This window comes from Boleophthalmus pectinirostris, unplaced genomic scaffold, assembly GCF_026225935.1.
Source record: "Boleophthalmus pectinirostris isolate CB_2022bp ecotype Guang Dong unplaced genomic scaffold, ASM2622593v1 HiC_scaffold_12, whole genome shotgun sequence".
NCBI lineage: Eukaryota > Metazoa > Chordata > Actinopteri > Gobiiformes > Gobiidae > Boleophthalmus > Boleophthalmus pectinirostris.
In genome coordinates, this window is record NW_026571018.1 from 23,335,868 (window position 1) to 23,573,029 (window position 237,162).

General features: G+C 38.0%; 18 protein-coding genes across 35 annotated transcripts; 11 read left to right on the forward strand and 7 right to left on the reverse strand.

The window, feature by feature from the left end:
* Positions 1–1,275: 1,275 nt before the first annotated feature.
* LOC110158602 (LRRN4 C-terminal-like protein) lies at positions 1,276–4,012 on the forward strand. The gene is made up of 2 exons (XM_020923109.2): positions 1,276–1,410; positions 2,539–4,012. The coding sequence occupies exon 2, from the start codon at positions 2,547–2,549 to the stop codon at positions 3,255–3,257; it is 711 nt and encodes a 236-aa protein (XP_020778768.1). The 5' UTR covers positions 1,276–1,410; positions 2,539–2,546; the 3' UTR covers positions 3,258–4,012.
* Positions 4,013–17,305: 13,293 nt separating this feature from the next.
* Positions 17,306–45,840, reverse strand: klhl13 (kelch-like family member 13). 2 transcript variants are annotated; one of them, XM_020922856.2, is made up of 8 exons: positions 45,701–45,840; positions 44,695–44,768; positions 32,290–32,431; positions 29,318–29,450; positions 28,068–28,264; positions 26,362–27,157; positions 23,829–23,942; positions 17,306–18,357 (listed from the first exon to the last, which is right to left on the reverse strand). In XM_020922856.2, the coding sequence occupies exons 2-8, from the start codon at positions 44,745–44,747 to the stop codon at positions 17,870–17,872; spliced, it is 1,923 nt and encodes a 640-aa protein (XP_020778515.1). In that variant the 5' UTR covers positions 44,748–44,768; positions 45,701–45,840; the 3' UTR covers positions 17,306–17,869. The 2 variants fall into 2 exon arrangements, with proteins under 2 accessions (XP_020778515.1, XP_020778514.1); XM_020922855.2 differs by lacking the exons at positions 44,695–44,768; positions 45,701–45,840 and adding an exon at positions 41,193–41,387.
* A 1,269-nt stretch (positions 45,841–47,109) lies between these two features.
* wdr44 (WD repeat domain 44) lies at positions 47,110–52,866 on the forward strand. The gene is made up of 20 exons (XM_020922840.2): positions 47,110–47,603; positions 47,829–47,862; positions 48,125–48,211; positions 48,349–48,946; positions 49,197–49,345; positions 49,414–49,509; positions 49,603–49,739; positions 49,827–49,910; positions 49,982–50,088; positions 50,163–50,314; positions 50,389–50,527; positions 50,600–50,664; positions 50,742–50,858; positions 50,933–51,055; positions 51,131–51,322; positions 51,396–51,497; positions 51,572–51,687; positions 51,783–51,910; positions 51,988–52,122; positions 52,202–52,866. Exons 1-20 carry the CDS (start codon positions 47,527–47,529, stop codon positions 52,288–52,290), a joined length of 2,727 nt encoding a protein of 908 aa, XP_020778499.1. The 5' UTR covers positions 47,110–47,526; the 3' UTR covers positions 52,291–52,866.
* A 2-nt stretch (positions 52,867–52,868) lies between these two features.
* Positions 52,869–58,830, reverse strand: zgc:163098 (uncharacterized protein LOC100037380 homolog). Its single transcript, XM_055148305.1, has 24 exons — positions 58,686–58,830; positions 58,022–58,106; positions 57,807–57,918; positions 57,586–57,689; positions 57,194–57,261; positions 56,883–56,977; positions 56,746–56,813; positions 56,509–56,674; positions 56,231–56,433; positions 55,984–56,027; positions 55,794–55,898; positions 55,660–55,726; positions 55,388–55,557; positions 55,156–55,318; positions 54,996–55,075; positions 54,821–54,908; positions 54,626–54,754; positions 54,374–54,542; positions 54,195–54,269; positions 54,060–54,117; positions 53,831–53,978; positions 53,550–53,660; positions 53,330–53,469; positions 52,869–53,252 (listed from the first exon to the last, which is right to left on the reverse strand). Exons 2-24 carry the CDS (start codon positions 58,097–58,099, stop codon positions 53,132–53,134), a joined length of 2,562 nt encoding a protein of 853 aa, XP_055004280.1. The 5' UTR covers positions 58,100–58,106; positions 58,686–58,830; the 3' UTR covers positions 52,869–53,131.
* A 1,571-nt stretch (positions 58,831–60,401) lies between these two features.
* On the forward strand, positions 60,402–79,004 carry lrch2 (leucine-rich repeats and calponin homology (CH) domain containing 2). The gene is made up of 21 exons (XM_055148306.1): positions 60,402–60,720; positions 67,029–67,173; positions 67,382–67,508; positions 67,577–67,682; positions 68,325–68,461; positions 68,550–68,680; positions 69,362–69,449; positions 69,529–69,625; positions 69,749–69,846; positions 69,959–70,026; positions 70,525–70,629; positions 71,176–71,244; positions 71,386–71,445; positions 71,747–71,795; positions 71,881–72,018; positions 72,252–72,296; positions 72,391–72,454; positions 72,896–73,008; positions 76,313–76,450; positions 76,534–76,611; positions 77,976–79,004. The coding sequence occupies exons 1-21, from the start codon at positions 60,474–60,476 to the stop codon at positions 78,090–78,092; spliced, it is 2,220 nt and encodes a 739-aa protein (XP_055004281.1). The 5' UTR covers positions 60,402–60,473; the 3' UTR covers positions 78,093–79,004.
* Positions 79,005–80,518: 1,514 nt separating this feature from the next.
* Positions 80,519–84,704, forward strand: il13ra2 (interleukin 13 receptor, alpha 2). The gene is made up of 9 exons (XM_020923095.2): positions 80,519–80,722; positions 80,932–81,092; positions 81,168–81,324; positions 81,421–81,535; positions 81,796–81,977; positions 82,054–82,208; positions 83,000–83,138; positions 83,949–84,060; positions 84,149–84,704. Exons 1-9 carry the CDS (start codon positions 80,659–80,661, stop codon positions 84,243–84,245), a joined length of 1,182 nt encoding a protein of 393 aa, XP_020778754.1. The 5' UTR covers positions 80,519–80,658; the 3' UTR covers positions 84,246–84,704.
* Positions 84,705–88,535: 3,831 nt separating this feature from the next.
* LOC110158619 (transmembrane protein 47-like) lies at positions 88,536–94,293 on the reverse strand. Its single transcript, XM_020923128.2, has 3 exons — positions 93,934–94,293; positions 91,855–91,995; positions 88,536–89,255 (listed from the first exon to the last, which is right to left on the reverse strand). Exons 1-3 carry the CDS (start codon positions 94,148–94,150, stop codon positions 89,074–89,076), a joined length of 540 nt encoding a protein of 179 aa, XP_020778787.1. The 5' UTR covers positions 94,151–94,293; the 3' UTR covers positions 88,536–89,073.
* A 9,010-nt stretch (positions 94,294–103,303) lies between these two features.
* LOC110158647 (neuronal migration protein doublecortin) lies at positions 103,304–123,606 on the forward strand. Of its 2 annotated transcripts, XM_055148721.1 has the most exons (7): positions 103,304–103,442; positions 105,323–105,723; positions 107,066–107,406; positions 115,751–115,853; positions 118,747–118,836; positions 121,232–121,329; positions 121,427–123,606. In XM_055148721.1, exons 2-7 carry the CDS (start codon positions 105,363–105,365, stop codon positions 121,481–121,483), a joined length of 1,050 nt encoding a protein of 349 aa, XP_055004696.1. In that variant the 5' UTR covers positions 103,304–103,442; positions 105,323–105,362; the 3' UTR covers positions 121,484–123,606. The 2 variants fall into 2 exon arrangements, with proteins under 2 accessions (XP_055004696.1, XP_055004697.1); XM_055148722.1 differs by lacking the exon at positions 121,232–121,329.
* A 2,768-nt stretch (positions 123,607–126,374) lies between these two features.
* Positions 126,375–138,493, forward strand: LOC110158385 (calpain-5-like). Of its 4 annotated transcripts, none has more exons than XM_055148180.1 (15): positions 126,375–126,493; positions 127,239–127,415; positions 127,948–127,984; positions 129,118–129,329; positions 129,713–129,844; positions 130,366–130,574; positions 131,760–131,952; positions 132,762–132,952; positions 133,535–133,612; positions 134,026–134,221; positions 134,302–134,424; positions 135,841–136,043; positions 136,569–136,690; positions 136,786–136,922; positions 137,373–138,493. In XM_055148180.1, exons 4-15 carry the CDS (start codon positions 129,165–129,167, stop codon positions 137,553–137,555), a joined length of 1,932 nt encoding a protein of 643 aa, XP_055004155.1. In that variant the 5' UTR covers positions 126,375–126,493; positions 127,239–127,415; positions 127,948–127,984; positions 129,118–129,164; the 3' UTR covers positions 137,556–138,493. The 4 variants fall into 4 exon arrangements, with proteins under 4 accessions (XP_055004155.1, XP_020778506.1, XP_055004154.1 ...); XM_020922847.2 differs by having other exon boundaries at positions 129,147–129,329; XM_055148179.1 differs by lacking the exon at positions 127,948–127,984 and having other exon boundaries at positions 129,147–129,329.
* Positions 138,494–138,508: 15 nt separating this feature from the next.
* On the reverse strand, positions 138,509–167,213 carry LOC110158383 (serine/threonine-protein kinase PAK 3). Of its 8 annotated transcripts, XM_055148185.1 has the most exons (19): positions 166,715–167,213; positions 165,425–165,587; positions 160,246–160,503; positions 148,799–148,845; positions 148,510–148,703; positions 148,329–148,429; positions 147,489–147,642; positions 147,363–147,400; positions 145,077–145,139; positions 144,006–144,158; positions 143,763–143,937; positions 143,124–143,193; positions 142,633–142,681; positions 142,432–142,544; positions 141,906–142,023; positions 141,685–141,784; positions 141,396–141,592; positions 140,922–141,059; positions 138,509–140,793 (listed from the first exon to the last, which is right to left on the reverse strand). In XM_055148185.1, exons 5-19 carry the CDS (start codon positions 148,679–148,681, stop codon positions 140,704–140,706), a joined length of 1,731 nt encoding a protein of 576 aa, XP_055004160.1. In that variant the 5' UTR covers positions 148,682–148,703; positions 148,799–148,845; positions 160,246–160,503; positions 165,425–165,587; positions 166,715–167,213; the 3' UTR covers positions 138,509–140,703. The 8 variants fall into 8 exon arrangements, with proteins under 8 accessions (XP_055004160.1, XP_055004161.1, XP_055004157.1 ...); XM_055148186.1 differs by lacking the exon at positions 160,246–160,503; XM_055148182.1 differs by lacking the exon at positions 148,799–148,845 and having other exon boundaries at positions 166,715–167,212.
* On the forward strand, positions 167,074–172,356 carry mepcea (methylphosphate capping enzyme a). The gene is given in 6 exon segments (XM_020922928.2): positions 167,074–167,145; positions 167,663–168,866; positions 168,868–169,393; positions 169,509–169,727; positions 170,289–170,412; positions 170,541–172,356. Coding segments are annotated over 5 exon segments (2,064 nt in total). The 5' UTR covers positions 167,074–167,145; positions 167,663–167,706; the 3' UTR covers positions 170,576–172,356.
* Positions 172,357–173,060: 704 nt separating this feature from the next.
* defbl2 (defensin, beta-like 2) lies at positions 173,061–173,986 on the reverse strand. The gene is made up of 3 exons (XM_055148623.1): positions 173,477–173,986; positions 173,236–173,347; positions 173,061–173,174 (listed from the first exon to the last, which is right to left on the reverse strand). Exons 1-3 carry the CDS (start codon positions 173,532–173,534, stop codon positions 173,153–173,155), a joined length of 192 nt encoding a protein of 63 aa, XP_055004598.1. The 5' UTR covers positions 173,535–173,986; the 3' UTR covers positions 173,061–173,152.
* On the forward strand, positions 173,946–177,119 carry spag7 (sperm associated antigen 7). The gene is made up of 7 exons (XM_020922991.2): positions 173,946–174,101; positions 174,562–174,629; positions 174,856–174,944; positions 175,012–175,096; positions 175,173–175,262; positions 176,206–176,362; positions 176,437–177,119. Exons 1-7 carry the CDS (start codon positions 174,017–174,019, stop codon positions 176,550–176,552), a joined length of 690 nt encoding a protein of 229 aa, XP_020778650.1. The 5' UTR covers positions 173,946–174,016; the 3' UTR covers positions 176,553–177,119.
* Positions 177,120–177,226: 107 nt separating this feature from the next.
* On the forward strand, positions 177,227–180,830 carry LOC110158607 (zinc finger protein ZFP2-like). The gene is made up of 5 exons (XM_020923113.2): positions 177,227–177,516; positions 177,725–177,884; positions 178,088–178,306; positions 179,323–179,496; positions 179,606–180,830. Exons 1-5 carry the CDS (start codon positions 177,370–177,372, stop codon positions 180,613–180,615), a joined length of 1,710 nt encoding a protein of 569 aa, XP_020778772.1. The 5' UTR covers positions 177,227–177,369; the 3' UTR covers positions 180,616–180,830.
* Positions 180,831–180,876: 46 nt separating this feature from the next.
* chrdl2 (chordin-like 2) lies at positions 180,877–186,247 on the forward strand. The gene is made up of 11 exons (XM_020923142.2): positions 180,877–181,199; positions 181,398–181,510; positions 181,582–181,675; positions 182,096–182,241; positions 182,481–182,574; positions 182,660–182,715; positions 182,965–183,127; positions 183,253–183,441; positions 183,523–183,690; positions 184,025–184,117; positions 184,193–186,247. Exons 1-11 carry the CDS (start codon positions 181,133–181,135, stop codon positions 184,324–184,326), a joined length of 1,317 nt encoding a protein of 438 aa, XP_020778801.1. The 5' UTR covers positions 180,877–181,132; the 3' UTR covers positions 184,327–186,247.
* Positions 186,248–188,254: 2,007 nt separating this feature from the next.
* xrra1 (X-ray radiation resistance associated 1) lies at positions 188,255–195,019 on the reverse strand. Of its 2 annotated transcripts, XM_055148745.1 has the most exons (16): positions 194,897–195,019; positions 194,560–194,699; positions 194,415–194,486; positions 194,267–194,339; positions 193,881–193,978; positions 193,036–193,181; positions 192,766–192,870; positions 192,538–192,694; positions 192,355–192,438; positions 192,187–192,280; positions 191,988–192,103; positions 191,017–191,163; positions 190,802–190,940; positions 189,994–190,109; positions 189,768–189,879; positions 188,255–188,975 (listed from the first exon to the last, which is right to left on the reverse strand). In XM_055148745.1, exons 1-16 carry the CDS (start codon positions 194,985–194,987, stop codon positions 188,827–188,829), a joined length of 1,839 nt encoding a protein of 612 aa, XP_055004720.1. In that variant the 5' UTR covers positions 194,988–195,019; the 3' UTR covers positions 188,255–188,826. The 2 variants fall into 2 exon arrangements, with proteins under 2 accessions (XP_055004720.1, XP_055004721.1); XM_055148746.1 differs by lacking the exons at positions 194,560–194,699; positions 194,897–195,019 and having other exon boundaries at positions 194,417–194,452.
* A 218-nt stretch (positions 195,020–195,237) lies between these two features.
* Positions 195,238–198,618, forward strand: LOC110158600 (sialidase-3-like). Of its 3 annotated transcripts, none has more exons than XM_055148907.1 (3): positions 195,238–195,343; positions 195,900–196,139; positions 196,543–198,618. In XM_055148907.1, exons 2-3 carry the CDS (start codon positions 195,915–195,917, stop codon positions 197,557–197,559), a joined length of 1,242 nt encoding a protein of 413 aa, XP_055004882.1. In that variant the 5' UTR covers positions 195,238–195,343; positions 195,900–195,914; the 3' UTR covers positions 197,560–198,618. The 3 variants fall into 3 exon arrangements, with proteins under 3 accessions (XP_055004882.1, XP_055004881.1, XP_020778766.2); XM_055148906.1 differs by lacking the exon at positions 195,238–195,343 and adding an exon at positions 195,396–195,736; XM_020923107.2 differs by lacking the exon at positions 195,238–195,343 and having other exon boundaries at positions 195,396–196,139.
* Positions 198,619–203,577: 4,959 nt separating this feature from the next.
* Positions 203,578–219,865, reverse strand: LOC110158457 (voltage-gated potassium channel subunit beta-3). Of its 3 annotated transcripts, none has more exons than XM_055148607.1 (15): positions 219,703–219,865; positions 219,537–219,618; positions 209,198–209,241; positions 209,082–209,119; positions 207,989–208,068; positions 207,730–207,774; positions 207,447–207,491; positions 207,322–207,365; positions 206,028–206,114; positions 205,858–205,943; positions 205,645–205,765; positions 204,842–204,936; positions 204,559–204,679; positions 204,050–204,138; positions 203,578–203,667 (listed from the first exon to the last, which is right to left on the reverse strand). In XM_055148607.1, exons 1-15 carry the CDS (start codon positions 219,863–219,865, stop codon positions 203,578–203,580), a joined length of 1,230 nt encoding a protein of 409 aa, XP_055004582.1. The 3 variants fall into 3 exon arrangements, with proteins under 3 accessions (XP_055004582.1, XP_055004580.1, XP_055004579.1); XM_055148605.1 differs by having other exon boundaries at positions 219,691–219,865; XM_055148604.1 differs by having other exon boundaries at positions 219,537–219,865.
* Positions 219,866–237,162: the final 17,297 nt, after the last annotated feature.

Sequence of the window (237,162 nt, forward strand, 5' to 3'; positions counted from 1 at the left end):
AAATAATCAGTAGGTTAGTGGCCCCAGAGTCAGATGGACAACTCCACATTAAATGTTTTTCTTCACCGTAAGTGCTACAGCATGTTCAAGTATTCCTCACAGACTTAATTTAGTCAAAAGAAACTAAAGTCCAACTGTGAACACCTTTAAATTGTTCATTCCAGTGGGCCACACTAGGACAGGCACAATCTTGGTTTTTCCTGGTAACTGTAATTGTTGATACGGTAATGGTATGAATATGTGATGTGTATATTTATTAGTCAGCATTGCACAGTCAGAGCTGAGCTCATTGTTTGGTCAGACATGAAAACAAAATGTTCCATAGTAAAAAAAAAACAAAATTTGGCAATGAAGCTTCTGGGATTTGCACAAAAAGGCTAAGAAACAGAATAATTAAAAGATGATAAGTTGAGAAGTTCTCTGAGATAATATCTAATAATAAAGGTCGGTCAGTCAGTCAGTCTATCTGTCCATCTATCTATCTTTTCTGGTGGGGTGTAGAATAGCTGCTTATCTATATGTTATTGATTATTTTAGAATATGCCACAATATGGCATTAAATCTATATATCTCTGTGGAGAGCAGTGGGTGAAGCTATCAAGCCACGTTACAGGTCAGCAAGCCTGCTCAGTTTGAGCAATAAGGATGTAATTGAATAACTGTAGTTTAATGCTATACTGTGTGACATTCCAGGCGACAAGCAAGTGCCAGAAAACATATACCACTTACCACTTTACTATAATTGTCTCCTGGCTATGAAGCCATCTACTTCTCTATTGCATCTATTGCTTCTTGAAACAGGGTCTCCTTTTCTGTAAAACTCAACAAGTCAAGGCCAGCTCATTACACATATTTAGACAAATCGTTTTCAGTTCATTTGAAGGCCAAAATGTGTGGTCACACATCTCATTCAGGTGAGAGGGAGAGGTTTAGTCGATGACAATATAAGCCATCCGGAACTGCCCGCATCTACAGCTAATGACTAACTTTCAGTTCTACAAAACCTTTAGACCAAACATGCCCATAGTCTTTCACAATTCCCTTTTCCCTAAAAGGAAAACAAGAACTCATTAACACTTGAGACGCACAGTGTCTCACTGTGGCAGACATGTAACATATGATGAATCTGATAGCAATCACATTCACAGTAAGTCATTCATTACTAAGGTATTTCAGAATAGGAAGAAGAGGACTGGCTGGGCTGGGCTGGGTCAGAGAGAGAGAGGGGTGTGTGTGTGTGTGTGTGTGTGTGGGGGGGGGGGGGTTAGGGGAGGGCAGAAAGAAGGAGGTGAATGTTTTGGGGAGAGCAAAAAGCATATAAAGCAGAGACATACTGAGACAGGCAGCAACAAGTGGCAGATAAGCAAGGAAGAACCAAGAAGATCAGACTAGAGTTTCTGTACACAAGAGGTATGTTCATTTTGAAACTCCTCTACTTTCCATCTAAACAGAGCACCTCTTTGTTTAGGTTTCAGTGCAGTCTTTGTGAGTTCTGATACAAGACTCAGTGTAAAGTCCATTCATTTTTTGCATAGCTTTTCTGGTGCTGCCCGCTGAACTAGCCACTAGTTCAGGTATTGTTTTTCTTTAAATATTTCGGAGGGCTTTGGTGTAACGGGATACAGCTGACTGGACTGTGTCATTCGAGGGTGTGTGTGTCGGCATTTTGTTGTGCAATATGGCCTGAATTAGTTACAGCAAAGATTAACACTTTGTACTTAATACGAGTCTATAGTACAGCCTGTGTAGACGTGTAGAGATTTCATTAAGTGAACTGAGAGCTTGTTTGTTGTGGAAAACTCTTCAAACTTTAAGAAAGGATTGGAAAAAGGGTCTATGTTTCTACCAGTGGTAGAAAGAATGCTGAAGATTTGTACTCAAGTAAAAGTATAGTTACATGGCTAATATACTCGAGTAGTGTTGCCAAATTTGTACTTAAGCAAAAGTGTGCATGCTGTTTCCCAATATTAATGTTAAGTTTTAATGCAATTTCAATAGTATTTTTGATTAATCTTTTATATAAAATGTAATTAATTTAACAGTTTAAGACTGAATGAAGTTGCTAGCTGCATATGTTTTGAGCAGAGGATGCAGAGCTGTTAAGTGAAATGTGTACTCACTATCTTCAAGGATTTTAAATGTAGATAATTATAATTACAACATGATTAGAATTACAAGTTTTTAGATTACAAGTAGATGTTTAAAAATCTTCTTTAAAAGTACAAATATTAAAAAACATTCAGTTATAGTAATGAGAGTATCCGTAATTAGTTGCTTCCCATCCATGATTTCTACACTATACTTCTTTCAAGTGTTTTATCAGATGTATCAAAAAGAAATGGTATGTAGTTCAGGTTTTCAGAAATGCTTAAGTCTAACAGAATAAATTGCTGTAAGGGGGTGATACATTCCAAAACTTTTTATGTACAAAACTAAATATGATCCACAAACGGCTGCAAACCCTGGGGTGCGCTATATTCCAACACAATGCAAAAAACTGATTTTCCAGCTCTAACTTATTTTTGTTTTTTTCTCCAGAGAGTGTTATGGCTGCCAAACGAGATCTTCCTTTACCCCTGCTGCTTTTTTGCCTCCTCAAAACCATTAGCTCCTTGCCCATGACATCCCAACCTCCAGAGTTTGGCCCTCTGGATTCTGTAACTCTACTAGGCTCTCCAACTGAAGGTTTTGTGATTGTGCCTGAAGAATATGATGATGTGGATGATTACACCGTCATTTCCACTGTGCCACTGGTACCTACACATGGTGTTTTAGAAAGATGCGACTATAAACCATGTCTTGAAAACCAGCCTTCATGCTACGAGCTGTCAGCCTCTTTTGGATGTTTGTGTCCTGGATTATCTACAAATAAAGTCCCCCCAGAGGCCCCTAATTTGGGATTGGTAACGTTGAACGGATCAGATGTGACAGTTGCGTGGTGTGAACCCCTTTCATACGTCACAGGATACATTGTAACAGTGGGTGGACAAGAAAAATATACATTTAGCAAAGACAAACGCAGTGGTAGTATAGGACAAGTTGATGATGTTGTCCAAGTGTGTGTGAGTGCAGTGAATGACGCAGGGAAAAGCAAAGCGTCTTGTACCATGTACGAGCCCTCAGACAGGAGCTTACCTCTAAAAGTAGGTCTGATTGGCGGAGTGCTGGTTCTGCTGGTGGTGCTGCTGATGGTGGCTCTAATATGGAGGAGGAGAAGGCAGAGGAAGCAGGAGGCTCACATCTCCAGAGCACAGTGAACGGGACAGGATGCTCAAGAGATAAAAGACTGTCCCACGAGACTCATCTCAACCATTAATTAGGGCTTCACGCACACAGGCCATCTGCAAAGGGAGAGTGGTTATCAACAAGATGTCTTTAGAGCTAAATTTGGCATGTAAGTTTACAAAATGTTCTAATGAAGGCACCAATGCTTTCAATCAAATATGTCAAGTTAATGTACTCAACAGAAAAGACTGTACTGTATGCAGGCATTATCTTAGTTGGCTTCATAAAAATACTAGAGTTCGCAAGGATAAAATCAATAATTAAGATGATAAAAAGTAGATGAACCTTTCAACATAATAAGGACAAGAACTTTTATGATATATTCACAGTAACAGAAAAATGGCCAACATTCAGACCCATCTGAATGTAATTTGATTATTATTATCTTTTTAAACTATGGCTGAATATCAGTATAGCTTTGCTTTGGCATATAAGTAATGTTTTTTTTTTAGAGAACCATCACAAAAGAAACTTTTATTCTGTGAACTGAACAAAGGTTTTTTTGGTCCAATTGGCAGAATAAAATTTTCTTTTGCAATAGAACTTACCTGGACGACTGAGACATTACACAGAAATAGATGCAGAGAAATTATATTTACAGTCAGTATTATATGGTCTGTAACTGGGTATTTATAACTGAATTGTGTTATTGATGTTGGCATGTTAAATTTTTCTCTCTGTGAGAGTGACAAGTGTGATGTTAATAAAGATCTCGTTTTTTCTGAAATTATCTTTTTATTTATTGGTTTAAAAGTGGTCTTAAAATGAGATTATGTATTCAGAGAAAGGTTTCATTGAAATAACTGAATAACGCTGACACTGCTTCACGGTAAGAGCACTGTTTAAAGTCTGTCTGAAACTACAGTGAAGCTTTGTCTGTGGATCTCAGAGTGTATTTATTGAGCTCCACCTTTGGAGCAGTTTTTCTTCATCTGTTAAATGTGGAAGTGGTGTCAGCGTCTGCATTGGTTTAGGCCTGTTTTTTCAGCTGTCACACACGCCCAGGCTCTGGAGCGGATGTGCTTTTGCCAAGGCTCCTCTCACTGCGGCTGGAGAAGTTTCCAGTGAGGTTCTGGGCTTTGAGAAAGAAAAGACAGTCCGGTATTTAAATGATGCCAGCATATCGAGCTCTCAGTTTGACTGTCTCGTGGTGGCTCAAGTTTAAATCCTTTAGCTGCTGTTGCACTGCTACTGGCATCTGGTTTACAACACACACACTCTCATTTGGGGTTTGTAATGTGCCAGCACAGCAGGCCGCGCTCTTCTGTCCATGCAATGGCCCTGGGATATGGACAGTAATAACTGTGGAATAAGCGGATAGAATAATTCAATATTAGAACGGTGATGGAGTTTCCGGTTTTAAACCCAACCCTGAGGCAAAATTGTTATAAAGGTTATAAAGTGGTTTAAAACAAAGCATGTATTCAGACAAGATCTATCTTAATAAATAAGCCTTTGTGACAAGTTTGTTTACGCTTTGTACATTTACAAGTACCAAACAAATCCCATAACAATTTAAGCTCTGTTGTTATTGTAGTTTTTCAGTTCTTGTTTTTGAGTTTGTCTAAATTAAATAAATATGTGCAAAAGGGCGTGTGTGTAGCAAGTGCCCATATGTGTCATGGAACATTTGTAAACTGCATTATGTGTCTAACGTACTTAACTTCCAGAAAACAGGCGTGTTAGGTTTTATAAATTATGGTCAGCAGAAATAAATGTTGACAAACTGATCCCCAGAAGAAGTCATGCTGATTCATTGCAGTTAAACTCTTGAGTCATGCAAGGGTCTATGCAGTAGTATGAATCAGCTAAACTTGGACTTTTGGAAGTGTGCACTACATACTTGACACCAGTTAGTGCATTTGGTAATATAGAAAAAACATATAATGAAATTTACATTTTAAAACTCTACTGGCATCACTGTACTGTGCATTATGGCCTATTATGGCCTGCTATAGCCTGCTATAGCCTGCTATCACCTAAGGAAGTGTTGCCCCCTACTGGTCATATCTGGCTGTCCTGAGGTGACAGGAGAAAAAGCTTGAATATACTGTATACACATAAATATATGAAAAGGTCTATATAATGAGGTATTCTGAACTTCTTACGGAAATGGACTGAGGAAAGAAATGCAATTGTAAAGTAGGTTACTTGAAAATACTCTCTATGCAGCTATATTGCAGTAGTGTGGAGTGACTTTAATGGGTAGGACATCAATATTTAGTGGATAACAATTTATTAACTACACTTTTTAAACAAATTACATTACAAATTAAAATATTTATTTTTACCTTATTACCTTATTTATGCAGCTGAGCCTTCATTCCTCTAGCTCTCTTTGTAAGTATTATTATGCATGTAGAAACCATATGAGTGGCATATGACAGCTCTATAATGCACTTACTATACAAAACATACAGTCACCAACAGGACATTGCACTGGTCAGAAAGGTGCATTTATAATACAGCACTGTCACAGACGTCCCCTTAAACACAGCTCTGTGTTTGAACTCGCCTCACAGATGCAAATCAAAATGTCTGAAGAAATGTCCTGGATTTCCCTCAAGCGACAAGAACAGACACATGTTCCTCCACACATGTGTAATAGTCTTGTTATTCCACCAAGGCTGTCACTACTTCATGGACACACAGGTCACAGACGGGCTCCTCTCCACACGCTCTCACTTCACTGCTCCGTCCAGATTCTACATTTCACACAAACTGTATACATATCTTCTTTATACAGTTTATGATTTCACACAAACTAGCCTTGAAACTGGCTCAGTGTTTGACTGCCTGTATTTCAAACTAACATATAATCATTACAAATGCAGCAATATATCATGAGATCAAGGCCACTGCTTTCTTTCGCCTTCACCCGCCGTCATGGACTACAAAGCCCAAACGTATGATGGGAAAAGCAGTCCAATATGTTTTGATGGAACGTGTTGCTCTGCCCCTCAGGAGCATTCCTCCCTCCTCCTTTTTCATCTCATCTATCTACTTTTATATCAACACAGATGCTTAAAGTCAAACTGAAAAGGCCCGGGTGTTGTACAACACAGACACATGATTGATGCATGATCTTGATGAGGCACCCCCAAACACACCCCATGAAACAACAGTTAATCTTTTCTCTGTGATTTTGTAAAATTCAGAAACAAGTCAAGTCTCTCAAGAACAAAAGAAATGTTTATTTTAAAGTACAACAATGCATGCACACCAAAAGAATTAGTTTTTAATGCTTTGCCTGGTAAAATAAAACATTTATTTAATTATTAACAGGAAAAAGCATGTATAGATTCAGGTAATAATTTAAGTTGAACAGGATCATTGCATATATATGGAGTTTATAAAAATGCAATAATGAAGCAAGCAAACAATATTAAACCGGTTTACAAGCAGGAAAAAATTATTCTAAAAACATTTAAAGAGGGCTTAAGATGCAAAATCTGGGGTGAAGTCAGGTAAACTGAGCCATCAGGTAAAATGAGCCACAGAACATTTGAGCCCCCTGGCTTTTTAAATATTCTACCCCCAGTTCATGCAAAGGGTCTTAATTTGTTCTCTTCTGTATTTGACAAAAACAAAACATTTGATTGGTGTGTGATGGCTATTGTGGGACGAACCACACTTCAGCCTCAGCAGAGCACAACACTGATTGGCAGGAATATCCAACGTGAAAATGATAAGGTTTATAAATAAATAATAATGAATTTATAGCTACTTCAGTTGTAATACGTGTAGTGGCTGTGTTTACCCATACATGTAATTTAGTCTGTCTAACCTATAGTTTTAAAAATTAAAAATAATAGTGGCTCACTTTGCCTTAAAGTCTTCAGGGAAATTATGCCCAGCCTTTCAGCTAAAATGGGCCACCATCAGATATAATTTTTTGCTTATATTTTGATGGTTCTAATTCTTAAATAGCTTTATTGTAAATGTATTGTAAATATATGAATTTGTAATTACTTCATATTGAAGCTTCATCCTCCTCTTTAAATTTAGGGTTCTGGCTGGGCCTTGATCATCATTGTCTCTGCGTCTCTTTGCTGGCATCTAAATCAATCAACTGTAATTAGTGTTAGCTTATTAGTGCACAGATCTTTAAAGCAGCAGTTCTCAAACATTTCACACCAATTACCACCAAGATCATATTTGAATTTCTGAGTCTCACCAGATTTAAACCCAGACTTGATCAGGCCTTAATTAGGTCTTAAATTATATATTGCACAAAATTGTGATCTTTAAGCCATGTAATGCTAGCTGTAAGCACTGGTTTATCTGAGGCTTGTTAAACATTTTAATTTGAGCTTTATTTAAACATAATCTGACACCTAGACAGGATCATAAATTCTCATATTGATCACAGGCTCCTGAAAATGTGTTTAAATCATTGTCTGTGTTTTCTTGTGTTTTCATCTTAAAATAAGTTAATGCTAACGGACATGAACATTCTGCCATAAAGATGTATGTAGAACACCCCCAAAATGATGTCACTGCAAAGTATCAGTAGTCTTTATTGTGAAAATGAGCAGAAAAGACAATTGTACCTTGAACATTGCGAGAGGTCGGACAAGTTGCAGAAGATGTAAAGCTCCTAGGTGAGGGCAGGACCTCTGGGATTGGCCCCTCATGGTCTTCGTCATATTCTGAGTATAAAGGCGTTGTTCACCTTTTTCTCCAGTAGGGGGCTGGGATGAGGATTTTAGGGATATTAGGAGCGTGGGTCCCACCACAGCCTGAGTAGGGCCATGGAGGAGAAAGGCTAGGAAAATGAATGGATAAAAAGAAAAATCATCAGGACTGGACTTGACTGACAGATGAAGTTTGTTTACTTGTTGGATTTTGTGTCATTTTGTATGTATGTGATGAGTTTGGAGAGAGAGGTGGGGTGTGGGAGTGTTTTTTTTGTTTGTTTGTTTTTATTATGTAAATATCATAACTGAAATAAATAAATAAATAAATAAAGTACAAATAAAAAACAGAAATCGCCATCTGGCCACTCGGGTTCTTCTATGCTTCTTTAGAGGTGGTCATCTGAGAAGACCTGCCCCCAGACTATTTCACAGCCATTGTGGAGCTGCTCACCTGAGAAGAAACAGAACAATTAAAATTAAACCATCTTGAATCATGTGCAGGCCTATCCTTATCCTCTTATCTTTGTCTAATCTACTCACATTTTACTAAAAATCAGTTAACATTTAAAAAAAAATGTATGAAGTAAGAATTCAGTTTTGTGATCTACTTGAGCCACTGTCGCCCATGATAATAATACTCAACAAAAACAGTGTGTGAGTGTGTTAACCTCTATTCAAGTGTGTTTTCTTTCTGATTTTAACTATTTACCTACAAATGCCACAAGAACACTTAACATTTTTACATCCTCCCAAGTTCACGCTCTGTCCTTGAGGACATTGAAAGTGGTTGAGGTTGTTGTCATGATCTGGCCCACGGCAAACTGCACACCAAATGTGGAGGTGGTCACTTGAAGAGAAACAGATTAATTAAAATTAAATCATCTTATCATAGTAAACCAAAAATCATGTGTTTTTACATACCTCTTGGCACATTCACCTGGGTTCTTGGTCCAAATGATGCTCTTGGAAGTTATCGCCAGGTGGCCCATAGCAAACTGCCCCCACCTCACCTGAAAAGAAACAGAACAATTAAAGTAAACCATCTCATCATAGTGTTAGTCTATCCTTATCCGCTTATCCTTGTCTAATCCACTTATATTTGACTACAAATTGGTTAGCATTTTAAAGAAATTGTACTTCTGACAATAGTTTTTGGACTAAATATACTTACTAATACTTGAGTTATATTTTGTTTGAAGTAACAGTACACATTCACATACCCACCAGTTTCCAACTAGACAATGTGGGTGAAGTGACTTTCCTAAGGACACAACCACAGAACTCAGTCAGAGGGGAATCAATCCTCCAACCTTAAGCCACCGTCACCCCTACTAATATTACTCAACAAAAACACAGGTGTGTGAGTTTAGGTTAACCTCTTCTGAATTTAACGATTTAGCTAAAACGTTATGTTAAATGCAACTTTTTTGACATACCTCCAGCCAAGTGCACCCTCGGGCTTTGTCCAGAAGATGCACTGGAAAGCTGAAGTTGTCATCTGGCCCATAGCGAACTGCCCTCACCTCACCTGAGAGAAAAAAAGAACAAGCACAGTTAAAACATTTCATCATAGTAAAACAAAAATCAGGCCCATCCTTATCTTCTATCTTATGCTAGATGCCACAGGAAAATTTTTTGACATACTTCCTGCCACTTTCACGCTTGGTCCTTGGTCGCCATCTAACCCATGGCGAACTGAAACCAAACTGTGGAGCTGGTCACCTGAACAGAAACAGAACAATTAAAGTTAAAACATCTGATCACAATTTTTGTTCATGAAATGTGCTACAGAAACAAAGTGAATTGGATTATTTATTGTTTAAGCCCTGGTCAGTTACTTTAACTTGTATAAATCTGATTTTGTGCTTACAATTACTAGGGTAGTAGGTTCTCAAATTTTATTAATTCTAACTTCAGTATTTCTTTGGATCACTATCTTGTTGAGTAATATTATTGTTAAGTCAAAAAAAGTAAAACTTTATTGTTACTTTATTTTACCTCCTTCCACCCTCAGTCCTTGACATTCTCGGAAACTGCATATGTTATCGCCGCCTGGCCCACAGCAAACTGGCACCTGGGCTCTTCCATGCCAAAGGTGGAGCAGGTCACCTGAGAAGAACCAGAATAATTTAAATTAAACCACCTTATCATAGTAAACCAAAAATCATGTGCTGGTCTAATCATATCCTCTTATCCTTGTCTAATCTACTTATGGTACATTTAAAAAAAAAATTGGTTAAGATTTTAAAGAAATTGTTCTTTTCAGAGATGTTTTTGAAGTGAATATACTTACTTCTACTTGAGTGATATTTTGTTTGAAGTACCAGTACTTTTTTAAAAACTCTTTACAAATATCAGATTTTGTTAATTATTTATAGTTGTATCCTTGCCAATCGCATTAACTTAAATGTATAAATCAGATTTTGTGCTTACAATTGCTGTAGTGGTTTCTCCAAATATGTTTTGTTACTCTAACTTCAATATTTCTTTGGATCACTACTTTGTTGAGTAAAATACCTCCTGTTAAGTTCGCCCTTCATCCTTGGCTCAGATGACTCTGGAAGAAGTTTATGTTGTTTTGGCCATCTACCCCACAGTGAACAGGATGCCACAGCCATTGTGGAGCCAGTCACCTGAGAAGAAACAGAACAATTAAAATTAAACCTTTTCTCTTTTTAGACTCCATATACATACTCCCAGTTGAGTTTTATTTAGCTTGAAGTAAAAGTACTCTTACGCTTAGTACTACATTTTGTTTTATATCCTTTGATTTAGATTTTGTTCATTTCATTTTATTTTTCATAGTTTTTATCATCTTCATCTTTTAGTCAAACTTAAACCAATTTTATCTTTTTCAAACTTTGAGCATGTCCTGTGTGCATTGTTTCGTAAGATCTGGACTACAGCAGCACTTTACACTGGAATGAACCCAAATGCACTTTATCGCTTGCAGTTAGTGCAGAACTCTGCTGTGCGACTTTTAACATGGAGTAAAAAACACGGGCACATGGAGTGCGCAGAGAACACCTATAAAATAATGCCAAACGTTAATTTAGCCTATATCTCTTCAACCATATGTAATTTATCTTCCTTTTTGAACTGGCCTGAAGCAAGTTTGTCACAGTGATTTCTCCCAGAGCTGCATATTATATTTTAAAGACTAGAGGAAGGGAGGAATAAAATTTGCAGATAAGGAATCTGCATTTTCCATAACAGCAACGTCATTTAACGTAATAAAAGTAGACATAATGTTGTATGTCTTCCTCATAACTTAAAAGTTGTACATTTAAAATTGCCATTCAGTTTTTATGCATTTAATTATTCATGAAGAATTAATTTGCCTTCAGCACTCTGGGGAGAAAATGAATGCTATTTTTATTAGCAGGAATCTTGCAGCGGAAGCATTAATGGCTGCTTTTCTGTCCCCTCTGGGATCGGCTTTTATCGGGCATCAAATGTTAAATAGGTCAGTCATCCATCAACTAGTGAATTTGAATTCTTGCTTCGTTTGAGACAAAGAAGGACCTTTTTAAATAAACAATACGTGGAAAGTTAATGGGAATACCAATAAGCTTTATATGTGAGCGCAATGTCTCGACTGCGCATCACTCAGAGCGCAATGTTGCCAGCTCAGTTATGCTCACTCAGGCCACTAGGGGTCACAATGGAGAGTTGAAAGCGCCCTTTGGCATCTTACTCAACTCCAGCCTCAGGAGAAAAAACAAACAAACAAAAAAACAAACAAACATAAAAACAATAACTTAGAATTATTTACTTGTAATTTAAATAGGGATCAACATTCACTTTTTATCTGATTATTGCTAACTCACCAGACGCCCCATGCATCCCCTCTTCCCATTTGTGTGAAATTAAATGGCCTCGTGCAAAAGTCTCGAATCCCCTTTTATCAAGAAGAACTCAGTAACCATGGAAACCTGGCATCCTGCAGGACAGAGCTGAAAAGCGCGAGCGGAGTTATCAATCAGTCCCGCGCACGGCCATAAAGCACGTGCACCCGCCAGACTTTGACAGGTCACGTGACATTTCAGGTTCCAAGAATAAGTTTGTGGACGGTAATTAGATTCTATCAATTATGTAAACAGCAAATTAATAATTGTTATATATTCAAAAAGGAAAATAATAAAAATAAAACTTTGGTAATTTAACAAATAAATAAATCAATTAACACAATTCAGTACAGTAAAATATAATATTTTTGAAATGTAGTAATTCGATTTCCCTCCAACAACAATTCCATTAAATCACCAAACTCGGGAAACCCAATCTATAGTTCAATCTTAGGTTGAATTGCATGGATGTCTTACATTATTTCTAAACTGTGACCAAAGAAACACAAACATGTCTAATCACTAAAATCACCATTAAAAATTTATCAATAATGTGCAGTGAGACTAAGAACAATCGTGCAGCTGTGTCTGTGCATTTTACTTGTATCTGCTCCAGTCTGTTAGACACAATAAATGAAAGACTTGTTGAACAAATTAAACATCTCAAGGGAAACTTCCTGGAGCACAAAGAATAATGAAACACAATAAAGAGGCTGCTTTCATAATATCCCCGCTATATTCAAAAAGACCTACTGCTGATAAATGGGCACTGCAGGGAAATATCAATATGTGAGCTTTATATGTTTTCATTCACTACTACTACATGCCGTAAGCATGTTTCTTTTTCAATTTGGCTGATTTAACCTCTTTCTTATTAAGCCTGAAGGAGCTTGTTTCCAAATGTTGTTCCTTTGGCTATAATATTGAACAGTACAACATAAAACACACCCTTCTCAATAGAGGATGTTCCAGTATATGGTTTTAACTTTCTATTTCCATTAGTACTACAACAATCTAAACATAGTAAACTTCACAAGACAGTAAGCAGCAGCTTGAAATGACATTCAGCACTTCAGCCCATATTGGCACTGGGATCCAACATCAGTCTGCAAAAAGCCTAGCATGTGTGTTTCCACTGAGGCAAGAAACCTCTATAGTAGTGCAAAATTGTATGGTGCATAGCAAAAATATACATTTATCCATTTTTATCTTTTTTGATGGAGGGTCTGTCAAATGCTTTTCGCCATGGAGATGTTATTGCTTGTCTGGAATGGTTCACAGTATGGTATTAAACCTTTCTATATTTGTGGAGACCAAACCAGAACAAGTTACAAGTCATATCTGTGGAGAGGCGACCCTGCTCGCACTCCGAATCAAAATGCCTGTTTTTTTCTAGGTATTTTGAGTTATAATTGAATAAATGTAAGGTAGAGCTGCTGTAATGTCATACTATGGAAGCTTCCAAGCAGAGCAATGACATATTTATAGAAACAAGCAGGTGATGGACCTTCCACCAGAAAAGTTACGCAATGCACTTTTAAATGAATAATTATCAAATCACCAATTTCACTTTTCAAAATCTCCAGCTTATTCCCAGCTCCTCACAATTCCAGGGAAAAAGGAGTCTGTGTGTTCTCCCTCTTCTAACTCACTTGACATCAGCTCAAACTTTAAGTGTGCAGCAATCCTAGAGGGACACCAAACCAGAACGGTGCTTAACCCTGAGAGGCCACAGCATTTCCCCACTGCGATTTACCTGCTCCACTTCGCTCCACTCCCTCTGCTCACAGCCTCACACCCAATGCACTACAGAAAATTATGTGCTTTTATATCCTCGAAGGAAATCTTACTACGTTTAGGGCTTCGAGCATGCCAACTGGTGTTCTCTCGGGTCGTACTTTCTCCAATTGATATTCTTTAGCTGCGGCACTGTGGTTGTCAGGGGGGAAGTGAAGCATATCCCAGCATGCCTCCAGTTGAAGGCATGGCAGACACTGGACAGGCTGCCAGTCCATCACTTTGAGATCTGCAAAAGGAAAGAAGTTGCATATGAAAGTGTGGAAGAATAGCCTACAGCAGTAGCATTATAGTGTGAATATTGTAAGTTGGAGTAACATATATTTAAAGCCTAAGGTTTTCACCCCCACCACCCCTCTACTTGAACTTTTACAATATTTGTGTTTTAATTAAATTAGTTGGTTGTTTTGCTGAACACATTAAAAAGGTATAATACCATTTTATGCATTTTGTAGTAGTACCATTGTGGGATAAGATCTAAAATACCAACTTTCTCCACAAGATGTCACTAAATGAACAAATAAGTGTATTCTGTGACCTTAGTGGCAAAATGTATAGGCGCACTTGCTATAGATGGCTCATTATCCTCTGCAGCTCATTCCCTGTTGCTGGGTAGTGTGTTGGCTTCAGACTATATTAATAGGCTAATTGCTCTTGCACAATATATTTCACAGTAATGGAAGACTAAAAATGTAACCAATAGCCTGTGACTAAAAGGGCAGAGAAAGACAGATGCACAAAAGCTAGACTGAGTGAGCACAGAAACAATGGTTTTGGGAGCTTTAATCCAGTGAAATGAGGCATTAACCAAAATGCAACTATACATCCAGATGTTACAATCCAGCTGCTCCTCTCTGCTTGGCAATAATGCTAACAGCATAAAACCATTGGACACGTGTTTGGATCAGGGAACAGGCAGAGAACATTAACTGAATCAGGGTCAAATTATAATGGACAATCTCACGGAGGACGCAACCTTATTGAATATTTATGGCAGAAAGATACAGCCATTTGGTTAGAGTCTAATACCAGCAGACAGCTTTAGAAATAAATATATCTACAAGATGTGTTGGCCCAGTGCCCATCAGAGGGATCAATAACTATTAACACAGGCTCACATGCAGACAGAGGACAGCAGGGATGTGTGGCCAAGTCTACGTGCACCATTTTATTACATGACAGGAGGCGGATTGGAGCTTAGTCACAGCACCAGGCCTCCTCATAGCAGCTCCTTATTTTCATCTGTGCTCATAGCGATGCATTCAGACTGACAATGTCATCAGTGTGGTGTATGTAAACACATCCAAAGGCTCGCACAAAACTAGGTCATTTAGCCACTGGGATGGAGAGGCAGCGTCTGGCAGAAGGACAGGGCTGAATCTGAGCTGGTGTGTCAAATGTAAGAGCTGTAATCTAGGTACCTCTCACTTATCTACTTCTCCAATACAGCTAAACGCGCCTGGAGTGGAGCTCAACCCCTCAGGGAAACCCAGAAAAGAGAAAGAGAGAGGAGAGGAACACTGTCATTTACTGCTCTGTTAGTCTTTGAGAACAGATTGTTTATTAAACCCAACATCAGAGGGTTCATTTTGTTATTCATAAACAAATACACTCAAGGATTACAAGAGAATTCATTTCTGGAGTTTATTCAGTTCAGGCTATGTACTTAAGTGCCTTTGATGAAATGTGTGAATTCAATAAGAAATGAAAGTGAAATGACATTGGTGGTTAATAAATTATATTTATTTCAGTTTAAAGATGCTCTAGCAACAATACTGAGTACATTTTGGTAAAAAATTTTGCCTGTTACCTACAGATTATACAGGGATAAATAGGTTTTTCTGTTGTAAAAAGTGACGCTTTTTGAAAGTGTTCTTACTTAATGTATTATTTCTAAAAGTGTGAGGTAAATTACTCTTCACTTCAAGACACTGTAATCCAGTTCAAATTATCATTTTAAAAGAATTTGATGAAAACATAATTTTCTAAAGGCATTCTAGTAATAGTAATATATGAATCATAATGAAAAAAATCTATTTAAATTAGCTTTACAGATACCCACTTTGTACTGTGTGAATATAACTCCATCTGCAGCAAAGATTATTTCAATTTGTGTAAAAAACAGTCCAAATATAAATTGGCCTTGATTTCTATTTCACATAAATAGGATTTTATCAAAGTAAGAAGATGTATTTAAATGTAATATTCTCCTGAAAAATGCGAAACATACTGCCATTGCCAATACAAAAATGTCAGTGCATGGAGATTTGGTGACATTTGGTTAGCCAGCTTTATCAGTGAAAATTCCAAGGGGAAAAAAAATAAATAATGTTTGGATGTTTTTTTAAACTTTCACCTTAAAAATGCAAAAGGATTTGATATTCGTTACAAATGCTTATTTTTTTGGTACTTCAGCACTTTGGATACTTTTTATCCAAAAGTCAAGTTCTTCTTTTTCTTCGAGCCATCTATAACCTTATACATTTTGAAAAGGAAAGAATGATGCAAATGGTGGTATCAAAAGGACTTGACAATAAGCAGCTGCTGTGAAAAGCTTTTGAAATGTCACAAAAAGCTATTAATAGAGCCAAACAACACACCACAAATCAAAAATAACTATAGATGACACATTAAAGGCAACACAAACCAGACAAAACTCACAAATGTTCAAAAATAAAATCAAAGCATTAATACAACTGACAGACAGGTATTAAAAGTTCACAGGACCACATTCAAATATGGATTTAGTTGCCCCACTGCAGGGTACTATTAATCCATATAATGAGAATACAATGAGGATTTAATACACAGGACCAGCTCACCTGATGATTACACAAACCTTTTTCTGTTCCCACTGACAACACAAAGCAGACATTGTGGGCACCATATGCTCCATCAGACCACAAACCAGCCCAGAGCAGGTGGACAGGCGCAGGGTGACAGGAGCAGCTGTCGTGAGGCCAGGGAAGGACTGTGGAGGGAAGAGAACCGGGATCCAGTTAGCTTTAGACAGTATTTATATGATTTAAGAGATTACAAAAAAAATACAGAATATTAACAAAGCAAAAAAATGATTTTGTTATCTTTTGCTGGAGTATGTATTATATGTGCAGGCTTAGTTGTGGTCATATCAATTCAGTCACCATTTTGAACATAGAATTAATCGATTTAATACTGATGGCCTTGGAAATGTAACCGAACATCTTGGTAAGTTAACAAATTTAAAACGATAAAAACCCAAATCTTGTTTTTCCTCATACTCTGCAGCCCTATGTGTGTTTAAATCATACTAAATTTAACTAACTTCTCCCTCTTGGTTCAGTGATTTAACTAAAGTTACAAAACAAGGCCAGAGCAGGCCAACACTCCTCTAGGGCACATTGTATAGATTAATGGTTGCACTGGCTCAAAGCATTTCACTCTAATTGACAACAATGACTGCAGTGTTGTTTACCTCAGCCCAACACTGAGTCCACCGTGATCAAACTGATGTGTACATTTTACAGGTTGTTTCTTGTCCAGAGGCACTTTAAGACAAGGAACACAAATCTTGTTTTTAATGCTTGGGCAGGGATTAAGAATACGGCTCACACCAGTCACAAACATAAAACTACTTACCGACTAATTCTGTATGGCCTTTGGAGGAAGCATTTGGAAAACAACTTTATGATCTTCTCATGGGATTTAAGAATTGACCTAAATCGCTGAAATCATGAATGAAAACTACATTATAAGTTACTTTCAAAATCGTCTTTATTAAATTTAGAAAACACCATCATGTTAACAGTTTCATAGCAACAGCGGGAAATAAAATGAAACTGTCCAAGAGAAGTGGGGCCTGTGCCAAGCCCTGAGTTAAAAACCAGTTTGTGTTGTGATGCCAACTCATCCCTATATGCTGTAGCTCTCTGAATTCACCTGCTCGACTCTGGCATAGCTCTACAGACAGAGAGACAGTGACAGTGCAGGAGTCAACATCACAGCTCTAAAAGAAATAAGAAAACTTAGTAGACATCAGGTAGAAAAGTTGATTTGCAAAGTCACTTTTCAAGTCAAGGTGTTTCCTGCCAAAGAATACAGAGTATACCGAATATGCAACATTAACACGTAATTAGGTTGCCAAACTGTATCGGTATGAACTTGAGGGGTCGGGGGAGAAGTTTCTGCACAACTTTGAGGAGAAGGGCTAGGGAAACATAGCAGTACAGATGTAGTCCAAGAGGAAGTGCAAACAAAGTCTATAGGGGTTTGTCTGAGGGCTGGGTGGGTGTAGCTTTATGGCCGCCCAGCCATTACGTGTCAAGGCGCCGACAGTGGTGACTCTCTGGATGGGGAACCCGACAGGTCGTCAGGGGGGAACACTGTGAGCGTGCAGGCCCGGATACCCCCCAGGGACTCTGGTAAGTCAAAGACTTTGTGCCACTCGTCTTTTTCTGGGTCGTACTTCTGCACTATTTCTACCATACAGCGATTGTTCCACGAGTACCCGCCCACCACGTAAATCTTATTCTCAAACACAGCCACGCCCACATCGCTCTGGCCACGCAGCATGGCAGCAATAGGCGTCCATAAGTCCAGAGCTGGGGAGTAGTACTCGCAGCTGAGCACGTCATCATAGTCACTGGTGCCCCTGAAGTGGTTTCCTCCAATCACATAGAGACGGTCGCCCACCGTGCACATGCAGTGCAAGCCGCGCACCGTCGTCATGGGCGCCTTCTGAGTCCATTTGTCTGCGTCCGGGTCGAAGCACATCAGCTCCTTCTGGAAAGTGTCGTGAGTGATTCCCCCTGCAACAGGAAAATAAGAGAAATTACACTCCTTATCCTTAAGATACAGATTAAGGCCACTTTTTTTACTATATAAAAACAGACGTACTATTTGTTTGAGTGTTTTGAGTATGCCCCAATGTTAAGAGCATTCACTCCTTGAGTTCAGGCTTGGAAACTAAATCAAAAGGATCACTATAAATTTCATGTTATCCAGACCACAGACGGTGCTTTTGGAGTATTATGATAATATTACACATAAATATTTATCATATTTTGGCATCAGTTCTCTTTTCAAAGGGCTAACCACACTGTTGTAGAGAATTGCGTTACAAACTGAAGCATCATTTTTCCTTCAGTCTCTTTGTGCAGGGTGAGATAATGCCGATGATGAGCAGTTACTAAAAAGAGGCACACATTACAGAGTGTCTATGAGCACAGGAAGATTTTTAGACAACACAAAAACGCTATGCCAAAGTGAGGAGGGAAACGAGAAAAATACAGGACATGTCTACAGGGAAGGCTTAAAATAAAGAGGAACGCAATCCCAGCATGCACTGGGGTTGGATTCAGCCCCCCCTCTCTCCCCTCCCCTCCAGGCAGAGAGCAACTAGGAGCAATGAAGAGTGGCAGGATCACTCTTTTTGCGTCAGTGATGGGGTGCTGTCATTATTGTCCAAATACCGACTCAGATCTCGGAAGCTGGGTGTCTCAGACCAATCAAATTCAACGACAGCGCCACAATCTGTGTGCCTTATCCGAGAACTCCTCAGGACAAGCGTGCCATTAAACTGTGACGAGAAAAGCGGAGCTGACATCCACACTCTCTAATTCCTCTCAAGAGGCCCATGCTGTTATTCAAGTCTGGACTCTGATACAGCCATGTCTGACCACTATCCTGCAATCCCACTAATATGTGTCAAGAAGTCAGACAGTGAACGCGACAACAATTAGTCAAACTGAAGCTTGTGTCAGACTAACAGTGGGTTTAACAAATTAGTTTAGATTCAACATAGTTTGCAGAATATAACAATCAACAGCAGCCACAATTTAAATTTCTCTCATGTTTCCAAAGATGGAAAAAAGGTCATAGTCAAGCTATGGCCAAGAAAAACATATGAAATTTGTGTTTATCTTTAAGTTAAACACAAATTAAGTTTAATTTAAGTTTATCTTTAAGCCAATTGTAGCAAGTAAATTGCCATTAATTTTATCCATAGAGTTTTCTAAATAGTGTTTCAAGATTTGCTAACGGCTAACTATGTGGTAACTATGGCTAAGACCTACAATTCTGAAAACAATTATAAGAAAGTATAAAAATATAAATAAAAATTTGTCATATTTTTTTATTTAAATACATTTTTGGGTTTAAGCAGAATGTACCTCTTATTAACAGCGACCAGTTTGGCCACTTGCCTAAGTGCTGGGACCCAGAGGGGGTGACAAAGGAGGGACACAGGTGAGGCAGAGAGAGCAGCTCAGCAATTTTCAGAAATACTCTTTAAAGATTAAGTGTCCAAAGCAGAGCCTTATAATGATCTGACTTTAAACCTGAACAAACCACTGCTCTTTATAGTATAGACTGCAGTCCCTTAAGGTGGCTTCAGAAAACGGCAACACTCAAGGATCAATTGATCCATTTTTACACTCAGGAAGGTAGCAATTATCTTTTTTAAAATTTCAGTATTAAAAACTGGAAATATCTTAATGGAACTAGGTGAATACTTTTGATATAAAGGCAACAAAAACTTAGTTCAATTTGATTAAATAAATCAGTATTTCTCAGGGTGGTCTGTGAAGTGCTTTACAGTTTTAGAATGTGTATGACTGAGTCAACATTGGGTAGGTTATAAGCACTGTGGCAAAGGTACAGTCCTATTACAAACAGGTTTGAATCTGGTGCTATAGGAAAAACTTTTTTTTTTTAGTCGTTACTTGGTGTAAAAAGTCACTGAAATAAAAGAAACAAAAATTAAGTGTCTATTGAGATTGAACCTTTATGACGGTTAATTTGCTTTATAATAATGTCAACGTTTTATGTATACTTTGCACCTCACTGTTTGAAAGACTTATACACTTTATTTTATTTTAAATAGCAGTATCAAATAAGGCCGATGGAGTCTAAAGATTTGAGTCTCATTAGACAAATGTTTTTAATTGTGCGCCTGCAGCTTGTGTGTGCAGATGTTAATCTGTGGTCCAGTCAGGACTGTGTCGAACTGAGTGTTTGTGTGGTTGTCACGGTGATGAGACTGACAGGATTCTTTTGGACAGTTCAGCAGCGTCGCCCGCCCACCATGAGCAGATCTACTGTGACAGACGCACACAGAGCACTTCTGCTCGGGTCACCTTGTACAGAACCCCAGCACTTGGGGCCCAATGCTCAGGTTAATATGAAAAATGATGTGGATGATAGACAGAAAAGGTTTTGATATAAGCACATTTTTGAAGATCATTTTTATTGCTCTAAAACAGGGGTGTCCAAACTTTTTTCATCAAGGGCCACATATGTAAACACAAATGAAGCAGAGGGCCGATCGAGGGCCGTAGACTGGTGCTCAATACAGTAAATAATTGAAATATGTGCATATTTAATTCATTAAAATGAGTATAGACTGATGGCGCATTTTAAGATCCTTAAAATCACACACTAAGGTAGATTTTTTTGAAAACTTGCAGTAAAAAGTTAATTTTTAACTGATGCAAGGTAATTTGGGCCAATTCACCTGGAAGCCTGAGGGCCAAGAAAAAATTGTCTGGGGGCCACATTTGGCCCACAGGCCATAGGTTGGACATGCCTGCTCTAAAAAAAATTCAGCATTCCACAAAACAGTATCTGTCCAGGAGCGGTTTAAGGTAGAAATCTCACATTCCACAAACTAATTACTACACTTTTGAGTTGTCTTTTGTCTTTTATTAGTGAATACTCAGATTAAGTATGGCCTGTGGAAGCAATACTCCATTGTGTGTATGTTTATGTTAATGCTGTCCCACTATTTTTACCATCTATATTATTGTTGTCTGTAGTGGCTAAGACTTAGGTCTGGTCTGTGGCTGCCTAGACACACAGCTCATGACATTATGTCAATGCTTGTAGTAGCTACACTGTGGTCACTTTTAAAGCATGTCAGTGGCTCAAGAGAAAAGAGTGAAACATGAGGCTAACAACAAAAGAGTGAAAGGAGTCCATTAGAAAGAGCAGAAAAGACCAGAATCAGTGAGGCAGCGCAGAGAGCCTTGGAGCAAGAGCCACTGAAACAGCTGGCACGCAGCAGATTAGCTCAGACGCAACTCCTTCCTTATTCACCATTTGAGTTTATTTCTTTTTAAAGATTTAAAAATGAGACTTTCATCTTGTGCCACATGGGTTTGTAGGTTGGTGGATTGTGCGGTCTCACGTAAACATAAAGTCCCAGTTTATTCTCATGCCAAAAACAATATTTAGTTCACCAAAAGAGGTGAATGTCTGTGCTTCCACAAACAAGCTGTGGCGCATGCAAATGTATGGGTAATTAACTTCTAAAGTAGTTACTTACAACAATATGAAATATGATAAAGGCATAAGCTTTAGTTAAACACTCAGTAGTGTTTTAGCAACACAAAAATCAAAGGCCCAGTCAGTGGCCACCATGTAGCCATAAAAGTCCAATTTGAGAGCAATTTTCCCTCATAAAAGAACAGGAAACACGAGTGACACTAACATCTCAACAGACAAAGGTTTCATGAGTAATGAGCCTGATGGATTATGGAATGACTGTAGGCTCTGTGTGCACAGCAGGGGGCAGTTTGAAAGGACAAGATCTGAGAAAAAAAGATTAAAGCCACCTGGAAAGAGAAATGAAATTTGAAGATTTTAATGGAACAAAACAATGATTTGAATCTAAATGAAGACATTAACATACCAGGTAGAATTATGACATTTCACCAGTTATGAAATGAAATTGTTACATCAGTTCAGTATAATAGATATAAAAGATACCCTGCACTTTGTAAATCAAATACATATTAATAAATCAAATAGATGTATTCATGAATAAAAGTGTGCATGTTAAACTGGATTATATGCATCTGTGAATGTTTCAGCTGAGTCATACTGGTGAACACACAGACTGAAATTATTTTTTTGTAATTACCAAATATCAGTGCTACTCAAACATGCAGCATATCAATAATGTGGCTGGTTGTAACAATAGTACACAGGGCCAAGGCAGATTAACACAAGCCTTTTGTGCTCACCTCCTACACAGCCTCTAGTCTCCTTCCCTCCTTCTCGTCTCCTAGCTCCTATCTTTCCCCTCCCTTCTCTATGGAGCATTGCACTGGATTAGTCACACTCTGAAACTAGGGCTCATCTCCATAACGCTGGATTTTGGTTCAATCCTAAAAGTGAACAAGGACCAAGGAGGCACCTACAAAGCTGGAACAGTTTTATTGTCTAGTCACGGCCCCACCGCTCTGAGTGGCTGCTTTACCTGGGTTCACCTGTGTTTAGCCAATACGCTGGGTATGTCTGTAATGTCTGTAATCTAAAGGGATATGAATCAACACTCTGGGTGGTTAACAGGTCATAATATTATATGAATTCTTCAAAAATCATAGCAGTATCATTCATTTATCAAAAATTACAGATTACAATGTAGAGTGTCAAAATCTGACATATGAATATTGTGTAGCAATTATATATACTAAAAACAATGTTGGCATAAGGGGACACACAACACAGAGTGATTTTAAATTGTAATTTTGAGACTATCAATTTCAGGATCTAAAATTGAAATTATTCTAAAATAGGCACATGTAGGTTTTCTGTAACAGAAACATCTCCCCGTTTTAAAACATGACCCAAACACTGTCTGAACCTAGTGAGTCATGGCGATAATACTTTAGCAGAGTTTGAGTATGAGGTGTGCACTAACATATATATATATATATATATATATATATATATATATATATATATATATATATATATATATATATAATATATAATACACACACACACACACACACACACACACACACACACACACACATATATATATACATACATACATATATATATACATATATATATATATACACACACACATATATATATATATACATATATATATATATATATATATATGTATATGTATATACACACACACACACACACACACACACATACATATATTTATATTTTTATATTTATATTTCTGCTCCTGTTGTCAAAACCCATTTTTATTCGAACACCGTATTTTATGCGTGCATTTTATTTTAGCATAATCTATATATTTATATATAATCTATATTTTAGCATAATCTGTGTATTAATATGTATTTTTTATTTAATTATTATGTATTGTTTTATTTTGCACAATATACCCAAAGTATTCATAGCTTGTGAATTTTGTTCAGTGACAGTAAAACTGATAAAACAACTGATAAAACTTGTTTCTGATTTAAGCTAAATTTGATTTAGGAAATAGGAAGCTACTGACTGCACATACCTGAAATGTACATGTAGCCACCATACACTGTCCCAGCGTGTCCATAGTGTGGCTCATTCATTTTGGCAACATATGTCCATTCGTTTGTCCTGGGGTTGTAGCACTCCACAGTAGCTTAAAGAAAGAGAAGAGGACAGCATTATCAGAAAGTAGGTCGAGACACAGCTAAGGAGGACAAACAGCGGCAAATAAGGACTTGGAGGGTCTCAGCGTGGGAGCTAACACACACTCTAAAACTACCCCACCAGGCGCACAGAGCTGAGCAGCACAGGAAATAAGGAGATGGGGATAGAGATGGGGGTACCCTTTATCTTTGAGCCCCGGTGAATCCCTTCACCTAATCCAGGAAACACAGGCGCCAGGATACACAGGAGTGATGTTCACTGGGAATAATTGGTGGATACATGACCCCTCGACAAGCACAGAGCACCTCCAAGTTCTTCAGGTTTGTGTGTTCAGACAAGGAAAGACTTTTGAAATTACTATGAGCTTGCTGCTTTTAGGGATAGTTAAAGCAAGTTATTAAAAATGTGTTGTATTTGTTACGCTAAATTAAATTTCTAAATTGATATCCATATTTTTACAATAAAAAAATTTTAAACATGCAACTTTTGTTATTTTTCTGTACTATAATAATATTTGAGCTGTAGAGGTTTGAATAAATACCCTTTAAGACTCAAAAGTGTTTCAATCTGCATTTTTTTAATTGAAGTTCATGGTTTTTAGTTATATTGTACAAGTACAATATTTCTTTTTACTGGTATAAATCCATTTTATAGTTGATCATCTATATTAAGTTCTGCAATGTATGGCATTTCAGACTTTGTGATAGAGACAAGCTAGACATAATACAACATTTTGGTATTTAAAAGTAGGATGTCCCATTCAGGGCTGTAAGCAGGTCCTGGGACAGCTGGGTAAATTGCACCGGGGAAAAGAGCTGCTCTTTGCTTGCTCAACAACTCTCATCAAAGTCACCTTGAGGAGGCACATAATCTAGCAGATGCTGAACGGCTTGTATTACAGATAAGACAGTGAATTATATGCTGAGGGAGTAATAATATGGGCAAATGCAGGCACACCCTAGTTCAAGTATATCTAGTTAAATAGCTGGTTAAATAAAACCTAAAATAAAAGAAAGCAGATCTTGTGGTGACTATGTAATAAAATCTTTAAATACACCTTTAATGATTCAAAGTCTGTGCATTTTTTATAATCTTGGCTATGAGACTAAACAATAAAACCCCACCCATTATACACCCTGCCCAGAATAAACAAACACAATACAGGGGCAGGGCACTTGCAAAAAAAAGAAACAACTTCAAGGCAAAACCACACACAGCAGCATAGGCAGTAAAGCTAAAAACAGACAGTTGTGTAGACAGCCAATGAATGGGACTCATGTATTTTGGTCTAATTATAACCCAGAGGACCAGACTGTGTCCATGGCTCTTACTCACTGGTTTAAATACTAGGTGGCACCACACTGTGGGTCACTACTACAGAGCCCACACCAGCTACACAGCAGCACCAAACAAATACCTTCTAAATATATTCAACAGCAGTAAAGTGAAAAGCTTCACTTCAGTGTTAAGTTTGAATGGAATAAAATGGCCAGTCATCATCACTATTGTGGTACAATTCAAAAGGACAAACTTAGCTACAGTCTGGCTCCATAATTTTTTTAATTTGTGAGAATACGTAAAAATACATGTCTTATAGTAAATTTAATATATTTAATGAATTTCAATAGATGCTTTTGAAAATGTTGCAATGGCCCTCATGGCTGTCTTTTTCAGTATTCTTTGGGAGGGATATTTTCTAACAAATTAATTCAATTAATTATGTAGTTTCCATAGACCGTATATATGAGTGGACATAGCTAAAGCGTTAGCCTCCGTGTGCCAAATAGGAAGTTCACCAGGAGGTTCTTCTGGCTCCAATTGACTTACATTAGGATCTTGTCGCCCCTCTCTCTAACTGCTGCAGTGAGCCTCGTCATTTTGGTCTTAAAACGTTTGTATTAACCTGCTCTACATGATCCCGATTTTTTTTTTTTTCACTATTTTGTCCGTCAAAAAATCCTATTCATAACAGAGCCTTTCTACAGATTTGCGAGCCTTGTTTGAGCGGCGCCGAACGCTATGGGTGACGTCACAATCACTTAGTCCACTTCTTTTATACAGTCTATGGTAGTTTCTTATATCAGTAGAAACGTAAAAGAAAACATTTGAATTAATAAATTGAAAATATAAAAGAAAGATAAAGATAGAAAAAAACCCAAAAAACTCATGGTCAAAAATGACAATGAACAAAGAGGAAACTTTAGGGATTGATACATGTTGGGACCACATAAGATAATATTGTATTAAATATACTTTAGTTTTTGTGTCATTTGACTTCCCATTACCACAGCTGTATAATTATTTCCCTGCCATTTCTTGACATTTAAACAAGTATTAACGTCTCATACAATATTAATAGAAGGCTTTGAGGGATGAGTCAAAAACAAATGAGCTGGGTGTTGCCTTACCAAGCTCTCCTGCGGCGTTCCTCCCCCCCACGGCGTAGAGGTGTCCCTTCAGTGCACTGAGGTGGAAGAAGGTGCGCTTCTCGTTAAGGCATGCCACCTGCATCCACTTGTTGTAACGCGGATCGTAGCGGAACACCGTGTCCACCGCCGTCTTGCCTTTGGTGTCATAGTTACTTTGGCCGCCCACTACGTACAAGAAGTTCCCAATCACCGCAATGCCATGCTGGTACCGTGGCGCGTCCATGGGTGCAAGGGCTTTCCACTCGTGAGCCTTTTCGTCAAATAATCGCAGCTCTTTGCTCACGACCAACTGTTGACGCAAGACCCCGCCCAAAGTTACCAGGTGGGCGCTGTCTGATCGGATGGCTGTCCTTTCTGACTGCATGACTGGCTGCATGTAGGGCATCATTTGGTAGTTGCTAGCTTCCAGCAGGAGGTTGACACAAGTGTTATCTGTGCGCATAAAGTCTACAGTCTGAACATGGTTGATGAGCTCTTGTGGGTTCATGAGGGGGAATCGGATGTTCTTCATGAGTTTGGAGGCGCAGTCCATTCTGCCATCCTCAAAGCGCAACCAGCGGCACGCAGCTTTGAACAGGTCCAATTCGCTGCAGTGTTTTAAGCTGTTGCTCGACAATACAAAAGCCAAGCGTTCAAAAGGTAACTTCACAAACTCTCCCGTGCCAAGCAACGAAGGGAAGTTTTTCAAAATGAAGTTGTTGACGTATTTGTCCACTTCGGTGAGGTTGTAAGTGTTGGCGATGCGTCCGACCTCCACACAGTTGTCAAGAGAGACCTGTAAAATAAAGGTATCGTGTCAAAAATGTCTAATTCTGAACTTAATATTTTCAAATGAGATGCAGGCACAGAGGAACAAGAGCATACATTAAACACATTTTAAAAGGAGTGATAATTCTCAAGCTAAGAACCAATTTCCATAAATGTTTTCACATCACACATGAAATACCAGTATTAAGAAAGAACATTTTGAACAATTTTGGTTTGATTTTGTTTTTTTGCATAAACCAATGTTGAACATTTAGCAGTTACTTCCTTCCACATTCTTTCTCCATTTTAATTACAGTTTAATATTGAAGCTGGAAAAATTTAATAGAAATATATGGCCTGTAATATTTGGGCAGACAAGACATGAAATTCCAAATGAACACTTTAAAGCCCAAATAAACACGTCTTAGTTGTGTTCCAAAAAAATTGATTTGAAAGGTATATATATTTTTGTTTATTTTCAAGTAATTTTATATTAGAATATTGGGACTACAGTATAAATATTGTCAACTTACCTTTAGTAAGTAAGAAACACAAAGAAAACTGTACATGTAGGACAATTCATTGACTGGTAAAAACACACTAATACAGCACAACAAATGATAAAACAAAAAAGACAATTGATGTCAAGAATCAAGATTAATTGGTTAATCAATAATTATGATAATCTAGGCTACATTATAAAAGGTAAGAACTTTTAAAAGTTAATTATTTCAGGTCTATATATACAAAAAATATCACATCTTGTTTTATACAATGATAGTGAATTGAGTATTTCACCGTTTGTTCATAGTGTCAGTTATGGTGAGTAGTTGTTAAACTGTGATCTCTTTTCTCACAGAAATCGTTACACTAAGAATGTAATATCAGGGCATCCTAACATAAATTTGCTTTGTTTTTCTTTCATGTGATGTCCTTACCCCGGATATAAGAAAAACCTTGCAGAAATCCAGCACGGGGAGGATTTGGAGAAAGCTAGCCGCCTCCAGCGTGTCCTGCAGATTTTCCATGTTCAGCGACAACTTTGCCGTGTAGATAAAGTCAATGATCTTCTTCAGTCCTATTCGGTTCACCCCGTGGAGCTTGATGCACATTAAATCCTGTTCTTTCATCCCACCTGTGAGAACAAAGAGTTGAGAATAAGATCATTTTTAAAAGTAGTAGTGGAATCGTCCATAATCGTAGTGGTTTGCTCGCAGCCACTTCCATCTGATTTCAAACGGCACAGAGTAAAACAAGTTACATAACTGAACAAACTCAATTAGGCTCACACCGAAAACACACACATTTGTTTTATAAGTACAAGTGTTGTAGTTGTGCAGGGCTTAATGAAAACACCAACAATGTTTGACTATCCGTGTAAGACAATCTATGTTCTAAACTAAACACTATAGTTCGGGTAAGTTTAAAGGTGCACTACATAACTTTTATGGTGGAGGATCTGCCACCAACAGAGCAAAGCACATAATTGCTTTGCTTGGAATGTTCCACAGAACAGCATTAAACTTATCCGTTCATTTTAACTGTAAGCAGCATCGCCTCTCCACAGATTTAAACAGCATGGAAATAGATCAATTTAATGTTATACTACACTTTACATATTTTATATTTGAGCATGATTCTCTAAATTCAAGGTAAAACAATAAAACATTAAATCATTTCTGCATCTGATTTCTAAAATGAGTCTATCTAAAGGTAGAGCCAATCAAAGGTAGTTAACAAGGCTCTCCTAGACACACAGCATGTAAAAAAAAATCTAAACTCAGGAATATAAAATACATTATTGCTCTCTGACTGAAAAACAGCACAGCATTTTTTGTTCTTAATTTGATAAAATATCTCAATTGTATTGAAATGTCTGCAAAGTTTTGAGAGTGTCAGTAGGTTTATCAGGTAGCAACTGGCAACCTATATGAATTATAGATACACACAACACAGCAGTGGAGGCCATTGGGCTAAAAGTCACTGTGGGTGGTTCTCATGAGGCAAACAACAGTGACAGAACTAGGACTGTGTTAAAGCACTGCAACATTCATGAACACATATATAATGCTTGCTTTAGAATACAATTCATGTTATGTGCAACTAAATTAAGGTTAAAACATGCAAAAGCCTTTATGTACCCTTATATGTTGTATAATGAGTGAGCATTGATCTAATTAGCACTGACCTGTAAACATGGCTTTGAAATAGTCGGAGGAGGAGGCCATCATGGCGCGGTGCACAGGGAACGCTTCATCTCCGTCTCCTGCCACCAAAGTCACGTCACAGAGTAGGCCCTCTATCCTCAGCTGGTCGAATCCCTGAGGAGCAAAAGCACAGGGGGGCAAAAGAACAGGGAGGCAAATGTGTTAGCACTGTGTCAGCTTTTCAGACTTTTTTTTCCCGTTTTTTGGCCTCTCTTTCATCTGGTTTAGTAAAGAAAACATTTTCAAAAAAGGTAACACATGCACTGAGCGATATACGGATATATAATAATAGTTAAAATCCATTGTATCACAACCTATTCTACTAACATAATGGAATAAATTTTTTGACTAAGAACTGTGCTAAATCAATAAGCAATTAATTTCACACCCAGAACCATAATTAGCATCAGGTCCAAAAGAGAACAAAAAGTAAAGAGAAGTCATGCAAAAGGTATTATCCAAGGTAAAGCTATACCATCAAGTTAATAGCTTAAGTATCCACAAAGGAATAGTTTATAATTAAAATAAAGAACGCAGTCCTTTTACTTTGATCAATAAAGTTTATGCTGGTGAGAAGGATCCAGCTGTTTGCCTGTGATGGATCCAGCCCCAGCGACTCTTTGGAGAGTCATCTTCAGCACATTTGTTCACAGTTTAAGTGTGGCTTGTGCCAAAGGCAGTCTACACTATGATAAGTGCTATGAGACTTTTGTTTTCCCTCTAGCATCCTCACCTACATCCTGTCCTTTTAACACATCAGGTTGGGATTGTATTTTACAGCTAAAATCTACCCTATTATTTGTAATGCCAGTTATACCACAATGATTTATTATTTGAGTGGTAGAGCAACTAAATATTATTATACCTTTAAGATTTAAAAGTTGCACTATGTTACTTTTCCGCTCGTCTCCACTGATATGTAATTGTTTTGCCTATAAATGTTCTGCACACAGTATGGCATTAAACTTCTATCTGCATGGAGACAAGAAGGTGACGCCCTGTCATGGTTAAAATGCATGTTTTTCAGTATTTTTTGTCCAAGCGGACAGAAGCAGGACATACCTCAGTCTGTAATGTAAATAAAAAGTTACCCATGATTATTATAAGACTATGATCAATATGACGTCCATACACTAGTGTACAAACCTCCAATGTAATTACAGCACATTGTGTAAATATTGCTTTAAATGATAAGACAGTATTTGTTAATTAGCCCTGTGTGATTAGGTACACAAGCTAACTGTGTCTGCGGGGCAAGGGTTCAGCCGCCCTAGAAAATCATTATCATTCATTACCTCGCAGTGACTCCAAATGATTAATGAAGAGAAAATGGGGCCAGCGCCCATTTATTTCCACAGAGAGAGTGACACAAGCAGACACTGCAGCAGCCACGCAGTACAACGGCACAACCAGCTGATGTAAACTTTATGCAAATGAGTAGCAAACCAGGCCTGGTGTGGATAACAGATCGATTTGGGTTTCAATATCACGCACTATAAAAATCAGCTGTTGTGTTATATATATTCTGCTTATGCATACACTCACTCAAACATTAGCATTTTTATAAGCCATTTGTGATACTTATTTGTAGCTTTTATGAAAGAAAGGGCATTTCTTGTAGAAGGTGAATAATTTTAGTATAAACACATTTTTCTAAAAGTAGTTCATCAAATAAACCTTAAAAGATAATAGAGTGGTTTGAACTTAAGTCAGCAAGATATAATTTTCATGTTATGGATCAAATCCCAAAAGAATACAGCAAAGAGTAAGTAAGATGTTTGATAATATATTCAGTCTATAATGTATGCTGCCACAGGGCTTTGACATTATTTTAACTCGGAGGTAAAAGTGAAAAAGAGCTAGTTTCCTGATACGTGTTAAGCATAGATTAAGTTGGTGGAACTTTGAATCATTAAAAAAAAAATGAAGCAAGGAGACGAGAATCTTAATGACAGTCTCCTAAGTCCCCAGGTACCAAATGTGGACAGATCCATAAAACAAGACATTAATGTACTCAGAAAGGATATTAAATTATTGCTTTTATGCAGCAGTTTTAGGATTTACCAGATCAGAAAATCTAGCAAACAAAAGGAAGACACTGGGTGATGATGATATGTTTTTGCTAAACTCAATCAGTCATGCCAAACTGTGCCTGTAAATGTCATGGTTGCAGTTCATGTATCGAACAAATGTGAAAAGACTTAAAAATGTATCACAAAATGGTAGACATAAACAATATCCTTTTATTTATCTGATCTTTCTATAGATATTTGACAGTTCTTTTGTTATAGATGATATACTAGGTGATTATTAAGACAATATATCACACACATCGAGTAAGACCTTAAAGAAGACATTGTGATTGTGTCTGCTATATGATAATCTATGGACACCCGTGGATCATTATGTTATAATTTGCACATTTTAAAAATCGTCGTATTCATCTAAAATGTCTTAATAAGAAGAAACAAGTCCACTGACTGCCAGGTTCGAAAACTGCAGTGCCCAATGGGAGCTGACGTGGTCATAAACATAATCACAACAAAGACGAATACAGATGTCAGCACCTTTGATAAACAGCTGCACATCACGCTAGCGAGTAGTTTTCATTTGTACCAAAATTACTATAAGACACTGCCAAATCCTACTTGTACCAGTGATAAAGAAAATGAAACTGGACAACAAAGCAAGCACAGAGCAGTGGGTGTATGACGATGGTGGTGAAAATGTAGGTTGATCAGCATTTGGCATCTGGAAAATAATCATTAAAAGATGGTGCAAACATGCATGAATGACTCCAAATACAACTTCAGGTAAATGAGAAGAGGAACCAACTTAGTTAAAAGCTCTCAAAAGTCAAAGTTGGTTTTATAGCTACATTTGTTACTGGTTTAATTCTAGCTCCTTTTGAAATTTACTTAAAAATATCTCTAATAATGATCTGAACACTGACCTGAAGAACCACAGAGCTGTGCGTGTTGCTCGTGAAGAAGCGTGTGTTGCCGGTTTTGGATGCCTGCAAATGAGCAGAGATGCCCATATCGCCATAGCCCAGAGCCACTTTCATGTGTGCGTCGTCGTCCTCCACAAGGGATCTACAAAGAGAAAATAAAGAAGTTTTATTCAAGGAAAAGTCTTCAAAAACATGTGCATTGGTCTAATTTTAGCCACCAGAAGTAGGACAAGGAAGTTTTCAAAGTGACACTGCTTAAAGGACATATGGGGCAGTGGTAGCCTAATTGTTGCAAAAATTGTCATCTAAAGGTTGCAAGACTCAGGAGTTTTGTTATCATACTTAGTGTAACATTTTCCATAGTGCCTTGAGCAAATATCTTTTTGAAGGCTTCTTGTCCAGATGCTTTGCATAGACATTACAATAGGTAGTAAGAATAGTACAGGCAGTGCTTCAAGATACAACATTACTGCTGCACTAAGAGAAAACAAACTACACAGTCACCTTGCACAACTATTAAAAAAGTAAAACAAAAAAAAAGCCTCCTATGATTCAAGGCACACTGCTATGTTAATCCTGTGCTTCAAGACAATACAAACAAAATATGTTGAGGATTAAGTTGAATTTGGATCTTGTGCATGTGATGTAATGTGGTGTAATCTGCTCGCTGCTGTGGAGGGAGTGTGGAGAGACGAGAAAGGGAATCAAGCCTCCAGGGGGCGTCCTCTTGGGATGTGAGAACATTTAGTGCCCACTAAAACTACATCAGGCTGAAGCTCATTCTGCTCGAAATGATAAGTTTGAAAGTAAAGGCAGCCAAGCAGTTGTAATTTGTTAAAACAGTCCCCAAACATCTCATAAGTAAACACAGCACGCTAATAAATAGAAGGCTATTCTGCTCCTCTGAGTCTCCTGTCAAATGTCCTGCATATTCAAGCAAAAACAACTGCTCACCTTGGACAGACCAGATCGAGAATACTCAACAAATAAAACAAGCAAGCTTACAATCTACACTCTATAGGGTCTAGATTATGGAAAACAAATGCTCTGTAATAACTGCGATACCATTTTAATCTCCTGACTGACAATATACAGTATTATTTTTGCAATACTTTGCCAATTCATACCACAGGACTGGAAACAGACCATGGGAATTTAGGGTAGTCAGCCAGAACACAGGCTGTGAAGAGGGCCTATATTGTAACTAGAGCTTTAATAATATATGGTATAGCTAGGCCAAATTAATAAAGATTCAATAACAGATAGAGATTCTGACTGTGGCTTTAGAGGTCTACAAAAATCTATATTATATCAAAGGTCTGTTTGAATCAATGTGGGTTTCAAAAATTTACAACTGTCAGCACAGCGCTGTGTGAAGATGACAGAGCAGTCAGCGGGCGTGGCATTTGAGTTACATGAAATTAATTTTCCATTTCCAATGAGGATGGGCCCTGTTTTGATAAAATATTCTTTTTACAAAAACAGTCTGGCTCAGCATTGCAGTAGATTTGTGCCTTTAAACGGTCTAAAGAGCTGGCAGCAGTCGTCAGATGTGGAGACTAATGGGTTTGGGGATGTTTTATGTAATGAAGCAAGTCTGAGAACACACACGATTTTTGATGTGGTAAGCAAAACTGTTTAGGTCATTTTCTATTCATTTTATTGCCCATATGAACTTTTCAAATATATTAAATCTGATGTGAAATGGCATGTGTAATCACTTTATTGACCTGGGATTAGATGTTAATGAGAGATTTTTAGAGAGGTACTGCATTATGGGGGGTACTTCTGCAAGACCTTCCCAATGCTACTCTGAAATGAAGAAAACGGTACTTTTACAACCAGCTCTTAGATGTCCTTAGTCCCTCCCTATTCTGAGATTTAGTGGTATAAAAATCAGCTTTTAACTTTCTCAGTGGAAAAAAATCAAAATATTCTAATTCTCAAATTATGCCAATTGGTGCAGAATTTCAGCAATGTGACTCCTCAATCTGATTTCCTGAACGTTAAATCAATATAGTAAATATGGTGACAGGCTTAACAACAAATACTGAGAAACAAGGAATTGACCAATGACATAGGACACCAACTTTGAGACAGACTTTGGAGCGGCGGGTATGGAGCTACACATGGATTGCCTGACCAGCCAGTCCCTCCTACATTCAGTTTGAATGAAGAGGGTCCTATAATCAGAACATACGGCATGGCAAATAACATTCATAACTGGAGATGGTCCAGTTACAGCCAGTACTTTTGAGCATGTGTCTCTCAAATGCAAAAGACTAAATATGCAGCTTATTTTGCCTGAGATAAATAAGAGTTTGATGCTTCAATTGTTGATTCTGCAGAAATCTGCGTTATTTTCCAGTCCTCTGTATAATTTTTATTTTAATTTTTTTACTCATAAGCCACCATGTTTGTTTTGATACTAACAGAAGTCGTGTTTTTCTAATTGGTAAATCCAGCTGTCAGTCACATATGTTTTTGTGAAGTTTTGTCAAAGTGTGTGGTTTTGGTTGGCCAGGCAAATACAGGGACACATGGCTATTGACCAGGAGACTCAGGACTAGTCCAGAGGATGGGTGAAGGACTATGATCACACATGTACGGGTACGTTTACCCCATCAGGTGGTAAGTCGGACAGGCAGCCAGCAGCGAGTGGGTTGTCCAAACCACAAAGGAGTATTGGTGGCTGCCATGATGAAAAAACAACAAAACAAAAAAGAAGAAGAAAAAAGTATCTGACTGAAGTGAGTCTGAAGAGGGTTAGCTTTAGAAAGTGCCAATGCTGTTTGAACACTGGCTATAATGCAACATTTATTTAGGACGCATAAGAGACTGCCACTGAGTTATGGCAGCAAGTTATGGCTTACTTGAATAATTACACCTTAATAAACATATCCATTATACATTTTACACTGTATTATATGAGAGTGTTTCATGATTGTTTAAACAATTGTGCATTGAGACAGTAGGAGACCGTTCATGTGCGTATACTAAAAGAAGGAAACTGTGACATTGTGTCAAAACAGATTGAAAATTTTATACATAGATTAGAACTGTTAATGTTTTAATCATATTTTACTTTTACTCATGAGAGAGCGTCTAATGTAAGAAGAAAAGATGGACAAAAAACTAATTGTTTATAAGTCAGATAAGATTCTCCTTTTAATTAAAATAGTCTGCTAATATTTAGTACTAATTTGACAACATATAATTAAGGCTTGGAATCCAAGCTTTGGATAAGTGTTTGCATCTTTTCATGACTTGTAAACTATTAAATCAATAGTATAAATAATGCCAGAATTGCAAGACTATCTGCATCTCAATACCCCAGGATTTGATGAGGACAAAAAAAAAAAAAATGTGTACGGAGATGAGGAAGAGTGGCTGAAAATAAGTGATGAAGTACAGCGGTGACAGTGGATGCAGTGTCTTGATGTCAGAGTACAGCTTAGAAACGTCGCTCCAGCGCTGACAGTTTGAGGGAGCTGAAGTCAACGCTGCTTCTTCGCTGACACGGGAAGGGTCTTAAAAGATTAAAAAGAGTAGAGCTGTGTGCCGTTTCCTCATGTTTAGCCGTGCATTGATTGAAAGTTCATAAATTGCATCCATTCTGGAGCTCAAGACGGCAAAGACTGCAGGTCATGCTTTGTGAAGTTAAACCATGCTGCATGACAGTTTCTGCATTCACTTAAATCAATTCAATGAGGGTTTGAAAATATATCTTCTTTGAAATTACTGATATTTCATTAAGTCTATGTGCAATGTCAAAAGGTTTTATGGCACACAGGTTAAAAAGTCCAATGATGACAGATTAGGACTGTTGCCATAGCGATTTACAATGTATTTTAGGAATGGTGAAAAGTCCTCAAAATGTTGCCTATACAGGAAGATGAAACCCATAAATACTCTGATTTAATCTGGAAATCCTAATGAAAATTAAACATGCTCTACACTCAGACTATTTCATTCATTACTGTGGAATTTAAGATTGTGATTAAACATTTGTGGTGTTTTACAGTATGCAGGTGAGCTGAGGCAATGGTAGGACGAGTTCAGACAATGAGGCAAGAACACAAAAAGAACATTTTCAACTATGTGAACGAGGCTCCACATTTGAGAGAGATATTCAAACAAGAGAACACAAGAAGGAGATGAGTGCAGAGGACAGACAAAGCCAAAAGATGCAGTGATTTGATAAAGGCCAGTTTTAACATGCTCAGTGTGGGGCACCAGGTAAAGACAGAGGAGAAATGCAGCTTGGTTTTACAATAAAAACAAGTCTTGACGATTTGTGATGCTTCCAATCATCAATCACACAACATTCAAACATAATCTAACTGAATTAAGTGTCTTGCCCACACAATGACAGTTTGTGCTGGTTGTTATTAAACCAACAACTTTCTGTTTATGATCAGCTATCTACCACCTGAGTCACAGCCATGTAACTTCATTTTCTTGAGCTAGTTACAATAAAGCGCTAATTTGACAGTTTGAAAGAAAAAATAAAGAAATTGCGATTGTATTTAAAAAAAAAAAAAAAGTAAGATTCTGTTAAGAGTGCACGTTTTAAATATGTCCAACTACATTAACATTACAGTGGAGACTAGAATATGAACTGCTAAACTAAATGAAATTCCATGCATTTCAGAACATGTTTGTAGATGTCGCAAAACTAGGGTTAGCAGTAGGTTTTAATTTGAGCGCGATATATTGTAGTACAGCTTCAACATCCTTTATACTTTGCGGTTTGTATCTAGGAGAGACACTTTTGTAAGATTCATAAAGCAAACAGCGTGTACGGTGGTCACAGGTGAAGAGCAGTTCTCTGTGGTAATGATGCTTGACTGTACTGCCCTCCTGTGTAGTCCTGTCTCCGTCTGACCAGGTGTGACTAATGTCTAAAGAGCCCATTACTGATGAGGTCTCCTGACATTTTAAAAGCCACTGTAGCTCCACACGTCCACACCAATCTATGATAAACACTCAAATCACCACTAATAATCTTTAAACAGGTGAGGAGGCTGGTTAAAGTATCCATAATGCAATCATGGCCATCTTGAATTTCAATCATCTAATAATCAAAGAGTGGATTAGGGTCAAGGTATACATCCAAAGGTGCTTGACTAGTTTGTGAAATGCTTGTGTGGAGCTGTACAATATAATGCCAAGTAAATCCTTTGCAAACAACAAACTACCCTGCCTTTTTTGCAAAACATCATCTTGCTTTTTACCTGTTTTTTAGACTTCTACAAATATGTTGTGAAATGCATGGGATTCTTCTAAGTTTATTAGTCTAAATTTCAGTCCTCTGTCAAAGGTTTGCTCCTGGAGTTGTTACAATGTGCACTCTGAACGAAATATACTTTTAAAAACATGATTGCAAAAATCACAATTAGATATTTTCCTTAAACCTTGCCCTAATGGATGGGTTAGATCATGACAATTTCATTGAAGATAAGGCATGCAAACACGCCATAAGATTGTATTCAAAAAAATAAAAAGAACAAGAACACAACCCTATACCCTATACCAAATGTATGACATTATGACATGTAAAGTAAGCAGGGCGTGAACTGCAGGCTGAGCTCCACTGGAGGATCTGAGATGTGTCAAAACTCGAGAGAATACTGCCAGTGTGATCCAAATGAGCGGTGAGGCGTGGAGCTATGTACAGAGGAGTTTTGTCAGATTAAACATTAATTGGGAGACTTTCACACTTTTTTCACTATAGAACATGCACCCTAATATCTTCACTATTATGTATGATGGCAACCCATGACAAATCTTCCTTCAACAACAGACAATTTAAAGCTGAAACACCGTAAGACTAATAACCACAGACTTAAAAAAGCATTCTTTCTTTCCTGAAGCCTTGAGGATCCAATAGCTTTACGATTTCCTCTAGCAAATAAGGATGCACTGATTCAGCTTTTTCAGTTCTAATACCGATACTGATATAGGGCTTTAATCTGCTGATACCCAATATCAACCAATACCATTGCAGAGACAGAAAATGACATGTTCTATTTAAAACAAAATGAAAATAAAACAAAACTGTGTTATGTATCTGTTATTTATCCTTCAAAAAACTACAGGAAAACTAAAGTAAAAAAATTATGAGGCTTTTTGAGCCAACTATGACCAGTCTTATTACATCAATTTATATGTCCAACACATATATCGGCTGAACAAATATTTGGAATATCTGATATCTGATCCAGCAACCTTTCCAGGATTGGCACCAATATTCAATACTAATATTGGATCAGTACATAGTAGCAAGTAAGTAATATAATAATACCTTTAAAACTAAATTGTGATCCAGATGGTGTTTCCAGTCAACAAAAACATCTAAAAATGTCTTATGAAATGTTATCAAAATTTTCGGGCTTTTTTGGGGGGCTGTGAACCCACTAACAAGCAAACAAGCTCCGACTTCCTTTTAAACACCCATTGGCGTCCTTGGTTAATATCTTTAATTAATAATATCCTCAAAAGCGTATCCTCTGTTGTTGCATTGTTAAATACATTTCACAACAGCCTGTTTCTGGGGAGTAAAAACCTGACTCTTTGATAGAACAGTTGATACTTTGCTTTGCTTTCTCCACTCTAAATGAAAACAAATGGCCCTGCCCAGTGTAGCATTTGCCTTCTGTTCCAAATCTGCATTTCTCAGCAAGAAGAAAAGGTGAATTTCAAGGCGCACGTTTTTAGGGTATTTACTGTATGAGTGTCAAGTTGTTCTTGTACATATGTGGAGAGGCATGTGACCAGAGGCAGATGTGATCTGAAAAGTTTTAGTAGGATAAATTATTAGCACAGGTATGCCATTTCAGCAAAAAGCCATGCAAAACAATTTGTATCACAAAGGAAGAGAAATTACACGTCTTCACCATCTTTGCCAAGCTGTTTGATTCCAATTAACACACGGTGCAGAATGTAACACTTCAGCATAACATCACAAGGGTATTATTAACCATCAACATAACAATTCTCACACCTTACTAAACACCCCAAGTGAAAAGGTTATGTCATGTTTAAAATTGCAGTTATGGGTAAAAGCAGTTGTCAGGGCAAAGTACAATCATTTTATGGTCCGCATATATGAGATGAATGAAGCACATTCCTGATACATTGTTAAACCACTATCTGAATAATGTTAGAGACCCCTAACAGTTGGTCTCCCCACAATGTCCACTGTGGCCACGTAATATATCATGAGATTAGGACATCATTCATTACCAAGCATTGAATTTACTATTTATAGCTTGGTAAATCAACACAAATGAACAATTATTCACGTACATCCAAATTGTAAAAAAAAAAACATAGCTTGCCCACTGACTTATAAGCAATGCCCATGGAAAGCACCAGGTGTGATATGTGCTAAAGGTCTGTGGAAAAGAGAGCGGGCACTGGCACACTTAGGGCAGTGCACTCACCATGACGTCTCCATGAGGTGATTACCCACGACAGCAGTCACACACATTAAGTGCTTAGCTCCAAACCCCTGTAGGAAGCCTGGATCCATGCGCGGGATGGAGAGCTGACATTCATTTGAAGGACATTTTGTGGAATTACAGAAAAAGCCCAAAGACTTTCTACTGAACAGATTATTTCATGTTTCAACATTTCTCTGTGGTGGGAAATCTTGACCAATGGCACTTTTCCAGTGTTGATGGCTAACAGACATCACACGCATTATATGATGATGGTTATAAAAAGACCAACCAATAGAATGCAAAGATAAAACTGAAACCTAATTCTAAAGAGGTGTAGCTATAAGGAAAGACTTCACCTCAACACACAGAGCAACCCATAATAGGAAGCCCAATATCAGAGTGCCTCAAACCTAGCTTATGATATAGATGCTTTAAATATAGAGTGTGGTCTTTAGTGAGTGGTGTGGTAGGGTTGTGGCGCACTGAGCACAGCTAGGTGGAGCCTCCGGTCTTAATCATGCTCCACTTGGCTTCAACTCTCGTGTGAAGACACGCCAACACCGTCTGCTGCCACTTATGTGCACATGCTGCACTTGTCTTTGAGATTTCAATTGAAAGCTGAACAATGCTCAAAATGTGGAGCTATCCTATTAGTGACTTGTTTATTTATTTTCATACTAGATACTTTAGTTCTGGAAATAATCTAGCAAATGTAAGCAAAAAATGTATCAAAAATGTGAGTAACAGTACATGTGTAGACAAAATACTAAAAAATATTAACACTAAACCAATATAATGTTATACTACAAAGTTATACTAAATACATGTGTGGCATTCATTTTCAGTCAATAATTACGCAGAAGTTACAGTTGTTAAATGAATGAGTGGGATCAATGGGATCATTGCCTGTGTAAAAGATGAGAGCTAATTAATTGCAGACAATTGGCTGACTCTATGTAGGCCAGTTCCATGCGACTAATCAAAAGTCCCACTCCACACTTGACTTGTCCATTTGAGCAGCAAATGAAAGGGCAGGAAGGCTGGCTGTGTGAGGCGCTCTACCCTTCCCCCTCCTGAACAGTAGCAGATGACAATAGCTTCTAAACCAGGGCACGCCAGACATCCTGACAAAGGCAGGCTCCTCCCAAGCTGCTGAGTCTCCTCTCCCAAATAAACACAGGCGCTGAGAGAGGGCAAGAGTCGAGGATGTCCAGAGTCGCAGTAAATGCTGTTAGTCGTCCCAGGAGCTAAACACTGTGCCATGAGCTGTAAAACGCATGCTGGACAAGGAAAATCCTATCACACGCTACAGCACTCCAATCACATTCTGTCCAATTAAAGCTACTCACACAAAATATTGCTTTCATATATTTAATCATCAGTGCAACCTCTGAGTAGCAAAGCGGCTAAATCCCCCTCTGAAGCACTATTGGAAGAGGCTTAGCAGGTACTCACATGTAAGCAGGCGAAAGAGGTGAGGACCGGGATGTCTTAAGGACTGGCACTGGGAATTTCCAGCTGACGGGCGAACCGCTTTTCCATTTCAACGGCATGTTGTTGTCACCAGGTCGGTGCAAGAGCAGAACCAACAGCAAAGACCATGTCCAGGAGAAGGCTTCCAATGCAGTCTTCCATCCCACTCTGCCCACACCATTTAAAGGGGAGGGCAGCTGTGGCAGCAGTAGATGCACAAATTCACTGGTGGAGGCAGTGCAGGTTCACACAGGCTGAGTTTAGCGGCAGCACAGAGAAACCAATAGAGTGTATCCACCACCGCTGTCCTGCTGCATTCACAGCTCTCTCATGGAAGGAGGGGGAAGCAGTCCTCCCTCCCAACAGCCTCGCAGGGTTCATGAATAGCCCAGTAGCTAAGCAACAGTGCCACCTTGTTAAAGCAGTTGTGATTACACTAGTGGCATGCTGTTAAAATAGACATGCACACTCAGAACCAAATAGCAGGCACACATTAACAATTTGTATTTTTACACTTTTGCCATTTTCAAGGATCCAATGTCTATTTACATCAAGTCATATTAAAGCTCATCTCTACATGTTTCAGGCAAAATGAATATAGTACATGCATTTAATGCATAATTTAAGTAAGATGTAAGATGTGCAATGTATGGGAACTGTGCAATAATGGGAACTGTGCAATAATGGGAACTGTGCAATAATGGGAACTGTGCAATAATGGGAACTGTGCAATGAATGGGAACTGTGCAATGAATGGGAACTGTGCAATGAATGGGAACTGTGCAATGAATGGAACTATATAATGAGTGGAGTGTGCAATATTTTAGTGTCTGGCCCCCTGTGACCCCAGCCCTTGGGACAACGGATGGAAATTAGCCTTAGGCTACAATCCGGTGTGTTTACATTCATGTTGTCATGTTTGTTCATTAACATGCTCTGTCCCAATCAAATAAATAAATAAATAAAATAAAATAAATAAAATAAGATCCCTCCCATCTTTCATCTGTTTGCTTTTTTGTTTGCAAGCAAAAGCAATAAAATTTTAAATTTCAGGGTCGTAATGAGGAGAATATTGATACAGCATAAGATGTTACTACATTAGTTATCATTATACAATAGTGGTCTTAGGTGTATTACTTATTACGTCAGATATCCCAATATGATACAACCACAAATAGTATTTATCTCAACTTTAAGAGAACTGCTGATATTTCTTTACATAATCTGAAAATATAGATGTTGTCAAATGTTTTGGAAAATCAAGCCTTTTAAGAATAAACAGTACAGGTCAAGAACTAACTTTTTTAAATACTATTTGTTTGTCATCTACAATGATGGTATAATAAATTAGAAAAGTTGTAAAAAAAAATTATACAGACACTAATTGGTACTAAAACCATTTTTGAAACACTCAATTGAACAAGTATCAATACTGACAAAGAGCCGACAAACTTGGTAATTTTTAAAAGAACTAAGATCATATGGTAGTATGAAAAGATTCTGAAATGTTCTTATTATTATGGGGCAGCAGTAGCTCAGTAGGGGCAGCAGTAGCTCAGTTGGTAGAGCGTTTGTCCACTGATCTGAAGGTTATTGGTTCAAATCCCACTCTTGACATAAACATCATTGGTTGAGCGGTCAGATCCACTGAACCACAGGTTGGCTGGTATGATTCCAGCTCCCACAGATGAAGGCTGTCATTGTGTCCTTGGGCAAGACACTTAACCCACCTTGCCCCTAGTGTCTGCGTACACTGGTGTATGAATGGGTGAGTGGTTCCTTTGCTTTGAGTGCCTTGAAGGTGGAAAAGCTCTATAGAAAAATGTGACCATTTATTATTATTGTGTCATTGAAAACTGTAAACATAAGTTTGAAATATCAGTATTGTGACAAAAATATTTAATATTTAGACATTCAATTTGAAGCAAATGCACTCACCCTTTTAGCTATGCAAAGCTGAATCTAATGTGGAAATTAGAAAAAAGCAGAGATAGCCGTTATCTTACTAAAAACAGATGCAGTCTCCTCATCAAACTGTTCCACTGTATAATCAATTAGATTTGACATATTACAGGGCAAGACATAAACCACAGCTGCACTGAGAAGAGATGACTTGCACTGCATCCTCAATAAAGATTTGTCAATAACAATTTACATCAAAAGCTGTAGTTTCACATCAAAAGTTCAAGAGTGAGATGTATATCCAAGAGTCAAAGATCTGCAAGATGGAAACCCTATTTATTACACTGGCCCAATGCCCAATTGAGAAAATATCTCAAGCCAAAATCAGGAATGCCAAAGAAAACCCACACATGCAGCCATAATCGGACTACAAGTAACAGCTCTATTCAACAATGTTCATCAGCTTCTTTTCTCTGTCAGGCTCAAATGGAGAAGGCACCAATACCAACAAAGTGGTCACACTTTAGTGTCTTAATTTAACCTGGAGCATAATAAAGTATAAGTTGATCTGTTACTGCTTCGTTTTAATGTACTGTGGACATAAATAACTTCAAACTATGACAAATTATTTGTGATGGTAAGCAAACCCCTTGAAATAATATTTAAGTCACTAGCTAGCATTAAGCAACTGTATATTTTTTTTTTATTAAACACAGTCAACTTTTAAGCTGAAAAACTATAAATATGGGTCAACAGACATGAACCAGCTTTATAAAATTTGTAGTTTTTTCCATTTTGTATTTTTCCTTGACTTAGAGTCTTAAACCATCTAAAGGTTTGTTCCACGCTACTGGTGACTAGGACTATTCCCACCAGACTAAAAATGTCCTACTTGTACTGGTAATTCCTACTGGGAACTCTGAGATGGCTGAGGGACTCCTACTTCATACAATGGAGATCACCACAAAGAAGTGGTTAACTACCACATAAATGTTGTAAACATGTGTAACTGTTATTTAACATGTTAGAGACATGCATATAATGTTTATATCCCAGATCAACAGGAAGGTGGCATGTTTCCTTATGCCTGTAGTAAGTCGCCATGGTAACAGATTTCAAACAGAGTGCAAAGTCACATGAAAGAAAACTACAAATAATAAAATAATGTGCCATAATAACATAACAATAAAGGGAAGATAACAGATACAAAAGGTATGTGCAAACGTCAGTAAATGTGATTGTAGACACACAGAAATATGGAAATAGTGCTGATGAAGACAAATATTGCTTTGTGTAATTTTAGAAACCCTCCTTGTTTGATAGATGGAAGTTTACCTTTTCCTATCTTGACCAGGTCATTTGTTTAGTTGAAAATGTGGTGATTTTAATTAAAAATTTATTAATTATTTAATATGCTCTCTAATAACTGGTCCTTAAAATTCCTTTTACAATAAATTACACGGGAAAAAATTATAACACTTCCACTGCACACATTGTACACCGTTCACTACTTGTTGGAAGTACATCTCTGACAGAATGTAATTTCAATATATAAACAATACACAACAATCAAAGTTCATACCTGTCATGAAGTCCAACAGGCATGGTTTCCCCTCTGTGAACAGGGTGCTCCATCCCCTCGCCAAAACCACACCTCTGAAATACAATCACATTTTGTACATTTTGTTATCTGTCCTCAGAGAGTATATGGTTAACAAAATAAATAACCATTTGTATCATGACAGAAATTCAAAAAGTTATAGTGACTAAAAAGTATGGATAGTTTCTAAAAAAAGGAGTCTTGAAATTAAGGGAGTTGTAAGTTGTTGCTCCACATGGATCTGGGTTAATTGAATCTAATAATAAGTGTGAAGCTTAGGAAGAACCAGCCAGAAATAGGCCTATTAAACCCTTTATTATAAAGTAATAGAAACTAAAATAAGAATTTATGACAACAAACTATAACAACAACCAAGTTTTTATCGAACTGTGTAAACTCAACATATGAACTGTTGCTGTTCAATGTCAACATTGTTAGATTGCGCATAAGCTAAAGCAAATGCCAAACGTATGAGAAAACTATCTAGAGGTCTAGTTAATTTGTCAGCTGGCCCAAGGCTGTCCTTGTTGGACATGTGAGTGTTTATAAGCCGGCCTCACCACCTGCACTGTCACTGAGGCAGCTCGGCAGGCTGGAGATCCGAGCTCTGCTAATTTTATGGCCATGTTGCTGTGCACTGTCTCCAGAGGGAAGAGGCTAACTGGCTAAGCTAACTGGCTAAGCTAACCTTTACATTGAACATAATCTAATTAAATAGAATGACGACTGTCTAGTTTTCTCGTACCACTTTAACACGCATTTGTACACTGTGATCGTTTAGTTAGGATTACGAACAAACGACTGAAATGCTAAGATAAGTTTGTTGCGCTAGTTAGGAGTTGGTGTGGTTTCTTTGCCACCACCTTCAAATAAGCATTAGAAACAAGCTGACATGTATTCGTTAACCTTGGTATGACTTATAAAACGTCTTATTCGTTAGATTTAGATGAAATGTGTTTTGTAAAGTTCTATATAAATAAATCTGTACCTTCAGCGGAGAGAGCGATAACTAGCGTCCTTGTTTTCCTCCCGAGCCCCTCAAATCCACTTATTCTGCTAAGACCTCCTTCCTTATTTCATCCAATGTACTTGAGGCTTACTGAGAAACACTGAACATCTTAACTTTCTATTGGCGGAAGTCTATGGCAATCTTTTGCCATTGGCTCAAAACTTCCGTTACTAAATAAAGTGTCTCTAAGGGAGAATTCCTATAAACCTGTAACAAGTAGTCTCGTTGTGGCAAATGGCAATAATATAATATATAGGCTATCTGGTGGCAATTATATAGCTTAACACCAAACTACAACGTTTAGGCATTTAGCCTACATCTTGTGTGTTGAATAATCATCACTACTTATTAGCAGTTAATTATATTATATGTAAGAAAAAAAATCGGTCCCATGCTTGTTTGATAATGTAGCTAGTGTACTTAGGTCAATAAGAATAAGGCAGTATTGTTTTTGATGTATTTTACCAACTCTAATCAGTGTTGCTTATAACTAAGTCTTGCATTTCATGCAATATTATGTTCTTTCTTGTGTTGGTGGTGAAAGTGAAAAAAGTTTAAAGCATGAGCAAAATGATTACCAGTTAAACTTCCAAGTTGTTCTCATATATTTTATACATATATTTTATTACATATAATTTGTATTTCGGTCTATAGATTTATTGCTCCAAGTATGTATTTTGTTTGTAAATAACAATTACTTGTGGAATTTCCATTTAACTTGTTAGCCCTCCATAGTATTGTCCTTAAAGTAAACAATCAGATATAACAATATTCAAATATTAATGGCCTCATATTTCTGTAGTAATAAACTATTAATAAGATTATTATTTTTTCACTGTCAATCCACTATCCATGTACACAATCTTACTGACAAACCTTTATTGATATCTTTATTCATATTACTCTATATTTCCTATGGACCACATGTCGCCCTGAGTTTTTATTGGCCATAGGCCTCCTGCTGAATTGGTCTGATGACTCTACAAATGTATGTAATTTTATCAGAACCTTAATATCACCACCGCACTGTAATACAGTCTGGAAATTAATGTTTCAGCCTTATTAAACTGTGGCTCTGTCAAAGCTGGGTTAAATGCACCTATCTGAATGAGTCACTGTTTGGACCACTGGTCTGTGTCCCTCCACTTCGAATATATGGTTCATTGTGTGGCTCTTCGTGACAATAATTTGGCCATAAACCAGGATAACTTAATCAACACTAGACAGAGCTAAACAACTAAATGAGGGCAGGAGTTCACGTAAGATGTGGTCCTTCTGTTTGGAGTCAGTGCTTCAGTCCGTCCACTAGAGGGCGTAAGTATCTGAATCCCAGTAGAAGAGAAAGAGGCGCGTGCCCCGCCTTTGTGTCACTCCTCCTCTGCTCCTCCTCCTCTTCTCTTTGCTCTTTGGTTGATGTGTTTTTTCCGTCTCTGTTTTGTTTATGCGGGGATCACTGGCTCCGTTAGGTAGATTGACAGCTCCACTACACCGTAAAGACAGCTGCTTATGATATCCTGATTGGACTGCCCAACCTGTGCAAACTGAGTCTAAACAGAACCCGCACCGGTCAGTTGTACGTGGTTGCTGTTGATACGGTTTGTTAGTTTAGCAGAAGCTAACGCACTCTGCGACTATGACATGACAAGAAGACAAGCGCAGTTTAACGGCATACGGCTACACACCCTCCGGACTGTAAAGGTTGTTTTCTGAAAGAAGAAGCTCTATGTTTCTAACGCATAAGAAAGGGTAAATTATAGACATCTGCCTGCAAACTTGGATTAGCTTGGTGCTAAGTTCTTGCTAGCATGGCGTCTGATACAAGTGACACTGAAGAGTTCTACGATGCTCCAGAGGACGTGAATTTTACCCCGTCTCCAAAAGTGTAAGAAATGCATTAAATTATTGTTTTGAGTTTGAGTAACTTGCACTTTAGACCGAGTCATTCTGCTCAGTAATAGAAAATGTTGGTCCAAAGCAGGATCTCGTTATTATTTGTTTGGATATTACAATAGTTTAACGATCGATGTCCATTATAATTTACATAGTTATATAGTAACCTCTGACCGGTGCGCATGCTTTTGCTGAGCTGTTCTTCTCTGTGTTGTAGGTCACCTGCAAAGTTTGTACTTCCCTCACCCAAGGTATGTTTGTTTAAACCAAGTTTCTGCTTATCAAAACTTTGTGTACTGCAAAGTGAACCTTGCTAGTTGACGTTTAGTAGTCAGGGATTAAAGTGAAAAGTAGTGGATGAATATTGTAGTTATTCATCATATTATTTGCTGCCATTTTTGTTTACAGTTATAATTCATGATTTTGCGTTAGATTTGTTATTCCCTATTATTAAATAGGCACATTAAATAAAATTAAAGCACAATGTTTTACTTTTGTCTTCCTACTCAACAGCTTGTACAGAGATCTCCTAACACTGTAGATGAGGATAGCAGCAAATCTACTCCGGCAGCTGCAATTCAACAAGATGACTCTCTTCAGGTAGATCTTTTGTCTCAAAAAGGACATGAAATGAAAAATGCTGTATATTTTAAACACATACATCAGTGAACACAAATATGATCTTACCACAGTATGAAAGCATGTGTTTGTTCTCTCTCTTCATTCTTCTTCAATAGATCATTGACAGTATTATAGAAGAGAGTCAAAAGGGAAGTGTTGGTGAGGTGGCTCAGCTGCTAGATAAGCTCAGTGTTGATGTAAGAGTGGAGCCAGAGCAAGATGACGCGAGTGAAGCTCAGGAAGTTCCTGTGGAGAAAGTGGAGGCATCAGGGAATCCTCCACCTGTGGGGAGAGAGGAGGAACCAGCACAAGGTGCAGAGACAAACGGAGCATGCTCAGACGCTGCACCTGAACCCATGGACATCCCAGAGTCTGCAGGAGCCTCACAGGAGTGTGTTCAGCCCCCAGATATTACCAGCACTTTAGGACAGCCTGATGGGACACGCACAGGTCCAGAGTTGGAGCCCAGACCTGCAGACCTCTTAGACCAGGTGCCACTCTCAGACAATCCTGCAGACTCTGATCCATCTGGGCCTTCTAAACCTCCACGACAGTTCACAGTGGAGCCGGACATTGTAGCTAGCACCAAGAAGCCTCCTCCCTCACGTCCTCCGCCTCCCAGTGGAGGTCCACCCCCTCGGCCGCCTCCGCCATCCAGACAAACTCTGCCTTCGAAAAAGTCTCAGGAATCTCTAAGGCCAAGTGGACTTGAGGGTAAAACTTTGAAAATAATTATTTTAAAACAGTGGGTGCTTTATTTGAAGGTTGTAGTGCTTAATTAACCTACTGCAAGCAAATATGTGTAGTTTGAAGCCTCTGAATTATGTAATTTATTCAGTGTTACTTTTCAATTTTTGTTATACCACTTATATTATTCATAAACAAATGTTTCAACATATAGATATGTATTAGTAATATTAATTTTAAAATACAAGTTTTGTCTAAAGATCTATGTTATACTCAGTGTCTGCAGTGAGCCCTCTCAGTCCTGAAGTCCCAGAGCCCTCTGGCCTGTTGTCTCCCAGCAGCACAGTGAGGAGTCTGACGAAAGACCTGCAGCATTCTCTAGATTTAGCCAGTGCCACAAGTGGGGACAAGGTGGTCACGGCACAGGTAAGAGGGAGTTTATTTATGATATAAAGTGATGTATAAAATGGTTATTGTTATTCTTTTCTCTGAAGGAAAATGAGGATGAACAGCCTTGCTCTCAAAGTGGAAGTCCATCCCAAGGCCCTCAGCGTCCACGATCAAACTCTGGAAGAGAACTGACTGATGAGGTTTATTTCTTTGTTTTATTTACAGTTCAGCAACGTAACATTTAATGCATTACATTACTAAATTACACAGTGTTATCTGACATCTGAAACCAGGAAATTCTGGCCAGTGTGATGATCAAGAATCTGGATACTGGAGAAGAGATCCCTTTAATCCAGGCAGAAGAGAAACTACCAGCTGGAATCAACCCACTCACTCTGCACATCATGAGGAGGACCAAGGAGTACATCACGTGAGCAGAAGCAATATCATCATGTATAGCACAATATATCTTCCTTTGGAGGGAAGATTTGTTATATTTGGATATTTTCCTCTTTAGAAATGATGCTGCACAGTCAGATGATGATGACAAACCATCTGCTCCAATGACAGACACGGATGGAGGGAAACTGAAACAGAAAACGTAAGAAGTGGTTTGTTAATTTAATTGTATATATTTTTACGACACTTAAACTTATACAATGGTTACCTAAGGACTCAGTTAAAGAAATTCCTGGGCAAGTCTGTGAAGAAAGCCAAACATCTTGCAGAAGAATATGGAGAGAAGGCAGTGAACAAAGTTAAAAGTGTGCGTGATGAAGGTACAATTGTATTTCCACAAAAAGGATTTAATGTGACGTAACCTTTTATTGAATGTTGTTTGTGCTGGTCTCAGTGTTTCACACAGACCAGGATGATCCGTCCTCCAGTGATGATGAGGGAATGCCATATACCCGACCTGCTAAATTTAAGGCTGCACACAGCTTAAAGGGACCCTTTGACTTTGATCAGATTAAAGTTGTGCAGGATCTCAGTGGAGAACACATGGTTAGCAAAACTCTTTACTTTAGATATTTTCAAGGTTGTATCTTCACTTAGAAGACTTGTTCTGTTCTTTTAAGGGTGCTGTTTGGACCATGAAGTTTTCTCACTGTGGGAGGCTGCTTGCAACTGCAGGGCAGGATAATGTAGTTCGTATTTGGGTGCTAAAAACAGCGTTTGACTATTTTAATAACATGAGAATAAAGTACAACACTGAAGGTAAACTTATTTGTCAGTTTTTGCATTGCATCATTATTTATTTATTTTTTAAATTCTGTAACACTTGTTCAGGTCGTGTTTCGCCCTCTCCGTCTCAGGAAAGTCTATGCTCTTCTAAATCAGACACAGATCAAACTGTAAGGACATTTTGTAAGATCACAAATGTAGTAACTCCTAAATGCCAGTGTGAACATAATTTTTTTTCACATTTCAGGCAAGCTGTGTCCCAGAAGACTTAGAAACCGATGACAGGAGTGCTCCTTTCCGCCAGGTTCCCTTTTGCAAGTACAAAGGTCACACAGCTGATCTATTAGACCTGTCCTGGTCAAAGGTGACGCACGACCTCTTCTGTTTATTAAATACTGTATATTACCCATGTAGTCTAACATGTTTTTGTTGTTGTAGAACTTTTTCTTACTTTCTTCATCCATGGATAAAACAGTAAGATTATGGCACATATCAAGGAGAGAGTGTTTGTGCTGTTTCCAACACATAGATTTTGTTACAGCCATAGCTTTCCATCCAAGAGTAAGTCTGATCATTTCATTTATATTACATGATTCGAGACAATGATACATTTGTTAAATGGTCTTGTTTGCACAGGATGACAGATATTTCCTTAGTGGTTCTCTTGATGGAAAGCTACGACTCTGGAACATTCCTGATAAAAAGGTGGCATTGTGGAACGAGGTGGATGGTCAAACTCGCCTCATCACTGCTGCCAACTTCTGTCAAAACGGAAAGTATGCAGTGATTGGCACTTACGATGGGCGATGCATTTTCTATGACACAGAGGTAACAAAATCTGCTTACCTAATATTATGTTTCTATATAATACTTAACTTTTATCTTCATTGTGAATCAATAGCGCTTAAAGTACCACACCCAAATTCACGTGAGGTCGACAAGAGGTAGAAATAAAGTGGGACGCAAAATCACAGGAATTGAACCTTTACCAGGAGAGAATAAGGTGCATATTGTGGCATTAATTATATTGACATTCAGTTCTTCAGATACTAAAATCAGTCTTTTGCACATCCACAGATTTTGGTTACCTCCAATGATTCCCGCATACGCCTTTACGACTTGAGGGATTTGTCTTTATCCATGAAATATAAAGGTTATGTCAATAGCAGCAGTCAGATCAAAGCCAGTTTTAGGTGAGCATTATAGTTACTGTTACTACTATGTCTTGTATCTAAATCGCAATTGCAATTCAGAATTTTTGGTAGGTAACTTTGCAATGTTCCCACAGCCACGACTACTCATTCATTGTGAGTGGCTCAGAGGATAAATACATCTACATATGGAGCACTTACCACGACCTGAGCAAATTCACCTCTGTACGTCGTGACCGCAATGACTTCTGGGAAGGAATCAAAGGTAATACTGTTAGAGAGATTTATGTTGTAATCTAAAAGCATTTGGGAACTGGCATGTAACCTCTATGTTCATTTTAGCACACAATGCAGTGGTCACCTCAGCTATTTTCGCACCACACCCGGGGCTTATTGTCCCTCAGGAGAGCGCTGCAGAGAAACCTGAAGCTGAGTGCAAAAGTCTAGACTCTACAGACTCTGAGACCATACCCTCAGGTAGCCTCTGACCATTACTCTATAAAGTACATTATGTCAGTGTTTTTGTAGTTTGGTTAACATAATCTTTTCTTTGCAGGTGCACTCAAAACAGATCACACTGAGGTTTTGCTTTCAGCAGACTTCACTGGAGCCATAAAGGTTTTCATCAATGTCAAAAAGTACTGAGCACAGTACAACCTGAACTCTGCTACTCAACGGTTGGCTCTCAAAAAGAGCAGATCGTGAAACAACAGGGGAAATAATCCCTTGCCACATTTTCCCAGGTTTCAATTCCTTTGAACTGTGAACTGTTCTGACATTTTGAACAGTGTTGTCGGATCTAAATGTTTAGACATGGTTGTAAGTGTATGATTGTGACTAAACAAGTGTGAAGACTAATTGAATGGGCACCTTACTATTTTCCCTCTTTTCAAAAGATATATATTTCAAATCTACTTGTTTTGTGTTTAAATGATGTGAGGTGGTGGTGATTTGGAAAAAAAAGTACCTGTTAAATGTGCCTACAAAATCCAGTTTTTAAATTCTGTCCTAACATTATCAAACTAAAGAAACCAATAGTGTATGAAATATGAGCAATTCATCATAAATACTGTAGTTTCTGTATCTGAATTACTTTTGATACAAACCTTCAAAAGCACATTTCCTGATTAAAGAACTGTACTTGTGTAATGTTGCATACTCACTGCTTTTGTAAAACAAATGCTTTATCAGTTTCCTCAATAAAAGTTCTCACCAACGGGATCTTTCAGTACATAGTTTTACTTAAAAATGCATCAATGTCACAATCATACTTTTGTTAGACATACATTCATCACAACTGTAGTTTTTGTTCTTAGCTTTCACAGCTTTGCAGCAACATGTCTGATTATCCCTAAAAAAAACATTAAAACAGAAATCTAGAGAATTGTTGAAACTTCATTATACAAAATAGTGCTGGAAAACAATGTAACGCAGTAGCAGTTGCTTATTGAGGAGCACTGTGTGTCAACTGTGGTTAAAACGGAAGTCAATGTTTGCTCTTCTTTGATTTTTTATGTGAGCGATGTGGTGATCGAGACCGGGACCTCTCTCGTCTCTGATTTGGAGATGAGGATCGAGAGCGCTTGGAACGTTTAGGGGACCTCGACCTGGCCAAGAAGCAGAAAATATTAAACATTTTAAGAGAAAACTACAGTGCTACTATATAATACAAACAATGTTTTACCTTGATCTGGACTTTGTTCTCCTCCCATCTGAATCCTTGCTTCTGCCTCGTCTACTACTAGTGTCCTCCCTCTTTCTGTCGTCTTTTGATTTCTCTTTTGACACTGGCGTCTTGCTATTTACAGTTTCTTTGTCAAATTCCTAGGATTAAGATATAAATACATTTCTGAAAATATACTGTATGAACCACATTCGCATGGCTGGGAAGTATCTAAGCCTACCCTCTGTAGCAGCTTGTTCCTGTAGTATTCCACTTGCTGTTGTATGCTCATCCCAGACTTCCTCTGCCTCTTCCCTGACTCCAGTTCATCCTGCATCTTCAAAACTTTCACCTTAAGAAGAGAAATTATTTTGGTAAGACAGTATTTATTGTGAAACAGGAACACATTGTAACCAGGGAGAACTTACAAATATATCAATTGTGAAGTGATCTAACCAACAATATTTTACAAAACCAGTCTGCCTTAGGCTTAGAAGAATATTCTAGTATCCAGATACTTGCCTCCAACTCCCTCAATCGCTTCCTCTTGGTCTCAGACATTTGGAAACTTCTGAGAGAGCTCTGGAAGTCTGCACTTTCATATTTGGAAGAAGAGGAGCAAGAGTCACTGCTGTCACTGTCTGAGTCATCCGTACCACCATTATTTTTCCTGCAGTTGGGAGAAAGCAGACATATACATTTGTGTAAGCTTTATTTAAACCCTTTAAAATGACATTTGCAATGTCCATACCTTGTTTCATTATCACTTTCTTGTTCCTCCACACTGTCCCACTTTGAGGCCGTCTTAACTAAAAAGTAAATATAAAGGTTGTAAACATTCTTATTTGAAGAGGAACAGTCAAAGAAGAAACACGACCTTGGTTACCTGATGAAAACATCCCGGAATCAGTCATCTGCTCCCATTTAGACAAAGGCACTCTGCTGTGCGGACCATCCTCCACTGTATACACAAACAACCTATTCTTTAAAAAACATTCAGATCTGATGCAAAATTGCTTTAAAAAAAAAAATACACGTGCATGCAACTAATTTAAAAATGCTTACAGGGAAGCCCATCAATGTCATCAATAGAGGCCCCTAAAGGAACACCATCCAAATCGTCAACCGGCTCTCCATCCAGAGGGTCCCAGCCCAGTGGGCAGCCGTCCAGGTCATCTGCTCTGTTCAACGGTAACCCATCTATGGGAGCACCATCCAGATCACAGGGACCCTCCTGAGGGACAGAGACACCCCCCTGTGTCATTTCGAACCCTAACATATATTCAATTGCATATGGTGTCTAAAAACTTTGCTCACTTTTGCTGTTTCTATGACCTCCTCTTCTGGTTTAGTGAAGCCCAAAAAAATGTTTTGTAGATAGATTAAATATTGCTCAGGGTATATTGCCCACTCCTCCCATGCTCTGAAACAATTCATGACTTTTTGCTGTGGAGAAAAACATGAAACGTCTTTAGCCACTGTCAAGACTTTTGATCTTAAATTACATAATACCTTAAACTGTTCTGCCTGCAGCCTGGCTTGTATATTCTTGTGTGATGCACAGAGATCTCCACATATCTGGATTAGCTTTGATTCAAAACTGAACAAAGTCAAACAGACATTAGGACTTTCAAATAAAAATAATTATTGTGAGGAAAATGTATTCACCCAGAAAAAGATCACTTACTATTTACGATAATATGATGCACCAGCTACTTTGGCACAGGAGTTGTGTAATAAGTCTGACACAAGATATAATCGGGCAATCTAAAAATAAATACAGTAAATACACACCACATTATAATGCAATACAACATACACAAATGAATGAAATGAAAGTCACTTGCCTTTTTTTGAAGAGGCGTCTGAAGCATTGATAAAGATTCCGCAATGAGCCCCACCACCTCCTCTGCAGCCTCCGCTCTTTGCAGACAGAACACCATGGCATCACCAACGTCGTCCCTTCGAGGGGTGAGTTCTTTTAGCAGCGCCTCCAGTCTCAGTCTGTGTCTGAAAAAACAGTCTCAAGTTTGATTTGATCCACACCAAAGGCATGTGGTTAAGTTCAAACATACTCACTCAGCTTTGAGCTGGCCTTTCTTCACCTCCTCCTCTGGGGGAGCTACATCCTCTATTTCTGGTCTTTCATCAGTTCTTTGCGAGAAGTCATTGAGGATCGGAGGTCTCCACAGTGAACCTCCACGAAATAAACGGAAATCAGCAGTCCTCCATTTAGTTGGAGAATCTCCCTGGAGCAGTCAAAGACCAGTCACATAAGTTAAATATTTTCATTATAAATTCATTAAAACTAACTAGCTATTTGTGTTATGTTTCAAATAAGAAGCCCTCACATGAAGGATGGAATACAGTCTCCAGCGGTAATACACATGATCTTGGCTTTTATTGTCAAAAAGAAATCTGAGAATTACAGTAAAAAATAAATGCATGATTCTGAAACAACCATCAATTAACACAATCTTCTTACCTATATTTAGGGTTGTTTTTCTCCCTATTCATTATTATGGCTTCAAACATTGGGCCCTCACGCACTACAAACTCTATCATTCGATGGATTAATAATAAAAGATTTCTGGAAAGAAAGACATTGACAATAAATAAGTTAAAACAACATTTCACTACAGAAGTAACAAAGGTGCTGTAAGAAAAATCTTTACCTGTCAGTTGGGATAACCACTTTTACAATGGCTTCTGACAAACTCTGTTTAGAAAATCAAAATCAGATTAAATGAAAGTAATATAAAAAATTATGACATTCATGATGACTTTTTGCTGCGATACTAAAAACATTTTAAGCCATACCACATATCCTAAAACATGTATTGCATGTGCATATGACAGAAAATAAGTTAAGAATAGTCTCTTCAGTATATTTACTGCTAAATATAAGACAAAAGTTTTTACCTTTTCAAATTCAGCCTTTGACCCCCCAAGTGGTTTGGTGAAGTCATTGCGGAAACGGTCCCTCGGTTGTGCATTAAAGGGAAGGCCAGATGGAGGTGGGGGAGGTATTGCCCTTACCCCCATTGGTGTGTACAGAGGTTGAGGGGGGATACGGGCAGGTCTACCCCATCCCAGCTTCATTTCAAAACCCATAATGATTTTGCCTAAACACAGAAAATAATTGGTATTTTCTATAGCCTCTGTTCAATCATTTTCTAATGTTAGAGATTTAAATTCACCTTCAAGTGCAGCTAAAGCTCTCTCTGCATCTTTTCGAGTCATAAAGGCCACAAATGCTCGATTAGAAGTTCTGTTACGCTCCTCATCGTTTCTGGGCCACATAATCTTCACACTGGCCAGAGGTCCATATTTGCCAAACTCTTTACAGAGCAACTCCTCATTCATCTAAAAACATAATACCAATAATAAAACAAATGTCAAAATTTATATTTGTAGTTCAAAGTATATATCCTTGCCTTTGGGCTTATAGCACTGATGTAGAGGTTAGTGCTAATAGGTGCTGTTGGATCATCATATAATGCAGCTGAAAGACAAACAACATTAAATCAATACAGTGTTATAATTTATGGAAACAGAAGGTAAAGACACTCACTTGCACGAGCTGTAAATGGTACTGGAATATCTCCTCCTTGCCCTCCACCTGGGTCTCCCCTTCTTTTATGTCTTTCCTCACGCTCTTCCTGTATTCTGCAATTCATCAGGAAACAAACAGAAAAGTATATTTCAGCACTTAACAATCTACCGATCAAGCCCATCATAGAACACAACATAAACATCCCCACCAATACGTACATGTACATAAACAAAACAATCACTACTCTACTGAGTTTGTGAATATGACTGTTACAAAAAATGTATCCACATATTGTACTGTTACCCATCAAGTTAAAAAGATCTCCTCACATTTTAAGTTCTTCCTTAAAGAGTTCTAGATTACTTTTCTTCTTTTCTTCAGCCTTCTTTTTGAAGATCTGTTAATTAGACAAGAACAAAATTGGTTAATCACACCATTACATTGTTAAATGCAACAAAAAATGTATTTGTTTGCGCGCGCATGCGTATATATAATATATATATAAAATATATATAATATATATATATATATATATATATACATATACATATATATATACATACACACACACATATATATATATACATATATACACACACACACACTTATATATATATACATATATACACACATATATATACACACATGCATATACATAAATATATAAATATATATATATATATATATATATATATATATATATAATATAAATATAACTTACCGGCTTTTTACTCTCTGCAGGCGGTAGTGGTGCGACATGCTGTGGTGCAGGAGCAAACCTTGATGTGGGTCGATATAGTCGGTCTACTTTGGCCTCGTCTCCTCCTTCATTAAATAAATAATAATGTTAAGTTTAAGTTAGGTTATTGTTACTAATGATTTTACACATCTGGGCAATGGGTCTTTGTGCATTCTTTGATGAAAAAAATAACACTTCCTGACCTTTAGCTGGATTTACAGTACCACCGTGGACAAAGGTCTTAACTCCACTTTTGTTGCTTGGTTCAAATGTTGCCAAAAATTCTTCAAAAACCTCTGCTGCCTTTTCCTCCTCCTGTGAATAAATAAATTAATACAAGTAGATCTTGACACTCAAAGTAGTAGTTACAATTACAATATTAAGATTCAACTATTGAACAGAATACCACCCATTTTACCTTCTTTTTGAGCTCCTGTTGTTCTTTCTTTGACAGTATTTTTGCAGGAGTTGCAATTTTTCCCTTTCTCTCTGCCATTCTCCACCTAAGCAGTAAAAAAAAAGAAAGAAAGAAAAGAAAAAATATAATTAAATATGTCTTGGTATGCCACCAAACCATATTTTAATACTTAAATATAGTAATAACACAGTTACACTTAATAATATTGAGCATCGTATAGCTAAATGTCATAGTCCCTATCAAATAAATACTTGTGTTATGTAGTCACAGTCATGCATACATTATAGCTTATTGAACTAAATAATGATGGAATATAACATTACTTGGCTGCTACTGTGGTTTGTGAACGGTGGCTAACAACATTTAGTTAGCTTGTTTAGCTAACGTGCTAACTGTCACATCAACAATCACCGAGGATGCAGAGTTAACACAACGTACTCTGTTAGACCAAAGAAAGCTACAACTTCTCATTCATTAACAATAGCATTACTACGATAAAATAGGAAGGTAAGAAGAGAACAATTTCTCGCATGCAGTTCGTTTAGCATTAGCTAACATGCTACAAACAGCAACAAGCTCCTCAGTGAAGCCACTTGAAAAAGTGAGTGTACATTTATATTCTGCACTTGCATTTACATATCTGAAGATCTGAGGTGTCACTCACAATGTAAGATATGCTACTGCTTCGGCATTTTGGATACGACGACAAATGTTTCTATCACAACATGCTACTGCTGAGAAGAAGAGGGAGACATCCGAGCTGAGGAAAAAGAAGCACGCCTGCTCAATGGTTCATTCTGCTGCACAGACAGATGAGGGCCAGTTGTTGTGTTAAAGGGATATCCCAGTCTGAGCCCAATACAGCAGCAAGTAGGGCCATTTTATTATTTGAGAAATTAAAATATATATGTAATATTTTGATCCACACTGAATTAATTATTGAGGACTTAGACACATTAACCTGCAGTATAGGGCCTGTAATTCGCAAACTTACAGGAGCAGGCCTACAACATAAAAGAGGCTGTCCAAGTACTACCAGCAGGACTGGGCCATGACTAAAAGAGGTTGGCAACTACTGACTAAACATGGTGAAAACAAACCTCCTTGACTTCAAGGAGGTGGAATGTTCATGTAAGCAGGTGATGGACCCTTTATCAGAAAGGTTACAAGTCAGGTCTGTGGAGAGACAAGCTCCCCTCACAGCATGGATGTGCACTTTTCAAGGTTTTCTATCTAGTTAAATAAAAAATAAATAAAAAACACTAGTAATGCTTTGTGCTGCTTTAAATTAATTATTAGGCTGCATAGTCTATGCTAAATTTGTTTGTAATTATAGCCTTATAAAACTTTGTACTCCCTCATATAGAAAATATGCACATTTGTTACAGCAAAGGTTAACATTTTTTCCTGTCTTGACTGCAGAAAATGGGCTACACAAGTTGTCTCCTTATTCATCATACTGATGTTCAAAGTCCACTGACATTATTACAGTATTGTATTGACCTTGTGTGTTTTTGACAAACATTATTCTCTGTCTTTCTAGCAGCATTGACCCCACAGCCTAGAGTAGAAGGCATAGGTATACTATAGTTTCAGTCCTCATGTGTTTCAAAAATGTGTTTGTCCAAGCAGTTTATTGTGGATAAAAGAAGTTGTTTGATGGAGCTGACAAGGCACTGCAGCAGATCTGAAGCCCGTAAGCATTTTCCTATTGTGATTACAGATCACTGCAATGCCATTTGGCAGACCACCACAAATGTGGATCCCATGCACTATCGTGGCTCCCTGTCAATAGGCTTCACTCACAAAAAAAAGGAACCTAAATGAAAAATCTAGATCAGTGAAGGTTATTTAGAATGTATTACTATTTTTTCCTTTGTTATTATAATATAATGGGATGTGTGAGTTACTGTGTCCAAGTAATTTCCCTTGTGAAAAGGCTATGTCTAAAAATGTATAATAATTTTGATGTATTTTTCTAGGCTGTATAGAAAACCTATTAGGCTATGGATCTACAGACATTTAAACATTTAAATACATAAATAATAATAATAATAATAATAATAATAATAATAATAATAATAATAATAATAATAATAATAAAATAAAGGTATAAATGTTTTTGTACTATTAGTTTTAATCCGAGCTTGTCAAAAATTCACTGACCCTTTACAGCTCTCAGTATGCTATCAAGACCTATAGTGCAATCATTTGGGGCCCCTAATGGGAAAATGGTAAGCAGGTGTAAAGCCCTAAAATGGCCTCCATAGCGTGCTTATCACAATTACCTCCACCAACAGCAGCAGCAGTACAGCAGCATCATCACCTCACAAGCCCATCCCCTAGCGTCCGTCCCCGGAATGAGCCGATAGTAGTCTGTGTTTGCGCATGGGCGGAGAGGCTGCCGCTGTGCGCTGTTATTATTGAAAGAGTAATTTCTTTTTTTACGAAAATGGCGTCTAGTCAGGGAGGTGTGGGATCTGTCCCGGCGCTACAAAGCCATCACTATACCACTGGACCTCACTGGAGTCCCGGTAACAGCCAGTACCCGCACCTCCAGCAGCAGCAACCCCACACGACGCGCAGCCTGGACCGTGCCCTGGAGGATGCCGTCTGCTCCGGGATCCTCAACCTCAGCGGGAGGAAGCTGAGGGAGTACCCGGGCATGAACTACGATCTCACGGACACGACACAAGCAGGTGGGTTAGGCCAGCTTCACTGTAGTCCCACAGACCACCGTGCTTTCTATAGAAATGTACAGCTCATGGGTTTGTCTGGATGCACCACGTCCGCATTGTGCACGGATTCTGTCTGCTTGTCAAGACATGTGCATGACAGCAGCATTAATGGGGAAACACTCTATTCACTCACAGTCACATCGCCCCTGCAAATTTATATTTGGATTTTTCAATCATATTTTACTCCAGCTCATTTAGCCCAAATGTTGGTGTACATGGTTCTACCTTAATAGCTTTCAGAATCGCTGCCCCTGAGACATGAATGAGACGCCAGGCGCACCCAAGTCAGGCGCAGAGCAGTGGTTTTGCACGGCGAGCTGCAGTTCATTTGGTATCGGGGAGCTTGAGCAGAATATGAATGAAGCAAGGACACGTTTACCCTCTCTATAGCATTTAATAAGAAAGTAGCAGGCGAGTTTTTTCATTTCATGACATTTTTGGCACATGCAGACAAAAGATGCATGGTAGCCTACTTCTTGCAGCCTCACCCCTCACTGCCTGGCTGCATTATGCCCATATAATCTGTCATAAAGGGAAGACATGGGTTTTGGTTTGTGCATTGATGTTTCTTGCTCCTGTCTGGTGAGGTGCTAATGGGCTGGTCTAATGGTGCCCTTTGCTCTGCTCATAGGTCAGCAGTACGTTGTCATGGTGGCTGGCAGGTCATTTTTATGAGTGTGCAAGGTGATTAGGTCTATATTCTGACAGGCAACAGCATTTGCCACTGTTCAAAATGTGTTAATTTTGCACTTTATTGCAGCCCAATCCTTTATTTGACATTCTGGCTTTGATTCTATTTCCTTTCCTTGTCATAACTCATTCATCCTTTCATGATCGGTGTTTGTCTTCAATAGAAGATGTCCACATACCATATGGTGTTATAATTTGTCCCGGGCACTTGATAACAAGACAGTGATTTTTCTTAGAATTGGCTAGCAGTTCTATTACGATCATATACTTTTCACATGGGAAAATGAAACAAAGGAAAACTGTCAGTATAATTTTCCTTTTTATCAACATTGATACAAATATATCAGTGACGATCCAAGATGCAACTACTGTACCACCACCATCATTTCTAATCTCATATTTCATTTAAGGTTTATAAGGAGTGCAGCACTGTAGCTTGATATGACTACATATTACATTTATTGTTCTCAAGAGTACTGGTATTGTTGAAGCCTTTCAAAGGGAAATGGATAAGACAGGAAGTGAATGTGAACTATTTCTGGACCACTGCGAATGTGCAACTTGGAGCCACATGACTACGTCTCTTTAAAAGAAACTGCCCAGATCTGTCATGATTGTTGCATAATACATCAGACATGCTCTTCAAAAGCACAAAGAATAAGCATAAAATACATTCTCTTTACCCATCCTCCTTTGTCTGGACTGGTGCACCATTGTAAATGTATCTACTGCCTTCATTCTGGTGTTGCCAAACTGTGCCGGATTGAAGTCTCACCTTTCTACATGTGCAAAGGCAGATGTGACACTTCCCAATATCACACAGTCAGTACAGTCATGAGACACAATACACTTGATTTGAGATAAACTATTAGCCTTAAGTAAGCACATTTTTAATTATTAACACAGAAAAGCTTTTAGTATTCCTTTATGTACAAAATTTGATTACATTGCACCACTACATGCTTTTACAGCTCCTTCTGTGATTAATGGTAATATGTGGTCAGTGTGGGGCCTACTTACACACTGGTGTCTGTTTGTACTGTCCTACTGGCAGTTTGGCTTCAGCTACACTGAGTTCCCATGGGAAAGTGCTGAGCTTTTGAGTGCTTCTGGTCAAACCCTAGAAAGAGAAACCTGGACAGATGTTCAAGTTCAGCGCGCCTCTGCCTGCCATTATGGTCAGTAAGTGAACTAAAGCTCTATTAGTGTCTTCAGTGTGAATTATGACTATATGATTTATTGAGTTGTCAAAATCCATACCCAGATACTTATCAATAGTAAAATTAAAATTGAAACTAAAATAGTATAATAGCAAAATAAAAACTAATACAAACATTTGACCAAGTTTGATGTTTCCTGAATAAAGTTAGAATGATTTTGATCTATATTAGAACTAGAAAAAAAAAATGTGTTAGCATCAGAATTGAGTTTGAAATTTTAGTACCACTATGACACTTAATTTGTCTGGGATCCAAAGTACACATTTCTTGCCTGGCAACTTAATCATTTATGAAGAAGAATTTAAAGATCCCCTAACATTAGGATATGCTCTGTATATGTAGGTCAAGATATGCAACCATATCAGGCAATTTGAGTGTTCTTTATAGCAGAGGGAAATAAATACATTTGTTTCTTACTGTAAGGATTTAGTAAGTTCACTGGGGGGTCAAACAAAGGGAAAAAAATTGCAGTTTTCCCACCATCTGAATGTAAACAGATTTAAGATTCCGACAGAGTTGAATACAAGTTCTTTCTTGTTTGCCTCAGACAGGCAGCAGCATGAACATGGCTTTATATTTGACTGTTTTAAAAGTCTTTCTTGTCAGATTCCTGATTGTTTGCTTCTAGTAGATAGACTGAAGGCCATTCAGACAAGGACGCATGCAATAAGCTGACATTCCTGTAATTATTTTTAATCACTGAATACCCATATATTTGTTCTTTTCCTAACAGCGGTTTAGTTACAGTAGTAAAAGTAATCTTAAATGTAGAGTTTTTGTCTAGTGTTATTCCACTAGAGCTCTGTATCAGTCAGATAGTTGTTTGTTATGATTTTGAGTGTGCAGGCATGGCTAGATGAAAAAACATCAGAATTCATCTAGATGTTTCTACCTTTAGGACTTCATAATGTGTGAATACATGTCTAGACAAGACACTGGCAAACGTGCTGTTGCAAGAAAGAGCAATACATTTTGAAATCACTTTGTTATGATTCTGTCTTCAGTAATAAGAATAATTGTTAGTAAACATGACTAAAATTGTTTTAGAATGATGCTAGCATAATATATTATTAAGATTTGTTAGTGGAAACAATAGCTACAACAATAGTCAATATAAGAGTTCAGTGCAATAATACTCAGCTCCTCAGTAAGACTATAGTTTAAGTCCAGTTGCATCATTGTCCGTTAGGAATGTTAATGATGTTTGCTGAGTAAATGTAACAGGAGCTTGTCACGCCTTCAGATTCTTACGAAAACGTCTGTCCCTCTGACCTTGTCCTCCCTAACTCTTTCCTGTCATTGATTAATACGATTTTAAAAGTCAAAGCAGGATCCAAAATGACCTTCCAAAAATGTGTACAGCGTAAATGTGGTGCAGCTACTAAAGGTTAGTCTATCAGGGTTTAGTCATCAATCATTGTAGCAGTGACTTTTTGGTTAATCAAGCTTGCTTAGAAGGTACAGAGAATTTGCCAAATCAAATAAAAGCTGCATTATTTTAATCCAGTTTATAGCAGCAGTGTGCTCAAAATGTATACAATCAGAATGGAACTACTTTCCGTTTTTTGCCCCCATAAACATTGTAATAAGTGATAAAACAAATTAACAATCCAGTTTAAGTTAATTTGGTTCCTCTACATTTGACTACATTTGACCCTTTTCATTTACAGTACCTGTTTTAGTAGCTGTACCTGTTTCATCTAGCATTGTCCATGTTATGTACCATTTAAAAATACATCTGAACAAGTCCTTAAAATCCTTTGTGTTCTCATTATTTAATCACATAAAATATATAGTTCTATTTTTATATTATTATTATTCTGTTAATTATATTTTTAACTGTCATGGTGTTACATGTTTAATTTGTAACATGAGGCAAAAATTGTCATTTCAACTTACAGCAAAATTGTGAAGCAAAGCTCTAAAATTATAAAATTTTATCTGACCATTTGTTATATAGCACTTAAGAAGTAAATGGACCATAAAACCAATTTTGTATTTGTAAAAACAAAACAAGAAAACTCTAAAGCCCTTATTAAAGTTTTTAATCTACAAACATTTACAAGATAAACATACATTTATTGAAGAGGTGATGCATGATGCATGTCAACTGCAGTTACATTGTAATAAAGTGAGCCAAGATTAACTGTGTTAATAATCAGATTATTAAACTAAAGACAGTAATCCATGGCAGTGCTCCTTCCTGTATTTCTACTACTGTTTACACAGAGCAGAAATGGTGGTGCAGTGAGTCAGCAGTGTTCAGTTTCAGCTTCTGCTTCTCACAAACACAAAATGATTGTGTGCACTGCAGGACACTGATGTCACTGATGTGTGAGTATGTGGAGCTAAACAAATACAGCTGACTGCAGGTCGTCTGTGTGTGTACACAGGACTGGCCCTCTCATCTCCGTCATCACATTTCTGAACTGTCAACACGTGGGCCGGTGATTTGTTGACCCCCATAAGGCGCATTATGAGCCTTAAGCTTTCCTGCACAGGATAATGATGTGCTAATACCTTTGAAAGGTTTCCCCATGGGCAGACCCTCTTATACATATTAGTAGTGCTGCTTCTCAAAACCCAATTATGAAACGGCTCCAGATCCTGTAAACTTGTTAAAAGGAGAATCGAGAAGGCAGAGTAGCAAATGACATCATCCCCAACAACCTGTCACCTGACATCTATGTTACTCATATCTCTTTATCCCACATCCATTTATAGACTGTAGACTGAACTGTGAGTGGTATAGTGTGGTCAGCGACACACACAGATCTCAAGTGTGCTTGAAAAATGTGGTCATAATTGAATAGGGAAACCTCTTTTGGATAATTTATTATGATAGTTTTTTAACTTAAATATTGCATGTTGCATGATGAATTTGAGCACTGGATAGAAAAGTATATCATCATCAAATGTAGAAGGTGCTGTGTCACTGGAGACCACCCTTTGTAAGATAAATGAATAAGCAGTGAAATAGACTATGGTGAGGCCTTGTTTGGCTGTCTCTGTATTAGTGCTGCTCAGGGGATCAGCAGCAGGTGGATGCAGCCCGCTGTACCCCACAGATGGTGCTTGGGCCTGGGATGGAGGAGAGCAGAAGAGGAGCATGTGAAGTGACAGGCTGAAAATGACTGGCTCACCCACCCCCTGCTCCATCAACCCTCTGACTCCACTGAGCAGGCCTGGTCCCAGCTGAGGGTTGGCTGAGAGGGGGTAGTGGGGTGTTGTCTAACTGCAGCTGGGTCTAAAGCCTCAGGGACTTTCAGTATTTACTCTTAATGGGGAACAGCTATTGTGTGTGGCCTTCGCTTTGGTCTTTCCCCATGCTGTAATTTCAGTTTCTCTTAACCTCTCAACTTGTATTCCCCGTGTGCTTCTGCTATACTTCGCCAGTTCCTCTGTTCTCCTTTTTTATACTGGTACAACTAACCACAGTGTCAAAAATAGGGGCCGGTCTGTTGTCATGTACAGTTAAAATGTCAACAACCCCATAATCCCATATTGGATCTAACCTTACGAAATATTGGTGGAATTTAAATCACGGTCTCAACTGTGTGAACTGTGTGTATAGCCTATTTAGCCAACAAAGGCGAGGGGGTTGTAATTACATGCATTGAGCATTGGGGGTGCACAGTGGTGTTGTTGTGGTCACCTTTAGGCCAAATGGGTGCACCTTTTCATTGACATCATAATTTAAAGTCTTTATCTGGGAGGGCTCAGCTCCTCTCACTGGACCCTAATCATTGTGGCCTCTAGAGATAATCCAAAAGAGAAGGTAATTTACACATGCACACTCACACACACGGACACACACAGACCACTGTTTATAGCTAGACGATCAATACACGTTTGGCTCTTATCGTGCACACTGTAGTAGGACTTTACATAGATTTTACAATGACCACCCTCTCTCTGTTATAAGAATGGCTATTTATATTACACATTTGTATTTCCTTTTATAAATATAGCATGCTACAGCAACATCTCCATTATGTCATTTGAATAGCCATGTAGATATTGTGTTTGAAGTCATTTGTAATAGAATTGCCAAATCTTTCTTTGATTAAAACAAACCCTTTGGTCTTTACCCTCTATTAAACCCATATAACTTGCCCCTCCCAATGAAATCAATACTGATGACAGTTCCCTAATATACAACCTTGGGAGTCAGGCCCAGGACGTGGTGTAGTCTGGTGCTCAAGTATGCTCTTGTCCTTACACTTACACAGATGTATTGATTATTTAGTCCAAGTTATTGGCACTCCTGCCTTAATGTGCCTTAATGTAAAGGCTTAATTCAATAGACACCTGAATTTGAATGTAGTTTTTTATGTTCTCTGTGCCCTTGTTTAACAGATCTATCTAAGAATCGTCTGACAGAAATCCCTCCTGAAGTGTGTTTGTTTGCACCACTGGAGTCTCTCAACCTCTACCACAACTGTATCAAGTGCATCCCAGAAGCTATCATCAACCTGCAGATGCTCACCTATCTAGACATAAGGTCAGTCTCTACAGTCAACACTATTCTATTAGCTACAAGGAACAGAGAAAAACAGAAAAAAAAATTAAATCAATCACGAATGGCCTTTTGTTATTTATTATTATTATTTTGAAATAGTCATTCTTACACCAATATCTATACTGTTGGAGCCACAGGTTCTAAATTAGTATGTTTTGAAACTACATACAATATCATGGTTCCTTTGCAGTCGAAACCTTCTATCAGTTTTGCCAAAATACCTGTTCAACCTCCCACTCAAAGTCCTGCTTGTGAGCAACAATAAGCTGGTATCCATCCCCGAGGAGATCGGCAAGGCCAAAGATCTGATGGAGCTGGTATGTACAATACATTTGAAATTACGTTATCAGATAACACATTTCTCACTCTCTGTCTCCCTCTTCAGGACATTAGCTGTAATGAGATCCAGGCACTGCCATCTCAGGTTGGGAGGCTTCAGGCCTTAAGAGAACTCAACATCAGGAGGAACTGTCTTCACTTGCTACCAGAGGGTCAGTCTAACACTATACACATATGTCCCTATGTGTTAACACATATTTTAGACAAATATTTTATTCAAAGAGGACATTTCATTTAAGACATTTAATCTAAACTAAGGACTTTGTTCTTTTCTTTTTTGTCTGTGGTGTTTTTTGTTTTTGTTTTTTCTTTTGGCTTATATAGACCTCTCATGTTGATGATGATGATGATGATGATGATGATACTGTAATGATCTAATATTTTGTGTTTAATTTGAGGATGATACCTTTTAGTGTTCTGATAACTGTCTATATGTTGTTGTTAACTGCTTTTATATGTGACACTTGGTTGCTTTGCTAATAAATTAGTGTTGGCTTGATTTGTCAGTTACTGGTGAGTTTAGAGACTGGCTCTGCTGAGTGGAGAATGTTGTTGTTTTGTTATTGTTTTGCTGTGGGTAACAGCCTACACTAACCCTTGTGTTCAGAAAATAAATCACAATGCTACAATATGATGTGTAGCACTGTGTGGATTTTTCCACTTGTAGAGTCAGTGTATGGTTACATGCAAATAGTAACTGTTGCTACTATTTTACATCAGATATGCACCGACCGTTCAGGTCATGTATTTACATGTTGTAGCAGCATTTTACTAATGACACAGTTTGTCCACAGAGCTGGCAGATCTGCCTCTGATCCGACTTGACTTTTCCTGCAATAAGATCACAGAGATTCCTCCAGCGTACAGGAAACTGAGGCAACTGCAGCACATCATTTTAGACAATAACCCTATGCAGTCCCCACCTGCGCAAGTGAGTGTTCAGCTAGACACTACATGTTAAAATGTGTCTTTCAAGTACCAAATGGTAAACTCCACTTAGTGTGATTTTTATGTTTCAGATTTGTCTCAAAGGCAAAGTGCACATTTTCAAGTACCTGAACATCCAGGCGTGTCGTATGGATAAGAAGCCTGACACTTTAGACCTGCCCACCCTGAGCAAGCGCTGCCTTCCGCAGCCCCTCACCGATAGGTGCCCACTTTTTTAGTATTTTTGAGCATGATATTAGAATTCTAGTATGATTGTGTGATTGTGTGCCAAGAAAAATAAAGCATAGATAATAGCATAATAACATAATAGCATATTTAGTGAAAAATAAAATTATTATTGCTGATATGATAGAAAGCGTGGCCTCCATTCACCAGAGGAGCTTGTTTCTGGGACATCATAAATAATTTATTTCTGTATGTATTAGTCTTGCTATTGAATACAGCCCATCATGGAGCTAAGGCCTAAAGTGAGATACTTTAGTGCAGGGGTCTTCAACCTGTAGCTCGACAACTACCAGTAGATCTCCACCCTCCTCCGAGGAGCTCACCACGGAATTTCTGAATCATATGTATCGTACTGAATAACAAAAATTTTTTTTTATTAAATGCCTATTACCATTGTAAAAGTATCGTTCTGAGGCCTGTCTTTGTGCACTAAAAGATGGTTAATAATTGTGTAAATATTTTATAGGAATCAAATTTTACCCCATCTAAGGCTCTTATATTTTCTCCATTTCATGCGGCCGCTAAAATTAGTAGGTTTCCGGCATTTTCATTATGTAAGGGTAGCTCATCAGCGCAAAAAGGTTGGAGACCCCTGCTTTAGAGTAAGCTATTAAACAACACATTCACATTAAATGTATTTTGTGTTATTTGCTTTCAGCATAGAAGATTTTTATCCTAGTAAGAACCACGGGCCTGACTCTGGAATTGGTAGTGACAATGGAGATAAGAGGCTATCAACGACAGAGGTCAGAGTTCATGTATTAAAATTAATTTAAAAGAAAACTTGTTACTTGACCTTTGGCCTGGTGTTGTTTCTTCTCATAGCCATCAGATGACGACACGGTCAGTCTTCACTCCCAGATTTCAGAGACAGCCCGTGCTGATGCCCTCTCTCTGCTCTCCAAAATGGACTCTTGCAAAGGTTATCCACAATAAGTATCACCTTTAGACTTTGAAAGCAATAGACAGAGACAAAGGGGCTTATTGAATCAAGTGCCTAAAATGTGACGTTTATGTGAACGCGGATGCTTCCTCCCTCTATCAGATCAGGATCTCTATGACTTTATAGAGCCCAACCCGGACGACGATCCTGCTCTTTCAGAGAGCAATGGGCACCCCAACAGTCATGTGTCTTGTATAAAGGTAAGTTTTACTCTTTCTTAAAAAATAAAAATAAAGTAAGATTGTAGAACTACAACACAGCTACATTACTTAATAGACAAAGTAACTGAAGGAATGTTGCTAATTGTTTCAGGAACTGGAGAAAGTCCTAAACATGTCTCACCAAAGCAAAGATAAAGACAGCTGGAAAGAAGAATCAGGGTGAGTTTTCTTATCATATTGTTGTAATCAGTTTAACCAATAAGACAACCATGACATAATGATTACATAACAAGCCTGATTCTTAACTTCTTACTAGTCTATATTGCATGGGTCTCCAACCAGCTGTCCACCACCTTGTTCCAAGTAGCTTGCCAAGGGATTTCTGAATTATGGGCATTGTATAATAACACACAGTTAATGATTTAAACACCTATCACCATGTATCATTTTGATGCCTAACTTTGTGAACTGATAAATGGCTAATGGTTGATGTTTCATAGACATCTAACTGTACCCATCTAAGGCTTGCTACGGCTCTTATATACTCAATTTCGTACAACCACTAAAATGAGCATTGTCGTTTTGTAAAGGTAACTCACTTGAGAAAAAATGTTGGAGACCTCTGCTTTACTGAAGCAGTTCTCTTATAAGGTTTATTATGTGGGATATGCTCACACTAAATGTCTGTATTGAATGTGCTTTTTTGATTGAGTGCAGTTCAGACAAAGAGCAGCTGGTGGAGGAGGAGGATGAGGATCTGAAGGAAGTTCTGGATCTGAGGAAGATCGCGGTCCAACTTTTACAACAGGAACAACAGAACAGGTGTGTGGTATTTAGTATCTTTTCTGCTATTGTCTGTGAAGCTACTCTCTTTTCTACTATTATCTGTTCTTTAATTTCGGTGCACAGTAAATTGTAAAGGCACAAGGATTGCTTTTTATTTCTATTTTCTTTCTGTCACTTGCCATGTTTTGAATTAATGAAAAGAAATGGCCAAAATCTTTATAGAGTAGTTCTAAAGCATGTTGACAAAGACCACAAGGATTACATTTCAAATGTATACCTGTAAAACCTTGTTAGTCAATTTTATACAGTTCAATCAATGTAAAGGAGAGGAATATTTACTGTATAAATTTATTTATTTATTTATTTGGATAGCTCCTTGTGGCGCATCATCTTCAAGCGGTTCCGTTTTTTAAAATAATATATAAATCACATATGATATGGGCAACCCTGAAAGACAAATTTGGCTAATTACTTTGTTAATTATTACTACAGTTTCTTTCTTGCTATCTCTTTCTGATTCTGATAAGCCTTCACTTTTCACTCTTTTTCTGCTGCTGCTGCTGTCGTGTTTAACTCCACTAGAAGGCGCTCGTTAATTTGCAGAGCAGAGAGTCTTATCCACAGACGGAGAGTGACTGGCCGGGCACACAGGTAGAGAAGACTGGGGAAACACTTTATACACACACTCAAACACACAATACTAAATAATAAAACATTATCTTAACTTCTGTACTCTACTGTACTGAATTACTAAGTGCACATAGAATTAAACACATTTCCTTGATTTTACAGATTCTTGAGTCACTCTGGTTCTAGCAGCAAGACCAGGCCCCCAGTTCAGGCTGCACGCAGGTTAGTACAATTAAGTGTTTTATTACATTATATGTTCCATTTCTTATCAGTAAATCAATAAGATCTAGAATACATTCTTTGATAAAATGCACATTCAAACATACTTTTTACTTCTGATTTTATATTGCCACCCACTCACATTTTTTAATAAACATATATATATATATATATATATATAATATGCATTACTCGATTATGTCAATTCAGAACACTTCTTACATAAGGTTTAGTTAGTTTTGCTGTAGATAAAAAGATACATAAACTTAGCTTTATTACATAATTAAGTTATGTTTTTTTTTAGTGCCTCCCTTGACGAAGGGACCAGTGGAGCATCAGTATTGAGTGGGCAGGTAAATATGAATTTACTGCTGAAAATGAATAAATATAGTTAGTTAATTTACTGTGCATTAATATGATTTGCCTTTTGTCTCTCAGCCCTCTACATCCTGCTCCTTTGATGGCAGTCTCAAACCCGATAGTGACCCTGAGTCCAAATGGCCCGAAGTGCCACCAATCCTCAACCAAACCGATGAGCGCCGCAGGAGCAAGTACCTCAGAAAAGACTATTTAAAGGTATCAACGGAAATATATATTTGGCAAACTTTTATTGACATTTTATTGCCTCTTTTGGAGTGCCTGTGGCTAAAACGCACTGCCTCAAGTCCACATGTATTTTTCTGTAGAAGTGAGTGTGGCTGGCCAGCCTAGATAATTTGCATATTAGTATTCATAACAATATTTTGTAGTATCAGTTATTAATTGAATAATAATTTATTTTACATCAATTATTGTTATTTTTAAAACAGTACAAATGTCAAAATGCAAGAAAGAATGGCAACGATGACAGTGAGGTAAGTATTCAGTCATTTATTGTAGTTCAGTTTGTTAGGCTAACTGCAAACTTATCTAAAATTTATGTATTTTCTTAATGTCATTTGTGTGCAGGAAAGCTTGTGCAATACAGATGTCAGTTCCACTCTGACTGTGTTTGGGCTAAAGCCAAGATCAGGTAATTTTCCATTTCTCAGTTTATGACATTAAAAATAAGCATTGTGGTTTCAAAAAAGGCTTTGTAGTGTTGGTCATACTAAATAGTACTAAATGAATTTTGCAGTCATCATATCTATATGTTTGTTTAAATGGAAACAAAAGTTTAATTTGCTATATTTTTGTTTAGACATGTTAGTGAGGAAACAGTTTTCAGATGCATTGTGTTCTTCTATGGAAGTGGACAGATTTCAGAGGAAGCCTTACAGGATGCTTGATAGAAGCAATAACACAGATAGACCATGATAATCCTGCATGATAGCACATAATTGGCTCATTCACAATAGTTACAGGTTATTATGTTATTATGTTATTATGCTTATTGGGCAAAATGAAATGGCTTATTTCACTATATGGCATACAGTTTCTGTTATTGAGAAGTGTACTTGATTTGAACTTGCAGCTTTCACCAGAGGAAGCAAACAGGAATTATCGTCAAGTGACCCTAGTTTCACCATGAGGAGGAAGATGGAGCACCTGAGGGAGGAACTGGAACAGATAGCTCTCTTACGGCAGGTCAGACATCTGTGACTTTATCTTTCAGTATTTCACACTAATCCTCAGGGCTTTCATAGTTCTGTGTAATATCAGGTCTAGATTTTAGTCTTCGACACCACCACAAAACAAACTTGCATTATATGTGTTAGAGCCCGACCGATATATCGGCTGGCCGATATTATCGGCCAATATGGGCACCTGGAGACATATCGGCTATCGGCCGATATGCTTGCTGATATGGGCCGATATTTCACGTGGGCATGTTATACCTCGTTATAAAGCTTAGACTCTCTACATTATGTTCATTTAATCCAATTTACAGACAGATAAATGTCCTAATATGTGGCTCCGCATCAGTATTTATCTGCGGTGTAATTTGTCTGTGTCTGTGTCCGTACTGTCCCTGAACACACCACCAGAGTGACGTCACTTCACCCGCGTGTGTTTGTTTACACCCGCAGCCGTGCGCAACATTGAAATTATTTTCTTTTTCGGACAATTGGTTTGAGTCTGGATTAAAAGGACATTTATTAGTGCAGACTTGTGATGTGAGGAGGAGCCTGTGTGAGCGATGAGTGTTGGAAATACATCGACTTTGAAGCTAGTTTAGGTTTTGTTAGCGGTTAGCTGCTGTAGCTCCCACACATAAACAGGCTGTTTTCTATTGGTCTATTGTAAAGTGACCATATTGGCCGTATATTTGTTACTGGACCAGCATTGATATGTAAATGAGCTGTGAATAGACGTGTGAATGATCCACATTTATGCATATAATTAACTACAGCGGTGCGCAGCATTTACGGCTAAAGGCTAATAGCGATAGTTTACCAGCTAGGAGTTATGGGTCGGTCGCGATCGAAGCGGCTCTTAGATCCGGCTCTTTGAAGCGAACAACGGGAGCCTGCTTCTTATTGGGAGCCGTGTTTTCTCTTTTTCTCACTTTTTCTCTTCATGTCGCATGTAGACCCGTAGTTTGACAGCAGCAGCGGCTGAAAACGAAACTTTCAGAAATCTGCGTGTGCATAGGATAAAAAAAGTACATATTTGGCTGCAGTTCAGCATAAAATGAATAAACCAGGACTAATCTTGGGCTCGAGTGCAGGAGAGAGATAGAAACCGAGTCTCGACACTCAGTCCTGGTTCAGTTCTGGTTTAGTCCTGCTTGCAACAAAACAATCTCAAGAGTCGCTTGGGAGCCGAAAGAGCCAGCAGCTTTAGTGAGCCGAGCCAAAAGAGCCGGTTCTCCAAAAAAAAAACAAAAAAAAACTGGAATACCCCATCACTAGCAGCTAGAATGTGATGCAAAAATGCCATTAGGCCAATCTACTGTATGTAAATATGATGTAAAGAGTCAAAATAACAATAAATGTTGCCTAAATAAACCCAATTTAGAATCCACTAGAGCCAAACCTAAGTTTTTTAATCAATTCAAGATTTACAGTGAATTTTTACATCACTAAATATATCGGTGATTATATCGGCTATCGGCATCGCCAACTCCCATTATATCGGTTTCATATCGGCCACAACAAAATCCATATCGGTCGGGCTCTAATATGTGTAACAGATCCCAGACCCAAATATCAAGTCAATAGTTTGTTTTTGTTTTACTGTGGTATACAGTCAAGTTTATTATTTTATTTGCTGCTGTTCCCAGTGGTACTCACCAGGGCCTGCACTGCTTAGCTTTCAAGATCAGACAGGTATTTCTGTTTGATTACACAATCCTATGACATCATCCAGTAGTAAAGTTATATAAAAATTATAAAGGTGTAGTATTTAACATGCATGATTCCATGAAAATAGGAATAAGTTAAGAATTTTAAACTTTTATTCCGCACTGTGAAAGATTATTGCTAAAGGAGCAACATTTCCATGGAAACAAGGTGGAGGCGAAATGAGAGTCAGGTTTGTGGAGAGGCAAGTCCACTCAGTGCAATAAATTTTATTTTAGTCTGTTTTTGGTTAAAAAATGTTATTGTGGAGCTTTAACCCTCTCCAGGCAGGTGTTGCAGATTTGCAACAGCTAAATTCCAATTACCTACTTACTCTAAATCCATTTTTTTTTTTTGAACTTTTATTGCCACAAATCAAATCACATCAACACTGTCCTGAGACCGGGCCTTCTCACAGTTTATATATTCACTTTTTTGCCCCTTCTCTCTCCCCACTCCCCCCTCTAGAAGAAGAAAGAGAGAAAAACAAAACTAAAATTTGCTAAAACAAATTAAAAAAATTAAAACCAAAACATAAAGAATAAGGCATATTAGGGCATACGTGTCTTATTTCAAAAAGTCAGTAATTGGGCTCCATTTCTTTTCAAAAGCTGCCACCTTGAGCTGTAGTTGAGCCGTTAACAGTTCCATTGTATAAACTTCAACGGTCGGTATTTCAGGTTTCAGCCAGTAGATCGTGATAATTTTTCTTGCAGTCAACAGAAGAAAATGCAGCAGAAAGCACTGATCATGAGAGAGACCGTCAGGGAATATGTCAAGCAGAAATACCTTTGGGTCCATCAACAGGTCCACAGCCAATATATTTTGTAGAACATCTTTAACATTAATCCAAAAACCTTTTATATTGGGGCAGTCCCAAAATATGTGAGTCTGGTCGCCCACAAGTCCACACCTCCTCCAACATTTATCACTAACACTACATTTTGAAATAAAAGTTTTGAGCGGGGTTCTAAAAAATCTTAATTTGACCTTCCAGTCAAACTCCTTCCAAATCTGACTTCCCAGCCCTTTATGACAACCAGAACAAACACCCTCCCAGGTATCATCATCCAAAGTCACATTCATTTCCATTTCCCATTGTTGTTTTATATGATGTATTATCAGACATGTCTATTAACAATTTTTGGTAAATCTTGCTCACTTGCTTTTCCAATACACCAGAGTTTTCAAGTAGATCACAAAAATATTTCTCAATATTTGTTGGGTCTCTTCTGATATAATCCCAGTCCTTATGTTTCATAATATAATTTCTTAACTGCAAGTACCTGTAATGGTCACTGGGAGGTAAGTTGTTCTAAATCCATATTTTATGAGCTTTTTTTACTCAGAAGCCTTTTCTCCCATCCATGCTGATAAACATGGACGATGCAGACTGTGCAAGAATGGCTACACACAAACAGCCTGCCAGAAGTGCAAAATACTTTTTTTGTTTACAAAGGATAAAAAAGTCAGGATTGTATATCACTACCCCATATTATAATTTTCCCCAAATTTTTCCTGATACTAAAAATAAATTTGAGCCTGAGAGGGTTAACTTTGAATGTGCTGTTTTTCTTACATGTTTGAGTTTTCCTTTGTGCTTCCAGAACATTGAGTCTCGTCTGAAGGTGCTTCTCCCTGATGATGTGGGTGCTGCTCTGATGGATGGAGTGGTTCTCTGTCACTTGGCCAATCACATCAGTCCTCGCTGTGTTGCCAGCATTCACGTACCCTCACCTGCTGTGGTAAATATGATGCACATTGGTATTTGTGTTTAGTTTTTTCCTTTGCACCAGGCTTATTGTGTAATCTGTTGTTTAATTTTCAGCCAAAACTCAGTATGGCAAAGTGTCGGCGAAATGTGGAAAACTTCTTGGATGCCTGTAAAAAACTGGGTGTTCCACAAGTAAGTCACCAAAAATATCAATGAAATTAACAATGTCCAAATAAAATGATTCCATTTACACTCTTTCTGAAACACATTTGGGGCTGGTTTTGGTAATTTAATCTGATGGTATAATAAGAAAGAAAAAAATAATAATTAAGACATCCATTGCATATAAATAAAGCTAAAAGAGCCATGGATTCTGCTGTTGCAACAGTTGTAGCAGCCATCCCTTGAATGTCAGAAGAGCAAAATTCGAATAAATAATAATGTAAAAACAAGGCCACAAATGCCACTGACCAAATACCTTAAAATGAGAGCTAGTTATGATCCCAGTAATGCCGAGAACTTAATCAGTGTCCTTGTTTTCACTGAAATATGAAAAATGCATATTCTACGTAAACCATAACAGCTCGACAGTTAATGTAGAAGTACAGTATGTTTGAGTGTAAGTACACTATATAGACTAGGGGTGGGCAGTTATTTTTTCCTTGGGCCGCATGAGAAAGAAAATATTTTGGAGGGCCAGGCCAAAATGCTTAACTCAGTTCTGCATAATATTAATTGTATTTCTTTATTTAAAAAAAAAAAAAAAAAAGTAAATAGCATTGTTTGGACAAGCAGATAAGACTGGTAAGAGTTTATGTTATGACTAAGCAATGAAAAAGTGAGGTTGCCTTACAAAAAACTTTATAAAAACCCCTCTAATATAAAAGCAATGCAGCCTTAGTCCATGCATGAGGGAAAATTATAAAAAAAATATATATTTATTTTATAATTCCAAATTAGCATAAAAGGGTCAGTCAGAGTCAACCAAAGGGCTATATGTGGCCCAGGAACTGTTCAATGCCCAGGTCTGGTATAGACACAATGACTGATGATTATTATATTTACCCAACATACATAATTTGTAATATAAAGATTTCTTTTTTCATATTAGTAGTTGAAACATGGACATTAGCTAAAGCTCAAATACAAAAAAGACAACTCAACAAAGCCATAGTATGTAACTTTTTGCCAAAAATAGATTTAAATAAAAGCATGCTTTTTTGTTATGGATATTTTTTATTGCATTGCAAAACAATGAAAAATGTGAGCAGTTTGCATCTCCACAAAACGGACATTTATTCAGCCACATGGAAGAACTCCCCCTGCCTTTTCCATGGAAAAGTTGTTCCTTTAGCTATAATCTTCCACAATATAGCACAAAACGTCTGTCTTCTATCACAGTTGACTTTGCGCCCTCAGAAAGTTACATACTATTACTTTAAAGAAAATTGCTATTTAAAAAATGCTTAGTTACTTGTCAGAACATAACTGCTGGAACTGGATGTGTCATGACAGGAATATAAAAACAAAAATATCTTTTTACATTTGTCATGTAGGATAAGCTGTGCCTGCCTCATCACATCTTGGAGGAGCGTGGCCTTGTGAATGTGGGGATGACTGTCCAAGCCTTATTGGACCTGCCCACCTCAAAGAGTGCACTGGCTGCTATATGACACTGAGTGAATGTCTGTAGTCTGTAGACCACCAAGCCCTCACAGCCCCTGTCCCATAAGAGAGGGTCCAGGGAGCCCTTTGGTGAGGACCCAGAGGTGTGTGCACGTGCTGAGTGTTTCTGACAGATTCAGGACTTTAGACGCTCCTCTGTCTCTGATATGACGTCAGCATGGCTCTCATCCTGCACACACTTGTACCTGTACTGTACCCCATCCTGCTTTAGGACTTGCCTGTGTGTGCTTGTGCGTGCGGACTCCATACTAAATGCACAGAAAAAGGTTTTTGACTGGAGAAGTGTAATATGAGACCTGTATAGCCCTCTAAAATGCTCAGTAATGAATGATTATTGAGCCTGCAAGTGCCAGAACTGCAGTGGTGAAGACATGGGGCACAGACTAAGGACTGACAAGATTCTGCCATTTTTTACACTGTTTTTCATCACAGAAAATGTTTTTATGCTATTGCCAAACACGGTGCCAGCTTGTATTAGATATGTTTTGTTTCTTGCTATTGTTATTTATTTCCTGTATGTACTGTACAGACCTGTATGCATCACAGAGAAGATGACATTTGACCACTGTGATCAATGTGCACAGCTGAGGCCAAACTCTTGTAGCTTTTATTTCAATTTCATTTCAAACATTTCTTTTTTATTTAAGCCTACCACAGAAAGTCATACACTGGACTGCTCTGGTTTACCTTGTACTGTACATGTCTATCAGGCATGATCCATGCTGTCGATTGTTTCTGATACAAATGTTAAATCAGGGAATGTAAATGTTTAATCTATTTCTTAATTTGTTTTATATTTATGGGTTTTACAATGTACATACAATTTCCCATATGTGTATATCTCAAACAAAACTGTTTTGAAAGACATCAGATTACATAAACTTACTTTACAAACTACATTTTTGATTGTGATTACAATTATTGAGCTTTACCCCCAGAGAAAAAGCCAACTTCGATATGGACCATGAATTAAATTTGTTTGGCACTATTAAGATCATTGGCTGCGGTCACATTCTTACACTTAGCACACATTAACTTAACAATTCTTGCTGTTGTGGTTTTCTGATAACTTTTGAGCAGCTGTAGCTACAATTGCTGATCCAAACATCTGACTGTGACGCACTGTGCCTTAAAGAGGATTAATTTTTCTTTCTGGAATATGACCATGAATTTATCAGTGTCTGTTTTGTGAAATCATTGTTATTTGCTTCAATTACTTATTCTATTCTGTATTGTTGGTGGTTATCACAAAAGACACGATGTTGAAGAAAATAGTGCCAGAAACTGGGCTTCCAATGCAATGGAAAAATGCTGCCTTATTGTAACCTACAGACCCTAACATTGGACACCATAGCTTCATCATTAGAAAACCTAATAGTAGGGTAAAAGTAATTGTTTGCATACTGATTTCTGTTTTTTAAGATGGAGGATCTTCCTGCCATATTTATTTGGGATTGTTTCACACTTTTAAACTGCACTTGTTTATGGGCAAGATAAAATGATGGCTCGTGGATGTTAGACCAGCCCTTAAAACTCTCTCTCAGCACATTTTCTTACTTTATCTTTGAATAACTTCGGGATTTCGGGGAAAATATTGACTTGTACATGTCATGCCGAGGGTGAAGCTCAGTATCCCATCACTCTTCCCACCATTTTGACTTTGTGTGCAGTAGGTTGCAATATTTGTTTTACTTTGTGTTACAGGTAAAATTGTCATTTTCACAGAAGATTATCATTGCAGTCATGATACAACTGCCTGGAAAAATTTGTAAAGAAAAACAGTTAGGCACGTCTTTATGCAAAACTGCCAAGACATTTTTGTATTTCAACCAGGATGCATGCAAGGGCCACACAGTTGAAATCATTGTACATATCATGTGTAAAATAGGACTTTCTTAAGAGTAAACATGGGACAAATGAAATAAAGTTGATTCTTTGCAGTGCTCTTGTATTTTCTTGTGGCCCAAATGACCCTTATTTAAATAGGCCTACCCTGCAATGCTGTTTGCCTAAATGACCAGGCTAAATGATCTGGTAGGAGTATAAATTAAGTATATTTGTTTTTCCTGAAATGCTTTCATCTTATATTTTGTGTGATTTTAGACTGAAATTTGTCTCTATAAAACATAAAATAACAGAAGATTCCTCACCAAACTTCTTTCTTTAACAATATAACAATATAATATGCCTACGCCATCACCATAGCTGTGTGACTTATTTATTTATTATTATTCTTTGCTGTTGGACATTAATTTAACTCCCCATTGATAAGAGATCTGGTGCTTTCTTGGCGGGATTCATTTCACCAGTTTGCGGTTAAGCTCCAGTTCCAGTGAAGAGACACTCCCTGGAAAAGGCGCAGACTCTAATAAAAGCCTCACGCACCAGCGAGTCCCAAACTGTTTCCCGGACTGCGCGCATAGGTTTCAGAAAAATTTAATTAAATACATTTTTTCTTTGACATTATTTATTCTGTTTTTATGAATTGGCATATTCAAGACTAGTTCAGTCTGCATGTTTTAGTGTTATATTTTTTGACGTATTTGGGATTTAATGATGGCTGGAAAAACGCTGCAGGTGTTGCTTTTAATTAGTTTGAAGTTCGTCTACAGCACAGGTTGGTCACTGATTTAGAGTTATTATTAGTACACAAAAATAATGTTATTAATAACGCGAAACGAAATGTAGATCCTGTTTAGACAAATATAGCCTAGGCTACTGTCGCTTTTTTCCATTTAATGAACCCTTTATGTTGATCCAAAGCAATTTAGATTTTGGAATGAAAACGGTGACATGGATGTAAGGTGATTTACTTCTTTCCTGCAGTGGACCCTCCTCGAGACCTGACCATAACGGACCCGGGGCACTTAGGAAACCTGGAGATCCGCTGGAGCCCCTCACAGGAGCAAGTCCGGATGAAGGAGCAGGGCCAGTGCTTAGTGCTCTATGAACTGCACTATTACGACAGCTACAGCAGCAGCTGGACTGTGAGGCTCCATTCAGTATAGACTCATTACAGTCAAATACTAGCCACTCTATTATTTTAATGTTGTGTTTTTCAGAGTATAAGGACGACCCAAACTTTATTCAGGGCCCAGTTTAATCTGGCCCGGGAAGTGAAAGTTCGTGTTTACACTGTTATTTCTGGAGCCTGTGCAGGAGGTGGAACAGCCAAAAGTAAAAACTACACCGAAGTAGTTCAAAAACCAGACATGACAGGTGAGAACATCACATCATCAGGGTGACAGTTTCCATAGACACTTAAATTGAGGACACACTACGTTTTAGTCATCAGTTTTTCTGTATTTCCTTAAGGCATAGATGGTCTCCAGGATTTCTCTTGTCTGTACTATTACATGGAGCACCTGGTTTGCAGCTGGAAGAGAAGCTCAAAGATGCCATTGAAGGCACAAGGGGCACTCTATTACTGGTGGGTGTTTTGAGATTGCATTGTCTTAAATCAATTTTTATGCATTTGAACAATTAAGATACATCAAAATGGGGTTTTGTATATGGTGAGTCAAAAGCGAGATCATGTGGGATCAGTAGCTATTCATTCTGTTAAGAACACTTAAGCACTGCAACTGAGATGATGAAGTGTATTTGATTTTTTGTTTGTTCTGAAGTTGTAAAATGTCTGGTGTGATTCATAATGTGCAGCCACCTTATCTTTGTGTTGTTTCTTTGTAGGCACAAAGAGATGGCACATGCAAAAGAGTGCCCACACTACTTTATTACTGGTGGTTTTAGGAATGGCTGTAACTTCTCTGGAACAGATTTACCCGCTTTCTCTGACATTAACCTGTGTGTGAACTCATCTTCAGACCACTCCATCAAACCTCTATACTCCATGCTGCAGATCCAAAACATTGGTAATTGACCGTGTGACACTATCTGCAGTTTACTGTTTGTGACGATATCGACCTTTTATGCATTGTTATGTTTCAGTGAAACCTAAACCGCCAGAACAGGTGCGTGTGGAGGAGGGTGCAGACAGGCAGCTGATTGTACACTGGGACAGTCCCGCAGGGAGGATACCCCAGCACTGTCTGCTGTGGCAAGTTCAGGCCAGAAGAGAGGGCCAGGAGGGTGCACACACTCTGGTACATACTGTTTAAATAATCAATTAAGATTTGGCTCTAACTTCTAACTTCCTGCTGATACCCAGTATCAGCTAATACCTTACTTATAAAATGTAAGTAGTCTTCTTATCTATTTAAAGGCCCAACCATGATATCTGCTGAACTGATATCATAGAACTGATCCCCAGTCCACTATTTAGTTTATTTGCTGTTACAGAAACATTAAGTTACTGAAAGAGACTACTGATGCAGAAGTAACGATGTTTTTCATCTTTTAATAAAATTAAATTCTTGTAATTCTATGTACACTTTGTCGCACAAAATTATGAGGCACCAGTGTGATCTTTAGGGATCCCTTATCATCATTGTTGTATTTCTTCTCATATTTTACAAGACCACATTCATTCATGACTCAGACGATCCAGACATTGTGTTTGTATTTGTGGAAAAACCTTGGCAATGAGAAAGGTGTTTTCTTTGAGGATCAAAAAGGCACTGAGCCATTTTCCCAGCAGTCATTTGTGAGTCATGTTATTAAACTTATAACTAGCCATTAAAAACCTTGGTCAAATTGGAGAGCAACGTGTATGACACATTTGTTTCTTCCTTTCCCAAACAAATAATAAATGCAATAGGGTTTTTAATTTGAGTACAGTAGATCAATCAGTCTTAATCCCTATCAGTTTTAATCCTTATTATTACCAGCCTTGAACTCAATAAGGTACTGATGTCAGGACAAGCTGAATAGAGTGACAATCAATGACAGTTTCTTTCATGCAAACTTTGGCTTCTGTTTTTTCTTCCAACTACAGATCCCCTCCACAGAAACAGCAGTCATGTTTGCTCTTCCAGATAATGAGACCAGCTGTCTGAGAGTTCGCTGCATGTTGAATAAGTATTGTGCCAAGACTGGTGTGTGGAGTGACTGGAGTCCGTCCGTGTGCTACCCAGGTATAGACAAGGCTGCTGTGCAGAGTATTGCTACATAAAGAGAATACTACATAAGTACATGGCAGCATAGTATCAGTTTGGTTACAAGTGAAACAGAAAACACACACTAAAGTTCTTGTAGAGGTGTGAATGCAAGGAACAGCAAATTAAAAGTGAAAAAATTGGCCCATGTCCAAAAAGTATTATTTTTATTTTTAAATAATGTTTCAGCAAAAAGCCTTTGTCAGATATTTTTTCTTGATGTGGACCACAGTACACAAAATGGTTGCTATTTGCCAATAACCCCCTCTAATGAATACAACAAGAAAAAACAGTTACATATTTACATTAAAATACAAAAATAGTTTGGCCATGCCACAAACATGTGACATCTACATTGAAGCCCATCCACTCAACCTTCTGCCTAAAAAAGACTATAGTAAATGCATGTTTTATTTATTTTTATTTCACTGAAAAATGTAGAAAAACATGCATCCTTGCTGTTAATGGGGCTTGCATCTCCATAGACCTGGGGTTCCAAATCTTGTCTTGAATTTTCAGTATGCATTGTGTGTCTGGGGTATTCATTGCCTCACTGCCTTGTTTCTGTACAGTGTGTGTTTATTAAGCTTCTATTAAGTTTCTATTAAATAATACAGTTGGCAAACAACCTATGCCTCTCTCAGTGTCTTTCCTTACAGACGTATTGCTTAAGAATACAAACAAAAGGACAAAGTAAATACGGATTATGTATCCACTTCAGTACATGGTTGGGCTGTGTTTTTGTTTTTTTTGTATATGACTTGGCTCACCTCTTTCTCATTATTCTAGAGAAACCATGCCCAGCATCTTTACCAAGCCAGGACATGTTTCCTAAGTATACTGCAATCACCATCATCATGGGCCTTGTGCTAGCTTTGTGCATGTGGACTCTCATCAGACTGTAAGCACCACAAACACGTGTAAAAAAAATATATATATAAAACTATATATATAATATATAGAGAGAGCAATATTTGTTTGAATTTCAGGAGACTGTTGAAACAAGTGAAGAAAAGGGAAGCATCACTCATCACCCTGTTTGACAAGAGCTCAGCCAAGATCATACCAGTGGTTCAGCACATTTAATTGTGAAATCATGTGAAATTATTTTATGCAAAATTTAGCTTTAGATTTTTATGTTAGACTCGCACATGTTTACTCTTAATGTGTTACATGTTTGTTTGCATGTTTACACAAGGGGGGTATTCCCTTGTAAGTGTTTTAACAAATCTAGGTTTATCCTGAAATCCTGAGCTGAATCTAGCACCATCTTTAGCTTAAGCTTAAAGTTGTTCTATGACAGAAATAAGCCTGAGTCTGACCAAAGCTAAGTAAGGCCTGGAGTTTGAGCACTTTGTGCATGCTTGCAGAGAGTCTGGGAAGGCCAGAGCAATGGAGCAACAACATCACAGAAAGTGGGTCAAAAATGTGATGTTTTTTTATGATCTGACTAAACGAGAGAGGAGCCACAGTGCGCACCCACAGAGTTTGATTTGGACCACTGAACTATTCCAGTCAATCTGATCTGAGGAGCGAGAGGAAAGACATGACTCCCCCCATCTTAATCGATTTCGCTGTGCATAAAAGTAAAGCTGTAACGGACCTCTTCTTATGTACCCAAACATGAAACGATTAAATCCACACAAAGCTGTTTGCAGTTTGACAGGGAGCGAGAGACTAGGGAATGATGAAAGAGAGAGACAGATGTGATGAAGGAGAGCACAGACAGAACCCACTGAAAACCAGTTCATTCTCAGAGTCCAATCCAGTGTCTGTAAAAGCTACACTGCCCTTCACAACAGCCACATGTGCAAGATCATTTTAATAAAATGCTGGCCATAGGCTTTTATATGGTTCAACTGTAGACAGACACAGGTGTGTGAGTGCATGTGCTGAAACTTTTGACTAAACTGTTTCTTTAGATGTTCTTAGAGACAAAGCCAAAATAATCTTGACAGCCTGGAGGGTATTCCACAAAGTGAGCTAAAACGAAAGCCTGGTTTATTTGGCCAATTCAGGCTTATCAAAGCCTCAGTTCCAATTGACTAACCAGAGGTGGACAGGACCAAGCTAAATGTCAAGATTATTTTAGCTCTGTCTCCAAGAACATCTAAAGAAACAGTTTAGGACTTTGACTGTCCATATGCTCCTACACATGGGAGACACGTCTGTGGGCACAGCACTCATCAGAAAGGCTCAAACCATATAAAAGCCTAAGACCATTACTTCATTAAAATGATGTTGCACATGTGACTGTTGTGAGGGGTAGTGCAGCTTTTACACATAGACAGACACTGGTTTGGACTCTGAGGATGACAGTGGGTTCTGTTTGTTTGCTCCTTCATCATGTCTTTCTCTCTCTTCATTCCCTTGTCTCTCGCTCCCTGTCAAACTGCGAACACCTTAGCGCGGATTTTATCGTTTCTTGTTTGGGTACATGTGAAGAGATCTGTTACAGCTTTACTTTTACACACAGCAGAACTTAAGCTCTGCACATACTACCGTGCATCAGGAAGGGGTCAAGCAACTTCATTCGTCTTGCTCCTCAGATCAGAATGACCAGAAAAGTTCCGTGGCCCAAATCAGACTCTGTATTTGCGCTGGGGCTCCTCTGAGGCTTTGACAAGCCTGAATTGGCCAAATAAGCCAGGTTTTGCTTTAGCTAGCTTCATGGAATACCCTCCAGATGAACTGCAGTTTATATTGTTTTGTTGATGATTGTATTGAGTTCTTACTTGAGCGTCTATTTTGAGCATGTTTACAAGGTCAAATGCCACAGTTCTTGCCATTTCTGTATGTTTAGTGTCTAACTTACAGAGAAAGCCTCAATAATGTAATTATGTTAACATGTCAAACAGAAACAGGATTTTAGGTAGACTGCTATTGTGTTGTGATAATGTCATCATTATTTATTGGCAATTATATATTGAATTTTGAATACTGCTTTAAATAAAATTCATAAAATCTTTGTCACTTCTGAAATATAGTATAAACAATGTAACTATGAGTTTCATATTGTTGCAGAGTACAGTTATTTTTCTCATGAACAAATACAGGCAGGTAAGTTAGTGGTCAACTCTTGCGTCAACATCTATTTTGATTCCGTTGCCCCATTCTTGTACATTATTTAAATGTATTGTATTGTTATATTAAAAGTTACACACATTGAAATGTGTTTTGAGAACATGTCCATGTGGCTCAGCGCTGATAATGAGTTTGTCTGATAAAACTTCTGGACACAAGGTCAGAGTCTGAGCATCTGTCTGATTCCCACAGAGGACCACACCTTTGAGTCTTACAGGGGGCATGGTTTTCCCTTTCTGTTTGAAAACCTAATATAAAATGCTGCTTTTGTAGCAAGAAAAGCAAGTACTAGTAGAGTTTTGAGGTACAATATTACAAGATCTTTACATGTCATTCACGTTTCACCTCAGAAAGTAAGAAGCCCATGTTTACTTCTTAAATGTGCCCTAGGGTCTGCAAACTAAGTGTCTCCATGGAGATGTTATTCCTTTGCCTGGAAAGTTCCATAGTATGGCATTAAACTAATATATCTGCATGGAGACAAGATGATGCAGGTCAGATCTGTGGAGGGGTGAACTTGCTTACAGTAAGATCACCTGTATTAGAAAGTGTTTTAGATAGACCTTTGTTGTCCCCAAGGACTCAAAAATTTATTTTCACACGTGTTTTAACAATAGGCGGCAAATCCTTCACCAGAAATGTTACATAGTGCACCTTTTACATTAGGTAAAGAAGATGCAAATGCAAAATAACCATTCTTCACTTAGATTCTATCTTCTCTCACTTGGGACAGTTCTCAGAAAGGTAACTTCCCACAGGTTAATGTGTAATTTTGGTGGAGCTAGAATCTGATAGAAGTTTGGTGGGAAGCTAATGTATAGCCAGGGAGTTAGTGTCCTGTTCATTTTGCTGTTGCTGAAAAACGCAGATGGGCTGAGGACGGCTGACTTTCCAAACAATGTAAGTTTGTGTGAGTTTATTCATATTTGTGCAGAAAATGGTACAGTTTTCAGAATTATAATTCCCAGGACACCTCCACGCCTTGCCCTGTCCCCCTGGATCAGTAACTGGAATCTGTCCCTGCATTGAACAGAGCGCAGGGCCTGAGCAGTTACTGCACCAGAGCGCCAGCACATGCTCCGTCAGCCAGCCCATCTATGACATGATACGTAGATATATAATGTATATGGGTGATTATGCAAACATTCGCTGTTATCAGCGGACAGAGGAAGCAGAAACCTGAAATGTGACAACAGCTAAGGCAAGTTTAAGTTAATTCAAAGACCTGAGGTTTTCAACTGTGTAACTGTGCCAATATCATACAAGTAGGCCTTGTTGTCAGTGGTACAAATAGTTAAATTATTATTATTAATTATTTAGTTATTTAATACTACTACTACTACTCCTACTACTACTACCTACTACTACTACTCCTACTACTCCTACTACTCCTACTACTACCTACTACTACTACTACTACTAATAATAATAATAATAATAACAAATTAGATTCATTATTTTAATTAGATATTTTTGCTTAATTGAAAAGCAGTCTTGCATAGGGCTTTTCATAGACATTGGGCCCAAAAATGAAAAATAACAAAATAACAAAAGTAACAAAAACAACAACAACAAAAAACAACAACTTTGACTTCTTTCAGCTATCATCTCTCTATGACCAACTATTTCTCAACCACCTATATTAATATTGTTGTCATCACATTGATATATGGGTAAATAATCTTGTCAAAGTAGTTTTGGCAACATTTTTCTGTTTCAGTTTGAAGACTCAATTGTGTAATGCGACTGTCAGGCGAATTTAAGTGCACTTACATAATCTCAACATTAGATGGCGTAGTGCATAAGAATTGCTCTGGGTGTGGCCCAAAGAGCTGTGTTTACAAAACTGGGGTCTCAAGGCAATCGTTTTTTTCTACTTCTGATTCTGACAGAAATATACTTTAATACATATTTTTATAGTAATAAAATACAAGTAACCACAGCCTTGAAAAGTGTCATTATTAAAGACATTATTGTGGTTGTGGGTGAACACAGCACACAAGGACTCTGCTCAGAAGCGACTGAAAGTTATCCAGCCTTCGAAGTAAGAGGATAGATCAATGGCTAATAATATTACAGAAATGAATAGTACATGAACATGCATTGCATTCTTCAGTCTGATGTGTAGCTTTAGCACAGGTGTCCACTGCAGAGCACAGTGGAGAGCCCTGCTGTTTGGCCTCTTTGATCTTAGTGCACCTCTGGGTGAAGGGGCATCAATAGGAATGTGTCCTTGTCTCTTCACTCTTACATCTTTGAGTTTAAAGGTAAAAAAAAACAAAACACATGCTGCAGAGCTATAATCACACCTGCTTAGAACTACTCAAGTTTATTTACTCCATGTAGAAATACTGTACACATTTACATTGTCCATAAACTATTAACACTTCACTGCTCCTACAATATTGTACATTACAGTGTACTTATTTAAATTTCTAACAATCCTTAGATAATATTACAAGCAAGAACAACCTTTCTATAAGCAGAAAATAAAGCTATAAATACATTAATAACACGCCTCACAATTTTTCAACAAAGTACATAAAAATAATTGCATGTTCATCATTCGGGTCTGATATGTATGCTTGTGTCTCTCTAAAAATAGAGATTCAATTTGAAAAAGAAACGTCCAGCTTCTGTGCCTGTACCTACCCAGAATTCACTGCGCCCTAGAAGGGGCAGAAGTCCGCACAGGCCTGTCCTAAATTAGACCCTCTACCCTGTGTAAAAATAGGACAGAGTGGTGGGTGCATGCTTGCATGTAGACTGCAGGGAGTGAAGGGTGAGGAAATCAAGCACTCCCTTTGTCACATGGTGTGACTGAACAGACTCAGTACATGGCATCTTCGTAGATGTCGGTGCGCAGGCAGAAGAGGATGCCCCCACCCAACATGAAGATGGTGGCCCCCCAGCCCAGACCGTAGCCCCAGTTGAACTCATGGTATGTCTGAAGAACTGTGCCATCGATGAATTTGATTGGGTACAGCACCAGAGCACAGGCCTGCAGCACCACTGGAAAAAAGCAGTACAAATATTAAATGTAAGTGAGTTGTTACATTGGTCAGTTACATCTATTTAAGGAAATGAACTGGATACTCCTGAGTAATATGTTTTACAATGTAACAGTATTCTGTTGACAATATTTAATGATTTGAATATTTATGATTCTTATGCTGTTCCTTCAGATATAATTTGGGTTTTTCTTATTTTTGTGGTCCATTCTTAAAATACCAGATCATTATTTAATGTTCTGTCCTTCCAATTGCATTAACTTTAAATTTTATGTAATTAGATCACCCAGTTATTCTTACAATGACTTTTACTTGGTTATCCCAGCCCAAATACTATTTTACTCCACTTGAGTAATTTCTTAGTTCACTGCTTTGTACATCTACATAAGTTAAATTACTTTGCAGTAACGCATTTTTGGCTACTCTACCCTACTACCAGCACCCTGGCTAGTGTAATAGTATAAATAATAAAAGGTTAAATATATTTTTCTCATCTTTCAGAATGATTCAGTTCCTTTCTGCTGTTAAAGGATATTAGTAATTACATGAACAATTGCAATTATTCTTGTTCCCTCAGTAAGCAGAAGGGAGTAATTTCCTATGTCCAGCTGATGGTCCCAGTAGTAATTGTGTTAGTTGCGTCACATTCAAATCCAGTACATTTTCTTTAAGTGACTCTCAGGAAACATGTCCCACCTTTCCTTCCTAAACACACAGAGCACTGAAGTCCAGGAATGTGGCACTACTGTAATGCACCTCACACATTCACAGCCCTTTCAGGTCAGATGCAGGACAAAATTCCACAGAGTCACAGCCCCAAAGTCAAAGTACTTTTAACAGAGTCCCACCTGGGCCTGTCACAATAACAAATTTAAAGCACAATATAGAGGTAAGGAAAAATAGCTGATTGAAACTACTTTATGTTACTGAGAGAATACCAATATAGCTGGGTTATCTCTGTAAACCATTATTTTCATATACAGTTTAATTAGAATGCATGAATCATAACAAATAAATAGCAAAATGAACCAATAGTTAGTGACAGAAGTTACTTATTCACTCCTCTACAACTAAAATCTTAATGTATTATCTAAAAGAAAAAGTAAACATGAAATTTTCTGAGCCCCAAAATGTAATGTTTCAGCTATCATTTATTGAACAATAACAGGCCTTTCACTGCTGCACAGACTGTGGTCCATACAGAGGCCTGTTTCTCACTGGGTAATTACACCGGAAAGAATAACATAGCACCCACAGTGAGCGCTAACACTAACTCCTTTGTGACTTCTGTTTTAGACACAAAATAAAACCTAAGACTGCACTTCCAGAATGCTTTTCAGGGAATTGGAGACTAAGAAATGAAAAGTAGGCCTAGTTTATAACAAAATAATTTCAACAGTTGGCATGGAGATTAACATTTTTGCATTTTTTATTTGAGAAGCTTTCTGTTACTAATTGACAGCATATTCATGTAAAATAGATACATTTCGTTCTGATTGATTGGAAATGCTCGCAAGTTGGTTACACATGTTGGTTACCACAGTTGTATCTTTAATACAGTCTCTGAACATTTAGTGAGTGTTCTGTACATTCTGTTCAATGTCTATTATAACATTGTGGGTGTGACACAAAAGCTTCCAGCTGAGATTGTCAAAGAAGACAATAAAGCTGTTATGGACATTACATAAAATTGTGCTTAATGCAAAATTTAGACATGCACAAAAAGTGGCAAATTTGGAATTGCAGATTCAAAATGTATAAAAACTGTTTATGTAATTTGACTGAGAAAGCTAGGATGAACTAAGTCAAACAGTGTCATAGTGGTACCGTTTCATTCTGATGTTTAAGTTGAAAAACATGGATAATGCCTTCATCACTGTAGATCTTCCAAATATGTTTTTAGAAAATATGAATCAACATCCTGAGCAGCACCCAAAATGACACAGTATGGGGTGTCTCTCTGTGACTTCACTAATGTGGTAAGTCTACAGATTCTGAGGTTTGCTTTTCCTTGGCTCAACCTCCAGCAGCTTTCCAGTTTCTTCACCACAGAAAATGTGAGCTCAGCCAACGTGCCTAATTCAGAAACATAAATGTGTGGACTGGAAAGAAAAAAACTCTCTCTGGAAATTGTTGTGGTTGCCGTCAGAGCAGGCTGGACAAACTGTCCAAGAGTGCAGTTCAAAAAAAGAAAATGCAAGTACTGTGATAACCATGTGCTGTTAAAGGTACTGAAAAGATCACTTTATAATGATGTGAAAGGTCTGTTCCTGTAAAATTACTCAAGATGTGTCCAGTGAAATATGGTCTCAGAATTTAGTTGAAAGATTTATATAAGAAAATATTTATTATGGGATACATTGCCAGAAATGTTTTTGTAAATAAAAAAGAGATGCATTTACTACAAAAAAATGTCCCTAATCATAAAAGGAGCAATGTGATAGCAGTACACTTAAATGTAGTAATCACTCAAAACAAACTCCCATGTAATTTTTATTGTTTCTAAATAACCTAAACCTTTATTTTTTCTGGCCCACCCTGAAGCCCCATCAATAATAATCATAACTCCACTGATTTGTTGTCCTGTAGAGGGTTTGTACCTGCAGTGAAGAGGAACACAGCCACAGTCCGATAGTGCCGTCTGTGCGTACCATGGCAGAGAGAGATGAGTGCCACCAAAAATGCCACCAGAGTCGCAGCTGCTCCAGCCCCGAGCAGCACCAGAGTGGCAATCTGCCAGTCTACGGGACAGGGACACAGGTTAGAGGGGGGGCAAAGGCAGCGATGCCCCAACAAAAGACTGATTCATCACTGCAGCTCAAATGAACTGCTGTGCTGACAACCACCACACAAAGAACACACAGACACAACAACAATGACAACAGGTTTAACTATGTTTATGTCGAGACATGCTGTGGTGGAGAGTGCAGAGATTAAAACTATAAAAGCATCAACATGTTATGATAGACACAACCCAATTCTCCTAATTCTTATGGGAAGATAGTCAACTATTTGTGAAGGACCGCAGAGGTATATGAAAACTTATTGAAAGCTGTCATTATGTTATGATGTAAATTAAAATGTTAATACGTTTTATTACTCACATGTACTCTTTGTGAATGTTCACTAATCTATTTACCTGTCTTTTGCACAATGCACAATTATTAATTCTTACCACTTATTTCTTGTTTTTCATTATGTCTTCTAGTATTATATGTCTGTATGCTCTTCTCTTTTAAACTTACCAAGTCAATAGTTGCCCTTTTGTGGGCAGTGATTTTATGTTGATTTGGTGATGTTTTTTATGATTTTTTTAAGCAAAAATGTCACTTCCAGCTTTGAAAGAGATATGATCTTACAGTTTTATAGGAAGAAATAAAAGTTGTATACAACCACTTTCCACTCAAATTAAAATCTATTCTCCATGTGTCTCATCCTTCTCACTCTCTTTGTCCAGATCTTCTTTGAAACCTCACAAATATTCTGACCTCCAAGGACTCAGTTCAAAAGAATAAATGATGAAGCTCCCCCATTGTCCTCTGAGCTTTTGTTTCATTTGTCTTGGGGACAAGAAGAGACAATGCCCGAAATGCAGAAGGACTCCTTAAGTCCAGTCAAGGAAACACCACATCCATTTAATTCTGTAAACCTATAACAAGTCCACAGTTACACTTTCACACACATGGTTATGGTTCAAGTGTCAGATTACTTCACTACAAAAATAAACTGAAAGAGAAGAATCCTGGGAAAGATTTATGTACATAGTGAGTTGGCTTTGCCCAACACACCCCTCCACTGCTTAATGAGGCCAGTGTACCCTCAAAGACTAACCCACCCCTTTTAACAAAACACATTCCCAAATATTAGACCACGCTCAACCTCACCCGCATGTTTTTGTCCCAATATTTTCTAATACACTTAGGCATTTGAGTTTAATGTTCTTGCAGGAGTTGGGATTAAGATGAGAGAGCAGAGGAATTTGAAATCTGTGCATTGAAATCCGATTGTCCTCAGTGGTCTAAGAGAAGAGGGGGTTTAGGCATCCGTCATGGTGGACAAAAGACAACCTGCCGGGAGTAAGTGGATGTTCAAGATGTTTTAAGTGCATAAACAAAAAAATGCTTATGTAAACATATCCATAGGTTTCAAAATTATGAAAAATTAGGACCATTGCCATAGCAGTTAACAAGTTATCTAAATATTTTATCTTCTGAATGGAAAAAAAGTCCTTAAAATGTTGCATATAAATCTGAAACTCCTGAATGTACTAATGTAACTTATTGATTATATTCCAATCTTTTTTCAGTATATTATCCAAACATGAAAATGTTTATTATCTTGACAACACGTCACAGCTCTGGTATGAAACATGGAAAGTGAGGAATGCCAGAGTACCATTTCCTGCAGCTGGACCCACTGGAGAAAGGACTCTTAATGTTCAGTCATTTTATCAAATGGTAATAGACTCTTATTGTGAACTCAGTAGCATATACCCTGCTACAAGTAATTGTTCAAGACTCAAAGTTGCAGTTAAATATTTCCAGTATAAATACTATAACCCTTAACAACGAACACTAAGAACAAAATAGCCCCCCATCACACTCAGTGGTGATGTTCAAGTGTCCACACAAACTAAACCAAAAACACTTAAATATAACGGGAACTAGTTAAATCCATACCAGACGTGAGCGTGGAAAAGCAGCTCCATTCGGGCTCCTGTCCTGCGCTGCGAGCCTCGGACAATGTGCAGGACTCCCACAGGGATAAGGAGAAGTGCTCCGCGGTGACCCAGGCTGGACTGAGCAGAGCCACCACGTCCAGACACAGCGCAAGAAACACGCAAAACAACGCGATCAGTTTGAACGGGCGGAACACGTATGTCTCCTCCACGGACATCTTCCTCTCAAAGATTTGTTATCCGGTAAGTCTCAGGACCAAAACAAAGAGTGGGGACAGGAGATCTTTTAACACGCGAGTTTTCCAGTACCAAAACTGCGCCTGCGGGACAGTGCGTCCTCACGCTCCATGGCATCTGACCATGAAGCTGGAACACTTTAACCGAGTTTTCTCAGTTTTCCGGAGACGACCTTTCAAAGTTAACCTGGTCTATGTACATACATGACGGAATATGTAAGACGTAAACTAGTAGACTGTGTATTTTTCATGTGAGTTCATGTGCAGCCTTGGTGGTAACTTACGGCTAAGCTATAAAAAGTGTAAAACTGTCTTGTTCTATGCTTTTATTTTGAAAAGTATTTTAGCTATTCTGAAGTCCTTAACATGTTCCATAAAACCACAGTCACACGCTATGGACATGTGTAAAGTAGCCTGTGATCCAAAACATGGTACTATTTCAGGAATCAGGGTAGCTGAATAAGTCATTGTTTGGCTCTATTGCTTATTAAATATGGGTAGGCTAGTGAAAGAAGTAGGGAGTCCCACTGCCCTCGAGGGTAGCAGCCAACTAGTTGCTTAAAAATAATTATATTACAATTGAACATCTTTGCTAGTTGTGTGTAGAGAGAGCTGACAACATAAACACATGATCTTTACAAAGTTCGCACTACCTTAAACATCCACCAGATGGCATACTCGTAGCATTTACACAAGTTGAACAGACAATTGACTTACTTCTTCCTCTCCCAATTATGCCACATGCTTCAGCCTATTGTCTTATCTATTATAACTCTCATGTAGGCTGAAAAATACAGCCATAAAACTCACATTCAAATGTTTTTGGAATACTATATTATAGCAAATATCAGGTGTAAAGCATATTGTACGTCTCACAATAGACAACCAGGCCACACAGGGTATGATGAGATGGTAATAGCACACTTTTAACGGCCTAATATGGGCTATGCTTTCATGACATCATTACTGAGAATAAAAGACACAGAAACTGGAGCATGTGTTATCTTTAGTACCAGTCTGACCTCCTTAACATGAACATCATCTGCTCTCTGCTGTCCAGGAAAAATTTCACTCTGGCCAATAAGAAATGCGTTAAGCAAAGTAGACATATAATTGGACACCTATTAATATAGAGGTCTGACAGTTCTCAAGCATCTGTCTTGAACAACTAGAATGAAGTATTTACTTAGGGTGGGTCAAAAGAGACTTTAATTTAGGTCACCAAGATTTTTTGATCAGCTGATAAAATTATTTTTGCATAAAAGGTTGTTCCTACTCTTTGCCAAAGAAAGGGTGATGTATCTTCAGTTACACATTATATTATAAATAATAATGAACACTGAAATCTTTAAAGAAAACATTGGACTAGTTTGGTTTATTTTATTGAACCTGTTCATTTTCACTCTTGTTATTGACTGATTTCTATCTCCCTCTTTCTTCTCAAGTCTGGTACATGTTTACTGTCTCTGTTGACCTGGTATTTATTTTGTATTATGTATCATATATTTTGTGTCTGTTTCACTCAACTCTATGTCTTTATACACTGATACTTGGAAAATGTTATTAAAGTTTTGAAAAAAAAAAAAAAGAAAGAAAGGATGACAGACAGATATATCTGCCATTTTAAAAAGCCACTGTGTAATTCCATTTTACTTACTTACTTACTATTAGTGGGACTCAGAATGTTTTTTTCTCACTTATAATGTAATAATTATCATAATAAACTCATAATCTATCCTATATCTAAACAACAGAAAATTGCAATATAAAATGTATTTATATCTGAACATTGAGAGCTGCCAGTGACAGTGCACTGTCTTTTATTCCTCTGCACTGTAAGCCTTCCTCTATCATTTCAGTAGCCCAATTAGAGGTTTTCCACATTTGTGACATAATGGGAGTTTAGGCAATGCCCGCCCTCTTAGTCCACATCCCTGCCAAGCTGCCAGTGGGGCATCTGAGGCTCTGCTATTAGTGTCTATGGACAGGGCACCCCTCTCTCCCCATCTCCTCTCATCCTCCCTCTCCCCTTTTCCACCCCCTCACCCCTCTCTTCCAGTGCTGTCATGTGACTGTAACACCCCCTCATTAGAGAGACTATGGTGCAGACAAAGCTACTTGAGAGGGCGACTGCCCATGCACTGATTTAAAACTACTTTTGGATTCAATTTCAGACTCTTTAAACCAATTTGTTCTAGATAAATCTTTGATTATTTTTGGTTTTCCAGCATTTTGTCTTTATTTTACTGTAATCTAGTTTGGGTTAGTTTTTGACATATTTACTTTTATTTTATAGACATACTTTTTGTGGTAAATCATTATTTTTAACTTATTGTTTTGTTAATTTTAAAATGGACAGCATAGGTGTTTATATGTTTGAAGAAGGGCTACTGAACATTTTTGAATCACTTGTGTACAAATGATCATAACTACATAGTGGGATGTGGGTGGAGAAAAGCGTTAGATGAAAAAAAAATCAACAACTTTGAGTAAGCTAAAAATGAGGAAGAGGAAACTCATAAAAGTCTAAATGAATATGTCCTCTTTAAAGACAGGAGTAATTGTGGTGCTGTTTAGGTTCTATTGTTACATTTTAAGACTTGCATTCCAGCCGCTGTGTGCTCACCAGACTCACTCATGTATTCACCTTTAAACTGTTTTGGTTTTCAAGTTCATTGATGAAAACAGGAAGACAGCCATGCTTTTATTACCAGAGGTAAAGTAAACATTTTGGAGTCAAAACTGTGAATCAGCAAAATCTACAATGTCTACAGCATTTTTCTTTAGATGACGTCACCCTGTGTGTCTCATCCGTCTCCGGACACAGCTGTGCAGTATTATCAGTATTAGGCTGTCAGCGTAGATCCTCTCTGGGGTTCTTGGCAGTGAATGGACTTCAGAGCAGATGATGAAGCTTTGTTTGACTGAACACTCATTAATATACAATACACTGGCCGTGCTGCTGGGACCCTCAACTCTCTTCCTGGAACAGCAACATCACACAGTCTGAGTCAGATTGTGCTCATAGGGCAAGTACTGTGGTCATGGAGAAAGTGTAATAATTACTTTTGGAAATTTGCTGGTTAAGTGTAAAAAGTCCCCAACCTAAACTTTTGATTATTTACGGAAGAATATAAATTAAGTATAATGACTATCTTAAATAACCTTTCTGGTAGAGGGTCCACCTCCTGCTTATCTCCATGGATATGTTATTGATTTCTCTGAAATGTTCCAAATTATCGCAATTACTTTATCTACTGTATCTCCATAGAGGCAAGCAGGTGATGGTGACCATGAAAAGTCACAGATCTGTAGAAAGGCAGTAGGAATATGTGTTTTTCACAGTATTCTGAGGAAAAGTCATAGCAAAGCATCAAGCTGTTAGCCAACCCACATCCAGAAAAGTTACATAGTATGTCTTTAAGCAACAGATGCCCAAAAGATATTAATGCACATAAGAATATAAAGATATTAGATAAGAAATATGTATGCTTAATTATCCAATGTGACATTACATTTAGCTGACTGAATTGAATAAATAGTTAAACTAGAATGTTGAATTAAACTGTATTTGTCATTTAATGTTTAACTGCTTGAATTAGACCTTTATTGATGAGCTATTGATTCATTAATTGACACATTAACCTTTGTGCCTTCAGGGCCTATCAAGATTCCACTGACACTCATCAATCAGAGTATTCAACAGTTATCTAAAGACAGCCCCTCTTAATTATCACTCCAAAATAGAACCTCAGTCATGTAGGGGGACTACATATTTACACTTAAATTACAGTCTATTAAAGATTTTGCTCTCAGTGACCATGACAAGCCACTTAAATACTTTGACAGCGGTTGTGGCAGTTTTGTTTTTCAACCATTGCTTGACTTGTCAGAGGGCTGCCTCTGTACAGTCTGCAACAGCTGAGAATGGAGCGGCAACCAAGGTCACGGTGACAGCATCCAGGAGGCAGTGGTGCGTCTCATTCACTTCCTGTTTTCAGAGTTAGAAGCTTGTCAAAGTATTAAGTGCGGTACTCTACAAAGAAGAAGCAGTGTAGAGTTTATTTAAAAGATAGGAAAGTAAAGCTTTCAAATTATGACTTCCCTAAATATTTTGTTATCATAATAAGGTTGTACATGCCATGAATATCAGGAGTAAATACACTGAGTTCAAACCATGTGTCTATATAAAATGAATATCTTGTTATTGTTATGTGTTGTATAAAATGGTATATTGCACTACAAACTTCACTAACAAAGCTGCATTCTTTCTTGTTTTCACATGGGTTCAAGAGCTACATTTCTACAATGCCATCAGATCAATAAAAAATTAAAACAATCATTAGTAAAATATTGTCAGTTATTATACTAGACTAATGGTGCGTAGGCCTATTTGAAAGAAATCAAAGTTTAGGTATTTGCTAATGAAATGTATAAAAATCATGTATATGATGTAATATACACATTGTGACTGGAGTGGTACCTTCCATATGCAGCCTCTTTATGCGTTCCCATTTTTCCACCTGTCTCTCTGTTGCCTGTCCACTCTGGGCCTGTCTGCCAGCTTGTGGACATCTGTTTACTTCCTGCTCCATCAGTTGTCATGGCTGCGACCCCCCTCATCGCCACACAGACCCCTCCTCTCGATCATGTTTCCTCAGACACCAGCTGGGACACACTTATGCTTCAGCAGAACTCACAGAGCCTTTAAGGTCTCCTTTAATATGACAGTAAATCCCATAGTGTTTAAGAACTGACAGTGCATGCTATATACTGCCACAGAAGCATCTTAATCCCAAATCTCAATAATAAAGGCCACTTCATATCATGTTCTACATAAATGTTGTGAAAAACCTTTTTGTGGAATAAATCTGCTAATTCCACAGTCCTCAGGCTGGGAACACTCCTGCATTCATTTGTATGATCACTGGGCTAAAATAGTACTAAAATTTGCTTGTAGACCTATTGGTTTATTAGAAATATATATATAGAATATCGAGACACATGTAGTTAACAGATTGAGTGTCTTACAATAATACATATGCACTGATTGATTGAAATCATTCTGTTTTCACAGTTCTTGAAGAGGTTGCCATAGAAACTCTACCTGACCTCATCCAACCTTCTGAAAACCTATTTTCAGCTTTCCCATTGTAAGCCAAAAATATTTGGTCTGAAACTGTATTATTCAAGTCTGTATTAACCACAAAAAAGGTCCTTGAGTCTGTAGTAAAATATGATGAGGTCATGATGACTGAGTAACCTTCACTGTTAAATTATTCACAACAGTTGTAAAATCTTGTCTCTTCGTCCACTGCCTCATGAATCTCCTGACACATAATTGTATACAGTAATATGGCAAAGTGTATCCTTGATTTTTGTGGTGCACTATATTTGAGTTTGATAGGTGACGTCAGTGAGTGTGCACAGACTGTGATCCAGACTGTCCAGATAATTGTTGAAATAATCATGGAGTAAATGCAGAATTGAATACTTGTACCTAACTGAGTCACTTGTTGGTTACATCTAGAGATAGGTATACCCTGCCATACATTTTACTTCTGCTTAAGTAATTGAATATTGAAGTAACAGTATGCATTACAAGCCTAAACATACATGAGAATGTTTAAAAATGTATTTATTTATGATTTATTGTTATTTGCTTCAGAGTAGAATTTGCACAGAATCATTATAGTTTTGTCAATTCAAATGTATATATTATTAAGTGTTTGTGGTAATTGTGTGTACAGTTAGGCTTTAAGGTGTTTTGTTATGAGTAAATTGACAAATACAGATTTCCACTGGTGACACAGCATTGTAAAGAAGGCTACACTGCAGTGGGGTGGAAGGGTGAGGGGGGTGAGGGGGTACAGTGATGAATCAAAGGTATGTGTGACACGCAGAGGAGAGGCTGCAGTGGGGCAACAGCTGATTCAATATAGGGCATTTCCATGAAGCATGAGATGAGTGCACAATGTGTTGACAACTCCTATAGGCAAATAATACTAAATAATCACAATTCAGCTAAGTCTGTTCTTTTTGTTGAATTGTTGATGACATCAGCTGGAAAGTATCAATAGTTTTCAAGACTTTTGTTTAAGTTAAAGATGTTTTATCTCTCATCCAAGATGTTTTGTCAATTCAGTTATATGGTCAGAGCAATCCAATCATGATCTCATCCCTGTGATGATCTGCTCATATTGTGATTCACTATTTTCCCCATTTCCTGCAGCTGTCTACTCAAACAAAAACACTTTTCCCCACCAACGTCTCCTGTTGATTAGCCTCTGTAAGGCTCTGAGTGAGTGAACTCACAGTGAAGAGTGAACATTAGATTACATTATTACTTTATTTATCTCTTAATGGCAATAGAAAAATGCATGAATTGTGAAAAATAAAAGTCTTACAACCTTTGAAACTTTTCTTATCATACCAATCACTGCAAAAGGTTGATGAAAAAAGTAAAAACTGCACTGTAACAAAGTATTTAATTATACAACAGTTACCCCAGTAGCTTTACTTAATTCATAGATCTCTTAACGCTGCAAGGTACTTAGTTTACATAATGCAAAGGTAAACAGCTATAGTTTTCAACAGAAAGGAGTAGTGGACTTGTTGACGGAATAATAATAACATGGCAACACAAGAAAGATACATTAGGGACAGATCCAGGCTGCAGTATCAGTTTCCTCCTTTACACACTGTTACAATAATGAACATGTCAACAGTTCACACATTAGTATTTTGACCCAGTTGACAAGGCCCAGGGGTCAAACTGCCTACAGCTTTTTGCACAACAGCAGTAGATAACCATTTCATCATTTCCAGTCCTGATAGTACATTTGTGTCTCTCTTTCCCTGAAGGAGTATCCAGTGTCCACAGCTCACCTTTCGTCCGTGTATGACGCCGCCTGGGAAGCCTAAACCAGGAAAGTTGCAACTAACACCGCACTACAATAACCAGCACAGGGTCTTTCATTGTAATGAGCTACATAGCCACAAGGTTGAGCAACACTTACATCCTGTCATCTAATCTGACATCACTGTGAACAAGTTTATTTAGTTCAAACTTTTTCCTCAAGTTCTAAAGGTGCATTATGTAACTTTTCTGTTTCTATCTATCTCCATGGAAACAAGCAGGTGAGGTGACATTACCTGGCCAAGTTACAAGTCAAATCTGTGTACAGGATACCCACATAAAGTATTGTTATTAAGCACTAAAATCATCTGGAAATCATTTTAAAGGTTCATATTACCTGATCTGTGTTCTTATGTTGTTTCCTCATCACAAACATGGAATTGTGTTTTGTTTCTTTTACACATGTTTAACACACAAACCCTGCATATTTAGGATGAGTTATTCTCTCAAACGGAAAACATTCGTGTTGTGTAGTACAAGAAGTGCTCCACTATGTTTTTAAACTCCTTACACCTTCACTAGAATCATTTGGATGATTTCAGCCCTGGAATTGCCAATGTGTACTGAACTAAAGGTTAATGGAGCTTTTAAGTCCATCACAAGGTGAGAGCATTTTGATCTTTGGAGATCCAGACAGCCCAATAATAAGAGTTACTCATGTGTCACTACATGTGTGAAAGAATGAACTACAACTTCAACTATGGCACTACTGCTACCAGGTTATCAAATACTATCGCTCTGCGCTATACCTCAAGAAATATTACACCCTTCTTAAATAAACTACTGGAGTAAATATATTTTGTTACATCCCACCCCTGGCTTATTGTGAAGTATCAGTTACATTCGTATGATTCGTTGTGGTTAAACGCCTATATTGACCTATAGATCATGTTGCCTGACAATAAAATACTTGGTGGGAAACAGAGGAAGAGGTCAAACACAAGTGCACAGACATTCATGCTTTTATTCCCCTTTACAAAGAGTTGCACCAGACCATAAACTTAAAACGGATCTTTGTCTCCTATAACCACATAAGAGCAGAGTCAATCAGGCAGGTGCACAATGTCTCAGTGCTCCAGGACACGCAGAGGACATGACATATCACTTGTACACTCACTTCCCAAAGTTTATCAAAGCCTCTTTCATGTGTGAATTGCATTTATGTCCTACCCAAACAAAGGGGACTCAGATATCAATTACATTAATAAGCTTTATGAATCTTACAATTAGTTATTCATCACCAAAAGAAAGTTATTATGCAAACGTGGGTTGGACGTTCATTCAACCTATGTAAAGCTTATTGCAACTTGAAAGCACTGTCAGCACATCAGAGATAGCGATAACTGCATTTGCCATTAAGCTTACGTGATTTTTACTAAATGAGACATTAATGGTCATATAATAAGCCTAAAGCATTGTTTTATTTATTCTTCCTAATTTTCAACATAAGCAATATGGTTATCCAAAGATCTGCTTACAACAGCAAAACTTTTTTCATCAATATTGACATTTTTTTTAAGCTGAGGGCCACAGACCAGTGTTGATACAGTGGATCATTCACATTGGTGCATTTAACACAACTTTGACAGAGCCCCTGAACTTAAGGCTCAGTCATCTATGGTCTGTGTCACAATACAGTATGGTGTCATTAAGGTAATAGTGGTCGAATTACTTCAATTTCTACTAAAAGGTTCTACCTATGTTCAACTGGGCCAATTCAGCAGGGAGCTTGAGGGTCAACAAATATTGGTCTGAGGGCAGCATTTGGCCATAGTTTCGACACCCTTGTCTTACAAGCATGGATTTGCTTTGGCGTTCTTGTAGTCATTAATTCTTTCTAAATAGGCAAATGAAAGCATTACACAAAATAAGACAGAAAGGCTACACGTTAAAAATATACTATAAATATATACTATATTCATTTTTGTACTCTTCAGTAGACATTGAAGTTGGGAATATGCACTCATATCTGATTTGTTATTTTGTTTAATAATTCCTTGCCATCAAATAAATGTCTGACACCATCAGCCTCTCCATTGTGTCCATGTTGCGGGTATGTGAAGGGTGACATCACAGTTTTGCAGCACTGTTCCTCAGCCCAATCCTCTGGTAGCTGCATGTGCACCTTCAGTGGTTCAATGGGTTTACCGGGTGGGCGTGTCCATAGTTAGCTTGGCTTTAGGACCCAGTGGCTGCTGCTCCAGAGAAGGCAGGCACCAGGCAGACAGACAGCGGCTCAGCGCTCACTCTGAAGCAGACAAAGGCGAGGGGAGAGACGGTGTGCCGCTAAACCTCTAAAGCATCGGCCCACTCTGGTTCATTCATTCCACATCACTGCCTACAGCCACCACTCAGGTAAGAAAGCGACAAAACCGGGCTAATTATTAACAACACGATTGAATCAAGCCATGAAAACTTTAATATGTACTTTTTTGAGCATTTAATTGATTCTATAATTGGTGATTGAGCAGGTAGCCATGTAGGTGTGTAGAAACTACAGAGAAGCCCTTCTTTTTAGATAAAACTCGCATCATCTTTAGTCGCTGCCATGTGCTCTTAAAAAAATAAATAATTAAAAAATAAAACTTATCTGTTTGGTGGTAATTAAATTATTTTTCATGCATTATGGATATAATATTTAATAGCTGAATTGGATTGGATTGAAAATCGGTGCTTTTGCTCATTTTAATTCCGATAAGAGCTATGTAATTGTGAAGACAGAGTGAGTGGGCTTGTGTGGGTGGGTGGCTTACTCACAGTTAGACTTGCACAAAATGTCATTGATAGCCCATAATGACACTGCAGTGGTGCCTAAAGCTGAGCACATGGTTGGATAGAGGAGACATATCATTTAATTGATGAATAGAAAAAGGCTATTAAGTACAGTAGCATATAAAAATGGAGAGAAATAGCCTATTAACTAGCTGGACTTTCTTGCTTATTATAAAAATAGCCTGCAAGCATATAGACCAGTTGTGCTTGGTGATGTCAGGCTAAAGGCAGTCCCCTGTTGCCTTGAGACAATGGGACAGTCCCAGTTGATGCTCCGTTGGGGAAGGGTCAGTGTTGGATCTGTCCATTAGTGGAGCAGATGGGCTTGAAACCTGGCCTTTGTGAGACCCTGGGCCCCGGTCCCGCCCCTCTCCGCCGCGTGCCTGTCACAAACCTCAGTCAGCATGAAGGCAGCAGAGATTAGCAACAATGAACTATGATGCTTTTTAAAGGCTTTTTAATGTCTCCGTGGTCATCTGCAGTGTATGTGGATTAATAAACAAATAATATTACATGTAGGTCAGGCAAGTACAATATCTAGAAAATATAGTCTCTAGCTGGTTGGTCATAGACTGCATGTGATACTCTGAGGGTGGAATAATCGGATTGTAGTTTTTTAAAGTTTGTAAATATGCTGTACACAAAGAAGTATGTGGGCACAGTATGTATATTTACACACAAGGTCACATTTTAAAGGCATCCAGAAGAATTTACAAAAAACTTATATGAAATGACAAAAAAGAATCACACAGAACATTTTTGTACAGATCTACACTACAGGATTAGCAGCTTTTATGCAGAATAAATTGAAATATTTTGCTGTTTGTGGAGGAAATAGTGGTACTGAAAATTACAATCTTTGCAATTTGCTAATTGTATTCATTTGAACTGCAATGTAAATTCAATGGTAATGATCTTACAGCCTGAATTTAAATTGTAGAAACTGTTGAACTGGTTTTAATATGACCTTTCAGTTCTGTAGTAAAATACTAAACACATTAGTCTACCTAGAAACTTATGACATTTGCATAGGTTTCTTCCTTGGTAATAAGTGCAACATTGTCTATGGCAAACTTTGTGCATGACAAAGTGAATGTATCTCAATGATTCTTGAAATTCAACAAATTGACTCAAGCTGCATGCTGGATGTATACATGGTGAATTTGTTGCACTGAAGGGGTGGGCTATATTGACAAAAAAAATTGCTGTAGGGCTGCACACTAATCTAATTGTGGTTTTGCATTAATATTGCTTGAAAGACTGACTGATAAACAAATACAAGAATTCAATAAATTTTACTGTTTGTAGAGGTCTAAAGCTACAGGTGCAATTTTTTTTTTCTATAAAAAGCAGGATATTTAGTTGTTTTATTGAGGACATTGTATTATCTTGTGTAGGCCTAATTTGTTACATTAGACTGTAAAATGCAACTGGGATTAAAATAACTACTGTGTTCTTTGCAGGCTCCCTATTTGATCTTTGCCTACACACCTTCCAGTGACTATGGAGCTAGACTTTGGACATTTTGACGAGCGTGACAAAAGCCGTACTCCTAGAGGTGGTCGTATGAATGGACTCCCCAGCCCTACCCACAGTGCCCACTGCAGCTTCTATCGCACACGCACACTGCAGGCGCTGACGAGTGAGAAGAAGGCCAAAAAAGTGCGCTTCTATCGCAATGGAGACAGGTACTTCAAAGGCATCGTGTATGCAGTGGCCAGTGACCGGTTTCGCACCTTTGACGCTCTCCTGGCTGACCTCACGCGATCACTGGCTGACCACATCAACCTGCCACAAGGGGTCCGCTTCATTTTCACCATCGATGGGTCACGCAAAATTTCTACTTTGGATGAGCTAGAAGAGGGTAAGAGTCTAAAATAGAAAACAAGAGAACACTCTTATTTTTGGCATGGTCAGAGATTACAAATGCCTTTCTTAGTCTAGACTTCTATAATCTTTCTTTAATGTTGCGTCTACTCCTAATCTGGGCTATTTTGGTCCAGTGCACTGACATCATGATTTGTAAAGACATTTTGAGTGTTGGTACTATGATGTACAGCATGACTGCAATAAATCAAAACAAATATATTTGGATGTATTATGGTCTTTATCCCTGTCAGTGTGAAAGATGACACCAAAAGGATCACTGAGTCTAGGATGAATGTCTCACTGATGGAGAGAATTAGCATTTGAATTCTTAATACATCTTTAGAAATCTCCAGTCATTTTTCAGAAATGCTCAAATTGCTTGTCATATGTAAACACAATAGTTTTTAATCCCAGTTTGAAGTACTCTGCCTGGACCTGTTAGTTGTTTTGATAATTTGTTGACTTATAACTATTGCAACTATTTCAGGATCTCACATAGAAGATATTTAGGTCATGAATATATTTTAGTCAACGTCTTTTACCGTTGGATCTTTTCAGATATGATTTGCTGGGGATGAGGATTGAGGCTTAATTTTCTGGGAGGAAAAATCAGGTTTTGGGGATTTTTGAGCTGCTTATACAAGTGTGTGTCAGGATGATTTCTTCTTACTGGGGTAAAAGGGCAGCACTCTTCTTAATGGTTGGGGCATTTTCACTGAGCTTCCTTCTGTGGGGTATAATTAATTGCTCAATCTCCGCTGCACTGTGTAATCTTGATTCGTCTTTGTCTGCAGCAATTTCTCCACTTTAGATCTAATTGTTGCCTTCTGGTTCTCTCCATTTACCAAATTCCCCCCCAGTTTCCCTTCCTGTACAGGCCTTTGTGTCTAGCTTGCATTGCTTATTGTCTGAGCAAATACTGAACAATGAAACAAGTAAAGAAAAACATAAACTCTCAAAAAGCTGCAGAGTTGGAACATGTTTAAGTAAAAGCTACGGGTTGGGCAGTATTGACAAAAATTTATGTGTTGATATTTTCATCTCTAGATCTTGAGCTAGGCTTGATCAAGACTGCCTTAGCTGGAGGATTATTTGGAAGATGGTTGTGCATGTTTTTTGCTTATCTCCAGCAGTTATGATAATATACATTTTTTAATATATGAACTTGATGCCTCGACTTTAGAGAAATGTTTCAAGAACTAGAAAGATGTGTAAATAAAATAAAGTTCAACCATAGTGTTTAAGAGTTTCATCATACCTGCAATATTCCTTTTTTGCACTGTTAAAATTGGACACTAGCCAACATCCCACTAACCCCATTTTCTCTGCTACCACAGGGGAGAGCTATGTCTGTGCCTCAGAAAACTTGTACAAGAAGGTGGACTACACAAAGAACGTCAACCCCAACTGGTCTGTGAATGTGAAGGCCTCAGCCAACCAGAAGAACATCCAGTCTCTCGCTGCAAAAGCTGCTAGTGAGCCTAGGGAGAGTAAAGAGTTTGTTCGGCCCAAACTGGTCACCATAATGAGGAGCGGAGTCAAGCCTCGCAAAGCTGTCCGAGTCCTGCTCAACAAGAAGACTGCACACTCCTTTGAGCAGGTCCTCACTGACATTACAGAAGCCATCAAACTGGAGAGTGGAGTGGTCAAGAGGATCTACACACTGGACGGCAAGCAGGTATGGCATAACTGTGGTGACGTTATGTAAAAGTATCTTAGACTTAGACAAACTTTACTGATCCACAACGGAAATGATTTGGACACAATAGCCCTCACATCACAATATAATATAAATAATAAGAAAAAATAAAAATGTGTCAAATAAGGCATAATTTTATACATGTATAGAATTTCAGGAGCTACTGTGACCTCCTGCCATTCTCTCAGGTGCTCAGGTCAGAATATTGCTCAAGGGATATTAGGATTGCTGACATTGCGTTAATAATTCATAAAGATGAAAAACTACAGTAAATATGGAGTTCTGACCACCAGCATAAAAGCTAACAGTACAATAGGAAAAATTGTGGTTCAGATTCAATGCAGTTCCTTGTTCAGAACCACCCACAGACGAAATGATATCATCTGCATCAAAGCAAAAAGCTAAATGATTTTCCTTGATATGCAAAAACCCATTCTATTGCTCTATTGTACACTGAAGAGACTAGACTAAGATAAAATCCCATTGTTCATTGATGCCCATGCCATCATAGTGACACAGCAACTTCATGAGAACAAGGATGAAAACCAGTGGCTATGGGAAAAACCTCTACTTACAATAATGTCTGCTTGTGGGTTAGACTTTTTGCCTCATTAGCTTCAGGATTGTGGTTTGGGTCAACTTTTGTACATAGATATGACCAGAGCCTCTGTTCACATCACCTGCTGAGTCTAGGTTCTGCCTTTAAGCTACATTGCTGTTGAATCAGAATATAAGACCAAGCCCTGTATTGTTCTGTTTGATCACTTTGTCTTCCATTGTTACGATGTTTGGTCTGGTGCTTACACAGTTTTAGTTAAATTGTGACATTGACAATATTCTCCTTTGTAATTATGTGCAGCATCTTTTATAAGAATGAATGTAAATGAGAAATGAGTCCAGATTATTTTATCTTGACAGTGGCACGTGAATCATACACATTTCAGCTATAGTTGAATGCAAATTGTGTTTCTGTGGAAGTGTAAATGCTAATTTGACACCAGATCTTATAGCCTACAGTAGAAGGTAATTTAACTTACAAATGAAAGCATAGGTGTGCATACTGTAGGGCTGTCTTCTATAAACATGCACAAAAGCATTTCCAGCCAGAGCTACAGGAGCAATGGTACTCTGCATGTATAACTAGACCATATTGTTCTTTATTTTGTTAATTAAGGTAACTCTTTGTTGTGCAAATGCAAGCAGTCAAGGCAGATGTCTGCACTTACCATGCACTGCCTATAAGTTATATTAATCTAGCCTTATTTAGCTGAAAGTTCAGGAAATGGGAGTGCTAATCAAATATCCTCGTGCCACTGTGGATTGTAACTAGATTTAAAATCTCTCTCTGGGGATTTTCATTATTTTCTTAATGTTCAGGACAGTTAAATGGGCAATGTTTTATTCAGGCTTTACTTGAGTTGTCCTAGGGGACGGCCTTTATCACTGTGCCACCTGGAACGGTTTGTAAAGGTCAGTACAGGGAGATGATCTTTTGGTGATCTTTAGGAGCAACCAATTTTGTGCACAAATCTGAGTAAGGCTCAGGCTCAACAAGGAAAGATAGAAATAAGAGAAATAAAATAGAAACATTCTTTTTTTGCACAAAGTAGGCTATTTTGTGTCCAATTGTTTTTCTGTGATCTCTTTGTATTGTAAGTTATTAAGATCACAAGCTTGAATATCAGTGTGGACAACTATTACCTGGTTGCATGTTCATTGATTCCCATGTCGAGACTATTTTGTATAATTCATAAGGGGGAAGGTAGACGCTGTCTGTCTATGGAGTTTGTAGAAATTTTATTTTAAGGGAGTTGAGGCTGTATGATGGAGCGGATTTGATTTTAATGCTCTCTCCGTGGGATGCTGTTGTCTGGCACTCCTCATTTTGGTCATAAGCATGGGGTCATTGCACCTTATGGGACATGTCCAGTTGGTATTTGATGAGACCATGCATTTTTAATGGTAGGCAAAGCTTTGAAAGGTCATAAAATATGTGTTTATATATGCTGCTTTCATTTTCACAGCTACCAAATGTATTATTCCCTAAAGTGTTTTAAAATTTACTACCTAACCTTTTTTGCTAAATGTTTTTTTGTGGGTGAGGGTTTGGTGACAGTATATCGTATTCTCTGCACTGTTGAGAAATAACTATGATCAGTCAGTTTGAAAATAGATCAATGTATATATGTCGATACAGCTGATCCCAACCACCAAGGAGCATCTTCCATTTTGAATAACTACTTATAATATACTTTTGGACATTTTTATTTCTTCTCCATTTCTTTCCATGGGTTCATCTACATCTCAGGCCTTGAATGGTTTAGTTGCAATGTGAGGCTTTCAATTTAGAGATAAACCCTATTCATATCTATGTGAGTGAAGGCGTGCATGTTGCCCTGGTCTTTGTGTGCTTAGGCAGACTGCAGCTGCTCTGTGCTGGAGCTGATATGGTTCGAGCATCTGTAGCATTGATGCAGCAATCAGCCCCTCCCAGCATCGTAACTTACTCCACCCATACCGCTTTCCTCTCTTTTTGGTCTCTCCTTCCTCCTCTCTTTGCTCCTTTCCTCTCCATCTTCTTCCCATTCGACTGCTGGTGCTGGTTGCTAGGAAACCGCATCCCCAGCACAAAGACCGTAGCCCAGCTGGTGTGGACCGGTCTGTCTGTCAGAGGAAAGCCACATCCTCAAGTGGGTGTGACTTTACTATCATGCTACGAAAAATCCCCCTTTGATTTATTTATTTTCCTGCTATGTGTCTCATTGGGCGTGCCTCTTTCATAATAATCAGGTATTTGAACTCATGCTCAGGAGACATGAATGCGTTATTGAATTTCTACAAAGACATGCGTGCTAATACTTGATGATTTTATTTCCTTAGTTTTAAAAGCTGATTGGCCGTGCTCTCTTTGTTAGCATTGTGCACCAAATCACCCTCATTCTGCCCTCTTTTCATTTCATCCAAAAAAGGGTGGGGCTGCCCGGTTTCAGGAGCCATTGGAATCCTCGAAGCAAATTAGGATCACTTTATATTGGCTGATGGGGAGTAATTATCATGTCTCACTAAAAAACACTTTTTGATTTACCCCACTGGCTGCGTTAATTCACAGAGCTTTATTAATTGCCAGAAGACATTTAGTATTCATTACTTTCTATTTGCACTTGAATAGAAGCTTTAATATAGATCCTTTGATTATTGCGATGGCTTCCTATGAGATCTTTGTCCAGTACCTAAATACAAAATAAGTAGTATAGGTAGCTAGTCTTCCAGGATTTACATTTTCACGGATTTTCATATTATCTGAAAATGGCATTCAGATATTAGCTGATTAAATATTCATACTGTGTATCATAGGCTGACTTATTAACAATGTAGACCCTAATATGTAATATAAGCTTATCAATAACTTTATCTTTTTAGTTTAAATCACTGCACATCATCAATGCAAAATTAACTGTAATCACATAACATGTTCAGAAATACACAGGATTTAAAAAAAAACATATAATACTATTTTATATATATTTCCATGTGGATCTGTTTAAAATGTGTATTGAACTAAATGCTACTAAAACATGTAATTGGTCAGACCTATATCAGATCATTTTCCAAAAGACTTCAGCAAAGACAGAAGGGAGATTGTAGCTGTGAGCATGCTTTAGGCACAAGGTCACACTGTTTTTGGGAAGAACAAAAGAAAAGTGTTTAGTATTGCTTTACACGTACTGCCTTAGTGAATAGGGTGCATGATGTTCTCTTTTATAAGAAGGAGCTAACCGAGAGATGCCATGCACCAACAGGGATGAAAGGACTGCATTTTGCCAGGTTTGTCTCCTGTCGAGCGCCTACTCTTTGCCACGCTGCAGTCAGTGTTGTCATGGCAATAAGCTTGTTGGTGATAGACTCAGTTTGACAATGGTTGTAATGTGCTGAGTGGGCTCCTTATGCTGGGGTTTAACCTGTCTGTACTCTGCTCCATTTAACACATCATCGAGCATGGTGGAGAATAGAGGGGTGTGGCACCGCATATAGAGCATGAGCTATAATGCATGTGAGCCATAATAATATAACCATTGCAAGGCAAACTGAATTAGGGGTCAAATATGATGATATAAAATCCAATTATGATCTGCCCGTGTCACAAGTTGCCAAGAAACTGTTATATCTGGCAGCATTGTTTCCCATTTAAGAGGAGAGTTTGGTGGCCCCCACATAGTCAAGTTTGCTCCCATAGCAAAGCAATAATTAGTAATAAAATATATGTTTTCCTTGTGGTATTATTATAAGTAAATAGAAGTAAGCTTATTAAAATTTTAACCCTTTTTGATTAATAGTAGCAATAAGTAACATATTACAAGCATGCCATCTAACATTTATCACTCAGTCCAGTCAATGCTCTAAGTCACTGACAGTCAAAATCAAAGTAGCATGAATTCTCAAACTGAGAATGAATGAATTCTCAGAATAAAAACAGATTATTATTCTGGTAATACTCTAGCAGGTACATGAATGAAGTGTGAATCATACACGTTTCCCAGATTGCTCACCGCTTGCTTTGATGAGTCAGAAGCAGGAAAAGTTGGAAAAATTTGAGTGAGCGTTTCCAAAATTGACTATATCTATATCTAATAGATATAGATATAGATATAAAACAGTGATGCCATACTAACAGTAGTGCATGGAGTTGGGTGATCATAAAACATTAAAACCACTAACTGCTAAGTTGTTAATTGTCTTGTACGTCAGTGTCTATTTGCATCTACTGTAAAAGAAGGCTTTTGAAACCACATCAACAAGTGAGCCTAGGGGAATATGAGCATGTCTGGTGTAATAATACTGAGGTCACATCAGTCAGACAGAATGGGAAGCCAGTTTCCTCTTGGACATTTTGGTCGGAGCTCCAGGCCCAGAACACCAGGCACCAGCTGCTCCCCTTGACGATGCAGATTTGGCTGTCTGTCTTTAGCCATGTGCGCTAAGCTAACTACATTCAGATCACCTCCAGATGTGGTTCATTAAAGGGTCATTCTAGTGGATAGTCAAGATGTAAAAGTAGCTGCTATCTCACAATTCAGGGTGGCCATATTATTTCTGTATCTTTTTCTGTCATTTTAATGATTTTAATTCTCAATATACTTGATTTACTAATGTGTTATTTTCTCCTGCACAATTGCAATAATACATTTTTCTGTATCTCCCATCTCTACTCACAATTCTTTATAGTAAATATGTTTGTCTTTTATGTGTGATTTCGTGCTAAAAGTGGGTAGTGTTTTTGGTACTAGTACACTGTAGTGCATTACATTGGCTTTCCTATTGATTCGGTCTTTGTACTTGCAGTAGCAAACTGTGTAGGAGTGTATCCCTGAGGCGTCAAAGCATGGACTAGAACCTCTCTTGGCTTTTGTGTTTTAACAAAGATCCACACAATTGTATCTCCTCAGCAACAACTTGAAGATGGGGATGAGACATTTTTGGTGCCCTGATTCATGCAGGTTCCCAAATGTTTTATAGCTACAGTTAACTGCTTGAGCCCAGACTTCCATAGTTTTCTTACTGACTTGGTTTAGTGACTAATGGATGAGCTGATGTAAAAAAAAAAAAAGGTAAAGAAAGACAGATGTTTTAGAAGACAAAACACTCAAGAGCTTTGTTTGAAAATACTTCCTGCTGACTCCTACAAATGCACTATCAATTTAAATGTATTAACATGCAGTGTGTGGTGCTAGACTTGCTATTTAACAGTCTCCTATTGTCTCTGCTCATGTAATTGTTTTGCAGCACAGCAAATCATATGCTTTAATTTGTCTTCACATCATTTTGATATTGTTTTGGTTCATGTCAGATGCCCATCGTTACAACAATCTGTCTTGGTGCTGACATTTTGCCTGTGACCCTTTTTAATTGGTTGATATCTCCATAGCATGAAGAGAACAAAAGGTACCAGTGACGCAAAAAGTAATCTATCCCAAATAATTATCAAGTTAATTAGTTTAAAGATATCAAATCCATTTTGACTGTTGTCTTTTGTCATAGCATTTGTAAATATATCACAATGCTAACTCAACAAGTGTCTTGATTTTACAACATTTACAGTCTTTACACTGGTGATGGTAAGGTGCTTGACCTTTTATAATGTTAAAAATAAAACTCCTTGTTCATTAAAACTGTAAGACGTTAAGTTGACTATCCATAGAACTAGTGTTGAATGATCTATAAAAAGCAATGGTCAGGGGTTAAAATAACTGAAGTAAACTATTCATTTATTGCTGTCTAGACCCTTGTTTAGCTGCTTGGGTGGGTTTTGGGGAATCATGTGGTCTGGACAGCTGGTAAGGCACAGATTAAGACAGTGGGCAGGGGGCATCGGCAGGCTAGAAAGAGCTAGTTGACCCATAGACCCACCCACTCGTCGCATTATCACCAGAAGACTCGCACACATACAATACATGCCATTAACTGTATGTGTGCCATAGAATTTTAAATGAATAGTGTTGGACATTGTTGTGTAAGGCTATTGCCAGGTGGTTTTGGAAGATGACCTTTTCTGAAAGACTATCACTTGTCCAAATATTTTCAATGAAAGTTAATCATACTTCTGCACCACATCGAAATGATTGGTTGCATTTTCATCTGTTTCTATAAGTGTAGAGCTTTAATATTGCTTTGAGATTGAAGTTGGTTGCTGAAATTACTCCCATTTGATTCCATAGATGAATTGGTGCATTGTAGGATAGGATTTGTGAGTATTTGAATCAAAATTCAACAGTACAATAATAACTGCAGAACATTAATTCATACTAATCCATCACAAAGCTAGAAGTTACCGCTAAGGGGTCTTAAGTTCAAGTGGATCTTATGTCGATAGACTTAAGGTAGCAGCACTTTATCCATTTAATCTGCTTTGACTTTAAAGCTATTAAAGCATAAGTAAGTCTGCTGGATGCTCTGGGCCTGTTATTCTTTGGGGTAAAGGCACTTTCTGTCTGTTTCATGATGCACAGTTAAATGACCTTGTGTCTATAATGTGCCTTTTCTGACAGACTTGAATATATTCTCTTGATAATTTTCTCAATAGATGCTCTATGTGCAGCCTTGAAAAGTGAAGCCTGTCTGGAAAACCAATTAGATTTTGATCCCCAGAGTTCGAACACCATCTCTGTGTATCCAGGGGACTCTCCGCGAGGTTCAGCTGCTGGATTCCTCAACACAAAGTCACCAGCACACACACTTACACACACACTAATACACACACTCACACTTGGAGCTTGTGGAGCAAGGCAGAGGACCAACATGGCAGCTGCAGGGGCACGCCGTTCCCAAAATGGTCCCTTACTCATAGTTCAGATGTATATCACATAAGAAGAGATTTCAATGTGGATTATTATTAGTCTATTTTTTATTTATTTATTTTTTTTTTACCTTTGTAAAAGGATCTAACCAAAATGAAATGTCAATTTTAAGCATTGTTGTCAACACTTCAGGCAAATGTAACTTACTTACTTTTTAATTTTTATTTTACCTTTTTACCTTGGGAAACTTCCAGCAGTTTTTGTATGACAATTCGTGTTGTAAGTTGTAATAGCAGTAGGAGTATTTGTAACTTTCTTTAGAACAAATGTTCCTGTAATAATGGCTGAAATGCTGTTGTTTTTAAGAGTATCAACAATGATAGTAATATCCAAGAGCCTGGGCACTTTTGCTTTTATATTTTCAAATGATAACTAAAATGTTTTAAGCATATTACATTTTAAGCACATCTCCCTTGACCAGAATGACGCAAACATGTATATCATGCATCAAGGTTAATATAGTTTCATTATAAATGTTTCAAGAATAAGGCTCAGAAAACCAAAGAAAAACCTGTGTTTGGTGTAAATGTCTGTTAATATATGAATGAAAAGGTAACAGGCCTGGATCACGTAAAGTGCAGGAGAAGGTGTGGTCAAAAGGCATCTGCCACAAGTAGGCCATATTGTGTCAGCAGCTGTTATATTAGAGAGGGACCCCAGGGAAAGAGATGAATCATGTAAAACATTACAGCCAAGATGTAACTGAAGATGGGACCTTTTTATGTTTATGTCTTTGTTGTTGGTGTATTAACCTGGCTGGCAAAATGTCCCAAAGCAGCTCTGGCATGGCCTCAGTCTGGTTTCTGCACCTCTTAATATGAGATGGTTGTGTGGTTTAGTAGAACTTCCCAATGGAAACTATTGCAATGTTATGGTGCATGCATATATTGGCAATATAAGTACCGTTTTTTTTTAACTTTTACTATAATGACATTACTATAGTCTGACTGTTTTGATCTTTTGTCTCACAGGTTACGTGCCTCCAGGATTTCTTTGGCGATGATGATGTCTTTATTGCATGTGGGCCAGAGAAATTTCGATATGCACAAGATGACTTTTCTCTGGATGAGAATGGTAAGCATCATTGGATTTTTGATGTTTTATAAAGCTATAAAAATGCGTAAAACTGTATAAGCTGCAGTGTTTCCAGTTAATTCCTTCCCATAGTCTAAAAGCAATTGGATGATCAGCATACTTAAAATAACTGCATAAAGATTTTATATAGGCAATTATGCCAGATAATTCTGAAACTATTTTATGCCACAGATACAAAAGCCCAAGAGCAGATTTAAACCATAAACATTAATCTAAATGTACAATAAACTTAAAAAACATGAGTTGCAACTAATAAATAATACAATGAAATGCTTTTTCACTTTTTTCCAACTGTAATGAGTCATAAAAATGATGAATTCAACCTTCTACAGCTTAAATCTTATCATATAAATCACGATAAATACTGACACCAAAAAAGTATTGTTCCAGCTTTCATATATTGACCAATAAGTCAATATACCATAGTAATTATCATGACAGGGCTATAGGCAATAAGCATAATCCAGAAATTGAGAAGTATACAAATAAAAAATATTGCACCACCATATTCTCTTTGAAATGGGGGAACACTTGACTATGTACATGAGATCCACAGTATTTTACCATCACATAGACCAGATCAACTTAATGCTCTTGACTGATTCAAATAGCCAGTCCAGTTGACAATGATTTATGGGAACATGATATTTTAGTCAGGATAGCCTCTCTGTCAAACGTACTACAATGATTTATTTCTACTAAAATTCAGAACCTGCCTCTCTCCTTTTGGGTAGCTTTATGTCTTCAACACAGTCAGTTGATTCTCTTTATTCCTAATTTATGTATTCAAGTCAAATGTCCTGGCCAGAGTAATAAGACTTAATATTTGGCACAAAGCGCAGTGAGACAGAAATAATCTATGTGGAATTAAAGCAGTGTAAGTATGTAGACAGCAGGAGACACAGGGAGAACTGTGTTATCTGTAGCCAGCAGCAAGAGCAAAAAGGGTAGGGAAAGGCAAGTCATTAATCCACAGTGTGACAGGTTTAGGCCAGCTGATCAGGAGGTGCTGATAGAGCAGAGAAATACAGAAGGAAATGGCGAAAGAAAAATCCAAATCTGTCAAATAGAGAAAGGTTTAAGACTGAAGATATTTTGTGGCTCATTTGAGTGGCTTCTTTACTTCTGATCAGATTGCTAGTGAGACGCTGCCTTATAGCTGTCTGAAGTGTCTATTTTTATTTATCATATTAGCCACCCACTCCCAGCTAATATCTGCATTCAAAGCACTCAGCATATCATGAAATGTCTATGCCCCATGAATATAATTCTAATTTGCACCACTTTCTCTTCATTACAAATGATAAAAGTTGAAATTGAATGATTTTAATTTCATCTATCTGGGTCTCCCATAGGATTTAATTCTAAATGGTTTTACACAAGCGACCATATTTTCAGGGCAAAGCTAAATAAAAAACAGACATCTAGTTTGGGGGCATCATAGAAAGTCTATGTTGACATCAGACGCCTAATGTTGCACTGCAAACCCACTTGCCTTAAAAGTTTATAGGTGATAATAACAGAAATCAGTCAATGCATTTTGGACTTCTTGTTGGTCTGTGTTTGGTGGTGGATGAATAAAAATAAAAGTGACATATCAAAAGATTTGTTGGAGGTAATGATAACGTGCTTGTTTTTTTTTTTTTTTTTTTGTATTTTATTCCCTTTTATTTTTTATAAATAGATATCAGGAAACTATAAAAGGTTAATGATTTCTATATTGACATTTCCTGCAAAAAATGTCTTTTGGGATATGGAAATGCACATTGATATCATGCAGTCATGTATTTTCTAACTGGGAATATCAAGCTTTTAAGCTTTTTGCACAGACAAAAATATTTGAAAATTCTATGAACCTTTCTCCATCTTGTGGGTATCAGTAAAACTAGATTACAGTGTCCAAAACGCATACTGAAATTAAAAAGTGATTTTTTTAAAAAAATGTATAGTTGTTGTTTTTTTATTTTCAGAGTCTCTAAAGAAAAATTATTTGCCTCCATACTACTCTGTGTAAATAGCCTTTCGTGTACAGCAGCAGTAACGATGTAAAGACATCTCAGATTTTCTCACAAGAAAAGTGGGTCACAAAAACTGAAGTTTTAGCACCATGTCTACTTCATACAAAGGATTTTTCAGAAAGACTAAAATAGATACTAGTTTCTAGTCCCATGTGGTTATTGTTCAGTGTAAAACACAGGATGGGGAGGAGCACCTGCAGTTTGGTGTAAGTGCTGACAGCATCATGTGTGCTATTCTGAGACTACTAAGCAGACCAGACAAGCTGCCAGTGTGAAGTACTGTCAAATGAGCCACGCCTTGAAAACAATAGACCTCCAATGTACAGCTGCAGCCACTAGTGTATGAAGGTTAGGAGAGATGACAGGCAGGAGCATCCCCAGAGAAGAAGGGAGGACAGATAGTATAATTAGCATTGATGGAGAAAGAGAGGAAGGATGGGAAATTGATTAGAGTGGCAGATGAAACATAAGGATGGGACTTAGGAGTGGCAGTGTCTGGAGTCTGTCTGCTCTGATTGAACAATGACCCAGAAAAGTTTACACAGAAAGAATCACATGGTAAAGAAGGCAATGAATAAAGCTACATTACATTAGCAAAATAATCTAGCCACATTCAAGTCATAAGCCAGTGTACTATTGTGCCTCTCCCAGGATAAATATTGGTGGTTGAATCTCTGTGGTGACCGCTGAAACCAGATGTTTATTAGAGAAGTGGACCTTTTGTGCCACTGAAAATCCCTTAGAAAGAGGAAGAGCAAAACATCATATTAAGTTTTTAATAATTGTTTATGTAAAGGGCTAATATTGCCATAACTATTTTTTCTTTCTTGCCAATCTTGTTTTGTCTGTGACAGAATGCAGGGTGATGAAGACACCCAAAGGTCAGAAAGGATCAGCAAAGAGCCCTGGGCCAATTAAACGGTGCAAATCTCCTGCTGAATCAAGTGAGTTTATCATTGTCTTTTAAATATATCTCTATTGGCCACTGAAATAAATAAGTGTCGTTAAGGCATCTACTATTATCTCTACACACCCTTTTCTCCAAAGCGTAATAAATAATGCATGCAACATAAACAAAGGGCCAACATCTTCCAGCTATTTGTAAATTAAACAACTGAACCCATCCTAGAGGCACAGGATCTTCAGGGAGATGGCTTTAACTAAATCTTTAATGTTAACAACTCCTTTTAACTTAAAATAACAGCCACATATTTCTCTTAAGATGTTTGTCCGACTCCAGAGTGGTTTTATAGCAGCATTAGTCGGGTGAGCAGTTGGCGCTATGAAACTGGTTCTCACTCAGGCTCTAACAAAAAAGTTGTTTTCTCTGTCAGCTCCTGCCAAACCAGAATATAGACAAATGTTATCATCATACAGTTTACACCACTACATGATTGTCTGAGGTTGGCCCTGACACAATAATTACTATATTGACTTGCCATTCAATAAGTCATACGTGAGACTGTTTTGGGGGATCAATAGTTGTGTACCTGTGTGTACCTGTACCTGTCACGAAATGGGTTAATTTGGTAAAAATAAATAAATAAGTAAATAAAAAAAATAAAAAGATTTGAGATTTGACTTCCATGACTAACTATGTACTAAATATTTAAATTCTGCTCTGTCTGTGTAGCAGTTGTTTTTTTTTTTTTTTTTTTTTTTTTTTTTTAACAATAGTGTACTTTTAGAAAAGGGTTTACTTGGATCCTGCCTTCAGATATTGCAAAAGTGGCATAAAGAATTTTCCAATATTATATTATGATAATTGCAGCATCATGCTTCATAATTTGTTATCATGACCATCCTAACTGGGAGTGGGTCATAGTGCTGCAGGGTCCTTGTGTCTTTAGTGCCTTTCTAACAAATCTTATTGATTATTGATGGGGGTGCCTCATCCTAAACATAGCAGATGGCAGCCTAAACATGTGAAACACAGGAAATATTGAGCATTAGCAGCTCTTGTTGTGCCCCGGAGGTCAAAGGTGATCTAGTGTTGTGGTGAGGAATGACTCTGGCTTGTTAAAAATGTAATAAGACATTTAGGAGTTTAAAACGGGGTATTTGGAATAGTTATTTTGAAACTTCCGCTGATCAACGACTAAAACAAATGTACATTCCTTTCTTATTATGAAATGGTGAAGAGATGGCCAAAGTTGTTTTATAAATGGTCAAACTGGCTTAATTTTGAAATATGCAAGATAAGCACCTCCTTCCTAGCTTGTAACATGCACACACAAATCTTGAATGTCTCTAATTGTATTCAAACAAAGAAATGGGGTTTACGAATTGTAATTGACATGAGTTTGAGCAGCTTGCTAAGTCTAAATCAGTTATCTGTCTGAATAGTTAAAAAAGCCTATTGCGTTTAGTTAACAATGAAGCTTTATCCTCTTGTCTTTCCCACTTGGCTTGAATTTACACTGGCCATCTGGCTCATAGTGTCTGAGATCTTTTCATCTTTTATGGGCAAAACTCTTTAACACACACACAGACGACCCCATTACACTGCACCACTCGTAGATATAAACAATTGTCCAAAACTGACTGAATCCTAGCAACTGTGAAGATGCAAAGTGGCTGAATTAAACATGGACCTTGAATGACTTTAGTAACATGCCAAAAACACTCAGGCGGTGCTTTTAAACCTACAGTGCATGGAATTCTTTGGGTGATTAATAATGGGTCTTTTGCAGTTCTCAATTTATTTTCTGGGTTAACCTGGTAAATATCTAGAATAAACATTTTGGTTATTGTCCAGGTTTTCTTGGATCAGACATTGTCTCCTCCTGCTCCTAGTTTAAAGCCTTACTGCATAAGATTTCATCCAAGAATCATCTTAAATAAACCATTTATTTATTGGTGTTTTTATTGGACTAAAACACTGCGAAAAACATATGCCTCCCCACAGACCTGATTCATAGCCTGGTGGTGCTTTTCTCCATACAGATTAATGATCCACAGCTTTTTAAGAAATGTTTGCACCCTAATTTCAGGCATCTAAAATAATCATATATAAAGGAAGCGTTTTCTGTTTGCACCCCTTTGAAACTCAAATGCACCCTCAGTCAATTTGCTCTGCTCCGGATAAATCCAGATTGGCACTTAGTTTTAGTGCTGATGATATCAAGGTTTAGTCATTTAATTTTCAGAAAATGTCAGATTTCACTTAAATTTAAATGTGTTTTAAATTGTTTTAGTGACGTTTCTGTATGTTAAGCCCCAAAAAGCCAAACATTGCTGTAACATTGTCTTGGACCACTTTCTAATCCTTGCTGCATTTTCTTGGTCTGTCATCCTCCCCCCTGCACTCCTCTGTCCACTTTGGGTTGCCCCTCTCAGCTAACGGGACAGGCTCCAGCAGTCAGCTCTCCACCCCGATTTCTAAGCATTCCCCCACCTCCACCCCCACCAGCCCAGGCCACAACAACAAGCAGAAGGTACCCACCCCGCTCCCTCCCTACTATCTTCTCCTACTACTCCTTCTTCACCACTATTTTATACATTAACACACTTTTTATGCTGTTGTCTTTACAGGATCTATATCTTCCGTTATCTCTGGATGATGAGGACTCCCAGGGTGAATCTATGTAAACATCCATCTCCTACCCCTGAAGCGAGAATCTTTGTTTTTACTCACTTCATATGTTGTCATGGAAACTACATATTGTCTATTGAAAAACCTTATTCATCGGGGCCATGTATGTTTGCTGCTTGTGAATTTCACTATCCTTTTTTTTAATCCTGATGAAAAAACATTACACTAATCACTTGCTAATGTTCTGGTGTTTTTAAAGTTTTGTGGGTTAGTCAGTTTAGAAGATGCACTTGTTCACTTAAGACAGGTTTCACATTGTACAAATATTTCAAATTACGTTTTTTACTTGTCACATTTGAACTTTTTCCACTTCTGATTCCAAGCAGCAAATGGACATTTTAAAGGGTGTTTGTTAGAACTGGTTCAACTTTGATATTTCTCACAGTGTCCTTCTGCCCAACAGTTGGCAATGAAACGGAGGCTAGTCTAAGTCTTGTAGCCCGCTGTATATAATGTGTAGAACTACTGCATCACTGCGCATTGTCTGTCACTGTTTTTCCGTCCATTTTCCTATGACATTAATGTTTGACTAACAACTACATAGTCAACAACAGGGTATATTTAAAACAGAAGAGGCACCCACTTGTCATGCAGATTAAGTTGTCTGGGATACTGGCAGGAATCCGGTATCGAAAGTTATAATTGTATTGATTGGCATATTCTTTAAATGGATTTAGGCTGGTGTTTCCTCTGTTTTGAGCCCATACAAACACATTATTCAATAAATAGTTGTCTGAACATGAGATGTCCATAAGTGCAGTGCATGATAAAAAAGCGTGACTTTTTCATACTATGGGCATGTCGGACCTAATGGTGTTTGAACAACCAAAGGAAAAAGGCCATTTCACCACATGCAGTAGTAGTTTACTATTCCCTCATTTTTATTAAAAGCATTAAGGTCTTAAAGCCAAAGTATGTTTTAGACTAATATTTATACAAAAGGGATCATGGTTGTGGCTCTGCGGGACATTTATGCATGATATTTTACTGTCAATCATCGGAAGGTTTTAGATTCAGAGCTAAACGGGAGTGGGAATTTTCATATTTTGCATGGCTCAGAATAGTTTTCAGATAACAGGGAGAAGATCTTGTCTAAGTCTATGTGGGTTTTTATATTTTATATAATGTATTAATTTATATCAAGGGTATCGTTTAGGATAAGTTTCTATACAATTTTAACTACTACAAACACTTTACCTAAGTCTCTATTTGAGGTTTTTCTTTTTCTATTCCACCAAACCTGCATTATGTGTCTGAATGACTGTAAAAGACCTCTCAGGTTCTGAGCAGGGATTTAAATTGGACCCACTGAAGCACAAAGTCAGAATCCACAGCAACTAGACACTTTACTGTCTATTGGCCAGCACTGCAATCCGTGACCACAATTAACAATTACTATAAAAAAGAAGCTGCAGATGTAGTAGCAATTGATTTTTAAATCTATGCATTTAGAGATAAAAATATTTTAAAATGTCACATGTGATGACAAGTTTTTTTATACCCAAGAAATGACCCAAGAGATGAGCTTAAACTGATGTTGACCTGTTTTGTTGTGAGTGTTCTGTTGTGTCTGAAACCTGAGTATGTGTTTTACTGTTATCCCAAAAATTTGGTGCTGTAAGTGTAATAAACATATTTTCCCTACAGGGGGCGCTGTCACACCAGCACAGATTAAACCAACAGGGACAGACAACTTTGAGAATAATAGTACAAAAACACATTGCTGTATCAGTCAGATGTAATTCACACGGTCTGTATCTTCTTAATATTATTTCATTTGTATTAATTTTTACAACAACTGTCAGAAAAGTTTTGTCTTGTGTATCTGGCTCATCACCTACAGTGGTGCCTTTTTTGAGTACAATTTTTGATAAGATATGAACGGGACATAACTCCACATACAGAGGCCTCCAACATTTGTTTTGTAGACACTTTGTCCTGGTGTAAATAGACTTCCATCTTTCATATGTAAACCTTTTCTGAGCAAATCAACTACTTTTTTTCTTGGAAATTTTACAATGTCATTTTCGGTGGTATTTTGCATTGTCACAGTGGCTTATCAACGCTTCATTCAATGTATTAACCAGTATCCTTTTGCAATTAAAATGGTTGAATTTTATCTCTTTGGTCTTGATCTTCATTTTTATAAAACAAATGGTTCAAACACAATATAATAAAGCCATACTCACTATTATACTCACTATTGACCCCACATCCCATGCTTGGTGCTTGCTGTAAAAATTATTAAAAAGGAGAAGTTTTGTCCCTGAAAAGGCTCCATCATCACCATGGAAACTGCAAATGTGTCTTTGACACCATCAGAAGTTCTTTAGGCCAAATTCCCCACACATTAAATTATCTGTAACTTTTCTAAGTTAAGTAAATGCTCATTTGGTTTGTTTTCTGAAGATATTTAATGTTTATTCATCTTTCTGACAGTAATGTATAGATAATACTGTCAGAAGGCTGCATTATAAATGCACCTGTGACCAGTGCACCTGCCTGACCAGTGCATTGTCCTGTTAGTAGCTCTTCATGAATGTACATTTTGTATAGTGAGTGCATTATAACTCTATAGAGCTGTCACAGTAATTTTGTTTCCAGATAATTGCTATAATATTTCAGCAAATTACTGTAGATCATATTTACAGGTGAGACCTGGGAACACTTTACAGGTTTTTGTTGGGTTATTTTTATTTTTTATTTTTTTACATTTATTCATTGGTTTGAAGTATACAGTAAATTATTGGTTTACTGCTTACAACAAAATATTGTATATTAAATGTAAATGTATTACCTGGCAATTTTGTTGCCAATACTTTCCTGTAATTTAAAATACAGCTAACCCATGTATTGTCATATGAATAGGCAGACTCAGAGTTGAGATGGACTCAAACATTTATTTAAAAACAGTATACATATACACAAATATACATTAAGATATAGAAAAAGGGATGGCGGAGGCACTCTGATTTGGGGTGAATTTATTAATGGTCACGCCAACACGTTGCGTAGTCGAAATGCGTTGGCGTGACTATTAATAAATTCACTGCAAATCAGAGTGCCTCTGCCATCCTTTTTTTTTTACTCTACAAGAATCTAAGCCCTCTGGTTTGATGAGCACCTGTATGCATAAGTTTTTGATCCAGTGCAGCACTCCAACATTGTTATTTTTATTTTATTAAAATATGCCTGGATTTAGATCTGGTGATACTCAGAAATTCAAATATGATCTTGGTGGTAATTGATGTGAAAAGTTTGAGAATTGTTGCTTTAAAGATTTGTGCACTAATAAGTAATATATATTACAATGTGCTGATAATAACTAACACTAATTACAACTGACTGATTTAGATGCCAGCAAAGAGACGCAGAGACAACAATGATGATGAAGGTCGAGCTAGAAATTTAAAGAGGAGCTGGGACAATGATGAGGAGGAAGTTCTGCAGAGGGCCAAGAGGCTTTGTGTGGGCAAACCCTCCAAAATGCTTCACTCTGTCATCCTCAGACCAGAAAATGTGGCCATGATGATGATGAAGATGGAGCTCCAGCCCTTATGAAGGCCTGTGTGGAGTCTGTGACCCCAAACTGAAGCAGAGGACATGGGACAATGCTGAAGACTATAATGAATTTCTGAGGACCAAGGAGCTTTGTCTGGGGAAAGTAGTCTTGTGGGCTGAGCAATGGACAGAGTTTTGTTGCTAACCATAAGGAGGATTCATATAGGACGTGGCGTGGCGTGGCATGGACATTGATATGATATATCATATATCATATATGATATGTGATATATAGAATATATCATATATGCTCAAGTAGGGAGAAGGTAAACTGGGCCATTTTTGGTAAATCTCCTGGGACGATAATTTTAGGTAGTTTGGCATTGAATGATGTTATTATAGGTTTTAAGGACTATTACATATATTTTGGGTTAAAACTGAAAAAATAGAATGCATTTGTTTTTGTCCCAGAGTTTTTGAAACCTCAGCTGGTAAACATTTTGGAGAAATGTTTGCCATCTGAGGTCAAATGAGCCACTAATGAGCCACTGAAGTGAGTCAAAGGGATTTTTAGAAAGTAATTTTCAAAGATTAAAACTGACATTTTTGTAGTTTTATCTTAAACATGTAAAACATGAAATGAGCAAATGCATTATTTACACAGCTCTCCTTGAATGGGGTGCTCTCCACCGTACATTGTGGAGCACAGAGGACAGACTGGATTTCTGTATGTATGAACATACATTCATTTTCCTGTTAATAATTAAATAGAATAAATTTTTACCAGGCAAAGCGTTAAAAACTAATTCTTTTGGTGTGCATGCATTGTTGTCCATGTGTACTTTAAAATAAACATTTCTTTTGTCCTTAAGAGACTTGACTTGTTTATGAATTTTACAAAATCACAGAGAAAAGATTAACTGTTGTTTCATGGGGTGTGTTTGGGGGTGCCTCATCAAGATCATACATCAATCATGTGTCTGTGTTGTACAACACCTGGGCCTTTTCAGTTTACTTTAAGCATGTGAATTGCATTAGCAAATGTAGACGTAACCTGAGATTTTTGTCGTGTGAAAAATAGTTAAACAATGTCCTATAGTTCCTAGTTCAATTGCGTTTACTATAATGTAGGCTATAATATATTACGCGGTCTTTGCTGACCCCTAGTGGTAGCTCAAAAAGTAAACATTGCATTTTTTTGTAAGAAACGAAGTTTTTGTTATGACGGCAATGAAAATAATGACGTCTCTCTCTTTTTTTTAATTTATTTTTTACTCTCTAACCGCATTATTTATGTTTGCTTTAATAAAAGTGTTTTGCATTCACAAACTAGGCTTCAGACACTAATCTTGCTTTGATTGGACGTTTGGGTTTTTGAAGAACTAACAAAGACACGTGACTTACAGTTTCACTCCTTTTTTCGTGGACGTCTTCGGCGTTGCATCTGAAGAGAAACTCTAACCCAGACAGACCGATGCTGAAGTTCGCTTCTTTGTGATGCAAGGGTAACTGCTTTAAAATTACACCTGAATAATTATTTTGTCTTGTTTGTTGCATATGATCTGAACCTTTGCAACTGTTAGCCTATATCAAAGAAGGGAGATTAGACTGTACCTCTAGAAACTACCGTTCTGAACTGCTTCAACTTCTGTCATTTGATACAACAGCATACACCGTGACAATGTAACTGAAAAGATGGAGGATGATTTTGAATATAAAATATTGTGAAAGATTTCTGAATGTTCTGAGGTTGGCACTGCAGCACAGAGTCACATTGTTTCAACCACAAGAGACACATTCATGTCAGCATGTTTATGAAATCGGGAAGAATGCGTCACAAGCTCGTATTTCAAGTAACCATACTTTTATTTGAACACAAATTTCAATGGATACATTCTTGCAAAGTTATTTTGCTGTTGGCAAAACTGTATGAACTTCATTGCCATGGGTCCCTCAAGCATTCTTCTGCTATCCTCATGTTACTCAAGAGCTGATTTAGAGGGCTGAGCCAGCTTCAGCTGTAATTGAAACAATATGTTTGATGCTACTAAAGTCTTTAAAAATAGACTGCCACACAGTCTTGACGCAGTCATAGTCTTTTACCATAACCTTTTATTTATTTTGTTGCATAATACCTTGTTTGCTCACAACACTAAACATACAGGTAGCCAAAGTTTATCAGTAGACACTGATAAAGGACATGTGGCCTCTTGTCTCACCTGTGGTTGTTTCATGGGTGTTTCCTTTCAGTTTCCTCCTCCCTCTCGTGCCGACTTGAATCCAGCCCTCAACTGCCAGACCAGTTTCAACCACTGGTTGCACACCCAGGAAGTAGACGGCTAAGAATAATAACATGGAACTACTGATATATCTTTGACAACAATTTGGGGAACTGCCTGAATGAAATTTTGAAGTCCTACAGACTAGGTATGTTTGTATACATTTAAAATCTCCAGCTGATCAGCAGTTTGCATTTGTTGTAAATCAGCTTTTCAAGTTAGTTTAGACTTTATGCTGAATCAAGTTTCTGCCTGAGACATGAGAGATCTCAACATACTCCTAATAGTATCAGCGGTATTAGTTGAGTTGTAAACAATTCAGATGACAAAACTGATATGGCCGATTACATGATTGGTGACAGCCTTTCGTCATTCAAATGTACAGGCATTACACTTACTAATGTCAATTTCAGAGTAAAACATAGAGTAAGATCTAATATTAACTTGTTGACAACACTAGGGCGTGGCTGTATGCACATGCTGAAATTATGTGAGAGGGCAGAGTGAACAGGTAGCCAACAATACCTGCTCACATTCTTTTGAGTGTGAAACCGGAAGATGTTTGGACACAGGCTCAATACTGCAAATGGTGGGATTAATATTAACTGCTTTGTTTAGAAGTTGTGGGCTTGTTTTGAGTCTCAAAATAACTTTTTTTTTTGTTTTCATACTTGAAATAGGACTGTGATTTGGCCTAGTAGCTGATACTGACAAGTGGTAAGCTATACTATTTAGAGACAATACAGTTTTTGTACAGTGAATTATACTTATTTTGTTGTGTTATTTTAGGGCGTTTAATATGAGCAAATTGTCCTTTTCAAATTTAAGATGGTCAGATTTTTGTAATGTTTCCGGCCACCCTGAGCTATTACCATAACTCATTCTGGGAATTAATATTATGATCTTATACATGTTGATTAGGAAGGGTGTGTTGGCTCTACTTGCCTTCAGGGGATGTTTGCGAAAGAACAAGTTTCATCCTCACATTCTCAAAATTTATTCCCACTGTCGACTTAAATGTCGCTGAAAGTTTGGAAATGGCAAATAAGTTAAAGGCCTACTAGGAGAAAGGTAGAACTATTTATATACTCTTACACTTAATCACAAAAAATTTCTTAGAAAGGTAGTGTTATAATTACTTTGACTATTGTGGTTCTCAAAAGTAATACAAATTTGATATATCAGCTTTGTCAGAACTATAAGAACTAAGATCCCATAGTAACGCAAAGAAAGTACTACTATGTTGGTGTTGAAAATGAATCTATGAAATCTATTGTCTAAAAAAATTGCATTTATTAGGCCCGAGCGCCATGGGTGGCGTAGGGCCTATTGTTACTGTTCAGCAGTGCACGCAGCGCACGCAACAGAGCGCAAAGCGCTCTCCCCTTTCCAAACACACACTCACACTCACATGCCAGTGACTGACATGACATGGCACGCTGGCATCGCCCGTGGGCCGCGACAGCGCCCTAATTGTTACTGTTCACTCCAAAACGTAGATCAGGTGCATTCGTGGAGCACGGCATGTGCAGGGCTCAGCATGGTCGAGGTGCGGCGTGGCGTGGCGTAGGCTCGAGCGAGGGCCGATCATCGCCGCTTGCGGCTATATTTTATTATTATTGTTGTATTGAAATCTCTATAAAGTATCGAATGTATTCCATAGTATCAAATTAGGTTTAAATTTTAGTATCGTGACAACACTGTTTTTATTTTGGATTTGAATCTCAACATCAATTGTCATTTTATTTTGAAAGATAACATGTGCACAGATCTGAGTACTCCTTCCACTACACCTCTAATTTGTGTTTCTGTCTAGTTTGGTAGTTATTCTGAGTATTTCCTGTGTTAAGTTACCTCGTGTCTGGTGTCTGGTCCACAGCTGTGAGCCCTCTGCACCATGTTTTCCTCCGCTGCCCCATTCAAGAACCAGCACTACTCCGATCTGAAGAAGACCTGTATCAGGGATAAGGTGCTGTTTGAAGATCCTGAATTCCCTGCCAACAACTCGTCCCTGTACTTTCGGAAACCTCCACCTGGAAGAGTGGTGTGGAAGAGACCAGGGGTAAGTGCTATGGAGCTCAGAATGAAATATCAAGAAACATGGAAATCTGCCATCTGCCATGTTTGCCAAGTGTACAAAATGTCCATAGAGATTTATTAACAAAAAGTAGCCATGGAACAACCTGATAAGATGTTCACTGGTTCACTACTATACATTTATCTATAGTGTCAGAATACTTTGAATCAAGTTTAGTATATAGCATCTTAAAACTTCCATTGGTTTAACATTAGACTAACTGCAAATTCTATGAGGTATAGCAGCACTAAAAGCAAGTCCTATCATGTATAATCCTTTTGTGTACTATGCATGATTCACTACATACACTCAGACTGTGAAATGTATAGAACCTCCAAATGACTGCATGTCCCTCCCGCCTGTCGTAGGAGATCAGTAACTCGCCACATCTGTTTGTGGAGGGTATTAGCTCACATGACTTGAACCAAGGAATTGTGGGAAACTGCTGGTTCGTTGCTGCCTGCTCCTGTTTGGCCCTGAAGGAGAATTTATGGAAAAGGGTGAGTATAGCAGTTGAAAATGCGTGTGTTGTTTTAGATGTTCCAAATGGCATTGAAAATTATCATGGATCTTAATTCTCTTGTTAACAAAAAATGTCTAACCCCATTGCAATAGAATGTAATTTTAAACACAAAGTAAGCATGAGTAATACTTCATTATTACCATTTGGGCTTATACAAATTCAGATATACAGTAAAAAAAATCTGTGATTTGTTTTGCAGTAGAAATAAATTAATGAATTTAAAACATTTATTACAACAGATGGTCATACACCGATCATACAATTTTGGTATCAATTAGTAAAGTAATGATTAGTAGTAATGATTTTTGACAACGCAATTTCCACAACTTGTTAACTTTTTAAATATCCCAATGCTGAAGAAATCAATACAATAAAAATAATAACTCTTTTGCTAAATTCTACACTGTGGACTACAGCAAAAATGTGGTATAACTAGGTAATGGAATTCACCTGAAGGTCTACGTGAACTTGGACAAATACCTGTGTCTTTCATTACAGGTGATCCCAGACTGGAAGGAGCAGGAGTGGGATGACAAACACCCAGAGAACTATGCAGGGATCTTCCACTTTCAGTTTTGGATTTTTGGGGAGTGGATGGACGTGGTGGTGGACGACCGACTGCCCACCATCAATGGGGACCTCATCTACTGTCATTCAAAAGACAACAACGAGTTCTGGAGCGCTCTGCTGGAGAAGGCCTATGCTAAGTGAGTAACACCAAAGTCTTCAACACTGCAAAACATGAATATCAATATTGGTTTGAATTACATGAATTCAAGAGAATAATATTAATTTCAGTAGCTATTTAGACACTTCAGATAATGTTCTTAGCGTGAATGTGGTGTGTTTCTGAGTGGTGGTTGGAGGGGCTGAGTGTGCAGATTGGTAGTCTTTCTTCTGTCAGTCTAGCCCAGGACTACAATAGTAGTTTACCACCATCGAGTATGGAGGGGATGAATTATGCACTAAATTGTTGAGTGATTTCAAGTTCACTCTATGACAAATGCATTATTATTATTATTATTATTATTATTATTATTATTATTACCTCTGACAAGGAGGTTATGTTTTTGCCGGCGTTTGTCTGTTTGTTTGTCTTTTTGTTTGTCTGTTAGCAACATAACTTAAAAAGTTATGGACCGATTTTGATGAAATTTTCAGGATTTGTTGGAAATGTGAAAAGGAAGAAGATTTCATTTTGGGGGTGATCCAGAAGAAATCCTGGATTCTGGATCACTTTGAAATTTTAGTTAACATTGTGGTAAATGGGGCCAAAAATTTTGTTTCTCAATATCTCGGTTAATTATTGACCAAACCCCATGAAATTTGACTCATGGATGGACAATGGGATCCTCTTTCATATTCCAAAGGCTGATCTGGATCTGATCCAGAAGACTGATTTTATCGCAATTTATATAAAAAATGGGGGTAGTCCTTGGCGGAGGTCTGCGCTCTCTGAGTGCTTTTCTAGTTATTATTATTATTATTATTATTATTAACTATAATAATAATAATAATAATAGTTAATCATTTACTAGACTACAATTTTCTTTTTTTTTTATTATTTCAAGCTAAATTATCTTCTAACCTGTCAAAAATGTCCCAAAAACAATTAAATATTCTGTGTGACATAAGTAATTCAATTAAAATTTGGCAAAATTACTGAAATCCAGATTAATATTCTGAATTCAAGTCATTTCAACCAAGGCAAGATATAGAAACTATAATATATCATGATCAGAGACACGTGCAGCAGAATAATTAATGTGTCAGAACTACAGTATTTTTCATAGCAATTAAATATTAATGCTAATTATTGTGTGGAACAGTTGATTAGACATCCAGCTATGCACATGTAATTCCAGTGTATGAGATGCAACCTTTTTCCACAGGCTGTCTGGCTGCTACGAGTCACTGGAGGGTGGAAACACTGGGGATGCAGTGGTAGACTTCAGTGGAGCTGTGGCAGAAACCATTGACCTGCAGGAGGGAGCTTATCACAGTGACCAGAAGAAACAAGATGAACTGTTTGCAGATGTGCTCAAAGTCTATGACAGAGGAGGCATTATCAGCTGCTCCATCAAGGTCAGTCACAGTATTATCTTTGAGAGTCTGCCACCTGCTTGTCTCCATGGGTAATTAACGCCTGGAGGGCTCCACAGTATGACATTAAATTTATCCATCTTTTTTTTGTTACTATTACTTTATTGTTTAAAAAAAAATCAAACAATCAATTACTGTGAGCAGGGATGCCTCTCCATAGATCTGACCTGTAACTTGGCCTGTTGACGTCACCCACTTGTCTCTATTAAGATGGATACTGTGGAACATTTCAGGCGAAGCAAAAACACAACAGATGTCCCAGAGTAACAGAAATGTTTGTGTACATTTTAAAATCTCATTTGCAGCCAGCAGAGCAGTCAACACAGCATGTGAACACATGATATACAAACTAAAAATATACAACAATACATTTTGTAATTCAGTAAAGATGATCTTTTTAAAAGACTAAAGGCATTGCATTGTGATAAAGGATATTTTGAACCTGTTGGCTGTGTGTTGTGTGTTTTCTTAATACTTGAAACAAAAGGAGGACTGTGGGATCTCTAAGTATCATGATCAAAAGAGTATAATATATCCGTTCTTTGTTGGAAAATGTTTTACTGATATCTTACCTGCCAGTAAAGAGTTCAGTGAGAACTACCTAAATTAAGAAATGCATGCAAACTTTTCTGTTATCTAAAATTTTATACATGTAAATATATTTAGTTCCAGTGTCTGTTCCACATTCCACACCAGTTCCTCATTTTTTAGTTACTATCCATTTGTGGAAATATAATGGAATATTTGTAGCCTTCTTTGTGAGTTCTAAACTAATAGAACCTTTGTTACAGGCTCAACCACATGAAATAGAGTTGAAGATGGCCAATGGTCTGGTGAAGGGCCATGCATACTCTGTGACGGCGGTGAAGAAGGTGCGACTGGGTCATGGACTGTTGGCCTTCTTTAAAAATGAGACCATCCCAATGATCCGCATGAGAAACCCCTGGGGCAAGACTGAGTGGAACGGAGCCTGGAGTGACATGTGAGGCAGAAACACTGATAATGAGGCAACCTGCTAATATTGATCACTGTGCTATACTGATCTGCTTTTAAAATGCAAAATTGGATCTTATTCAGATTTTTGATGATGTAAACTGACATCATAGTATGACTTTTCAACAGATAAAATAAAATTAAAATGTTTGACTGAAAGAAATAAAAAAAACAACTATTTATAGTTTTGATCTGTTAAACATGATAGAACAAAAAAAAACAACAACATATATATATATATATATATATATATATATATATATATATATATATATATATATATATATATATATATATATATATATATATATATATGTATATATATATATATATATATATATATATATATATATATATATATGTATATATATATGTATATATATATATATATATATATATATATATATATATATATATATATATATATATATATATATATATATATATATAGTATATATATATATATATGTTTTTTCCAAAATATACAACTTAATCACAAATACAAGTTTTATACAATATATGATATCACTTACTTATTGTGTTACTTTTTTTCTTCTATATACTCTTTTAGCTCTGAAGAATGGTCTAAGGTCGGTGACACTGAAAGAGGAAATCTTGGCATCACAGTTGCTGATGATGGAGAGTTTTGGTACTTGCTCAATTACTGTACATAATACAAAGCCTGTGCCTTGCGGTACTAATAGGGCTGGGCCATATCTTATCACTGGTGATGTATTGTGTTAAGTTTGGGGATTTGGGAATAACTTATTATTTAATTTTCCTCCCAGTTGTAAGGAGAGGCAAACAGCAATTGTTGCTAAAACCTAACTTAAACAGTGACCATGAATACTCTCTGCAGAGTCTGAAAACTTTAATAATAAACAAGATCAGATGGGAGGAATGGAAGTCAAGCTTATAGTTATAACTGAAAACAGCCTGAAAGAAGTAAAAGGAAATATTATATAAGCCACATTTTCTCTTTTATATCCTGATAAAACATTCAAGCCATACTGCCCTGCCCTAGTTAATAATTAATACCATTTTGTGCATTGATGTCCACAGGATGGCATTTTCAGACTGGTGCAAGTTCTTCACCGATGCAGATCTTTGTCGTCTCATCAATACCTCCGTCTTAAGTATACACAAAACCTGGAATGAGGTTGTGCACTTTGGGAGCTGGACTAAAAATGCTGACCCTCTCCTCAACCGGTGTGGGGGCTGTGCAAACCACAAATTTACGTTTCTACAGAACCCACAGGTATTTAACACTAATGACTGAGTGATAATAACTGACTGATTTAGGTAAAGCTATTGGGTATTAACATTGTTTTTGTGCAGTATTTGTTTGATGTGACAAAAGAGGAAGATGAGGCCCTGATCTCTCTGCAGCAAAAAGATATGAAGATTCACAGGAAACAAGGCCAAGGGGAAAACCTGACTATTGGCTTTAGTATATTCAAGGTATGGCTCTTTGCTCTCTGACACAGGCCATGTAAATATCAGTATTACACAATAGCCCAGTACAAAGTAATATCAAAACATTTTCTTATCAAGGTTGTATAAGTGTATAAGTAATCTTGGGTTATTAGTCTTTCTACATCTACAAAGCTCAAAACGCTCTCTTCCTCCTGACCTTATCGTGAAGCAATATGATTCACGTTAACAGCTTCCTTTTAGCTTTTGTTCAATAGAAATTGGCAATTCCAAGGCTGAAATTATTCAAATGATTCTAGTGAAGGTACGTAGAACCACGTGACATCACAAGGTGGAAGTGTGAAGGAAGAACTCAGCCTAAATATGCAGGGTTTGTGTGTTAAACATTTGTGAGTGAAACAAAAAAACAGTTCCAGGTATGTTTTTTGATTTTTAACTGGTCAGACATCAGCCAGAGCTCAGAGGATAACAGACTATTGTAGCTGTGAACTAGGCTGTTGTAGAGCATAAAAGAACCCGTGTGATTACTTCAGCTTAGACAGATTTGTTTGTATTGTTCCTATTTCAATCCTCTATTACAACACTACAGGCCTGTACACTAAACATTACAGATTGCATTCTTAGAACAAGGGAGGTGTAGGTGGAAAAAGCACAGCACTAGTCACGTTGGACCACATTTACCATCGTAGTGTATTGTTCTCGTAGTGTTGAAGAGTTAGTAGATTGACAGTGTTTTCTCTATTTCTCCTTTAACCACTAGAGGGCGACGCAATTCCACGTACCCTCTGCAAAATCTTTAATGGTCAGAAAATAACTATGATTTATTAAAAATAAGACATAATTCAAATAAACGTGCCTCTTGTAAGAAAATGAAAATTGAATAGTTTTGTATTGGAGTGTTTTAGTGACTGTATTTTATAACAGATTATTGATTGACCCTCTCCATAATCCCTTTAAAAGTGCATTGTGTAACTTTTCTGTGGAGGGTCCCTCAAACGCTTTTGTCTGTGGAGCCATTATTGCTGATATGGAACATTTCACAGTATGATATTAAACCTTTCTATTTTCATGGAGACCAAACCAGACCAAGTTACAAGTCAGATCTATGGAGAGGCAACCACACTCACAGTCAGAATGCCTGTTTTTCTAGGTATTTTTGAACTATAAAACCACTGTAATTAAATAAATTTAAGGTAGATCTGTTTAATGTGATACTATGGAACATTCCAGGCAGAGCATTGACATCCCCATAGAAACAAGTAGGTGATGAACCCTCCACCAGAAAAGTTACACAATGCACCTTTAACCAAGCACAGAAATCTACTGGAAAAAAATAAAACAAAACATGCTTTTAAATCAAACTTGCATATACATACTCTTATTCTAGATCATTATTGATAAAATTTATTTTATTAAATATTTCATTTTTTCTTGTATTTTTAGGTGGAATTGAATAGGAAGTACCGATTACACGACATTATAACTCAAAAGTGTGTAGCCACTTCGACATACATAAACGCCCGGACAGTCTTCATGAGAGTGGACCTAAAACAGGGCCGATATGTCATCATGCCAACTACATTCAAACCACTGACCCTTGGGGATTATATGCTCCGCCTCTTCACCGACGTGGACTCTGGATGCAGGTATAACTATAAAAGATGTTTTATGTTAACAAATTAAACAATCATAATTAATTGGAATTAGTCTGATGATCACTTTTTTTGATTCCGCTTTCTCCTGTGTATCTTTTTATTATGAAATTTGTGATGAACAGTAGGACATTTTATTCTCATTGAAAGGTAAAAATTGCATCAAAAGGTAGCATTGTATTCAGAGTAAATGTTTGTCATCTTCATCTGAGAAACACGTAGCTAATGTATTCTAAAATATCAACATGGACAATAACCCTCTGAACTATATCAAATGAAGTTGTTTAATTCTGAGTTGCAACGTGATTCAAGTCCATCCTCCATCATAAAAATTAATGTGGATGTAACGATATCCAAATTTCTCAATACAAGATTTTCACAATATGCATCTCATGCTATGATATTATTGCAATATTTTGTGGAGGCTAACAAAATTGTGAATTGTAGTTCACAATACGATATCACAATATTTCTGTTATTGTTACATCCATGTATATGAATGACTCTGTCCTGTGGAAGGGAGCTGACAGAGGACAAACCCAAAGTGCGCTGCTGGAGTTCATTTGTTGGTTATCCTCAAGTGGTCAGTCATGTCTACATTCACGCAGCAGCGGGGCTGGAGAACCAGGACAAGAACGGAGGTAAGCTGTGTTTAAATCTAATACGACTACTGCAATAACAACAATATCTGTAATCATCTTGAATCTCACCACCTTCACCTTGTCCTGTGGTGCAGGAGCAGACCCCTATGTGATTATATACTGTGAAGGGAAGTCAGTCAAGTCTCCTATCCAAAAAGACACATTAGAGCCAGAGTTTGCCATCAGTGGTGTTTTCTACAGGAAGAAACCAAGGAAGCCTATCACTGTGCAGGTAGCACAACTTTACTATTCTCTGATGTCTTAAAATATGTAGTAATTTGGTGTGGCTGCCTTTACTGACGTGATAGAATATCCTCTGCAATGAACAAAATATCATGTCTTTGCACTTGTAGTTTAGACCTCTACAAACTGAAACACATCAGCCATTCTTTATTTAATTTATTTTTAGCCATTCAAATAAATCTTATTTTTGTATTAGTTTATTTGATAATATTTCAGTCTTTCCTCAAATGTTAATGCTCTTGGAGTGGTTTGCACTATGTGCTTTGAACAGAATGAATCCATAAATTACATAAATCACAAATCTGATCACTATCAGATCACTATCACTAATTAATTTTATTTCCATAACTCATGCAGCCATATGAAAATACTGTATATTTTTTGTTTAGTGTTGATGTTATAGTTAAACATGTAAAATATTCTGCTTGTGACACTGCAGATCTGGAACAGTAATGCTGTGAAGGACCAGTTCATGGGGCAGGTGATGCTGTCGGGGTCAGTGAAGGACAGTACTGAAGCTCAGGCCCTGCAGCTACGGAAAGAAGGCGCTCAGATGGCCGATGAGATGCCCGGGCAAATTAGCCTGAAGATCGTCACAGCTACTCAACTCACCGCGATATAACCATATCGTTGTGGAACTGACTAACAAGACCTTACCAAAGCAGTGCTGTAGTTGTGAACTCTGTGAATTGTTATAATGAGTTATATTCACCAATGAGCATTATGCACAGTTAAACTGCCCGTATGGTTGGTTTGAGAGTAGTCTGTGTTTTGGGCAGCTGTCAAACTGTGATGCATTGTTTTCATAGGGATGGGACAAGATTTCGTGCCAGAAAATCTTGATCTTGTCAGACAAAATTGAGCAACATTGTGCACACAAAAATTATCTTGTGATATTTTTTCCAGCATGTTTTTTTACCTGTCTAATCCCTCAGTCATCCAAGTTTTGTCCATAGTAAAAGAAAAAAATAATTCTGTCAAGTGGACAAAACCTCTTCACTTTAAAAGCTTTTGTCCATTGGACAGAATAAAAACATTTTTTGCTATCATTGCCACATTTTCATGTTTGGATTGGACTAAAAAGGCATTACGTTCTGGCGAGTTACATTTCTTGAGAAGCTGCGGTTCCAAAAAGCTGAGCTACACTGACAGCAAAAATATAAAATAAAGTTAATACAATTTCTTGTGGACATTTTCTCGTCCTACCCCCATGTATTCATACTCCTCTGTTCTGTCATTACCTTTATCAGCCATTGTAGCTCGGCTAATTTTAAGACAACAAACTATATCAGTCACATTACAACTATGCGCTAATCATTAATTGAAATATATAGAAAGAGAGAGAGAGACTGAAAGATTGAAATTTGATGCTTACTTGTTTCCAATCCAAATGCATTTGAAAGTTTACCTAGATTTTTTACACTTGTATAAATTACAGATTTTACACTAGTGGTGTTTTACAGAATAGATGGAAAACATTCCTTTTGTTGCAATGGCAGAATTCTCTTTGCATTAGTTTTTAAAGGATTTCTATAATAAATATTTTCTAGAAAACAAGAATTTCAGTGAATTTTGTCCTCTTTTTTATTTCAGTCCAGTTCCCAAACTGCATTTTTTACACTCAAGACACAGCCATGCACAATTCAAAGTTCAAAAAGTCTATTGCTTCAACCACAATTAAAAATAGTTTATCCAAAACCTCAATTCCCCATCGTAAGCTTGTCCATGCCCGAGATGGGGGAAAGTCTGCTGAGGTATGCCGGATGGATCAGCAGTTTTTTACAAAGCTAGACAAGAATAGGAGTAATAATAATAATAATGGTAATAATTTAAAAAGTAACATTTTTTGTCTTTGTTCCATTCTCTTGATACACATTAATAGAGGATTTTATCACACCACGTTTTACACATTCAAATGATAGGAATGTACAGGAGCAACCACAGAGAGGGGGCGGAGTCCGTGTTGTCTCTTGTTGTGCTCATAGTTGAGACCTGTACATTTGGAGCGTCCTGTCCTCAGATGGGACATTCACAGGATACACTGGGACAGTCTGTGTGAGCCTGCACACAGAGGAGTGCATTTTCGGCTTTTTGTCCCAATCAAAGAGCATCCAATGAGCCCAAAGCGGAATCCAGGAGTGCAGCGACAAGTGTACTTCTCCTCTTCCAGGGTGCAAAACATTTAATGATACATACAGCAACCTGAATATTGATTTATATTTTGAAAAAGGTGGCCTCCTGTTATATTTACATACATACATAAATATCCTAACAATCTATTTGAAGATGAGATACAGTGTTAAGTTTGTGTTTCATGCATGGGCTTTGTTGCAACCTCCAGTCTTGTGTACATTTGCTGTACAGTGGAGGTTAGTATGACCAAGCAGCTTACCCTGCACCTCAGAGTGGAACATACAGGTGAGGCATTAACTATAGTGCAGATCGAGGCAGTTCCCTAACACACACACTCACACAGGGATGCTAAATGGTAAAAAATACACACTATATGAACACAAAGCAGACATACTTTTCAGCATTTTTAAACCGGTAACAAAGACACAACGTAATAGTTTGCTCCACAGTTTCCGGTTTGTATTGGTCATTAAACAAGTCATAAAAAAGATGTTTCTTTCTAATAAGCCACCCACTACAGCACACACATATCACTTAACAAACATCACGTAAGACACAATTTAAAGACACTGTTTCATGAGCAGCAGCTAAATAACATGTAGATTTCTGTTCAAAGCCTCAGAACGACATAATAATTTAAATTGAAGCTGTTACTGTGTTTATTGTTATCATTTTGCTTTCGTGAAATGTCGTCTTGTTCCCTGGTTTAACAGGCACATGTAAAGCAGCAGAGATAAACAGTGCTGGAGTGTATGCAGACCATTGCTGCATGCGGTCTGAAACATTGAACTGTACTTTGGCGTATACTTTAGGTTAGTACCTGAATAGATGTATTATCTTGTATATTAGTGGTCAATTAGTTCAAAGTTTGCTTAGTATTCTGTACCTTACCTTGCTAGTACCACAATAAAGATCAATACTACATGAAAGCAACTGAGTTTTCTGAGTTGTAAGTCATTCTTCAATTTAAATATTTTGGTGACCTAAAGTGGTAAACTGATGTTCCTGAAATGTCCACACGTTGTAAGATAAATACTAAATCACTCATACATTCACTCTACACATACATACACACACACACGCACACACACACACACACACAATGTCACACGTCTACACAGTAATGTGCCACTTTGAGATGTGAAATCTGCAGCAGTGTTGATCCACACAGTTGTCATCATGCAAGAAATGTAGGTTCCAGAGTCCCCCAAAAACAGGAGCTTAAGATGAGGCCTTGCTCCACTGAGGGACTAAAGGAAACTGACCTAAAGCTTGGAGAGGGATCACAGGCGGTTTGTACTCACTCCTGAAGTTCCTGGCTTTTACCAATCCTACTTTTGGTATGGGAGCCTTCCAAACATGACCATTCAAACACACATTCAGACACAGGTCGAGATGCACCACTTGTACAGTGCTGGAAAAGGAAATATGGAGGCAAAGTTTGAGCAGCGTGCGACGTGAGGCTGCAAGGCCAGTGTCCGTCCTGCATACGGAGCCTGGGGTATAGTCCCTGTGTAATCAAATTACACAGTAACCCATATAGAGATGTCCCAGTCACACCATGCACCATCCAAACACCCAAAATGCACTTCTCCCATGTAAGTGCTGCAGCTTTGGGCGTGGAGAGAGGGTGCGTCTTAGCGACTGCTGTTCTTTATGGCTTCCTTTGCAGCTACAATCAGAGGCGTCAGGCTGGACAGAGGCTTGGCCAGCTTCAGGAAGTTATGCTGTAGAATCAGAAAAGGCTGCTATCAGCAAACTAAAAGACAAATACAGGTCTGATGCCCACTAGAGGCCACAAGGGGAATAGAAGCCATTAAGACTTCTGATACTTGTAATTTGGAGATGCTTTTACCTGCAGTAGCTCCTTGGCTGAGCCTCTGCGGTCCACATCCATCTCCAAACAACGATTGAGGAAGTCTCTGAAAACTGATGAGAGTCTCTCTGGGTTTTGCAGCTCTGGAGTGCCGTTAGTTGCTATAAGGTACAGGGCCTGGATACAACACAGACAGATAAATTATTATCATTAACAGTATAATATATTATTATGATAATAACATCTGAAGTATTAATGAAAATAATGTAAAGTTATTTTAATTCAGCTGCTTATGTCACTTTTACTTTATCATTCAGAAACTTTGATTATATGCTGGTCACATACTAGAAGAGTGGTAATGTATTAGAAAATAAGAATGAAAGGAAAGGTTTCACTTTAATTGACAGTGTCAATAATTATGACTAATCATTTAATTGTGATTTTTTTGTTTTCACAATAACTGAAACAAATTTTGTATTGTGACGTCCCTAGTCACCAGATAGTGCTCCTTACCCTAAGGGGATTTTCATTCAAATATGGGGGCTCTCCTTCAACCATCTCTATTGCCATGATACCCAGAGACCAGATGTCTACTTTGGGGCCGTAGGCTTTTCTTGTCACAACCTCTGGAGCCATCCAGTAAGGCGTGCCCACCATTGTACTGCGTTTGTTTTGCTCTGGCGTTATTTGAGCGCAGAACCCAAAGTCAGCTGTAGGGGGAGAAATCATTTAATCAGTGAATGCACATTACAGTTTTGATGCTATATCTCACTTGTGCTGATAAAACAAGGATTGGACGTACTGAGCTTGACAGATCCATCCATACCAAGGAGGATATTGTCACTCTTTATATCTCTGTGAATGACCTGGTTAGAGTGAAGGAAGTCCAGAGCCTGAAGACACTGTGGGTAGAGACAAACTGCAAGTCATTTTTTGAATGATAACATAAAGGTCAATCGCTTTATGGCACAGAGGACAGGCCCAAGAGGAAGCTGCTGATTAAGTGTAAGGTTGGCATAGTACCTCTCTGCAGACCGCAGCGATCTGGCCTTCATCCATACACGTCTCTGTCACTACATCTGTCAATGAGCCTCCAGCCAAATACTCCATCACCACCCATAACTCGTCTCCCACCAAGTAACTGACGAGAACAAACAATTAAAACAGATGAGTAAATTGACTTTAATTAATATACTAAATATTTGTAACAATATGGAACCTATGTACATAACATATGAGTAGTGTTTTAATATTTTAAAATGAATAGTAAAAAAATAATAAATGAAAATTGATAAGTGATTATTTAAAAATGTGCGGACTGCAGGTGGCAGTAAAGCACAATTTCTTCAGCTCTGATGCCTCCATTATGGGGACATATAAGGAAGTAGTACAATAAAGATGTGGGCTCATATACATCTGTTTTTGTGTTTTCCTTTATCTGGAAAATAAGTCTATAAAATATCTCGTGCTTGCAAGTGATACAATTGTGAGTGTGTGTGGATATGATTGTGAGTGTAACGACTATATAGGTAAAGTATACAAAACCCACCTGTCCAGATAATTTACTATATTTGAGTTCTTGTTTTCCCTCATCACCAGGATCTCATTGATGATCAGCTCCTTCTTGGGCTGCTGCTGCAGATTCATCTGTTTAATGGCCACCTGAGACAAGACCATCACTTTGTTAACATCTCTGTGAAGCGTTCTCAAATCTAAAGCTATAAAATTAATTAAGTAATATTGCTCAAACCTCTTGGCCAGTTGCTATGTCTATAGCCGTATACACAGTGCCAGATGCTCTGGAAAAAAAAATAAATTAAAAAAATCAATATTATACCATGAAATTGCAAAAGTCAGACTGAAGCCCCTCTATTGATACTAGTATTTTTAATGCCACCACAATGACTGACTTAAAAACATTTCTCTTTGTACTGAGACAGCAAAGGTTTACAAACTAAGCACAAACACAAATAATTTATAGTTTCCAATAATTGTCTGCAGTCAGAGGAATGTATGCATGGATTCAACCCTTATTTGGAAGTAACTCCTGAAACCAGAGACCTGGAGCAGCTCCTGTCCTTTCTCTGTCAGATACAGTACACCAGTGTCCACTCAGCGCTCTAAATAATGAACCAGGCCCCGTTGCTCTCATGTGAGACACACAAACTAGTTTAAAATACTAAACCTCTTTTATTAGGTCATATTTTACTGTCGCTACAGTTTAAAGAGATATTGACTTACCCTTGTCCAATTTTCTCAAAGCGCGTGTACTTCTTTTTGGGATCTCCCACGCTCACAATACTCCCTGAGTCAAAAAGAAAAATAAACATGTATAACTGATTAAGCCCATGTGTGAGGGAGAGTCAAGGACAAAATGGACAGCTGTGAGGTGTATCTCTATTTTAGGCTGATTTCATGCCTTTCTAATACAAATGTAGAGACTAGAATTATACATTTTTAAATTCAATAACAGTACAAAGGGTGAAAGAAAATGCATTTTGTGAGAAAACCTTTGTCTTCAAAAAGTTCATGCAAGTAATGAGGTTAAGGATATATGAAATATTCTGGTGTAATGGGAGGAAACGGTTTTGTCCCACTACTGACATTAACTCCTGATTTACAGCTGAAGTTCTGCTTAAAATAAGTTTCTTACAAGTTAATATGGCTCATACATGTAAATGTTAAGTATATCTTCTAGCCCCAAGCAGAGACATCTCTCACACAAGCACACTAACAGCCAAGATGGGTGAAGCTGAAGTATGACCTGGGCAATATTTGAAGCAAAATACTTGAATAAACATAAACCCCTGGAAATACATTATAGCTTTAAAAAGAAACTGGGGTCCTATTCTCCAGATCCAGAGATTTTTAGACACTTACTAAGTCTCTCCAGGATTTCCTCATCCGTCATCTTGGACTTCTTCCTCTGGCGGTCCGTGTTGCGGTACAGGGTGTTGGGCGTGTTGTCTGGCTGCACCTGGGACTCGGGGGGAGTGGGAACCTCTTTGACTGGGGTGGGGGGCTTTGGTGGATCCATAACAGACCGCGTATAAATCTGATACAAATACTATAATTAATCAACTAGAAGAGATATAAAGGTTAAACAAATGTAAATAAACATACAGATTTGGTGTGTTCAGGTCGAGGGGCGATCATAGGAGGCACCTCGTCTTCGTCCTCCTCCTCTTCTTCCTCCTCTTCCTCTTCTTCTTCCTCCTCATCCTCCTCCTCTGAGACCGGAGGAGCAATGGGGGGCTCTGTGGAGGTTTTGGCACCCTGAAAAAAACACACAGTTATAATTTAAAAGATATGAAAGATAACTGAATGGAAAAAATGGGAAAACTGTACTTTCTACTAATTCGCCTATTCAATAAACATTTGATGGTTTGAAAGGAAATACTTCAGCTATATAATTAAACTTATCAAATGCGGAATGCAAAATAAACAGTGACTACAGAGCATCTGATGTAAGAATATTTCTACTTTTAATAAATGCTTATATGAGTTCAAAATACATATTGCAAAAAAGGACGAAAGAGATCCCAATCTTGGAAATAAGAAGAAATAAGAAAAAAAGGGGTTGTTCTAGAACTGTTAAAAGCATGAGAAAAGTTACTATCTCTACAAAGTTAGTGTCTATAAATACCATACAGAAGAGATGAAGTCTGGTGGTGATGAAAAGGTGATAGTGGAAAGGTTTTTCAGGGATCATGTTTAAGTGGAAGTCATCTTTTAGAAATATGTCATTGAAAATAGGTCATTTCAAACTCAAAGATGAAATAAATTAGCAGTGTCTGTATGAGGTAGAGCAGTGAGTGAATAAAGGGAGTGAGGGAGGTCCCAGTAAGTGGAAGTAGGTTCCTGTCTGCTCCACGCAAGACAGGCCCAACTCTGCAGCAGATGAGTGGCTAAAGCAGTGTCTGTGCTGCTTCAGGCCATGCGGTGATATCTACAGCCTAATGATGATGAGGTTAGACTAGGAGTATGAGCTCACACATGCAGAGGCTGGACAGTCACAGCCCTCTGTGGCATGCGCCCCTGCCCTGCTGTTTCTAAGGGAAACAGCTGAATAAAAACACAAGAGGTGCTCAGGTCTGAAAGTCACACCCCCTACAGTGTTTGAATCAGGAGGATCAAATTTAGCTGAAGAAGCCAATGAAGAGGTAAGTCAAGTGGAAAGTAAATGTAGGTTACCTTGTCAAATAATGCGCTGCAGGTTCTGAGGCTGACGGGAGGCCCAGACGACAGCAGCCGGTTCTGAGTGTTAAAAATGGGATCATTTACTCAAAACAAAGCCACACAGTGTTTCACAGGTGTTTTGAGGGGGAGGGGGAGAGGGCAGGAGTTATGCTGCTGAGGGCTGGATGTCTGATCCAACTTTAACTTCAAAATACACAGCAAACCATGATCATGTTCACCTAAGTAAAGACTGAAGACCGCATTTTTATGATATATATAAATGTTTGTGTGAGAGATGTTCAGGTGTGAGCAAAATGACAAAATGTGACACAAACATTAAAAACACTATTGCCTTATCTTATAACAGAAAAGATCCCGAAAACAGGGCACAGTTATCATAGACCAAAATTATGAAAATTATACAATTTGGACATCGATTATCTGTAAAACTACATTAAAAAGCTTGTGTAGGAAACGGAATACAAACTGATATGCAGGAATTGTTTGAGAATAATACAATTATAATTATATCTTCTTTTAATAAGGAACCAGTTCCACAAACCAATCAAACTATGCACAATTGTTGGTATACTGACCAATTACAACTTTGTAAACAAACAAAGCCAGTACAAGTATAAAACTAAACAATAAAGACTGAACCGATGCCCAGACAAGGAAACTCTAGTCAAGCTTTTCCAAAACATTGCGCCAACAACACTGCTCTGCTAATCGCTTACAACGCAACATGTCCTCCTGAGATTATAACAGCGTCTTGTAAAAAATACTACAGATGCTTTTGAGATTCATCATGCATTTTATACACGGGCTGTTTTTATACTATTGTGCTTAGAGCGAAATGAACACTTTAATTCAATATTCACACTGGCCTTAGCTGTAGTAAAAAGGAGTTCAAGGCCCAGGTTGAGTACAGGTAACAACTGAACAGGGAAGAGAATGAAAGCAGGTCTCTAATGGACTCTTTCAGACAAGCAGTTCAAAGACTGTGAGCCAGTGGTGTCATTTCAATTGTATGCATTACCAGCCCAGCCTGACAACAGATGAATAGGGTGACCACCTCAAATTGAAAAAAAAAAGAAGGACAAGTTATTGGTGGGACATGGAGGAACAGACTCTGGAAATTAAAGCTCATATATATTAACCCCAGTATCCCAGATTTTCAGTTTTATCAATCAAGGTAGTATGTAATAGCAATAGGTGCCAATATTACAATCCTGAAAGCCAGTACATTCAAAATGTCTTAATTTCTTTGCAATAAAAAATAGATTCCTATGTAAATCTATTTGTTTTCTTTCTAATGACTTGTATAGTGCAACACTGCCCCTTCAAATTACTGTAAGGGCATTACTTTACTTTGTATTCTGGAGTAGTGTAAGTAAATCTCATTTTTATATCATTCATGTGGCATACTACAGTACTAAGTGGGACAAGGGACAGGTGGTCACCCTCCACATAGGTCAACACTGATAAAAAGCTCTGTAAAGGAGAGGATACATTTTATATGTTACCAAATGGTCTCTGTATCTCCTTCAATCATTTAATACTGTAACATTAGATGCTGCTGTTGTCTTGGCTCCTCCACCTTTTGGCTTTACAGTGTGGCCACTACTGGATGTAGCTGAGTCACTTCTGTGGACTGTGACAGAAATCGCCTCACACAAACTCGTACGGTCACCCGCTCGCTCGCTGACCCGCTCACTCACTCGCCGCTCACGAAAAAGCTCTCTTAAGCAGAGCCCGGCACAGAGTAATCTCAGTGTGGTCGCCCGGGGCATCGAATCCAGCCAACACTTGGATGCCACTTCTCTGCGCAGCTGAGCGTGCTACAGGCCACAGCATTCAAAGCATAGATTACTCTGGCCAAAGGAATGAGGTCAACACAGTAGGAGTCCTCCTTGATGTGCAGGCTCGTCTATGGCTATGTCAAAATCTGGTTAAGTCGATTGGAAAAATAAACAGGAGCAGCAGTGGCTTCCCTCTCTGCAGTTTCTGAGGCAGAGAATCACACTGATTGGCACGGCCTCAACAGTCAAGGCACTCTGCAGAGCTGAGGGCCCTAAACTGTCCAGAACAAGGTCAGATATTGTGGTGAGAACTATGTGAAGAAAATGATAAAGTATTAAACGTAAAACTGCACTGTACTCACTTTGTATGTTGTATTTATGCTAGAACTTACCTGTGCTATTATTGTATATTTAAAGCAGCACAAACCAAATGAAATGCCATTTTTATATAGGTCATGTGTGTGTCTCACTCTTGCATTTCCATATTAATGTAACTTACCAGAGTATTTGCTGCGATGTACCCATGTGCAGATTTGTCTAGAACACAAAAACAGTTTTAAAGACTATGAACTCAAATGTATCGTTTGTACAGCAGATGTTGATATTATCTTCCACATTGACTGACCTCCGGAGGTGAAACTCATGTACTTCTGGTTATTGACGGTTTCTTTGGAGTCATAAAACTTCAGTACGTCGAGCACGGCCTGGGGGTTCTTCTTCTGCTCTAGTTTGGTGATATTGGACGTTTGGAGGAGTCGTGCCCATTGTTCTGGGATTCCCTGGGACACAAGACACAATATTAGCTGACTCTGACAATGAACAAACAATAAAAATTTAAAAGGGTGGAAGTATCATTTCACATATAAAAATAGAAATAGAAATGGTCAAGTATAATATATACAATCTTGGGCTAGTTTTGGTCAGTCTTCAGTTCACATGTTTCCATCTACCAAAAGGTAAAATATATAAAATACAGTACAGAGACTTGTCCTACAGTCTGTAACACTGTAGTTAGTGCTGCTATGTTAAATGAGCCAGCTCTTTTACAGTTATTCATAATGGTCCTGATTCAGACTCACTAAAACTAAACTAATTTTGTATAGTAATAACCCTTGTGGTTTGCAGTGTATTTGGCTCTAAGCTTAGCATTCATTTCAAATATTCAGACATACCAAACTCACTGAATTTACACAAAAATTTAAAAAGAATATTTTAAATCTTCTATTAAAGAAGTTATTAGACCAGAACCTGCACCTTAAACCTGCAGGTAAAATGTAATGAAGAAGCTCATCTGAAGACGCAGGATGGACTCGTTTTCATTCAAGTCACTCACTTTTCTAACTTTGTGTGAACGAAACTACATTAAGAGTCACCTCTAGGGAATTACAGATTTGAGCAGAGCATACCTTCAGATAAATCTACCCCCCTAGAATGAAAATGTAAAAGAGGCTATGCAAAAACTCACTGTGAATTCTCCTGTTACAGCGTCAAACCCAACATGAATGGTGTGTTCAAAATCTGAGGGAAGTGATATTTCTGGACGCTCCTTCTCTTTCTTTTTGTTGGCTGCAGATGAAGTATAAAATGCATAATATCAATATTCATATTAATTTAATCAGTGGGAAATCAATTGAGAAAAGACTCACTCTTGTCTCCCCCGGGGAAGATCGAGCGCAGGCGGGCTTTCTTGTTTTTCTCTTCTGGAGCCATTGGAAGTGGTTTGGAGGCGTGATTCACTGATGAAGAGTCTCTGGAACTACTGTTCATTCTCAAGGGGGGGGCTGGTGGTTTCTCCTCAATATCGGCACTATCAGACATCTTTAGTAACACTCACAATGTCCTGAAACAGAGAGCACATGGAGACAGGGATTCACTGCTATTGTCACTGAACACTGTGTCAGTAATAACTGATGAAGTCATTTTTAACAAACATGCATTTTCAGAGAGTCCAGATCTTCACCAAGGCAATCTCCCAACTAGTTCTGGAGGGAACAGTCAAAATAATGTGCACAATTTAAACCTTGACAAGCAATACAAAACTAACCTAAACTCAGATGCAGACAATAAATGTAAAATGACTTTTAGACAAGCTATTATCACAAATTTGATAAATGTTAAACCAGCCCATAGGATGTGTAGTAGTAGTCAGCACAGCCGTAAAAGACAGGTAGACTTCAAAGCAGCTACTCACATAAAATATGTTGTGTATTGTGTATTGTGTTTCATTAACCAACACTGGATGCATGTTTATGTTTCAATGGCATAATAGAAAGGATAAAGTTTATTCATTCATTTTTATTTCCTGATATGTGTGCTATTTTAAGGAGTTTTAATAATTCAAAAGATATAGGGTAATAGTTAATATAATCTGGCATAGTAATGTGCTAACTTTACAAACAAACAACAAAGGGAAACCCATTCTTAATCAAAAGGCTCTTTACATATTGTATTGCTCTCTCATACTTCCATACCTGACATATTGTATTGAAATTTGGGACAATAACTACCAAACATTACTTCTTCCCTTTTTCAAATTGCAAAAACGTGCTGTGAGAATAGTGCATAAGGTTGGTTATATGGATCATACAAACAATTTGTTTTTCAAATCAAAATTATAAATTTTTTTTGATTTAGTGAAATTCTACACTGCTTTGCTTTTGTACAAAGCAAACAAAACTATGCTGCAGTTAAATCTCCAAAAACTGTTCAATACACAAGAAGTACATTATGAATTAAGGGGAAGGGGTAAGTTTAAAACAAAATCAGTGAGAAGCACCAGGAAAAGCCTGTGTGTATCTGTGTGTGGGGTCAGTCTGTGGAATGGGTTGGGAGAAAACCTGAAGCAGTGCCCAAATATTCACAGCTTTAAAAGGAATTATAAAGAATTTTTGCTTTCGGGGTATAAGGGTGAGTGACAACACTGGGTGATCTAAAAAAAAAAAAAAAAAAGTACATGGGTGTATATATATATATATATATATATATATATATATATATATATATATATATATATATATATATATATATATGTGTGTGTGTGTGTGTGTGTGTGTGTGTGTGTGTGTGTGTGTGTATGTATATTGTATGCATGTGTATGTGTATATATGTGTATGTGTATCTATATATATATATATATATATATATATATATATATATACATATATATATATGTGTGTGTGTGTGTGTGTATATATATATATGTATACATGTACAAAATGCATACAAAATTATATTTTGTATGCATAATATGTAATTTATTTTGCTATATGTAAATATTTGTAAAGTTCCATGATCAATGTACAGAAACAACCACAACATTTTTGAAACTATGTCATGAATAGGGGTGGGTTCATATAAGTTTTTCTTCTTCCCACTCCTTTTCGAGAAATGTGCTTTTCTGTTGTTTACAATGTGTATGTCGTATATATGATTATTGTTTCTCTCTTGGCACAAACTTGAAATAAAAACAAATCAATCAATCAATCAAAACTTTAACTCTTGAAACCAATTAATTTCAAAGAGAGATCCTGAGACAGAGAAGTGTATATGACAAAGAGGCAATCCCTGATCTGTGGCCTATTTCAGTTGAACACTCCTGTTACTGGGACTGACTGCACTGAACGCACCACTAGGTTCAGACACACTTCAGGAAAAAAGAAAAACATTCATTATTTAAGAACTTCTAAAATTGTAATCATATACTAGTAAATCATGTCCTTAGTCTGAATTAAACCAGTATACTGTATTTCCGTATCCATGGGTTTCAGCTTCTTGTTATATTACTGTATGTAATTTTGAGAACGTTTTCCCCTTTCAAAAACTATAACATTTTGTTTTAAATGTTAATCGCTATGGAAACAGTCCTAATTTTTCATCATTGTGAAACCCATGGATACAACCAGGCCGTGGTTAAAGAGGTAAGTGGTCAAAGGAAGTCTCCCATGCAGGCACTTATTCTCTGTTGTCCCACTGTCCCATCACCATCTTCAGAGTCAGAGTCTCGCCCCAAGGCCAGGCCCATCATGTGATACTCTCAGCAGCAGAAACGGCCCAGAAAGATGGTCATCCCTCCACCCCCCTCAACCCTCCACCCCCCTCATCCCTTTAACCCCCCCCCCACCACCACCACCACCATCCCCTCACAGAGCAGGCCTACATTAGCAACAAAGACTGCTACGACTTGGGCACGTGGCCTCAACATGACCATATAAAGACAGCTGTATCCAAAAAAGAAAATATGCAGATATAATTGTAAAAAAATTTTAATTTAGCTGCAGCCTTGAAATAACACATATGTAGTGCATTTATGGGTATTTGGGGTTAGTATTCATTTAAAAAACTACATTAGCCATAATAAAGCCCTAAGAAAGGCTTCATTCACAATGAACAAATAGTTTATTAAGAATGATTCAGGCTTAGGAACTCCTTAATTATAACCTTACCTGCTAACCCCTTAAAGAAACTAAGTTAATAAACCTGAATCATTCTCAATTATAGTTAATAATTTTATAATAGTTACAAAGATGTTACAAAGATTATTATTTGATATAACTATTATGTATGTATTGTCATTGGTTATAGTGTAAGAATAGACTTATAAGTGTATAGATTAGCACAAGGCAAGTACAAGCCCACTTACCTCACAGTGGGCTTGTACCTGTATTTTGACAGCTGCTAAGATTACATTGTGTGTGTGTGTGTGTGTGTGTGTGTGTGTGCGTGCAGTCAGCATATGATTTTAGTGCACAGAGAGGTTTATACACCAACTATGAGAAAAGTAATAATCACCTTTAACACTAGCAACACTTCAACAGCTAATCCCACCTTTTGTCATTTATTGTCTAAAAAATATTTCTAATATTGTTATTTTGCACATTTCATCCACTACTATTAGTTCAGTTTGTTTGCCTAACCACTCGGTCCCTCCTACATTCTGCCTTTGTAAAGTATTGTCAAAGCATGTGGCTTTTACTGTCCAGGTAACCAATTTTAGTACTATGATATGTATTGTATCTATAGTTATTTTTGAGGTACTACTGTGCCCAAACAATTTCCCATGTGGAGCAATGAACTCTGAGTTTGTTCACATTTGCCCGCACACACACCACATCACAATTTTGATTTCTTAAATCTGAGCTAAATCTGGAATAGGATTAACCAGAACTAGAACTGGACCAAACAAAGTCTAAGATAGGACTAAACTAGGCTTAGGACCAAACCAGGACAAGAGTGAATGAACGAATGAAATCTATGTCTACACTGAAGTATGAAATATAGTAGCTATTGTCTTATACTACAAACCAGTAGCAAACATCAAAACTAAAATTAGCACGGCATATTTTGTTTGCATGGATAATTTCTTGGCTTTCCTCTTCAAAGGTGACTCATTATTATGATGGTGTAATGACAATAGACAGCTGTAGGGCATCTTTTACCTGTCTGAATGACTTAAGAACATACCAGCATACCGCTCCTACGCTTCTTTCATTAGGCGCTGCACAGTGGGAGTTTAGTGTGGGACAGGGGCAACCTATGGCACTTTACAACAGGCTGGATCAGTTTCAGTGAGAGTCCAGACAACAGCAAACTGGTTCTCTCAGCTATGAGGTGTGTCCGCCACAACAAAAAACCCTGCAATACTGAACTGTTTACAGAGGAACATAGCATTATACTGTAAAGAGAAAGTAACATGCCCCTTCTGACAACATGGCTATTAATGGTCAGGAAGTAACAAAATAATGAGGAATCACATGAGTAAACGCTTCATCTTCAATTTGGCTTTTAATCCCTGTATTCACTTCGTTCCACTTTGTAGAAACCGTGTGACCTCGCAATGTTAGAATTCGTTTGCTCGAAGGTAGGCGGGTACTTTTTAGCATTTAACCAATTGCTGCTATTTGGTAGTCACGTATGTAATGTGCCTCTAACGGGACTAACTGGTATATTAAGCTTTTCCCAAATCTCGTAGGAAGGGCAATAACGTCTTTCCCCTTGATAAAATTCACCAAACATTCTCTTTATTCCGGTTTTAACTCTTCGATCTCAGGAATCGTTGACAACACTGAATATATGGCTATTCACTGATTGGCTGGTGCCCGAACTTGCACTTCCGGGGTTTTTGCGAACCGTCTAGTGTATTTTGATTCCTGACTAGTCACTGGAGAGAAATTAAATTGAGCGGAGGCACTAGGTGGAGCCAGCCTGGCTAGTATTAAGCAGGACTAAAGAAATAGTCACCTATAACAAAAACTTAAAAATAAAACAGCAACAACAATGCATCTGTTTCTTATAAGTAATTTCTATAGAGCTAGGCCTGACACAATAATTACTATATCAGTTTATCTTTCAATATATGAAAGCTGGAGCAATATATGTTGGGGCTCAATATTTATCAACTTTACAGTTTCTTTGTAGTAATGGGGAGATTTTTGCCATTTTTATGTAATAAGGTAAGATTTAAGCAGCAGAGGGTAGAATAAGTAAGAGCTCTGACTTTTAAATTATCCAGTTTATTTAAAAATACGTTTACTGGGATTATCCTGCTTAGTGTCAGAGGTAAGCAGTTTCAACATGATCAATTATCGCAATAGCTCACTGTAGCGATATATATCGTGCTTCAAACTGTGTTGTCCTAGGCCTATATAGAGCTAACAGACTGCTAGCAGAGGTGGTTTAAGTCCAACATGATCACATACGCAAACAGATAACAGTGACAGAAGAGATCAATGTGGTCACTATGTGGTCAGCAAGAACACACAGACAATCAATCACTGCAGTAGCTCATAACAGGGGAGCGTCCAACTTTAAATAGAAAGAGGAATTTGGAGGCCGTTTGGTAATTCATTATCGAAACATTTAAAGCTTTCCTGTGTTCCCACATATAGTGATTATGGTGTTGAAATAGCTAATGCAGTCTCATGGACATGCAATGGAAGTTTGAGTACATTTTAATACAGTTATTTTACTAGTTGTAGAATTTAAGACACTTATAATACAATTACAGCAATTTAAGACACTTTCATTATGCTTACTTACAAAATGCCTTTAAGAAGTCAATGTTTTTCTAGAGTTTCCTATATTCTGTGTTCATCTGGTTGTTATTTTTAATAGAGGTTCAGTTGGGGCTGTTTAAGACTGATGATGCCTGTGCTAGATTTAATTTTATGGTGAATATTCATAACAGTAACAGTAGTATTTTTACTTCTAATACTTATAAGAGTACTTTTAATGTACTACTAGTAATCTTCCTTCTGCTTCTTGCCAAGTATGTCAGTCATTGTGAATGTTATTGCAGACATTGGTGATGCTGTATTTACACATACTACTCTGACCTATTTACTGCAGACAGGCAGACAGGAGAGCAGTCCCTCAAACAAGCATCTCCTCTGTGGACTAATGGCACAAATCAAATCTATGGCTGCGGTGTGCTTCATAATGGACTCTTCTAAGAAAAATCATTAAGCCCAATTTACCCTTAAAAGGTCAATTCAATGTTGTGTAAGGAGAGACAAGACAACACAAAAGTTGGTATCTCAGACAATGTTTCATGTTACCACATTAAATATTCATTTTTCTAAGAAGAGCAGATGTTTTCAAACATTAATGAAAAATATGAATGGTCAAAACATGAAGAAAAAGCTGTAAAGTAGAACCCGTGTAAGTCAGAGGAGCAATGGCCACCACAGTGGGGGTAGGGCTCTTCTTCTTCATGGGCCTGATTAGGACATACTCTGTTTGACTTGGCTTGGACTCAGCCTCCACTCCTCTAAAGAGATGCTGATTACTTGGAAGAGACAGCGAGATGACACTCAAAGGACAAGATGAAGGGCTCTTGTTTACTATGATCAGCTTATCCCGCGATGCTCACGCTGTGGTCCTCTGCTGTCTTGCCTTTGGTGTGATTATTATGCAAGGAATACATACACAGTCTTCAAGAACTTCTTAATAGAGACAGATAACTCGAGCTAAACTGAGATCGCTAGCCACAAAACTTAAATTACAAAACATGCTGAGTCAAATTGGAGTCATGCAGATGTCAACATGTTACTGCAGAAAACAATGGGTTCTCACAACTCTCAGAGAGCATCAGCAGTGGGACTACTGAGTGTCAATGCTATGGCCAGTCCTCTCATTTCACATTCATGTAATAACAAGCCAAATGCATGGCTACACCACAGGTCCAAATGAGAAAAAATATTCTAACATCCACACAAACAAATAGGACATTGCTAATTTTTAGACTTGTTTATTACAAGACTATAAAATTAAGCTTTACTTAAAGGTGTACTGCATAACATTTCTAGTCGAGGGTCCACCAGCTGCCACTTGCTTTGCATCAGATGTCTTCTAAATGCATTTTTAGAGTAATAGGTCAATCTTTGTTCAACATGAGATCGTAATACAACCACAATAACCCCATATCATATGTAAACACAGACAGATGAGGTAATCACTGAAGTACAACTGCCTAGCTCTGTTAATATAGAACAGACACGGTAACACTTTGTAAGGCATTATTTGATAAAATTTTTTCTGCTTAAAATTACTTACAAACAATACATAAATCATTTACTCCATCCTACCTTGTGCTTATGAAAACTACATATTTTCCAAACTGTGAAAACCAAAGCTAATAAAGAACTCCAGAGGAATTGCTATCTGTGCTGTCTCTTATTAGCACACAACATGTCTCCTGCAAGATCAAAGACTGAGCGGTTTTACAGTGCATTATGCCAGTCCATAATATACCCAGAGCAGGTGGATGGCTAATGGTGCTTTCATTCAAAACAAAGGAATAAAGCAGGTTAGTTGACACTCACTAAGGAGGAGCAGTTTTACCGGGTATTATCCCTTTCCAAACTCCGAGCTGGGTCAGCCCATGGGATCATCTGTCATTTAATATTTAGTCCTGCCCACTCTCACATAGTCTCTATACAGTAATGTGCAAAAGTGAGGTGTGAAAATGAGTGATGCTGGAACAAAATGTACTTATGTGCATCTAGATTTTACATTGGCTATAGAAGGGTTTTAATTACTCAACTGCAAGGTACACATTAAACAAATGAAATCCACTCCAAATAGAGGTGAGCATTTATTTTTCAGTAAATAGGGGACCACAGATTACTAGACAGTTAGTTTTGTTTGGTGTGTTTTACTTTATTTATTTAATGGGACAGGAACAGCGCACAATGCATTAACCTTAACAAGAGAGATGCATTTTACCAGATGGTAGCACTAGCGCTAATTTCCACCTGTAGTCCCTGGGCAGGCTGATCTTATAGTTAATAAAATTAATAAAAATTAAAATGCATTATTCAGATTTTTGCATATAACAAAGGTTTGACTGAGGTATCATGCTGCAAATAAAGTTTGAGACATCACGTATCACACCACATTTGTTACTGATAATATGATATTGTAATTATTTTAAACTAAAAAGTATTCTTTATCATCATGGGCCAGTTCAACAGGGGGCGAACAAAATTTTGGCTCCCAAAAGTCCTGCACAAAAATAACAATTACTAAAGATTTTATACGCACACTGGTTGAACTATATATGTTTCTAGATTTAGGAGCTAGGAGGAGGAGTTTGCTAATGATGAATATGTGCTTCTATGTGTAGTTTTCTGACATTTTCAGGATAACCTCATGCATGAGCGTCATGCATGAGAGGTTATCCTGGTTTACTATTGAGGACAGATTTACCTGTAGCCTTATTTTGTTGTTTAAAAATGTATGTATTTTACAAAGACCATTGAGACTGTTTGCACAACTACTGTCCTTTAGTGGTCGGCATGGTTTTATCACAAGACAAGCTTCACATGGACATTTTATACTTCCACTGCCCAGGACTAATGCTCTGAAAAGAACTGTTCTGTACAGAGCGATAGCGCTTTGGAACACGCTCCCCCAAACCTTAATTGTTCACAAGCATGAACCAAGTTTTAAGAAAATGTTAAAGAAATATATTGGACATTGTACACAATTATATTTAGTCACTAGTTACGCATTGTAATTTATTGGATATATTATAATTGTAGTAGTGTTGTGTAGTGCAGTATACTATGGAACAGGACAGTATGAACTTATGTGTGAACATTTTGTTATTATAATGGAACATTTTATTGTAAATTATGCCAACTTGGACCCCAGGAAAAATAGTCTTTACCCCAGTAAAGACTAATGTGGATCCAATAAATAAATAAATAAATAAATTTTCTAAGGTGCCATATAAATAAAGGTTATTAATTTATTATAAATTCTACAATTAATATAATAAAAGTATGTGCAATATAATTAATATAATTTCAGAACAGCTAATATCTGCTTTCATCTTTTTCGCATCCTCCCTTTCACAGCCTAAAATCCCCATTCCATAAATTGGTCATCTTCCATTAACCTCAACAACTTTTAAATGTTTATCCACAAATTCAGCGTCCAGTGTCTTTTATGGTGGAGTATAGGTGGAGGCGGAGAGGGGCGGAACTTGTGCCTGCGGGCCAGCTGGTGCACCTGCTCTCACTGTCACTCAGAGGCTCAGACACACCTGCAGCAGCACCTCTCATATCAATCAGACGTCAGGAGGCAAGTGGGGAAAGTCATAACCTTTTCAATCGGTACAGAAATAGCAGCTTTATTTAGTAATATATGTGAACATGATTTAATAGAGTGGGCCCTTGTCAAAACAATATCATGTCAATATCTTTTTTTTTTTAAATAAAGCAGAAACAAAACTGTTTTTGTTACAGTCCCAATTAAGCATAAGAATAGTATATTATGCATTCCGATGTGTGAATTTGTGATTTTTGTGTGTGGATGTTTTGCTGAAATGGGAAACACAGGATAAGGCTTCTAGTAGTAAATGTATCCTGGATGTCTATAGTTTAGCCTATTTTCATAACCCCTTTTTCAATCAATCATCTATAGTGGAATAGACAGCGGGGACAAAGGGGGGGCACGTGAGGTACCTAAGTTAGGGGTGTGTGTGTGTGAGTGAATGTGAGAAAAAGCAAGACAAAAAAGGTTGAGAAACAGTTCACTTCATATTTTCTGCTCTACTTCTGATACACTCCACTGTTGACTCAAGAAAATGTCTTAATCTCTTAAACCACCTGAACCCACCTGAACCTGCAGCATTTCATCCTTTTATTCAGTTCAGTCCTTGGGCACCCACTATTAATCCCCACTATTACAATGTTTGGATTTCTGTGTAAGATAATGACACACAACCCAAATACCTATATGACAAATAGCCAACACTATTGCTGGCAACAGGCATCCCCGGGTGAGATTACGAACATAGCTGTGTCAATGTGTCAGTGTGTGAATGTTCCTCTGTCTTGATCCATCCATCTCTCTCACTTACTCCCCCTCCCTGAGCACAGACAAAATGGCCAGATGGCTTCCAATCCTACATGCTAATCCACAACACAGACTGTAGCCCTGACACACCTACTGCAAGAGTATCCACACTATATGGCCCCCGTATACACAGAGTTACCCCGGAAAGACCACCATTCTTCTGTTAAACGTTCTCTATAGTGAACAATGAGCTGTCCACGAGCATAACTCATTCAGGCTAAGTCGTCAACAGATGGAGGCCTACTTGTATATGTGTGTCCTACTATCATATTTCAGGCAGCCCGGTTTGCAGGCCACTCGCCAACATAAGGATCTGTGTCTATGGCTTTTGTTCACTGAGCTGAGGTAAGACAAACTGTGAGTGTTGGGTTACAGAGGCCAATGGAAAAACTGGGGAAATCCAAGCACAAGGATATTAAAATAATACACAGTTGCTATGAAGTTTTTCCAGGGAGTTATACAGGGTTGTTTCATACATTTTTTTATTGATGCAAATGAAAAACAAATAAAGATGAAAAATTTCAACATCCACTATGGCCTTTAACCTGACTATGAATTTAATACTTTAAATATAGTATAACAGACCAGTCAAGTTCGTGTGTATAGGCTGCACCCAGCACATATAAAAATTTCATTATATGTGCCATTACGTGCACTTTGTCAGACATGCCCAGCATAAGTGTAAAATATCAGTAGAGGTAGTCATTTAAAACAGACAGGATGTCTCTGTGTGTAGATAAGGGTATGATCAATATATAATGTATGGAGACAGTGTACCTCAGCATCTTACTCACAGCAGTAGCAGCTACAGAAACATAAGCATCTTTAACAGTGTGTGCTCCCTGACATTATAGAGGATCCCTAATACAACACAACAATGGTACCACATAACACAAATTTGTGAGATTAGATGAAATGACATGGTTTTGTGTTTGATCACACTGTAATCTGGATGAAAAGATAATGGTTGATAAATACACTATCATGAAGGCTAGTGCCAGATAAAGCCGGTCTATATGTGACAAGAACACTGTCTGGGCCCATCAATATTGCAGACCAACATGCAGAAGTAGAATCCCCCCATCCCCCAGTTTCCTCCTTTAATCTTCAGACTCTCCTCCATCACTGATGCCTCCCTCACATCTCTCAGTCAGACAACAGGTCACTGCTTATCTAGGCCCAAACCTGAGCATGACTTTGCTGCTTCTCCTGGCTGGCTCTGGCGCTCCCTCCAGTTCAAGCCTGCCCACCACTGCCACAACTGCACAACATTCAGCATATACTTCTGCCAAACCCTCCTTTGCTGACGGCTGTGGAAGAATCAGAGGTGGAATAGCTGAGCTTTCGCAGGACTGGCTCCCACCCCCACTCCGATCCCCAATGAAGTCAGGTGACCAGATGTTGTATATCTCTGTGTCACTACAGCCGCCATCAAAGTGCTCCACACGTCCATGTTACAGGCATGAGACAAAACTGTGTTTCTGTGTGGGGTGAGCAATAAAGGACACAAATAGACAAACGCTTATTTCAAACCCTCTGAAGATCTTATGCACATAACAAAAGAGCATCCATCAGCACATTAACCATCCATCACCCCGGTCCATATCCTAGTGCCAGCCTCAGGTCTCCAAACCCAAAATAGCATAGCTTCTTTTCTGTTGCCACTGCAGCTGCTGCGCTTCTCTAGCACTGACACAATCACACAGACACAGGGCCTGCACAAGCGGCACCATTGATTCAACACCTCCTCATCAATAAAGATGCTATTTGTGAGGGACCAGGGTGCGCACAGAAGGATGAGGAGGTGCCATCAAGGATACACCATATTAGACATGTCTAGCCCAAATGATGGAACCAGTCGTGTCTAGGGCGTACAGTGAAACAACTGCCTTCTTAGCAGGGCAGAATGCAGAGTGAAGGAGGGAAAAAGGGCTACAAAGCACCCCCACGGCCTCTCCCTCCTCCCTCTCTCCTCCCTCCTACCTTCCCCTCACATCACCACTGCACACTCTGGGATTTACCTGAAATATGTCTTCACATTCTCTACCTTGCTGTCTCTCCGTTGAGGCGTAGGTGCTGGTTGATTCATCGCCAAGATCCTAGTGACAGTTTAGAGACAGGATCGCCATTCTCTTGTCAGACCAGTTCCTGACCCTAAAAGCAAGCTTGTTCGGCAGGCTGGATGCTTCACTGGCTGCTCACTGTTCCCTAGCTCATGATGTCATCCGCCCTGCTCACCCCATTGGCCGAGGGGCTGAATATTAATGCAGGCAGCAGGTCTGGGGGAGGAGACAACAGCAGGAGGGGAGGGTTGGTTTTGTGTTTGACAGGCCAGTCCTAACTCAGGCACAGGCAGGAGGGTGTTCAGTGCAGTCTCGAAAACAGAAATCACAATACAATTTAAGTTCAGTACAAAGATACATTTATCAGCCACCAACTGATATTGAAACTAAATATCTATAACATGTTTTTAAAACCATAACTCCATTACCATAAATGTCTATACTGCATACTGTATTACTAGTAGCAACATATTCTGATGGAGGCTGTAAACTAAATTAATAGTATTACATGAAGAGTACAGAAAACATAAAACATATACATTTTTAAGAGGTTTATTATTGGGTTTTATTTAAAATGAGTCAAATGAAAGTCAAATGAATTTCATTATCATATTCTTTAAAATATCTACAGATGTATATGTAAATAGGTTAAAAGTCATTATAACTTACAATACAGACAACTTTAAGCCGGTAGTAGATTAAATTTGGAACAGGAGGAGACAACAACCACAAAAGGAGCAGCGCTTGCCCTAATTTGCCTATGATGTCATCTTTTTCCTATAGCTCACCTGTGATTGGATGCCTGGCACAGCATCTGCTCAGTCTCATGGCTAGTGCCTTTAGCTCAAGGTGGAGGCCCACAGCTGAGACTCTGAATCATGCTGGTTGTCCTGACAACTGTAATGTCGATGCTTCTAGTATAGGGGAGTAACATGGCTGACATGTAACAACGCTCGCTCAGAGGAAGTCTTGAAGATGTAACTAGACACTTCATAGGGCTTCACAACAGAGAAGGGCTGCATGGTATTGGACAAACAGGCCTTATGCAACAACTATGTTCGATGCAGAGATATTGTTACAGATAAGTTCAAATGTCTGTATGCACAGTGCCTCACTCAAGAGTGTCTGATTATGATCATTTTTAATGATATATACATTTAAAAAGTTGCAGATGAGTCTGTCCATTTTGCATAAAGTATTACAGACCTGATAATACACAGACAAATTAACCAGTAAAGACCAATGCAAACTAGATTTACCAGTGCTATGCAAAACATTAGTAAAACAGAAGTGAAAGGAGTATTTTATGGTTCGCTCAGTAGGCAAAAAGATCACATTAAACAGAGTAAACTATGCATGTAGCCAGACCAAATACAAAATGACTTTTTTACACAATAGGGCTATAGGGTGCAATTATAATACATATTTCTTACAGCTGTACATTTCACAAAGCATTTGGGAGACCATATTTACCATGATCAAAATATTATATATAACTATTGTCATTTAAATACTGCAATCTGAGTTGTTGTTTTTTTTTTTATCTTGTGACTTCCTCCCATGTGACTCCCTGTGAATAGATTAAGACAGTGAAAGGAGTCCAACCGGTTTCTGGCAAGGAAATACCCCAGCCATGTCCATAGCTTTACCACTGAATGACAATTTAAATTCAACACAGTGACAGCAAAGTGACATTTAAAATATGTTCAGTCATTTCTGTCTCATATTGGTCCAATCATTTGTGATTAGTTGGGTTATTTGGAGTATTAGTTTGAACTGAGAAAAAAGACTGGCAGACATGTAGAGGTGAGGCATGATAGCTTATAGAGATAAGGCAGTTCAAGATGTGATGATGGCGGAGGGAGCTTAAGATGAATTAAATATCCTTGTTTTTTGTATTATAATAAATATCACATTTTCAAGCATTTCTGTGTGTGTTTTGGGTGAGTAGGAAAACTATACAGAAGAAATATGAAGCTTCCCTATAGACCAAATTGTAAACAGGACGTAAGATGGAGTTGATTATAACATTAGATACCATTGCCACACACTTTGTAACATTTTAGGAATTGCAACTTATGTTTTCAGGAAAAGGGAAGGAAAGGGTAAATACAATTTGCTGAAGCATCATGTCCTCTTAGGGGCCTCTGTCCGTCCATAACCACAATATCGATATTAGTGTGTGTGTTTATTTACCTTTTTATGGCTGTTTGTTGTTTTTATACTAGTACAAAAAGACCAGTTTCAATACATTTAATCTTAACTACAATCTTCAATTAAGTACAAAATATGGCATAGGACTTGAATTGTCTAAAAATCACATAAGTAGGACATTTCCTGAATAGATTTAGAATATCAGAGCAGATCAAATGGTATTACTACTATTACTAGAGAAACAACTATTATTTTGTATGTTTTTGTATCGAAATCTATAATCTGAGTTTCTTCCTTTTTGAAATGTTAATATCATAACAACACTACATTATTTTATCTTTCAGATTGACAGTCCTCAATATGGTTTGGAGATGATGACTTTTTGTTTATGAATCAAATATCACAGCGATGGTCATTGACTACTGTACAAGGCTGATTGTATTATGGTTTCGATGATCACATCAGTGGAGCTGTGTCTGTCAGAGGAGCGAGGCCAGAGGGTTCACTCTTGTGCCAGATTCACAGGAAATGATGATATATGAGGAGCCAAGGTGAACTGGTCAAGTGCACTTCTTGCTACTACTGCCATAACACCTGACCTCAGCAGTCTTTCAAAGGCTATTAGAGTTATTCATAAAAAAAAAATCCATTGAGACACTTTATAACCTGTTTCATCTGTTGTTTACATTGTATTTGTTAGACCAGTGAAGAATCACTCAATTAATATGTCACTGCTGTATTAGTCAACTGTTTTATTATTAGTTTATATAAACATTAAAATAGAATGCATGGAGAAACTTTGTTAAGGTATTGGGAGTGTCAGAACATTTTAATCTGCCTTTTCACTTATGAATATGCTGTTTATAGTACATAGCTGTATATAAAACATTTAGTGTTGTAGTATATTTCTATTAGTTTTAGTTAGTAGAAGATATTCTTATAGATATATACCTCCTTTTAGTCAATTAACCAACGCACACAGCATATCTCCATCAAACTAACTACAGTCAAAAGGAACACATCTTCATTTTGTGCACTTTGAAGTTTGCCTTAAATTGATGCAAATACAGTTTAACAAGGGATTGATAGAAAAGAGTCAGTCATATGCCTAGTGATGGACAGTATGGCCCTTCAATTATCATGCAAGATTAACTTCTGTAAGCCCTGTGCCTTTAACCTGGCATGTACACGATAAGAGGTCACGCTCATGCAGGCTCCAGCTACAACAACTTGTAATGGACACTGGCACTGCAAAGATTCCCCCCGAAGGAACATAATAAAGGTTAGTAAGGCTCTATCCTGCTGAAGAAGGCTAAAATATATTGATGATTTATAGTGGATGGTTATCATTAGAGTAACACCAGCAAGATGTGAGCTGTATACAGCTAACACAGCAGTTAAGTTCTCATTAAACTTTTACAGCATTTAACTTAACATTATTATTGCCAAGAAATATAAAAACTAAATACAAGAAGGGATTACTAAAGGATTTATAACACAGATATGCGTGTAAAGTTAATAAATTCCAATGCCCTATTCATTTAAAGCAACTTTACCTTTTCAGCAAATCAGTCATTTTCCTCTATGGTCTAACTAGTCATTCTTTCTGTTGCTGCCAGTATAGCTCAGGATTGTGTTGTTTTAGTTAGCCTAATGGTAAAGCAGTATAGATTACTAACAAACTTTTACCAGTAGTGATCTAGCTGTCAGATTATTTCACTGGATTACTTTTTTAATATTGTTTTGGCAGATGCATTTTTGTTTTGGCTAATGCATTTTTGAAAAAAATTTTGATTTTACTAAACTTTTTTGCTTTTTTTATGTTTGATCTCATGCTCAATATTACTGACTATGCCCTTCTTCCTTTCTATACAAATTTCATTGTTTGTATTCTCACAACTTAAAACAATAAAAATGTGTCTTTTCTAATATTATGGCAATTTAGTTCTAATTAATAATTCTTCATTGTGATTTTTTCTTTTTTTTGTTGTTTTTTGTTAATTGCTGTATTGACTTGATGGCACACTGCTCTATTACAGTTTTGTTTTGAACACTCACTTTCTTGTCTTTTATTAAGCTTGTGTCAGTATAAATCAGCCCTTACACAGCAGCACCTATCATCTCTCAGAGGGCACCACAACACACCAGTCTAGCTTGGGGTAGCAGTAGTTTGGACAAGCCCCGCCCCCTGACAGCTGGTTTATTGTGCGCTGTGCCACTGAAGCGGCCTTGTTTCCTCTGCTTGGCCAGTTCAATAACTAATCTCGATGCAGCCGCCAGCACGAGGCGTTGACAATGAGCAGGTCTCAAACAAATTACATCATGTCACTGGTGAGCTACTGCCAGTTCATGTCAGAAGAAATGGCAAATTCTTAAACTGGAAAACTTCTTTTATTGTGGTAGTGTTCGTTCATATCAGCATTAGCTTTTGAAATGTCAAGTTATTCAGCCTCATGCAGTGTTTTTAAATTGTAGCCTAACCGACACTGGCACCCTGCAGATTTAATCAATAACTGTTGTGCCACTTTTTGCACAAATTTTATAAAAAAAAAAAAATCTGATTATCTAGCTTTAAAGATGGAAAATGGAATAATGAAAAGTATTTTACTGCAAATCTAAACTGGGATAATGAGTTTTTAAATTAAATTATGTCTGTTGATTGATATAATGGTATCTATTAAAAACTATATCTGTGCTGGATGCCCTCAAACAACCCTGACAAACTCTTATCAAAATAGCTAAAAAACAAGTGTTCAATTTGTGCTAAATACCTTGCTTGTTAATAATGAACTATTCTTGTTTTTATATCAGTTTAACTGATCAAAGTTATTAAAAATCACTCTAAAGTACTTGTATCTCCATGGTCTTCTTAACATTGTCAGGCCACACGCACAGCCACTCCCTTTGTCAGATCAAGGCTAATGAACACACTCGTGCTCCTTATAAACACGCGTTTTGGGGTCATAGAAGCATGTGTACTCACTGCTTTCTGGCTGAACACACACGGACAATGGGAGATGTCTGAAGAGCTGAGGCCCGGACCCCAAGGAAAGGCAGATGGTTCTCGGGACCAAGAACTGCATTTTCATTAGCATAAGAAAAGACAGGGGCTGGAGGACACTGGCGGGGAGACAGGTACTCTGATCCTGTTGAAATCAATGGAGGCACTAATCAGAAATCAAATAACTGTCCTCAATCAAAGACAAACTATAATAATTATTTAATAATACAAACATACTCTCTCTATTGTGCTTTGGGCAGTCAAAATAGTTATATATTAAATAAAAAACTAAGATAAAATATCTAAATCATATATGTAGTCATTACTGGTTTGAACCTGCACTTTAAAAAGCAGCACATGCATTTTTCTTTGAAAATAAAACTTAAAGCTTCCAAGGGGCCCATGGTGTTTTCCTTTCAGCTCACTAGAGACATCTTTCACCTAAAAAACATAAACTTTGCTGTTGCCACAGCTGCTGCTTTAAGGCTGGAGCCTCTCTGTGGGTGAAGTCAGTCCAGTGTGTTGTTTTTACTCATTAATCACCAGACTGACACAAACCCACTTTCCCAACTACACTCTTACTGTCCAAACATGTGCTCTGATGGCAAGTTTAAGTGCTATTACAAAAATACAGTTGAATTAACAATCAACTTTATTGCACACAGACTGTGACTAGTCTGTTTTCTGATATAGCCCCGTATTGGCCACAGATAGAAATAAGATTTTTGCATACAAAACAATAATGCAATAAAAGTCAGTGGTGATTGCTTGTTGAGCCCTTTATTAACGTATGAACGAAACAGCCTAATGTAGTAATGATAGGGAATAATTACTGTTACTGTTATTATACAATGGTATATGCATGCTTGGTAAAGAAGTGCAGTAACATTGTGCTATATACCAAACAGATTGTGTGAATTAACTTTGCAGTTTAATGTATGTATTTGTATTTGTCTCCCCCTTGTGGTAATAAACCTAACCGCAGGTAGGACAGACTCCTTCAATATCGATATCATATGAATTAGCTAGGTTCAATGATTGCAAAAAAATATAGATCTATTTAGGGAATACACATAAATAAATTCTGTATTTAAACGCAAAACTAACGAACTAAATGTTCGTTAACCACAGTTTTCTTTCTTCAATAACAATGCCATGTTTGTTAAATGAAAACTCTGCTTAACTTTTTCAAAAATGAACCATCCACCCATGCTTTGTTGGTCCTTGCTGCTAGTGTATGTCGATGTGTTAGTAAGCAATAACTAATCTTACCTTTTTAAACTAATAGGCCTAACTCTTTTTCCTCAGGAGCAGTGAGTGTTCAGGCTCTGTGGGTTGATGAGATCCCCGCCCCATGGCCCTTCCACACAAGTGTGTCCAGAGCGCAGTCCGGATGCGCCGTCATGTCGCCTCTCTCATCTAGTCAAATCATTCATTCACCATTTAGATTCATCTTTAGATCATAGTGGTTTACGAAATACGTGTGTAAGATAATTCGGGGCTTTCTGTTTGTGACAGTGAGCGTGCCGTTGGCCGCAGCTATACGTGGCTGGCGAGAGCGCTAGCTGCGTTAGCATTAGCATTAGCTTTAGCCCAGAAGAGCGAGCGAGCGGCAGTGACAGTCCGAGAGGCGGGGAGAGCAGAGAGGTGAGACTGTTATTTTGATGGTGACAACATTGAAGACTGTATGTGCAAACCATCTGGTAAATAGTATTACTTTCACTAATGTGACAGGACATAAGAGGTGCTCGAGCAGCAGCGCACAGAGGTGGGTAGATACTTGAGTGTTAGTTGGACGCTTTATGGGCAAATTGAAGCAAATGTTAATCGTTTTCTCGACGTTGTTGTATGTGGCCCGCTCAGGAGCTAGTTAGCCTAGCCACAGCTAACCGCACCACCATGGACCAACACAGGGAGTCCCAAACTTTCACACTAGTGATGATAGAAAGAGTTGATGTGGTGCAAGAAAGAGTTATATACATCAATGCACAATGTAGCTTTTTTACACTTTTTAATATATTTTTTTATTACTACTTGTAACTTCTGTTGCAGTTTTTAACAGTTATATTTATTATTGTGACTAATTTGAGCAATTTAAACTCTACCAAGTAACATTTGGTTTTTGTGTATTTTGACATTCTGTGTTGTTTACAGTGTTTTACTTAATTTGTTCTTTATTATTTTCAACATTTTTATTTTGTTGTGTGTTGTCTTTTTCAGACAGAGAACATATATGTCTGTAGGAGCTAGATTGAAGCTTTGAAATGTCTGTGGATGAGGAAACCATCAAAACTGGCAGTCCTCAAGCCAGTTCAGCGTCATCACTCCAGTTATCAGATTGTACTGGAGGTTATGCTAATATTTCTGCAATCGTAGAGGATTCTGTTGCCACACCAGACTTTGCTGCTGCTTGTCCATATCCTGATTCTGCTGCCTCGCCAAAGCACACTAGCACTATGGATGCCCTTACTCAGTCTGAACCTGCCATGCAGAGGGTAAAGGGGAATGACAATAACATTAACCGTAGAAACAGCTTTCATCATTCCAAACAACAGCAACAGTCAAGAATAACAAAGCGTCGCAACACGTCAAGCTTTAGCTTTAAGCACCCAACATCTGGCAAAAGAAGGCGAAGGGCTAACTCTGAGAGTGACTCTGTCCTGCCTACAAACTTTCTTCTGGGCGGAAATATTTTTGACCCACTGAATCTCAACAGTCTCCTGGATGAAGAAGTAAACAAAGCTTTGAACGCAGAGACACCTAAATCCTCCCCACTTCCTGCAAAGAGCCGAGACCCGGTGGAGATCCTCATTCCCAGGGACATTACTGATCCACTCAACCTGAACAGTGGCATTGCAGACAGCAGCTTTTTGGTTTCCCCTTACAAAAGTGGAGGCAAAAAGAGACACCGTAACAGGCATCATGGAGGTAATAGTTGCAGTAGTAATATTTCAGCTTCACTGCCTGATTTAGGGAGAAATGAAGCCAGAACAGGTTCTTGTACACAACATGGTGATGCATTGCCCTCTTCTTCTGTACAAAATGTCTCCAAAGAGGATGGATCCCGAGTATGCGACTCTCATGAACACTTAACTGACTGTTCTGGGAGCTGCAAAGAAGAGACGTCTGTGGACGAGTTCAGCTCTTCTGTGACAGGAACAAATCAGCACACCAGCAAACGCAAAAGAAGGCGCAACTCTGGCAAGATGGACCCTCCAGTTACCCATTCTACTCCTGTTGTAAGGTCTGTCAGCACAGGGCCATCACAATCTTTTTGCACTCCAAAAGGTGGACCCAAAAGTGGTCACGGGGGTCGCCCACATCAACAACCACAGAAGCAGAGAAAGAAGTTTCAGTATGGAAATTACAACAAGTATTATGGCTATCGTAACCCAGGTGCAAGTGAGGACCTTCGCATACGTGTTTAAACCTGAATGGTTTAAGGGAAAAGACATTCTAGATCTCGGCTGCAATGCGGGACACCTCACTCTTTATATTGCCAAAATGTTTCAGCCCGCGCACATATTAGGCCTGGACATAGATGGTGATCTGGTGTATGGAGCCCGAAAGAACATTCGCCATTATCTGTCTGAGCTGCAGACTGAAGAGGCCAGGCGAGCAGTTCAGGAGAAAGGGAGTATTAAAACAGAGGGGAGTGAGGGAGAGCAGAGCCACACAGTCACAGAAAGCACTCACAATGAAGCTGTGGGAAAGACTGAGAACGGGCAGCTGGTGAGAGCGGAGAGTGGCCCTGCAGAGGCTGTAAAAGACAATGACAGTCACACAAGTGCAGTCGGCTGCCAGGGACAGGAGCCCCCTGCTGGCCAGCCGGTCAACTCCACTTTCCCTGTGTCACTGCGCATCTCCAGAGGTCCCATAGCTGCACCTCCACTGACAGAGGTGACCAGTGCCCAGCCTGGACACTTTCCCTCAAATGTGTCATTTGTGAAGGTGAGACACACGTTGCAGTTATGTCAGATTTTTTCACAATTTCTAAAAACATATATATATATAATATATAAATACAAAATGTATGTGTTTTGACTGATCCCCTCTTCTCTTTCAGGCCAATTATGTCTTAGAAAATGACAGCCTTCTTGTGACTCAGAGGCCAGAGTACGATGTTATTCTGTGTCTGAGCGTCACCAAGTGGGTTCACTTGAACTGGGGTGACGAGGGCCTGAAGCGTCTGTTCAAAAGAGCCTACAGACATCTGCGTCCTGGAGGGCTGTTCATCCTGGAGCCTCAGCCTTGGGAGTCCTATGGCCGAAAGAAGAAACTCACTGTAAGCAACACAATGTCATTATGAGATTTATCTAAATCTGTCAACAATGAATGATTCTTTTGGCAAACACTGGTTAATGCATGTCATCATTTTAAAGACTGCTAAGTGCTTAACCGTAAGATTAACGCAATGTGAAAATATTCATTTGTAAACTAAAAGAAACTAAAAGAAAAGTCAGGGTTAGAACATTTTCTACTTGGAAAGAATGGCCCCGCAGAAGATGTTAAAGACTGGGATGGTCAGGCAAAAGCTGGAGATGATATTGTTGTTTGTAATGGCCATTGTATTGCTTTAATTGCCTTTGTAAGTTCCTAATTGTATCCATTAAAATTGGAGCGTGACCAATAAGCCTTTTTTCATAGCTGATGCCGATTTATTTTTAATCCAGTTGATGGCCATTAAGCTCTGCCAATATTTTGAGGGTGATATGATGGGGAGATTCCTCTAAACTATATAATATCAAATTCCTATTACTGTTTACACAGTACTTAAGATAAGAAAGGTACGACGATGTCTTCAGTAGAATTGGTTTTAAAAGCAAAACTGCTTTTTTCTCTACAGGAAAATACTTACAGAAATTACCGCAATATCAGCCTGAAACCCGAGCAGTTTACATCCTATCTGACTAGTGAGGTGGGATTCACAAGTTATGAGTACCTTGGAGCCCCCAAATCTATTGTCAAAGGTAATACAGCCTTTTCACATTTTATATATTTATCTCTCACTCTCTGTACTCTCTACTCTTTCTCTCTACTCTCTCTCTCTCCACTGTCTAACTGTCAATGTTGAATTTGTTTTCTCCTCTCATTTCAGGTTTTCAGAGGCCTATTTACTTGTTCCACAAATGACTTCTCTGCCTTGAGGACTTGAATGTGAAGAGGCTTTGTCACCATCATACAGTCCATCCAGCCAAGGCCAAGCCACTACAAACACATGAGTTAAATGACTGCACTCAGAAGATAAAATTCATAACAAAAGTGGGACCATGTGTGCATGAAGAAGAGAAAGAGAGAGATTTTGGTGTAATATAAAATGACCGAGACAAGCCGAACATAGACATTTGACAAACTGCAAAAGCTTTCTCCTCTTAAGATTTTGTTGTACTCTGTCAGTGCTGATAATGTCAAAACCAGAATGTCAGGGTATCTTCACAGCTGTACTGCGTTCTCTTCTTCGTGATCTTTTGTTTGTATAACATTGTCAACAGGTGCGCAGGCTTTTAATGCCTTTTAAATTCACCACAAACGGTTATCCGGTCATTCTGTCTCAAATTCACCCAACCTTAGGCTGTACATTTAAAAAACAAAATAATTCATGTAAACATGTACAATAACGAACAAACGTATTGGAAACAGGTCACATCTTCTTTAAACACAGCAGATAATCAAATAATTTCATTGCTAAGAGAAAGCTGGAAGCCTTGGCTCTTTTGTGGTGCAGGCTGAAGATATTAAGTGTGAAATCCAAGAAGCATTGACTTCTTACAGTATCAGTTGCACTTTCTTTGTGAGCTTTGTATGGTCTAATATTGCACTGACTGATGATATTTTTATATCTGGAAATGGAGGCAGTAATGCAAACAGTTTTGGATTGCATTTAGTAATTTGTCAAAATAATATGACTTTTGGAGGAACTATGAAATTACATTTTATCATTTTTATAAAATGAAAAGTAATGACATTTTATTAAATGTAACGGAGCTGTTTGTATTAAAGCATTAGAAAGTATTCCAGATTCTCCCGCACGTCCTCTTCAAGGACAAAAAGTTCTGGTGTAGTAGTTCTTGTGACTCTTTGTGATTGTACTGCACATTTCTGTTGAAAATGGGGCGATTGGGTTAAAAGTATCCTTTGGGTAAATGATGGCATATGGTATATGGTGTATGCTTTTTAGTGATCTATGTAAATATGTTGCTTTTCTTTTTTAAGTTTATAATTTCTTATTTCCCAAAAGTATTTTTTTATTTTGAGATTTTCTTGAAAATTCTATTCAAGGTATGAAAAGAGTATGTGAACAGCAATTATAAGTTGTGCTTGTTTTTGTCTGGCAGATGTTAAGTTATTAGATTAGTTCTATGCGTTTTATAAAATGTTTCAAAAATGTGATGCGACACACATTTAACATAAAAAACTGTTTTATTACTATTTTATGATGTTTTGTAAAGAAATTATACTCTTCCTGCTCATTTAGTAGATAATTTGAAAATGGCACTAAATGGCCATTGTCATTATTACATAAGACAATCAGAGTCTCAGGCTTAGTACTGATTTCCAATGATCATCAGTTAAAAGATTTTGATTTTGCCTTTTGAAAATGATAGTTTCAAAGTTTACTTAGAAAGGAATAATCATTGGTCAGCATGTCCACATTTTTGAAACATTTATTTTTTGATGTGTAAAGTTCAAAACACCTTGAGACAGAAAATTTGAGCAGGTCTGTTAAAATAGTTGATATCAATTTAATGTTCATTTCATGTAATCCTTGTTCTGTTGGACATGGGTTAACATATTTTGGGACTTTATTTGATTTACTGTCAGTGAAATTCATTGTAGAGCTCTTATAAGGGAGCTAAGATTACTTACATTGTTAAAATTGTTTTTGGAGATAAAACATTTTTGCCATGCTTTCAGCTGCTGCTTATTCTTTTTGTCCAGGATCAGTACTAAAAGGGAAGAAGCAACTTATTTCAGCTGTTCTAGTCCCAGTCTTTCTTTGTTTTTTCCCATTTGTTTTGTGAGGATATAGGAGCTTGGTGTCAACACATTAGTGGTGTTTGGTCACAGCCAGTGCATTGAATAGTACAAAGATTTCCCAGCTGACAATGTGGAGCACAATACAGTGACTCTGTTTACAAATAGCATTCATACCTCAAACACCTATTGGCCCAGGATGGTCTTCAGACTCTACTCCTTTTTGCACTAAATGTTTTACAGTAAGTGTTTTATAATATTAAAATATATGCTGAATGGATAAATTAATCAAACTTCATGCCCCACATTCTACATTGGCAGACCAGACTATGTGTTTTTGACATGACATCAGTTTTGATGACTGGTGGGTGCATAGACCTGGCTTACACAATGTGGTCCAGACAGATAGTCTAGTGCAGAGATGACATAAACAGAGCAGAGACATCATTCACATTTCATTCACAAAGCCTCTGTACCATCACAGCTGTTTGGGTCAGTCACTTGACCATCATTGTCTCCCAGGACAGTGCAGTGTGCAAGCATGCCAAACCCAATACAGCTCCCCTGATTTACCTATACACCTAGAGAGAACACAACTATGCTAAGAGACAGCCCAACATAATAGAAATGAAGACATGCAAACTGTAAATGTTCACCAATTTATTTGAGGTGTGTTTGGCAGAGCCTATTGATCATGAGCTTCATCTTGAGCCGCATCACCATCCCTCGAGGCTTTTAGGCGCGTATGGCACAGCACCTAAGTAAATGATGTGGACATTTTTAAATCCACCTTGACTGGGTAGAAGAATCTGCTCTACCTGTATCTGCGAGGGCAACCGTGATGACCAACAAAGTACTCCTGAGCATAACAGAACCGTCTGCAGAGTCCTCTATACCCACAAGTCCAATACTGCATCTCTGGATCAGTACCTGCAGATACACAGATATTAGAATAACAGAAATGTTGACTGAACCAAATATTCACTTTCTGGTTATTGTTTAGTGTTGCTTAATATTGCTTTGTTCAAACTGATTCACAGTGTCATATATATTGCTTACCCTCCCCATCTGGCATCATCAGAAGAAGCACAAGGAGAACAAAGCTTAGTCCTTTCATGTTGGGCTACATAAAGCTTTTAGACTTGCTGCTGGAATGGCAGGCTCATGCTGCATTTATACACCTTTCAAATGGGGGAGGAGTCCATGCCTCTGTCTCAATGACAATAACAAACTAACAAACACAAATCACTGGATGGCTGGCTCTGTTGTTATTACATCATGCACATATCATAAAACACATGCATTTCAGAGAAAAAAGTCAAACCCAACAGTGGAAGTATGTTTTTTAGGTAACAACGTGTAATAAAAGGGCCAACAGCCCAGGTGTAATAATAGCCTACACTGTGCGCAGATTTGTTTATAATACAATTGTTATCGTTGAAGGAATCGGTTTGTTAAAGGGAGAGTGAAAGTAAACCATCAGCTCTCTAAACTTCGATGAACACATGACGCTTCTGCTTGTGATTCTGTGCGCATGCGCAGACTGCTGCGCCCAGCTCAACAAAAGTGGTGGGTCGACCGACCTGCTTTATCCCCAAGATGGCGGACCTTCTAGGCTCGATCTTAAACTCGATGGAAAAACCTCCTACAGTCGGCGATAAAGAAAGCCGACGAAAGGCCAGAGGTAATTCCCAGCTACATAAATAAGGGCTTAAATAGATGACTGCTGCAAGGAACTAAGGTACCAGGAAGCACGGCCATTGACCAGCTGAGCTAAAGTAAACTCCGCACTGGCACCCGGGGATGTCCTGTAGACTTAGGACATAGTAACATACACAACAATGAATCTTCTATTACAAGATGCACTTAGCTACTGCTACCCTTCATAACCAGATATTCCCTAGTCGATTGGATTGTAAAACAGATAGATAAAATCTAAAACAGGCTTCCAGTGGCCTCTATATGAGAAAATATGTAGACTATAATAATATGTAGACTAAGTATCAGTAGCCAATCGTACATGGTTGTCTAATTTTAAATACTGGGGACAAATCCCACTGTACTTATGAAACTGTACTTATGAAACGTGAGCATTTCTTTATTACTGTGTAATGTGTTTATGATGTTCACATTTTTGGTTAAAGAACAAGCTGCTAAACTAAAGAAAATGGAGGAAGACGAAAAAAGAAAGAAAGCAGAGTTCAGGAAAAAAGTAAGTAGCAAAATTAATCTTAAAATGGGGGAAGTTGGGGTAATTCATATCCCACTTTCCCATGTCTGTTGCGTAAATGTTGTTGACAAAACATCATCTTCCTGCCAGCAGCCACATGAATGCCAATCTGTCCCATGGCATTGATAGGTGTAGTAAATTACTACTGTGTGACTGAGAAATTAATGATTTATGAAATTATTGATGTAGTATTTGTTTCTCATTTCAGATGGAAAAAGAAGTGTCTGATTTTATTCAAGACAGTACACAACAAAAGCGAAAGTACAACCCTATGGGTAAAATAGAAAGAAGTATCCTGTAAGTAAATGTTACCTTGACTTATAGTGGGTTTCTAGAATCTTGTGTCAGTGCTGTTTTCTTGTAGGCATGATGTGGCAGAAGTGGCCGGGCTGACCTCTTTTTCATTTGGGGAAGACGAGGAGAGTCGATATGTTATGCTTTTTAAGAAGGTTTGAATAACTATTGTAAAACATGGCTTTAATCTAGGGACGATATTCATAATCATATGCTGTTTGTACTGTGCAGGAGTTTGCCCCTTCAGATGAGGAATTAGAGGCATATCGCAAAGGAGAGGAATGGGACCCAAAATTAGCAGAGCAACGCCGAAGACTAAAGGTAGAGTTGCTGATATGGCAAAAAGATTAATCACTATTCTACCCTCATATTGGTCAATCTTGATTTTTCATTTTCATTTCCTCTTTTAAAACAAACAAACAAACAAGCAAATAAAAACAGCTTTCAATATTGATTTTGTGAACAAAAACAAGACTGGCTTTTAACAGGCTTGTGTCCTTACATTACATTACATTATAACATCTGAAGTTACTTGCAGAACTCTCAGTTCAAATAGACATGACTGTATCTCCACCTTGAAAATTCTGTGAATTGCACAGCCCTATTTTGCCAAACTTGGAGGCACTAGTTACATGTTATTATGTTTTTCTTAGTTTATTTGTCTTTCTTTCTTTATGTATTTAGATGCAGATACACAAACCAAAACTTTCATAAAACATTTTAAGAATATTCAATTCAAAAAGTTTATTGTCAAATTTCCAAATAAACATATGAAAATTTGTAATTGCATTCTCACTCTCAGTCTTCTAAATTAAATAATAATAAAATAAAAAGAAAAGTCCAAAGTGCTTCTTTAGGGAGACACAGATTCCTAGCTTCCTGGCCACCTGGTGGTTAGAGAGGGAAGATAGTTCAGCATCCTAACACCCTGGTGGATGAAGCTGTTATTGAGTCCGGTGATATGGGAACGGAGGCCCCTGTACCACCTCCTGGAGGGCAGAAGGCTGTACAGATTGTGTGCAGGGTGAAAGAATGCTCTCAGTGGTTCCTCTGTAGAATGCGGTCATGATGGATGGTGATACATTTTCTCGCCTGAGTAGGAGGAAGTAGCAGCGCTGCTGGGCTTTCTTCACCAGTGATTGTAGTGTTGATGGTCCAGGAGAAGTCCTCACTGATGTGAGGAATTTAGTGCTCTCTGAACAGCAGCATCGTCAATGGTCAGCATAGCAGTATAAAGTTAACTATTTATTTTACCTGTCAACAGGAGCAAGCAGCATTAGAAGAAGTTGAGGCCCAAAGGTCTGAGAAGTCAGAAACATGCCCCAACTCCAACTACAGAGATAAATACAGTCACCTTATTGGCACTTCAGCAGCCAAAGATGCAGCTCACACGCTAGAGGCCAACAGAGCTTATGGCTGCGGTAAGTATTTGCAAATGAATCAATCAGTTAATTACATATCATTCAGGAGGCTAACTTTTTATTCTTGCATACAGTACCAGTAGCAAACAAGAGAGACACACGCTCCATTGAAGAAGCCATGAATGAAATCCGAGCAAAGAAACGGCAAAGACGAGAAGATGACCCTGGGGCACAAAGTAGCACCTCCTGAGACAACACTGTGGCTCACTTGTCCTGCTGTGTGTGTGTGTGCGTGTGTGTGTGTGAGGTTGCCTCGTCTGCAGTAGTCATTCATTCTAACTTATGTGACAGTCGTTAGTGGGGAATTCTCAGGTGGCACAATTTTAACTGTGGGTTACATTTATATGTGGCTGTCTTTCATTAACCAGTTTTAACATTCACTCTCTAGTCCTCATACTAATGTGGTCATAGGAAGTATTTGGACATTTAGTATTATGTTATTTTTTTAAAGGGTTTTATGACAATGGTTTTAGTCTAATACCATGATGCATTGTGTAAATAAAACCCTAAGATTTTAGGCATAGTGTTAAGCAATTTTAAAGCCCATTTTTATGATCAGACTTTACAGAAGGCTGTCATTAAGTGTATTAATGATCTGTCGATATTGATCTGTTACAGTATTGTTAAAATAAAATTGACACAGTCTATGGTTGAAAGCCACACCATATCTTGCAGTAGGAATATTATTAAATTATTGAAAATGTTGCACATTTAAGCAGTTGTTGCCATTTAGATTTAATAAAGCAATCCGAACGCATTTGTCATGTTGTCTAAACCTTTTTTTTTTTTTTTTTTTTTACGAAGAATAAAAAATACGTATGTTATGGCTATAACTTGAAGTTTAACACCGGAAGTTGATTTGGTAACCCGGAAAAGCCTGCTTCTCCTGTATCCAGTTTATTGTGCGTCAGCAAGAGTTCTTTGAGCTTATTTCCAAAGTAGTAAAAGAGTAAAACAGTGTTCTTTAAGTAATGATCTGAAGGCCTCGGCGTGACTGTGATGTTACCATGAGCTCCTCGGTTTGCCTGCACGCGGAGCTCGCTGCGGTCATCGAGAGACTGGTGCTCGCGGCTGTGACGGAGCTCCAAAGACTCACAAAGCGCGAGGAGGAGGAGGTGAAACGACTGGATACAGACACCCAACAACACACCATGGTAAAATACACAAGCGTGCAAAAATTGATTGTTTATTAGACACACGAAATTTCAATGTTCTGAAATGCATTTAGCATTTGAGAGTTTAAAAAAATACCTCGTTCTAATAAAATAAACAGAAGCTAACAGGTTAATGCCTTACTTACTCGGAAACGTGTGCTGCTATTATTTATTCATAATGTGATCAATGTGCAACACTCTGGTCTAGGTGCAGTTTGCCTCAGTGATGGAGACTCTGGGCAATGAGGCTTTGGGGAAAATCCTCAGTATTTTGGACACAGTCGCAGTAGAACTAAAACTGGACAAACTAAACAATCCACCTCCAACAAAATCCCATGTTCTCTACATCCTTCAGGGCTCCAGGGTGGGTGAGTAATAATACATTTAAGTAATACATTTTAATACATTTTAAGTAAATAAATACTTAATATTTGTCATGTTTCAATTTAAAAGACAATACAGAGAAAAAAAATAAAAAATTGCATGATAGGAATTGCCCATTGAATGAAAACTGTATTATTATTTATCAGTCTCCAGTAAAGACTAACTTGATGTGTGCCATTTTGTTCAGGGGTTGAACATTCATATGGTGCAGGTGACAACATGAGCAGGGGCCAGCCCATTATTGAAGACCACTGCTATGGAACAAATGACAAGACAACTGACAAAGATCTGCCCTCTCAAGAGTGTCTGCTATTAGAGGAACAAGGCTGTGCCAATGCAGAGGTTACTCCTGCCATAAGTGTTCAAGACAAATCGGAAAACAGGAGCCTCACTGCTGTTGGTAAAAGTAAGTAAAGCATCACATAGTTTGTGTTTGTGGAACTGGTCAAAATGAGCATATGAGCGTGGTTTGCATCCTTTTGTTCCTTGAATCCAGTGGATCCAAAGACAAGCATCACAATATACAAATACAATGTTTTGGTGCTCATACATTAAAGAAGTCAAAAGAAAAATAAACTTTGAACTTAAAGAATGTGTGAAGTTACAAATGTAGCTGATAATCAAACCAGTTTTTTTTTTAGTCCCGATTCAGATAATCAGTTTATCAATTTGTAAACATACAGAGTGAAAGAAAAATATTTCTTTACTGGTCCTTTTAAGTTTTTAAGTAAATGCCAAAAACACTTTTTTCTACTGAATAGCTATGTAAAGGGGTCTAAAATAGAAATGTATACCTATCCCTGGCATTATTTTGGCATTTTTGTGCATATTTGTTAAAAATCTGACTTTTGGGTCAAATGCCATGTCTGTATCGGCCTCTTTAGCATCAACTATGGCCAGTACATTTGAATTTTGGTTGGACTAACAGCCACCAATGAGTCAGATGTTGGGTTATTACGTGAAAAGCACAGCCACTGGCAGTCTACGGACAGTACGTGAGCAGCCCCTCTCAGCCCCACCTGATGTCGATGTCCCGCTGTGTCTGGAGAAAAGGGAAACTGCGTGATCCAAGCACAACTGTCTGCTCCCTTTCAAAGTCTGGAGCGCACCGGCCCATGCCATCTTGAGTTGTTGTGGCTGTCAGTTAGCTGTCAATGATAGCTCCAGAGCCTGCCCCACACCTGCTCCCCCCAACCCGCCAGGCACTGTCCACTCTGGAGGATTTTTCAGATTTTGCTTAGGGGCGGAGTAAAGTTTCAGGCTTAATGGCTCTTTAATGGTGTGACATTTTTAAGCAAATGCCAAAATCTATCTTCCCCATTATAATTATATAATTTAATCGACTGTGTGCTTTTCAGCTTTTCGGGCTTTGCTCTTCTTTTTGGGGTTGAGTCCTTTACTTGTGCGTTTTCTTTGTTTCAGAGAGGACACACTCAAACAAGACAAAGCTCTGTAAATCTAAGATTAAACCACAGGACACATGTTCTCAAAGAGATTCAGACATGTCTGAATACCTCATTGAAGACCGGTCAGAGGAAGAGCCAGTCAATCTCATCAGCAAAATCAAATGTGAAAATGAGGATTCTAGTTTAGAAAGTGAGTCTTAATTTCTTCAGTGTAAAAAGTCTGTCTGTGCTATTATTTTCATAGTTACTATGTAATTACTATTTACTATAGGTTCTAATATAATCCTTGTATTTTGCAGGAGCTGAAGAGATGCATGACTCTGTGAGATCAAGTCCTGAAACCTTTACTTTAGCCCATAGCTCCTCATCTTTTGTACTCAAGACATGGTGCTTCAACTGCACCATCTGTGGCATAGACTTCAGCAGCGAGTTTGCTTTCAGAGTGCATATGTCTTCTCACACAGTGGACAAGCCCTTTAAATGTCCGACATGTGACAGCAGTTTCAATAAGGCCAACTCCTTAAAGATGCACATGTACAAACACACAGGAGATTACCCCTTTAAGTGCCCAGAGTGTGGGAAGGGCTATGCTGACAAAGACAAGCTGAAGGGACACCTGAGCATCCACACTGGGCAGAAGCCCTTCGCCTGTAAGGTCTGTGGAAACACCTTCACAGCCAAGACCAACCTGCACCGCCACATGCGCTCGCATTCTGGCACCAAGCCATACACATGCTCCGAGTGTGGGCGGGGCTTCACACGCTCTCGGACTCTCAAAGATCATATGACTGTTCACTCTGGGGTTCACCCATTCAAATGCTCTTTCTGCAACCGTTCCTTCAACCATAAAGTGAATCTGATAGTCCATGAGCGCATCCACACAGGTGAGCGTCCCTATGTCTGCTCATTGTGCTCTAAAGCCTTTCGCACCACAGTGGCTCTGCATGTTCACCAGCGCGTGCACACAGGAGAAAAGCCCTATATTTGTGATGTGTGTGGCCGGGCTTTCAGCCAGCAGAGCAGTCTGTGTGTCCACAAACGCGTGCATTTAAATGAGCGCAGCTACATCTGCCACACCTGCAACAAGAGCTTCAACAACCCCCAGAACCTGAAGCTGCACGTGCGTGTGCACAGCGGTGAGAGGCCTTATGTGTGTGAGCTGTGTGACAAAACCTTTGTGCAGAATGCACACTTGCGCACACACACGATGCACATGCACTCAGGAGTGAAGCAATGTATGTGTGAACACTGTGGTAAAGTGTATGCTGACAGACGCACACTCCGAGTGCATAAGTGTGTGTACAAATGACCCTGTGAACAGCAGAGACAGATGAGGTGCTGAAAACATCTAATAAACTTATTTAAATGAAAAAAAATCTCTCAGGGATTTACACAAATTGTATTTGTTTACAAATGTTATTTTGGAGTTTTAAATGCATTACAATGTTTGTTAAAAGATGGCATTATTTGGAGCTTTAAGTGTCTTGTACAGGTTTTTCAATTTAGGAAATAAAGAAAAAAATATATAAAGTAAAAAGAAAATATTTTGAACATTATATTTTTTATCCAATTCCCATTTTGTGTTGCATTCCATTGTTTCATAGCCTGCTGTATTTGTTAATCTGTTATGAGAAGGATTTTGTTTATTTAACTTGAGTTTACCACTGTAAACGTTACCTACTTGCACTTGCTTCGCCTTTAGGGGGCGTTGACGCACAGAAGATTACAGACCTACGCTGTATTGTGCTTTTTGCGGCTCTCAAAGTTTGTGTCCCGCAGATATCCGTTTATGGAACCTTGCAGACACTGTCACGCACATGTAAAACATGAAGCCAGCGTTTCTTTTCTTGTTCATCATTTGGTTTGCAGATGCTGAATTAAAACCACGGAAAGGTAGGACTACCGGCTTCTGTTACTATCAGATTATATAATTGATTACCTAAGTAAAGCTGATCACATCTTTGAGTTTAACTGTCTTGACTGTTTGATGTAGTTTGGAAACATTTTGTTGTAGCGACTGTTTTACCCCTTCACAATAATTCAATATGTCTGAAATTGTTGCGTAAAATATTGTACTCTGTTGACGCACAGGTCGTGGAGTCGTTTGCACTTTTAAAAACAAGACTTACAATCTGGGGGACAGTTGGCACCCGTATTTGGAGCCGTTTGGATTAATGTATTGTATGAGATGTGTCTGCGCTGAGGTACACTTCAGTTTTATGAGTTTGTTAAAAGACAAATGTCACGAGCGCTGACTGCAGTTTGTCTGCTTTAGACGGGACATGTGAAATGTAGCACAATCAGGTGTCCGGCTCCGTCCTGTGATAACCCTGTGGTGCAGCCACAGCAGTGTTGCCCCAGGTGCACAGGTAAGTTTCGACTCTGCTGCAGAAGTCAGAAGGTTTTGCCCTGCCCATTGGATAACCGACTGTAAACAGATCTGGGCAAAGTCATAAAGTCCTAAATGTGGCATATATATTTTTTGTCAAATGAAATATTTTGAAGAAGATAATGTAGGTCTACAGGAGTAGCTTTGGAATTTTTAAAAATCTGGAAAATATATCATTTTACTATAGATATGAATTTATTTTTTTCCAAATTTTTTCTAATTGTATCAGGATAAAAATATTGTTGAAAGCCGATCTCTGTTTCAAAGTGCTGAGCCAATGCAACACATTTTTGAATAAGTTGTATTGTATTCATGTATATTTAAATGAAGTCCATTATGTTCAAAACAATCACATAAACATCAGTAAACCATAACCACTCAGGTGCTTGTGTCTCCTTAGATGAGCCAAAGTTCCCCGCTGCTCTCAGGGCCTCCGTGAAAACTTGCCGCTATAACGGGACCATTTACCAACCAGGAGAGAGTTTCACCAAACAGGACCTGTTCCCTTCCAGACACAGGAACCAGTGTGTCCTGTGCACCTGCTCTGTAAGTCCTTTCAACTGGTTGTACTGAATTATAAAAATATAAAAAATATATATATAAATCAGAGCACGGTATGTTGCCATTGTGAAAATTCACAAACTAGGAATTTGATTTGGCAGTGTGATGTCACATAAAACAAAGAATTATAATTGCAAAATAGTAAAATGACAATTTCAATATTTATTTCAATGTGTCCACTACAATTGGGAAATGCTTTAATTGACACTTCAAACTTTCTTCAGAATGGGAACATCTTCTGTGGCCTGAAGACGTGTCCGCTGGTCCCCTGCTCCTCCCCTGTGCCAGCTCCAGACACCTGCTGCCTGCTGTGTAAAGGTACTGCAGATCGCTCACTGCTTAACCACACACATCTGCTCCTCATAGTCATAACCTGGGCTCCTGTGTTTATGGTCCCTCTCAGATCACAGTGGCTCTGCGTCCAGTGAAGACGGAAACCAACAACTCAACCGAGGCGTTGTATGTTTCCTATGTTTGTCTTCTCTATTATGATTGGTATTTTTTATCATCATGGTATTTATTTTTTCAAATATGTGTGAGGATGAGGCATCAGAAAGAGGAGGCTTTCAGGTTTGGTGATTTATGTTGGTGTGTCAGAGCTGTAAAAGTTTATGGTGAGGACAGATGATGGCTCCTCTTCTAACCCTCTCACTCTGGAGTGAAAGTAAAGCCCACTCTGAGCTAACTGTTTATTGTGCCCTCACAAAGAGGCATTCTGTGGACCAGTGTCCAGGAGAGCAGACCCGGATGTGGCCAGACCGTGCCACTGTGCCCAGGGTCAGGACTTCTCCTCAAAGTCTGAGTAAACTCAACCTCAAAGGGGCCTCGGAGACCACCGTGAAGATCCTGCTGCAGCGGAAACACCAAAGAGGTGAGACTTCGTCAAAACACGCAGTTTACAAAGGGCCGCTTTATAGACATTTGATTTTATGGACATGTTCCTCACAATTATTGTTTCCATATGCAGCACACTCAGCTGTTTCCCATTTTTCACAGCTTGTTTGTACAATGGAAAGACGTACTCGCATGGAGACATTTGGCACCCAGTTTTGGGGAAGGTCCTGGAATGTATCCTGTGCACTTGTACAGACGGCCTCCAGGACTGTAAACGCATCACGTGTCCCAGCCAGTATCCATGCAAGCATCCCACAAAATCACCAGGAAAGTGTTGCAAGACATGCCCAGGTGGGTTTCCACCACCTAGACATGTGTCTTTGCCAAAATAATGTTGGCTGAAATATTCTAAATATTCTATCTTACCCTTAGAGACTAGAGCGGCAAGCAACCAGACGCAGTGCCACATGGGACATAGAAGCACTATCCTGGTTTATAAAGTGGAGTCTCCTTTAAATGTGGACAATCCAGAAAGAATGAAGATCATTGCAGCAGAAAGGCAGAGTGAAGTAGAGGTGCTGATGTGGAGGAGTGTAGAAGGTACCAATGTCAAACAAAGATTAGAAAAACTAATGAACCATAACATAAGAACAGTCTAATCGCAGCCACTTATGTAAGAATCACTTTAGACAGAGCTGGGCTATGGCCAAAAAATAAATTTAGATTAGTTTTTGCACATTTTGAATAATGGCAATTTTAATCAAAGTCGCTGCTAGTCTTTCAAACTAGGGAAGCTCATGGCATTTTAATTCATAACCATTTCCACCTTTACTCATTAAATTGCTAAGTCAATAATATAGTTTGCATAGCCTGTATTTATGTCATTGTAATGTTAGACTGATAAATGTTTTTCTTTGTTTAAAACTTCCTTCAGGGGTCTTACAGCTAATGGAGATGGAGGATGTTCAAAGAAAAGATATAAAGGATCATCCAAAAAATCATACACTGCTGACGACAATCAACGAAGGTTAGACACTTCTTATGTCATCTTTATTTATTCACTGCATTTAAAGCCTTATATGAATGCCTCGATGTATTTCAGAGACATGGAGAAGATTCAAGGAAGAAGCAAGAAATCTGAGTAAAGCCTCTCAGACTGTATTGTGTGTTGATGGGATACTGGAGATTGTTAAGTATTTAAACCCGAGGCAGACTGAAGGATTGTGTTCACCATAACATCACTTGACCACCGTTTCTGGTTAAATACAGCCCTTGCCGAGTGTGGACAGTTATGGCCATATGTTTTGAATGTAAAATTGTATGTATTGAATATTTATTGCAAGAAAGTTGATACCTAATTTAAAGGTTTTTCATTCTGGGAGTGATATTGCCTCAGATTACAAAGTCTTAAAATTAAAAATGGAGATCTACTGTGGCTATTTTTATACAGCCACTGTTGTTGTAACTAGTCCAGTGGGAATTTTATTTCACATTCCTGAAATATCTTGTAATGAAAGTGGAAGTTGTGCTAAAAACTAAGAAGTATTGAGTCAATGTAGGCTTACTTTGCTATACTCAGATTTTGTCATAGCGCAGCACTCAGACGGGACGGACTGATAAACTTGAGTTTCCACTGGAGATGAAATGTCATAGTGATCAAATCAAAAACAGAAGTGTGGCATCATTCTACAATTATGTGCTTTACTGGAATACGATTGCATACAAGAAACGCTTCGACTTCTCCATATTTTTTTTGTTTGTTTTATTAGTTTTGATTGGTAACTTAAGACATTTGTTTTAAAATATTCATGTTTTTCCTAAAGTTAGGATTCTATGCCTAGTAACACTATAGTGGTCTTAACAGTGTGATAAACTATTGCTGATGCCAAAATTAGAAATACAAGTTTCACATATTATTTTATTATATCTCTTTACATAGATTCAAAAAGGGATGTTTATACCCTTATATACACCATAAGAGTTTTTTTTCTAACTTTGAAGGTAGCATCCCTCACAACTGAATTTGCCATATGTGTTGATATAAATGCACATATGGAGTATAAAAACACTGAACAGTGTGACATGTGTCAGCCTCGATGGCCTGATCATTGTGTTTGAGTGATTTTGTGTAAATTCCTCCTTGAGTCCTTTCGCCCTCTTCTAGAGGGTCACTGCTGCCAATCTAAATGAAACATTTACTGTAAACACGGACTTAGACACAGATTTGTGGTGGCCCTGTGTCTCTGTGTAAGGGACAGAACCAGTTGGTGTACTTGTGATTCTTGTGTGATTTTGCCTGGCTCCAGCTTTGGCTCAGACCTGGAACATCTGGGTGCAGGGAGTCACAATAAATCTGCCTCAAATGAGATGAGGGCACAGCTCAGATAGGAGACACCTCTGAATCAAGATGGGACTGTAGGAGAATCAACAAAAACATCAAATCTGCCCTTTGTTCTTTTACAATGATCAGATCCTTCAAATATACTTCACTAAAATGATCGTTCCCCATAATAAAACTCTCATCAAAACATTTTAATTAACTATTGTTCAATATTATTGCACATTTTAATTATCTATCTCATTATAAACACAGTAAATAGACAAATTCACCACTGGAGTCACTTCACTGATGTTTTGAGCACATGATGAGCAGTGTGGCTCTGTGGTTTGGAGAGCTCAGAGGTCACAGTGGGTTTGGCTTAATTAAGCCTGATAGCTGTGTTTGCTTTCTTAGCTGATTAAGGCGCTCGACTGAACTTCAGTTTATACTTCATCAAAATACTTCCGAAATCTATCGAGACCTGAGCTATTCACAAACATGGCCTCTCGTTCATGATAATTGCTCTGATTGGAGTGTGGTCAGGAAACCACACGTCATGAAATAAGTCCCATTATCAATTAAGGGTTGGGGTCAAAGTGCAAACTCTCCTCCACATGCTCATAACAACTGTTAGCAATTACAGACAGAAGTGAGTGAGAATGTGTGAACACAAGTAACAGTATTTGTACAATTAAAGGTGACGTAGCCAACTAAATATTGAATGTTAAAGCAGGTTTCCCACTCTTTCACTGACAAAATTTTAAAATTTTTCCATGACTTTTTCATGACCTAAAGCAAATTTTCTATGACTTTAAATATGAAAATAAATATGAAATGTTAACCCTTTCCACTCACCTTATGGTATGGAATTTTAGTTTTTTTTAACATTCAAAATACTGCATACTTTCAGAAATAATCATAATAGCCTAATAACTTGCTTAGTTGCATGAAAGAGATACTAAATTTCCCTGACTTTTCCAAAACTTGCATTGAATTTACCAAATTTCATGACTTTTTCAGGCCTGGAAAATTACATTTTCAATTTCCATGACTTTTACAGGATTCCCATGACCGTGGGAACCTTGTTATAGATACACATTATAACTTTTCTCCCCCATTTGCTTATCTCCATGGAGATTGTTTAAAAAAATACCTTGATCTTAGTAGTAGATCTGACCTCTTGCTTGGCCCAGCCCTGGTGGCACCACCTCCAAAAGAAACCAATAGTGCACCTTTAAAATTTAAATACCAGTCCATCAAGTTACTTAATAACAAATAATAATAATAATAATAAAAATGTGACTAATAGTCAGGCCTTTTAATACTAATATATTCTTGAAGATCTATGCCAATATTACATTGACTAGGGGGAAATTAACCTACTTTAGAAAGTTAGGTCATTTGAGTAAAAATATTGCTAGATGATAAGCGCCAATAAGGAACAACTTTAATGCAGTGGAGAGTGAACTGCTCTGACACTTGAATAATGAGGATTTTTGATGAGGGTTTTGGGCCAAACTAAGTGTCTGCCTCTCCGCGGGGTCTCACAGACATTGCTCAGCCTGATTGGTCTGATGTCTCCTCCAGATGTTGAAACTGTAATGGGCTCCAATATACACCTCCATAGATATATAAACAAGGAGAGAAGTGCCCAGAAGTGCATGTGTTGTTATTCTCCATTGGATGGAGCAGGCCAGTCTGCTGCCAGGGTCTGATCCATCACAGAGGGCAGGAGCAGAAATGTGTTTGTGTTAATAATTCACCTCATCTATTCTGGGGAATTCAAACTAGAGCTGAGACAGTCGTTAGATCAGTTTGTTTTATCTGAGTTAATGCCAAAATAACAACGCTCCAGTAAAAAAAATCATAAAAAGAAGATGTATGAACCCAATCTTCCAGGGACCAAACATAGCTAAAAAGAAACTGTGTGCTTATTCTGGTTTCACAAATTAACACAAAGAAATAATATATTACTGAAAAAGTAAATGTATGCTCTACCATCTGTAAGTGTATTTGATTTGCTTGCTTTGGAGCAATGTGAGAAGACAACAGCTAACCTAATTACAAATGGGAGCTTTAATACAGTTGACTCCAGCAGAAGGTAGGGCATCTGGCATTCTGTGATGGTGCAGGGAAGGGAGAAATAATCAATGAATAAAACCCTTGTAAACTAACTGCACCGCTATTCATTCTTCAGAGTAAATGAATGACCATGTTATTTGAGGAGAGGGTGAAAGAGCAGCAATGTAATATCCATATAAGATACATCATTGTTATAGTTACAGTTTTACTTTTGGATGAGTCTATTGGCCATAATAATGCACGAAGAGCTATTAAAAATTATCATTACATTGAGTAAACACTGATTTTGGTTTTCTTTTGGTCCATCCAACTTTTTATCATAAATTACCTCCCAGGCTTTTAACCAGATCCATTTCTGTTCACACGCATTACAGTTACCCCCTCTCCTACAGAAGCAGCTCTGCAGGTAGAAATATGAAAGCTGCGGAAAACATGGCAGTGTCTATTGATTTATCGCACCAGGACCTAAAGTGCATTCCACATCTGTAGCTTCTGGAAAAAAGAAAATCACAAGAAATGTAATATGAATAAGTGTATAGTATGTGCAAAAGCTTTGTGGTATAAGTATGTATATATTCATATACCACAAAGCTTTAATTTGGACACTAATTGAAAACAATCAAGCAAACCATAGTATTTAATGGATTTGAATAATGTTATGTTTTTAATGTTATGATATGAAACCTGATGAATGAACTGATGAATAATACAACTACCTTTCAGAATGTTATTAACACAGACTATACCTACAGTGATGGGAGAAGTACTCAAATAAGTAAAAGTACAGATACTGGAGCAAAACCCTCAGTCTTTCAGCAGGTCTCAGACAATCATAAAAAATATTTTTACTTTTCAGTCATGTTCAAAAATGTAGTGAAGAAGAACGTACATAAACCTGCTCTCAAATGTGATGAAGTAAAAGTTAAAAGTAGCCATTTAAAAAATTACATACAGTATAGTAAGTACAAGTACCTAAAATTTATACTTAAATACAGTACTTTACTGTACTTTATAACTTTTACTTTGATACAATCCACCACTGTATACCCATATATGTGAAATTAATGTCATTTTTGAATAATAATTGCCGTCTCCATAGCTCAGCCAAATGCAGCGAATACTCACATATGAAACTCCTTATTTGGCTGATCCCTCATGGCCATAAGTTACCACAAAAATGCATTGTTCATAATAAGGCTAAAAATCAGACACGCTATTGAGAAAATGGGAGTGCAAAGAAAAATATGCACGTTGTAGAATCCCCTTATGAGCTGCTATTGTTCGTGTTTACTTTGTGCATCAGTCAGTCTGGACCCACTGGGGCCAGGGTGGGCTCAGTTTGGGGGCTGCTCTGATCCAAGAGTCGAGGCTTGTTCCATTGTTTTTCTGTGGACAATCTTGTACTTGGCCTTCATGTCCTTCAGTAGAGACACAGCTTCCTTATAGTCCTGTTTGTTGCCATCCTCTCTTTTAATGGTTTTGGCTTTAAATGAGGAAAGAGTTATGTTATAAATTTGAACATTAATTATATACCTTTACATATTCATTTCAAGAATTCTGTTGTTATATTTTTCTTGCAATCAAGTTTTATCTTAATTCAATCTGAAGAGATTCCACTGTTTTGAAGACTAAAATGCAATATATATGCTTTGCCTGAAATGTTGCTCAGACTGGCATTAAACTTATCCATCTGTTTTCCTGGAGCTCAGTCATAAAGCATTTTTTTTTAATCAACAAATGTCTGTAATTAAATAAATGGGAACATTTCAAGCAGTACCATAACATCTCTATGTACACAAGCATGTACCCCCACCAGAAAAGTTGCATAGTGCATCTTTAAATTAGACGTCCTCCTGATGAAAACCATTTTACATTGGCTTTTAGAGCTGTAATAAAAAGTACACCAGTTGATAGATGACTGTATTTGATTTGAGCATATTTTTTCTTTTTTTTTTTTTTTTCCAAGTAGCATTTAGGTCAGTCAAAGGTTTGGACACACCATCCTCATTCAGTGTTTTTGATTATGAAGTAAGATATATGGAATTATGTAATAAAGAAAAAAGTTAAATAACTCTAATAACTAAACAGTTTGTACATATTTTATACTGAAATCCTCAAAGTTAATTATTTTACTTTTTTCCTTTACTACATAATTCCATATATCTTGTTTCATATATTTGATGTTTTCTGTAGGAAGTAGTAAAAAAAAAAAAAAAAAACCCCCCCAAAAGTCTCATTTAGGGCTTATTTCTGATAAATAGAACAATGTGCATACTTAAAGGTACTTCTCTCATTGTCCTGTGGAGTTTTATTTCCTCAATCATTCGGTCGAGCTGTTCACTTTGTTGCTTTAGGGGCAGGGCTGGTGGAGGTGGGAGTGCCTTAATCTGTGAAGAAAAGCATGTTTTTTACATTATCGAATAAAAATATGAAAATGTTCCCTGTTTAATGCTGAGCTGATCACAGTTGGACGATAAAACGTGCACAGCAAATCCCCAAACCCTTTTCTCTCTCTCTCTGTAGGGTGTCTGGATGCTATCAAGCTTGGGTTTTGAGTCTCTATAAACATTAAGATTCTTCAGTGTGTGCTCCAGCATTCGAACAGCTGTCTGAATTCCTGTTGAAAAGAGAAAACAGAAAAAAAGGCATGAATATTCACTTTGCGTTTTTGACATTTCCAGGTTTAAAGATGCACTGTGTAACTTCTGGTGGAGGATTCGCCACCTGTTTGTCTCCATAAAGAAATGAATGCTTTGCCTAGGACTGAAAACATCATCTATTTCTTTAAAACAAAAAGAAAATAAGACAAAACTGACCCAAATGTGTTATGTAGCTGTTATTTATCCCTCAAGTAACTACAGAAAAATATATACATAAAAATTCAAACATTATGAGCTTTTCTGGGCCAACTATGATCAGTAAATAGTCTTATTACACTGATCGATGTCAAACCAGGATATCAGCTAAACCAATTTGGAAGCCGAGATCTGATCCATCATTTTTTTCAGTATTGCCGCTGATATCCAATACCAGTATCAGATTGCTGTATCCCTACTTAGTGTGATATCAAACTTTGCTATTTTGCATTTATTTAATTAAAGCTGCTCTTGTTGCTCAAAAATACATTGAAAACCAGGTTCACCTTCCCACAGACACGACCTGGAACTTGACCTAATGACATCATCCGCTTGTCTCCACTGAGTTGTTTACTGTACTTTCAATGCCATACTGTGTAACATTCCAGGCCAAGCAATAATATCTCCATGGAGACAAGCTTGTGGCAAAAACTCAAACAGAAAAGCTTCACACCAATGGGCTGATCCAGTGATGTGAGGTCTGGTTTAATGTCTGTTAGCCATGGCTGAGAGTTAAAGTCCACAGCGCTGTCTGGGTTTTCTGCTGACACTTTGAAAGGAGTCTCTGTGTCCAATTGTGAATCAACATCCATCTGAACAACAAAGTACATTTAAACCAACATTGAGACCATGACTACAACAAATCTATATCACCTCTAATGTATTTACCTCAGTGACGAAGAAGGGCTGTTCTGTTTTATGTTCAGTGGTTTGGTCAGAGGGCCGCTGTGTGGTCGGCTCCCTCTTGATTTCAGCTTGAGTTTGATGATCCAGTCCTTGTGTCTTTTTAGATAGATATGGGATCATTTTGTGTGCCTGCAAAAAAAGTTAAAAAAACTAGTCCACTTAGGCCCAAAGTAGATATGTGAAGAATATTCTGTTAAAAATACTTGTGAGAATTAAAAGCAAAATTATGACATTTTAAGTATTCAATACTCAATAAAAATTTGCCCTTCAGAGTAACTGAGTGGTGGAACATAATACAGTGAAAGTAGTAAAGTACTAAGGATACATTTTAGGTGTCAGTTCTTTACTTTTTACTTTTACTTCACTACATTTGAGAGCAGGTATCTGTATGTTCAATTCCACTACATTTTTGAATAAGTATTTTTTTTATTATGGTTTGAGTCCTCCTGAAAAGGCTGAGGGGTTCATTTTTAAACCAAGCCTGAGTAAAATGACACAAATATCACAAATGTCAACATAAATACATCAATCAGTATTTTTTTTCTAGCTGTTTATTTACAACTAGAAAAAAAAATCTGATTCATTTATTTATGTTGAACAAAATTCAGGACAAATCTGTATAAAAATGATTATATTTCAAGCTTTATTAGATGTCTAAATCTGTGTCAGTACTTTTACTTTACTAAATGTTGTACTTCTTCCAATACTGCAGTAACTTTCCCACTACTTTATCAGTACGTTATCATTCAGAAAGTTGAATATAATAAAATTTATCACATAACTATGCAAATGATTATGAATAACTGTACATTCAGATATAACATCTGAATCATGACATCCCACGTCCAAAGAATAACTTAATGCCCATTTACAGGTAAATATTTGTGATGAGGATACAACATGGTTAAAAAAAAGTTAGTATAATATTTTGGCCACAAAAGAAAATATCAAACCTTCCACTTTGGCTCCACATTGGGTTTTGTTAATGACTTGACTTCCTGTTGATTTTTCCTCTTTATTTTCACACCCAGTTTGTCTTGGAGGTAGTACGTCAGCAGAGGGGGGTCTCCTGAGTTAACACAAAGAAAAATGTGCTTCTAAATGCCACTTTTCAGACAGACAAATGTTTTTACTGGAGAAGGACAAAATCACCGCTTCTCTGAGTGGTCAGGGGATTAGAGCTGATATCGATTTCATTCAGCATTGGGAACAGGGCCACAGCTAACAGTGCCTCTTCCCCTACAATCTGTCAGACAAAACAATTAGCATTATACTTGGAAACTCATTTGAACTGCATTTCCCATATAAGACCATGCTTACCTTGTTGCCAGACAAATTAAGAAATTGAAGTTCTGGGAAAGGAAAATTGAAGTCTTTGCAGTCCCAGTCTTTGTGCTGAAAGAACTGCTCTAACACAACCCACAAATAATAACTATTAAATATTTCTGTCATAACAGTACTATTATTATTATTATTATTATTATTTATTATTATTATTACCACCTGCATAAGTTTCAATAGGTTATCACTGATATTTCCAGCTGTCTCTCCTTCTTCCTCATTGTGTTCAGCTGAAATCTGTTCTGTTTTTAAATGCTCCAGCAGTTTCAATAAAGGGACCTCAGATATTAGGTTCCCCTTAAGATTTAAATACTTCAGTCTGTAATAATTAATTCATCTGTATTCAGATGGTATTGTACAAAATGTTGTTTCTTAGTAAACTTTTCTTACCTCTTCAAGTGTCTCAGGCAATTGAAGACATCAGAAGATAATTTGTTATCATCAAGCATCAGGACTTCAAGACTTCTAAAATGTGTGTTGTCTTTTGAGGTTGGCCTGAAACAAGATGCAGATGTTGTGTGCTTAAAATGTAGTCCATTCTTACGTACTGCTACTGTGTTGTAACTCCAGCTACAATTTCATACATACATACCAAAGGCTTTGATGCAATCAATAATTTAAAGTCACTGTAAACAGCATATGATAAAATAAGGTACTGACTGAGTTGTGTTATGGTTGGAGGAGCTCAGCTCAAGAGGGAGATGATATAGCTGGTTTTCAGTCAAATGAAGGACTCTGAGGTGTGAAAGCTGGCCAATAGCCGCTATAGCATCTATGGATAAGCTGTTGTAAGAGAGGTCCAAAACCTGAAAGTTTAAATATATATTATCACTTTATCAGAGCAAAGGGTGTTATCTGTTTCTATTATGGAAAGCATCAGTCTAATGTATAAAAAATAATACATCATAGCAGCATGTATGTTATGTGGTTATGTACACAGGGTTACGGCTGTTAATTTTCAAGGCTATTGGAGCGCCCTCATGTGGCTAACTCTACCCTCTACATCCCTCTGACAGAAATCACTGAGTCATAAAAATAACTCTGATGCAAGATGTTTGTTTGAATGTCTACCAAAGAGTTGCAAAATGTGTGTGTTGATTGTGATAAAAACATTCTCTGTATAAACTTTGCTCTTTTTTGATTCCAACAGCAGAAGAAAATTAAACTGGAGTCTCTCTTTTGCCAGAACAGCCCAGAAGCAGATGGGCATTTCAGAGACTGGAGTCAAACTGTGGAATTTCTTGGAGAACTATCTTAAAAGTTCTTTTAATGTCCCTCAGTTCAAAAGAAAATATATACTGTCATTTAATAACTGTCATCACAACTGTACGTACGTGTGAAATTGATCAATACTTTGGTGTGATCTGAGAATCTGGTATATTTCCCTCATTTTGGAGAACATAATAATAATAATAATAATAATAATAATAATAATAATAATAATAATAATAATAATAATAATAATAATAATAATAATAATAATAATAATAACTGAATGCTATTACCTCTAAGTGTGGAAAGTCAGGTGGATCGAATGCCATGTCCTGCAGTCTGTTCAGAGACAGGTTGAGCTCTCTCAGATTCACAAAACTCCTGAAATGACCTATTAAAAACAAAGCATTTCATTATGGGGTGAAGGTGTAGTAGACTACAGGTGTTTTTAAGCTTCTTATGTGATGACGCCATACTCCCAGATGGGGGCAAGAACCAAATTTCCTTCCTACATTTGAATGGTGAAAAGCCATCAAAATGTTGCATATAACAGGAAGCTGAAATCCATTAGTTGATTACATTGCACTTTCCTATGAAATATCCTAAAGGTACACCTATTCAAGTATATTGTATATCAAATATTTTAATGTCATGTGAAGTAATAGGATGACAGACTCACCTAGGGACAGGAAGTTTATAGATGCATCTATTTGAATGACATTGTTAAACGTATTGAAATCCTTGTCATTCACCTGTAAAACAGTAGTTTAGTTTTGCTGTTTGTGAGATGCCTGTGTCTAATACACAGTAGCAAAAATCAGACATACACCATTTAAGTTCTGCTCAATTAAGCTCACAGTGCTCAGCTCAAAGGGCTCATCTACACAGTGAAGTCTGAGCTGCAAGACAAATGATTTGTATGAATGTTTGTATGTTATAAAAATGACTAGTTTTCATAAACTAACCACTTACAAGAAAGTCTTTATTTAAAATCCTACCCACGGAAACTCCCTTGTTCTTTTGTTCCTTGTAGGTTTCTTTGGTCCTTCTGTACACATTTTTGTAGTGGCTTTCCTCTGCTTTTCTGTAAGCAACTAGCCAGTGTCCAACACCTGGGAATAAAATAAATAAACAAACAAACAAATAAATAAATTAATAAATAAATAAATTAATTAATTAATTAATGACTCAGTTTTCATTTCTACCTATCTATTGTTTTGTAACATCAAATTAGCTTTTTTTTTTTTTTTTTTTTTTTTTTTTTTTAAAGTTTGCAAGTTTACCAGCCCACTTTTAGGTTTTCACTTACCTGTTCGACGTGCTGGATATGTTCGGACTGTAAAACAATGAGTTGGATAGCTCATACTCTGCTCATTGTCAAATGTGTACAACTGAGTCATTTTGTCATGGATTTTAATTTTCAAAGCATGTCTTCCAGTTAAATTGGTGATGAAAATGAAAACATTTAACTAGGGATCCAGTGCTTCAAGTAGGTTTTGGAGAGTCCTGTCTCCTAGCAACAAAAGAGAAAAGAGCACCCAGTGCACCAGGGGGCGACAGAGCCCCCTGATAGCACCAAGAGTCAAAGAAAAACCAAGATAGTTAAGTTCTTCACAAAACGGGTTTACGGGTTTAAACATGGGGTTTAAACAACATTCTATGGGAGAAACTACGCACTTACTCCTTTTTAAATAATACCTTTAAATTATTCAGTTAGTTTTGAGTAAATTACATCAGTTTATTAAATCTGAAACAGGTACATTCGATTTAAAATCTTTATTTCAAAGGTCAAAATTGAGCAGTGCGCATGTCCACAATGATGTAGGGCAAGTTTCACCTCCGTTATACTTTCCACAAATGTAGCCTTTTTCTTCTTGTTTACAACGCTTCTATATTTTATTGTGTTTATTTCAGTTATTATATAAGACTTCAATTTCCAGTGAAAGTCATTTAGCTGTATTTTTATGATGATGTCTCTACCGCAGAACACGGAAGTGAAAGTGGATTTATTTTTCGATTCATTGACGTCCTTTTCTAAAAGCACTAAGCAGCATTCTCGATAGCATCATATTTATTTTCTTTTTTTGGAAAATATTCTTTATCATGACATTTTCAATAGTATTAAACGCCGTTTAAGTGGCTTGTGAAGGTAAGGTTCCATTGTGCAAGCGCAGTCCGTATTTGAAGCTCAGTCTGAATGTCATCACAGGAGCTGATGAAGTGTGAACTCTTCCTGGTAGTCTCTCTACAGATGTTTCATGCACAGGATTCAATCATAGTGTCTCTTTCTCTGTTATTTCTTGCGCATGCAGGACTCCGTATCAACCATGGGGAACAGAGCCTCAAAAAATGGCAACATGGACGAACCGGTCAAAACAACTTTATTTGAAAAAGAGCCCAGTGGCACAACATACAGGATCCCTGCGCTCATCTACCTGCGGCACGTCCAGACTTTTCTCGCCTTCGCTGAAAAGAGGTCGTCGCCCTGTGACCATGACGCCAAGATCCTGGTAATGAGGAGAGGAACAATGAAAGAGGATGGATCTGTTGAGGTAAAATCATCAATTTGATCTGAATCGCCTATATATTCGTAATTACGGTGTTATTGATTAGGCCGGGTTTGATGAGATTAGACCAGTTTGTTGTTTGTATCTTATACAATATGCTCTTCAAATGTTTTCACAACGCTCAAATGTGACAAGGTATAACTTTCCTCAGCCTTTTTACAGCAAACAAACAGAACAAGCAGTAGCCTAAATTTCATAATTAAATTTGGATTAAAATCCAAAATTCAGACAATATTTTTGTCTTGATCAGTGTCTGTAATTGTCAAAACAGCCTGGTTAACCCTATGATGAACCTTGAATGGCATATTTTGATTATGCTGAACATCAGAGGAGTGGCATTATACAGTAATTACACTCAGCAGTGACACTGTCATTTTTTTCTCTTTAGTGGTCATCAAGACAGGAGCTGCAATCAGCCACTTTACCAAACTACCGCACAATGAATCCTTGTCCTGTGTACGAGAAAAACAGTAAAACAGTCTTCTTGTTTTTTATTTGCATCTGGGAAAACATTACAGAGAGGTGGCAAATCTGCACAGGTAGGAACAAAACACGATTGTGTTATGTGACCAGCACTGACAATGGCCAAACATGGAGCGATGTGACGGACTTAACAGAGAGTGTGATTGGGGAGACTATCCACAAATGGGCCACTTTTGCAGTTGGTCCGGGCCATGGGGTGCAGTTGGAGAATGGGAGACTGATCATCCCAGCTTATGCCTATTACATTCCATACAGGTGCTTCTCTTATCCCATTCCTGGCACTGTCCACCCACATGCCCTATCCATATACAGCGAAGACTATGGCCAGACATGGCGACTGGGTAAGATGCTGAGAGCACCCTCATGTGAATGTGAGATGGCAGAAATAATTGACCATGAAGGTAGAAGCCATCTTTACTGCAATGCCCGCTGCACGAACAAAAGAGGAGGCCGTCGATGTGAGGCTCTGAGCGAGAACAGTGGTGTGTTTTTTGACAAACCACACTTTGCCCGTGAGCTGGTGGAGCCCCCTGCAGGTTGTCAGGGCAGTATCATTGGCTTTCCCGCTCCAGAATTTGTCCCAAATGATGATGCAGAAAGCAAAGCCTGTGGAACTTCTCTCCTGTCTCCAGATACCCAAACATGGCTCCTCTTCATGCACCCCACCCATGAGTCTGGCAGGAGAGATATGGGGGTGTATTTAAACCGTTCCCCGCTGCACTCATCTGGATGGGACAAGCCTAAGATCATCCACAGTGGACCTAGTGGCTACTCAGACCTGGCCTACAATGGGGATAAAGATACATTTTCTGGTCTGATGGAGTGTGGGAAAGAATCGGAACTTGAACAAATCACATTTGTCACTTTTACTCTCAATGATGTCATGCAAATAGGCAGCAGGAAGGACAAAAAGATGGACTGAGGTAGAATGGAGATTCTCAATCTTTTCACAAGTTAGTGGCTCTAAGTTAATTTAATCTAAATGTAATCTAAAACATAGCCTAGTTAGTCTTGACTGACTGAAGTGACAGATCACATATGGATTAAATATTAATTACTAAATAAATCACAATAATATGACCAAGTTTTATAATCCTTAATGAACAGTTTTCTAAAATGAAAATCTAGGTCCCAACCAGAACAACTATGAAGTGACTTAAAGTGTGCTGACAGTGGAAATCCAGTGAAATTGGTTAATTCTCCTAGCTACTGTCAAAGAATAAACCACTAAATATGCTGTGAATGTGCTGTGATGTCTAACAATACATCTGTCTGTATGCATGAGTTGTGTGATGTTGTCTTTAAAAGAAAACAAACTTAGTATCAATATGCAACTGTGCAGATGTGTAAAAGAAAAAAAACTATTTTTAACTGTTCGGATGGGTCCTTTTTTTAGCATGCAGTGGTAGACTATTATTAGACATTTGAAAACTTTCATGTCTTTCTACATCCTTTGAAGCAGTGGAGGAAATGTGACTACCTCTTTTTGTTTTGAGATCATAGCTGGCCTTGTGAAGGAGTCCGAGGAGTTTGCTCCTGACATAACCTTTACATTCAATACTTGATGCCTTTGACTCCACTCTCTTATGTTCATTTGTGCCACAGCCCGGGAAATAGTTTTATACAATACACTATATTTTGCTACCTGTCAAATTGGGAATAGTTAATGTTTTATTTTCAGTTTCTGTAGGATGGCATACATTCCTCAGACATTCACATGGTTTACTTATTGCTAGACTTTGTCACTCATCAATTTTGTAAGTGCAATATTATGGCCTAATAAAGTGTGATAGCAGTTCACTTAACGCATGTGAAAAAAAAAATTTATATATTCCCTTTAGGACTTTGCACATGTAAAACTGTACTGAGTGACTGACAAATAAAAATTACATATAGATTTATTATGTGTTTGTTGTTCAAAGTATCAGCAGCTGCATGAAATCTGTATTTTAGTAGAAAATAAAATGATGTGATGAGCCCACTCTGTCTGTGTATTATTGTTTCATATTGCAATTGAAGTTGGTAAAGGCCTGTTAGATGAAGTCCTGATAGGATAATTACTATATTGACTTAGCTGGAACAATATTTTTGGGGCTTAATGTTTATTGTGTGTACATTTTCTTAGCAATAATGGTGGGATTTATGTTTTTTTTTAGTTGTAATGTGTTAAGATTTGAGCTGTAGCGAGTTGAATAAGTAAAATCTGTGGCTATTTGTTTTTTCATTCTGTTATTTATTCCTTGCATTTTGGTGATACTGTATACCGGTATTTAAAAATTGTTCACTAGGATTATCCTGCCTTATTGTTACTGTGTCAGTGGCATAAAGTAGTTTCAATATTATCAATTATGATTCCATGTCTCTGTCTCTACTTTAAAAAATGTTTTCATGACAGACTGAGGTTGGTATGATCAAGTCAAGGTAATAGAGAATCTTAATGGGTGAAAGTAAATAGACTTGTTAAACTTGGTAATGTATGAGCATTGTAGTTGCCATATAGTACCATAAGCTACTGTGCAGTGCAAACATAAACTGTAGATGCAGGTGTTGTTATCTAAATATAATAAATGACCAGAGTGAATGAAATATTGAACAGAAAACACAACCTAGGATCCACATTATGTATTTAAGTGCATGTGAAGATTAAGTGAAGATTTAAATGTGTGTGCAAAAGAAAACAAAAATAAATGGACCAATGGAGCTCTATAGTGTCACTTTGTTACTGTCTGGGACTATAGAGCGTCTGTTTGTGTGAAAACATGTTGATGAGTTTAAAGAATCCTCTGAGGATTTGGATGTGATCGAGCAGATGTGCAGACGGCAGGGATTATGTAAGACGAGCCGTTCAAAGCAGAAAGCAATACTGTGCATTTATGTAAGCTGTTCACTTCATATGACCCTTTTAAATATTCAATCCACAAATGACCTTCACTCACAACTGCATCTAGCTGTGCTAGATATATCTTATGTCTTATAAGTATTATAAGATTACTAAGTATTGTTTTTAGAGTGGACATTTTAGGAGAAGTTAGAAATGGGCCCAGGGTTAGATGATTCATTTTAGTTTGAATCCAAGTCATTCAGTCAAGATCAAGTGCATTAAAGATATTAACTTCAGTGAGTGTATTTTGTTTGATTGAAGCCTTTTTGAGGGCCCAATGTCCATTTGATAGGCATGGCTGAATCTATAGGTTTTTATAATACTCTCGATTCAACCAACTGATTGAACCAACTGTTGCACTATATAGAGGTGGGAGGATCAAAATCAAGTATAACTGGCTAAAACAAAAATATATATTCAACAGACAAAAATAGACAAAAGGTCTGACAGTGATGTTCATTACAATGGTATAAAATCTAAAACACAGACACAAGATTCTATTGTTGTAAAAAAGATAAGACTCAACTAGATTTTCCTCTGCTCTTAAGAACTCATTAAACTGCCTGCTCAGATTCTTCTTCTTCTTCTTCTGCCTCTGGTTCGTCTTTCAGCATAGAACCGAACTCTTGGTTTAGTGTCTTCTGGCTCAGATGTTGGACATTTTGGTGGTTCCTCATCTTTGACCTGGCTCGTGTTGAGGAGAGCTTGTAACCTCGAAGTTTGTTTACTCCTTCATTAGTTTTTTGTTTGTATCTTTGCAATGACATTTGGACATACTTGAACCTCAATCAGACATTTACAGGCACGTTTGACCTAATTTTTGATGGATTATCATAATGAGGGTAATGCAAAATAAATATTGAGATATTTATTGTACATGTGATGAGTACTAACATTCTGCTTGGTAATGTCAATGGATTTTTACATATTTGAATCAACCATATAACATCATATTCACTCAATTTTTAATTCAGTTTTCTAGGGCTAACAGTATTCTTCATGTTTTTCAGTAAGAGTTATGCTCTATGTGTTGTGAAACTGACCTTGGGAATGTCCTCTGTGGGAGCTGCCAGTGCATCACAGGTGTTTAGTATTGCACTGAAAATATTAGTGATGATAGGTTTCCCGCCGGCTTTGCTCTTTTAGCGCTGCACTGTTGGACACAAGGTCACTGCTGTTGTCACCCCCATTTGATTGACCCCAGTGATGCCAGACATGGTAAGGTGCTATGAGAAAGTTCTCAATAATTATGTATCCAGTCTACAAATGTGGCCTATCTATAACAGATTCTTCACAATATTTTCCCTTCTTTCTTATTGTAAAGGTTTTGGGTAGTCTAATTGCATTGTAGTGCTCAAAGAGGGTACATAATTTGTTTTGACTCAAAGCAGCACATTTCGTGCAGTGTTAATAATTCACAAGTGTTTTCAAGTGCCTCACTAAATGCATTTGAATCCATGTACAAAGTGTGAAGTACTGGTTTGTGTTCACCTTGCTCAAAGTACATTGCACTGCACCAGGGTATTACTATTATATATTTTTGTGAAATATGGCAAGTCAAATGCCTTTTATTTCTAAGGCTGTAAGAAAATGTGTTTTTGCATCAAAATTCAGATTAGAGCTGTGTGCGTCTTCAACCACTTCTCTTTTCTCAACTTCAAATCCTTTTAAACCTCAGTGAAATTCAAAAGCTGCTGGGATTCATGTACAAAAACATACTCTCCTTTTAGGGAATAATGTTATGCAGTCATGAATGATATATTTTGTAAAATGCCATTCTATCCTCTGGCTGGTTACCTGTCATGTATGAAATGCAGAAAATGCCCTCTAAGACATGGACAGAAATTGATAATTAGCTACCAGCTAATGCCTTATTCAAATGTCCACAAAGCCAATGCAGTGCACAGGTCAAAAGCCAATGAAATATCATGGGAATGAATCATGATGGCAAACTCAAAGAGGTTTATTCCAAATGCAAACTTATCATGAAATGAAATTGAAAAGAGCCCATTGTTCAAGTTAAAGGTGTTGAAAGAAGTTTCAGAAAACCTCAGGTGTGAATCCCAATGAAAATATTCAAACTGAAAATATTTTTTGTCAAAACATGTGCTTTTCCCTTCAGGTTAGATATGTTTGAGTAACACATAATACATTCAGTATGAGATGCTGCTCCTCTTTTGGTTTCTGGTAGTTGCAGTACAGTCAAATATAGGATATGCAGGCAAAATACATGTTGAGAGTTGATTGAAGTTTGTATGTACATCGTAGGCTACAGTTGTCACAGAATCACAGGGAGAGGCAGCGTGTTGCCAAATCAGTCCAGCCACATCCTCCATTTATGTAAACTGCCTTCAGCTTCTCACTGTCACACAGGTATTTACACATTAACATAAACTATTTCATTTCTCAACATGTCCCCCAAGGGTTAGAGCTATTTTCATGACAAATTAGTAAAGGAAAAAGATTTTCCTAAGTTACAAAGGATTTCAACAAAAATAGATACATGTACATGGTAGTATAAAATCAGTTTAACATGAGTGACAAAATGTACATGAACAGATTATTTATCATAAAATAAATAAAATTATATTAATACATTTGCTTTATCTTACCCCTAAAAGACTGAATTTCACTCTGATAAATTATTGTAAAACTACTATCCACAGTGTCCAGATCCTCTGCTCTGTTACTTTTGCATAAAGTCCTTCTGGGTTAGACTCGAGGTCAGTGCCATTGTTTGATACAGTTTAGAGAGATACAAAGGTTAATGCACAGAGCAGTATCTGGAGTCTTCATGTGTGTGGCACATATACCCACCACACAAAATCATAACACTGTTCAGAAGAGTACAAAATGGCTTACAAGGGCACTGCAAATCTACATAAGCCATAAAAGCCATGCCACATTAAAACCCTGTTAGGGCGATTCTCTCTTAAAGGGACATGCGCACAGTTTACAAACAGAGGAGGCGAGAGACTGCTGTGAAGGCAGGGTTGGGACTTTACTAATGCTAGTTTCAGTTTTTGATTGTAACATAATTCACACAAGGATAAGATACACCGATCAAGCATTACATTATGACCAGGATAATAGTGGTTTTAATATCCGCTCATTTCAAGTCTGTTAGATGAGATCTACACTTGCTTGACAATAGTGTTAAAGGTCATAAGTTCTGTGGATATTAAAAATAAGCTATCTTTGATGGGTTAGTACAACGTAAAATCTGGACAAAAGCGAGGAAAGAGATTCAGCAAAACGTCAAGATAGGAGACAGGCAATGTGGCTTGTGTGCCACCTCCTGACGCCAAACCCATTAACAAAAGCTGCAGTTTTGTGGATCTTTCAAAACCAGTGGGGAAACTATGAAGACAAGATGTGCACTTGCTGCATCAACTTCAAAATATTTTCATGTATAATATTTGTTCTTCACTTGTGTGGTCATAATGTTATGCTTGATTATTTCACTAGGCCTATACATCTTCTCAAAGTGCATTTTCTTACATCACATGCTCATAACAAATCAATTTCTCTTCTTCAAAAGCATGTAACCTGCCTGATTCAGATTCTTGAGGCAATACCAGACTGGATTAGGTCTTGTGACCAAACTCACAATTAACCCATTGTCCCCAACCCTGTGAAGCAGTGAGCATGGCAGACCAGTCACATGCACATAATGGGAAATGTTAGGCTAGACATAACCAACGCCAACTTCTGGCTCCTGGCAGCTAAACATCATACAGATTCACAAGCAGCTGAAGTGGAGGCTCATGTCCAATGAAAGCACCGTTCACTGCAGGACAATGCACAGTATGTAGCACAGGTGAGTGAGAGTCTCATTGTCCAAAAACAATTCATCCATGAGGAACTGAGCAATATATGACCTTTTTTTTGAGAATTGAAGGAGATTTTCTTGATTTCATAGTGGTTATAATGTATTGGGCAAAAATGGTTATGCACCAATACTGGAAGCATAATGTTGCAGAGGACATGCATTGAGTATAGAGCAGAAGCAGTGATGCCCAATGTCTTAGTGTCTGTCCAGTCTCAGATTGGTTATGTTCAAGCACGGGACTCCTTCTTCGAATGTGGCTTGTTACCCAACAGAGCATCAATCTCAGTGATGGTTTGAGGGGTCATTTGGGATAATATCTGAAAAAGGAGAACAATTAAAATGTTTACAGTAATATGTACAGAATGTACAGACAATCTTTTAAGACATGTTATTGTAAAATAAAAATCTTTCCTAGATGGTGGTCAACAGTTCTGACATTTTCCCCCTCATGATTCAGTTTGCATTACTTTGGTATCCTTTATGGTGTTTTTGTTTTTAACGTTTAGTATTTCATCCAATTAAGACTTGTTAAAGAATGTTAATTTGTTACACCAGGTGAATGTTGAAAAGCTATTGTGCTTTCGATTTGAACTCAAAAGGATGCAAAGATGTATAGTTATAATCAGAACCTTAAAACCAAACAGTCATTTGCTTTGTCATATGCAACAAAATGCAAAACTTCTAATTAACCACACTTACCCGCAGGGCGCCCAAGTTCTCCACCAGCTGATCGGCATTTGAAACCCCCAGGAGCACCGAGCTGACTCCTTCACTACGCAGACACCAGGCTGGGACAGAGGGGACAGTCATTACATACTACTATTACAGTGAGTTCTTCTGAAAATAGTATGTGCTTCATCTCGCTCCATTTTGAGCTAATATGACAAAAGTGTTTCAAATACCTCAGCGACATGGACACATAATGGACTTTTAACAGAAAGTGAGTACATATGAGCATGTGGGTGAATATTTTTTTCGTTTTTCATTTACGGTATAATGTAACTGTATAATATAATTGTAGTGTACTTCAATGCTACATAACTGTTATATTTTCTATCATTAGCTAAAAAAAAAAAATCTATCAATAGTATACATGCAGTTCAATGATATAAACACAGTCATTATACCACATGCACAATTCAGTTGACACTGATATTGAGCTAATGTTATTGAATGTTTTAGTTCTTGAGTATTTATCTTTGTCATACCAATGGCTAATTGTGCAGCAGTGCAGCCCAGGCGGTCGGCCAGTAGGTGGAGTTCTTTCACTTTAGCCAGCTGCCTTCTGCCCTCCTCACTGTTCACCCGTTCCTTCAGCCACTGGTACCCCTTTAGAGAGAGAGAGAGGGGGGGAGAATAGGAGCAACTGGAGAGAGATGTAATAAGGCAGTAGCGTTCTGTGCTGATTTCAAACTTCAACACCCCACCGCTTGGGAGGAGAATTACTCTGAGTGAGGCCCCAGAGGGAGAGGCAGTTCAAATCAAACTGACCTTCATGGCCGCTCTCGAGCACTCGGGCACGCCGTCGCTGTACTTCCCTGTGATTAATCCACAAGCCAAGGGGGACCAGGTCATAGCTCCCACGCCTGAGAGAGGAAACCAAGAGAAACCTTTGAGTCCAGCTGTGCAATAGTCAAGACCACAGTGTGCAAGACCTGCTTTAGATGGAGCAGAGTGCACTGGATCAAGACCTTTATAGGACAGGATCACACCAAGAAGTCAAAGGACATTATACAAGTTTATCATTGATGATAAAAAGTTGAAAAAAAAAAGAAGGTAACGCTTATAATAACACCTAATTTAGTCTAGTAGTTGTTAAGCCTTAATCATTCTTAATAAAACTATTTCTTCATTATAAATTAAGTCTTCTTCATGCTTTATTAAGGCAAATTAGAGTGCAGTTATTATAAGGTGGTACCAAAAAGATCTTAAGCGTGAATTTAGAGCCATTTCATTTTCTCAATAAGATGAAGTGGGAACTAATTTCATGCTCATTAATTTCAAGCTAAATCAATCCTAATCAATCATAACCATTTAACTAAATTGAGCCAGGCTTGACTGGTTCCAATCCAACCACTCACTTCTGAATATACAGTTCAATCATGTAAAAAGTCAAATATTTGCAAGATACTTTATGCAATGCTACACCTTGAAATAAGATTTAGCCAGTCACACATTTATCCAATATGAAGCAAGTTTGTAACTCCTCTCTGGTAATCCCTGGTAATCAATAATAACAATGTATTTAAAGTTTTTATTATTTTTTATTTAGGACCTAGGAAATGTTTTTGTACCTATTTTGTGGTAGAGCTCTGGCAGCTGCACCTCCACTTTGTCCCTCTGGAAGTAATGGTACTCGGCCTGCTCACACACAGGTGGAATCAGATTGAACTGCCGTGCTACTGAGTATGCCTCCTGTAAAAAAAAAAGAAAAAAATCCAAAAATATCACCCCACTTATTTGGCCAGAAGAGCTTTCACAGTGAGAGAAAAGGGAACAAAGTTCACCATGATTTCCATTGCACTCCAGCGTGACGTGCCCCAGTACATGGCCATACCCTGGTTTATTACGAATGTCATGGCGCGTACAATCTCTGCAATAGATGGAGAAGCAAAAGAATGTGAAATGTAATTTTGAGCAGTTAGCACAATTAAATATACCATATCTAGAGGCTCACCCTCCATTGGACTGTTAACATCATTTCTGTTGGCAAAAACAATATCTACATAATCTAGCTGAAGTCTAGACAAGGATCCTCGTAAACCTGCAATCAACAATAGAGAAAAATGTTTTTTTTTTTTTTTTTTTACTAACATATATACACATAGGTATGACATCAACATGTAAGAGCCAGTATACAAATATCACATTAATTCTTTTGCATCATATCTACATTATATGAATGTGTGATATGGATTTTGTTCATATAGGAAAACTACAATATACTGGCTGTACAAGCATTACAGGAGAACTGGAAAACTAAAAGCAACACCAGCAACAACAAAATGCAGACTTTACACAAAATTCTGAAAAATCAAGCAGAAAGCTCTATGAAACTTGCCCTGTATGAACCTAACCTTGTAACAGTTTAAACGGTATTTCTTTGAGTTATTATGCAACAGCCTTTCATCAAAAGAGTCATGGCAATAACAGTCAAACAGCCAATTCAAGTCCTCACTAAATGGTCAGCCCAAGGCCATCCATTTTGTGCAAACTAAAAGATGAGTGTGCACAATGCCAGCAGCCTCTTAGACATCTCAGCGGCAGTCATTTGGCAGGGCACTGATTCAAATGGCAGGAAAAGTCATGGTTCCTCATCTGACCTTGTGTATTTTGGTTTAGACTATGCAAATGGCGGACTACTCTAAACCAATTACAATTACACTAAATACATCAGTTTGAAGAGATGGTGTGGAAATATGTCTACTCAGAAATAGGCCTGTCCCAGTAATTATTACATCGACTTATTGTCTAATATATGTCAGGTGTAGTAATATATTTTGGAGCTCAATATTTATCATGTGTACAATTTCTTTGCAATAATAGGGGGATATTTCTTATTTTTGTCATAATGCAATTTGAGCTGTAGAGGGTAGATTAAATAACTTCTGGGTAATTATTGGTTCATTCTGCTATTTATTTGTTGCAACTTATGGCTTTATATAATATGGCCTATGAACAAATTATCCAGTTTTTGATAATACAGTGGCATAAGACAGTGGCATAAAGTTTCAATATTGTAATTTATCGCAATATTTATCGTTTTGTATTCTTTTTTTGTATAATTTTGTTTTGTTGCAGTTTTAGACCAGTTTAAATTGGGGTAATTTTACCATGTGAAACATTGGAAACAAAAACATTGTTTACATTGATGAGCAAGATAATACAACATTAGTAAAACACACAGAAAGTAAAAACAATCTACAGTCAATGGTAACAGCACTGACACAATGGAGGATAAATCAATCTACCTTCAATTATGTGCTTTCTGGACAGGCCCCTCTCAGTCTCTGCTCTGTACACAAAACACACAAGCATACATTATTGAAGTGATGAAAGTGTACATTGATTCTCTACAACCGAATAGGCTACTCACTGGCCTCCCCAGTAAATCTTTGTTGTGATGACAAAACTTGAACGTCTGCAAGAGATAAAACATAAAGCTGTGACATTTTAAATTGTGTGTACATATCAAATGTTATTATTTGTTTTTTGAATGGTAACTTAACACACAATTCTAATGCATACCAAGCAATTATAACTTTAAAATATCTATAAGTAACTTCAGTAGTGTCATTGGAACAAGTATATTTTATAACAAATAGTACTATTAATAGTTGTACATTGTACTGTAAGTGAGGATAAATTAGACACCTTACCTCCATCCCTTCTTCTTGATTATGTTTCCTAAAGTGATTTCCGCTCTGAGGAGAAAAGAAATTCACACTGTAAATCTAAATATGCCATCTTAAAGTCAAGTTTTATTCAAAGCTGTAAAGAAAATAATGGTGTTGTTTATTTGAGTTAAAGCAGTGGTTTCTTCAGATGGTCTGGTGGTGAGTTTAAAAATAGTTGGTGTGCAGAAGGAGAAGAGAGGAGCCAAAGTTTTAATTGGATGTTTGAGGAAGTGAGGCTGACCTTCCTGACGCATACACCTCCGCTGTGTCGAACAGGTTCACCCCATTCTCATACGCAATGGTCATTAGGTTCTCTGCCATCTGAGCATACAAGAATCACACAAACTCTTAATAATCCAAGGACACTGTGAAGGGCATAGAGAAGATAAACAGGCCCATACACTATTCAAGTATAATACTGGGGCCGCCTTTGTCTGCTGTTTAAAACTACTTAGATAATAATGCTATACACAGTTTTCAGATTTTTCAAATTTTTTCAGACAAATATTGCAACATCATGATGTGCACAATGTAAAGAACTCCAGGAGGATTAAGATTTGAGGGAAGACTAAAATATGAAAGACACTAGTTAAAAGTGCATTGCACAACTTTTCTGGTTTAGGATCCTTCACCTGCTTGTCTCCAGGGAGATGTTATTGCTTTGCCTGGAATGTTCCGTGATATGACATTAAACACATCTATCTATAATTTATTAATTATGGGTGTTTCAAAGATACAATAATTCTCTCTGTGAATAGGGTTGCCTGTCCACAGATCTGCCCTGTAATGTAGCCTATAGCAGTCTCCCTTGAAATAAACAGGTTTAATCTCTATGGAACTTTCTAGATAAAGCAATAACATCTCCATGAAGACAAGCAAGTGACAGACTCTCTTCCAAAAATGTTGCACAATGCACCTTTAAACTAATGTAAGAATCCTATCAATACCATGAATTTCAGAATTTGTTTGTAGAGGTCTAAACCACAGGACTTTTCTATAAAAAATAGGATGTTTTGACATTCTTTTATCTAAATAATTACAGCCTTTATGAATTGGTAATTGTGCCAACTCAAATTGGTGTTGATTCAGTTGCAATATACTGTGCAGCCCTGAGTCCCTGTCTTTTACTACATTTATCACATCTATTTTCAGGAAAAAAATGCTCCTTTTCTGCCAAATATAACTCACCCACTGTTAGGTTCTATAATGACAGATAATCTTTGCTATAAAATTCAAGTTATATGTTTGATTCTCAAAGCACCATATATATTATACATACATAATATCCATATTATCTGGGCATTGAGAACAAAGAGAAAGTGTTCAGTTCTTACTTCATCTGAGATTTGTGAGCCAAATGTCACCCATGTTCCTGGAGAAGGCAGAGGACAGAGATTAGAGAGGGTGCAAAAAATGATCACTGCAATGTATGCCATGTACTCGTATTTACCTAGTCCTAGACAGGACACTCGTAGACCTGATTTCCCCAGGTTCCTGTCGAAGAGAAATAAAACACTTTACTAAAACTTCACCAAAGTAATCATATATAATAATTATTTGATATATATTATCTGTTTTATAGGCCTCTATGCAAATAACCACATTTCAGCTGAGGTCAAGATCCAGTCATTTCTAATTGTAAATAATCAGCCTGGGGCTTTTTAATTGAGAGATAAACAGCCAGCCCTCTATCAGTAAAGACATGTGGTTTGACAAAGAGTTCAGAGAAAAAAAATGATTATATTTATGTTAAATTCCAATAATTAAAAGTCTGTATAGGCTAAATGTCAATGATGAGTCTGTGTTCAAAATATTGATATTGACATTTTATTTGTTTTTATAAGACAAAATGTAAATCTAATCAACAACTGGGAACAATCAGTATGAGGAGAAAAAAGTGATAAACTTCATCATATCCCTCAGCCGAATTGTGAATGAAACTTTGAAATTTTGTATTTTACCAGTCCTTTATCTTCTTTCCCACTGCTCTGAAAACCTAAATCTTTCCTGTGGTTAAACTACTGCCTCTCTAATTATTTCTGAGCAATTGACCTTTTATTCTTGCTGTGTTAACAGTTCAGTCTGATACCGTATGTGCAAGGGAAACACTTAGAGGCGACTAGACCGGGCTGGAGTCCCGTTCTGGAGCCAAAACTATGTGTAAACTAAACTTAAGCTTGGTGGTCCATTACAGCAGATGTCACATGCGGTTATGAGGACAGCTGAATTTTGGATGGTGGGTGGAGGTGCACATGTACAGGCGGGATGTGGCCCTAAGTCTAATTAACCCAGGAACCAGCTGGATCTGAACAGCATCTCTGGTCTCTTCCTCCCCTGTGCGTTCGCTGTTGTCTGCCTCTGCCACAAATAGCCAAATGCACAAAGACAGACTGTCAAAGCATTTAGACGCAGCCCAATGAGTCCTGCTTTTATTTGCGCCTGTCTATTTTTAATGCCTGACCTTAAGCTATTTATAGATTCCTGCATATGTAAGCATTTGTGTCCCACTGGGCCCTAGTCGTTTTGTGTAGGATTGTGAATTATATTTTTTCCACATATGCACTTGTGTAGGCGTGAGGCACATATTGTTGTGCTGCTACATTAAAAAGGCAGTGGAAATAGCGCACAGGTGGATGGGTCAGCAACGTTACACTCAGAAAAAGGTGTTTGATGTAGAATATTCCTTGTATGGTGTGGAGCTGCTCAGATGCCAATGACGGCACCAAGATCCTGACTTTGAAGGCAAGAAAAAACATAATGACTGAAGGACAAGGCTCAGTGAGTGCTGCTGAATGTACTGTATCTCATTTATCTGCTTAACTGTCAGTCCTGCGACACCTATAAGATTATGCTTTTTGTTAAAGAAGATTTGTCAACCTTGGATTACTGAAATCATCCAGGAAATGGTGGAGGTGTTTCAATCCCAAAAAGACTAGTAAAAATCACAAAGTAATAATAATAATAAAACATTAGCAGAAAGTCACGCTGGTACTGGTCTTTGAGGAACAGCCTAATCCTCTGACCTCTGTTGACCGATTACAGTTAACCCTTAAGATTTATGTCATCGTCAGCCATTGTTTTCGTACCACATGTCAAACTTATCTGTAAAGAACACTAAATCATCCACCCTTAAACACAGCTTAACAGTGGTCTGAAAATAAAACTGGCTTGCCAAGGCTTTTGGAGGCTATTTTTACTCTTCTTGAAGCCAGTCACCCAAAAATAATGCAGCTATTGTGCTGCAATCCAAAAATATAATATAATGATTTGAGAAAAAACATGCATGGCCATTCAGTGTTAGAAAAAGCCTCATATTTTGACAATATATAAATAATTTACTATTACAAGCTGCACTCTATGGTTTACCACCTTTGTGCACTCCATGTGCTGTTCTCAATCTCATTTACAGTAATGAAAACAGAGATGTGTGACAAACACCTCAGTCTGAGTCAACAGTAGCGGTAGCCACCACAAATGCTACCACACACTGAACTGAGAGAGCACAAGCCCATAATATTTAAGTCTTGAGTTAACATGTTTTTGCATTAGAAACAGGCTGGTTTCAGTGGTGAGGACTGCTGTTGTAGTCTGATGTTGTAGTTTGTGGGCAGTTGTGATTGTTGTGCGAATGGCCGCTCCTCCCTCTCAGCCCTGCAGTGCTGCAGTAAAACCACTATCAGTCTGAGCACATGCTTCTCCTTCACTGTCTCCCACATGAGCCATTACCCGCCTATACTTTACACAGTGGACAGAAAACTGAGCGGCCCATATGCGTATACTTTGTACAGTGCTGAGAAAAGTGAGCGGGCCATGTTTGACTGACACACATTTGGTCAGAAGAGTCCAGAGATGAGGGTTCTTGACGAGCGCGTAAGTGGGTGGCTTTACAGCACATTCACGCTTGATGTGAATGACACTGGAGCACAGGCACAGATCTACATAGGTCACGCATGAATGCACTCGAGAGCTGAGCACACAAACACAGATGCTTCTCTGGACCCTTCATAAGTAGGACTATCCATGTTTTCTGTCCATTTTCTCTTTGTTTTAAATCACAAAGTCTATACAAGGTGATTACAGAGACTGGGCTGTCCCATTCATTATTAATGGGGCAGAGAATGAAGGCACACAGGTGCTCTGTCATAGTGTAGTCAGCATTTTAACCTGTGCTGACATTTACAGTTCGTTTTCACCTGAGACAGGAGAAGACTCTTCATACAGATGGTGAGCTGCTAACCGTGGATTTTTTCAGCAGCTTTCATAAAATGCCACACACATGCTGAGCAGGCTATTCCCTGGAGACCAGCACACTGAGATATTAATAACACATAACTGTGTGTGTGCCACATTCACAGAATAAAACTGTGAGAACGTATGTGGTGCGATACTATGTAAGTGTTGCTGTAAGAACAGTGTTATGGTCAGTCTCTCTACTGCTGTATTCAATAGAAAATCTGTTACTAGGAATATTCTACAACCCAACGCTTATCTAAAGTACTTCTACCATAACCACATAGAACAATACTTTATTTTTAATAAAATCAGAGCCAGTCAGAAGCTTGAGTGGATGGAAATTAGATACTGCTAATGTTAGAAAACTCAAGTCAAATAAAATCATTTTATTTTTAGTGTAAGGGCTTACAGATTACTGATGGACCCATTTGTTCTTTGACCTCATCAAATTTAAGACCTGTATCTGTGCATTTTGCAGCCTCTCATATACTACCTAACCAATCAACGAACCAGCCACCCAACTGTAGATGTTAAATAACACTGAGCAAAGGTATAACATATTTTCTGTTAAGTGGGTGAGCCTGCATTTTCACTACAAACCTCTTACGAAAGCAGATCAACCTGAAGTGACTTGAAGACACAGTGCTCTACTTCCCGCGTCAGCTATTATTAATGAATCAGGCTAAACAACAAGTTGCCATGAAGTGCAATGCTTTCATTTGGTTACAATGCTAAAGAAACTGGGGCTGTCCTAATTATAAAGTACACATGCTGTGAACTGAGAAGCACACACACACACACAGCTGTTCCTCTGTCACAGTGAATCTGTGTTTTACACTTTAGAAATGTAGGTAAGACTTGCACTATTAACACTTGTAATTAATCCATTTAGAATCATTTTGGTCAAAGTTTAGCCTATCTCCCTATTTTCTTGTGAAGGTATGAAATCAACATAATTTTATGCTTGACATAAAGTAAAGACGTGAAGATATTTTAGAAATGTATGATTTTATTGAATAGTAAATAATGTCCTCATCTTTTAACGTTATGCAATTAATGCAGTAATTAGATTTCTGCAGGCTTGGTAACTCTACTGACATTAAGTATAAGGTTTCCTTTCAATGTATGTTTTTCAGTATTGAAACTTCATATTAGCTACTAATTTAAAAACTGATTATTATTTGGGTGTCGACTTTTTGGACAGTCTTAGCTGCCCTACACATAAACTCCTCTGCGTCAGTGAACAGCAAACTTAATCAACCATAGCAAAGTGTACACTCTCAGATAAGTATGTTATGCAGGGGTGGGCAGTATTGACAAAACTTTAATATTTTTGGGGATTAGGGTCCCTCACAAAGTCATGTGTGTAATGTGCATTTTCCACATGCAGTGCAGGCTGAGCTAGTTTTGTAGCTTGGGCACAGAGGTTTCATGCAACACATGCATAAAATATTGTTACAAAATCAAAATTGTGACGTAGACTTTAAAAAGATCCTTCGCCCCCCTCATACTCCCTGTGCCCTCTGTTAGTGGTTTTTGGTATACTGCTGATGACTTCGTAGTGATCGTGCTGCCATCACACCCTGCTATTCACAGACATGAGCTGACAAAATGTAAGCCTCATCAAATCACACACGCATCCATCGCTTCTCATTTGGTAAACCAACAGGGGAAAAAATGACTTTCAGTACAAATATATATAGCAGTTCAACCTATAAGCAGAAAGTACATGGAGATTTAGAAATGTAACTGATTTGCAAAATGTGTCAGACGCACAGATTATATATTACACTGGATTTAAATTGCATGTTCATAAGCTCAAGTGACTCAAGGCAGCTTAAGTAAGACGCATACTCTTAATACCACAAGTCGAAAGAAAGAATTATGTAAAACTCCACTGAAGGTCATGTCATGGAGGTGTATAATACATAGCTGTATGTTTTAATGCAAGTGTAATTCTGAAAAAAAAAAAAAGCATGCTGATTAGTTGTGTTACATTGCTGATTTGTCTGTATTTGTGTTTACTGAAAAAGTTAAGTTTTATTCCAGGAAATGCAAGTCAGATGCACACCACAAAAACCTGTTTAAATTTTGAAAACTTAAATTGAATTCAAAATGTATGTGATACCAGGAACTATGTTTGAAGCGTCATGGTTCAAATATCTCAAATCCAAGTAACACATCTGCAGAAGCCCATGTGTACTCAGATGTTCGCTGCATGTAACAGAGCAGTCATATTGCAACTAGGAGAGGTATTCAACTGTACTGGGTATGAAAAAATCAAGAAAATACATAGGCATAGATATGTGTTTGGATGTGATAGCTTTTTGAGGAGGATCCAGTTTGAAAGATATTGTCAAATTCATAAAACAAATTTAGGGATAATGGAAAATCTTAAATTTAATGTACAGATTGGGTCACTTGAACACTGAACTTCTCTGTAGAAGTAAAACCTATGACAAATAATGCCCTCCTCTTGAATTGTGAACTTTGTTTTTTGTTTGCACAGCGTCAACCATTGTTTTCCTATAATTGGTCTGGACATCAATAGCAAACGATTGGAGAGCTAAAATATTAAGGATGCCCTATTTTCGGAGCAAGAGAGGTTACATTTGGGACAAGTTGACGGCTGCAAAAATGTTGAAGGGCACCAAAATACTGCTATTTTCTACATGTCTAAATCAGCACATATACATACATTTAAGAAACTAGTTGTTTCATTAGAGTAGGGATGCCAAGGCTAAGCTTAGTCCTAAAAATCCAGATCAACAAACACAGACTACACACCTGACCTGTTTCCTGGCTGCTGTTTGAGAAAGAGTCTTGTTACCATAGTAACAGAGTGACATAATTTCAGCCCATGTGACATTTGCCCCTCCAAGTGTCCCAAAATAGGTCTGTAATTATTGTTTTCAAACCCAGTCACTGAGTCGTAGACAAAGCAAGAGATGGACTTATTTAATTTGAAAATGATATAGAACTCATTGTATAATTATCTCTAACAACCAGGCTAGTCTATTTTTTCTATTTTTGCAGGCTGAAAGACTGCACAGTTTGTTTGCAAAAGAAGTGTCACATGTGTCACAAACACAAAATCCACCATGTTTTGTACAGCAATTAGCAACATTCAGAGAAACAACTTTTAAATGAACTGTATGTAGCCTGCACTCTCCAATTAAAAAGACATTATAACTGAACTTGTCTGAACCCCTGAATCTGTCTACAGATGGAGGTATTGAGGATTCAAATCAGAGTCATTTTAGTTAGAAACTAACTGGATATCAGAATTGAAACTGGCAACCCAGATGAGAAACTCCTGTGACACTAATTCTGCTTTCTGACTGGATAATCATCTTAAGATTCAAAACACAAAACTATAACATAAATAAACAAAACATCCCATCTAATGTTTTTGTGATTATCATTACAACTGTTAACATTATGAATTATATTTGAACATCTTTAATTTAACTAATATCTGGGGACATAGATAGGCTTATGAAATTTTAAATCAAAATCTTGCATTCCTTTAACTGTGCTGGGTCAACAATAAATATGTCCAAGACTAGTGTCAGAAAACCTTTGTGTGGGCACTAACTCAAGTAGTGTTTAATCTCCATTACTATTACACTAACCTGACACTGCAACTTCTTTTGTTCTCCCAGGCTTCCGGTTTAAAGATAACGCATATGAAAGGTTTATGTTTGAAATGAAATGAATCTAAAAGATTGTGCTGAGTGAAAGTGGAGCAGAGAGCGCCGGTGCGACAGCAGGGGCTTACAGGAGTGCTAAGTGGCAGCAGATGCTCTGGTGTGTGACCCGTCAGAGGCTGATGAATCCTCAGGTTAATGGCCCAGCGTGAAACACCAGAAACATGTCGTCAAACAGAGCAAACAGCTACAGTGAGCCCCTCAGAAAATTAACCCCACGGGAGAGACAGTGACATTTTTATTCAATGCTAAATGCTAGTCAGTGTAATCCCTCACTCATCCAAAAGTGGTCCATCGTAGACAAGGTTTAGAAAAGGGAGTCTTCTGGACAGTGCTCAAGATGTTTTGGCTGCCAAACGGAAGCCAATATCAATCTGAAAGTATTTAGACCAGTGAAACACTTTTACCAATATCAAATACATTTAACTGGAGGGTTGACCATTTGAGTATCGCACTCGGCGCCTCAAACTATCATTATGTCCTGGGGCTCTCAATCATCTTTGTCTTGATTGGCAATGGCTGTGGCAACAAGAGTAGCCTATCACCTCTGTGGATAGTGAATGAATAATGAACCAGAGTAAAGCATGCTGAGAAGCTTGTCAAGTTTATAAGTGCATTATAAATGTGAACTGTCACTCCTGTAACAAATATAATGTCCTTATTCCTACAGGTCAAATTCATATTTTAATGTATTTAATTTTCAAATAAAATATTACAGAACTTCAACTTTGACTACAGGGTTCTCTGCATTTTGATTAAATATGTGATTATTTTTTCACGGATACTGTATTTATTCTTCTGGATTTTGAAATTGAACCTTTATACAGATAAGATTGTATTGACCGTATTTTTAGAGCATGGCGACTATGTGATAGCAGAGAGCAGGAGGTGCAATGAGCAGACGGGTGCTGCTTGTTCCTGTCCAGTTCGTCAGTGACACCAGTGTAACAGAGTGACTGTGGGTTTGGCTGTTGGACCTGCACAGCCTCCTGACGGAGCAGACATACGATCAGCACTGATTGGAAAGAACAACACACAAAAAATAAAGGCAATGCTCTGGGTGTTGCCATGGGCAACTGCAGCTGGCCATATGCTGGATAGACTTATTGAGCCGCAGCCCTCTCTATTAGTGACACTTCCCTGTGACAGCAGCAGTGAAAGCAGCTTAGTGCAGCACACTCACAAGTACACTGTGTGTGCAATTAATGAAAACTGTGAGCAGAATCTGGGTTTGCCTTATGGCTCCTTCCTTTTTTAAACGCTTATTAATGGAAAAATGAGATCTCAATCTACCTGATTCACAAGAGACTCAGTGTCCTCAGAGATACTATTATTTTAGATTTCAAAGAACATTTTGCTGGCGACAGAAGAAGCTGTCAGGATGCCTGAAGAATAGTTGTATCTTTGAACATTTCTAAAAGGCTGCATCAAGAACATTTTGTTTTGTGACATTTTCTCCTCTGGGGTTATATTAATGTACTTAACTTTTATAAATATGACCCGTAAAACTGGACTCCTGTGTTGACTAGAGCAGTGGTATTGTGGACATGCGTTTTGTTAACGAGTGGTCAAGGCCAGGGCCCATCTCCATTAACCTCATACACCACAGTCAGACTCAGGGGCTTCGACTGTACATACTGTACTGTCTGTTATCGCCCATAACAATATGCTGCTTTGCTGTACATAATATAAGCTCTGCTACTCCTGTGAAGGTAACCATTTTTAGTGCAGAAAAATGACTGTAGGTTTGCTGAGGTAATTGTATTGTAATGTAGATGAAGCGCTCAATGTAGGCGGCTGACAGGCCAACTTAACTCAGTCTCACAAATAGTCATAAATGAGAACAAATTACCAAATGTGTGTCCACAAGATATGTTACTTATGACAACATTTTTGTAATAAAAAAGCATGTTTAGAGTAAAAATATGCATAAATATCCTATTTTAAGTGTTTTTTAAGATGGAGGTAGTTTTTGGAACATTTTTTGATTTGACATAACAAATTTTGTTCTGTGACTGTGAGATAAAGAAGGTCTCTTGGATCCTTGCTTTACCAATGCAGCCTCTCGACTATCTCTATTTCTCTACTACCTCCATTGTGTAATCAAATAAGTGTTCATAATACAACCATGTGCACTCACAGACACATCTATAAACACCATCACCTGTGACCTTGTTACTCATGCAGGATTGGCAAGTAATGCTCATGGTGTAGATTTAGAACCTAAGAGATTATCTTAGGTCAGAAGGTCGGCACAATCAATCTGAAATGCAAACCATCTCAGTTTCAGACCTCTTTACTATGTCCTCACTTACAATTAACCTTTCACCTTTGGGTCTCTACACCCACTTCACAATGGGACACTACAAAATCAAATGTATATTTTAGAATCACCAGGGCATCCGCAGATGACACTGTGTGGTACATTCCAGCAACCCCAAATCTGCGACTGGGAACCCCACTCAATCCTTTGCCCTCTCTTCTTACACAACAACTAAATTCATTTCTTCTATCCTTTTACTACATCCATCATCTCCTCATGGGTCTTACTCTGAAAGCTTTAACATCAATACTTTACTGATCCTCCATATCTGACTTTTGTATTTTCTTTCAAGTATCTGTTTTGAAAAAATACATAAATAACTAACATGCCAAATGCATTCCTCTGACAATTTTAATTTTTTTGCCTTCAGGCCTCCTGTTGAATGGCCCAACTGTAAGAATTTTTATTGAAAATGTAAGTAAGTAATAATTCTACCAATATAACATCAATTACACCAATTGCATTGAGTTATACCGACCTAAAATTAACATTCCAAGCCATAGTTTAACTTGAACTTACATTCAAGAAAATATAAACCTCTGCTCAGCCCTGGATAAAAACTAAAGAGCAAAGATGGGACAAATTCATAAGACCAAATTCCCTACAGGGTCAGAGATTGCAACTATTATCTTAAAAGAGTTGTATGGTCCCGTGGCCTTAACTTTAACAACTTTTAACTGCTCTGATGTAAGATTAAAACTGGGGCAATGGTCTAAACCAGGACTCCTTCCTCCACTTCTATTCTCTGTAGAGGTTGGATGGATGGAAGCCTATCTCATTCTGGATTGTGAGGAGAATGATGAACTGTATTTTATTATGTCAGTAAAACAAAATATACATATATATTCTGCAATAATAAAATAATGTAATATTGTGGAGCTATATAAGCACTTCAAATGTTGTAAAAGTTGAACAAGGTGTTGAATATTGTGTTGAAAATTTGTTTTGCAGAAACGTTTTGTTTAATTAAAGACAATACACACCCTGGATTCCATCTGTTCAACCTGTTGCCTTCTGGCAGGCGCTTCAGGTTAATTCCAGTTAGGACCAACAGACTCAGGGACAGCTTCTTCCCCAAAGCTGTCACCATACTGAATGAGAACTCTTTTATTTATTTTGTTTAATTCTTGCACCTTGATGGAGCAGCTTTGAATTTCATTATACTGTATAATGACAGTAAAGGGTTTCTAATTCTATTCTATTCTAAAATTAAGCTTAAATAAAACGTGCTATAACACTATGATTTCAATTTGATTGGAATAGGCAGCATTAAATTTGGGGCATATTAAAAGTGGGACACCCTCTAAACCTCTAAACTAGTGGCTGTATTAGTGGACAGGGTCTAAATGGCTACACAGGGACCAAAAAAGGGACAGGTGGTCCCAGAGCTACAATTCAGTTTGAGCCAGTTACTCTTGTGTGCTTTTTTTTTTTTTTTTCAATTGGACATTCACACACACACATGTGAGGAGCAGATGCAGTGTCGCAGTCACCTTACATTACCCAGAGCTGCACATACTCACCTGTACTTCATGGTGGTGTGTCTTCCTATGGCTTCCTTCATGTGGGCGTGTCCCTGGGGGGCTTGCCTTGATGCTGGGGCCTCTTTGATCTTCACAGACCCCTGGGAGATGTAGTTCCCATTGCTCCCCTGTCCGCTCCCTCCAGATCCTCCACCACTGCCCCCACCTCCTCCTCCACCTCCACTGCCCCCTCCTCCCCCTCCTCCCCCACTGCTGCCCCCCACCCCTCCACTGCTGCCTCCTGGTGGTGGGGCGGTGCGAAGGCCACAAAGTCGATCCTCACTTCGACTTTTGAGGTTGTGCTCTGTGCAGGCGAATGAGACCTGCATCCTGACCCTGTTGTCCTTTCTCTAGGGTGTTTGATCTCTGTAATTTTGAGTCTCTTAAAATGTTTGTCCTGAAGTTGTCAGACAGTTTTTCCTTGTTATTTGCCACAGCATTCAGATACAAGTGTTCTGGTCAGAGATTTTGTCTGGAGGTCAATGGGCAGTTTTGGAAAAGGGGCAGGCAAGTGTCCAGTCTAACATGACACACACAGCGCTACCGTCTGCTCCTGTCTGCTGATGCAAAGCTGGCAAAGGATGATGGGACTTTTCACACTCACAAGATGCATGGGGGCAGCCCTCCAAAAAACACTAGGAGGCTTGTAAGCTCTCAGCAGCCCCTCTGACAGATGGATTTTGGGGATATGCTGAAAAGGGAAAACCCCCAAACCTTTTTTACATTATAGTGCAATGGAATTCCCAGTTTTCATAAGATTGGCCTCTGTCTCCAAATTCATCACTGGTTCCTATGACTTAGGTTGGCTGGTCCAGCACTTGCCGGCTCGCTGTCTCCTCTTCAGCTAGTGTCTGTGCACTGTCTAAAAGCTCCAGAGTGCACTGCAGTAATGACACAACCACGTCGGCCACTGGCATCCCTGCACCCCCGGCACAAACGAGAAGGCATGTTGTCTGGCATACAGCAAAACAGTTCACTCAACACCAGCAGAACAAGTCTATGATGAAGCTGATGTGAGGCAGAAATCACAGAGGGAAAGCCAATGGATGCATCGCCCAGCCTTTACGCAGCGTCAGATACAATAAGAGGATGAAAGATGAAAGGGAAAAAAGCCTGATTTCACTTAACACTCGTTACCTTCAAAGGCAGTACGACGGGTTCGCCTACCGGCAGCAGTGGGCTAAGAGCGTCTGTGCAGGTGTCCCAGTATTCGCCCAAAAAAATCTCACGGTGCACACGGTGATTTGGGAAAAAAACACCGGCATCCTGGCTCAAAACGGGATCCGCAGCAAACATCGCATCATTCTAAACGTCAATTTACCGCCTTTGAGCTTCATGGTAACACTTTCGCTTTTTTCTCTTACCTTTAATGTTTTTTCCTCCCATATATTCACAACACACGAGCTACGTATGTGGGGGTTTGCGGTGCGCTGGCTTCCCCTCCCCTCTGTCTCTCTGTCTCTCTCTTTCTCTCTCTCTTTCTCTCTCTCTCTCTTTCTCTCTCTCTCTCTCTCTCTCGGTGGGGTGTGAGCACTTCCATCATATTTTATCAGCAGTGTTTTCTTTTGAGAAACCAGCGGCATAAATCACACAAAACCTTCATGGATCCATAGTAAAGGCGTGAAGAAAATCTAATATATTTCCCTGGCCTCTACAGTGATTAGCCCAAATGGTTTAAAAATGTAGTAATTTTCTTCAGATAGAACCCCCCTGCTTACCCACACGGGGTCCACTAGATACCACACCCACTACGCACAGAAATTGTACACAAAGTATTGGCATTATAGTGGCAGTCTCACTTCATCACATCACATATGCAGGCACATTGTATCATGACCAAAGCTTCACGTCAAGTCACGTTTGGAGTGACATGATGTGACATTTGAAACTTGAAGAGGCAAATATTTATCCTAGGTTCAAAAACAGATCCCAAACCAATCTTCAGCAAGGCATAGGCTACAATTAAAATAGCTGAGGCTGCTGTGTGTCATTCATGGTTTATAAACACTTTTAAGGTTAATAGGCCTGCTACACCTGCTTGAACTAAACTTTGTTTCTGTTTATTCTTATAGCCTATTTTAATCAAGATATTCATTTGAGATCCCCAAGTTTGCATCTCCACAAACCTGACTTACTTGGCCTGGAGGAGGGCCCCCTTGTCTCCATGGAAATATAATAATATTAATAATAATATTTGACAGTATTTCCTTGAGATAGACTGATCTTGATATTGGTTGAATGATATTTGCACTTGTGAATGTAGTGTAATGTATCAACCTTAAATCTGCAGCACAAGATATTTTCTTTTGGCCAAGCTGCTGCATTTATTTGAATGCTTCATAATAACTAAACTGCTCTCTTATAAGTTTTTGATAAAAATTACTGACAGTTATTTTCAAAAATATCGGCATACCTTATCGGCAAATGATTTCTCTGGATTATAAACAATCAGTATCAGCTTCTGCCGTGAAAAAAAAAACTATATCAGTCAATCTCCCCATGGAGAATGTTCTCTCTATTTCTATGGAATCATCTAGGTAACGTGCCACCTCCAGAAGGTACATGATGTTGCTACAGTACAACATTTTTTTCGATATCCAGTGTTAAAGTGTAGCCTAAATTATAGGTCAGTAACATTTTAGAAGAATTATGGAAGCCCAAGACAAGAAGCCTCACATAGGCCACATGGGGCTCTTAAAATCCTGTTATCCTCCAGATATCATACCCCTTTGCCCTCCCTTGTCAGCTGCACAGATTAAGTCTATATGGGTAGGTACAGACCTTATAGAAAAATGACAATAAAATGCCTCACTCAGGAAAGCCTCCTGCAGATGAGCACAGCGCACACCTTTTTTCATTGCTGTCAATAATCTGTTCTCCACAGGGAAAAAAATTTGCCTCCTCCACATAGGGAAAGCACAGGCAGCAAAGTGTGTCAGGCAATCAGCACTTTTTAGGAGCCATTTAGAGCAAGTTGGGATGGCAAAGTTTCCATCTGTACAGAGACAGACCAAAGTGCATGCCATCCGCAGTGACATTTGAAAAGAGGAGAGGATTCAATGATCTTCTGTCCTGTTAAAACATAGTCAGCACCCACATGGCTCTCTCACAGTGAGGTCACCCGGGAGCGTTATTGAACATTGAGTCATACAGTATTAATGCTAACTACTTGGTGGCAAATGTTCAATATATGTTAATAATGTTGGATTGTACGAGGTAGCCTTCTTTTTAAATTAGTTTTAGATGTGGACCTTTTAATCTCACCAAAATGAGCAAATATCAGTGGAGTGCCGCACCCAAGGAGGCAGGTTTGTATTCACAGATCAATATACACAGAAGGTCACCAGCATCTAACTAAATGCCTATAGTATATTACTAAACTGACTAAAAACAGAAAAAACACAAGGTTTAGAACAATACATAGAGATAGGACTAAGTTTCAAGAAAAGTTAGGCCACTTATTAACTTGGTAATTTTAATAGATGTATAAGAAAAAAAAAACTTTAGCAATACTGCTAGACAGAATTAGTGATAAGACTCTAAGTCAATAAACAGATTCCAACTTCCAGTTTTTGGTACCACTCTATCTTCTCCATCCTTGTGTATCAGATGCCCTGCCCTGTCTTCTCTGAGATGTCATGTAAAAGTCCACTGAGGTTAAGCTAATGCGACTCAAGCTGCAGAACAAACACATCTGTCACATTGTCCCTTTTCGCTGGGAGCACTGGAGATGACAGCTGCTTTGCACTCTGGAGCAGCCAAGACGATTGTTTGTGTCTCGCCTCTGCATCAAATGTGCATAGCTTTGGGAGGGCTAACGGCTAAATTTATCTTCTCTGAAAACTGCAACTTTGAAGTTCTTTGTCAGACATCTTGTTCTTCTAAAGCTTTGGTATGTCTAAAAATTATGCCGCATTAAGTTTGTCAAAACAGTCTAAAAAAGTCATGAAATGCTTTAAGTGTCCGTTTATTCCACAAACAAATCAAGAATCTCTTGTCAAAATATTGAGAATTCTAGTCAAACTGATACCACACATCATAATATATCTCAAAATGTCAGTACCAAAATAGTGTGGAAATCACTGGCGCTAAGGGATAGATACGTATTGTAATCTAAAGCCAGATGCATGTGTCACTACATAAAGATATAGTATCATGGTATAATGGTATAATGTATACTGCTATATTAAGTTGGTGGGGGTTGTACAGTACACTGGGCAGCTTTAGGGGATGAAAAAAGTGCATATATTTGAATCAATATTTTCTGGTGCTACACTGCCATCTAGAGAGGACTATTTATATTGTAAAGGGCAGCAAGTAAAGCAAATCATTGCCACCATAGGATAGAAAAATCAAGACATAATAATGCAGATTTCAGATTTAGAAAATTATTAATATTAATAATAATTTTGCCCGGTTTATAATACAGTAACCCTATCCATGCAGCAATATAAGATGACTGCATATTTACAGAGACTAGAGTCAAAAACAACACTAGAATCTGAATCTGCTGTGCCTGTGACAACTGCTGCTATTATGTAATGTATACTGTTAGATGATCAACTTTCAAATGTTGGATTTGTTTAGTCATTAAAAATAAAAACATGACAGTAGAAGACATAAGTTACAAAAAAATGCTTCTACAATGGAAATAGTTACTTTTTAAGGTAATCTCCTCTGTTTGTGTCTCTCACCTGTAGACCATAGCAGAGCGCTGGGCTTCACACTCGGCCAGGGACAGGCCACACTCACGTAGGTAGAGCTCCAACCGTCTGCGCTCCACCAGTCTGTGAGCCGCCTCCAGGATCTGAGATGCCAAGGCCTCCTCATGTCTGTGCTCCTGTGGTTTGCTACTGCGGGCCTTGGCCACAATACTCCCTGAAGAAGAGGAGGCTTTGGGCTTCTTGCTGATGCCATACAGGTCCTCCACTGAGTACTTTCCACCTTTACCTCCTCCACCTGTCCCACCACGGCTCGCGAACATGATGTCTACACTCCAAAACAAAACCAAGAAAATAGGTTTCTTTCTTTAGAGTGCTAAGTAAAAACAGAGCTATTTTGATACAGGTGCACAGAGATTTGAAGCATTTTGAAGATGCCAGGCGTCAAATGAGGACCTATAAAAAGTCCTGATTGGTCTTTTGTAGAAACCAAAATAAAACAGTTGAAAGATTTCAGAGGAACAGCAGCTGAAGTGAGATGTCCCTTTGAGTCGCAAAAAATGAATAGTGCAAAGCAATCTGCATCTTTTATCTGTGAAAGGAGGGACAGTGAGGGATTTGTGGTGCAGCCTGGCCAGCTTACATGTGTACAGATTAAGAGAGGCCGGATCTGTTCTCATATAATCTCAAACATCGGCAGGGCTATGACCTTGTCCACAGATGTACCACCTCTGAAATACACAAACATTGAGTTCTAAGGGACAAACCTGAACTCCTGGTTTGATATCATCTGTTATGATTAGTATGTTGTCTTGTGTAGCTATAGAATCATAAGAAAAGTGACAATAAACCAGCCACCATACATAGAGCAATAACAAGATTTATCTTGTACAATACAGTTTTTATGTTCTCTTACCTGTAGCGGGCCCTTGCTTGAGGAAATTAAGGCAGTCCCAATTGAATTATTACAGGGAGTCAGATACAGTAATCCCAGTGGGTATACTCATGGAGGTATATATATATATATATATATATAAATGTGTTTCTCACCTTCCACGGTGGTAGGTCTCTCTCACCCTCATTCAGCTCGGGTCCTCTACCAGAGGCCTGGGAGCTTGAGAGTTCTGCGCAGTATCTTTGCTGTTCCCAGTACTGCACTTTTCTGGACTGAGATGTCCATTGTTTTTCCCGGTATCTGTTGAAGCCACTCTTCCAGTTTGGGGGTTACAGCCCCGAGTGTCCGATCACCACAGGCACCACTGATGCCTTTACTTTCCAGGCTCTCTCCAGCTCTTCCTTGAGCCCCTGGTATTTCTCTAGCTTCTCGTGTTCCTTTTTCCTGATATTACCATCGCTTGGTATTGCGATGTCCACCACCACGGCTCTGCTCTGTTTCTTATCCACCACCACTATGTCTGGTTGGTTCGCCATCACCATTCTGTCAGTCTGTATCTGGAAGTCCCACAGGATCTTGGCTCGGTCATTCTCCACAACCTTTGGAGGTGTTTCCCACCTTGATCCTGGGGTCTCCAGCCCGTACTCTGCACAGATGTTTCTGTACACTATGCCCGCCACTTGGTTATGTCGCTCCATGTATGCTTATACCCTGCAGTTATGTGCTGGACTGTCTCAGGAGCCTCTTTGCACAGTCTACACCGTGGGTCTTGTCTGGTGTGGTAGATCTGGGTTTCTATTGCTCGAGTGCCCAGGGCCTGCTCCTGAGCAGCCAGGATCAGTGCCTCTGTGCTGTCCTTCAGACCAGCCCTCTCAAGCCATTGGTAGGATTTCTTGATATCAGCCACTTCAGTTATGCTCCGGTGGTACGCCCCATGTAGGGGTTTGTCCTGCCATGATGGTCCCTCCAGCACCTCTTCCTCTGGACCCCATTGTCTGAGACATTCTCTGAGCACCTCATCTGCCGGGGCCTTGTCCTTGATGTACTCAAGGAGCTTGGATGTTTCATCCTGGACAGTGGTTCCCACACTCACTAGTCCTCGGCCCCCTTCCTTCCGGCCTGCGTACAGTCTCAGGGTGCTGGATTTGGGATGGAACCCTCCATGCATGGTCAGGAGCTTTCGTGTCTTAACATCTGTGGTCTGTATCTCCTCCTTTGTCTAGCTTATGATTCCTGCAGGGTATCTGATCACTGGCAGGGTGTAGCTGTTGATTGCCTGCACCTTGTTCTTGCCATTGAGCTGGCTTCTAAGGACTTGCCTCACTCTTTGCAGGTATTTGGCCGTAGCCGCTTTCCTTGTTGCCTCTTCAAGGTTGCCATTTGCTTGTGGGATACCAAGGTACTTGTAACTGTCCTCAACGTCTGCTATTGTTCCCTCTGGGAGTGACACCCCCTCTGTGTGGACTACCTTCCCTCTCTTTGTCACCATCCTGCTACATTTCTCAAGCCCGAATGACATCCCAATGTCTGTGGTGTAGATCCTTGTGGTGTGGATCAGTGAGTCGATGTCTCGCTCACTCTTAGCGTACAGCTTGATGTCATCCATGTAGAGGAGGTGACTGATGGTGGCCCCGTTTCTGAGTCGGTATCCATAGCCAGTGCGGTCGATTATTTGGCTGAGGGGGTTCAGGCCTATGCAGAACAGTAGTGGGGACAGTGAGTATATATATATATATATATATATATATATATATATATATATATATATATATATATATATATATATATATATATATATATATATATATACACATGGTGGTGGTGGTGTTATTTTGTGCATGTTTTGTGCATGCACCATTTTCTGATCTATGCTATGATGCTGTTTCCTCATCACAAACATACCTGCAGTAGTAGTGTTTTGATTCATTCAAAGATGTTTAACACACAAATCCTGCATATCTAAGATGAGTTCTTCTCTCAAACAAGCAAGGTGGAACAGAGCATTTTGAGTTTTGAAGATAAAGACAGACACATAAATGGTTACTCAAACATTTGTAAATGAAACAAAACACAACTCTGGGTATACTTGAGGAAGAACAACATTCTAACAAGACTTAAAGCTCACAAGAGTAAATTTTGCGACATATAGGCCCTTTAATGTGCACATAGTATAGCTTCAGTTGCAAGAATCCAATTTTACAGCATAATATAATAAGATTTTCATGTTGAATTACCGATAAACCCGCACCATTCATTTAGATATAATAACAGTTCGTACACTCTCTTCATTGCTTTAATTTCTTATAAAATCACAAAAATATAACATTTGTTTTGACCCAATGCAGTGATTTATAAGCAAACTCCTATTAAACTAAACTTGCCTTGTCACAGACAGCAGTTGCACTTAGCGAGTGGCACAAGCTGTGGGCTCTGGACAGCCTCACAGTGTCACGGTCAAGGTCTGGGTTAATGCAATGCCAAGCCCCCAGTGCCCAGTGTTTTACCCAAACCATCTTCACAGAACTGCAACGAGTATCACACAGGGATTATAGCCGGGGAGGCTTCACTGGACTCAGATAATTCTAGTAAAACTCATATCTGGAAAACAATAAAGGTTGTCCCACATCAAAAGTGCATTATTTCCTCACAGTGAGAGCAAAGACACCCAAGTCTCTCAGTTCAAACGCAGCCGCTAATGAGCAAAATTGCATCATAGAAATAATTACACAGGCACTGAGACTCCACACCAAGAGACTAATTAGCATGACGGAAATAACCAAAAATTGTTTGAAAGATGAACTAGGATTATCATGCAGAATTAGTTTTATACACAACTGTATACCAGAAGATTACAACAAGGCATTAGAAGATCTTAAATGAATGAAACATTGCATTCATTCATGATTGACAGCTCATTCATGTGTCTGTGTGCTCCTTCATCCTGTAACCTCTGTACAAAACACACAGCTCCATAGACTTGTGCTGCACTGGCTTTGAGAGCTGAGAGATCATCTGGGATTAAGCCCCTATAATCATCCTGCTTCGACTGACCACACACAAGGCAGCTGGCCGAGGTCATTCTCTCCATCCTCCACCGTGTTTATTACAAATCTAGACTGTTCTGGACCAATAGGATTTCATCATATAAATCAGATTATTCTTAGGTTCCACTGGGATGAAGGAACAATATGTGTGTATAGGAGTTATAGGTTTGATTGTGTAACATGAAAAAGGACAGCCTTTGGGCTTGGACTCTGAAGTGTTTTTTTTTTAATTATTGTTGCATAACACTAGAACTTAGGTCTAGTGAGTAACAGTGGGACCTCAATATGAAGTACGCAGTATATATATTAACCTCATGATAGTTGGCAGTGTTTACTCAGAGGATACATTTCACTATGGGAACTAAAGTATACCTTAAAAGGACGTAACGTAAGATTGAGATTTTGAATTTCATAAACATGATCTATCTGTGTCCCCAGATACAAAATAAAAAAAGAAATGAGTAAAACTTTACTGATAACAATTGTAACACTGAATTCTTCTTAACAAATGTCTTACAAAGACATTGGATATGCTGACCAAGTTGTTTATGTTATAATTTGGTGTTTTCGTTCTCAAGATCATCCGATTAGAAAGCAGAAAGAACATCACAGTGTTGTAATCCAGCTGTTTTCAGTATAAAAGGACTGTCTCTGATCTGAATCCTCACAAGCATCATTAAGCAATGCTAGTGCAGCCTTTGCAGCTCAGTGAGTGAATAATAATATAATATTATCTTGTCTTTTTCGTATTTCACATTAATCATTATACCTACCTCCAAACTTTTATAGTTTCTTGCGGGTTTCAGGGACTTTCAGGTTCTCCTGATCTGTATCAGATCAGTGCCCAAGGTGCATCCCTCCAAAAGCCTATTGTAGCTGTGATGTCTCCAGTCATTCACCAAGGCCCTGTCAGGAAAAAGATGAAAGAATATTCCCATTATCCTCTCCCTCCAAGTATTAGTAAACTCTTTATGAAGATGTCAAATGGCAAAAAGACTAGATGTTGTACGTTATGAACAGTTTGTTTTTGGTTTAGGTTCTTGTTAATTATTAAAAAGATACTGCTGAGTAGAAATTTTAATGACAACAGTGACCGCTCCATGAACTGCTGTTGCACTTGGAGCATGTCATTCATTGTTAATTAAGATAATGCCCCAGGATTTTCACGCTGTTGCAAATATGTGAGAACGCAATTAGAAACCAGAGGATTATATTTTGGAGGAATTTTCACTATCAAGGCTGACCTAAAACTGTAAAGCTGATGTAAACTTAACACAGCAGTTCATTAGTACCGTCCCATAACACTGTTTCCCTTTATACTGTGTATATAATACCTGTCATAGTGAAGGGTCCACTACCTGTATTGGTATTGTCATGACTACAGTAACTTTGGGGATAGTTTTATGTTTAATTTTTCAATGGGTCCACTAAGAAATCACCAGCCCACTCACCATCATAGATTAATCAAGTAAAGTGCATATAGCAAAGTGAAGTAGGTATGCAATATGCAGCTCTTTAAAGAATTAAAATCCAACACAAAGAGAAGAGTATTTATGTACAAATAAGGCCTGAGACCAACCAAATACCACCAACAATATACAATCACTTTTATAAAAACATAAAAGTGCCTACAATAGAAATAAAACCATTCTTAGTGCAGACCTCCAGCAGGGCATCAAAATGATTTGTAAGTAATCATTTGTTCCTTTACTGACTCCTCAGGGAGGCAGTTAATATTGTCGTGCCATCTGGTATTTGAACAACAGAGCTGTAGGCCACTAACTGGTATAGTGAGGTTGTAGGTTATAGTTATAGGTTTAAGTTATGTTATGGATTTTTCACAATTTTACATAAATCATTTAACATATATACATAATTATTATTTTTCCAGATTCTATAGGTCTTTTAAATGTAGAATACTGTATTTTATTTAGGCATACAGTTGATTCATAATGCCTACTGTTTTTTTTTTTTTTTTTTTTTTTTTTTATCCAGATTTAAAGTCTAGTACATGTATTATTAATAAGATTATACAAGTGTACTTTATTTCAGAGCAGCTGGGTGAAGTGTGAAGGGCAGAGGGACCCTAATCCATTAGCACTGTTGCACCGTAACAACAACACGGCCCCGGTCCCAAAGTGTGTGCTCTGTGTGACTAATGTTTCTGAGACTCAGGGTACTTCTCCCAGGGGTGTGACTTCCTCGCATCTCCTCCAGGGGGAGACAGAGCATAGCAGTATTCTGTTCAGCTGCTTTAAAATATAGTAACAAGTGAATAAGCTATAGCAGGTAACAGCCATGGATCTGTTAAAATGGTAACAACTTACAGACAACTTACATTAATAATAACTGTTCTGTACGCAAAAGGTTTGTTTTTATCCACATAAATTTAAGTTTATCTACTTCAATTTTAACAATCTAGGTCTATACTTCTAATGGGCCGAGATACAATAGATACTGCCCTGATAGTGTTCCCTTTTTTTATTCACTGAAAGTAGAAATTAGTTTAGCTGTACTAGAGGGAAACTTTGGGCCCCTATTTGAAATCCAGCCTATGCATTATGAAATCTTCCCATTTAATGCCTAAAAGCATAATCCTATTTTCAAAACATCTATGAAACCAAGAGGAGAGCTACAGACCTTCCTTGGCCGTGGTGACCTGACTGAGGCCACCGTAAATTGAAATACCGTAGCCTCTTTTGACGGTGGGCGTAAGACCTCAACCTCGTGCAGCTGTTTTTCATATTTGACGGTGGGCTGTTTTGAATGACATGGACAACGAAGATATGCTTTGGTCCACATGCTAACGAGGTGACTCCTTGAACTCTGACTGAGGGGACAGTATCAGTTTATAAATCAACGTAACTCCACACAGCATGCTTACCTTTAATGATGGTGCAAGTCCTCATTTTGTCCACTAGGGGGGGCGACAGACACAGTAATACTTTCCCACTAACAACAGCAGCTCCATCTGCACCAGTGGGTCTGAACATGTTTTTAGGGGATGTTGTGTGTTAGCAGAAGACTGGTAGTCTACGTTAGATTGAAATGTACGCCCTGGCTTGATTACTCGCCTCTCTTCTGTAATCTGATTACATTCAAGAGCGCCGTGAGTCACATAAACACACTTTATATTTGTGTAAATGTCAGTGCATTGCGCCCAGATGCCGTTCAAATCATAACCATATGCCCCCTGCTCATGTTTCTAAGTGGAGCGGGCTGAACAGAAAGACTCTGAAACCGCCCGTGTCAGTCATGCCTGCAGTGCTGTGTCTCCGTATGGGCCTGCGCATGTTGGAGAGGTCAGTATTAAACGTGAGCGCTGGTGTTTTCACAGTATAATCAACAGTTGTGATGGATGGACATTAATTTGAGCCAGGCAGAGGCTGAGGGTGCGTGTTTGGGGTCCTGAGGGGAACAGAAGGGGGTGTTGTTATCTACTGCCCCGCTGTGCTGGGAGCTACATCTACATCCAAAAAGAAAAAGGCTGAAAAATGTTCATGTTTTCAAGTCCAAGGCCATAAGTGTTAAATTGAAACTGGTGGTGGGCTGAGTTGGCCTATAGCACATTCAACTATGCTCTCATGCACTTACTTGACCCAGTTGCTTCCAGTAGGCCACATTTTTAAGTTAAGTGGACAAAATTGTACCATTATTCAACTAAACAGACAAAAAAAAAGAAAAAGTGAACGCTTTAGTAAACTTAATCATGCCTTTTCGATTAAAGAAACAGGCATAGTGCTATGGTCATCTATTATTTGGCCAGTGGTAAAAGGAGAGCCAAAAAAACAAAAACATAAAATGGTAAAATAAGGCCTTGTATTACTTAATATTTTATCTCTCTACTCAGGTATCAAGTTTGTTATGATGATTTGTTTCTTCTTGAGTCACATTGTTTCAGAATAACAGTATTCTCTCGGAGCCTTCTCCCTCTTGAATGTTTACAGCATGTGCGTGTGTGAAAATAGACTGTTTAGGCCATAGGTCGCCAATCTGTAATTTACATACAGAAAAAGAAGTGGGAAACTCTTGTTGAGATAAACACACAGACCGCAGAGCAAACATAAGGACTGAAGTTCATTGTAATCAGGAAAACAAGCACAACACAACAGAAGAAGGACCAAAGAGAGGTTTTGGATGTTTTACACTCAGAGATGTGCTTGAACCTGTGTTTTTGTGTCTAAATTCCACAATCAAAGGCTATGTGTGGGGTAGAAGGATTTATACGTATATTAAATGAAGAGATTTTTTTAGTCGGAAACAGGTTAACCTTAATTTTAAACCTGGTATAGCATAGCCTCCTGTAAATTCATATTCTTCGCGATAAGTGATTAAATGTATGATTAAAGTTGGATTTAAAGGCCTTGTCGTATTATCATTACTTAAAGTTAACCTCTGTATTTTCAGGAAACTCTGAACTTATAATCAATGTTTACACACATTATGTGTAATAAAGCTTTTCTATGGCCTTGGTTGGTAAGTGCACCACAGTAATGGATTGGTGTAATGCTGCTTCAAGTAATTAGGGCATCATTGCGTTTGTGTAAGTCAAACTACTTTTGATATATATTATTCAAAAGGCTGTTAATGCTACTTATCATTATCTACCTCTTATAGAAGTAGTGGCTGGGTGATAGGACAAACAATATTTAAAAAATTACAGTAATCGATACAGTTATCCCCTCAAATTAGTCAAACTAAATAAAATAATTCTGGATTAAAAAGGCCCAAGCATATCACTGACAATTACAGATAACTATCCATCATGACTATCATGACTTACCAATTAAGTTAAGATCTATTGCACAGCTCAGGTATTTTTAGTGGTAGCGCTGAAGTAGAAGTAGTAATGCCTACCTTGTTGAGTTGATAAATTGTTGTAACCAGATCGAACCCAAAACACATTTGGAGGGTCTGGAAAAGTTTGGGGATGGTTGCATTGGGTTCCTGTGCTTTAGGTGAAGATATACACTGATAGGGGTCAAAGGAACAGAGGAGTCAGGTTGAGTTAGTGCTTCAAGGTGAGGCATGTGTGAAGGGTTAAGCATGGCACTAAAAACTAAAACCATTCGTCTGATTTTAGCTTCAAAATGGACGCATATCACACACCAAACTGATTCCATTATCTCAAAAGGCTTTCATACGTTTTATTTTTTCTTCAGTTTACCATAGTTTGAATTCCAAAGCGGTCCTTGAAGCGTGGATCGGCTCTGAACAAGGGGTGATTTAGGGACAAGATGCAAGGAAGGTCAAAGTTATTTCATTTCTAGTGGATGAGGATGCGGAGAACAAAAGGGGGCCACAGGGGAGACTGATGGCTGCTGCTGTGAGCGGACTGAAAACCAGACAGAGAGGCACAGATCTGTAGTGCCCAGGTGTAACAAGAAACATGTGAGATTAGACAGACAGAAGGAGAGCTAAAGATGTTTTGATGATTTGGGGCAGACGCTATTTTAATGAATACATCAGAAAGACAGCTCATATTCAAGATAGTGATGTAGTTTGTGATGTTAGTCTGCATTGATCAAAAACAGACACGTTATTTTTCTCAGGTGTGTAGAGAGATTTGCCTTATGAATATGATTTTATGTTAAATAATATATAGTAATAAATATATGATAAGATATATATTTATATAGACACATTACATTGCTTTATTCAGTCACTCTTCACCTGGTGATGGTAAACTGTATTCACAGGGGTAGACTGATGGAGGCGAGGCTGCCATTCTGCGCTATCTGCCTCTATGAGCACCACCAATCACTCACACACCTCATTCATACAGGGTGGGCGAAAGGCCTAGGGCATCTGTTATTCTCAGCGGTCTCCCATCCAAGTCCTACCCAGGCCCAAACGATCATATAGACCCCAAATGTACAGAACATATTGCTGATGCTGACTGAGGTAAGAGCTGCCAGTTAAGAGGGCACATGAGATTCATGAATAGACGTAAAGATGGATCCAAAAGGGAGGGTTAAATTGCTAAATGCAGAAAGCTAATTTGCAAACCCTGAACAGGAATGGCTGAAAGGCAAAGAAGATTTCGTGAATTATTTATTTGTATTGAGTCTAAATTGATTCAGGAAGTAGGCGGGTGGAGTAAATACTTTAAAGAATATTTGACGACAAACACCAGTAAGAGGAACAGGAAGACAGCGGGACCTGCAATCTAAAGGTTTACTCAGATTATTATGTGGATTAGGCATGTGCTAAAATAACAAGGCTGGCGCTACTTCAAACTTTACTGGTGTATGGGAGTATAATTAAGTTCTTTCCACACTCTGTTTAACCAGGTGGGTCAGCTAAAACGTAGTGATGGACTGGATACGACTCAGTGCAAAATCAACAAACATTTCTGTACAACAGCAGGGATGACACCTCTCCCATTGATCTGATTTAATACAGAATTTGAGTGGAGAGGCTGGGCAGGCATCTCTTACAACAATTATGCATGCACAGGTGACAAATAATCCTGTCTCGTTGTGTGTAGGATTTTCTATTTGGATCAAATTGTCATCACAGAAGAAGAATCCAGGCATTTGAAGCGCCAGCCAAACTCAAGAATGTCTATGCAGGGTTTTGTAATTAAAAAGATTTAGAGGAGAAAACTGTTTATGGTGGTAGCATTTGAGCACTTTCTGAAATCTTGGATAATTGTAAACTTCCTGGTATGAAGCTTTCACAGAGCACAGACCTCCACCAGAGCTTCAGGCTTATCTTATGGTAAAGATATACAACCAGACCAGAGCCAGGCTCAAAAACCAGGCAGCTCTGGTTAGTTTTCCTAAACCAGGCCATAAACTAATAAATTGTTTTCTTGACCCCATATGGGACCTGAAAAGAGATAAGAAGTAAGCAAAAGCTTATGATAACTTAGATCACAGCTAGTAAAACATTCAGAAACATCTTAAAAAAAAACTATGGTCTTACTAGATTTAAAGCATTTCTTTTAATCCCGCAGAAGGCACATTGTTGCTGAAATATAATTCATTTCAAGGTTTAAAATGCTTAGAATAAATACTATGATTAAACTAAAAGACCCTGGGCCACACCCTGAAGCCAAATCCAACCAAAACTTAACCAGTCTCATTAAGGCTAAACAAAGACAAAGAGGTCTATAGAATAACCTACAAATTATAGAATTAGTGAACATCTGTACCTCCCACATGGTCCCATGCATGACTACAGCCCTTGTGTGCTCCTTACACCCTCTCCTGCCCCAAACATACCTGCCCCATAGCCCGATAACCCCCAAACCTGACACCCGCCATCATCACTCCACTCGCACCCGTGCTCTCCACTTGAATGCACAGAGGAATGCACGCCCATGACACAATCCTCCAAAACCCTCCAATCTGGTTGGTCCTTTCTCGACAGCACAACATAATGAATGGCCATTGATAGAAAGCACAAAGCCAGGGCCAGATCTGCACTATATGCTGGGGTCAGAGTTCATCCAAAACACTGACAGACGTAGAATACTGGTCTGTCGCTATGGGTCTGCAGGGGAAAACACACACACCATAACTGTTGGGTAAAGTTATTTATCGACAGGGCAGGTCTGTACGGAGTCACATGAGGGCAACAAGAGCTATGAGTCAGTAACTCACTGATAATCAAGACACATTAATCAAGGAGACTTAACACTCTTGCTGGAGGATTATGGCAGAAATCAGACTAAAGAGACAGTGGGTGTACAATGCCGGTTTTCAGTATGGGAATATAGTGCCCATTGCCCAGACCTATTCAGACTTGATGTTTCAAATGAGCCTCAAAATATTTTATATGGCTTCTTTTTTGCCTACATTTTGAACATCTTTATACATTTTTATTTGTATTTTTGTATTTGTGTGTGTGTGTGTTTGTATGTATGTATGTATATGTATGTGTGTATGTATATATGTATATATGTGTATATGTATGTATATATGTATATATATATATATATATATATATATATATATATATATATATATATATATATATATATATATATATATATATATATATATATATGTACATATACATCTGTATAATTATGCATATTTGACACCAGTCTCTTGCAATTATACATACATTTATATTTTTGTTTTAAGTTTGCCTAAGTCTAAGTCTAAAGTCTAAAACTCACATTAATTTAAAGGAGAAAAATTACTATTGTTTGCGCATAGTAGCAACTGTGGTACAGGTGCTTCTGGGATCTAGATATTTGTCTGTGATTATTCAGTGGTAAATGGCTTTATTCCTGCTTCCTTTGAAATGATTCAAGATTTGGGTTGAAGAATTATCAGACCTGAGTCAGCCCAACCCCAAAATGGATTTAAGCAATCCACTTTGGCCTAACATAATTTTACATAATTTCTTTAAATCTTGCAGCTGCTATAACACACACAACAAAAATACATTATCAGTCTCCTTTCACACCTCACTAAAACTTTAGCACAGTACAGCAGCCTTGTATGTGTGAAAGAGTTTTTAAGCTTGTGCCATGCTATAAGCTGCTCAGAGCCTGGGGCACTGCAGAAGAATAGAACATCTCTTTATGATTAAAAGTGCTGAGGACCAGAAGGGGAACATGGCCGAGGACACGCTAGCAGCCCTGGAGGGGGTGAAAAACCTCTCTGGAGAAATACAAGGCATGGAGAACGGCTACAGTGCTGAGGGGAGAGATTCGGTTTAGCCACGACAGTCTCCGGTTTCTTTGCCAGCCTCATTATTAAAAACAGGAGGATAGATGAGAGGCGTGTTTGCAACCAGAGACGCAAATAAGAGCAAATAATAGCCTCGCACACACTGTAGTGACACAAATTCTGTCTGTGATCTTAGTTTTAGGACTGGTGATATCGGACTAAACATAAAAGCAGAAGAATTACAAAGGGAAATGAGATGCAGGTTTGGAATTTTAGCTTTTAACACTGGATCCACTGTTTACTGCAGAATGCATGGATTTTAGTTGAGAAACAATAATAAAAGGTGAATAAAAAGACTGGTTGTTTGCTTTCATTATGACTTGGAACTATTTTAGG

Excerpts from the sequence above, each read along its gene's own strand:
- LOC110158602 (XM_020923109.2), top strand. The coding sequence starts at position 2,547 with ATGGCTGCCAAACGAGATCTTCCTTTACCCCTGCTGCTTTTTTGCCTC.
- klhl13 (XM_020922855.2), bottom strand. The coding sequence starts at position 41,290 with ATGCCGTTGAAATGGAAAAGCGGTTCGCCCGTCAGCTGGAAATTCCCA. Across the intron at positions 32,432-41,192 it reads CCTCTTTCGCCTGCTTACAT|ATCCCTTGTGGAGGACGACG; the intron begins GTGAGTACCTGC and ends TTCTCTTTGTAG. Across the intron at positions 18,358-23,828 it reads TGGCTACATGTACATTTCAG|GGGGAATCACTCACGACACT; the intron begins GTATGTGCAGTC and ends TTCCTGTTGCAG.
- wdr44 (XM_020922840.2), top strand. The coding sequence starts at position 47,527 with ATGGCGTCTGATACAAGTGACACTGAAGAGTTCTACGATGCTCCAGAG. Across the intron at positions 50,528-50,599 it reads AATAAAGTACAACACTGAAG|GTCGTGTTTCGCCCTCTCCG; the intron begins GTAAACTTATTT and ends ACACTTGTTCAG. Across the intron at positions 52,123-52,201 it reads CTCTGAGACCATACCCTCAG|GTGCACTCAAAACAGATCAC; the intron begins GTAGCCTCTGAC and ends TTTTCTTTGCAG.
- zgc:163098 (XM_055148305.1), bottom strand. The coding sequence starts at position 58,099 with ATGGCAGAGAGAAAGGGAAAAATTGCAACTCCTGCAAAAATACTGTCA. Across the intron at positions 57,919-58,021 it reads AACAGGAGCTCAAAAAGAAG|GAGGAGGAAAAGGCAGCAGA; the intron begins GTAAAATGGGTG and ends ATTTATTCACAG. Across the intron at positions 55,899-55,983 it reads GTGGTTATCCCAACTGACAG|AAATCTTTTATTATTAATCC; the intron begins GTAAAGATTTTT and ends CTTTCTTTCCAG.
- lrch2 (XM_055148306.1), top strand. The coding sequence starts at position 60,474 with ATGGCGTCTAGTCAGGGAGGTGTGGGATCTGTCCCGGCGCTACAAAGC. Across the intron at positions 68,681-69,361 it reads CCGCAGCCCCTCACCGATAG|CATAGAAGATTTTTATCCTA; the intron begins GTGCCCACTTTT and ends ATTTGCTTTCAG. Across the intron at positions 69,626-69,748 it reads CAAAATGGACTCTTGCAAAG|ATCAGGATCTCTATGACTTT; the intron begins GTTATCCACAAT and ends TCCCTCTATCAG.
- il13ra2 (XM_020923095.2), top strand. The coding sequence starts at position 80,659 with ATGATGGCTGGAAAAACGCTGCAGGTGTTGCTTTTAATTAGTTTGAAG. Across the intron at positions 83,139-83,948 it reads TCCGTCCGTGTGCTACCCAG|AGAAACCATGCCCAGCATCT; the intron begins GTATAGACAAGG and ends TCATTATTCTAG. Across the intron at positions 84,061-84,148 it reads ATGTGGACTCTCATCAGACT|GAGACTGTTGAAACAAGTGA; the intron begins GTAAGCACCACA and ends TTTGAATTTCAG.
- LOC110158619 (XM_020923128.2), bottom strand. The coding sequence starts at position 94,150 with ATGTCCGTGGAGGAGACATACGTGTTCCGCCCGTTCAAACTGATCGCG. Across the intron at positions 91,996-93,933 it reads CTTTTCCACGCTCACGTCTG|ACTGGCAGATTGCCACTCTG; the intron begins GTATGGATTTAA and ends CCTGTCCCGTAG. Across the intron at positions 89,256-91,854 it reads TGTGTTCCTCTTCACTGCAG|TGGTGCTGCAGGCCTGTGCT; the intron begins GTACAAACCCTC and ends GCTTTTTTCCAG.
- LOC110158647 (XM_055148721.1), top strand. The coding sequence starts at position 105,363 with ATGGAGCTAGACTTTGGACATTTTGACGAGCGTGACAAAAGCCGTACT. Across the intron at positions 105,724-107,065 it reads TTTGGATGAGCTAGAAGAGG|GGGAGAGCTATGTCTGTGCC; the intron begins GTAAGAGTCTAA and ends CTGCTACCACAG. Across the intron at positions 121,330-121,426 it reads GCCACAACAACAAGCAGAAG|GATCTATATCTTCCGTTATC; the intron begins GTACCCACCCCG and ends TTGTCTTTACAG.
- LOC110158385 (XM_055148180.1), top strand. The coding sequence starts at position 129,165 with ATGTTTTCCTCCGCTGCCCCATTCAAGAACCAGCACTACTCCGATCTG. Across the intron at positions 131,953-132,761 it reads TTATCAGCTGCTCCATCAAG|GCTCAACCACATGAAATAGA; the intron begins GTCAGTCACAGT and ends CCTTTGTTACAG. Across the intron at positions 136,691-136,785 it reads GAACCAGGACAAGAACGGAG|GAGCAGACCCCTATGTGATT; the intron begins GTAAGCTGTGTT and ends CCTGTGGTGCAG.
- LOC110158383 (XM_055148184.1), bottom strand. The coding sequence starts at position 148,681 with ATGTCTGATAGTGCCGATATTGAGGAGAAACCACCAGCCCCCCCCTTG. Across the intron at positions 145,140-147,362 it reads ACATCGCAGCAAATACTCTG|AACCGGCTGCTGTCGTCTGG; the intron begins GTAAGTTACATT and ends TTTAACACTCAG. Across the intron at positions 141,785-141,905 it reads TCGCTGCGGTCTGCAGAGAG|TGTCTTCAGGCTCTGGACTT; the intron begins GTACTATGCCAA and ends CTCTACCCACAG.
- defbl2 (XM_055148623.1), bottom strand. The coding sequence starts at position 173,534 with ATGAAAGGACTAAGCTTTGTTCTCCTTGTGCTTCTTCTGATGATGCCA. Across the intron at positions 173,348-173,476 it reads GATGATGCCAGATGGGGAGG|GTACTGATCCAGAGATGCAG; the intron begins GTAAGCAATATA and ends GTGTATCTGCAG. Across the intron at positions 173,175-173,235 it reads GGTTGCCCTCGCAGATACAG|GTGCTGTGCCATACGCGCCT; the intron begins GTAGAGCAGATT and ends TCATTTACTTAG.
- spag7 (XM_020922991.2), top strand. The coding sequence starts at position 174,017 with ATGGCGGACCTTCTAGGCTCGATCTTAAACTCGATGGAAAAACCTCCT. Across the intron at positions 174,102-174,561 it reads AAGCCGACGAAAGGCCAGAG|AACAAGCTGCTAAACTAAAG; the intron begins GTAATTCCCAGC and ends TTTTGGTTAAAG. Across the intron at positions 175,097-175,172 it reads ATGTTATGCTTTTTAAGAAG|GAGTTTGCCCCTTCAGATGA; the intron begins GTTTGAATAACT and ends TGTACTGTGCAG.
- LOC110158607 (XM_020923113.2), top strand. The coding sequence starts at position 177,370 with ATGAGCTCCTCGGTTTGCCTGCACGCGGAGCTCGCTGCGGTCATCGAG. Across the intron at positions 177,517-177,724 it reads ACACCCAACAACACACCATG|GTGCAGTTTGCCTCAGTGAT; the intron begins GTAAAATACACA and ends ACTCTGGTCTAG. Across the intron at positions 177,885-178,087 it reads CCTTCAGGGCTCCAGGGTGG|GGGTTGAACATTCATATGGT; the intron begins GTGAGTAATAAT and ends CATTTTGTTCAG.
- chrdl2 (XM_020923142.2), top strand. The coding sequence starts at position 181,133 with ATGAAGCCAGCGTTTCTTTTCTTGTTCATCATTTGGTTTGCAGATGCT. Across the intron at positions 181,676-182,095 it reads GTGTTGCCCCAGGTGCACAG|ATGAGCCAAAGTTCCCCGCT; the intron begins GTAAGTTTCGAC and ends GTGTCTCCTTAG. Across the intron at positions 183,691-184,024 it reads GATGTGGAGGAGTGTAGAAG|GGGTCTTACAGCTAATGGAG; the intron begins GTACCAATGTCA and ends AACTTCCTTCAG.
- xrra1 (XM_055148745.1), bottom strand. The coding sequence starts at position 194,987 with ATGACTCAGTTGTACACATTTGACAATGAGCAGAGTATGAGCTATCCA. Across the intron at positions 194,700-194,896 it reads ATATCCAGCACGTCGAACAG|GTGTTGGACACTGGCTAGTT; the intron begins GTAAGTGAAAAC and ends TTTTATTCCCAG. Across the intron at positions 190,941-191,016 it reads AGCCCTTCTTCGTCACTGAG|ATGGATGTTGATTCACAATT; the intron begins GTAAATACATTA and ends TTTGTTGTTCAG.
- LOC110158600 (XM_020923107.2), top strand. The coding sequence starts at position 195,894 with ATGCAGGACTCCGTATCAACCATGGGGAACAGAGCCTCAAAAAATGGC. Across the intron at positions 196,140-196,542 it reads AAGAGGATGGATCTGTTGAG|TGGTCATCAAGACAGGAGCT; the intron begins GTAAAATCATCA and ends TTTTCTCTTTAG.
- LOC110158457 (XM_055148604.1), bottom strand. The coding sequence starts at position 219,865 with ATGCAGGTCTCATTCGCCTGCACAGAGCACAACCTCAAAAGTCGAAGT. Across the intron at positions 208,069-209,081 it reads GCTCACAAATCTCAGATGAA|ATGGCAGAGAACCTAATGAC; the intron begins GTAAGAACTGAA and ends TTGTATGCTCAG. Across the intron at positions 204,937-205,644 it reads AGAGCTCTACCACAAAATAG|GCGTGGGAGCTATGACCTGG; the intron begins GTACAAAAACAT and ends TTCCTCTCTCAG.